Genomic DNA, 233735 nt, shown 5'->3' on the forward strand with positions numbered 1-233735 from the left:
GAGGTCTGGGTCTCAGCTCCGGCCCCGTGGGGAGGGTGGTGGGGTCTCCCCTGGGTGCTGCATCTCGGCCCCGGGTGTGGCGGCTGCTCTTTCTTCTGTTAGTCCTGTATTCCTCAGAACTACAGTCACTCCTCTTAAGTGAATCTTTGTCACCCGAATCCTTTGTTGATAGTTCTTCGTATTAGATGTTCCCTGCTCTGTGGTGCTGCGCTTTCTGCCTCCTGCCTGGCCCCTGCTTCGTGCCAATCGGCGGTGTCCGGCCTGCATCCGCCCACAGGGCCTGGCGCCGCGTGCGGTGGCGCTGAGTGCACTCGGGAATGGACGGCAGCTCGTGTTTTGGGCTCACCCTCCAGTAGTGGCCGGTTTTCACCCACCTGTGGGACGGGAGCAACGAGAAGGGTTAATCCAGGAGATGAACAAACCCTCGTTAGGCACCTCGGGTGTAACATCCAGGCGCTACAGGCACGGGGACGCTTGTTTGCAAAGAGAGGAAGTAAGCAGCTTGCTGGCACTCAGGGTTATGGAAAGACTGCGGTTCTCCCAAGCCAAAGCCATGGGGGGATCTTACTCCACAGGGCGTTGGAGGAAGACGGCCCCACAGCAAGGTGACTCACAGCAGCCGACAGTCTAGGAGGCCTGAGCAGGCCTTGCCTCTCGCCTGGCTAGGGAAGCGTCCCAGCTGAGGGCCTCTGTGGGGGGTCGGTCACTTTCTGAGAGCTGAGAGGCCCTCATCCAGGGCTGCAGTCCTCTGCTTCGGCTTCCCAGGCTGTAGGAGAGCAACGTGGCAGGAGGGACACGCGGTCACCTGCCTCAGGATTCGAAGAACTGGCCTCTAGTCCAGACTCTGTCCTGACTGGCTGTGTGTCCCTGAGCAAGTCACTTAACATCTCTGAACCTCGATTCTCTCCTCATTGAAATGAGAGAGTCAAAGTGCTGACCCGGTTGGGTGAAATATCTCTCTCCTGGATCCTGAGTGGCGTTGTAGACTGATTAAACTTTGTCTGGATCAAAAGTGGCGGTCTCAAACCACAGAGTGCCTGGGGGCCGGGTAGGTAATGTAACGGAGGGAGCCCCGACACTGCTGCTCCGCTTTCAGCGTCCTCCGTCAACTAGGACAGATATTCACAGAAACAGGATCACACAGCACACGATCTTTTGAATCTGGCTTCCTTCCTTAGCATACGTTTTTAAGGTTTAGCCATGTTGTGAATAAATCAGCACTTCATTCCTGTTTATGGCTGAATGAGATCTCAGCGTGTGGAGAGACCACATTCTGTGTGTCCAGCATCAGCTGATAGACACTGAGGTTGTTTCCACCTTCTGGCCATTGCCAATAATGCTGCTGTGAACATTTATGTACTAATATTTGTTTTCTATTCTTTAGCTGTGGAAATGTGAGGTCATATGGGAATTCTACGTTTAAATTTTAGGGGAAATGTCAAACTGTTTTCCACATTGGCTGCACCATTTTACATTCACACCAGCAATGTAGGAGGGTTCCAATTTCTCCACATTCTTGCCAACACTTGTTATGTTCCTTTCTAAAAAGATTATGGCCAGGGACCAGCCCGGTCGCGCAGCGGTTAAGTTCCACTTCAGCAGCCCAGGGTTTGTCGGCTTGGATCCCAGGTGCGGACATGGCACCGCTTGGCACACCATGCTGTGGCAGGCGTCCCACGTATAAAGTAGAGGAAGATGGGCGCGGATGTGAGCTCAGGGCCAGTCTTCCTCAGCAAAAAGAGGAGGATTGGCAGCAGATGTTAGCTCAGGGCTAATCTTCCTCAAAAAAAAAAAAAGTTACAGCCATCCTAGTGGGTGTGAAATGGGAGCACATTGTGGTTTTGATTTGCATTTCCTCTATGACATTACACATCTTTTCATGTGCTTGTTGGCCATTTGTATATCTTCTTTGAAGAACTGTCTATTCAAGTTCTTTGCCCACTTTAAAATTGGGTCGTTTGCCTTTTTCTTGTTGAGTTGTAAGAGTTCTGTATAGATTCTGAATACTAGATCTTTGTCAGCTATATGCTTTGCATATATTTTCTTCCATTCTGTGGGTTGCCTATCTCTTGACAGCATCCTTTACTGAATAAACATTTTTAATTTTGATGAAGTCAAATTTATCTATTTTTTCTTTTGTTGCCTGTGCTTTTGGTGTCATATCCAAGAAATCTTTACAAAATCTAATGTCATGAAGATTTCCCTTTGGTCTTCCAAGAGTTTTATAGTTTTTGCTCTTACGTTTAGGTCTTTGACCCATTTTGAGTTAATTTTTATATATGGTATGAAGTAAGCGTCCAATTTAATTCTCTTATGTGGATACCCAGTTGTCCCAGAACCATCTTTGAAGAGACCATGTTTTCCACATTGAATGCTCTTGGCACCTCTGTCAAAAATCAATTCATCACATATGTATGAGTTTACTTAGGGACTCTCGATCTAGTCTACTGATTTAAATGTCTATCTGTAGGCCAGTACCACACAGCTTTGACTACTGTAGCTTTATACTAAGTTTTGAAACCAGGAAGTGTAGAGTTCTCCACCTTTTTTTTTTTTTGAGGAAGACCAGCCCTGAGCTAACATCTGCCACCAATCCTCCTCTTTTTGCTGAGGAAGACTGGCCCTGAGCTAACATCCATGCCCATCTTCCTCTACTTTATATGTGGGACACCTACCACAGCATGGCTTGTCAAGCAGTGGGTAGGTCCGTGCCCAGGACCCAAACCAGCGAACCCCAGGCCGGCGAAGTGGAGCGCACAAACTCAACCGCTGCCCCAGGGCTGGCCCCTCCAACTTTGTTCTTTTTCAAAATTGTTTTGGCTATTCAGGGTCCCTTGCAGTTCCACGTGAATTTTAGGATAAGCTTTTCCACTTGTACAAAAAAGGCCATTGGGATTTTGATAAGGTTGGATTGAATCTGGATATTGTTTGAGTGCTATTGCATCTTAACAACGTTAATTTGTCTTCCAATCCGTGAACCGGGATGCCTTTGCATGTATTTAGGTCTTCTTTAATTTCTTTTAGCACTAGTTTGTAGTTTTCAGTGTACAAGTCTTTCACCTCCTTGGTTAAGTTTATTCCTAAGTATTTTATTCTTTTGGATGCTATTGCAAGCGAAATTATTTTCCTAATTTCCTTTTTGCATTGTTCACTGCTAGTGTATAGAAATACAACTGTGGGCCAGCCTGGTGGCGCAGCGGTTAAGTTCCCGTGTTTTGCTTCAGCGGCCCGGGGCTCACCGGTTCGGATCCTGGGTGCGGACAGGGCACTGCTTGGCATGCCATGCTGTGGTAGGCATCCCACATATAAAGTAGAGGAAGATGGGCATGGATGTTAGCTCAGGGCCAGTCTTCCTCAGCAAAAAGAGGAGAATTGGCAGCAGATGTTAGCTCAGGGCTTATCTTCCTCAAAAAAAAAAAAAAAGAAATACAACTGATTTTTGAGTGTTGATCCTGTACCTGGGAAATTTGTGAATTTGTATATTAGCACGAACAGTTATTCAGTGGATTCTTTGAATTTTCTATATAAAAGATCATGTCATCTATGAATAGAGAGAGAAGTGTAATTCTTCCTTTCCAATTTGGATGGCTTTTGTGTCTTTTTCTTGCCTAAATGCTCTGGCTGGAATTCCAGTACTGTGTTGAATAGCAGTTGTGGAAGTGGGCACCCTTGCCTTGCTTCTATCTTAAGGGGACAGCTTTCAGTCTGTCACCATCGAGTATGGCGTCAATGGGATGGGTTTTCACAATACCCTTTGTCACGTTGCAGAGTCTCCTCGTCGCAGCTGGTTGACTGTTGTATCATAGAGGGTCCTGGCTTTTGTCACGTGTCTTTTCTGTGTCAATGGAGATGATCACACAGCCTTTTGCCTCCATTCTATTAATGTGGTGTATTACACTGACCGATTGGGCACTCTGATTTTCCCAGATAAGCTGAAAATCTGAATTCTGATGGGAAATCTTCTTACTTTTAGATGTTGACATGCATAGAAGAATTTGCATGGGCCAAATAAAACTGCACTGAGAGACAAACTGGCTCTGGGGCCACCCGCTTGAACTCTCTGCTCAAGAAACTGACGAATCAGTCTTCCCTTTGACTTAGAATTCCACCTCTGGGGATCCAGCCAGAAGAAATAATTCAAATGTGGGCACAGGTCTAAACCCACACTTGAGGATGGTTTTTAAAGCCCAACCTGGAAGGCCCTGATGCCCAGCAGCAGAGGTCAGGCCCGGGTGGTGTCTGCCCACTGGAAAGAGGGATTTGCAGCCACTTAGGATGGTTTCAATGAAGACTGTGGAATGTCACCAACAGACGCAGGAGACTCAATATTCATGACTGCCGTTCGATAGAACCATCATTGTCGTCTACTATGAACATACTGTTTTTTCTTATGACAAGAAGCAGAGTCCTCCCAAAGCCTCCTTACTGGCTAGTTAGGTTGGTCCAACAACAGTATATGTGTGTGTGTGTGTGTGTGTTGTCCCCACGCCCTCTCCTGCCACCCCTGTTTCCTCTATTTTCCAGATTTTGCATAATGTGCTGATGTAACTTTTCTTTTTGGCACTCTCACATTTGATTCACGTTTTAATCTCAGAAGCACGTTTCCATTTACCGAGTTTCCTTTTGTGCTCACGTGGTCCACGCTCATCTGCCCTGTCCCATACAGAGGAGCTGCTTTGGGCAGTTCATTCCCCTGCCCAAACCCTCCCTATTCTTTGCAAGCACTTGAGTCAGAACTACCTAGAGGGGCCGGCCAGGTGGCACAGCTGTTAAGTGCTCACGTTCCCCTTCAGTGGCTGGGGGTTTGCTGGTTCAGATCCCGGGTTCGGACTTAGCACCGTTCATCAAGCTGACAAATTGAAGTGGCAAGCAATAGGATATATTGGAGTATATGAGGAAGCCATTTGGTATAAACCTAATTCGGCCTGACTTTGTTTTTTCCAAAAGGGCCTGACCAAGGCCATTGCGCACGCATTGTATATCTGCTTAGACATTTCCTATGGCAAGAACAAAGGCCCTTGAGATAAAGGTGCAACTTCCCTCCCTCTCCCAACGTTGGAATTTCCTTAAAGATTAAGCATCTTTCCTTAGGCTAGGAACTGATTGCGCCGCTCACCTGTGACCACCCAGCTCGAGACAACAGACCTGCCACTCTGCTATGTTCACCTAGACAGCAGACCTACCTGCTGTTTCCATCAATCGCTGTGCAGACACAGCAGTCTCGCGACTATTGTAAAAGGGACATTTCAATCATACGTGAAACGTCCTGTATGGGGGTATATAACCACTCTGTGTACCTCACTACTTTGGTGACCTTTCTTCCTTTGGGAAGAAAGGCCCCGGGCCATGGTCCTCAGATTTTAGCTCAGAATAAACTCCCCCAAATTTTCATTTATAGATTGGTTATGGATTATTTTTGTCGACAAAGCCATACTGTGGCAGGCGTCCCACATATAAAGTAGAGGAAGATGGGCACTGATGTTAGCTCAGGGCCAGTCTTCCTCAGCAAAAAGAGGAGGATTGGCAGCAGATGTTAGCTCAGGGCTAATCTTCCTCAAAAAACAAAAACAAAAACAAAAATTACCTTGACCATCGTGCTGGGCATTGCTGGCTGGCAGGCACCCACACCTCTTCAAGAATTAGACACCACAGACAACAGTGTTTGCTGTGCTGCTGCTTTGAGCCATTTTAACTGTAGCCCTTTACGAAGCACCTCACATAAAAGTGGGCCTTCTTGAGATTCATTTCATGAAATAAACTATCAGAAATCTGATAGTTCTTCCCACGGGTTCCTCCTGTAAAACCTGAATTCCATTTCGAGTACTCCAAGTCCAGGCATCGATGGTGCCCTAATAAGAGAAAAAAACAAATCCTGTTGGGGCCTGAGCACTGACCTGGGGATCGTACCACTCACATCGCCTAAGAAGGGGCAGGACGGGGCTGCAGGGCACAGATGGCTTCCCAGAGGAGGCAACACCTCAGTTGGGTGCTGAGAGGCAGATGTGGGGAGAAAACACTACACAACCAACGTGTCCACTGCAATGTGGTGCAGACCCTATCCAGTGGCCCACATGCCCAGCTGGGACTCAGAGAACAGGAGGTGGTCCTGGTGCAGGAGGGAAGGCTGCCTGGAGGAGGCAGCATTTGAGTTGGGCCTCCGTGCTGAGTTCAATAGTGTCCCCTCAAAATTCATATCCACCTGGACCTGTGAATGTGACCTCATTTGGAAAGTGTCTTTGCAGACATGATCAAGTTAAGACGCGGTCACATTGGATTAGGGTGGGCCCTGATCCAACGACTGACATCCTTACAGGAAGAGGGAAGCGCCCACGCAGATACACAGGGAGGAAGGCGGAGACTGGAGCGGTGCGTCTGCAGGCCGAGGAGCAGCTGGGCACGCTGGCCACCACCGGCAGCGGGAGGAAGCAGCAGGAGCCTCCCCAGAGATACTGAGGGGCCGTCGCCCCACCCAGACCCTGGCTCCAGAGTTCTGAGAGAATAAGATCCTGCTGCTTTAAGCCCAGGGCGTGGTATTTGTTACGGCAGCCCGAGCAAAACGCTGCAGCCGGGCGGGGACCAGCGTCCGCACAGCGCCCGGCCCTACCGCGCCAGTCGTCTCGCCTCGTCTCCCCGCCCCGGCCCGAGCCCCGCCCCGGCTCCCCGCCCCGGCCCGAGCCCCGCCCCGGCTCCCCGCCCCGGCCCGAGCCCCGCCCCGGCCCCCCGCCACGGCCCGAGCCCCGCCCCGTCTCCCCGCCCCGGCCCGAGCCCCGCCCCGGCCCCCCGCCCCCCGCCCCGGCTCCCCGCCCCGGCCCGAGCCCCGCCCCGGCCCCCCGCCCCCCGCCCCGGCCCCCCGCCCCGGCCCGAGCCCCGCCCCGGCTCCCCGCCCCGGCCCGAGCCCCGCCCCGGCTCCCCGCCCCGTCTCCCCGCCCCGGCCCGAGCCCCGCCCCGTCTCCCCGCCCCGGCCCGAGCCCCGCCCCGGCCCCCCGCCCCGCCCCGAGCCCCGCCCCGGCCCCCGCCCCGGCCCGAGCCCCGCCCCGGCTCCCCGCCCCGGCCCGAGCCCCGCCCCGGCCCGAGCCCCGCCCCGGCCCGAGCCCCGCCCGCCCCGCCGGCTCGCTGCCTCCGGGAGGGCGGGGACGCCGACGCGGAGGGGTGAGCGACAAGGCCTTGGTTGCGGCGCCGAGCAGCCCTCCCTCTGCAGGGGACCTGTCCCCAGGCGCAGACGGGGTGTGACGAGTTCTCTCTCCCTTCCGAGGGTGCAGGCTTCCAAGAGTTCATGTTGTTCGATGCACCGCGGTAACGGCGGTGACAGTGAGGACGCTTCTCAGGGACACAGGGCTCTGACCAGGCGAAGGGGTCGTCGCCGCCAAGCCGGGGCGCAGGACCACGAGCCCCTGCGTTCGCCTCTCGGTGGCTCTGCTTCCGAATCCGTGGTGCGCGTCGGCACGTGTGATCACAGGGCAGTGTCCACAGGAGGCGCGGGGCGGCCTCGACGATCAGACGGCCTGGCTGGGGTTCCTCGGAGGTGCAGCCTGGGCCGCTGGAGTCAGGCCTGCTTCTGAGGCCTGCGTCTGGGGTCCGGGGTCCACCCCTTCCTCTTCCACCCTACCCCCCCCCACCCCCCCGCCGACCCGCAGCAGCACCCCGAGAGTGAGGGAGGGCGCCTGCTGCAGCAGGTCGGGCCACAGCAGCCCACCCGCCACCTGCGGAATCCTGTTCCCTCTGGGAGTTCCCAGAGGGGTCGAAAATGCCGGTTCCCTGAAGGACGGTGCCGGCTGACTCTTTATGGGGCGGTGGGTGGTCTTGGGAGGCGGGAAAGGGAAATCTTCCTGCTATAAATAGTAGCAACAGCACAAAGTCTGGAGTCAGGCTCAAAACCCAGTCCCAGCTCTGCCGTCTACCAGCCGTGTTGATCCCACCTCCCACTGAGTCAGTTTCTCAGGTGTAAAGTGCGCCTGAATCCGTGCACGTGTCTTTCACAGAGGTTGTGTGAACTGACCGAAACAGCACTGTAAAGCCTTTCTCCGCAGGGCCGGCTTACAGTGGAGAAATCTCTCCAGGTGTTTTTTTTGGGGGGGGAGGTGGGTGAAGATTGGCTCTGAGCTAACATCTGTTGCCTGTCTTCCTCTTTTTGCTTGAGGAAGATTGTTGCTGAGCTCACATCTGTGCCAGTCTTCCCCTATTTTATGTGGGATGCCACCACGGCATGGCTTGACAAGCAGCGCACAGGTCTGCACCCAGCATCTGAACCTGTGAACCCCAGACCACCAAAGCAGGGCACGCGAGCTTACCACTGCACCACAGGGCTGGCCCCTCTCCAGGTATTTTGGGGTTTTGTTTTTTGGGTTTTTTGATTGTGGTAAAATATGTATAAAATAAAATTTACTATTTTCATGAAAAGAACTCTTTTCGTCTTGCAAAACTAAAACCCTGTCCCCATTGAACACTAGTTCCCCAACCCCCTGCTCTTGGCCCCTGGCAGCCACCCTTCCACTTTCCATCTCCATGAATTTGATGACGCTGTGTCAGATACCTCATATGAGTGGAACCATGCAGAGTTTGTCCTTTTGTGTCTGGCTGTTTCACTCAGCATGACGTCCTCAAGGTTCATCCATGTTGGAGCATGTGTCAGCGTTCCCTTCCTTTTTAAGGATGAATAACTTTTTATTACATGCGTATGCCACATTTTGTTTATCCGTGTCCCTGTCGTGTTTGAGTTGCTTCCACCTCTTGCCTACTGTGAATAATGCTGCTGTGAACGTGGGTGGACAAAAGTCTCTTCAGTTCTTTTAAATTTATACCCAGAAGTGGAATTGCTGGATCATAGGGTATTCTATTTTTAATTTTTGAGGCACTGCCAACAGCTTTCCACAGCGGATGCTCCATTTTACATTCTCACCCGCAATGTGCAAGGGTTCCAGTTTCTACACGTCCTTCCCACCGTGTGTGTCTCTGTATTGACAGCAGCCGTCTCCGCGGTGGGGGCCGTGCCTCCAGGTGTTTGAAGCACACTGGATTTGATACAGCAACAGGTATTTACAAAGTCACAGAGAGACCCTCGGGTGGGCCTCCTGGGCTGCCTCCCGGAACTCTGAAGAGCCGGCCTGCAGGGCGGGAGGGCACTGCCTGCTCCACACAGCCGGCTGGTTGGGGCACAGCTCCCCCTGGTGCTGGGAGCTGGGATCAGGGCCTGTCCCACAGCGCAGCAGCCCAAGATCAGACATTGGGATGCCGCTGCAGAAAATCCCACATCCCAGTGGCCCTGTTGGACAGTGGAACACAGCCCAAAGCAGCACGGAGATGCCCCGCCTTCACCTCCCTCAGCGTGTTTCCTTATGGCCCCTCCCCCACACCCAGAGCCAGCTGCACGGGAGCCTGCCCAGTGTAGTCGTTTGGCTTTCCAGCCTCTGCATGTGAGGAGGTGGGAATGGATGCCGAGGGCCACGCACCATGCCGGTTCAGCAGGGGCTCAGGACCCAGTACCCTTGATATCCCCAAGAAATGTGGTGCCAGGAAGTGGCACCCCTTCAGCCACGCCCACCTGCAGGCTCCCTCCTGCCAAAGGCCTTTGCAGGTGTCATTCCCTCCTTCTCGATGGTTCCTCCCTACTCCCTCTGCCTCCTTGTATCAAGTTAACTTCTAATCAGCTAAAAATGTCACATTCTCATAGCAGCTTTGTTCATAGTAGATGAAAATTAGAACACCACAAATAGCCATCAACTGAGCATATCAACTTGTGTATTCATGTAATGGAATATTGTACAGCAACGAAAAAGAATGGCTTCTCCTCCTCACGTGCAACAACATACACGAACCTCACAGATGTAATTGTTGAGGGGAGAGGCCAGGCCCAAAAGAGCACGTTCTGTGTGATTCCATCGTATGAAGGTCAAAAAAAGGCAAAATTAATCGATGGCAAAAGGGCTGAGCAGAGTGGTTCCTTTAGAGGGAGGTGTTGGCTAAGAGGGGCCCAGGGAGCCTTCAGGGGCTGCGAAGGTTCTACGTCTTGGTCAGGGTGGGGATCGCCCCCCTATACACATCAGTAGAAGTTCACCCAGTTGTGTACTTAAAATGGGCCTACTTTGTACAATAAAAAAGTAAAAATAAGCAAGTTCTTTTCTCTGGGAAGCCTCTTTCCCAGACTAGAACGAATGCGCCCCCATGAGGTGTCGGCCTTCTGTGCAGCCCTCCTTCAGGGCTCTGGCCACTGCGGTGACAGTTGGCACTAGCGGTCTGCTCCCCTGCTAGGCCATGAGCTCCACACGGAGGTCTCTCTGTCTTCCCATGCTTGTCTCTAAGGTCCCCCTGTAAGGACCCTCTAAGGTCACAGGACAAGCCCGCTCTCCGGCACCCACCTTGTGGGCCTCATGCTTACAAAGTGAGTCCTAAACCTAGAGCCGGGAGAGAACAACCACATCTGCGACTGATGGAGCCCGGCGGCCCCGCTGAGCCGAGAAGCCAGGAAAGGCGGGTTTCCAAGACAGAACCACCTACGCCTGTCACTCTTTTTCCTGAAAATGTCCCACGTTCAAATATCTTTTCCAAAAAAAGACAGACTCTTTTCATCTTGGAACCTCAGCACTTGTGATCCCTAAAATCATGCACCCGTAATATTTATGTAACTGTATTCACGTGACACGTGAATGCTTTCAAAGCTGCCTGGTGCATTTAGAGGCAGAGAACGTATATGTGTCGAGGGGCAGTAGGAGGAAGAAGTGACGAACTGTGTGGCTGGTCTGTCTGCAGCTCAGCAGTCTAAGAAAAGCTGAGGGATGGACAGTGACAGCTCAGGGGTCACATAGCCTGGGCCTCAGCTCTCCCATGTGAACAGGATTTTCACTACCTCCTAGATGGCAAAGCCAGGCCAGTGCAGAGGTAGATCTTGGCTCAGTATAGAGACAAGCTTTCAAATGATTAGAGCTGTGACCTCGAGAGGTGGTGAGTGCCCTGTCCCTGGAGGTAGACAAGCAGAGACTAAAAGACCATTCGTGAGGGATACTGTGAGACAGGCAGAGAGTGCCGAGGGGCAGTAGGAAGTCCTCTTGGAGGATCTCAGAGACCCAGGAGTCTTGTATCTCCATCCTTTTGAAACATTTTGTCCTCACTGAGGTCACGATGCTTGCCAGGTCCTCTGCGACTGGATACAGAGTCTTGGAAGGTGGGAGCGGGAAGGGGCCTGCAAAAGTGTGGCTTCCCACCTCGGATGGCAGGAGCAGCACAAACTGCACCAACAGTTGCCTCTCATTGCACTGTCCCTGGGTGCCCGGCGTGGAGGGAGGACTACACGTCACCTCCTCTCAAAGGGCAGCATCAGAGAGTTGTGCTTAAGAACCTGGTTCTGGAGCCCAGCTGTCTGGGTCCCACTCCTGACTTGGGGAGTGGGGTCTCAGGGTCAGACCCTGCAACAAGGGTTCAAGGGCAAGTACTTGATCTGGGAGGTACTGTCAGGGGAGCGGCCTGTGGGGCCAAGGAGGGAAGGAGCCAGTAAAGGGTGTGTGATCGAGGGTGGCACCTTGCCGAGCCCTGGGAGACGGCGTGGAGCAGGTCCCAGAGTCCGCCCAAGGGAGGAGCAGAGCAGGAGGACTCATCCACACCTTGTGGGCTGAGAACTGCTTCTGGGACACTCACTCCCCAGACCCCCGGCTGTTTTAGCCCACCTGCTCCTGCAGCTGTAAAGAGCCCTGAGGTGCAGTCACACGTGTCCCCGGCCTTTGGCATGAAAAGATGGGTCCTGGAGAGAGGTGTGGCAGGGCAGCGACCGTGACCACTACAGCCACCTGGGAGCTGTGTGGCCTCAGGAGTAGCTCTGCCTCTCGGTGCGTCTGCGTCCTCACTTGTCAGGAGCCTACCTGACTTCAGTGAAGGTAGAGGGCTCTGAGCTGCCTGGCGCATTGTCAAGCATGCGGGGTCCCGGATCCATGAGGGCGTCCTGTTCTGTCCCCTTTCACAGAGGAAGAAGGCAAGGACAGAGCGGCTGGGCCTTAAGCACACCGCAACACAGCACGAGGGGCAGAGATGGGCCCATCTGACGGGGGGCCCATGCCCGCAGGACTCCCTGTCCAGTGCTCTCCTGGGGGTGGATCAAAGCAGCCACATTCTCCAGGAGCACTTCCTCTGGTTCCCTATTGCCCTCTCCCCCTGAGCGGTGTTGCCGGCAGTGACTGCAGCACTGATCCATCCTTGTCAGGGCCCCGCCCCGAGTCCCTCTGAAACCTTTTTAGCACCGCTCTGTGGCAGGTGGCGGCTAGAGGATCCCCAGGGCACAGGCCCAGCAGCATTCAGCAGGAGGAGCCAGAAGACGAAGAGACCTCCAGGGCCCCACCCACCCAGCCCACCCCAGCGTGGAGAGAGTCCGGGCTGCTGGAGAGCGCACTCTGCCTGTGCTGTGACTGTCCCACCCATGCGGGCGCTGGGCTGCTGTTGGTGTCCTCTGTGCCTGGATGTCGCCTAGAACGCCTGGAAGCAGACTCCCTGAACCCCTGTCACTCGGCACCGAGGAGGTGGGTCCTGCGGAACAGACATGGCTCCCACACTGCTCACACGAGGGCCCGTCGCTCGGCCACCTTTCTCAGCCCTCACTGTGTGTGCCCTGCCCCGTGCCCCCAACACGCAGCAGGGGGTGTACAGGCTGTGCAGCCAGCAGTGCCCGAAAGCCCCCTGGGCCGCCAGGCTGGGGGTCGACTGAGCAAAGGGGTGGGGTGGGGATGACGTGGGAAAATGCATGGGAGGTGCTTCCTCAGCACGATGTCCAGCTGCGCAGGCCCTGGAGAAGCCTTACCTGACAGTCTGACCCTCGTGAATGCGCAGCAAGGCCAAAGCCAGCACCCTGTGCGGCCGCCTGAGACAGGAGAGCTCAGCTCTGAGGGACCGGGCCCAGAGCCCGGAGGTTTGATGGGGGCGCTGTGAGCCTTACCCAAGACCAGGGAGGAGGAGCCCTCCTTCCAGACAGTTCCGTCACCTGTGGGAGTGATGGTCATCATCGTCACCATCATCATCGTCAAGCCCGTGGACTGCTTACTGGTGCCGCCCCAACTCGGATAACTCACTGAGTCCTCCCAGCCCCTCTATGATGCCTCCTCTCGTTTTATAGGTAAGGAAACAGAGGCCAAGAGAGGTTCATTAACCTACCCAAGGTCACACAGCCAGCGAGTGGTAAAACCCCAGTAAAGCTGGGGTTTGTGAGGGCTCCAAGCTTTGTGTGCCTGTGCACAGGCCGACTGCCCCCTGAGTCCCCACCTCCACTGGGACAGGACCCACAAGCTCTCCAAGTCCTCTCCCAGTGGCACCTTCTGGAACTGCAGGCTATTGCAGTTGAGTCACCTCCGTCACTCCAAGGACAAGCTTGTCCCCGCCGGGTTAATGCTCCAGCTCATCTGCTGACCTCCTTCAGAGGGCCTCATCACCCACCTTCCCGTGAGCCCAGTCCTCAGGAGGCCCCAAGTTGACACACCAGATGCCCTGATTGCGTCTGAGATTGTCTGCTTCCTGGTGCCAGCACAGAGGAAAATGAACAGATGAGTCTGAGACTCAGCCTGGGAGAGGATGATGCCCAGGAGCAGCAGGGGTGGGCAGCCTCATCTGGAGGGCAGGGGCCCCTGGGGCAGGCAGCCCCTATGTGGAGGGCAGGGGCCCCTGGGGCAGGCAGCCCCTATGTGGAGGGCAGGGGCCCCTGGGGCGGGCAGCCCCCATCTGGAGGGCAGGGGCTTGGGCTTTGTGTACAGTAGGCATTCAGCAAATGCCTGTCGATTTATTGAATAAGCAAGGAAGGAATGTAAGCTTTGGCAGGAACATGGGCCTTTGGTGACACTTAGGCCTGGGTTAGAATCCCAACTCTGACACTTGAACAGTTCTCTTACTTTCCTTCCCTGAGCCTCCGTTTCCCCACCTGGCCTCTCAGGGGCGTTGTGGCTGTAAATGAGGTACATGATGCAGTGGATGCCGTTGGTGCTCAGCCCACATCTCCCTGGGGCCCTTCCATCAGGTCTGCACACCCGGCCCCAGATACCACATGCTTGCTCCCTGCAGCCCTCCCCCCTGCACCCCTCCTCATGGGGCACCCAGGGGCTCCTGGAGCAGAGCCGGGAGTGCCTACAAATGCCCCTTCCTCAACCCCCACTCCAGGTTCTCAACTAAGGACCGACAAGTGCAGAAGTCTGAGAGGCCAGCTCCCGTCTCAGCTCCCTCTGACATGGAGCTGATGCCCTGAGCTTCCTGCAGCGTCAGGCTGAGGCAGGGCTTCTCCTGCACAAACCCCTGGCACACAAATGCTTGTCTCAGGGCTGCTTCCAGAATCAGCTGGGCTCGTGCGTGGCTCTCCCCTGGAGCTTGAGCCCTGCCGACATTGCCATGGGAGAGGGCCTTCCTCGTCTCCCAGAGCCCTGCCCTTAATAGGCTCTGATGAGGACCTGCTGTTCTTAAGGAGGAGCCTGTACCCCCTTCCCAAGGGCACACCGCAGGGCTCTCATGAAGGAGGAATGTCAGCAGAGTCCCTGTTGAAAGCATCTCGTTTCAGAAATCCAGCTTACTTGCTTTTAGCAATTGCTAGCATTAGAGAGTTCCTTGTCCCTCACCAAATAAGGGAGAAGAAAACTAGGGCTGGATGCTGAACGAGAGCCTGCTCATTGCCTGCCCAACATCCAGTCTCCTCTTCTTGCAAGATGACCAGGTGAGCAGCTAAGAGACTACAGTTCCCACTTCCCTGGTAAATAAGGATGGCTAAGGATATAGAAGTAGGTGTTCTTGGGCTGGACTTCCAGAAAAGCTCCAAAAAAGCTCGTGTGTGCCCTTTTTATCTTCTTTCTTTTTCTTCCTGACTGGAATATATACGTGATGGCTGACACTGTAGAGGCCATTTTGTGACCTTGAGGATGGAGCCAAACTCTAAATCTGGCAGAAGGGAAGGACAGAGGATTGCGGGTTCCTGATGATGCTCTAGAACCACCATCCTGGTCCTGGGAGCCCCTGCCTTCTGTGACCTGTGAAAACAAACCTTCTGTCTCAGCCACGATTTTCCAGCGCTCTGCTGCTTGCAGCTGGATATAATTCCTAACTACCACAGATGTCACCACAGGTCCACAGTTCTGGTCCTAAGTGAGACGACGGATTCTCTCCTCCCAGCCCCTCTCTCAACAGGGCCACTTGGTCCTGCTCACAGAGACTCAGCTGCAGGAGCAGGTGACCGCTTGACATCACTGAGGAAGCCACACGAGCTCTGGGACCCAGGCCCACTTCAGACAATGGGAGAATTCCACCTTTTGGCATAGGGCCAGAGTGGGGACAGGTGACACCGGGGCAGTTTGTGGTACTGCACAGAATAGGGAGAAATGACGGTGAAACACTTGGTCTCATTTCTCCCTCTGTGGATCCTACAGTCTCGTTATAGTAACAAAGAACCAAAGTGCCAAAGCAGCACTATTCCTAACAGTGGGAGAAAACGGGAAACAACCACATGCCCACGTGCCGTGAAATGGGCAAGTGCGTTGTGCCGCATCCCCCGATGAAGTCCGATCCAGCGATGGAAGTGAACCGTCTCCCGGTGCACAGCAACACAGATGGCTCTCCAGGCGTAACGTCCAGCAGAAGTCAGACGTGAAAGAGCATCCACTGTGCGACTTCATTTTGAAGCAAAGTTCAAAACCAGGCAAAACTCACCTGTGGGTGGACAGTCAGACAACCATCACCCTCAGGAAAGGCAGGGACGGGGTGAAGGGGGCTCTGGGGCGTGGTCACGTTCTGTTGCTTATGTGGGCTGTAGTCACACAAGTTGTTCGCTTTTCAAGATTCGTTGAGCTGTATAATTAGGATTTGCACACATTTCTGTGTGAGTCTTGAAGTTAAGACTCAGTGCTGCCAGCACCTGGAGGGGGCGGTACTCCTCACTTTGGCAGATCACGGAGCTCAGCACAGGACGAGGCCTCGAGAAGTGTATTGTGATGAGCGTGGGAAGTTCAACGGAAGTGCTGGGTGCTCCCTCGCATCTGGGTTGGCTTTGAGAAGAGGATTTAACTGAAAAGAATGACCTTTGCTGTGGGTACTTGAGCTGCTGTGGCAGGTGAGGGGGCGTGTATATGGCATATGTCTAGCCAGGCAGCCTAAACCCGTCCGCAGACCCACACAAGGAGGCCCTTCCCAGCTGTCTGCTTGAAAGGCTCGCTGTCTCCGTCAGGGGCCTGGAACGGACAGGAGGCCACGTCTGCCGTGCAGCAGATGCAGGGCGAGGACTGCGCACACACTGCGCACAGGTTGTCTCACCTTTGAGGAAAACGCTGTAAGCTAGTTGTTATTGTCACTGTCAGAGTGTTAATCAGGGTTCTTTTGGTTGCACGTGAAGAACATCGACTCCAACTGGCTTAATGAGAGACGGAGCTCAGAGAGGGAAGGAGGAAGGGAGAGAGAGGGAAGGAGTGGAGAGAGAGATTTGCTGATTCAGTGTCTTAGTTTGGACACCCATCATGGGCGCACATTTGAGTGGTCCCAGGAAGCGCTGTGTGGATGTAGGGCAGTGAGAGAGGAAGAAGAGGGGCCGTGCAGGGTGCACTACTGAGTGGTGACCACTGGGGGGTTCCAGGAGTCCCAGAACACATCTCAGGATGTGCCTGACAGCAAGGGAGCTGGGCGGCCCTCACTCAGCAGCTCGTGTCCCTCGGTGGTGGAGGGTCACCCTGAGGCACTGACTTTCTGGCCTGCCTCACACGTGCGGTTCCTGTGAGCAAGTTCTGCAGGTGACCGCCGTGAAGGCCAAGGGGACACGGGCAGGGACCAGGTCACCGGAAAGCAGACGCTAGACGTGGGCCCTGGGTAATGTCCCAGCCAGTCCCCTTTCTCCAGGCCCTGGCTCACTTTTCCTATGCACTCATCTCCACGTAGTGCCCCTGATGTGGGGTCCCCACAACTCCATGGAAAGGGAGCGGCTCTTGCTCTTGCGGTGAAAGTCACAAAACTGGGGGCTTCCAGGTCCAAATGTGGCCATGCCTCCTTTCTTGAACCAGTCACTGAGCCCCTGCTCAGCTAGGCCCCTGTCACGTGCTCTGACCTGAAGAGGGCTGATTCTGGCCCGCCAGACAGTACAGACCAGCGGTGTGGGCGCAGCAGCTTCCCAGAGAAGATTCGGGCTCTCTGGCAGCCAAGCAGGCAAAAGTGCAGAAGCCCGCCCGACGCCCTGTAACAGATGAGAAGACTGAGGGTCGCGGGGCAGCGGCCCGGCTCCCAGTCACACAGCTGCTAAGTGATGGAGCCGGAGCTCAAGCTGAGGTCTGTGCGACTCCAAAGCCCCCACCTAAAAAGTATTTGGGTGTGTGTGTGTGTGTGTGATGATAAAAGCACTTCATAAATATTTTCCTCGTGAAAAACCGTTCAAACATCGCTGAACCTCCCTCTGACAGAGCCGACCCCCAAGTCCTGGTCCCCTCCACAAGACAGATAGCCGCCCATGTGGCACCTTTGGGAGAAGGAGAAAAAGGCTTCCCCTCTGCGTGGACTCAAGCCTGAAGGTGCCTGACCCGGAGAAGGCAACACAGGCTGGGCTCCACTCCCCTGGGCGGGCAGCTTTGCGCAGGGCACATCCTCGTGCAGGCCCTTCCTCTGCCCCCCTCACCAGTGGCCGAGAGTGCTGTCATTCTGGCACATATCCTTGCAAACCTTTTCCTACACATTTACTTACCACTGGGTTAACCACTGGAAAATATATAGGGTTGTTTTGTGTTTTTAAATACATGAATGCTGGGGCCGGCCCCATGGCCAAATGGTTAGGTTCGCGTGCTCTGCTTCGGCGGCCAGGGTTTCACCGGTTCAGATCCTGGGCACAGACATGGCGCCTCTCGTCAGGCCACGCTGAGGCGGCGTCCTACATGCCACAACTAGAAGGACCCACAACTGAAAATACACAACTATGTACCGGGGGGCTTTGGGGAGAAAAAGGAAAAATACAATCTTTAAAAATAAATAAATAGGGGGCCGGCCCTGTGGCGGAGTGGTTAAGTTCGCGCGCTCCACTGCGGTGGCCCAGGGTTTCACCGGTTCGGATCCAGGGCGCAGACATGGCACCTCTCATCAGGCCACGCTGAGGCAGTGTCCCACATGCCACAACTAGAAGGACCCACAACTAAAAATACACAACTATGTACGGGGGGCTTTGGGGAGAAAAAGGAAAAAAATAAAATCTTTAAATAAATAAATAAATAAATAAATAAATAAATGGCATCATACATGTGTACATCATTTTATAACTTATCTTTTTTTACGCCACATGTTCTTTCCGTGAAGGCCACGTAGACTGACTCCACTGTTTGTAGCTGCTACCTGATTCTCCACATTGTGAACGTGCTATAATTTAATTATTCTCCTTGTGATAGAAATTTGAGTTGTTACCAACTTTTCAATGTCACACACAATGCTGAAATAAAAACCTTTATGCCTGTCCCTTTGCATGCCTGAACAAACATTCTTCCAGGAACGGTCCTTACAGTGGGATTCCTGGGTTGAGGGAAAGCACTGTGACAATTCCATGACCTGACAGTCATTGCCGAACTGCCGACCAGAGCGTCGCAGGCGTGCCATCACCCACAGGGCTCTGCGCCCACATCCTCGGCAGCGCCGGACCTCACGGCTGAATCTGTGCGGACCTGCTGGGCGTCCTGTCCCTGGGTTTCCCGCCTCTCTGAGCCAGGACCATGTGTTTAACACTGTTTGAAATGCTGTTTGACAGCTGTTGGCACTTTGTCTTCTGCACGTTGCCTCTTTGTGTCCTTTTCCGAATTGCTGTTTGTTTGCTTTTTGCCTGTTGATTTGTAAAGTCTTGCTACAGAATGGATTTTAACCCTTTGTGTGCCGTGGTCGATGGTTACAAATGTTTCCTCAGTCGATCATTTCACTCTCAGCCATGCGGATGGGCATTGGTGTGTTCGTTTTGTTTTTGTGTTTGGAAGCTTTTCGTGTTCATACAATCAGATCTGTCATCCTTTTTCTTTGTCGTTTCTGGTTTCTGTGTTAGAAATGCCCCACTCGTGAGCTCCATTCCTCCCTCCCTCTTCAGACCAGCCGCCATTCTCTCTGGACTTGACTCTCCTTCTGTCCATTCTCTCTGGTTCTTCATGCAAAGCCAGGTGGCCATCCTCCTCCCCCTGCCCACAAGAGCAAGCCCCAAGTACCCCTGCCTGGCCCATGACCCCATCCAGGACCCCACCTCCACTGCCCGTCCTCCCTCCTGACGTGCCAGGGGCCCGCCCCTCACCTTCCTCCTCTCTGGAACCTCAGGGATACAGCCTGCTTCCTCCCTGACCTGACAGCAACGCCCTTCTTAAGCGCGACCAACACACCTGCTTATCACCACCCCTGGCCAGGCCAGGGCACACCCCCAACCCAGCCCCCGAGTCAGCAACGAGGTCCTCATTCCTACCGAAAGGGAATCATCCAGTCATCCAGATGATTCTGGAATGACCTGGAACCATCTATAGCTGCTGGTGCCTCCTTCCTGCGTTCTCAGACCAAACTTCCTTCTGTCTATCCCTGTGGCCTGAGCCACTTGCAGCTCCTCACTGGCCCCTCCACTGCCTGTTACTGAGCCTCGTGCGGCGCGTCACCTACAGACCAGGCTCGTCACATGCCACCACAGCTCTCACAGACCAGGAGACCAGAGGAGCATGTGAGGTAAGCTCCTGCAACAGACTCTGTGGTTCTCTGATAAACACACAGGCCATTAGGAGGCTGTTCTCCTTGCTCCTGCCAGCAGCAGGGGAAGTAGGTGGCATGAGGGGCCTCGAAAATATGTCCACGGGGGAGCTACTGTAGGGAAAAAAGGGTCACCACCAACAAACCCCATCCAGTCCAATCGGCTTTGTGGCCAGGAAGCCAGGGGGACCTTCTCTGCCCTGGGCCCTCGTCCCGGGGAGCCAGCCCTGGCGGCCTCCTTATTGTCCCTGGCTCCTGGAACCGGGACTCTCAGGGTGCCCATACCAGGGTGGTTTGCATGGCCGGGAGCAGATGTTTCCCTCTGGGCCCTCTGGGGCTCAGGATGACCCCGCCCTGCAGGTGGCAGGAAGGGGGCCCGGTGGCTGGAGCCAATCTGGTTCTAACTTTCCATTCCTGTTTTCATTGGCAAAGGGCCCCAGCTAATGTGACAGAGGAACTCCACTCAGATGAAGGAAGATGGCTGGGTCCTGGCTGCTTTGCAGTCTGCTCAGGTCAACACACATTTATTGAGTTCCTACTGCGTTTTCTTGGGTCACTTGGGAGATTTTATTGAGTACCTACTGTGTGCTCAGCACTCTCCTATGTGCTGGGGATGCGACCTTGAGCAAAGGTGTCAGTTTGGGTCCTTCGGGAAGCCAGCAACAAGACAGAGTTACACGTGCAAGAAATGTGTTGGAAAATGCCTGTAATAAGTGGACAGGGAGCATGAGCAAGCAGGGAGAGGCGCCAGCCCACAGAGGAGGTGGGCAGGAGGTGGGCAGGGAGCCTCGGCCAGTCTGCTGGGTGCTCCAGGGCAAAGCCTGTCATAGCCGAAGTTCCCGAAGGCACTGCAGCTGGAGGCTGTCAGCTTCTCTGGAAGGGTGATCTGAGCAGCCCACCTCCACGGCGAGATGGGTGCGGCTGGCATCTTGTTGGGGGATGCAGGGGACAGACAACACAGCAAGCAGTGGTCGCACTCCCCTTCTAATACAGAGACCCAGGGACAGTGTCTTAAAGGAAGGAAACATGCTCATTCTTCCCTCCACTGCTGAGGACAGGATGTGGTGGTAAAGCACCTTGAGCCACGTGGGTGAGAGAAATAGGCATGGCCAGAGAGGAGCCCGGGTCCCTGCATGACTGCGAGGAGCAGAGTCGCCGCGCCAGCCCTGCACTGCCTACCTGCAGGCTGCGTGCGGGAGAAATGGATTTCCCTCTGCTCACGCCACTGCTGTTCCACGCACCTGGACCCTGAATATGGGGATCCTATCTCTTTGTCCAGAACAGGACTTTGTCCAACAAATAGCGGCTGGAGAAAGATCGGATCAGGCTGCAAGCCCCCACCTCAGCAGGGGAGGTTAGTTGGGGGTGGGGGAAGCAGAGGAAGGAACTCCCTTTGGGCATGATGACGTTTTCTATTGATAAAATATGTATAATGTAAAATTGACCATTTTAACCATTTTAAGTGTATAGTTCAGTGGCATTAAGTACATTCACATTATTGTACAGCTATCACCACCATCTGTCTCCAGAAATTTTTCATCTTTTCAAACTGAAACTCTGTACCCAGTGAACACTAACTCCCCATTCTCCATCTCCCGGCCCCTGGCAGCCACCCTTCCACTTTCTGTCCCTATGAATTTACCTATTCCAGGGACCTCATATATGTAGAATCCCACAGAGTTTGTCTCCTTGTGTCTGGCTCGTTTCACTCAGCATGATGTCCTCAAGGTTCACCCACGTTGTCGCAGGTGTCGGTGTTCCCTTTTGAAGGCTGAATAACGTTCCATTGTAGGCGTATGTCACATTTTGTCTATCCACTCACCTGTCGATGACGCTTGGGTGATTTCTGCCTTTTGGCTATTGTGATAATGCTGCTGTGAGCACAAGGGTACAAATATCTGTTTGAATCCCTGCTTTTGGTTGTTTGGAGAATATATGTGTATACCCAGCAGTGGAATTACTGGATGACATGTTAATTCTACACGTGACTTTTAATGAGTTATTAATATAGTGTCTCGGGATGATAGCTCTAAGACTAAGTTGAAAAGACAACATTCCGGGGAAGCCTGTGAGAGAAGCTGGTACACCTGGAGGCAGGTGGTCCTGGGCAGCCCTTTATAATGAGCTCATCCTCCCACCTACCAGCAGGTGCAGGCCCCCCCATCCCTACCCCAGCTGCCCCCAAATCTGCTCCCCACATTACCCACAGCTGCCCTCGGCCTCAGCCCACCTGCCCAGCTCCCACAGGTTACAGGGCACCGCCAGGGTCCTCTTCGTCCAGGCTGTCACCCCACGTGACCCCTCAGTGCACATGCATGCTTTCATCTGGTACCCAGCCAGTGAAACAGCACGTGTTGTGACCAGGCTCCGGTGTCCCCTTCACGGGCCATGGATAGGTTGTCACAGGTAAACAACCACAGGTGACTTGCTATACCTCCTGACTGAAACGTAAACCCCCAGTGGGTGTGTACGTGGATGTTTCCAGAGGAGTCGTCAGCTTCCTCCTAGTTTCAAGCTTTATCACTCAAAACAAAGCCCCACAAGCAGAAACCCAATGTCCTCTTCACCACTCTGCACCCGGGCACTGGACGCTGTCTGCTCACTCGCCTGCCTCGTTGCCTCGGCTAGCTCTGGCTTCCCTCCCTGGACCCCCCAGCTCCTGCTCACTTGGCATATTCGGATCTTATTAATCCTTCAAGGGCAACTCCTCCTGAATTTGCCTGGGTCCTTCCCAATTTGGAGAGATCCCATGGTACCACGGTAGCGTGTCCCCCTTCCTGCCTTCTGTTCTGAGGCACAGATCAGCAGTTGGTTCTCAGAGCACCCTGCCTGCGCCAGGAGCCTCGGTGCTGCCTGTGGATAGACTGATCGACAGAAGTGTTGGAAACGCAAATTCCCGGGTCCTGCCCCAGACCTCCTGACTCAGGAACTCTGCCCCCAAATTCTGCCCCGGGGTGAGCCGGCAATCTGTTTCACTGGCAGAGATAGCTCCAATTCGAACCTCGTTGGGCTCTGGGAGGACTGAATGAATCGACGCTCAAGGATCGGCAGCAACGGATTCCCACAGGTCTCACCTTCCTCCTTTCTCTCCTTCTTTAATTGAGGTATAGTTTACAGCAAAGTGCACAAACTTAGGGTACAATGTGTTGCCTTTTTACAAACGTGTACCCCGCAGTAGCCACAGCCCAGATGAGAATCTAAAACATTCCCAGCAGCCCGGAAGGCTCCCTCACGCCTCCTCCCAGCCAACAACCCCCCCCAGGAAGCCGCTACCCTGATTCCATCACCATTGATTAGTTTGACCTGTTTGTGACCTGCGTGTAAATGGAGTCATGCAGTTGGCGCTCTTTGTGTGTCTGCATGCTCTTGTCCCACTTTGTGACATTCGTCTGATTTGCCGCATGAGGGAGGATTCGCTCTTTTTCTTTGCTGCATGGTGTCTCCTGGTGTGAACGCAGCACACTCTGTCCAGGCTGCTGTGTGGAACGCTTGTTTCCGGTGGTTGTAGAATGTGGCGGAATCGTTTGCATGGACATAAGCACCTGTTTCTCCTGGATGCCAGACCCCTTCCCGCACGTTCTGAGCCCTGCTCCAAGCTCTGCGAGGGTGCGGTGTTCTCCTCTGTCCCTCTGCGGCCTGATGGGCAGTGTTTCCTTGGAGCCAAGTTCCTGCAGGGCCAGGTTGCCTCCAGCTGAGGGAGCTCTCCTTCCAGCTCAGCCAAGAGTTGGACAGTTCTGTCCATGGCGGCAACGCCAGGCCAGAGCTCTGGGCACTGTCACCCAGAAGGCCTGAGGCGTGTGGTTTTACAGGCTGGGTGCCGAGGCTGACGGCATTCTGTTGGCGTCATCTCTAGGGGGCTGGGGCCTCCGCGTCGGGACCCCTGCTGTGCGCAGCGCAGTGGTGTAAGAAATGCTTTCTCCTGTGACGGTGTGGTGGTGTGGTGCCCTCCTCTGCATGTTTTCCAAACACGGGAAAAGTTTCTAAAACGTCACACAGCTAGCTGATTCTCAAGCGGGGGCGGCAGAGGTGTGTGTGGAGCAGTGGGTGGAGTTGCCTACATGCCCACAAGGGGGTCACCGTGGAGGTCAGGTGACGCGGCACAGAGGTTGGGCTGAGATGCGGCTGCAAGCCCAACCTGTTCTCCAGAGGCCAAGAGGCCAATGTCAGGCAGTTGTGGCCTCTTCAAGCCACCCCAACCTGACGCCCACTTCTGGCTCAGGTTGCCTCAGCTCCTCCATACAGAGCAGAGGAAGCCCCAGGAATCCAGAGATGAGGGGCGGGTTGAGAAGAGGGGGTGAGTGGCACCAGGGTCCCTCCCCTGTTGAGTCACAAGAAGGGAATGAAAGCAGGGCGTGGACTGAAGCTGAGAGGCCCCAGTCTTGCCCTCTCAGGGCCTCACGTGGCACCAAGGTGAGTCGAACCTGCCAAACCCTGGGAGGGCTTTCTTTGGGGGTAAAGTCCCCGCCACCTCCACCCAAGGAGGCTGGGGAGAAGCTAGGAGAGCAGGTAGAAATTGGATTAGCCCTCAAGCAAGACACTCCCACCCAAGCCTGGGACGCTGGGAGGCATCGCTGGGAGCCATCTCTCAAAGGAAGTTGCGAAATTTTCCTTGGGTCTAATTTGGGTTTTGGTTTGGGGCCAACCAGGCCTATCTTTACGGCTCTGAGAATGTTTTCAAGTGGTAGACATTCTTTCCAAGACAGCACTCAGTGAACACTAGCCTCGGCTCCCCGCCCAGCTCCCTGGGGAGCCTGCAGGGTTCGCCGCATCGCAGAGCTTCCAGACAGGGGAAGGTAGCCACTGGCAGCAAAAAGGACAAAGGGCTCAATTCGTTCATGTACAAATAATGGCAAGTTTCATGGAGTGTTTGGTGTGTGCAGGACACAGTCTGAGTACTTCACATGCAGGAGCTCCCGAAACCCTCACAACAACCCCTTTCACAGAGGGGAAATTGAGGCACGCTGAGGGTGAGCAGCCCAGCCAGGGCGGCAGAGCAAGCAGGCAGCAGAACCAGACCTTGACCCAGGCGGTGCTGTGGCACCCTTGCCCGCACAAGCTGGATGCTGGCCCTCTGCTGCGGCAGCTCTTCATGAGCATGGGCTCCTGTGGGTCCTCACAGCCACCACAAACTGACAAGGAAAATATGGGGACAGACTGAGAACAATGGGCAAAGGAGGCAAACAGACATTGCACTGAAGGGAAAAACAAAGCTGGGAATATCCATAATCAAAGCAGACAACGAGAGCCATGAGGGACGTCTTGAACTAGCAAATGTTTGAATGATTTCTAATAGCTCCGAGGGTGCCGGGAGCTGCCTAGCCGGCAGAGCATTCTGGAACCCTGGCCGTGCGTGGCGGGACCTGCCGAATGCCTTTAGAAGACTCCCCTGGGTCTCCCTCCTCAGAATCTTCCTAAAGAGACTGGTCAGAGCTGCAGCAGAGATGAGCATTTAAAGTTGTTCACTGCAGCATTATTCACAGTGGTGAAAAGACAGAAAAATATACACATTCTGACAGAGGGGAATACCCAAAGAAACCTTGGGCAGGCTGCTAGAGAGCCATTAAAAGTGGTATTTTTGAGGAGATTTTTGTAACACAGGAAAATGCTCGTGAGATGATGTTACACAAAAAGGGCAGGATACAGAACTATGCGTATTTTGGAAAAGATGCCAAGATTGCCCGTGAGCGGGTTGATGAGGCTGCCTCCGTGAGCGGACAAGGGCCTGGGGCCTGGGTGGTGGGGCCCCTGCCTCCCTGTGCGTGCCGTGTGAGCAGCTGGAACCTCTGCTGTGTGCACACGTTACCTTTAAATGTTCTATTCTGAAATAATTTCAAACCTACAGAAAGTTTACAAGAATTAAAAAAATAGCATTCTTATAGCCTTCACCTAGAGTCACCCGTTGTTAACATTTTATGACCTTTGTTTTCTCCCTCACTCTTTGTAATAATGCATGGTATAATAATATATTATATATTGCACATTATAAGTTATATATAGGCCTGGCCCAGTGGTGCAGCGGTTAACTTCGCATGTTCCGCTTCAGTGGCCCAGGGTTCACCGGTTTGGATCCCGGGTGTGGACATGGCACCACTTGGCAAGCCATGCTGTGGCAGGTGTCCCAAATATGAAGAAGAGGAAGATGGGCACAGATGCTAGCTCAGGGCCAGTCTTCCTCAGCAAAAAGGGGAGGATTGGTGGCAGATGTTAGCTCAGGGCTAATCTTCCTAAAAAAATGTTTTTAAGTTATGTTATATATAATATGTTCTAGTTATATGTAGGGATACATCATATGTACATGTATGGGAAGTTGCCTCCTGAGCCATCCCTGCATAGACTGCAGACCTCATGCCCTTCACCCGCAATTACTTCAGTGTGATCTCCTAAGATCCTAGGATCAAGGGCATTCTCTTAACACAGTATGGTGGTCAAACTCAGACCATATTCAAACTTTGCCATGTGTCCCAACAGCATCCTCTGTGTTACTTTCCCCCTGACCCACCACCCAAACCAGGCCCTCGCATTGCCTTCAGGCGTCACATCTCTCTTTTCCTTCCACCCTGGAATGATTCCTCAGCCTGTCTTTGTTCTTCGTGATCTTGATTTTTTTTAACGTGTGTAGACGGTTGCTTTGTATGTTGTCTCTGCTTTTGGTTCGTCTGATGTTTTTGCATGATTAGCTCCATGCTGCGCGGGTTTGGGATCTCACAGCAGTGACACTGTGTCTGTCCTTGTGCATCCTATCAGGAGTCACCCAAAGTCGGCTTCTCTCATCACTGGTGTTGTTGACCTTGACCTCTTGGTTAGGGTAGTGTCTGCCAGGTCCTCCAGTGTGGAGGTAATTGTTCCCTCTGTCATTAATAAGCAAATTTTTTTTTTGAGGAAGATTAGCCCTGAGCTAACCGCTGCCAATCCTCTTCTTTTTGCTGAGGAAGACTGGCCCTGAGCTAACATCCGTGCCCATCTTCCTCTACTTTATATGTGGGACACCTGCCACATATAAAGCCAAGCAGTGGCTTGCCAAGCGGTGCCGTGTCCGCACCTGGGATCCGAACCGGCGAACCCTGGCCGAAGCAGAACGTGCGGAACGTGCGCACTTAACTGCTGCACCACCGGGTCGGCCCCATGTCATTAGTAAGTAATTTCTGAGTGATGTTCTGTGTGAATATCCTATTCCCCACCAAGCTTTTACTCATAGTTTAGCATCCATCAAATGCCTGACTCAATTATTATCCCGATGATTCCAAGTGTGTATTACTTTCACAATTTAAAGTAAAACTTACTTTTAGAAAACTTGTGATTTTTCATAAAAAAAGGTGAGGGATAGATGAAACAAGATTGGAAAAATGTTGACAGTTGGTGAGGCTAAGAGATGCGTGCTCTCGTATAGTTATACTATTTTTCTCCACTTTCGTGTATTTGAACATTTCTATACTAAAAGCTTTTTAAAAAGTTACTTTACACTAATTAATAGTATTCATGCTAAAATTGTCTTCAACTTAGTTTGCAATGCATGAAAACATAAGGGAAATGGAAGGACGGCTAGAGGCCGGGGTGGGGGGATGGAGAGAGGTGTGTAAAGACCGGAGGGCTCGCAAATGCAGCGTCATGCGGCGAGAGCCTGGGAGGTCTTTGTGCGATTCTGCCAACTGCTTTGGATGTTCGAAATTTGTCGTAAAATGTAGGGGGGAAAGTGTTTATTCCTAAGTGGAGGCTTATCCTATCATTCTGTTGTACTTTTCTGTGTTTTTAAATCTGCTATAAAGAACACAAGTTACTTTGTTTTTTATATTTATATTCGATGCTCAGTAATTCAGAGGCTCTAAGAGATGGCTGGCCAGAAGTCCTGCCCCACGGCGAGGGATGAACAGGCTGTCCTCTTGGCTTCTCTGAGGACGGCCCCGGGTCTGGGGAAGGCCTGCGCTCCAGCGTGTTTGGGACTGGTCTCCATGGACAGAAACACTGAGGGTCCCTCAGGAACTGAGGGCAGGTGCCCCTTTGAAGAGGAGCGGCTCCTTCCTTCCTCCCTCAGTCTCTTCCCTGGATGCCCACATCACTTCTTGGCTGGCAGACACTCAGCTTGCAGGGAGCTGCTCTCCATGTGGGGCACAGGTTTGGGGGCCCTCTGTGCACACTGTGCCCTCCAGCATGCTTTTCTGCTCACTCCTCTGTGCCCCCAGGAAGGAGAATGGGGGCAGAGAAGAAGAGCTGAAGGGAGGAGAGGCCTGTGCGAACGCTTCGCACGGCAGAGCAAGGGAGGCCTGGCCCCAGCTCCCACTCTGGCCCTCCCGACCAGGTTCCCAAACACAGGCTCGGTAAGCTCCCTTTTCTGAGGAGGTATTTAGTCTAACAGACAGGTTCAAATCCCAGCCTCACTGCTTGCTCGTGACGCTGGACAAGCATGTTCTCCTTTCTGAGTCTTTATTTACTCGTCTGGAAGATGGGGCTGCCCTGCGAGCTGAAGGAGATAATCCACATTAAGGATGTACCCATGCCTTTTGCAAAGGGCCCAACAAACGGTCACTGTCCTTCCTCCACCTGAAGCCTCTTACTGTCAGCCGCTCTTCTAGATGGAGAGCCAGCGGGCACAAGACTAGTCCTCACTCTTCTGCAATTGACACTCTAGTGAGATTTATTATCAGTCCATGTGATCAAAAGCCGCTGATTTACTCATAAGTTCTGGGGTTGAATACAAGACCCCGGATGTAGAAAAGCAGTGAAATAAGTGGAAAGTGCAAGGGACGTCTATTCAGATCCTCTGGGTGCCGGAGCCAACTGGTTGCAGGTGGCAGCTCAGGTGCACTCAGGTACCTTATCACAGGGATGCTCAGAGCCGATGCTCAGGGTCCAGATTCCTCCTAGGAGCCACATGGCAGGGCCTCCAGGAGAAAGAGGGTCAAGTTCAGGGTGACCCATCCCCTGGCCCTATCAGGAGCTGACATCACTTTAGGGTCCCCTGCCAAAATACAACTACGTTTTTCTTTTTTTTTTAAAGATTGTCACCTGAGCTAACAACTGTTGCCAATCTTTTTTATTTTTCCCGCTTTTTCTCCCCAAATCCACCCAGTACATAGTTGCATATTTTACTTGTCCTTCTAGTTGTGGCTTGGGGGACGCCGCCTCAGGATGGCCTGATGGGCGGTGCCATGTCCGCACCCAGGATCCGAACCAGTGAAAGCGGTTCGCACCACCGAAGCAGAGTGTGTGAACTTAACCACTCGGCCATGGGGCTGACCCCTGCAGTTTTCTTGATTTCTCCACATCTCCCTGGGTCCTCGGCTTCCTCTGAGGTGGCCTTTGTTTTTCCAGCTGTCTTTGGTGGGACTCAAACTCAAGCCCCATGCCACAGGAAGGAGGGCGGCGAGCGATCATTCGTCCAATGGGGAGGGCCCTCTCCGGCAGAGCTCCCAGGCCAGGGCGCCTCCTAGGAAGCTGGTCCCACCAACTGCTGGACACCTTTGGCTGGTCTGTCTTGTGGCCAGGGTGGTAAGGGAGGGTCAAGAATCAAGACTGGGATTTGTGTAAAAAGGCCTGACCTGTGGCTCCTTCCTCAGCAGGGGTGCCGGCCTGCCAAGACCTCCAGCCACGTGTTCACGCGGGCAGGTGCTGTATAAAACTTTGCACAAGTGAGATATTTAACCACAGTGGGCTAAGCCCACCGTCTCTGTGCAGTCTGTCTTCCCTTCTGTGACACTCCTCCGGGTGTGGCGGGTGGAGTGGCCACGGGCGTTGGAGGATGGATGGGTGCTGTGGGGAGGTGAGCTGGGCTAGGCTTCCTTTGGGCTGAATGGGCTGTACTTACATGGCTCATAGGTGCTTCCTATGGCATATAGGTGTCTAGTGCATAGGTGTACAGGTAAGTTGTTTCTAGTCACCCCAGTGTGGGATTGGCTTCCAGGAATCCTCCTTCCTCCTGGGGCTGACTCACCGCCTGGCATCAGGACACTGAGGGTCAGGGCTAGGGGTGGGGCCCTGCAGTTCTAGGTGGCATTTGGTTCATGGAGAAGAAGCAGAGTTGAAATGCACATAGTCTGGCTGGTAAAAGTATGTGAATTTGCCGATGGTCCGCCTGCTCTTTCCCACACCCAAGGTCTCGGGAAATCGGGAGGCCACAGCTCACTGCAGTGGGACCGAGCGCACCTCTCTCAGTGGCTCCCTTCCCACCTCTGCAGACATGGCTGCTCCAGGGGCTCTGCCGACCTTGAATGGCTTAACTGTCAACCTAGGATTTGCTTCTGAGACTGGGGTGTGTGCGTATGAAGGGAAGACTGCAAAGTAGAGAATCTCCTGGTCTTTCTCTGCTTTGAAAATGCAGATTTTTCTCGCACACGGAGCTCTCCTGCTCACCGTGTTGGGTTATTTTCAATGTCATAGTGGAGATGAGTTTGGCAGTGGAGCCAGACTTCAAAACCACTTGCCACTTCCTAACTGGGACCTGGGGCAAGTCCCCTAGCTCTGGGATCCTCAGTTTCCCCGCCTGTAGGCCGAGAACAGTCCTAACACCCATGTCATAAAGGCTGTTGGAGGGTTGGCAGGAGACGGCAGGTGCAGCACTTAATCCAGGCCTGGAGCCTCAAAACTGCTCAGCACGTGTTAGCTATTTTTCTTAACGTTACTGCGCTAGTATTTTTACTAATATTATTCACAGCCTCCCTGTGAGGACACATCGAGCACATTAGCCCTCATGCATGTGGGAAGGCAGGCGAGAGGGAGCAGGTGAAGACAGGAGGTGTCTTGGTCACGTTCCCCAGGAGTAGGCCCTGATTTATGTGGCCTGACCATTCAGCAAGTGCCCCCAGGGGGAGCGGTGAGGAAGCGGGGGCAGCACACGGAGAAGGCAAGCAGCCAGGCAAGGCTCTGAGCCCAGGCAGAGTCCTACCACGGGGAGCTCGCCGACCCCGCAGGGCACTGAGCCGCATGCCAGCGTTTCCCAGCCTGAGCTAGGATGCTGAGCTTTCACACTCTCCCACTTAAGTTAACTGGCAGTCGCCAGTTAAAGCCATCTGGGGGGACACTTCTAGCTCTCTGCAAGGAGGAACAGTAGCTCCAGTAGCCTGAGGACCGTCCACTCCAAGGAATTTCAGGTGCAGACAGTTGGAAGCCAAAGCAGGGGTGCGTGGGAACCTGCTCCAGGCCGAAGGGGAGTGTCCTGAGTTAGGGGACAGGAGACCGAGGCTTTGACACAGCCACGTGCACACGTAATGCTCTGTCCTCCAGCTTGCTCTCTTCACTTAATAGTTGGTCTGGAGATCATTCCAGACCAAAGCGTATAAAACTGCCTCATCCCTTTTTTTTAACAGCTGCAGTGTTCACTGAGTGGATATGTTATTATGGAGTTTATCGTCCTCTATTGATGAGTATTTAAGTTGTATTCAATCTTCTGCTATTGCAAAAAAAAAAAATTGTAATAAATATCCTTGTATTAGTGTCATTTGTACATATGCAAATGTCTCTGGAAGTATGAATTCCTAGAAGTGAGTTTTTAGGTCAAGGCATGTGCATATTTAAAAAATTCTTATATCAACTTTACCAGTTTACACTTCCACTGGCAGCATATGAGAGGGCTCGTCTCCCATACCCACGCCAGCACAGTATTATCGAAGTTTTGAATCATTGGCAATCTGATAGGTAAAAAATGGTATTGGACTGTAGTTTCCTTTTGCACTTCTGTTGTGAATAAGACCAAACGTCTTTTCGTAAGTTTAAGAGTCATTTGTATTTCCTCTTCTGTGGACTATTCATTTGTATTCCTGTTCATTTTTTATTGCAATTTGATTTGTCTTAGTGACTTGTAGGAACTCTTTACATATTAAAGAAATTTGAGTCTGGAGCAGAATGATGCAAAGATGGAAGCAGAGAAAGTATGTTCATCCCAAAGGCTGCCCATGAGTTCTGTTACCTAAAGCTCATGGCCAGACCAGTCTTTCCCAGTGCTGACTCTTCACTTATTCTTTTGCTCCTGTGAGCTAGGCTATGTACTCTCAGTGCATTCTTTGCATGTTTTGTTTTGGCTTAACTTAGCAGCGTGGATTTCAGTCATTTAAGGAATCTTGATGGATATGCCCTCCCCCACTAGGTCAAGGTTCCAGGGGGAGGGTCTGAGTGGGGTCTTCTCCTTCCTCCAGCCTGGACTCCCTGCTTTCTCTGCAGCTCTCCCACTTCCAGGCCAAGGCGACTAGTAAGTCTTCCCAGCATGTGCAGCCTCCTCTGCGCCGTCCTTAGATCCAGGCCAGGGGTCCCTCTCTCTTCATTGGGAGGGCAATGGCAGTCATTGGTCTAAGGCTTTGCTGGTGCTTCCAGTTCCGGGATTGTGGACAGCAACTCTCCCTTGATAATTCTGTCTCAGAACCCCAAAGATCTGAGCCCACAGGGCCCTCAGGGAGCCTGGGGACCGACACCTCCATGGACGACGGAGACACTGTGCAGAGGAAACGCTTGTCCAGGTTACACACTGAGTTAGAGACGCTGCAGGCCTGGACTCCAGTTCTGGATCTCTGCTGAGCGTTCATTCGCTCTTGCAGCAAGCATTCCTGAGCGGCTGGGCACTGCAGTGTGCAGACAGGGCCACTCAACAAGCAAGAACCCAACCCCATCTGAAGCACAGCCCTGATAACTGCCGAGCGGGGAGCAAGGAGCTGGCAGGAGACTGCCCAGCGGGGAGGGTGGGGGGACCATGCCCTGACCAAAACCAGGCAAGAGTGGAAACAACAGGTCAAAGTGCACTCTAGGCAGAGGGAATGGCGTGTGAAGGCCCAGAAGCTGGAAAGTCAGGCGGGAAGAGGCCAAGTGAGGGTGCCGCTGTTGCTGGCTGCCCCGGCCAGAGAGGCTGCTTTTATTCTGAGAATTCTTGGGGATAACTGCGTGTCCCTCAGAAGTCTTACGTGTGCATGTTGTAGTGAGGGGAGAGGTGTGCCTTATCGTAGAAACTGCCACTCCTCAGATGGCCTCGGAAAGGGCCTTAAAGATTGTAGCAGAAGATGTCACAGAGCCCACCCCAGGCCTCACCCAGGAAGGTGGTTCTCTGTGATACATGGCACCCCAGGGGGGAACTGCAGAATTAACCTCGTCACCCCAACCCCAGAGCAGCCCGAGGCCCAGGCCTGGTGGGAGCTTGCGGCTCCGTGTCCTGGCTGGCTGGCGGTGGGCCTGGGATGGCTCTAGGGTGAGTTCTGCAGGGGAGGGGGCCTCAGGTGCCCACCATGGAGGCCTGCCCACCAATGCAGCCCGTCTGGGTCCCTCCGCTTCCCCGTCTCACCTCCCCAGTCACCTCTGGAGGTTTTCTGCTTACCTCCACGGAAGCCACCTGTGCTGAGTCTTGTTTCAGGCTGGGGGCACCCTAACTAAAGTGGAGCTCTTGCAAGAGTACTAATGCTACCCCGCTCCCACACTCCAGCCAGTCAATGTAGTTTGACGCGCCTGACCTGTAAATTCCAGGAATCCCAACCTTCCCACTCAGCTCACTGCTTGACCCCCAGCCTGGGCAGAGGGCCTGCCAGTGGGAGGCCTCTGATGGATGTTACAGGGGTGTGGTTCCTGCAGAGAAGGCCAGGGAGCCTGAGGGTGTGAGGCCAGGGAGAGGCTCAGCCAGGCCTGGGCCCAGAGCTCAAAAGCCTTTTACCAGGGACCCGGCCCACGAGTGTCAGGATGGGCCCTTCTGCGGGCTGAGTGCTTCCCACGGCAATCCTGCCCAACTGGCTGGGGAGCCTGTCTGGCTGGGTGCGAGACCCCCGGGACCCTGCCCACTCACTCAGGGGCACATAGGCCAGAAGAGGGCCACAGAGGCATTCCAGTCCTAGGCCCCTGCCTGGACAAGGCTGACCCCAGATCTGCCCTGGTGCCACACCTTGGGATAGTGCTCAGCTCCTCTAAAAGTCCAGAATGAACTCCAGAATTTCTGTCACCACTGAACACCTCCCACATGCCAAACACCAGGGCTGGGCTGAGGACTCAGTGATGGGCAGTGGAGATCTGCTGCCTGGTCTGACAGGGTGCCAAGGCTAGTAGGGGGCCAGGCATGGAGCCCATGTGCCAGTCCTCAAAGCCTTGAGTGCTGGGCAGGGAACGAGCAGGAAGCTCTGAGGGCCAAGCACAGATGGGCAAGTTTGGGGGGTGGGTGTGGCAGATGGCTCAGAGAGGGCAGCCTGCGAAGACTGGTTTGGGTAGGAGGACAGCAAGTGCAAAGGCCCTGAGGCAGGAAAGAGCAGGCATTTTGAGACCCCAAAAAGGAGACTGGTAAAGGAGAGAGATGAAGCTACAGAGGGAAGCAGTTCTGAGCTTTGGGGCCAGGAAGCCATGGGGGCCAACCAAATGTAGTTCTGGGTGGGCTGAGAAGCCATTGGCAGTGCGTTGAGCAGGAAGGTGACCAGAACTGAATTTGTGTTCTCAATAGACTCCTGTGCAGTCAGGACTTGGGAGCCCAACTGGAGGGAGGTAGGCAGTTGCTGGGCTTTGTTCTTCGACATGGGCCCTGGGGAGGGCGTGGACATGAATGGAGCCTCACACAGCTTTCTGCCGTGACCTTTTCACCACCCACCATTGCCCTCTGCCCTCTTTACGTGTGAGGAAACAGGCTCAGAGAGGGGAAGGGAATTCTTCCCTCAAATGGTACCTGGACGGGTACAGCTCATGCCACGGCTGTCATCTTCCCACCGCCTCACAGGCCTTGGGTGGCTGCTGGGGCACCTATCATTTCAGTGAGAGCCTTTGGGTCTGTTGGGAAGAAATGCTGGGTGAGAAGGGAGAGGAAAACGGAGGGAAGGGGATTGACCATGCCTGCCAGGTGGTCGTGTTTCTGGGGCAAGAAACACGGGGGCCCTGTCTCACCGCCACCCTGTGCCCTCACAGGTCTTGTTTGTTGAACGCGCTCGTGTCCCTGGCCAGGAAGCAAGAACGCTGGAGGACAGCGAGCCAGCGACTGGGCAGTCAGCGAATTGGAGGGCAGAGGAAGGAACGAAGTCGGATGGGACCCTCCTCTGCTCAGGGGCTCCTCAGGGCCCTCACTCCACCCACAGGGCCCGCAGGATGACCTCGGACCTGAACCCCGCGGCTGACCTCACCTCCACCTGCTTCCTGTCTCATTCTGGCGGCCTTGACTGCCTGTTTGATCCCTCTGGCCTCCAGGCTCCTAAACTGGAATGAGATGATCCTTAGAGATCCTTCTGGCAAGTCTGGGCGAGCAGGGGCTGAAGCCGGCCAGCTCCTCGCCCAGCGCCCTGTCAACTTCACTTGGGGCCTCCCGCTGAAGCCCCATCGCCACTTGCCTCTGCTGCAGTGACTGGGCTTCCGAGGGGCAATGACCCCTGACGTGGCCCCCAGTGGTCTGGGGCACACTCTCTCCTAGGGAGAAGGTCAAGAACAGGGTAACGGGGCCGGCCCGGGGGTGCAGCGGTTAAAGTGCACACGTTCTGCTTTGGCGGCCCAGGGTTCACCAGTTCAGATCCCAGGTGCGGACATGGCACTGGTTGTCAAGCCATGCTGTGTCCCACATATAAAGTAGAGGAAGATGGTCATGGATGTGAGCTCAGGGCCAGTTTTCCTCAGCAAAAAGAGGAGGATTGGCAGCAGATGTTAGCTCAGGGCTAATCTTCCTCAAAAAAAACAGCAAAAAAAAAAGAATGGAGTAACATAACAAAAGTGTCATGACCTCAGGCAAGTCCCGGTCCCCTCTGGGCCTCAGTTTCCCCTTCACTGAGGAGGTGGATGAGGGTCCTGCCCAGCCCTGAGAGGGGGCATTTTGGGGCCGTAAAGATGCATTCCCAGAATCCCCCAGAGTCCTGAGAACACCCACGCCCTTTGTCCCAGCAATCCTGAGAAAGGCCAAGCTGATAAGGCTGTGGGTGGCCAGATGACAACATTCTTGGGACTCAGATGCAGTGGGAGGGCCCACCCGCTCAGCTGCATGCACTCAGGGCGGTTCGGCCGATGACTGTTCAGTCCACGGGCAGCCAGGGCGCCTGCCCTTCCAGCAGTTTGGCGATGCCGTGGAGCACCAGGCCACAGCAGGGAGGCCACACGGTCTTAGTTTGCAAGGTTTTGAGGAAAGAATGCCAGTCTCGTGGCAGGGAAGCCTGGGTCTGGCCTCCCTCCCACCCCCATCTTGGCTCTTTCTAAAACTCACTCTTAAGAAACACGATTGTTCCTTCTCCCTGAAGGATGGGACCCGCTGAGATGTTTCTGGGCTCAGTCACCGTCGGGGTGGGACAGGCACAGCCCTTGCCTTAGACTGAGATGAGCAAAACCACTGCCCTCCCCACCACCTCCAGCCCACAGGAGACCTGAACTGGCTTCTCCTCCAGGCCTGAGGCTGCGTTTCATCCACTGCGCCTCAACTTCCGCTGTCACAGCCTTCGTGCTAGGCAAGGCATCCCCGTGGGTGAAAATGTAGACGTTCCTGCTGTGGGACGCAAGCGGGATGAACTCCAAATGGGCTCAAGGAAACAGAGAAGAGAAGCTTTGTTTCAGTGCCTGGCCACAGACGCCCAGCAAAAGCTTCCACAAGCGAGCAGGGCTGACAGATGGAGCTGGTCTGGGAGGCCCAGAGCTGCACTGCCCAGGATGGGCCCCGCAGGCTGCTCCCATGGATTAGGGGGGCCAGGACCCCATTATCAGCTGAGCCAGGGAGTCCCAGGGCCGTTGTCTGCTGCTGGTGCTGTGAGTTAACAGGAGAGCGTGGGTGCAGAATAAACCTGAGCCCTGAGAGTGCCTCTCACCAGCCATGGGACCTTGGTTAGGACTTTGCCCCTCTGAGCACCATCTTTCAAACGGGAGTAATCAGAGTCCTCCACTTGGAGCTGTGGGAGGATGGCATGCAGCATAAAGCCCGGGGCCATGCCTGCCACACACCTGGGGCTCAGTACGTGGTGCAGATGGGTTAGATCACATATGGTCCGCAAACATATTTGGCCTCTGAGCTCTTTTGGGGCTTGCCGCCAGACTATCTCTCCAGCAGGAGGAGATCCTGGAGCGCCCGTCCCTGGTGGTTGCCCGTTGGATGACCACCTCATAAGGGAGTGAGCTCCCTGTCGATGCACAAGGCAGGTTATCAAAGTCTGGCTGGAATGAGCCCTCAGGTAGGGACAGGGGAAGGCTGCAGTGGCTAGGGACCCGGGCAGGGCCAAGGGAGCCTGACTGGCCCCTTCCCACAGTAGCCAGGCCCACCATTCTCAGGAAATAGTCCACACTTTCTCTGAGTGCTGACCCTGGGCTAGGCCCTGCTGGGAAGGCAGCTGAGAAGAGGGCAGACGTGGTCCTCGTCCCTGTCGGGTTCACATCCAAGGCTGGTAAGTAACCTCCCAGTCCCCCTGGCATCGGGGTCGGCAGGGGAGCAGGAAGTTGGGAAAGAAGCCCTTTCTCTTTTTTCTTTTTCTTTTTTTTTTTTAAAGATTTTATTTTTTTCCTTTTTCTCCCCAAAGCCCCCCAGTACATAGTTGTGTATTCTTAGTTGTGGGTCCTTCTAGTTGTGGCATGTGGGACGCTGCCTCAGCGTGGCTTGATGAGTGGTACCATGTCCGCCCCCAGGATTCGAACTGATGAAACCCTGGGCCACCTGCAGCGAAGCACACAAACTTAACCACTCAGCCACAGGGCTGGCCCCTCTCTTTTTTCTTAATGGTGCCCATCTTTTCCTTTAGTATGTCAGCAACTATTATTTTCCTTCAATGGCTGGAGGCTCATTCTCTGTCTCTTCCAATATAGATTTTTAAAATCTGTTGATTAGTATTTAAAAATGATGAAATCTTTCAAACATCCAGAAAAAGATAAAGGAACATAACTATTCCACGTTCTCACCACCCAGATTTAACAAATGTGAACATTTTGCCATATTTCAGATCGTCTTTCTAAAACAAAATTAGATTACACATCAACGTATGAATGAAAAAACAAAGTGTGGTCTATCCATATAACGGAACATTACGCAGCCTTAGAAAGGAATGAAGTACTGACACACGCTACCACATGGGTGAACTTTGAACACACAACAAAGTGAAAGAGGCCAGTCAGAAAAGACCACATGTTGTATGATTCCATGTACGTGAAATGTCCAGAATAAGCAAATCTGCAGAGACAGAAAGTAGATGAGTAGTTGTCAGGGGCTGGGGGCAGAGAAGATGAGGAATGACTGCCTCACAGGTACAGGACTTTCCTTTGGGGCGAAGAAAATGCTCTAAATTTAAATTGTGGTGAGGGTTACGCAACTCTGAACAGAAGCGAAAGCACTGAATTGTACACTTTAAATGAGCAATTTTGTGATATGTGAATTATATCTCAACAAAGTTGTGTATGAGTTTGCTGAGCTGCTGTAACAAAGCACAGCAGACAGGGGCTGAAAAGACCAGCTTCCCGTCTCCAGCTCTGGGGGTCGGAAGTCCAAGACCAAGGTGTGGGCGGGGGCCGTGGGGGAAGGAGCTGCTCCAGGCCTCCCTCTGTGGTTTGCACGCGGCCGTCTTCTCCCTGTGACTCTTCACGTCGTCTTCCCTCTGTGCGTCTCTGACTCTGTACCAAGATCTCCCCTTTTTATAAGGACACTGGTCATGTTGCTTAGGCCCGCCCTAATGACCTCACTGTGACCTGGTCACCTCTGTAGCGACCCCATTGCCAGATAAGGAGACGTTATTATTGTTCCTGTTACTGTGGTTACTGATGCAGAGTTTGGGAGGGCTGACGGCAAGAAGGACAGACTTGAAGCCTCCCTGACCATTGGATCCAGGCTGCAGCAGCTCCCCGGGCCTCCGAGGGGCTCTGCCACCCTCACCCCAGACGCCTGATCTGACACCACCCTGCACCCTGTGGTGCCAGTACCAAACTCCAGAAGAGCACACCTGGCCCTGCAAAGGTCAGAGAGCCCCAGAGGCCTTAGAAGCAGAGTACAGACAGGACGCGTGGGGCAGAAATCAAAACCCAGCCTCAGAGACCATCATGGAAGGCCACTCAGTCTCAGGGCTGGGTAGCTGGCAGGAGCAGGGGCAGAGCCCCGTGGGGCCAGAGCTAGGAGTTTGGGGTGCTCAGAGCAGGCGGGGACAGCAGGGCTGCCTGAGGCATCCTCTTCTCTAAGGGGTGCTCTAGACATGCACTGCACCCAGGGCACACCTGACTCCATCCCCCAGGTGAGTGGGTCCCATCTCCCAGGGGCCAGGACCAACCATGCTGTCCTGCTGGAAGCTAGCCCTCCTTCCCTAGGTGACTGTGGCCGCCAATGGACTCAGGACTGGGGAGCGTAACCAGGTCATGGCCGAGGCCACGCAAGGCTCTCTGCCCTCTGCAGAACCTTCCTGAAAGAGAGCAGGCTTCATGGCTAGCTGTCCTGGAGGGCAGCTGGGTCCACACCCCCAGCCAGAGGCTGTCTTCCTCTGGTTCCCCATCAGGTGGTCAATGGCCAGCTTTCTCAGGTGGGTCTCCCTAAAAGCAGACTCTGAGACAAGGATTTGGAGACGAGTCGTTTTTGGGGGGATGACGCCAGGAAGCACTGATAGGAGTGTGAGGAAGCAGATGGGGGAAGGAGGAAGGGAGGCCAATAACGTGTGTAAGAGTGAGCAGATTGCCACTGGCTCACTCCCTCGGGGGACCCTGAAGAGACGGTGGGACACCGCTCGGTTTTCCCACCATGAGGCAAGGAAGCTGCAGATTCCCTCACCAACTCAGCTCTCTCATTGGTACTCACTCCCAGCACTTGCATCCGCCCCTCTCGTGGCGATAGGCACCCAGGGCCACTGGCTGGGCAGGGGCCCAGAGGTCTGTAGGCACCTCTCAAACAGCCGGAGGAGCCAGCCTTGGGTCCTGGCCAAAACATTTATCAGCTGTGCAATTTGGGGCAAGTCACGGTGTATGTGTGTTGACTGAGCGAAGGAACCAGAATGTCAGCTCATGAAAGGAAGTGCTGAGTCTGCTCTGCCCACACAGCCCAGCCCAGCGTCCGGCTCATGGAGCATTTAGCAAATATTTATGGAATCAAGGTCTCACAGCTCGGGATGTAAATCTTTCACTATTGATAACAGCTACCACACCGTACACTTGCTCTAGGCTTGGCACTGGGCCAGTGCTTTATGCCCCATTCCACCCTTGGAGACCCCACTGTTATGGAGGGGGTGTCATTGCCACACCGAGAGACTGTGGCCCGGCAAGGCAGGGAAGATGCCTCACCAAGGCCACCCGGCTTGAAAGTAGCAGCAAGATTTAAGCCAGGCTCCTGAGCCTGTAATCTTTTTTCAGAGTTATTCATTTTTTGAAAAACTGTGTATAGGGACTGACCCGGTGGCACAGTGGTTAAGTTCGCACATTCTGCTTCGGCGGCCCCAGGTTCGCCGGTTTGGATCCTGGCTGCGGACATGGCACTGCTCAGCAAGCCATGCTGTGACAGGCATCCCACATATAAAGTAGAGGAAGATGGGCACGGATGTGCGCTCAGGGCCAGTCTTCCTCAGCAAAAAGAGGAGGATTGGCAGCAGATGTTAGCTCAGGGCTAATCTTCCTCAAAAAAAAAAAAAATTGTGTATAACTCCCAGACCATAAAGTACATAAATTGTAAGTGTACTGCTATGAACACATACACACACACATGTGACCACCACACTGATCAAGATGCAGGGCATGTCCAGCAGCCCAGCAGACTGCCCTGTGCCCGGCCCCAGGCGACGCCCTCCTCTGCCAGAGGCAGCCGCTAGTCTGACTTTTACCACCATGCAGTCATTTGTCTCTTCTTGAAATTCTTGCTGATGGATTCACGTTATGCGTTCTCTTTTGTGTCCAGCTTCTTGCACTCGACGCCGTCTCCCAGGTTCATCCATGCTGTTGCATGTATCAGCAGTGTGTTTTCCAACGTTGAGTGGGAATGTGTGTGTGATACTGATTTCCCTGTTTCCAGTTCTTGGCTGTCACAAATAAAGCCACTATGAACGTTTGTGTACGTCTCTCCTGGTGGCCGTTCATGCCCATTTCTGTGGGGCTGATGCCCAGGAGCGGGATGACTCAGTCTCCAGGTGCACGTCTCTCTACTTTCAGTAGGTTCTACCAAACTGTTTCCCAAAGTGCTCGCACCAGCCACAGCCTGCGCTTTTAGCCCGCGTGGCGTGCTGAGTCGCGTGGTCACTCCGGGCCAGGCCCTGTGGGAGGCTAGGTGATTTTGACGTGGTCTCTTACATACAGGGAGCTTACAGTCAAGGAGAGATGAGGATCCTGCACCAATAATCACCCTGCAAATCAGGCTCTAGGGGCCACAGGTGCTCCTCACTGGGACAGAATACATGACAGTTTGCCTCCAGGCTTTCATCTCACTCTCACAACGAATGGCCCACTGGTGCTGGGGCGGTAGGTATCAGGACCCCTCCCTTTACAGAGGAGGACATGAGGCCTAGTGAGGGTAAGCGACTTGCCCAAGGTCACAAGCAAGAGTGGAACGGAGTTGGAACTCATCCTTCAAATGCCCTGTACCCTCCGCCGTGCCACGTGGTTCAGGGCGAGATCTGGTGTGCACCGTGATTCTGAGAGCTGTTTGGAGTACTGCTTAAGAGCAAGGAGGATCTGGGGCCACGCTGGCTGTGAGTGCTGGCTCCCTTGCTCACTAGTTCTGTGAACTTTGGCAAGTTACCTGGGCCTCAGTTTCCCCATCTGCAAAATGGGGGTGATGGCAACACTTTCCCCTCAGAGAGTTGTTGTGAGGATTAAATGAGGTAGTGCCTAGAATAGTCCGGGGTTGAGTGAATGTTATAGATGTCATTTTTATAACATGTATTGCTTTTCCACTCTCATGTGTGATCGAAAGGTCAGATAGTGATGGGGACTCTGGTCCTTACTCCGAGAGCTGCCCAGACCATTGTTGTGGGGAGGAGGGGGCCAGCTTTCCTCCAACACCTCCTCCAGCCACCCTCTCAGCCTGGACAGACCCGCCTCCGGGTGGGACTGTTGGGGAAGGAATCCTGGTGGAGTGCTAACAATGAGCTGCATTCTTTGGAGAGGCTGCAGCGGCACCCAGCTGACGTAAGCCCAGGGTGTGGCCAAGAGCCCCCAGAGGGCAGGTCTGCCTGCTCTGTGACCACGGAGCCACGTGCATGCCCGGCGCGCGCGCCCGACCTCCCTCCGCCAGCAGGGCCCTGCTGAGGCCACAGTGGGCATGATTTTCAGCGTGCCTCTTCCCTTAGCTGTGTGGCTCCGGGCGGCAGGGTCTGGCACTGAGCGCCACCAGCAGGCGCCCTCAGGCAGCGTGGGTAGCGGGGGGGGGGGGGGGGGGGGGGGGTGCCTGAGGACCACGGGCAGGAAGCAGAGGCCTGAGCACAACTTGAGAGCTATCATGAGGAAAGGCAGTGTGCCCTCAGCCTCGCCCGACCTCTGTCCTCCTGCGACCCCTCCAGGCTGGCCTGCTGCAAACTGCCCGTGGAACCTCGGGCGGAAGACCTCACCTCTCCCAGCCTCAGTTTCTGGATCCAGCCAACAGGAGTTCGGACCCTTTCCTGGGGCGGGGGGACACAGAGGTGTGCAGTGAGGCGTGTGGTGCACACCAGGCTCTGTGTGAATGGCGGCTGCCAGCTGATGCTCACCTGAGCATCCGCTCACTCCGGAAACCTCATGGCAGCCTCTACCACTCGCCAGGCACAGTTTCAGACATGGGGTCGCAGAAGGAAACAAGATAAACAACAGCTTTGTCTTCACGGACCTCACTTTCCAATACAGGAGACAAGTGAGATTTCAGAGTGGGAATGCCGATCGGGCCGGAGAGGGGTCCTGGGTGAAGGAGGCTCCAGGCAGAGAGGAGGACAAGGGCAGGTGCTGGGAGGGGAAGAGCTTGCAGCGTGTGAGGAACAGACAGCAGGCTCCTGCAGCACCACTCCGGGGAACAGGCCACCTGTCCCATTCTTAGGACGTTCTGGAGGGTCCCCTACACTGGTAATACACAGCTATGCCATCAGCTTTCCTTAGAAAACAGGTTCTTCCTAAGACCAAACCAAAGTTCCTCCTGTCACATCTGAAGCCTAAGCCTTCTCTTCCAGGGCCCCCTGGACCCAGAGCAAGCTGGTTCTTCCTGCCTCCTCCTCGCCAGCTCTGAGATAACCATCATGGTGGAGAAAGTTAATGAAATACCACGTGACCTAAAGCATCTTCCCACGGACCCCAGGCAACAAGATGGGCCTATCTTATCAGTCCCGGGACACAGTAAGACGGGCAAAGCCCTTGGAAAAAAACTGGACCCAAGACACTGAGTGTAGCCTGGGGAACTAGCCTGAGTGCTGCATTCAGGAACTGGAGGGGTTTCAGGCAGCCTGTGGGGGAGGGGGAAATAGGTAGGTGGTACTAATGAGGGTGTTCAGGTCAGTGCCCAGGAACTAAGAGGAGAGAAAGAGGGAGCTAAGCAAATCTTAGCTTCAGGTATGGCTTGACCCAGAACCCTGAATATAACTGGCTCTCCCCCCTCCCCTTATCACCTGAATCACAGTCACTTTCCTCTCTGTGACACAATGGCATTCTCACTAGGTCTCCCTCCTTCCACTCTTGCCCCACTGCGAATCCATTCTCCACATATTTTAAAAACCATGTCACTCCTCTGCTTAAATCACCACCCATGGCTTCCTGATGAACTTAAAATAGAGCAGAAACTCCTTATCAAGGCCCCAGAGGCCCCTGTTGATCTCCCAGGACCGTCTCTTTGTCCTCTCCCCTCACTGTCCCTTGAGCACACCATGCTCAGTCCTAGCTCACAGACTCTGCACCCGCCGTTCGCTCCTGGAACGTTGCCCTGCGGCCTGCCCAATGGGACAGGACAGCTCAGAGGGCAGCGCCCTCAGCCGTCGGAACGCCCCAGCCTCTCTTCACTCTCTAGATGGGCACCGTCTAGTCGGACTTTTTGCGATGACAGAAATGTCCTCTCTCTGCTGCCTAGTACAGTATCCACCAACCCCATGTGGCTTGTGAGCACCTGACATGTGGCCATTGAGGCCAAGGAATCTTTAATTTTACTGAATTGAAACTTAAATGTGGCTGGTGGCTGCCGTACTGAACAGCGCGACTCCAAGGTTTCTGGAGGCGTGATTTCCCTTCCTCTCCCTTAGCACGATTCGACCTTATCCTCTCTCTGTCTATTGTCTGTCTCTCTGACCTCAGTGTACACTCCATGAGGGTCAGGAATGTGTCTGTCTTGTCCACTGCTGTGTCCCCAGGCTCAGACTGGGCCTGGCCGTAGGAGGTGCTCAATACACATTTATTGAATGAATGAAGGACTCCTATGGTCCGGGCCATGAACTCTGGAGCTACCCAGCTCTCTGAAGGGAATGCTAGTTCTTTTTTTTTTTTTTTTTTTTTTTGAGGAAGATTAGCCCTGAGCTAACATCTGCTGCCAATCCTCCTCTTTTTGCTGAGGAAGACTGGCCCTGAGCTCACATCCGTGCCCATCTTCCTCTACTTTATATGTGGGACGCCTACCACAGCATGGCTTGCTGAGTGGTGCCATGTCCGCAGCCAGGATCCGAACCGGCAAACCCTGGGCCACCGAAGCGGACCGTGCAAACTTAACCGCTGCGCCACCGGGCCGGCCCCCGGAATGCTAGTTCTGCTAGGGACTTGCAGTGTGACCTCAGGTCAGGATCTTGCCCTCTCTGGGCCCAGTGTCTTTACCTATAAAAGAAAGGGCTGGAGCTGAGGGTCTCCAAGGGCCCCTTGGTCCTGAGGCTCTGAGGCATCCTGCTCCTTTTCTTCTGCCCAAGATGCCCTTCTTTTACTCATCTCCTCAACTCCCCATCGCCCCCCTGGGCCCCCCAGCCACCTCACAGGAAGGGCGACCAGACAGGCTGTGTGTGGGGAGTGATCACATCAGGCCCATGACCAAATGGCCTCAGGCAGCACTCGTGGCAGATGACGAAGGGGTGGCGGGCTGTGGGGGCCGTGTCCCGGATCACAGACTCTCCAGCTGGTCAGGGCAAGGGGCCCCTAGGAGCCAGGCCAGGGCAGGCTGGCAGCTGCAATGTGTGAGTGCACCAAGAGTGGACTCCAGGGCCCTCCAAGCCTGGACCCTGCAGCCAGCCTGCCCTTGCCCTTCGCACCCCAGAGCAGACTGGCAGGGGCTGCTTGGACCTTATGTACATCTTATGGGGACAGGCAGAGGGAACTGAGAAGCTGGTGCTGATTGTGAGAGATTCCAACCCTGACCCCCAGCATCCAACACACACACTCACACGCATGCACACATATATACACTCAGTCAGACACAACACACAGCTACAGAAACTGACATACACTCACACACAGGCATGGACGCACCGAGATGCTCATACATACAACAGACATGCAAGCAAACACAACTCTACCAGGCAGAGCAGACAGACAGACAGACACACACACATGGTGTAAACACACAGGCAATCCCACAGAAACATGGACATGGAGGTATCAGGGCAGCTGGATAGCGCAGTTACCCACAGACACACACAGACACGCGGCATCGTCTCACACATACACAGCAGACACACAGATGTACGCCTCCATACAACCCACACGCACACTCACACGTCATGGACCCACGGATAAACAGGTCACTATGCACGTAGATGCATAATGTGGCCATGCCTATATTCGCTCTCAAAGGCAGCCAGACCCCACCTGGACATGCACGGACACGGACACCCAAGGAGATGCTATATCCATAACTTACACACAGAAACGCATGCACGCATGCAGAGGGATGGCCCCTACAGTGACCTGGTGAACCAGAGGGTCAGAACTCAGGCATGCGGGCTCTGAAGAAACCTCCACAGTCCAGCCTGGCCACATGCAGGGCTGCAGGCCGGAAGAGCAGCAGCCTTTCCCTGCCCTGGCCAGCTGGCTATTCTCCAGGCCCTGGTGCAGATGGGGGGGCCAAGGAAGGGGCGGTCCAGCTGGCCGCCTGTGTTGCCTGCCTCTTGCAGTCCCAGCCCTCTTCTCTTGGCTGTGTGACCCTGAAGGCCTCCTCCCCACCGCTGAGTGGGCCCTCGATTTCAATTTCTTTTGGAAAATGAGATGATCTGTCAGAACTGGTTCCAAGTCCTGCAGGACAGCAACTGGCTGGGGCCACGAAGCTGCTGCCTGTTTTAGAAGGACCGTAAACACTCCGGCTCACCACGGCCACTACGGTCCTCTCCTGCCGGGCCCTGGAGGCCGAAATCCTGGAAGGATGTCTTCCTAGACTTTTGTTTTCCTGCGTGTGTGTGTATATGTGCATGTATATCCATTCATGTATATATACACACCTTATCAGTATTTTTTTTTTACAAAAATGGGCTCATTCAGCAAAAACTGTATGACACCATACACAGATTTCCCCTTAACATATCATGAATACATTTCTATGCTAATAAATAGCTACATTCTGGTTTTTTTTAAATAATATTAAATTTTTGACTGATTCTAGGTTTATAGCCAAGAGAGCACAGGAGTTCCTGTGTACTCTTCACCCAGCTTCCCCGGATGCTAACGTCTTGCATAACCATGCTATATCTGCCAAAACTGAAAACTTAACGTCAGTAAAATATTATTAACTAAACTATGCACTTCATTAGGATTTTGCCAGTTCTTCCACAAAAGTCTTTTTCATATTCCAGGACTCCATTTTGGATGCCACGTGGCATTCGGTCTAAGTCTCTTCCTTTGGCTCCTCTGGTCCCCGACAGTTTCTGAGTCTTCCCTTGTTTTTCGTGACCTTGACGGTTTTGAAGAACACTTCTCAGGCATTTTGTAGAATGCCCCTCAGTTCAGGTTTGTGTGATGTCTTTCTCATGATGAGACTGGGGTACGGTTTTTGAGGGAGAAGACCACAGAGGTGAGGTGCCCTTCTCATTGCATCCTGCGGAGTACCTGACATCTCCACGATTTATCTCTGCTGACGTTAAGGGAAGGGAGTGTCTGCTGGGTCTCTCCTCTGTAAAAGTACTATTTTCCCCCTTCCACTCCATCCTTTAGATACCAGCCATAAAGTCCATGCCGCACTCAAGGGGAGGAGGATTAAGCTCCACCTCTTGGTGGGCGGGGCATCTACGTGTGTTATTACAACCTGATTTTAACGACAGGACATCATTCTGTTTTATGGATCTGCTGTCGTTTATTTAGCTGGCACCGCAAGGTCGTCCATGTCTGTTGCTTTCGGTCTTTCCTTTTACAAACAAAGCTGCAAAGAACGATGCTGTAGCTCAATCTCAGATCCAACAAATATTTTTGAAGCCGCTCCTCTGTAACAGGCGCTGCACACTCGGTGAACAGTGTCCGTGGACCTCTTTCATTTTGTTGTCTTGGAATAAATTCATGGGTGTTAGGATTGCTGGGCTGAAAGATAAGCACATTTCTAAGGTTTTTGATAAGTATCACTAAACAAATCTCCAGGAAAATTGTACCAATCTATGCTCTGGATTGACATTTTTTTCTTTTTCAATCTTTTTTTTCTTATTGCAAAAATAATTCATGTTTTCATGAGATAACTGAAAATTACTTAACGGACATTTGGTGATATTAACGAATTACTGTTTTGTTTTAGATGTGGTAATGATATTGTGGTTCCTTTTGAAAACTAGTCCTTATCGTTTGGAGTCATGCACTGAAGTATTTACGGAAGAAATGATATAAGCTGGGGATTTGCTTCACTCTGATGTCGGAGGGGAGTAGTGTGAGTAGGGGGTACGCCTGAAATGAGAGCCAGCTAAGTTGATAACTGTTGAAGCTGGGGGTTGAGAACACGGACCTTCATCATATTAGTAAAAAACTGTGTTAGTAAAAAACTAAAAGTTTGTTAAAAACATTTTACACACAATGTAAATCTATAGCTTAGGTGAGAGTCCCATTCTCAGCAAACAACAGTTTGGTGTGTGCGCCTGTGGACTTTTTCTACGCAAATACTAACTTTGTATTTTGCACATACACATATACTTAAAACAGGAATGAGCCACCACTATTTACAACATTTTCCCACTCACTGTTAAACTTCACCATACTTTGCAGATAGCTGGCCACTTCAACACTGTCATTCTTTAACAGCTTGGTGGCACTCTCCAGTATCAAAGAACCATAATTTATTTATCTGATCCTCTAATGGTAGATAGCTGGCACATCTCCAACTTTCTGCTCTTAAGAAAAACAGTGCAGTGAAAATCCTTGTAGATAAGATACCTTTGTGCACCTGTGTGAGCAATTCCACAGCCTATCTTCCTAGAGGTGGAATTGCTAGGTACAAGGGTGTGCCTATTTAAAAATTTAATACAATGGCTAAGTTGCCCTTCTGGTGGACTTTGTATATCCAATGTGTAACAGACTCTCCCAGTACATATCTGAAGACTAAGTCATTTGGCGCCTACAGTAGAAAAGCATCATGGAGTCGGAGCTGGAAGGGGCCTCCAAGATCTTCTGATCTCGCTCCCAGGGCAGCCACCCAAGCCTCAGAGAAGGGTGGGGTCCAGGAAGCACCCTTGGCTAGGGGTTGTGTGGAGCAGTAGTTATGAACATGCTTCCTAAGTCTGAATCCAGGCTTACCGCTTAGTGGTTGTATGACCTTGAATAAGGTACTTGACCTCTCTGGGCCTCAGTTTCCTAATCTGTAAACTGGGAGTAATACTAATCCTGGGTGGCAATCAGGGAGGGGCTAGGAGGCTTTTCTTGAAGTTTCATTTGTACCATTCTAATTAAAGTATATGTGCATTTGGGGTGGCTCTGGGAAGACTGACAGAGGATGGGGGAGGGTACTAAGGACCCCCATCAGGCACCACTTGGCTCTGCCAAAGCTGACTTCCAATGGTGATATTAGGTGTGGTGAGATGATATGTGAGGGACACCCAGTCCCCGGCACAGAGCCCAGCATGCTGTCAGTGCTCCATGGCCGTGGACCTCCCAGACAGCTTGCACGATGGCTGACAGGCGCTGGACCAAGACCATAGAGACTGACCTGTCTGAGAGACTGGCCAGGACAGGGAGGCCCAAGTGACGGGGAAAGAGGGAACCCAAAAGGGCTGGCCAAATCTGGCCCACTGCTTGTTATTGTATGCAAAGTTTTACTGGGACACAGTCACACTCTTTCATTTATGTGCTGTCTACGAATGCCTCCAGGTGACAATGGCAGAGTTGAGCAGTTGCAACAGAGACCATATGGCCTGCAAAGCACAAAATATTTACTATTTGGCTCTTTACAGAAAAAATTTGCCAATCCCAGCATTGGGGTTATAGGCATCACAACAAGTGCTGATAGTTCTTGAACACTTACTATGTTTCAGGTACTATTCTAAACATGTCACGTACGTTTTATTTAGTCCTCACAATAACCCCATGAAGTAGACACTATTTGTGGTAGCTAGTCTCAAAGATGGCCCCAGTGAACCACGCCTCCTGGAATTCACGCCCTCATGTGGTCCCCTCCCACATGGAGTCTTGGGCATCCTTGTGCTGACTAATAGAATGCAGAGTGATGGTGTATCAGTGCCAGGCCTAACCTTTAAGATGACTGGTAGCTTCTGCCTCCTCCCTCTTGGAACACTTTGGGGGAACCCTGAGATGCCACTTAAGAGATGCAGGGAGAGGCCATGGGGAAAGGAAAGGCTCTGAGACTGTAAGGAGAGGGAGTGGCCTAGATGGCCGGTTTTGGTCTAGCCTCCAGAGGACTCAGCTCGGTCACCATCTGACTGCACTCACAAGAGAGACCCCCAGGCATGCCCAGCAGAAATGCTCACTGAGCCCAGTGAACTCACAGAACCATGAGAGGCAGTAAGACGGCAGTTCAGATGCTAGTTTGGTAGGGGTGAAGTGGCTTCATGCAGCAATAGACACCTGAGATGGGACCTCGACTGGGACTCTCCCAGGTCTATCTGACCTCCAAGCCTTTTCCTCCCCACTCTCGCTTAACCAGTGGTCCGCCCTCTGCATGGACATTAGAACCCCCCAAGGAGCTTTTCCAGATGTTAATTAAATTAGAATATCTGAGAATGGGGTGGCCCAGAGTAGGTTTTTTTATTTTTTTTCTAAAGATTTTATTTTTTTCCTTTTTCTCCCCAAAGCCCCCCGGCACATAGTTGTATGTTCTTCGTTGTGGGTCCTTCTAGTTGTGGCATGTGGGACGCTGCCTCAGCATGGCTTGATGAGCAGTGCCATGTCCGCGCCCAGGATTCGAACCAACGAAACACTGGGCCGCCTGCAGCAGAGTGCGGGAACTTAACCACTCGGCCACGGGGCCAGCCCCTAGAGTAGATATTCTTAAAAATCTCCCAGGATCTGAGAACCACAGCTCCATCCACTGTTTCCAAAACTTGCCTAACGATAAGAAATGCCTGGCACACTTATTTAAAAGACAGATTCCTGAGCTCCAACGACACACTGATTCAGAATTCCCATGAGAAGGCCGTAGAGTTAACACGTTCCTCCTGGTGAATCTTATTATCAGTTTTAGAAGAGAAAGGGCTTGAGTGGCCTGGGGTTCGCCGGTTCTGATCCCGGGTGCGGACATGGCACGGCTTGGCAAGCCATACTGTGGTGGGTGTCTCATGCATAAAGTAGAGGAAGATGGGCACGGATGTGAGCTCAGGGCCAGTCTTCCTCAGCAAAAAGAGGAGGATTGGTGGCAGATGTTAGCTCAGGGCTAATCTTCCTCAAGAAAAAGAAGAGAAAGGGTAAGAGGAGAGTCAGCTCCCAGGTTGGGAGAACTGTTGGGCAGTTTCCTGTCAAATCAAACACAGGCTTACCAAAGAACCCTGTCATCCCCTCCTCGGTGTACAGAAATAAGTCCCTAAGTCCACCAAAAGACGCGCACAAGGATGTCCCTAAGAGCTTTCTTCATGATAACCCAAACTGGAAACACCCCAAATGGACACCCATGGGAGCATGGCCAGATGAACTGCAATATAACTACACAATGGACTGCGAGGGGGCAGTGAAAAAGCATGAAGCACTGATACACACAACACCATGGACAAATTGCTCGGACGTACTGTTGAGTGAGAAAAGCCAGACACAGAGAGTGCAGGTTCTACTTATAGACAGTTCACGGACAAACCAGACTAATGTGTGATGACAGAGATAACACAGCGGTTACCTGTGTGTGCGTGCCTATTTGTGCGAGGTTCCAAAGCTTGATGTGAGAGCGGATTTTCCTGTGTGTGTGTGTGTGTGTGTGTGTAAGTTCTGCTCCCTCACAGGATGCCATCAGGTGCAAAGAGCAGGACTTGCATTTGGGGCCCACCTGAGAAACCTGTCCTTGTTCACTTCTTTGCTGTTTATTTGAGATACACATTGTACACTGAGACGTGCACAATAAAGGGAGCACATCTCAGGTGTACAGCCCAGTGAATGTTGACATGTTTCCATTGGGTATTTGACCTTGTGTGACGTGCTATTCTAGGCTCCTGCAAATGGAACCCAAGGCTTATGTTTGCGTGGGTTTTATAATCGTGTGTGGGAAATACGACAATATGAGACAGAACAGCAAGTGTGGCTTCATTCACTCGGCAGGGCTTTGTGAGCAGCCATTATGTGCCAGGCACTGAAGTAGGCCTGGGGGAGACAGCAGGAATGAGATCCAGCCCTGCCCTCTGGCGCCCAGTCTAGTCAAGTTCTGGAGGGCAGCACAGTGAGTGGCTAGATCCACATATTCCACCTCCTGAGTGTTTCCCAGATTCATTCTGATCTCCACCTCCCACTGACCCCGTCCTAGCTCAGACCCCCACCTTCTCAACGCTCTGGGCTATTGCAGTAGCTTCCCGGTTGATCATGTTTCCGGTCCTCCACCTCTGACTCATTCTCTAGGCCAACAGCCCTCATTTAAGCGCTCAATCTGAAAGATCCATTTACTGGTTCCCCATTGACCAGGCAGCTCTAGTATTGCCTGTGTGGGCTTGAATCCTCACATAGAGGGTCTATACTGTGACCACAGGCAAGTTCTTTAAATGCCCTGAGGCTCATGTGTGTTTTCTGTAAAATGGAAATAAAATAACAATAATATTGATAAACAACATGACCTATCTCCCTGAAGAGGCTGAGCCTTAGTCTGTCACGATGGGATTCCCACAGCGTGTGCCCTCGGGCGCCCCATCTATTTGCGGCTCCCAGTCACTCTCACTGCTCGTTACTCTCCCTCTCTGTACGACCCAGTCATGCTGAGGTGCTTGCATTCATGCACCCTTTGCTTTCAAGGCCCCAAGCTTCTGCTCACATGCTCCTTCCATCTGGAATGCCTTCCCTCTACCTTCTCCTGGCTGGGAGTTCAGCTCAGAACTCGGCTCAGCCACTGCCTCCTCCAAGGAGCCCTCCCTGAAGCTGCATAAGGAGCCGGCTGCCCTTGTCTGGACCCTCACCACGCCCCGGATTGGATTTGTTTGTCCGCCTCCTGTTTCTTTTTGTCTCCACTTGCTGGAGTATGAGCTCCTTCTAGGCAGGGCTGAATCAAACGCGTCTTTATCCCCCAGTTGTGGGGCCCTCCCATTCAAGGCAGCTGCTGGATGTGTCCACCGACCTGAGCAGAACATCCCAAGCTTTTTCTTAAGGGAAGTGGCCTTTGCATTGACCTTGAGGCATGGGTAGGACTTTAAAAAATTATTTTACAAGTTGTATATACACACAATACCAATCTAAAAAGAACAAAAGGGCTTACAGTGAAAACTAAAAGTAGGCCACCTCTCAACCACTCAGCTCCCCTCCCCAGAGGCGCCATTAGGATCAGTTTCTGAGTGTTCTATGCAGGCGAGAATTGTCTGTCTCCCCCCCACCCCACACACCCTTTTTTATTTTGCAAAAATTTAAACCAACAGAAAAGTTGCAAGAATCGTACAACAAACACCCTTTGCCTAGATTCACTAATTAACATTTTGCCACATTGCGCTAAATATTTTAGAAGCACTATATCATATAATGCTCACAGCCACCATACCATCATGCCAATTTTGTAGATGAGGTAACTGAGGCAGCCAGCAGGTGGAGGGACCTGCCCAGGGCTGCAGAGCCAGTGAGGGGTGGAGCTGGGCCTCCCGCTTAGGCTGCCCAGAACTTTGACCCACCTGCCTTCAAAGCTCCCTTTGGAGAAAAGCATTTTCCTACACTCAGTTGAAATCCACCTCTCTGAGATACTCACCAGATGATCAGTGGAAAAGTACACATCTCTGGGAGCATTTGCTACTTCTCTTAAAACCTTCCCACTCCCTAAGCAACAGCTGCTGTCACGGCTGCTAACACATGCTTCAGCGTCACCTCCTCCGTGAGGGCTGACTTAGCTCACCCCCTGTTTAGAAACTCCCCTCATGGACTCCGGCTGCCAGCAGGCTGACATTCACAAGCCCGAGCTCAGAATCCAAGGCCCTGGGTGTTCCAGCCCTCATGCATCCCTTTAGCTTCATCCGTCCCGCTCCCTCCTCCTCTACCTCCACCTCTAGCCATTCTCAGCCTCTCAGTGGCTGCTTACCTTTCCCTTCCTCCTTGCTGCCGCCCCTGATTTTCCCGAAGACCACATTTCCCCATCTCTGGGTTCTCGAACCTTCTGCCTGTGCCTCCTTTACAGTTTTCTCCAGGTGGTTGTTTGGCCACCAGACTGGACAGTGGAGGTTTGGAGCGTCAGTTCAGCCCCTCCTAGCAGAGTGCCCCTGCATAAATTACTGCAGGCGTCCGAGCCTTAATTTCCTCAAGCACGTAATGGGTGAAAGATGCCGTGCTCAGCACCTGGCAGAGAGTCGGCCTTCACTAATCGCCCATAATAGAACTGACAGCTCCTCAAGGCTGACATCTTCTCTTACTCATCCCTGGAAACCCTCCCTCCTATTTCTTCACATCTCCTCGCCTCAGTTTCCTCACATGTAAAATGGAGATGATGATGGAGAGGCTGTGAAACTTTAATGAGCTGATGCATATCGAGCGCCTGGACATTATCTAACCCTTGTTAATAAGGCTAACTAGGACTCCTCCGACGGGGGGCCTGGCGCATAGTAGGTGTTAAAACAAGAACTCAGAGCTTGGCCCGGGTGTCCAGAATGGGCGCAGGAAGACAAGGCTAGAAGCGAGGTTTGCGGAGAGCCGGCCGGAGGTCTGCCCCGCCCCCGCAGACCCCCGCCCCTTGCAAGCCCCCCGCAGGCCCCCGCCCCGGCTCCGCAGCTGTCAGGGGCTCGGCGGCCTGGGCGCCAGTCCACCAAACCTGAACGTCCCATCCCCGCGCCCCCACCTTCCTGCGCCTGCACAAGTTACCTTGCGCCCGGCGGCCCTTCGTCCCACCCCCGGCTCCCATTGGCCAAGGGCTCCCTTTGTTAGCCGGGTGAGCCGCTGCCATAGGCCGGCAGGGCCGCCGGTCGCCCGGCCGCGGCCCCGCCCCGCCCCGCGCCGCCCGCCCGCCCCCGCCCGCCGCCCCGCCCAGAGCGCGCCAGCCGCCCCGCTCCCATTTGCTGCGGCCGCGCGGCGCCGAGGGCAGCGGCGGCGGCACCGACCCGGAGCTGCACGACCCGGCGCCGGGGGCGGGCAGAGCGCGAGGGGCGGCGGGCGCGGGCCGCGTCCATGGGCCTGCGGCGGGCGGGCGGCGGCCGTGCGGGCGGGCGGCGGGGACCTCGCGCTCTGTGAGGGCCGCGCGCGGGGCCGCCGCGCGAGGGGAGGCGCCCGCGTCCCGGCGCCCGCGAGGCCCCGACCGCCGCGCGGCCCGGTGAGAGGCGGCCGGTCGCGGGGCATGCGGCGGCGCCCGCGCTGAGCGGCCCGCCCGCCGCCGTGCATGCTGCCGCCGCCGCCGCGCCGCCCGCCGTCCGCCGCGCAGCGCGCCGGGCCGGGCCGGGCCTCGGGGCCTGCGCCGCCGCCGCGCGACCATGTCGGCGGCCAAGGAGAACCCGTGCAGGAAGTTCCAGGCCAACATCTTCAACAAGAGCAAGTGTCAGAACTGCTTCAAGCCGCGCGAGTCCCATCTGCTCAACGACGAGGACCTGACGCAGGTGAGCGGGCCGCGCGGGCCTCGCGGGCGCGGGTGCGCCGGCCGGCGGGGGGGCCGTGCGGGGTCCGGGGCGCGGCGCGGCGGGGAGCGCGCGGGCGGCGCGGGACAAAGGGAGGCGCTCCGGTCGGCCGCGGGGCGCCTCCTCCCGCTCCCCGCGGCCCGGCCGCCGCGTGAGTCGTGCCGGGGGTGCCGTGACTCCAACGTGCCTGCTTCTCCGCGGAGGGGACACAGGGCTCGGGAGGGGCCCGCCGCTGCCAGGACCCCGGAGTCTGTCTTGGGGCCGGGCTCGGACTCGTCCGCCCGGGGCGGCTGAGGGCGGAGGACTGTGCGGTGGCCCGTGGGCGCCCCTCCGGTTTGGCGCAGCCGCCCTCTTCCCCGTCGTGGTCGCCGTCGGCGGCCGGAGAGCGGGGCAGGGTCCCGAAGGCTGGCACGAGCGTCCGGCCTTCGAACTTCGGCTGGGGGACCCGCTGTCGGCGGGGGGCTGGGGCTCCTCCCCGCCGGGCGCGGAGTGGGGACACGGGGTCGGCGCTGTCGGGAGAGGGCTCGGACCCGTCCCGGAGCTCCCGGGTCGGCGTCAGAGCCGCCGCCTCCAACGACGCCGAGTCCTGGGCCCGTCCCTGGAGTGGCTTCGGAGAGGAGGGCTTTGTGTGGGTGACAGCGGCCTGGGAAGTTGGGCTGCGGTCCCCGGTGGCCCTTGGGGCCCTCAGCGGTCGCCTGCGCTCCCGGCGCCCAGGGTTCTCCGGAGCACGGGCAGGGCTTTCGGACGTGCGGGGTCCTTGCCTCCCTGACCCAGCCTCGTCTCCGTCTCCTCAGGAGGCGTCTGTGGCCCCTTCTCGCCGTCTTGCCCAGCCTCCATCCTCTGAGAGCTTTCCCTCCCCTCCCCGAACGAGACCAGGGGAGCTCCTTTCGCATTCCAGCCCGGTGTGACCCAGGTGTCGCCGTCCCTTTGCAGGAGAACCCCCGAGATGGAAAACGTTGCTTTGAAGTGCCGCGCCTGGCTGTTTTTCATGGTGCTTAAGCGCTCCCAGGGTTTGACTTGTTTACATGGCAGAGCGGAGTCGGGTGGCAGGGCAGGGGTTGTGGCCTGGGATGTGGTGCCTTCCTCTTAGGTCAGGTTCCCAGCAGCCAGCGAAAGACCCCTTTTATCTAAAACCAAAAGCTTAACCAAACACTCAAGGCTGCAAAGTCATAGATTGTCAGGGCAGAAGGGCCAGGTCAGCTTGGGAAAGGGTGGAACTCAGTTTCCTGGTGAGTTTTCTGGGGTGGGGGGTGGGCTTTAAGGGAGGTTCTCTCTTCTTGACTGGACGCCTTTTTCTGGGAAGCAGTTTGTGTGCTGATGGGGGTCCTGGACCAGGAGTCAGGAGACTTTGCTTCTAATCTTGCTGTCACTTTCAGCTGCACGACCTTGAACAAGTCCCTTTGTATAGTTTCATTTCCTTTTCTATGAATTGGGACTAGGGATCCCTGGCTTACCACTCTCACCAGGCTGTCGTGGAAAGCAAGGAATGGTCTTATTCAACTTTTTTCTCTTACAATTTAAAAGACAGAAATTGCCTAACGAATAGTGAACTTGGGTTTAGGAAGTTTCTGGGCTTGGCAAGGGTTGTTCTGAGAGAGAGTCATGGTTACTCCAAGCGACTGCCAAAATTGGTAACTTGGGTATTTACACCTCATCGGGCCTGTTTTCTGATTCTTAAGCTTAGATGAACTAGAGTGAAATCTGCATATTTGAGCTGAATCTGTTAAAGATTAAAAAAGAGTCTGTTGATTATTAATTGGATTCAGGAGAGGTTGTCAAAAATTTGAAGTACTTTACTCTTTTCATCGTATTCGCAGTTTAATTGTGGATTTTGACACAGACCCGAGTCTTCCAAGCCACAACTGGAACGGTAATTTCTGAAATAATGAGTGGGGTTATTGTGCTGGGAGAGATTAGGCCAGCCTTCTACCTCCTGGGATCTTTCAGGAAGAAACTGCTCTTGAAAAGAGGAGGAGGGAGACTCCAGGGCTGTTGCCAATAACCTTAGCTGCTGCTCTCTGCATCCGGCCCTCCCCCGGCCTCTTACTCTCATCCTCCTGGCTCCCTCAGAAAACCTCAGCCAGTCGCTTCCCATCAGTCTCCCCCCTGGTTCCTGCTTCCTGCTGCCCCTCCCCGCCCAGAGCTTGTTTAGACTGTCAAGGCTGGAAGATAGACCAGTGATCCTTGAGGCCACCACCCTCTAAGGTGTTATCTTTCAGTCTTTCTGCGCATTTTTCTGTGTACCTGTGGATTCAAATACACGGTTAAAACCTTTTTTAAGCTAAACTGTGTGTATGTATTTGCAACATATTGTTTCTGCTTAATGACACATCTTAGGGCTCTTTTCATGGTATTACATATAAATATACCAGAATCGTTTTGCATATTGTACCATCAGGGATGTCCCATGGTTGCTTCCAGGTTTTGCTGTTACAAACAGTGAATGCTTCAGCAAACAGCTTTCTAAATGCTTTTGGGTGTGTGTGCGTGCACAAATGCAAGTATTTCTCTGGGGGCAGAGACCTAAAAATAGAATGGCTGGGTTGACATCAAGCACATTGAATTTTTTTAGATATCACCAAATTGCTTTCCAAAAAAGACTGTGTCGTACCATTGTCAGGATTGGCTACTGTCAGATGATTTAATTCTTTCATAATTTCCCTAATTACCAGTGAGATTAAGCTCTTTTTATAATATTTATTGAATATTTGTGGATTACTCATTCATATTGTTTGCACGTTTTTCTGTTCAGTTAGTTTTTCCTCCCTGTTGATTTGTAGGAACTTTCTGTATATACTCTAGGTTGGGGATTCACAACCTTTTTCTGTGAAAGGCCAGATATTTTGGCTTTGTGGGACCTGTGTTCTTTGTGGCACCTACACAGCTTTCCCCTTGTAGCGTAGAAGCTACTGTGCAAAGCCACTGTAGACGATACATAAACTAACGGGTATGGCTGTTTCTAATAAAACTTTATTTACAAAGACAGGCAGTTGGCAGGATCTGGCCTGTGAGCCACAGTTTGCTGGCCCTGCTCTAGATATTAATCTGCCACCTGTCATAAATTGCAGGTATTTTCTCCCAGGGTGTCAGTTGTCTTTTAGTTTCATGTGTGTTCATTTGTCTTTTTCATATGGTAGTTTTAAATATGAATGCTATTGCATTTCCATGTTTTCCTTTATATTTGGTAATTTTAATCTTACGCTTATGAAGGTCTTCTTTCTGGGATTATAAAATAGTCTCTCAGATTTTCTTAGTTCTCTTGCAGTTATTTTTATGCCTAGCTTTCTAATCCATCAGATTTATGTTTTAGGAAAATAATTCTGGCTGAAGGCAGAGCTCTAATAGGTGCTCTTGAAGTAGTCTAGGTGGAGTGCAGAAAAAGTCTTCTCTAGGTTCGTGCTGGCCGGGAGGGGAGAGGCTCAAAGCCTAGGCACAGGGGGTTTGTAGTCGGTTGGAGGTAGGGATTGAAGAAACCTGGGTGGATAAAAGTACCTTTAACAAAGATTGAGAATACAGATTTGGAGTAGATTTGGGGCTTGTGGAGGGCTCAAACAGAATATGGTAAATTTGACCTCGTGTAGGTGGAAGTCCGGTTGGGTCCGTAGGTGGAATTGCCCACTCAGGCAGTATGTGGTTAGAGCTGGAGGTGGCGTGGGGGCCGAGGCAGTCATGGGAGTGAATGCGGTCACTCAGGAGGCCATGTAGACTGAACCAAGAAGTAGGGGGCAGGTGAGGCAGAGAGGTGAATCAGAGGGGTTGGTGGTTAATGGGAGCAGCAGGCCTGGAACCCAGGGTTCTCAGCTTCCAAAATTTCTTCCCATCCTCAGTGTCGGTCTCTGGGTTCCTGGTGGGTATTGACCTGACCTGATGTCTCATTCTCCTGACAACTTGTGCAACTTTAGGCATTGCCTTTTGTGGAAGGAACTTCGGTTCTAGTCCGGGGCCTACCACTTTTTTATTGTCGACCTTGGCTGGGTTGTTTTCCCTTCTCAGGCCTCGATTCTCGTCTGGAGAATGAGGTTGGTCTTGATCTCTCCCAAGGCTCGTCTAGTCCTCCTGCATCTCTCCTCAGACCTAGTCAGATCCTGCCCCTTGCCGTGCCCGTACTCCACTGCCAGGGCTGCTGGGGCATTGGGGTAGTGGGGTACACAGGTGCGTGGTCCAGGGCTTGGTCTCTATGAATCGTCTCATCTACTTTCCTTGTTCCTCTGATACTCTTATAAGTTCCAGGATATGGAACTTCTTTATTTGACTTCACATTTATGTCAAAGGCGGTGGGGTGATTTCATGCCCACCCTTTTAAGAATATTGGTAATTTATGTGCATATTTGTAGGTTGTTTGTCAAGGGGTGTGTCAAAAATCCCAGACCTTAAAAATGGCCAACAAGCACATGAAAAGATGGTCAGTGTGATTAGTCATTAAGGAAATGCAAATTGAAACCCCAATGAAATATACTTCACATCCGCTAGGATGGCTGTAGTAGAAAAGGAAAACTAATAAGTGTTGGTGAGGATGTGGAGAAGTTGGAGCCCTCCTGCATTGCTGATAGGAATGTAAAATGGACAGCTGCTGTGGAAAACTGGCAGTTCCTCAAAAGAATTACCGTATAGCCCAGTAATTCAATTCCCAGCATATACCCCAAAGAATTGGAAACAGGTATTCAAACAAATACTCTTATACATATGTTCATAGCACTATTCACAGTGGCCAGGAGGTAGTAATAACCCAAGTATCCATCGTGGATGAATGGATAAACAAGTTGTGGTATATCCGTACAATTTTAGTCAGTTATAAAAAGGACTGAAGTACTGAGGCAGGCTACATGATTGAACCTCAAAAACATGATGTTAAGTGAAAGAATCAGACACAAAAGGTCACATATCGTATGATTCCTTTTATATGAAATGTCCAGAATAGGTAAATCCATGGAAACAGAAAGCAGATTAGTGGTTGCCAAGGTTCTGGGAGAGGAGGGAACAGCAGTGCCTGCTAATGGGATCGGGATTCTATTTTGGGGGTGATGAAATGCTTTAGAACTAGATAGAGATGGTGATTGCATAACATCGAATGTACTAAATGCCACTGAACTGTTCACTTTAAAATGATTAATTTTATGTTAGGTGAATTTTACCTCAATTAAAACAAACGGTTGTGGAAGAATCTCACACACACACACACACACACACACATCCCAAACCTGCCCTCTGCTTCGTGTGTCATTGGAGTGAATATCTGATTGTTCTAGAGTCTAGACCAGGAATTGGCAAATTTTTTTCCTAAATGGCCAGATGGTAAATATTTTAGGCTTTGTAGGCCAACAGGCAAAATCAAGGAGTTCATGTAGGTACTTATATAACCATTTAGAAATGCAAAAGCCATTTGTGGTTTTGGGGCCTTAAGAAAACAGCCAGCAAGCTAGCTTTGCCCTCTGGGGCATAGCCTGCCAACCCTGGGTGAGATCCGTACTGTCCAGCGGAACTATAATGCAGCCGCATGTGTAATTGTACATTTTCTGGTTGCTACATTAAAATAAAAAGAAACAATTAAATTAATTTAAATTATATTTTATTTAACCTAACGTATCCAAAATATTATCATTTTAACATGCAAAGAAGTTATGTGCAGCTTTACTTTTACGGCCCTTTCAGTTCAGACTAGCCACTTTTCAGGTGCTCGGTAGCCACGCGTGCTGATGCCGGCGGTGTTGGATGGGCAGCTCCAGCGGCAGCGCCTGGCCCATGTCTGGGCCCTTGAGACCCTCAGGGAAGCATAGGATGGGAAGGCTGTGCTTCTGGGTTTTTCCTCCTCCGTGGGGGTGTCATGCAGACAGCCTGGGTTTGGAGGATTCCTGGAATGCTTGTTCTCTCACACCGTCCCTCCTTTTTGTGTCCCCCGATTGGTGTCTTTTTGCCAACTTTTGGGAGTTCTTGCTTTAAAAGTCACACCTTCTTTGGTGACTCCTTTTAGTGTGTTTGAGAGCTCTGGGGCTCTGATCCCCGCTACCCCTCCAGGTGCGGAGGGCAGAGGGTACTGGTTGGGGCCTCGGGGGCCTGTGCTGTGGGGAGCAAGTGAGAGCCCTGCGGGGGCAGGCTGACGAGCCCGCAGGCACACTGTGTTCTGACCCGGCCCTCTGCAGGCCCTCGGTATTGGTCAGTGGAGCTGTCTGCTGGCTGCCTTCCCCCCTGCGCTCGAGCCTGCTGCTTGAACTTTCTCTTTGTGCTCTTTTTCTGTTGCCACACAGAAGGACTACAATCGAAGACCTATGTTCTATTTTTGGCACAGATGTGCGGGGTGACCTAGGAAGGTCACTTACATTCTCCGAGCCTCGGTTTCCTACCTAGAAAGTGGGTGCCCACCTTCTGTTTACAGGGAATGGTGTGCTAATGGAATAGATGGAGGGGCCAGCCAGGCCTTTGGAAGTTCCTGAACCCCCTCTGTGGTAATTAATATTCCAGGAAGCACACTGACAGCCTCTCCTGTGGGGAGTGGCCTTTGTTTGGCTGTCTCCTGATTACGAAGCCCTGATGCTGTTTAGCTGAAATAAAGAAATTTGACTTGGAATGTTTATCTTTAAATTGTTCCCAAGCTGCCATTTAGTCTTGAAAGAGAGGAGAGAGAACTAACCAGAAAACAACCAGGGAAGAGACGAGAAGGAGGTGATGTCCTGCTGCCGCTGTCCTGATGCTGGGGAGGAGGCTCAGGGAGGGTGAAAAGCACTGGGTGCTGGTTCAGAAGCGTTTAACCTGGAAGACAGGCTTTCTTTTGTCCTTGGAAGCTCACTCCCCAAGCCTCACTTTCCTATCTGAAATGACCTGGACCAGGTCAGTGGTTTTCAAACTTTTGTTAAATCGCGGAACCTTCTACTCAGAGGAATCTTGTATGGGAGTGCCATGTATGAAACAGAAAGAGCGACACGGTTCTGGGGCCTGGAGCTTGGCCTCCCAGCCACCTCTGCTTCCCTCCATGGGGCCTCCAGTCATCTTGGGGGGCTACAAGGGACAGATTTGAAAACTCCGCCCTAGAGTTTATGGTTCTTTCCTCCAGTTGTAGTAGTTGAGGGTTCTGTGAAATCATCCACAATGGTTTCATAGCTACCCTTTGATGGAAGCTCCAAATGTCCAGCCCCACTGCTGCCATCATATTATCGCTTCCTTTAGGGACGAGATAGCCAGTGGGTTGAATCCCTGACATTTTATCTCTAGAGACTGGAACTGGAATCTTTCAAACCACTCGCTGGTTTTCTCAGTCAGGGTCATTCTAGTTCACATGAAACCACAGCCTAGTTTTGCCTGGAGCTGGTGACCCTCCCGGCTCCTGCCCACTCAGCTTGGTGTCTGCACACTGCGCTGGATGGGGGCCCTGCACCCGTCTTTGGGGCCGCTTGCAGTGAGAGGGAGCAGATGGGCCTCTTGAACCCTCCTGAGCCTCCACTGCTCTGAACCAGTTGTCCTATACCATGAGCTCATTCTGCTTCAGCAGCTGAGGAGGTGAGCAGGGCTGGTGGCAGCATGGCCACTGGTAGAGGAGGGGATGTGGAGTTTCAGGGAGGTTGGGTAGCCGACCCGAGGTCACCAAGCTGCCTAGCGATGGGGCTGTGATACAAAATTTGGTTCCATGAAGTTTCCACACCAGCCTTTGCGTGTCCAGGAGTCTGTCTTCCCTTCCCTTGGGAAGGCCGCTTTGCTTTGTTAACTCGGTACTGTTTCTGTAGGAGGTTGGGGTAGTGCAAACTAAATCAAAGCTCTTTAATGGACTCCTAATTCCTGGCCCTGGGAGGAGGGGCCTGCAGGGGCTGGGTGATCCCTGCCGTCAAGTAGGTGAGGGATTGTCCTCAATTAGCACATGGAGCCACTGAGACCCAGAGAGGTTCAGTGACCTGCCTAGGTCATAGGAAGGCCAGTGTGGGTTTTTCCAAAGTTCTGTTTGGCCTCCCTGTGTCTGATAACAAGTGTTAACCTTTGCTATCAGAAGCAGGGCCTTTCTCTGACTTGGATTCCTTATTTCTGGGGTATGTGGGAGTGCGAGTGGGCAGGGTAGCAGTGCAGGACATCATGCAGGTCCTAAAATCTCCTCAGCCTCACGGTGTCCCCCGTCTCCCAGACAGGCTGCTGGCCTGTGGCAGTGACCACACCTTTGGCAAGGCTGTGAAGACGAAGCACTGTTTTTCTCCCTGAGGAATTCAGGATCAGGAAATAGTTGTGTCCTTGATCTCTGTAGGTCCTGAAGCACTAGTTTTAACAGGCAGACCAAGGAGGCTCCATGGCATACCTTCACACACGGTCTCTTACATCCGAAATAGTCCTGGCCTGCACCTAAAGGGGCCGGGGGCTGGGAGCGGCTTCTGGGAGTCCCAGTTGAATCAGAGAAAGAGTCCCTGTCTCCTGGGTCTCCGGGTGCCACACCCAGAGCCTCTCTATGGGGCTGATGAGTGACCTGGGGCGCAGGGAGCCTCAGGGCTCACGGGGGTGGGGCATTCATTTGTCTTCCGCTTGGGGACCTGCTCTGACCTAGAAATCTGGCATAGTCCCACTTTTCATTTAAACGTGCTCAGGTAAGGTAATGGAATGGTAAGCGAGAGTGGGGGCTTTCAGCTCAGATTTGAGTTCACATCCTGGCTCCATTTTTGATGCTGATTGAGCAAGTTACTCAGAGTTTAAGTGTCTGTGTCCCTCCTCTGAACACTGGGGGCTATAATAATACCCATGTCTTTGAATGCCTATGAGGAATGTGGAAGACGCAAGAAATAGCAAGTGCCGAATTTGTAAATGCTTGGGTGTAGAGTGGGTGCTCAGTAAATGGGGTTCATTTTGCAAACACTGACCCAGAGAGGGGGCCCAACTCCGTGATTGTGTGGGACAGCTGACCCTCAAACTCTGTTTCTCTCTACCCTCACGCCCACAGAACAAAAGCCCACGCTGCCTCCTCTCCTGCAGAGCTGCTTGGCACCCCCTGCAACTTCCTCTCTCCTTAGAGGATAGGAGGTAGAGAAGCCAGGGGCCATCAACCATTAGAGGGTGTGGGCCAGCACAGCAGCCACCCCAGAGCCCCTGCTAAGCCCAGAGAAGCGCCCAGTCCAGGTCCCATGAATGGCAGTGGCAGATCCTGATTTCAGAAGTCACTTTACATGGAAGGGTCTGAGTTGCTGTCAGCAATGTGGGAGAGGATTAAGAAGCCACTTATCCCACTGGTGTCCCTGGGAGCAGTTGTCTGGGAAGCAAAGTGCTCGTGCCCTGGTGCCTGGGTGAAATGGCTGGAGGAGGGTATAGAGCAGCCCAGGTCTGGTCCCAAATCACTGGGAGGGTGGGTGGGAGGCCTGGCCTGTGTGTCTTCTGGCTCTTTGGTCACCAGCGTTGATTCGTGGCCTCGGCCAGCAGCTGGGTCCTCCCAGCTTTCTTCCCCACTGTCTTCCAGCCTTTACAAATCACACACTTTTCCAGAGAGTGGAACCTTCTTCCAAGGGAAGTTTCTATAGCGTCTGAACAAGTAGAAGTGGCTCCTTGTGGGGCCTGCAAGCAAGCTCTCCTAACAGGCAGATGCCATCTCGGCAAACAGTCCGGTGCCTCTTAGTTCCCACATCTCCCTTCCCACCTAGAAACCCTTTGAGCTTAGGGATCTTCTTCCTGGGGAAGCTGGGCCAGCTAGTGTGGCCACGCAGCCTTCTATAGTGTGGAGGTTCCTCTATACTTAAATCGAAGGAGCAGTTCACATGTTCTGGGATCATTTATTGTGGTGGTGGTGGCATTCATAGCTAATAGTAATTGCTGTGTGCCAGGCCGCTATTAACTCACTTATATTCACAGCAGTCTTATGAAGTGGAGAGATAAGAAAACTGAGATGGAAGGAAGTCATGTAACTTGCCCAAGGGCGATCCAGTAGGTGGTAGAGCTGAGACGAAAACCCAGACAGTCTGACTCAGGGCCTCCTCCTTCCACTCTTTCCCATGCTGACCCCAGTGCAGTCAGGTGGGCCTTCTGGATGTTCGATCTCTGGCAGTGTGTGTCCCTCCGCCCTTCTTGTCCAGGAGCCAGGGGCTGTCTTGTCAGAAGGGTGTGTGTGTGTGTGTTAGGAAGGGTGGGGCTGGAAGATGAGGGTTGGGCTGAGGTTATTTAGATTTCCTGTCCCTTTTTTTCCTTCCCATCGCACTCTCCTGTCCTACCTGTTTCTTAATGGGAAGCACTGCTTTTTGAGGGACAGTGTGTGACTCTCCTGCAAAGCTGTTGCTCCAGGAATTTGTCCCCATGCATTCTTTAGCATTCTTCCCTTTGCCATGAATGGCGTCATGTTCCAAAAATCCCGCGGCCATGGCTCCTTGTCAAGACCAAACAGGGAAGAGGCTTTTTAAAATGTCGCTTTCCCCTTCTTCCTCCAGCTGCTGCAGTCAGAGGAGGAGCCCTGAGCGTGGGCTGGGCTTGCAGGCATGTGTGTGGGCGGAGGGTGAGTGGCTAGCTGAGGAGGGGAGTGGGAGAGGAGGATGGAGAGCAGGCCGGCTGCTGCAGGCGCTCACCCTCTCTGTTCCTGGCCACGTGTGTCCCTCAGCCCTTCTTGTCCAGGAGCCAGGGGCTGTCCTGTCAGAAGGGTGTGTGTGTGTGTGTTAGGAAGGGTGGGGTTGGAAGATGAGGGTTGGGCTGAGGTTATTTAGATTTCCTGTCCGTTTTTTTCCTTCCCATCGCAGTCTCCTGTCCTACCTGTTTCTTAATGAGAAGCACTGCTTTTTGAGGGACAGTGTGTGACTCTCCTGCAAAGCTGTTGCCCCAGGAATTTGTCCCCATGCATCCATTAGCATTCTTCCCTTTGCCATGAATGGCGTCATGTTCCAAAAATCCTGTGGCCATCAGATTCTATTAAACTTCTTCATCTAGTAAGCTCTGTGTGTGGGTTTTGTTTTTGTTTTTGTTTTTTGAGGTGAAATTCACATAACATAAAATTAACCATTTTAAAATGTACAGTTCATTTGCATTTAGCACGTTCACAATGTTGTGCAAACGCTGCCACTGTAGTTTAAAACATTTCATCACCCCAAAAGAACACCCCATAACTATTAAGTTGTTACCCCCCACTTCCCATCCCCAGTCCTCAGCAACCACCAATTTGCTTTCTGTCCCTATGGATTTACCTATTCTGGAAATTTCATCAAAATGGAGTCATCGATTATGTGACCTTTGTCAGGCTTCTTGCACTTAGCATGTTTTCAGAGTTCATCCATATGGAGTATGAATCATTACTTTTCTATGATTGAATAATATTCCATTGTATGGTTATAGCACATTTTGTTTATCTCTTCACCTGTAGATGGGACATTTGCGCTGTTTTCACCTTTGGCTGTTGGGAATAGTGTGGCTATGAACATTCGTCTACACGTTTTTGTTTAAACACCTACTTTCAGTTCTTCTGGGCAGAGACCTAGGAGTGGAATTTTTGAGTCCTGTGGTAGTTCTGTTAATGAGCTGTGTTTTGAATCAGCGTATCAAGCCAGATGTCAGCACTGCAGATTGTTGGGTGGTAGGACAGTGGAGATGGTGCTGGAGGGGGTGATGGACCTCAGATGATGCTGCCTGAAGCCCAGTGCTCCTCATTTGGAGGAGTCCGGGGTGGAGAACTGGGGTCCAGGGCAACCCTCAGGGTTAAACACTGTGTGCGGCTCTGAGGTGGTGGCAGAGGGGCCAGGCCTGTGGGTAGGGGCAGCTGAGCCCTTTTGAGCTTCATTCCCTCCTTTCTTCCCCTTTCGTCTAACCTAAAGATCATCCGAGTTGCCAAGAAGGGGTTAAATTGGGGCTTTAATCTTGGTGGGAAGGGGGCCTGAGGGTTCATGGGAGTTGAAGGCCAGACAGTGTAGGGAGATGCTGATGCAGTCCAGAGTGGTGAGGGGCAGGGTAAGTTGCTTATATGGGGCCCCCAAAGGATCTTGGGGTTGGTTAGAGGGAGAAGACCTTATCTAGCCTGTTCACCACTGTTTCCAGTTTTCAAACTTTATTTCTTCAGCAATAGAACACAGAGCCCCTTGAAATAGAGCGAGGACTCTCATAGGTGAAGGCCGGGAGGAGGACTGATGGACCTGTGAGCCCACTCGAGTGCCTGCACCCACGCTCCATAGTGGCCCCTGAAGCACAACCTCCAGGCGTTTTCACTGTTTGAAAACCACTGATTTACTGTAACCCTTGCATTAATATTTTGGAGTAGAATGAAATATTTGACGTATACAAAGGAGCATAAGTAGCATCTGTGTGCAATATATGTACCATATTCCTGCAGAACACTCAAGGTGCTTGGTTCCTGGTATTTCAGCCTCTCTTGGCAGCTGGAATCCAGGGGAGGGGACCCGCAAGCAGGTGTTGCCTCCGTCAAGCCCAGTGCCCTCTCCTGGCCTCCTCTCCAGGCAGAGGTTCGCCTGTTGAGAGGAGGGTTTCCCTGCCCAACTGTGTGCAGGAGTCTGTTTCATTTACAGATGGACTGTAACAGAGCCACCGGGGGCAAGTCTGGTGTAGATGCAGCCTTTTAAGGTAGTGCCGTTGAGGAGAAAGGACTCTGAGAAGTCCAGACATGGACCTGAAGGCTCGTTTGTGTTTGGGCTGACTGAGAGCCAGAGAAGTGTCATCAGCTGGGGCGACACTGCAAGTAGAGCCTGAGAGATCAGGGGTGTTGTGGGGGCAGGGTGGGCCAGTTTCTGACCGGAAGACGTACTGGGATGGGGGTGGGGCAGTTGGCTGGGTCAGCGGTTCTCAAACTTTTTATTCTTGGGACCCCTTTGTGCTCTTGATTGTTGAGGTCCTCACGGGCTTTTGTGTATGTGGGTTATGTCTATGGTATTTACTATATTAGAAATTAAAAAATATTTATTAATTCATTTAAAAATAAAATCTGTTATATGTTCACATAATAACAGGTATATTCTGAAAGGTAACTTTTCCAAATAAAAAAATTTTGCTGAGAAGAGCTGCATTAGTTTACCTTTTTGCACATCTCTCTAACGTCTGTCATAATGAAAGACAGCTGGATTCTCGTATCTTCTGCATTCAGTCTGCTGTGATATCGTCATGTAGCCTGTGGAAAACCCTGGTATACACTGGTGAAAGAATAAGAGTGAAAAAGACAAATGATAACTTACTGTTTTTATAAAGATAGTTTTGGCTCAGGGACCCCGGAAAGGGTCTCAGGGACTGCCACTCTTTGAGATCCATGGTCCAGCTCCAGTTGGACCATTTGCTGGAAGGCCCCACATGCCTTGATAGGAGTGGCAGTGAGGACGCCTGTCAACAATGGAACTGATGCCGGTGCAGAATCCGGGCAGACACCCGAGGCATCCCTTGAAGTGAGGCGTCAGACATGGGGTAGACAGAGGGGGACAAGGAGGCCACCATGGACGAGTGCTTGTTCTTTCTGGCAGCCGGCACATTCTAGGACTGTCACACCCTTCCTTCCTGCCACCAAGGACTCTCTGAGGAATAAACGAAGTGTGAGTAAGGTATGCGGCCCGTGACAGGGACTCGATGTGAAAACAGTGGGGTAAGTTTGATTCTCCCGACTGCGCTCACAGGAGTTCGAGGCTTGGAGAAGGAAGTTGCTTTGCTTTTACATTTCACCACTGTGCTCGGCAGCCCTCAGAAGGGAGGGGTCAGAGATGACTGGAATGTTTCAGGATGGAGACTGGAGCAGAGGCAGGGCCACGTTGCTAATGTGGGGAGCAGCACGCAGCTGAGGACCAACAGACTGGGGCAGGCCGTTCTCCTTGGGGCTCTGCTGCTGATTTGCTTGCTAGTCAGAAGGCAAGATGATCTGGGTCTCTGCATCTGTTCACTTGATGGTGCTTGATAATTTCAAGACCCGTCCCACTTCCTGGCCTGGAGCTTGGTGTTTGGACACGTGTGTTGGAGGCATGGGCAGGTAGAGTGCGCCTTCTCCCTGGAGATGCAGGGTTGGAACTTGGGCTGGAAGTCCTGGTGGAGAGGGAGATTCCGGTTCCTTGGTCTGGAAGTCGTGCTTGGGTCCTGCGGCCTCTAAGCATGTGGGTGGGAAAGGGATTCACGGGAATCTTGGAGGCCCTCAGAGGTCTCAAGTGACACAATTGGGATTTTTTATTTTAGTTTTTGAGAAGAAGCTTGAATCAACCCTCAGAAGAGGAAAATTACCTCTTATCTTTGGGATTAAAATGTTCTCCAACCAGGTCCTGCCCCTTAGATTTTTTTGATGTCTTTAACGTTAAACGTTGTCTCTATGGGCTCAGATGTTTCAGTTATGCCACAATTTTTATTCTGACTGTTTTTATCATATCTGTTAAAGAAAACATTTTCCCTGCCCCTTTCTCCTCTGCTTGCTGCTCTGCCTTTCCAGCCTGTCCGTGTGGAAAGGCCAGCGTGAATTTCCTTTGAGAGGTCTTCAGCTTAAGCTTGGTCTGTGTAGCTGGAGCTGTCCTCCCCCAGTCTGCTTAAAGGGAGCCTCTCAGGCCCCCCTTCCAGCACCCCCTCAGCCCTTTTTCCTTTTTTGGCTTTTGAGGAGCTAATTGTCCAGGCTTCACCTTGATAGGTGGTGCTTACTTTTTTGGTCTCTCTTAAAGGAGATTTTAAAACAGTCACCAGACTTGTACACGAATGTTCACAGCTGTCAAAAGGTGGAAACAACCTCAGTGTCCATCAGCAGATGAATGGATAAACAAAATGTGGTCTATCCATACAATGGAATATTATTTAGCCATGAAAAGGAATGAGATACACTTGCTACAACATAGATGAACCTTTAAAACATTATGCTAAGTGAAAGAAGCCAGTCACAAAAGACCAGGTTATCTGACTCCATTTACATAAATGTTCAGAATAGGCAAATCTATACAGACAGAAAGTAGATTAGTGGTTGCCGGGGGCTGGGTTGGGGCTTGGGGAATGATAGCTAGAGTCCAGGGTTTCTTTTTGGGGTGACAAAAATCTTCTAAAATTGATTGTGGGGGGCCACCCCCTTGGCCGATGGGTTAAGTTTGCGTGCCACACTTCGGCGGCCCAGGATTTTGGCAGTTCGGATTCTGGGCGCAGATCTAGCACCACTCATCAAGCCATGCTGAGGTGGCATCCCACATAGCAGAGCCAGAAGGACCTACAACTGGAATATATAAATATGTACCGGGGGGCTTTGGGGAGAAGAAGAAGAAGAAAAAAAGATTGGCAACAGATGTTAGCTCACGTGCCAATTTTTAAAAAATAAATAAAGTAAAATTGATTGTGGTGATAGATGCACTACAACTATTGAATTGTACTTTTTTTTTCTTTTTTGAGGAAGATTAGCCCTGAGCTAACATCTATCTGATGCCAATCCTCCTCTTTTTGCTGAGGAAGACTGGCCCTGAGCTAACATCTGTGTCCATCTTCCTCTACTTTATATGTGGGACGCCTGCCACAGCATGGCTTGCCATTGGTACATAGGGCCACACCCAGGATCTGAACTGGTGAACCCCAGGCTGCCAAGGTGGAATGTGTGAACTTAACCACTGCGCCACTGGGCCGGCGCCTGAATTGTACATTTTGAAGTGTTGAGTTGTAGGGTAGGTGAATTATACCTCAAAAAAGTTATTGCAAAAATACCCTAGAACAGATAATACCCCCATCTTGTTCTTGGTTTGTACTCATAATTCGCATTTTGCCAAACCATTATTTGACATCTTCATTTCCCGTCTTCATGTCATTTTCTATTTGACCTTTGCTGCCCATGCATAGCTAACACTACAGATCCCACCTCTTCTCCTCTCTCTGTCCTGCTACCCAGGTCACCAGGAGCACACTGTATGGGCATGGTGTTGGCCTTGCTTTCTCACATACACCCACGGTGCACACACAGCTTGGGGCTCAGCCGTGGTCAGGTGTGTGGCAGTAGCGTGAAAGTGTTCTGTGCAGAAACCAGTGGGCCATCACATAGCATTATTTAGGGCTTGGGTCATTGTTTCAGGAAATATTGTCTTTGCCTCCACCCTGTACCCTGTGCTGCTTCTGATTTGGCCAAAGGATGGGACTGTCAGCAGATCGTCTCGAGGTTTGAAGCCTCCGAGGGAGCGCTGGAGGAGTTGGCCCCAAAGATGCTGGGCTTTGTGGAGTTCCTGGGATGCGCCCTCTGCTCTCTGAGTCAGGGCAGTGCCGTGTGTGAGGCTCTGCTCCCTCCTCAGGAGGGAAGTGCGAGCCTCTGCGTGTGTCAGCTGGCCGTACACTGGCCCGGCTGTGCCAGCTTTCCCTGGGCTCATTTCCCCTGACTTGGATTTCTGTGGTTGTCCTTTGCTTATTCCCAGATACCCTCTCCTTCCCAGATACCTCCTGTCTGCTCCCCAGTGCCGCGTTCCTTTCCTTCACTCTGCTTGTAGTGCGTTTGTCTCGTTGTGGGTATTCTCAGTGGCTTTCTCATCTTTGCCTGGATGGCTTTGTGTCCTGGCCTTTGGCAGCAAAGGTCAGTAACCTGTGCATTTCTTCTGAGTTCCAGGGCCATGTGGCCTGGCGTAATTAGTAAGATCCCCACTCATTTCCCACAGTATCCCAGTTTGGATGATAAATTACCCTAGGTTCCCCTACGTATGAGACTCTGCTTTCTCTGGGGTGGGGTGGAGGTGGGAGCCTGTGCTCACACTTATGTCTTTTTTTTTTTTTTTTTTTTCTTTTTAAGATTTTATTTTTTTCCTTTTTCTCCCCAAAGCCCCCTGGTACATAGTTGTATATTCTTCGTTGTGGGTTCTTCTAGTTGTGGCATGTGGGACGCTGCCTCAGTGTGGCTTGATGAGCAGTGCCATGTCCACACCCAGGATTCGAACCAACGAAACACTGGGCCGCCTGCAGCGGAGCGCGTGAACCCAACCACTCGGCCACGGGGCCAGCCCCTCACACTTATGTCTTTGCACAGGTAGGAGAGACTGCTCCTTCCCGAGAAGAGGCCCGTGATCTCTCTCGGCTTCCCGAACACCTTAACAACCCGTGGTTGCTGGCCAGGCTGCGTCAGTGGCTCCGTGGGATGGTGGTTTGTGTTTGGTTCATCCTGTAGTGATGAGCTCCTTACAGGTGCTGTGCCTCGGTGCCCCACACGATGCCTTAGGCCTTGCCCGTGAGGATATCTGGGGGAGGCCCTGAGTGATGTGCTCGTCAGGACCAGACCCCTCAGGAGAATACTCCACTTGGGAACATACTTCCTGCTGGGATGGCACTAACCTTTACTGAGTGGCTTACTGATGTGGAGCCGTGATGAGTAATTAAGGGCTAAATATGGGTCCAGGTGGCTTTGGCTCATGCCCTGCTTAGACAGGTCACTTAATCTTTCTGTGCCCTTGGGTTTCCTCGTATGGAAAATGGAGGTGGTAACGATACATACCTCACAGGTTTGTTGTGAAGGTTGAACAGTTCATGATGTGAAGTGCCTGGAGCAGTGACCGGCCTCATAACCTGTGGATGTTAGCTCTGAGGACACTGGGGAACAGGACAGAGATGACCAAGAGAGGAAACTGATGGGCTTTTAAACAGACTCTACAGTGTGCTCGCTTAGATGGAGTGTGAGTCCTCCGGGCCACGTCCCTGATTGTTTCCTGCCAGCCAGCGGGCAGCAGTGTTTCTCACTCAGAAGGCTGGCCTTTTGCCCTGGGTCCTGATCACCTGAATCACTTGCAGTAGCTACAGCACAATTGTGAGTGTCTTTGTAGTTGCTGATTGTCCTCTGCTGACTTTCGAAGGCACAGACAGACCCTAGAAGCTGGTGCTGGCAGACAGTGCCCGTGTTGAGGAATGTGGTTTGGGTCCAGACTGAAAAGCTGTAAAGCCACGGGACAGTATTCTCCCTGGGCTTGAGACCCCATGGACCAGTCTTAGAGAGGAATTCCAGCACTGTTTGGTCCATGCAGCATTGTGGGGACATGCTGTGTGGCCTCTTGAGGGGTCTGCAGTGATGGCCAATGCTGCTTGGCCCTGGCAGCTTTGTTCTAAAAGAAAAGCCCCACCTTTCTGGGGGCCATGGCCCTACTGAGTGCCGTCAGAGGTGTGTGCTGATCCCCAATGTGGATCCGGCAGATGGGCACATGGCTCCACTGACAAGCTTCCTTCAATGACAGGCTTGGACTTAGAGCTGTCTGGTCCTGACACTGTCCAGCTGGGTGGCCATAGGACACAGTGAGGTCTGGGCAAGAGTCAGGCATAAGACTGACTTTGACATGTGCTTGCATCTCCTTTTATTGACTTACGTCTGAACATCCCAGAAAAGACAGGTGACCTTGAAGTCTGTCATGATTTACAAGCTTAAAAGATGGCCAGACAGCTGCTACCCAGGCATCGTTTCTCCTTTTGGAATTGAAATGCAGAAAATAGTAAACAGCAATTTTGCTATGAGTGTGGAAGCGTTTCCACAGAAACTCTATTGGAAAAAAAAAGAGAAATAAGGAACCAACCTCAAAACCACAGAAGATCCTATTAGCTTCAATTTACACACATTCTGCCCATAGACCTTTCACTGAATCCTCTCGAGAGGGCCATTTGCCTCTCACCTTGTGCTTGAGTGTGGCTCCCCAGCCCCTACCTTTTGTCCAGAGAAATCTTTGCCCCAGGAATCTCCCTTCTTCAAGACTGTGTATGACTTTTCCTCTTGAAGAACTTTCATGGGAACAGTCACTGCTTGGAATTTGGGCATCCAGCCTGGTGTGAGGGAGCGTGTGTGGGGTTTCCGTGCTCTGCCCCTGCCTTAGAGTCGGGAGCCCTGGGGTCCCTCCGGACTGGCCTCGAATACGCTGCAGTCCTGTCTGTCACACGCTCACCGCTTCCACTGTGGGCCTCACTCCCCTCAGCACTCCTGGCCCCTAGTCTGGTTTGAGCACCAGCTATGTGCATGGTCCTGGGTGGGTGCTGGGATGTATGGCCCTGCCTCTGAAGCATTGACTGTTCAGTGGCCCAGTGTGTGTTTTGTCTGATGTAATTTTTAAAAAATGGTATGGAAAGAATATATGTGTGTTTCTATTATTGTAGATGATGAAACTGAGATTCACAGAGATAAGGTCTTCCCCTGGCCACACAGCAACTAAGTCATGGAAGCAAGACTTGAACGTGGGCCTCCTGGTTCCCAGGCCAGGGTCTTCACACTCACTTTCCAGAGCTGTGAGGTCATGCTGCTGATAGGGAGTGGGGTATAGGGGTTCCTTAACTTCACCTGCTTCTTGTTCTGCCAGGAACAGTCAGACCCCTCTTTGGGAAGGCGCTCTGCTAGTACTGTATCAGCAAACACGCATTCATGGTCAGGCAAACATCTGCCCTTTCCTTTAAAAAGTAATATCTGCTAAGTGCTATATAGTTGCATTACTTTACAGAAAATGGTAAAAAGAAACAAAAAAACCCAAGACTTGGTCTTGATGCCAACACAATTGATGTTTTCTTGTGACTCCTGATCTTTCTCCGTCCTTATGCAATTATAATCGTGGACCACGCTTCACATCCCACCCTGGCTGCTTGTTCACGTGCCTGGTCTCCTTCACTAGCCAGAGAGCCCCTGAGGGAGAGGGTGTGTGCACCTCATGTTTTTTTCTCTGATACCTTGATTTCCCAGGGAAATTCTGCTGAATACCTCCAGAGGGTGCCAGTCACAGGAGACAGAGCAAATGAAGCCACTGGGCTTTGTGCAGGAAGCCCTGGCTTGATGGAGTCCTGTGGGTGCACACTGAAGAGGGTTTCTTGAATTCCTCATAGTTATTTATAATTAATGGCTGTGTAATACTTTAGTGAGCTGATATATCAGCATTCATGTAGCCATTTCCTGGTTGGACGCTGAGTTCCTCCCACATCATGAATGGAACTTTTTTCTTCTCTCTGTGTTATTTCTGTAGGTTCAGTTTCTGGCCATGGGGTTACTGGGGCAGGAGCATGGAAACATCGTGGTTCTCGCTACGTGTGACGACATTGCTGCTCTCTGAGATGCCAGGTTTCCCACAATGCTTCTGCCTTCTGTCTTTGCCAGCGTGGTGCACACGGTGGTGTGATTGGAGTTGGATGCAGAGAAGGGAGAAGTACAGTGGAAGTTCAGCCTGTCTGCTTGCTCTTCAGCGTGCTGGTTGTTCCCCAGTGTTGGTGGTGTGACCTGGGAGCTCTGTGTGTAGAAGTCAGAGGTGTGGCTTGGGCTCTTCTAGGTCTTGGCTGGGAAGGCCTTCCCAGCAATACTCAGAACAGTGAGGGAGCAGTTCAGTTCTCAGCTGTGTGCTCATGACTAATAAGCATGTCCATTGACTCACTCGTGTGTTTGCTTTTTCAGTTGGCCCAGTCCTGCTTTGTACTGGGCACTTTGCTGGATGAAGGTGAGGTTCCTGTCTACAGCGAGCTGAGGCATTGTTAGAGAGAAGGAACACAGATGGCTTGGGGTTGGGAGATGGGACCTTGGAGGGTGAGCAGGGAGTTGCCAGCAGGATGGGGTGCAGAGCCTTCCATGTAGAGAACTGCTTGTGCACAGCCCAGAGGCCTGAAACGTTTGTCTTTTCCCTGGGAGGTGTCAGTGTAACAGCAGTTCACAGAAGCGGGAGGTGGCAGTGCCCTGGATTAATGGCAGCAGCTGCTGCAGTAAGTTCTCAGCAAACAGTTGGCTTTGGGTCGGTTACTGTACTTGAAATCAAGGGACATGGGATTTTGAGGGGGCTCACCCTATTCCATGAAATAGAGGTGTTTCTATGTGGGAGGTGAGCTTTGGAAGGTGGGGAGGTGGGTCGCCAGATAGTAGAGGGCTTTTAGGATGACAGGAAGTTGGGGGGGGCATGGAAAGGGTAGGACCCATATTTTCTTTTTCCTTTTGGTGAGGAAGATAGGCCCTGAGCTAACATCCATTGCCAGTCCTCCTCTTTTTGCTTGAGGAAGACTGTCACTGAGCTAATGTCTTCCTCTATTCTGTACGTGGGATGCCGCTACTGCATGGCTTGACGAGTGGTATGTAGGTCTGTACCCGGGATCTGAACTTGTGAACCCTGGGCTGCCGAAGCAGAGCACGTGAATGTTTTAACCACTACGCCAGCAGGCTGGCCTGGGGACCCACATTTTCACATTGATGGTTCTGGGTGCTCCCTTTCAGTGCCATATTGTGAGATATACTGACTACCTTTCTCAACACCACGTGACTCTGAGAGTGGGTGAACGTGAGGGGACAGGAAAAGCGAGGTTAACCACCTGTTAGAAATCTGTCACTGACTTCCCTGCTCAGTCAACCACAGACAGGCCGCATGGAGCTGAGAGCTGAGCGCATAAGGTTCTGGACACCGTGTGGTTGTGATGTGGTGGCTGTGTCCAGAGGCTTGTGTGTTTCTGGGAGGCCTCAGTGTGGCAGCTTGACAATGCTGTGTAAAGCAGCCCACGACGCTTGCTCCTTGCCCTGCCTGCAGCCTGCCCACTCGGCCTGAGTTGAGGCAGTTGGGCTCCCCCCAGTGCAACCCAGGTCTGCCCAAAGAGGGTGGTGAGGGGGAAGGGGGTGGAAGAACCTTGGTCAAGTGGACAGGCCTGAGAGAAGGTGTATGTGTGCAGTGTGCGTGTGGCCTCCAGGAGAAGCTGTTGGAAATGCCCGTGGAGCTCACGTAGCTCAGCTGAGGGCCGTGAGGGCCGACCTTGCCTGGAGAAGACCCCTGTGGACTGCAGAGGCCTTCAAGGCTGGAGCCTCAGTGCTCTGGGGCTGTGGTGGGTCCCCTTCCAGTGTTAAATGCTTGTATGTGGGTGGAGGGAATATTCAGGAAGTAACAGGTTTGGTTTTTTTTTTCCTTTAAAGATTGGCACCCGAGCTAACAACTCTTGCCAGTCTTCTTTTCTTCTCTTTTCTGTGTTTTCTCCCCAAATCCCCCCAGTACATAGTTGTATATTTTAGTTATGTGTCCTAGTTGTGGCATGTGGGACGCCGCCTCAGTACAGCCTAATGAACAGTGCCATGTCTGCACCCAGGATCCGAACTGGCAAAATCCCAGGCTGCCGAAGTGGAGCATGCAAACTTAACCACTTGGCCTTGGGGGTGGCCCCCTGGTTTTTTTTAATTGAACTTTTTATATTGAGATGGTTGTAGTTTCCCATGCACTTGTAAGAAATAATACAGAGCAATCCCGTGTACTCTTTTCCAGTGGTAACATCTTGTAAAATTGTGGTTCAGTATCACAGCCAGGATATTGACATGGATGCAGCCAAGATGCAGGGCATTTCGTCACTGCAGGATCCCTTACAGCCACACCTCCTGCCCTCCCACCACGACTGCCTCCTTAGTCCCTGGCAGTCACGAATCTGTTGTCCCTTTCTGTAAATTCCACATTTCAAGAATGTAACGTAAATGTAGTCATACATCCTGTAACCCTTTAGGATTGGCTTTTTTCACTCGTCATCATTTTCTGCAGATTCACCCAGGTTGTGTGTATCAGTAGTTGGTTCCTTTATATTGCTGACTAGTATTCCATGGTAAAGATGTACCACAGATTGTTTAACCATTCACCATGGAAGGATGTCTGTTGTTTCCAGTTTTTGGCTATTACAATAAAGCCGCTGTAACCATTCACGTACAATTTTTGTGTGAATGTAAGCTTTATTTCTCTGGGATAAATATCCAGGAGTGTGGTTTCTGAATCACATGGTAGTTGAATGTTTAGTTTTTTAAGAAGACGCTAAACTTTTTCAGAATGATTGTACCATTTTACATTCCTTCCAGCCATGTATGAGTGATAGACATTCTTCACATCCTTGCCAGCATTTGGTGTTGTCACCATTTTTAATTTTAGCCGTTCTGATAGGTGTGTAATAATATCCCATGTGGTTTTAATTTGCAATTCCCTAATAGCTAATGGTGTTGGACGTCTTTTCGTGTACTTGATTGTTGTCTGTATATCTTCTGTGGAATATCTGTTCATGTCTTTTGCCCATGTTGTAATTGGATTCTTTGTTTCTTTGTATATTCTAGATACTGGTCCTTTGTTAGATATGTGGTTTACAAATATTTATCCCACTCTGGCTTATCTTTTCACCCTCCTAGTAGGGCCTTTTGAAGAGCAAAAGTTTTTAATTTTAATGAAATCCAATATGCCAGTTTAAGTTTGCGTTCCATTTTGCGTTAATTTTTGTGTAAGGTTGAGCTTTTATTAGTTTTTTGCCTATGGATGTCCGGTTGCTCCAGCACCATCTGTTGAAAGGCACCATTGAATTGCTTTAGCACTTTTGTCAAAAAGTAAGTTGGACGTGTTTGTGTGGGTCTATTCTGGGTTCTCTGGTCTGTTCTGTTGATCCATGTGTCTAAGCTTCCACTTATACCACAGTCTTGATTACTGCGGATATAATAAATCTTGTAATCGGATGGATGGATTCTTGCCTCTTTCTTCTTTTTTAATTTTTAAAAAACTATTCTAGTTCCTTTCCCTTTCCATATACATTTTAGAGTAATCTTGTCTGTATCTACAAAAGGTCTTACTAAGCTTTTGATAGTAATTGCGTTAAACCTGTATATGAATGTGGGTAAAACTGATATCTTAGAATCTTCCAGGGGCCGGCCTGGTGGCACAGCAGTTAAGTTCTCACATTCCACTTCGGCGGCCTGGGATTTCGCCGGTTTGGATCCCGGGTGTGGACATGGCACTGCTCATCTAAGGCATGCTGTGGCAGGCATCCCACATATAAAGTGGAGGAAGATGGGCATGGATGTTATAGCTCAGGGCCAATCTTCCTCAGCCAAAAGAGGAGGATTGGCGGCAGATGTTAGCTCAGGGCTGATCTTCCTCCAAAAAAAAGAATCTTCCAGTCTGTGTCTCTCCATTTATTTAGATCTTTTTTTATTTCTTTCATCAGCATTGGGTAGTTTTCAGCATGCAGCCCTGTACATGCTTTGTTAGATTTACTCCTAAGTATTTCATTTTTTAAAGAGATTGTAAATGGTATTATATTTTTAATTTTGGTGTCCATATATTCATTGCTAGTGTATAGAAATACAGTTGATTTTCGTGTACTAATCTTATATCCTCCAACCTTGTTAAAACTCACTTGCTAGTTTTAGGAGGTTTTTTAAAATAGATTCCTTGTGGAAAAAAAAAAAATAGATTCCTTGTGATTTTCTACATAGACCATTATGTCATCTGTAAAATTTTATTTCTTCTTTCCAATCTGAGTGCCTTTATTTCCTTTCCTTGCCTTATTGCACTGGTTAGAAATTCTAGCACTATGTTGAATTCTGAGAGTGGACCTCATTACTTAGCTCCTGATCTTGGAGGGAAAATTTTTTTTTTCCTCCTGCTTTTTCTCCCCAAGTCCCCCTCAAGTACATAGTTGTGTATTTTAGTTGTGGGTCCTTCTATTTGTGGCATGTGGGATGCCGCCTCAGCATGGCCTGATGCGCGGTGCCATGTCTGCGCCCAGGATCCGAACTGGCGAAACCCTGGGCTGCCACAGCAGAGCACGTGAACTCAACCACTCGGCCACTGGGCCGGCCGCTGGAGGGAAAGTATTTAGTCTTTCACCATTCACCATTATGTATAGTTAGCTCTCAGTTTTTTTGTAGATGCTCTTTATCAGTCAAGAAAGTTCCCTTCTATTTCTACTTTTCTGAGAGGTTTTTAATTTTTATTTATTTATTTTTTAAATCATGAATGAGTGTTGAATTTTGTCAGATGCTTTTTTTTGCATTATTTGATGTGATCACAGTTTTTCTTCTTTAGCCTGTTAATATGGTGGATTATATTGATTAATTTTTTAAATATTAAACCAGGCTTGCACCCCTAGAATAACCCGACATGGTCATGGTATATAATTCTTTAAATGTGTTGCTGAATTTTGTTTGCTACTATTTTGATGATTTTTGCTTCTGTGTTCATGAGGGATATTGGTCTGCAGTTGTTCTTTTCCTGCTCCTTTTTTTTGTACTGTGTCTGATTTTGATATCAGGTTAATTCTAGCTTCATAAAATTAACTGAAAGTTGTTTCTTCCTCTTCTGGAAGATGATTTTCTGGGAAAGACTATGTAGAATTCATGTTAATTCTTCTTTCAACATTTGGTAGAATTCTCCAGTAGAAGCATCCAAGCCTGGGGATTTCTTTTCTTTTGTTTTAAAATTACATATTCAATTTTCTTAATAGTTATAGGGTTATTCAGATTATCTGGGTTTTTTTTTGAGAAATTGGTCCATTTCAGCTAAGTTGTTAAATTAATGTTTGTAGAATTGTTCATAATATTCCCTTGTTGTCCTTTTGATGTCTACAGGATCTATAGTGGTATTTCCTAATTTTAATTTGTGTCTTCTCTCTTTTTTTTGGTCAGTCTTGCAAGAAGTTTATCAATTTTATTGACCTTTTCGAAGAACCAGTTCTTTGTTTCATTGATTTTACTGTTTTTCTGTTTCAGTTTAATTGGTTTCTGCTCCTGTCTTTATTTCCTTCTTGCTTTGGGTATATTTTGCACTTCTTTTTCTAGATTCTTGAGGTGGGAGCTTACTGATTGGAAACCTTTCCTCTTTTCTAATGTAAGTGTTTTAGTGCAATAACATTCCCTCTCAGGACTGCTTTAGATGTGTCCCACAAATTTTGATGTCATTATTTATTATTTTTGTGTGTGTGAGGAGGATTGGCCCTGAGCTAACATCTGTTGCCAATCCTCCTCTTTTTGCTTGAGGAAGACTGTCACTGAGCTAACATCTGTGCCAGTCCTCCTCTATTTTATGTGGGATGCTGCCACAGCATGGCTTGATGAATAGTGCTAGGTCTGCACCCAGGATCCGAACCTGTGAACCCTGGGCCACTGAAGCAGAGTACGTGAACTTAACCACTGCGCCGCTGGGCCGGCCCCCAATATGTCAGTGTTTTTTTAAATCTCCTTTGAGGTTCCTTCTTTGACCCAAAGATTATTTAGAAGTGTATTGTTTAGTTTCCAAATGTTTGAAGATTTTCCTGTTACCTTTCTCTTACTGATATCTAGTTTGGTTTCGTTGTGGTCTGAGAACGTTGATTTTAGTTCTGTGATTCTATTGAGATTTGTTTTATGGCCCAAGGTAGGATCTGTCGTGGTCTATGTTCTGTGGACACTTAAAAAAAAGTATAACCTGCTGTTGTTTGGTGGACTGTTCTAACAGCTGTCAATTAGATTCTGTTGGTTGATGGTATTGTTGATTGCTCTGGTTCCTTGCTGATTTTCTGTCTAGTTATTCTATGAACTATTGAAAGAGGAATGTTGAAGTCTCCAACTGTAATTGTGGGTTTATTTTTTTTTCCTTCTAGTTCTGTCAGTTTTTCTTCACAGTGCTTTGCAGATCTGTTATTTGGTGCATATACATTTAGGATTGCTTTCTCTTCTTGATGAATCGAGCCTTTGTTATTTATATAATATTCTTTCTGTCTCTTGTCATTTTCTTTATTTTGAAGTCTACTTTGTTACTAACATAGCAACTCTGCTCTCCTTTAATATTTGCAAGATGTATCTTTACCATTCTTTTACTTTATCCTGTCTGTATCATTATATTTGCAATGAGTTTCTTGTAGACAGTGTATAGTTGGATCATTTTTTTTCATCTACTGTTTCAGTCTCGGTCTTTTAATTGGCATGTTTAGACCATTTACATTTAATATAATTATTGATATGTTAGGCTGTAATTACTTTTTATTTGCTGTTTGTTCTCTTTGATTTTTATTTTTCTTCCTGCTTGAATTTTTTTTCTTAGGATTTGATTTTTTTATGATAAATTTTATATTTATAGTGATTTTTTTCAGTATAGATTTTTTAGTGATTGCTCAAGGCGTTACATTTTATACATATATATATATATATAGTTTATCACAGCCTGCTGGTGGTGTCATTTTACCAGTTCAAGTAAAGGGAGTACCTCCCTTTTACATTCCTTTACCATTCCCCACGTAAGTGTCTTAAATATTTCCTCTACATAATTTAGAATGCACCAGACAGTGTTGTAAGTTTTGCTTTAGTCATCAAACATAATTTAGAAAACTCAAGAGAAGGGAAGCCTGATGACATGCATTTTTGCCTCCTGTATTCTTGCTTCCTTTATGATGATCCAAGCTTCCTTCTTTTATCATTTTCTTTCTGTTTAGAGAACTTCCTTTAGCCGTATTTTTTACAGTAAGTCTGCTAACAGATCCTTTCAGTTTTCCTTTGTCTGAGAATGTCTTGATCTCCCTTTCTTTCCTTAAGGTTGTTTTCACTGGGTGTGGGATTCTTGACAGTTCTTTTTCTTTCAGCACCTGAAAAGCATTGTGCCACGTCCCTCTGGCCTCCGTGGTTCCCAGTGAGAAATCTGCTTTAATTATATTTGGTTTTCTCTTATCTATAAGCTGTTGTTTTCTCTGACTACTTTCAAGATTTTATCCTTGTCTTTAGTTTTGATATTTGTTTTTGATATTAATTAAATTTCTGTCTTGGTGTGGATTTCTTTGGAGTTTATCCTTTGGAATTCACTCAGCTTCTTGAATTTATAGGTTGCCACTCTTGACAAATTTGGGGAGTTTTCAGCCATTCTTTGTTCAAGTGCTTTTTCTGCCCTACCCCCCTCTCCTTCCAGGACTCTGATGACAAAAATGTTAGATCTTTTGTTATAGTTCCACAAGTTCCTAAATGCTATTCTTCTCATATTTATTTATTTTTTTCAGTTTGTTTTCTCTCAGCTGTCTGAGTGGGTAATTTTCTTTTTTAAAGATTTTATTTTTTTCCTTTTTCTCCCCAAAGCCCCCCAGTACATAGTTGTATATTCTTCGTTGTGGGTCTTTCTAGTTGTGGCATGTGGGACGCTGCCTCAGTGTGGTTTGATGAGTAGTGTCATGTACGTGCCCAGGATTCGAACCAACGAAACACTGGGCCGCCTGCAGCGGAGCACGCGAACTTAACCACTCGGCCATGGGGCCAGCCCCTGAGTGGGTAATTTTTATTGTTTTGTCTTCCAGTTCACTGATTCTTGCCTTGGCTCCCATCATTCTGCTGTTGAGCCCATCCATTGAGCTTTTTATTTCAGTTATTGTATTTTTCAGTTTCATAATTTCTGTCTGGTTCTTATATCTCCTGTTTCTTTACTGAAGCTTTCTGTGTTTTCATTTATTTCAAGCATGTTCATAATTTCTTGTTGAAGCTTTTAGCATGGCTGCTTTAAAATCCTTGTCAGGTGGTTCTGACACGTCTGTCACTGCCATGTTGGCGACCATCGAATGTCTTGTTCATTGACTTTGCAGCCTTCCTGCTTCTTGGTATAATGGTGATTTTTCTGTTGAAACCTGGACATTTTCATGTTATGTTGGGTGACTCTGGATTGCGTTTGATCCTTCTCTTTCAGTCGGCTCTTTCTCACACTGCTCCAGCAGGGAAGGGGGACCACTGCCTTTTACTTTCAGAGTCAGTCCAGACTCTCCACTTGGCCTTCACTGACACCTGAGGTGGGAGGTTCCTTGGTACTGCCAGGGGAGGTGGGAGTTCAGCTTCCCACGCGCCCTCCTCCATCATCACCCCAGCAGGGAAAGGGAGGGGGCCTCGGAACTGCTGGGTGGGAATGAAAGTCCCAGCTCCCTATCTGGCCTCCTGACCCTTCCCTGGCAGGGATGCTAGGGCACCTCTTAGCTGGCAAGGTGGAAGTCTAGCCTTTGCTGGTCAGGGTGGAGCTGCATCTTTTCTGTGGTGTGTGTCTGGAGTAGGGTGGCTATTGTCTGAGAGTTCTCTCTCTCACCCAGCTGTCCCTTGCGTGGTTCGTCAGTCAGAGAGAACAGGCTTTTACTGGGGCTTCTTGTTATCTGTGCCTGTTGGCACTTTCAGGTTGCTGGCTCCTGCAGTCCCCAGTCTGGGACAATGAGGCAAAAAGAAAACCCAGGACACCATACCTCCATGTTGTTTCTCAGATTCCAAGGTTCCCAGCCCATCTGCCTTTGTCTCTCCACCTTTCAGTCTTCTTAGGTTTGTCTTATGTACTCTGTCCAGGGTTTTATTCGTACTAGTAGGAGGAATGGACAAAATTACGTCTACTCCATCTTCCAGGAAGCAGAAGTTTCAGGGAACCATTTTCGAAAGGGCTTAGGGGTGAGGAGTATGCCCGGACCGCCAGCAGCCTCTTCCCGGAGGCCAGCCAGGAGTGCAGCCTCCAGTTGATTGGGTCTGTGAGGGGAGGCTGAGTTTAACTGAAGGGAAGTAGCTCAGAGGACACTCTTGTGTGGTCACTTTTATGTGGGATCTGGACCAGTGTGCTTCCTCTGGAGTGGCCTGCTTGAAACAGAGCTCGGTCCTGTCCTTTGGATCCTTACTGCTCACCTCCTCAGTATCGACAACAGATCCCTGCTTCTCCTGTCCCCGTCTCTCCCTCAAAAGACAAAAACAAAAACAGAAACCCCAGCCACCCTGTCAGAAAACAACAACAAAGCTAGCATACCACTGAGAGTTTCTAGACACGCTCCCCTGTGCCAGCTTCCTTTTGGGTTGTCTGTTCAGAGTCTGTGTGTCCGTCATTATGGGGCTCTCAGGAAGAGAATGCCTTCAAGCCTGTCAGAGGCCCCTCTCCAGGACAGACGGTGAGGCCTGAGAGGGAGCAGTGCTGCCTTACAAACTGCTTGTGAGCCTCTGGTCCTGTGGGGACGGTGGCTCTGGGGGGCACTTCTGGACTTAGCGCCACGGCCAGGCCTGCTGCTGGCGTGTTTAGACAGTCAGAAATGGTGGGAGAAGCAGCAGCAGTTCCTGGGAGGCCCTTCCCACGCCCGTGGGCTGAGGACAGGGTGGCCGGCTCAGGACCACAGGCTGTCCCGGCGCTGGGCTCTCGGGCATGTGGGGTGGGTTCCAGTCCGGGGGCTCGCAGTAAGAGGTGCTGGGGAGCTTGAGGAGGGAAGCAGCAGGAGCGGCTTTGCATGCTTAGGTGGGCTCCTTCCTCACCAGCCCCACAAACGCAGTCATTCCTGCCTCTGTGCCTTTGCTTTAGCTGTGCCTGGGCCCAGAGAGTCCTCTCCACCTGAGGCCGCCCTCCTATGTGGTGGGGTTGGGGGTCCTCACCTCCTTCACGGTCATTTGCTCACTTGGATGGCTGTGCAGGGTGGCAGGTACCTCCCTGTCTCCTGAGGAGGTAGAATGGCACAGTAGACATCTGGAGGCTCTTGTCATCCAGCTGTGGGCACCAAGTCAGCCCTTTTAGGAACTCTTTGCTCCACCCTCTACCCCATCAGCCTGTGCCTGCTGCCTCTTGCTCCCTCTCTGGCCTCTGTGCCTGGCACGTTCCAGCTCTGTTCCTACAAACCAATGGACTGGGTCACTGCCCTTTGGAACCTTGTCCCTGTTTCTTTGAATGAAGTTTCCCAAATCTGGCTGTGGGGGCAGAGTCACTTGAAGACTTACATAGTGACCCCCCAGTACCTCCCCAGATTTGGCTTCCTTAGGTTTGGGAAAAGGACTCTCTCTATTTCCTTTGGACTGTGAACCCGTGAAGGTAGGAGCAGTTTCTCATTTATCTCTGCTTCCACACTGCCTGACACAGGCGTTGGTAAATGACTTTTTAAACAGCTTTATTGAGATGAAATTCACATACAGTTGATCCATTTAAATTGTACAATTTGGTGATTTTTAGTATATTCCCAGAGATGTGCAACCATCACCACAGTCAATTTTAGAACATTTTCATTGTCCTGCAAAGAAATCCTGTACCTCTTAGCTGTCATTCCCCAATCCTTCCATCCCCCTGGCCCTAGGCAACCGTTGTCTTTCTTCAGTCACTGTGGATTTGCCTTGGAAAATGCTCTTGATAGAACATACCCACTTCCCAGCCTGCTCCTCCTCCCAGAGCACGTGTTTCTGGCCCTATGCCCTCTGTTGACCTGGCCTTTCCTACATTTCTATACAACCTGCCGACCTGGAAGGGTCTCCTTTGGGGTGATCTGTATAAAGAAGTCATGGCCAGGGGCCAGCCCCGTGGCATAATGGTTAAGTTCGGTGTGGCCGGCTTCAGCGGCCTGGGTTTGCGGGTTCCGATTCCAGGTGTGGACCTACACCAGTTGTCAGCCATGCTATGGCGGTGACCCGTATGTAAAGTGGAGGAAGACTGGCACAGATGTTAGCTCAGGGTTAATCTTCCTCAGAAAAAAAAAAAAATCATGGCCAATCAAGGTGGGTGCTGTCAGGCTCCCTGCTGTACAGCACATGGGGGCTATGCACACAGTCAGCTGAGTATATGTTTGTTGAGTGAATGAAGACCAATGGTGGGCCAGGGTGAGACCAAGACTGGGTTCTGAGGGAACTTGTGCCAGCCCTCGGGTCTCCCACTGCCGCTTTTGGGGAAAGCCCAGATGTGGCTGATAATGTGGAGCTGTCTCAAAGTCCTGCAGCCAGAAACGGGAGGCTGATGTACAATAAAAGCTGGACAGAAATGGAGGAGACATGACCTCGTCGTCTAACTTCCTGGTTTCACAGGTCACGGAACTGCAGGCTGAGGGGCGAAGTGGGGAAGTCACCTGGCCCAGGATACACACAGGGGGTTGTCCTGCCCCGGTGCTGACCGCTCCATCCTGTGTGCAAGCTTTGATGGGGTCTGATAAGTGTGTGAATCCCTGAGTGGTGCGGGAGAGAAGTTGAGCGTGCTCACCTGCCTGGGGATGGCTGGGCGCTGCTGGTGTTTGCTGAGAAAACAGACCTCTACTCTCTTTGCTTCTGCTTTCCCAGGCAGAATGTCATTCCACATACCCCATGGCCCTCCTGGGTCGTGTCCCTCTAACCCCTGGTTCCCTGCCAGTGCCCACTCTTGTGTCCATCAAAGCCAGTCTTTCACTTTCTTCAGGCCTCTCCATGCCTCTTGCCCGAAGCCCCTCTTACGTGCCGTGTTCACATTCACAGGGAAAAACCATTGCTTTCCTGGGGGGCCTTGAGGAACCTGCAGAAGCCAAGAAAAGAGAGTTCTTCTTGGCAGATGGTGTGTGACCTCTGGCAAATGACCTTTCCTCTCTGAGTCCACAGATTCCAGGCTGCCAGCTGAAGAGGTGTGACAGGGCCTCCGGGTTTGGAGAGCGTTGAATAAAAAGCACTTCTAGAGGAGCCCTGAGGCTCACCCAGAGATCAGTCTGTGTGTCAACAGCAGGCAGAGGGTTTGGGCTTTATTTGTGTCCTGCCCTCCAGAGGGCAGTGGACAAATTGGCCTGGTTGTGCCTTCCCCGCCCTTTCTCTCCAGCTGGCTCTGGCTGAAAAGGGGGGGTGGAGTCAGAGTGGCTGTCCAGATCTTTAGCTTACGCTGAGCTCCGACTGCCGTGGTCTTGGGGGAGGAGAAACTCTTTGGATATAAAAAAATATAATCATAGCTAACATTGATTGCACTCATAGGCCAGACACTGCTCAGTGTGTTTTTCTGCTGTGATTTTTTTTTGAGATATAATTCACATACTGTAAAATTCACCCTTTTAAAGTATACAGAGTACTTTTTAGCATATTCACAAGGTCATACAACCATCTCCACTGTCTAATTCCAGAACATTTTTATTACCCTGAAGAGAAATCCCTTACCTGTTAGCAGTCACCCCGTATTTCCCACTCCCTCCGTGTCGTGCACCATCAGTCTGCTTTCTGTCTCTGTACATGTACCTGTTCTGGACGTTTCATAGAAGTGGAATCATGCGCCATGTGGTCTTTTGGGTCTGCTCTCACTTAGCATAATGTCCAGGTTCATGCATGTGTTAGCATTGTCAGTACTTTGTGCCTTTTTATAGCTGCATAAGATTCCGTTGTGTGGCTAGGCCACCTTTTGTTTATCCCTTCCTCTGATGATGGATGTTGGGGTGACTTCCACTCTTTGGTGACTGTTTAATAGGGCTGCCATGAACGTTCACGTCTGCGTTTTTATTTGAGCACCTGCTTTTAGTTTTCTTGGGTGTATATACCAAGGAGTGGAATTCTTCATTTAACCTTTGGAGGAACTGCCAGACTTTTCCACAGTGACTGCACTGTTTTCCATTCCTGTGCTGAGTTTTGCTTGCATTGTGTCATCAGTCCTCACATAAGTTTCGTGAGGTGTAGATATAATTGTTATCGCCCCCACCTTTCAAGTGGGAGAACTGAAGCTCAGAGGGTTTCAGCCCAGGGTCATACAACCAGGAAGTCAACAGTGGTTTGGCCCACGCTGGCTGCCATCACTGAAGGGGTCTCTCTTCTCCCAGGCCCTGCTTTATGCCATTAGGATGAGGACTTTTGACTGTGTTGTTGGCCTGGCACACATTGGCACTCACATGGTTATTGAAGAAAATGCCGTTGTTTTCTGATCTTGGTGGCTCAAACAGGAGCTTGAAGGAGGCATCTGTTTCCTAGGAGTTCCTCTACTCTACAATTTTTCGGACTTCACTGGGTTTTGCATTCTCCTCTCCACACCAGATGCTGCAGACCTCCCTCAAGTTTCTTGCTGTCAAACATCTCTCTTGGAGACTCAGCCTGTGGCTGGGGAATGAGATGCATGGAGTGTGCTAAGCAGAGGTGACTTGTGTTTCCAGAGAGTGTTTGTCATTAACTTGGCTGTTGAACCTGTTCTCTCTCTCTTTGGTCCAAGGCCACTGATGATCTGCTCTCCTTTTACTCCTCCAGGCAAAACCCATTTACGGTGGCTGGCTGCTCCTGGCTCCAGATGGGACTGACTTTGACAACCCAGTGCATCGGTCTCGGGTAAGGGCATCAGAGTGAATTCTCAGGGTGGGAGGGACTGGAGAAGGGCCCATCTAAGGGCAAACTGGCCAAGTGGAAGAGGGAGATAGGGAGCTGGACAGTGGGTTGTGGGATGGCAGGATCAGCAGGGAACCCCCATTTCATGAGCTCATAGGTGTTTGCTTCAAAATGAGGTGCTCTCACGTGGTGCCACCTGTTTCATGGGTCCTCTTGACTCTAGAAACAGTTAAATGGAAAAGGCAAAAGAGCAGTTCAGCAAATGTTTGTATTATGCTAATTAGGTTCCCAGTTCCTTCAGGGCCAAGGCCCTGCCTCTTGCAGCTCCCCTCTTCCATCCAGTGCTTCAGGCTGGGCGCTCAGCAAATGAGCCTAGTGAGGGGTTAAGGGCCTCAAGGGCCAGCTTTGCTTTTGCCTCATCTCTGCTGGGCACCCCAGCCCAGGACAGGTCCCTGCTGTGCACAGGCTGCTGGGAGCAGTGAGATGGTCAAACCAGCATTGTCCCTGACCAGTGGTTTGTTCCTCTGCCAGGGAGCCCCTTTGGATTTGACTCCAGTTAAAACACATGCTTGCCTTTTTCACGGGCTTGCTGCCAAGTGGCTGCCACCTGCACCCTCTAAATTGCTCCATCTCTGCTTCCTTCCCATCCCTGGCTCCTCCAGAGAGCTTCTGCCCTGCCCCTTGGTCTCTGCTGCCCCCCGCCTGAATGCCACACTCTGGGGTGGGGGCCACAGTGCCCCACAGACCCTGCATTGTATCTTGGGTGTTTGGAATTCCTTCTGGAATGGATTTTGACTTTAAAACAGCAAATAGGAGTCTTGAAAATGTTTCTCAAGAAGAGTCCACGTGGGCTCTCCCTGGACACCAAGGGCGGAACCAGCCCTCTACAGGTCCTCTTTGCAAGGCCGTTTGAGTATCCTGTTCCTGCCACCCAGGCGGGAGGACCACAGGGGTGACTGTGTTCAATGACTTCAGCAACTAGGGAGCAGTTCCCCTTCCTGTTTTATATTTAGGTCATACAGAATTGCCATTTCCAGCTTCTGATGGGAAAATCATTATTATAAATGATACAATTCTGGCCCAAAGCAGAGCATGGTATTTTACTTAGTTCTTGTGGCCTTATTGCCAGAAAAGTATGAATTTTGTTGAGCTTTTTGAAATGTTGAAAATAGGTCATGGATCCTCATAATGATCTTTGGGATTCAGGGACCAACAGTCTCACGTTCTAGACATGTTTTCCCCCCACCACAAGGAAGGCGTCTATCTTCAGGTCCTTGTTGTTCTGCTGTCAGTGCTGTGGGCCCACTATTGGCCCCCAGCAGCTGGCCTTTGGGTGGGGAGTGGAGAGGGGCACTCTTTGCCGGTTCGTCATTCCTGGACGTTGGAGTTGTTCCTGCTGCTCTTGCTCTTTCTCAGGTTTGATTTTTGTTAGTTTGCTCCTCCTCAGTGAATACTGGAGCCCGGCTGTCTTTTTCCCTGTCTCCCACTCCCTGTAGATCATTGGAACAACGCTTTTATAGCAGTTTCCCAGATTTTTTCAGAAGTGGGGAATTAGTGCCTGGCATTCTCAGGTTATCCCATATCATGTCAGATAATTCATCAAATAAATACTGACACATGTTAGTTGGTAAGCTCTGTGCTGGGTACATGAAGAATACAAAAAGGTGACCAACACACCATCTCTTCTCCTGAGGAGCTTGCAAATTAAAATAAACCAGGTGTCTCGTTAAATGTCCTTAACTCGTGTGGAATCGCAGTGGGTGGTTTGGGCCTCTCCCCTAGCTAGCACATCACCGTTTTTCACCGTGGGTCCCTCTTTTCATGCCGTCTGCCCTAGCAATGGAAGCTGTGGAACCAGCGTTCCGTAAATACAGATTTGTCAGACACAGGGACTCAGGAAGCAGAGATCGCGGCCAGAGCCCTCCTAACCACTCACTCTGTGCTCCGTTGCAGAAATGGCAGCGGCGGTTCTTTATCCTCTACGAGCACGGCCTCTTGCGCTACGCCCTGGATGAGATGGTGAGTGTCCTCCTCTTCCCACTCCCCGTCCCCAGCCTTTCCATGCCCCTCAACTCAGCTTCATCTGCGTCGTCTCTAAACACAGCAGCTGTGTGCTCTTCACTTGGGCTTCTGTTTGGGAGCCTGGAATTTTTTAAGAACTTGTGGCAGCTTGTAGAGATGGTCCTTAGAACTCAGACCTTTAGTTTGAGGCATGTGTAGTGGTCGTGGGTGAGAGTAAGTAGTGAGGAAAGAAGGCCCTTCTGTTCAAGGCTGATAGGAAGTGGATTCGGCAGAGCGCTCCTAGGCAGAGAGAAGTGGAGCAGGCTGTGGGCCTGTGGGCAGATGGGGGCTGGCTCTGGGCGTGTGTGTGGAAGTTGAGCACACGTGCATTCATGCACTGTAATCCCAGGACTGCCTCTTAGTTCCGTTGCTGTGATTGGTCTCACTCATCCCATTCGATTTTCAGAGGCCTCCCGGTCATGGGGTCAGTGTTCTTGTGGTCACTAAGCTGTGGCATGTGGGCTCCTTCCTGCCCTGCTGCTTACTTGGTTTGCTTCCTGCATCCTGGGCTGGACTAGTGTTTACTGCTGTTGGTCCAGAGGCAAACCTGAAAACCAAGCAGGTGGAACGTTCTGGCTCTTTCTTTTTCCCCCCATTTCATCTCCTGACTTTTTCTCTAAAGGAGATTGGTCTCTCCTAACTAATCTGAAGTATGACCGAATTCCAAGCTTTAAAAGGGTTGAAGATGGAAGATTTATTACCTTTTCCTGTTCCATTTGAGTGTGAGTGTGTGTGTGCATTCACGTGGGCAGCATTTTTCAATTGGGACTGTCCTAAAAAACATAGTCACACCATGTAAAATAGGTTGACCCCCCCAACCCCCACCCTGAGGTCATATCTTTGCTGCAGGGTTGAGAGCAGGCTTCTGGAAGTGTGAGCAGAGATGACTGTCCTCTCCAAGGACCTTGTGGACTGTTGGAACACCTGGATTTTAGGGTGGTTATTAAAGCTCATATGTGAGTAGGCCATAATTGGGTTGTTTCCACACTTGGGTCCTAATCTTTGTGATATGTTGCTTTCTCTGTTTTGTTTCTGGGATGAATTAATGGGTATGATATCTAGGTATGGAATTAGTAGGTATGATACTCAGTTCTATATTGACTATCACCTCATTGGCTCCTTCTTAAAAAGAATTTTCTTCCTCATTCTTCCTGGTGAGAATATTTCTGCAACATGGATGGGCCACAGAGTTTTTGCCCTGGAAACACCTGTGGTCTAGAGTAGTTTGAGATGACTGGGTTGAAAGTGAGTGCCGATGGGGTGCTAGAATTCCTAGAGGTGGGAGCAGGGAACTGCTCCGCTTGGACCCTCAGTTCCTTTCGGGGAGGCAGCAGGCCTGGAGGCAGACCCAGCACTGCCTCTCTGTATTCTCCCCACTTGGCCATCCGTCATGTGAGCAGTAGCCTTGGGGTGGGAGCTGGGCTCCTATGAACCTTGAGGTTTACTCTGTCCTCCCTGTGCCTGGCTGACCCATTCTGAAGTCCCACAGAGACTTACAATAGAGAAGGGGCCCCCAAGGTGACTGGATTGCATCCAGGCTGGGCTGGGCCATGAACCATTCCGAAAAACAGAGTTCCTTGGACTTATCCTTGGAGACTGATTATTCTGGTTAGGAAATCTTTCTCTAGGTCTAACTGGAGTCCAGCGCAATCCATTATTCCCTTCAGCTCAGTTGCACAAGCACAAAGATGGTCGCTCTTGGGGACGCCTTTGTGTCGACACAGATGCAGAGCACATGCTGCATCCGAGAGCCACTCCTAAATGATGGAGGCTGCTGAGCTGTGAGTAGGGACGCTTGCAGTACACTTTGGTCTCCCAGCAACCTGAGTGTTGGTTGGGTGTTATTTCATGTGCTGCTAGGGCAGAGGTGGGACTGTGCCAGCGACATGGGAAGAGAAAGAAATCCTAGGAAAAACTGGGACTGCAGAGAGCACATTGGTGGGGGATGCCTAGGATTGAGAGTTTTGGGAGTCCCCCTTTCTGGGAGATGACTTTGGAGCTGAAGAGACTGAATTGGTGAGCCAGTTAGTGCTAATCTGCCCAAATTGGGCGGTGCAGATACCCTGAACCTGCAGGAAGGAAGTGGCATTATTTCTTTGAGTGAAAGAAACAGTGGCAGTTGCATTGAAATACCTTTAAAACAGCATTTCAGGCATGTGAGGGTTTTCCCTCTTGTCCTAGGAAGGTCCTGTGAGGAAAGTTGCAAGGAAGCGTCTGGGCTGCACTTGAGGAGAGGCTAGGTGAAGGAGGCAGTCAGATGCCAGCTGCCCAGTGGCCAGTGTTAATGGCCGTTGCTGTAGTGCTTGTGGGCAGGCTCCTTCTTGCAGGGGCTGGAGGGGCCTTTGCCATGCCAGTGCTCGGCATCAGGCCTTGTTCTTCATGGCTGCTCCCTGGATGAGCACAGTCCAGAATCCTGGAGCTCCAACCCCACGGTCAGCTCTCCTAAAGCCTAGACTCCCGCCTTGACCTGGCCAGCAGAGTCCTGAGACCTGGAGCAGGAGAACTTTTCAGGCAGGCTTGTGTGTGAACTGAATTCCAGCCGTGCTGGAGGTTTTCTCTTTGAGTGCCCAGATGTAGAAGCATGATCCTCAACTGGGGATGTTGTGCCTCCCAGGGCCACCTGCTAATGTCTGGCGTCCTCTTTGATTTTCACAACTGCACAGGGGTGGAGGGGGTTGCTACTGACACCTAGTGGGTCGAGGCCAGGGATGCTCTTAAACATGCTGCGATGCACAGGACAGCCACTCACAACACAGAAAGGTCCAGCCCCAAATGACAGCAGTGCCAAGGCTGAGAACCCTGCATGATCTGGTCAGTGGCTTAAATTGTTTTTATTTTTAAAAATTAAAATATGTTTGACTTGCTATCACCCGTTCTTAACAGGTGTGGAAGGATTCACTGTCAGATTTCTGGGAGAGAGGTGGCTGATGGGGCAGGGTTAGCCTGTTGGCTGGTGTGCTGAGTGCCTGGTGTGGAATGGGAGTGGGCCTATTCCTGGCATGGAGGGGTTTCTCTGGGGTGTCCCTGCACATCCGGGTGACCACAGGGCTAGCAGAACTGCTTATGTGTGCTTTTACCCAGGGAGCATGTAGGTACCACTCACGTCCCATGGCGTGCTCAGACCACCATGCCTGTATAATGGCCCCATCTTGGGTTTGGTCTCTGAGGGCAGCAGCTCTGAGCAGTCTGTAGCCACTGCTGATCCTACCTCTGGTGACAAGCTTAGCTCCAGCCCTCCCCCTTCCCAACCCACTCATCCCTCTTGAGCGGATCTACTGCAGTAATAAATTGTAACATTTTGTGGCCGGGCTGTTCCCTTAACACTTAGTTATAATCTGTTTCAAATTGTTGCTTGACTTTTATACAATATTACTATTTGTTTTCATTTTATTTGTTTAAATGTTGTCTTACTAACTAGTTTGTGACTTCTTTTCATTGTTGGGCCCTCTGATAGTTCTTGGTATCTCTCTGCATTGTCTGGCCTGGGCTTGGGTGGCACAAACCTAGTAAATATTTGTTGAATTGAACTACTCAACTTTGTAAATGCATTGCTGCAGAATTTCTGCGTTCATTGTGGGGTGAAGGTGGGACCTGGGATGCTTCTGGAAGAGAGGTTAGGTGTGTCACATGTTGCAGCTCTTAGTGGTTCCTCAGCTGAAGGGAGAGTGACCTCCAGAGGGTTCCGGAGAGCAGAGTGGGGAAGGTTGTCTTTGCAGGGCTGCCCCACCACCCCCCCGGCCTGTCTGGGACGGAGCGAGGGTCAAGGTGGTTGTCAGAAGGCCCTGGAGGAGGAGCAGGACTGCAGTCCCTGGGGTGGTGCCTGCCGCAAGGGCTGCTTTGAGAGGCCTTTCTGCCTGGGGACTTCAGGCCTAGTCTGGCTCCAAGGGCTGACTGTTGCCTTTCTCTTCCAGGAGGCTCTGAGATGGGACTAACCTTTGGAAGTCACTTTTCCTTTTTTGGGAAATTTCTTTCTCGATACACCCACGTACCCTGTAACTGGTGGGTGTGGAGAAGAGGCAAATTCCCAAAAAAGGAAATTTCCTAAATGCAAGTTGAGGTGAGGTGGGCTCAGGGCAGCCTCACAGACAAGTGGGAGCCTGAGGAATTTGGCTGGGCCTCTGGTTCTTCAGGAGTGGATGGAGTGAAGAATCTAGAAACCCAAACTGCTGCCTCTCTCCTCTTCTGTTTCTCCCCCTGTAATTTGCCCATCGTGCCAAATTCTGCCACTTCTCTTTGAGCTTTTGGGGGCTGATGTAAAGCTAAGGTCTTAGTGGTCAGAGCCCAAAGACCACTAGAAGGCTTTCCTGGAGAAGCACCAAGTCCAGAGGGGAAATAGGGCCCCAAGTTTCAGGTGGAGCACGCTGGGCTTAAGCCTCCACAGGGGGCTGTCCCTGATGCGCTCTGCGCAGCCTGGTCTCTTGCTTTCATGTTCTTTTCCTTTTCCTTCCTGGAAGCAAGGCAAAAAGATGGTCTAAGGTGTGTTTTTTAAAAAAAAATTCTGGTAAAATGTATGTAACAAAATTTATCACCTTAACCATTTTTAAGTGTACAATTCTGTGGCATTGAGCACATTCACACTGCTGTGCACTGTCCATCTGCAGAACCGGAACTCTCTCCCCATTCACTGCTGACTCCCCAGCATCTCTCCCCCAGCCCCTGGCAACCACCATTCATTCTACTTTCTGTCTCTATGAATTTGACAACTCTGGGTCCTTTATAAGTGGCATCATACAGTGTTTGTCCTTCTGTGTCTGGCTCATGTCACTTAGCATTGTGTCTTCAAGGGTGATTCGTCTTGGAGCATGTGTCAGAATCTTCCCTTTTGATAAGTTGTGCTGGATCTAATACTCTCGAGCCCTGCCTGCTCTGAAACACACTGACCCTGTCTCTCTCACGTGGAAACTGGAGAGGTTGTAGGCTTGCTTCCGAGGCAGGTGTGTGGTATTGAGGGCTGCCCTTCACTGTGTGAGGCTTCTCTTCCTCCTCTGCCTTGGGAGTCAGGACAGACCAGAGCTGCACGATTTTGTCAGGGCCGTGCTGCCAAGGACCTTTAGCTCAGTTCACATCTTCATACATAATAGGGAAAACACTTTTAGCTCTTGGCTGCGTGCCTGTTTGGAGGCGACTGTGGGTTTGTCCGCCCCAAAGTATGTGAAGGTCCAGCTAGAAGTTCCTCTGGTGTCTGTGCTCACAGGTAAAGCCTGGGCTCGGTCTGAGTGCTCTTCAGAGGATGCCGAGTATTAGCCATTGGGATTCTGGCTCCTTCGGGGTTTGCTTCCTGCAGGAGGGAATCCCTGAGGTTACTTTGATCTTAGGACCTTTGTCTACTTCGTGCTTGATGGATTTCAGCTACTTCTGGTGTTGTGTCAGCCCTGAGTAGCACACAGGTGCCCAGGGCCCTAGGAGTGTGTGGAGGAGGGACAGCACAGCTCAGCTCGACTGCCTCCAGGAGCCGTCTTTGAGACTTTCTCCTCCTGTGCAGCCAAGCCCTCCATCCCCCATGGCATCGTTGTGCAGACATACCCCTGCGTAAGAATATCCTGAGGGCAAGGCCCAGGTATCCAGTTTAAATAGCCACTCCCTGTGATTTTCAGGAAGCACCAGCATTTGAGAAGCCCCACTTTAAGCTCTGGCTTTCTTTCCCCTGTGCTTGGGGTTTTCCTCAGCAGGCTGCTGTGTCTGATTCATTGGTAGCCAGGGTGGCACGCTCTCCAAAACCAGGATTCGCATGCTCTTCAAGGCAGTGGGTGGTTGGGGAGTCACAAAGTCTTCTGGGAGGAAATAAGGGCGTTGGCCACCTTCCTGCTTGTCGTGGAGATTGGGGAGGAGCCGCATGCTCTGCCCGGTGCTCTGTGTTGGCTCTTCAGGCACGATATCTAATGGAGTCCTCGCAATGACATTTCTTGATAGATATTATGTCCATTTCACAGGTGAAGGAACTGAGGCAGAGAGATCGTGGGGTCGCTCAACTTATGAGTGACAGAACTGGGATTTGTAAACAGGCGAGATGCCTTCTCGGAGAATGATGGTGTCTTTGCCCCCAGTGGTCCCGTCCTTCACTGTGTCTAGCGATGGCCCACCCAACCAGCATCTGCTGCATGCGTGCAGGAGGGGAATGGTGCTGGCAGAGGGCCATGCTGGGCTCTTGGCATCCTGCCCGCCACCCGGGTTTGTCTGTAGCCGCAAACTGGCAGCTACAGTAGTTTTCCTTATGTCTTAAATCTCATTGAACTAAATTAACTTCAGGCTCGCAGTCTGGGTGTATGAACATATAGTCAGAGGTGTGTAGAAATCAGAACAATAAGGAGTCCTGTGCCTGTCTGAGAGGCAGAGAAACTTCCTCAGTCATGGGGAACTTTCATGTTCAAAGAATCAGGGTGGGATGGGGAAGCAGAGAAGATGTTTTACGGATTAGTCTCATGTTTTCGGAATTACTTTTAAATTGGTTGTGTGTCCGGCCTTGCTCTGGGCTTTGTGCTCTTCCACAGGGTTTCAGCCTCCAGGTGCCAGAGCCTGAGGAGTGTCGAGAGAGAGCGCTGGTTTGAGAGTCCAGTAAACGTGGATTTTAAGCCTGTTCTGTTTCTGGCCGAGCGGCCTTGAGCCTGGCCCCTTTCCTGCCCGTTTTCCCTCAACAGGAATCTCGTGGGATGATGGTCAGTCCCACAGTCATCTGCATTTCCTTCTTCCCCCTCTGCTCAGCTGCTCTCTCCAGTCCTGTGCTTGCTGTGGTAGTAATGGGAGTTTTAAAAATAACCCTGGACTCGACAGTGTTTCCTTCCTTACACTAGCCCCGAGAGCAGTGTGGGGCTGTTGAAGAGGGACATGAACCCTTGAGGCCCTCAGATGAGCCTGTGCCTCCGGGGTTTCTGGGTGCTGTCAGACACAGGCTGGAAACCCTCTGTCTTTAAGGGGGATTCTGCACAGAGCTTAATACAAGTTTTAAAACTGATACAATCTGGTGCTACTTTAGTTGAACCCCTCCTTCACACGTACACCCCTACCCAAGCTGTAGTGAAGAATATGCCCTGACTGGACGGACCTCCTTCTGCAGCTGAATTATCTAGGTGCCTGAAGTGCTGTCCATGTGCCTGTGTGGGCAAGGCGCCTCTTCTTGTGTCAACCATTTAGTTAACTTATTTTTCCAAAATAATAAACTTATTTTTTAAACATTTGCCAGTGTTGACTGATACATGAATAACACCCATCTTTCTAGGTAAACTCTAAGGCCTATGTCTCAGAGCTGATGAGGAGCTGATGTTTTTGAAGAAAAGTGGAGAGTAGCTGGGAGGCAGGAAGGGGGCCAGCGGCCACTCGGTGGGCTGGGCCCGTGTGCTGGCTGTCAGCGATGGCACCGCCAGGGAGTGTTCAGGAATTGGGGACCACCAGGGGTGCCGAGAAGGTGATTCAGGGTGTTGAGGTGTTTCACCCCCGCCTGCTTTGGTTTTCTGCACACAGGGGCCTTAGATGAGTCTCTTAGCTCATCGTAGCTTAATCGTGACAATTAACCATAGTTCTCACCTCTTTGGGAAGAATGTTGTAACAACTAATTCCTCAATGACTCTTAAGTATGTGAAGATAAAATATCTGAAATATATGTTATGGATGCAAGGGCTTCCTTGGCTGGAAGGTCAGATACTGGTGCAGTCCTGGGGGAGTCGGAGGTAATCTCTTGATGGCGGTGGGAGTGGATGACAGGATGAGGGCTGGGTGCTGAGGGACCCTGAGCTTCCTGCAGGCCACTTTGCCTTAGAGCATCTTTGGGCCAAGTGTAAGTTATTTCGAAGTGTTACAAAGTCGGTGAGCCAAGGCATGGCAAAGGTGAACCAGGTGGGATTGGGAACTCTTCCCAACTGGCAGCGGAATCCTGTCGTCCAAAGGTCGAGGGTCAGCGGTGAAGCTTACAAGGGCCACACGCATTTTCTCCTTAAGTTTGATTCACTATGATGCACGAGCTGTCACTCAGTAGAATGAAGCGGGCAGGGACATCTTCTCTCTGCCTCTCTGGGACCTTCAGTACAGATGTTGTTCTCTGCAAACTGGAGGCCGAACTTTAAGTCCCTCCTCTCCTCTCCCCCCTCCTCTTGGGTAAGTTGAGGAGGAGCTTGGGGACACAGGCTTGTATCTATTGGAATACAGGGCAGCGTTCTGCGTCTGGTAGCTTTTTCTTGTCATTTACAACTCTGCGTGCTGGCCCAGGTGACAATTCTCACATATAGAACAGCTGGTGGATGGAAGCTACCAGTGGTTAATCATGGGGCTGTTAGACAAAGAACAGAGCAGACTCCTGAGGGTTACAGCAGAGGGATTTCCAGAGATGACCCAGTCCAGACCTCTATTTAATTAATTTATTTATTTGTGCTTCTTCTCCCCAAACCCCCCCAGTACATAGTTGTATATTTTAGTTGTGGGTCCTTCTAGTTGTGGTATGTGGGGTGCTGCCTCAGCATGGCTTGATGAGCAGTGCCATGTCTGTGCCCAGGATCCAAACAGGCGAAACCCTGGGCCACTGAAGCAGAGTGTGCGGAACTTAACCACTCAACCACAGGGCCGGCCCCCTACACCTCCATTTTATGTAGGGGGGAACCCAGCACGGGGTAGGGGAGTAACAGATTAGCCCACAGGGGCTCAACCAATAGGTGTGGGGTAAGCAGCCAGGTTCCCTGATTCCCTGGTCCCGATCTGCTGCTTGTGTGTTGCCCTTTGGGGAGTGGAGTGGGTGGGGAGAGGAGGGCTAACTGTTTTCCATACAGAGAACTGAGTCTGGGGTGCTGCAGACCTTCTGTGCTTCTAGTGTTGGAGTCTTTTACATGGAGGCCCGAGCCTTGTAGAGGAACGAAGTTAGAGAAGGACATGCAGGACAGAGTGGGTAAGGAGGGTCAGGTAGCAGGAGACAAATATCTGCCAGGTGGGGCAGGAAGGCTCTGCACGTAACCCTGAATCATTCGCAAGAACCAAGAAAAGACACAGGCACCACTCCCAGATGGGTCCAGGTCAGATTGAGATCTTCCTTCCTCTCTCCCTTATCCCTAGGACATTCATTTCCATGTGGGTCTCCCTCTGCAGGACAGTGAGTGCCTTGAGTTGGGGCCTGGTCTTTGCCTGCATAGAGAGGACATTAAATAATATACCCAGGTGTAGGAGAAGCTCACACATGTTGGCTGACCAGGTGGTGAATCAGTCTGCTGTCTTCCTTGACTCTGGTGCTTGAGTCTCTGTTGTAAACATTTTAAGAAGACTTCTGCCTGGGAATCTGCCTTCTTGGACTTTCAGCCCACACTGAGAGGATTTGGCAACCTCGGGTCGCCCAGCGAGTGCCTTTCTGTCTCACTGGGACTATCTGGTATTCTTACCTTCCTTCCCAGTTACATAAGTGGTGAGTCAAGGACAGGAAAATAGTAATTAGCTGCCTACCTGTGTTCAGTGCCCATGAGCCATAATGAAATAAATACCCACATTCTTCCCTCTGCCTCCCCCAGTGTGCCTGCAGCTACTGAGTGGGGAGACTTCTGGACACCCCTGATTAATTAACAGAGGAGGCTGAAGGTAGTTTTACATCCTGTTGTCCACTTGAGTGCCGTCTGTCCAGTGCTTTGCATGTGCACAGCTCTTCTAGTGATGGGAGGTGGTGATGGGGGTGGTAGGAGCAGCAGGTCTGTTAAGCTGGTGGAGGGGTTTCTCTGGCCTTTGCTCTGCACTGGGACGGTAGCCGAGGATGGGCTGCAACTGGCACCCTTGTTGGAGATCTTCAGAGCCGTGGGTGGACTTCTCTGTGGCAGTTGCTTCTCTGTAGCCTGTGGGGTGAGCATTTGTGATAAGGGGTTGGGTGACTCCCTCCTACAGAGAGAGAAATGACTTCAGGTATTAGGAAAGTGAACAGCTTAGAGTAATTGGTTAGGAAACTAATATTAAAGTAGCAGCAGGGAAAGAACTGTTGAGAAAGAGTCATTTTATGGAAGTTAGCAACAGAAAACATTTGGGGTTGAAAAAACAAAGCCAAGTGACTGGTACTAGTGTGTTCATGTGTGTGCGTGCAACACTTGCACACACACGCACACACTCGTATGCACCAGCAGGACTGGGTAGCATGAAGGCAGGCTGCAAGATCCTCTAGGGGCAAGGTCCTTGCACCCTTCATCTCAGGTCCCTCACACTCCACTCCTATTCAGGACCCTGCTGTCATTGCACCCAGCTCTCGCTGCCTGACCATGGGACTTTCCTGGGAAATGGGCAATGCTAACAGTCTGATAAGCCAATCCACTTAAGGTGTTAATTGTGGGTAGGCACCTTAATATGTTAGTGTCTTTCTCTTGCCCTCCCACACCTCCACAAAACACCTTTGCAGAAGAATCTTCTCTTTGCAAGGAAGAGTAGGAAACGGGGATGTTCTTCATGGTGGGAAAGTTTTCGGAACCCAGGGAGTGATTTCACTGGTAGAATTTCCGAAATGATGGTAACAGGTGGAGGTATCTTAAGGAAAGGGGAATCCCTCACAGTAAGTCATGTACTAACCTGTTGCAGGTGCAGCCCATGCGCACGTGCACATTGATGAATCATTCACTCACGAACATCTGTTGAGTGCCTATAGCGTGTCAGAAGTGAACTGCAAGGTGGCTTCTTTCTGGGGGGAGGGTACTGATAATAGTATAGAACATGGTAGGTGTACTGGTTTCCTGTGGCTGCTGTAACAAATTGCCACCAACCTACTGGCTTAAAACAATGCAGATTTGTTCTGTTACAGTTCTGGAGGTCAGGGTCCAAAATCGGCATCACCGGGCTAAAGGCAGGGTGCCGGCAGAGCTGCTGTTTGCCGGCGGCTCCAGGGGAGAACCCGTGTCCTTGCCTTTTTCAGATTCCTGGGGCTGTCTGCATTCCTCGGCTTGTGGCCCCTTCCTCGAATCACTACAGCTTCCTGCTTCTGTCATCGCAGCTCCTTCTCCTCTTCTGTGTCAAATCTCCCTCTGCCTCCCTTTCATGAGGACACTGTGATGACATTTAGGGCCCACCCAGATAAGCCAAGATAGTCTCCCATCTCAAGATCCTTACCTTAATCACATCTGCAGAGTCTGTTCTGCCCTCTAAAGGAAGCTTCACAGGCTCCGGGGCTCGGGATGTGGGCATCCTTGGGGCCCTTGTTCAGCTGCCACAGAGGGTATGATCAGAGGGAGCTAATGCAAAGTGCTCTGGAAATAGAGAAGGGCTAGCCAACTGCCTGGAAGGTTTCACAGAAGTGATATTAGAGGGCATTGCCCTAGACCGACCGGGAGATAGTGGGAAGGGCCGTCCACCTTCCCAGCAGAACTATGACTTCCCTGTGGCCAGAGAGTGTGGCCGTCTCCTTATCTTCCCTTATCCTTTCCTCAGCTCTGGTTTGGGGCAGGATTGAGTAGTGCTCATGGATGCCACTGCCAGGTGTGAGACAGGCACCGGGGATGAGAAAGGAGAAAGGCAGAACAGGGAAGATGGAAAGGAAAGAGATGGGGCCACCAAGGATTGTCCCTAATGGCACAGACCCCACCTAGGTGTCAGCATGTCCCTCCTTCCACAGCTGTTTGTGTTTTCAGAGTGAGTCCGTCATGGGATGTTGGCACAGGAAAGGACCTGGGAAGGACTAGCGCCTTCTGTAGATTAGGCAGATAGAGAAGTGATTTTGCCCAGGTCACAGCAGCTTGGAGACTGGTGTTGCGGAGTGCTGACTGTTGCTCTGGCTCGAGTCAGCTCGTTGAGGTGAGCCCCTCAAAGTGGAAGGTGCCACAAACAGCCTGCCTAGTGTCCTTCTCATGGGGCCGGGCCCCTGGGAGGTGTTGGGGGGGTGGGGGGGCGCGGCGGGAAGAATCTTGGTGTGGTCCTTGAGGAGTCTGTGGTGGAGACTGATTTTGTTTACTTCTAACCAGTGTGGCATTGCTTTTCCAAGCCGATGGGACACTCAGGTGGAGGAATGGGACAGAGCAGGTGGAGGAGGGCAGAAACTCCCCTAAAGCCATGGGGGCTGTGAAGGACTTGGGACAGTCCCAGCTGTGACCCACCCCCAGCTGTGTGGGAGCTCTCTAGTCCTAGAGCAGAGAAGGGTCTTTGAGGACTGAGTCCAGAGCTGGGTTTCCAGCCCGGCTTCTGCTGCACCTGCTCTGTCCCTCCTCAGGTCACCTTCCTTCTGGGCTTCCGTTTGTACCTCTGTCTGGGTGGGAGGGCAGTCGAAGGGCTGCCCTGTAAAGTCTAATATGAGTGGTTCGTTTTTCTTTCTTTGAACCCACTGCTGGGGGTTGTACCTGTCTCCTTGTCAACCAGTGAGGATATGGTGGTCCGATAGTGTTTTGTGGTGCCCAGGCCCCAGCTGGAAAGTGGTGTACATGGATGCTTATCATCGCATCAGGCTGTCTGTCTTAAGGGCAGAGTGGCTGTTGCCAGGGCAGAAACCTGAGGTTCACTTCCTCTATGTAGCCATGTACATCTTTTGGAACCAGCTAGCCTCTGTGATAAATGCAGAGGTAAAAAGAAATCTCGCACCAAATCACGATGCTAGCTGCTCTCACTGGGTTTGTATTTAATCCTTAAAATGGTCCTGTGGGGAGAGCAGGAACTTGCCCAAGGGTAAGATTTCCCCCTGGCAGAGCTGGGGTTCTTGCATTGACACATGGGTCAAAGGCCTGGTGGGTGGAGCTGCTTGAGTTCAGTCCCTATACTGTGAGATGGAGTCCAGACACCCCTCCTGGCCCAGAGATTCCGGAGCTTTGCCCAGTTAATGTTTGAAGAGCTCTGGTATGTCAGGATGGCGGAAGTCTTTACACCTCTGCAGTGTGGCTGGTACTAGAGCTGTTGGATTATTCACACCTGTTGAGTGCCCAAAGTGTCCTCAGCCTACCCAGCTGGCACAGAGAAGTGACAGGGGGCAGTAAAGGGCTAGGCTGCCTCTTTTCCTCATTCCCCTAAGGCAACTAATGTTTGAAGAATCCACTGGGGTGGGGTGAGGTTTGACTTAACACCTGGGTGTGGAGGATGTGCCTGGCCCTAACTTCCAGTACATTCTCAGAAGGAGACCCAGCCAGCACTGCCATATATTCTGGTTGCAGCGATTAGGGGGCTGCTCTGGCTGTATCTAAAGGGACCAGGGGGGTGGTAGATGTAGTGTGGTCTGGGAAGGGCCCTGGGAGACATCCTCCTGTCCAGCCCTCACTTTTGACAGATGAGGAAACTGAGACTAAGCAGGGAGGAGGGGTATTCTCGGTCACTCCCAGGTAGGTTTCAGAGATGCATCTCTGCCTCCGTGCAGTGGCTCTCACTGCCTGGAGTTGGGATTGTGTGTGGACAGGGCAGTGTCCTTAATGAGCTGTGAGCCACCCAGAAGCAGACACACTCCATACTTTCTATACCAGCAGATCCTTGTGGCTGTACTAGGTGCTGAGTAATTGTGGGCAGAGTGGAACTGTATCATCCAGGGTCGTGCAGTGGTGGTTACAGGAACATGCTGGACAGCACATTCTTGTCCAGGGTCCTCTTCACTGTGCCATGTTGTCCACAGTCCTCCTTCCTGCACCTGCCTAGCTTAGGAAGGTGGAAGCCACTGGGGCTCCCACCCTTGGAAAAGCCCAGGGTGCAGAGATGGGGAGGAGGAATGCGAGAGGCTGTGGTGGTGGACCTGGGCTTGGGGCAGGAGAGCGGAGGCATGTGTGTCCAGAGAATGCGTCAGCTTTCTTATCTTTTGGGGGCCTCCATTCCAAGGTGGAGAAGAGAACACAGTTCATGCTCTATGAGAAAAGGTTAGGAAAACAGTCAACCTGGGCCCAGCTGTACCTGGGCATGGTTTCTATATAAACATTGACATTTGGGAGAGGAAAGTGTAGTCAAAGTATCATTGTGAATGGAGTTTTCCTGTTTCATAGTGATTTATGGTGGCCCATGTTGGGAGGGGGCAGGTGCTGGGGCTGAGCTTCAGATCAGAGCTCTTAGCAGGAAATAACCCAGATACCTTACTTGGTCCTGCCTGGTGCTCACTCTTGCGTACTCTCTCTCTCTTTTTGGATTGTCCATGTTATCTCATTGCTTTTTTCCAACATATACTCCAAGGCATTCTCTCTCCCTCCTCTGAGCATAGGCAGTGTTTACAATGCAAAGTGTGGCAGACACACAGAGCTACTGTTTTCAACTAAACTTACGTTGTCCATATAATCACACTCGACTACCTCTGCCTCATATTCTGAGACTTGTTATAATACTGTGGAAAGCTCGTGTCAAATGATCAGAAAAAGCGTAACTCCTGTGAATCTGTATCAGATACATACTGGTCGTCTTTTATTTGACAAACAACAGCCCTGTCCTCCAGCATTGGGTTTAGAAACATGCACATTTCTAATCTTTGGTCTTCGCTCTCTTCTTATCAGGGTGAGAGTGGGGGACAGAGAGGCCCAAACATGGTTGGTGGGGATTCTCAAAGGCTCCCCTGATACTCCTTTCTTTCTTATTTGCCTCCCTTGGCCCACTGGACCACGTCACCAAGCCCAGCTTCTTAGCTTTTGAGCTTCCTTCTTAGCTTCCTGAAATAAACACAAGTCCTGCCTTTCCAAAGCAGGAAAAGAGGTGTGAAAGTTTCCTCTTGGGGTCCCTCAGCCATTTTTATCTTCCTTTTCTATGTAGGCCCTGTAGGGAAAGATATAAGCTCATATAGGTCATGTTGATGGACATGAGGATATCTTCTTTGATACGATCCCTTGTCCTATTGCTGTGGGCTCGTGTGGAGGCAAGGAGAGCAGAGCGCTGCCAGGCCAGGGGAGAGCTGTCACCATCGCTCAGAGGGAAAAGGAAGGCCCAGTTATCAGCAGAAAAGAATGGACATGGGAGAATGTATCTGTCTTCTTTGTTCATTCATCCATTCACTAACCATTTGAGAGGTCACAGGCGTTTGCTCCTAAAGGATGCAGCGCGGATGGCCTATGCAGTGATTTGAAGGGATGGCGGAGGGGAGAGGCCTGCTGTATAGAATTTTAGCCTTTTGGTTTAATAGCATATATGAACATCTCATAGCCTGGTAGCAATTTTGGCCATGCTACCAATTTGCTCTCCTCCATATGTTCTTGGCCTTTTCCCATCTGGGAGAAAAAGCATTTGCCTAGTTTTAGAACACATCTGATTATTTGGTTTAAACTTTGTATTAAGGCCCCAAATCAAGTGTTCCAACTGTAACAACCTCAAAAGTGATCTTTCCATAACCACTTTGGGCAGCGTGTGAACTTTCCCCCAGTGATTGCCCTGGTGTGGTCTTTGACTTAGGAGGAACGGGCTGTTACTTCTGATGGCCTTGCCCAAGGGGGAAAAAGGTGTGTGAACACACCCTCACTGCAAGTCCATCCAGAGCTGAGGCCCTGGGGTCGGTCTCCCAGACCTGTGGAGCTTTTTTTATATTCTCCTTGGTGTGACGGTGGGGCAGGATTTTGCAGGGTTATGTATCCGTTTCTCTTCCTATAGTCAGTATTTACCCTGGGGTCTTACTGTGCCCCCAGACATGCATGCAGGCTGAAGATGGGTCAGATGGGAATTGTAAAGGCATCTTGACGGCTTTAATTTTTCTTTTCAAAATAATACATGTACATAATTTAAGAAGTCAAATATGTAACCACAGTGCTTATCGTGTGAAAGAGTGCACTACACTGTCCCCTTCCTCCTGAGCCTGTTCCCAGAGGAGGCCATTTCCCACTCTTGCAGCTAGAGAATTTTAGTGCTTACCTCTGTGTTTGTAAATAACACGTTTATACTGCTATTTATTGAGTTCTTAAAGGTATCATCTCTTGATTTTGTACACCGTGAGAGAGGATTTAGTTTTTTGTCCTGCATGGCTTTGCCCCCACTTCCCCGCCCACATATGTATGTATGTGCAGGCACATGCACACTCTTATATCTTCTTTCATCCTTCCTCCATCCTACCAATATAGTTATATTACTTTAAATCTTAGTGTTGAATCAATAGTGTTTAAATTATTATGACAATGTGAAAACTGTTCATGTTCAAGCCATGTAGTAAAAAAAAAAAGCCATGGTTGTATTTCCTTTGGTTTCTCTTGCACTTAATAATTACCTTTATCCGCCTTCATTTGGTTGTCTATTCGACTAGCCTGAATTGAGCTCTGAACTTTCTGATGGGACTGCAGAACTCCTAGTGTGGGCAAGTACCTCGTGTAGTGGTCCTTCTTTTCATGGGCGCATCCTTCGTGGAGCCTTCTAATCCTTGTGTTCCTGTTTGGACTGGCTCTTCTCCAGGCCTGCCGCATGGCTCTTGACCTGGGATTTGCCTTCCATCACCCTGAGAATTCCTTTCCTCCTCCTTTCCTAGATTTTCCTAGATCGATCTCTTCTTTTTTTTATTTTTTATTTTTTATTTTTTGGTTTACTTCCCCATTCGGTGAAACCTGTTGAGAAAGGCACAAGGGAAGAAAAAGTCTTGAGACCTTGCATGTCTGAAAATGCTTTTCCTGCCCACACTGTTGACCGGTAGCTGGGCTGGTTATAGAATGTTAGGCTAGAAATAATCTTCCCTTGGAATTTTGAAGGCATTGGTCTCTGTCTCACTTCAACCATCACTATTGAGAAGTTCAGGTGCAAGGATCTGATTCCTGATCTTTTGTAAGTGAATGGAATTTTCTCTCTGAAAATTTTAGAAGCTTCTTATTATCCCCTGAGTTGTAAAATTTCATGAAGATAGGCCTTGGTATGGATCTCTTTTCTTTTATTGAGCCAGAAGCCTCTGTACCTTTCAGTGTGCAAAGTTCTGTCCTTCTGGTCCAGAAAATTTTCTTGCATTTTTTTCCTCTGGTAATTTCCTTTGATTCGTTTCCCCTGGTCTTTGCTTCTGGCGCGCCCAGTATTTGGCGGTCAGTTCTTTTGGACAGTCTCTAATTTTACTGTCTTTTTGCGTTGCTTCATCATGCCTGAGATTTCATTAACCTTGCCTTAAGTCTTCTTGTTTCTTATTCCAGCTATCCTGTTTTCTTATTTCTGTTCTGATTCTTATGCCTGCTATCATGTTTTAGTTTCTTAGGGCTCATTTGTTCTCCGTATATCCCTTGTTATAGCATGTTATTCATGTTTCATGGATGCAGTACTTTCTCTGATAATTTCACTTATTTTGAAATGCTGTTCTGTCTCTGGTCTGACTCACTTTCTTCTTAGTTCCTTTTCTGCCTGTTTTGGTCTTGGGCTTTGTCAGATGAGTGGCGACCCTTGGCTGTGCATTTGTATTTAAGAATGAGATGTTTGTGTGCAGAGTGTATGTGGGGTTGACGGTTGGCCTCGCCCTGGGACAGTCAGGCAGGGAACTGGCAACTTTGCGGGGAACCCTCAACTCTCCCCAGATACGAGTCCTCTCATCTCAGTCCAAGGAGAATGCCAGTGTTAGGAGATCTCTGTCTCAGGCTGGTCGGTCTCCCCGGGTGCGGTCCTCTCGTCTCCAGTCTAGGCAGACCTGTGGGCCCCAGAAGGACTTGGAGTTGGGGTGACGTCAACTTTCAGGGTGCACACTTTCATGGACTCTTCCTGCCTCCTTCCCCCAGCACAGTCCAGAGCCTTTCCCGAGAGCACTCTCTGGGTGCTGCCGGTGGGAGCCAGGCCCTGGGGTCTAACTGCTCCTTGTGCAGGTGCTGACCAGCCCTCCTGCTCTCGGCCTTGCCGCCTCAGTCAGAGATGCCCGAGGCCTCCAGGCCCTGAGCTTGCCGGTCTTCCAGGACAACGTCAGCTTGCTTCCTTTTGGTTTCTCTCTGGAAGCTTCCTCTGCTCTACTTCGTCGTTCACGATGTACGCTTCCACTTTCTGTGTTCCAAAGTGTAATTAATATCCCACTTCTGCTGCTGTCTCCAGTTTGCTGTCCTTGAGAGTTTATACCTTTTAAAAATTCCTTTGTGGTCATTTTTTTAGGGTTTTAGCAGGAACCTAAATGCACTGCTGTGCTCAGTTGGCTGTGTTTCACTGGAGGACCGCCTGATGCATGCGTTTCAAGAATCGGTCTGCGCAGAGGATGCGGCATGTGCTGGTTTCCACTGTGGACGATCCATTTCTGGCTTCCCCGCCCCTGTTTCTGTGCTACTGTTGCCTTCTCCTCTCTGTCCCTGTTTTGTTCTGTGTGGATCATGTTGTCGATCTGGGTCTGTATGGCTCTTTGTGTGTACTTGGCAGGGTGCGTGTGTGTGTGTGAGAGTGAATGCACATATGCCTGCCAGGGGTTGTATGTGTGTTCACCTCCTGAATTAAATGTACCGTCTAATTTGCTTCAACACCTTTTTTGAGGAGGAGATACTTTCATAAATAGTTGAAATTCCAGGTTCTTTTGGTTAGGGACCCAAGGGTTAATGATGACTGCTGTTTTAGAAAAGGTAGAGGGAGACAGTTTGTCTAATCTCTTTCTGGTTCATAAGGCCCCTTACTGAGGGGCCCTGTCACCTACTTGCTCCAACAATAAGACCCTTGTCAGGGACTGGGCGGGTTCTGCACCTGATCCTCTGGCTGCCTTGAGAAATACCATCAGGGAGATCTGGGGCTCCGGCCTGTCCTTGTCGCAGGGCCGCCAGTGCTGTTATATTTTCCTTCTCCTCACCAAATGTGTTCTCAATGACTCTCTCCCTCAGACCTTTGAAAACCGTGATGGGTTGAATTCATTCATTCACTTGTTGCTTGCTTGCTATGTGCCACAGACAGGCTGGGAGTTGGAAAAATAAAGATGAAAAAGGGTCCCTGCCCTCCAGAATCTCATAGTCTATAGTTAGGAAAATGGAGGGGTCAACCATGATGAGGTGTGTAAGTACTAACAGAGACAGGCACGCATGCCCTGCCCAGCCACAGGAGCCAACCGGGAAAACTCTGGGACTCCCTGGGAAAGAAATAATTAGGAATAATCTGGAGGTGGAGGTGAGGTGGTTCTAGTTAGAGGGAGTGTCCGATGCAGAAGGCAGAATTGTTCAAAGCACAGAGACAGTGGTAGAAAATGGGGCTAAAGAAATAGTGATGCCCAACCCCACCCCATGCCAGAAATAAAATATGTTCATGGTGAAAATTTTGAGAAACACAAAAAGCATGCAGAGAAAACAAAGTTGGCTGTTAAATCTTTTTTTTTTTAAAGATTGGCACCTGAGCTAACAACTGTCGCCAATCTTTTTTTTTTTTCCCCTGCCTTATTTTCTCCCCAAATCCCCCCAGTACGTAGTTGTATATTTTAGTTGTGGGTCCTTCTACTTGTGGCATGAGGGATGCTGCCTCAACATGGCCTAATAAGCAGTTCCATGTCCACTCCCAGGATCCGAACCCTGGGCCGCTGAAGCTTGGCTCGCAGACTTAACCACTCGGCCACGGGGCTGGCCCCTACCTGTTAAACCTTATTACACACAGATAAAAATCTGTTGATATCTGATTTATGTGTCTTCTTAGGTGTATAGTTGTATGAGGCCTAAAAATAAGAACGTTATTTTTAATAAAACTATTCTATCTAACGATTCCCTATGTCACCTTTTGAAGCATAGTCTTTAATAGCTGGATACTATTCCATCGGGTGGCTGTATTTGATTTGTGTACTCTATTCCATACTGTTGGACATTCACATTGTTTTCAAGTTTTTTCTTCTCTTTTTTACTATGATGCTTCAGCAAACATTCCCAGAGATAGAATTGCTGGGTCCAAGGTGTGAACGTTTTTGAGGCAGTTGATAGCTATAGCCTGGTCATTTCCAGAACGACTGGCGCCCATAGTCTCTCACTCTCTTCTCCATTTTCCTTTTCTCCGTGTCCTGTATCCAGACTTGTGTGGCTGTTTGGAGGTTGTGGAGAGATGCTTTTTGAGTGAGGCATCCCACAGACTTTTCAGACCATATTTGTGGTCTTAACTGAGGTAGCCTGACTCATTGGAAGCCTGCAGATAATTGAAAAAATCTTATTTTAGATCTCATTTTGTTCTCCCACTGTCAAAGCAGAACCAGCAGCAAAGGGAGCTGAGGTGACTGACATCTCACCCCTGCCCCCTCACCAACTCCCCACACTTCTGAGAGCTGGGGGGCCAAGAGCAGGCAGCCAAGGGGTGGCCCCGCCGGGGGCCTGGTACCCAGTCTCCCTCAGTGCCATTAAATGCTGCTGTGAAGTGGTGACATTTGCCCAACTTTTATAAATGCAAAAGCAGACTAGATAATGGCTAAGAGGGTGAAGTAGCTGCAGGAATCTCAGCTCTCAGCGTATTTCTCCTTCCCTAGAGTCTGAGCCTGCCCCTCACCACACCCTGTCTCCAGGCCCCTAACTCTCCTCCACCCATTTGGCCTTTCAGAATTGGGATCCAAACAAAATCGTTTCCGGCCTCAGAAGGTCCCTGCTTGCTTAATTCTCATGTCTCTAAAAATATCTGTGAGCCTCTTCCCGCCCAGTCTCCTCCCTACAGAATCCACTTCTCTCCCCCTCCCCTCAACTTGGGGGAAGAAATAAGATCTCTCATTGCTCGTTCCAGGCTCAGAATGGAATAAACAAGAATGCTGAGTTTCCACAGTTAAAAGGGGAAAAACTGCCTTTGTTCTGACTGGAGGCCTGCCCCTGTGCTTGGGTCCAGGTCCACACTCTGAGGCTCCTGCCTCCCGCTCTAGGAAGGGAATCAACGAGGAAGAAAGGGGGGACAGGAGCAAGGACCCCGCCCTTCCTCTGTGTGTGAGGTGGCGGAGGGAGGCCAGGCTCTCCCGCAGCAGACAGGCAGCCTGCGCTGAGTCTTGGTGTGGGAATGAAGCCGGGCTCCCAGGCCCCTGGCCGCGCCTGGTCAGCGCAGACCGAAAAGGAGTCTGTGGGAAGCCTCCAACCTTGGAGGCTGCCTGAGGCTCCCGGAGCTTTCTCAGGCATTCCTGGATTGGGACAGAGCCCCAGACCCCTCCCCCACCTCACCCCCCAAACCTTGGATGCCTGCCTAATTGAGGCTTTATTTATTTCCACATTTTCCCAGCTCTGTATAAAGAGAGAAGCAAGTGGGTGAGGCCTATAGATACTCTCTAAGAGTGTGGGGGTGGGGGGCGGTAAGGGGGTGGCTGGGAGGAGAGGAATACTCAAGGGTCTGTCTCCTTCATCCCGGAGGGGCTGTGGAGGGAACGGGGAGGGGGAGCGAGGGCAAAGGAGCTGCCAAGCAAGGCGGCTGTGGGAAGAATTTCATTTTCCCTCACTCAGAAATCCAAAAATAGCCATGTCAAAGGCACAAGCCTTGCAAATGGGGAGCCAGCTGAAAGCCATTTGCTTCTCAGTCCCCCCTCCCTTTTCCTCCATAGCCCCTTCTTTCCAAGCTCTTGCCCAAGCATAGAAGGACCGAGCCACCCAGGCCTGCTGCCTTGCTGGTTCCAGCAGGGGACTCCCCAGTATAACTGAGGCACTGATGGGCCACCAGATCCTAATGTGAAAAGTTGGCCCTTCAGTTACTTTTCTTGTAACTTTGAATCTTCTTATTCAGATTTCTTAAATTGAAGCAAATCTTTGGCTAAAATGTAGATGATAAAAAATACATAAAAGGCTAGATTGGATCTTGAAACCAAGGGGAGTGTTATATGCAAGAGAGCAAATGCCACAAAAACTGTTTGCTGTTACAAATGTTTTTCTCAATTATAAAATTAACATATTTATTCTACAAATTTTGTAAAAACAGGAAAGCACAAATAGAAACTGACTATCCAGAAAAATCATCTGATGTGAACATTTTGGAGCTTAAATAATGATAGGTTTTGGTTTACTTGCTTAGAGTTATTCCCAAAGGAGAAATCCTTGCGAGCATTACGTCTCTGGCTTTAACCTGTCACATGGGCGGTCAGCAGACGGTGGAATGGACACGTCCTTCTGTAGGGGTGGCATCCCCCCCTGGGGTGCTGGGTAGAGGGCCGACTCTTGGAAGCTGGCTTAGTCTGTTTGGGCTGCTAAAACAAGTACAACATAGACTGAGTGACTTATAAAAAATACGCTTTGTTTCTCACAGTTCTGGAGGGGAGAAGTCCAAGGTCAGGTGCCGGCATGGTCCGGTTCTGGTTAGGGCCATCTTCCAGGTTGCAGGCAGCCAACTTCTCGTTATGTCCTCGCATGGCTGAGGGCAGAGAGAGGACACAAGCTCTCTCGTGACTCTTAGAAGACCACTGATGCCATTCATAAGGGCTCCACCCTCATGGCCTCACCTAATCCTAATCACCTCCCACAGGCCCCACCTCCTAACACCATCCTATTGGGGGATAGGGTTTCAACATAGGAATTTTGGGGAGACACAGACATTCAGTCCATAACAGAGGCCCTTTGGTGACTCCGGCCAGGCTCTACCTCTGCACTGCAGCTGTCCTGGGCAGAGGGTTGCATGGATGGACATTGGTATTGCCGGGGGCGGGGGAGGGGGTGGTGACAAGTTAACCAGGAAAGCCACAGCTCTCCATCTCAAGGGACTGTGATTTAAGATCCAGATTAGCCAGGGTGCCTCGCTGCCTGTCCTGAATGCTCCAGGTGAGTCTGGCTGGGGGAGCCCAGTATGCATAGATGGCCTTTGGGGGAAGACAGCACAGCCGCCCCCGGCAGTCAGGCTCACAGGCCGTTTTTAGCTGGGCTTTCCCCCAACTCTGGAACCAATCAAAATGAAAGGAAATTGAATTAGTCTGTCCTCAAGCAGTTTGTCAGAAAATGTGTGGATTGATGTGTGTGAGTTTGAATCCCAACTCGACCATCTGCTAGCTGACCGTGAACAGTTTTTGCAGCCTCACTAAGTCTAAATTTTCTCCTCGGTGGAACGGGGAGACTAATAACAGCTTTTTAGGATGATTGTAGACTTTAAATGAGAACTCAGTGGAGCTCCCTGTCCCATCTTCCCTCCCACCCTTCTCTTTCCCTGGGAATTCATCTCAGGTGCCGGGGAGAGGGGAGGGAGACTTGTGGCCGGCTGCCGCTCTGCTCATCCTGGTGCTCTGAGCAAAGCAGGCATACTTCACCCTAAAGGCAGGCCCTTCCTGCTTGCAGGTCCAGGAATGCCTGTCAACTGCTTAAGAAGCAGAGCTTAACAAATAGGTAATACTCTACTCAGGTTTTTAAAATGTATATTTTCCGTGTGTTTTTAAAAGCAAACAAACTTCAGGCCGGCCTGGTGGTGCAGTGGTTGAGTGCACACGTTCCCCTTCGGCGGCCCAGGGTTCACCCGTTTGGATCCCAGGTGTGGACATGGCACAGCTTGGCAGGCCACGCTGTGGTGGGGGTCCCACACATAAAGTAGAGGAAGATGAGCATGGATGTTAGCTCAGGGCCAGTCTTCCTCAACAAAAAGAGGAGGATTGGCAGCAGATGTTAGCTCAGGGCTGATCATCTTCAAAAAAATAAAAGAAAACAAACTTCAGAAACATTTTGACAATAACATACACAACAGCGAGGACTCTCTGCATATATTTTTCTATTTTTTGGAATTATTTCTTGCACTGGTGACAGCCTCCACCTCAGTGTTCTGAGGAGTCAACAAGTGTCAAGTGCCTATAGTGTGCTGGGTGTGCACCCCTCTGTGGCCGAGGTGGTACCTGCTGGTGGCACACCCACCAAGAACAGTTGGATGCGACCCTTAGCCAGCCAAACCCCATGCTGTTCTGTGATTTGACCTCATTTATTTGTTCTTTTTGTAACCGTTTTGTCTGATATGTCTTCCTTGAGTTGACACACTGTGTGAGACACACGCACTTTAAAGATTTTATTTTTCCTTTTTCTCCCCAAAGCCCCCCGGTACATAGTTTTATATTTTTAGTTGCAGGTCCTTCTAGTTGTGGCATGTGGGATGCCTCCTCAGCATGGCCTGATGAGCGATGCCATGTCTGCGCCCAGGATCCAAACCAGCGAAACCCTGGGCTGCCGCAGCAGAGCGCACGAAATTAACCACTCGGCCACGGGGCCGGCCCCGAGACACACGCACTTTAAGTAGCAGATGTCCATAATATATGCATGGACATCCAAGGGCTGGGAGACCCGTGTGTACTCGACTTCAGGTACAGCCAGCCTGTCACACGCAGTTCTTCCCGTGAGGCACTCTCTCTCTCCTTTCCCTACCCACAGATGTTTAATCTGTTCCCTCCACTGCCTGAGGTCTTGTCTCCCTTGAGGCAGAGTGGTGTGGAGAGTGAATACTGGACTGAGAGTCAGAAGGCCCAGTTGTGGGGCTGGCCCCGTGGCCGAGTGGTTAAGTTCGCGCGCTGCGCTGCAGGCGGCCCAGTGTTTCGTTGGTTCAAATCCTGGGCGCGGACATGGCACTGTTCATCAAACCACGCTGAGGCAGCGTCCCACATGCCACAACCAGAAGGACCCACAACGAAGAATATACAACTATGTACCGGGGGGCTTTGGGAAGAAAAAGGAAAAAATAAAATCTTAAAAAAAAAGAAAGAAAAGAAGGCCCAGTTGCTCCAGGCAGCCATGGACTGAGTCACTTCTATTTCCTGGCCTGGGACAGATGCACTTTGCTGAAAGTCTAGAAATACTGGCGAAGTGTAGAGCTGAGGAGGCCTCACTTGTCTCCTCCTTCAATCTAATCAGCTTCCCATACAGAGGGACCTGTCACCATGGGCCTACCCTGTCCTCAGCCTGGCCAGTTCTGGAGCCCCGTGCTCGCCGTCCGAGGGACGCTCAGACTGACTGTCCTGACCCGGGCAGCAGTGGCTGTTTTGGAGGCAGTGGCCTCTATTTTTAGTAAGCCGCCTAATTGGAGGCCCTCGTGGAGCTTAACCAGCTTCCCTCGTGCTTTGATCCTTCTGTCTGGCCTTCTCTTTTTACATAGAAGGAGTTGAAGTTCATGCCTCAACCAAAGCAAACCAGTTTTTACTGTAGGTAGAGGCTCTCAAGGTTGAAACCCTGCCCCTCCCGGGCCCTGCTCTGGCTCCTGCGTACTTTCCAGTGGGCTGCCAGCATTGATGCTGGTTCCTTCCTGACATGACCCTTTGTGGTGAATGAGTGTCTTCCTCTCTTATCTGCTGTATCAGGACATCATGGGAGTGAATGAAGTATTGAAAAAGATGGAAGCATAATTCTCTGCAGGAAAACAGATTGGTTTCAAATATGCTTTCCTTACATCCTGCCTCACACAGTGGCCCTTTGCACACAATCTCCTTTGACTTCTGACACCCTCATTTTATTTTAAGCTGGAATCATCAAATCTTTGAGTAAAGCTGCTTTGTTCCTTTTTAACAACAGGACATAGCACGTGAGGCAGGGTGTTTTCTTGGGAATAGTCATTGTTTAACTTTTCCTCAAAGAGGAGGAACGTTTTGCGACTCTAGCAGTAATGGGATTAGCAGGTGGAATAAATTCACAACCTGAGTGAAGGGTTTCATCCTGCAACCCCCGACACCATCTGGAGTTGAGGGCCGATGATTCAGAGACAATTGAGGTCATCCAGTAAACCTGCCTGGCACTAGGCTCATCCCAGATGTGGGCGTGGGAAGTGGTCTCCTGAAACCTCCAGGAAGAGGAATGAGGTTGGATGGATGGGTTGAGGTCAGGGTGACAGGTTTGGTTGTTAATATAAAATCTCCCCATGGCAAATGTAACACTTTTTTTAAACTTTCTCTTTGGCATAGGCTGCATGAGTTCTCATAAATTCTGATACGTGGAGATATCCAAGTGGAGGCCAACGTGGCTAGAGCACCTAGGAGTGAGGCCTGTGAAAGGCCCCAGAGGATGGCTGAGAGCCGCGGGCGAGCAGGGACTCTCACCTCCAGGCCTTCGCCTCAGAAGCTTGCCAATTATATAAGTTGAAGTAAAAAGTTTCTTTGGGTTACAGTTTTATTGAGATATAATTCATATGCCATATAATTCATGCGTTTAAAGTGAACAGGTCAGTGCTTTTGGTATGTTGACAGAATTGTGCAGCCATCAACACGGTTTTAGAGCATTTCCATCCTCTGAAGAGATACCTTTTAGCAATCACTCTTCATTTTTCTCCAATACCCCACGGCTCCAAGCAACTTTCTGCTCTGTGGATTTGCCTATTTTGGATATTTTATATAAATGGAACCATATGATATGTAGCCTTTCGGTCTGCTTCTTTCACTAAGCACAGTGTTTTCAGGGTTCACCCGTGTTGTAGCATGTGTCAGAATTTCATTCCTTTTTAAGACTGAATAATATTCTGACCGTGTGAAGGTTCTAATTTCTCCACATCCTCCCCAAAACTTCTTTGTCCATCTTTTTCATTATATTCATCCTAGTACATGTGAAGTGGTATCTCATTGTGGTTTTCATTTGCATTTCCTTCATGGCCGAGCCAATTTTTAATGTGTTTTCTCATGAGTACAACTAGGATGATAATGAAGAGTGTGTATTTCGTTTGTTTGTCAAATATTCTTACAGCACTTACTGTGTGTTGGATGTTCTTAAGTGCTCCATCCGTGTTAACTCATTTAATCCTCACCGTGTGCCTGCTTGCTAGGCACTATTGAAGTAGGCACTATTTTCACCTCCATTTTGTAGATGAGAAAAACTGAGGCCTAGAGAGTGTAACTTCCCCAACGTCACACTGCTATGCCACCATTTGAATAATGATCCAACGTGGTACCTGGCATTGCCTGGTGAAATATGCCAGGCATGATCCTGCTTGGACCACATTTTCATGGGGTTTGCTGCACTGAGCCTTTGGCCACATGACTTAGTGATGGTGAATTACCAGAATTTATTTTTCCTTTCCTGATAGAGGATTACTTCTATGTCCCCGGTAGAGGAGATGTACTGGAAAAGATGGGCACAAATGGTTCCCTGCCCTCTGGGTGGCTGTATCTTTTATCCTTTCTTCCTGCTAAATAGTCCAAGGCTACTGTCAGGTCTGGGTGGGAAGCCACTAAGGCAGAACTGTTTCTCCATCCTTCCTTTGTGCTCGTTACCTTCCTCCACTGGCTGCTGGCGGAATACCTGTCCTGCATCACAGGGACAGAGACTCGATTGTTTTCTTTCAGCTATGGCTTCTCTTAAGGTCACCCATGAGGGCTCAGTGAGCAGGCTGGTACAGGGCCAGCCAGCTTGCTCCATGGAGCAGGCCCCTCCATTCTGAATGTGGGCCTGCCCCTCCAATCTCACTTTCCATCTTTCCCCCGAAAGAGAACTTGAGGCCCAGTGATGTGAGCCACCAGCTCTGTTCTTAAGCCCCCATTCTGTTATTTCCCTGAAGCACTCTGGGGCCCTGCTATGCAGCACTTAGTAACATTTTCCATCTCGAAAGAAACTTGCTCTGTTGGAGTTCTTACTGGTTTGGGGAGTGGTTGACATATGGTGGAGCTGAGAGGGGCCTTGTTGCTTTCAAGTACGTTATGGAACAGTCCCAAATTTCCACTGTGTATGGTTTGGTGCTTTCTCCTGTATTTCCTCTTGTATCATGGTTTCCCCACCTGAGGGTTACATAAGCCTCACACAAAAGCCTAGAAATAGACCTCTGTTGTTCATCCTCAGGTAATCACTAATTTCTTTCAAAGTAATATGAGATGGGCATCGTTTTCCTCCTTCTGCCCCGCAGCGCAGGTCTAACTGCCCTCTTGGTAGGAGAGGGCCGAGCCAGGGGCAGGATGATGTTACCATTTCACCTACAGGCTGCAGGCCAGCTCCCCGGGGGCCTCTGCTGCCGTTTCCTGACTGGCCATCTCCTGAGTCCCAGCGTTGCCCATAGCTGTCTGTGGTAGAGGTAGGTAGGCAGGGTTGCTCTTGAAACTGAGTGGGACCCTCACCCGCACCACAGTGCCGCTCTTCCTGGGGCAGGACTGCTCTGGCCCTCTGAGAACAGGATAGAGGGAAGAGGTCCTCATCCAAGATGGAGCCGGGAAAGCCCGCACCTCCAGTGCCAGCTGGCAGACTCCGCCTCTAAGTCACATCCCTCAAAGGCTGAGGGGATGGTCGGTTACTTGGTAGTGGTGGTTCTGTTGGAGGCCCTGGCACCAGAGAGGCCATTTCTGACTGTTTGAAGTCCTGTAAGGAGGAGATGGTTTCAAGCCAGGAGACACTCCTCTGGAAACTGCAACTCTGCAGAAGGATGAAGCTCTGTGACCTGGGCAGGGCTTAGTATATTTTAGTTTTTTGATCTTTAAAATGATAATTCTGCCCTGTATAGGATATCTTCTACCCAAAGGGAGGCTTTCCAAAAACCTTTTATAGAAGCAAACTGTCCAGAAAAGCAGACACACCACAAGGTGTAGCTTGTTGAATGTTCACAAGCTGAGCGTGTCTCTGTAGCCAGCACCTAGATCAGGAAGTGCAGCATCTCCAGGGAGGTTTGGGGAGCTTGTCTGTGAATGTCGGTGGAGTGATCTCCTAGGCCTCCATGTCTCCTTCAACCCCGCCATACCTGACACAGCAGACGTGCTCAGTACTTACTAGTCCATTGACTGGCTGAATGAGTGAGAGGAAACTTGGTTCCCACACTGTGGATCTTTCCCAGCAAGCCTCTGGTTGTTTCCGGTGTTTCTGCTGCTTGGCCCTTTGTGGTCACCTTGCAGAAGCACCTCTGCCTGAGGAGTGGATGGTGGCCGGCAGTGTGAGAACGCACAGAGCCCGAGGTGAGAAAGCCTGTGGTCCCCACAGAGTCAAGACGTGACTGTTCCTGAGAGAGGTGCCAAGAACACTATCAGCAACCACTCTCTCGAACATCCCCCCCTACCTGGGCCTTTGGAAGCCCCACAGGCCTCACAGGGCTGGGAAAGGCTGTCCTCCCCACCCCTTGTGCTCTGCTTGGGCTCTGGGGCCTGGGCATGGCCCACCGCAGGATTGGTACTAGTCCAGAACCGTGTCATCCTGCACACCTCAGTGCCTCTGGTCAGTTGAAGGCTCTGGCCAGGCCAATTGGAGAGCTGCAGGATGGGGAGGCAGGCCAGCTCCTGTTGTGAGTGAGATCTCTGCCTATCTCAGAGGCCAAGTTTTCATTAGGGTTAAGGAGCATCATGGAAAAGGACCCTGAGCATGCACAAAAATTGCTGCTGAGCTTCCATCACTGACCAATCCTGCCTTCTCTCTACCTCGGAAGGACACATTGAGAGTGGCGAGTTATTAACATGGATCTTAAAACATCACTGTGTCAGTGCAGAGCTCTCGGGAGTGCAAACTTCTGAGAAATTGTTTGGAAATTTGCAGTAGGAAAAAGGGTGAGAGCATCCAAGCTAAGGACTTCCTTCTCAAATGCAGGCCTTCCTTTGATGCTTGCAGAGGACCTCAGATCTTCATAAATCCATTTATGGGGAGAGGAGTGAAATCTTTGGAAGCAGAGAATAGGCCAAAGAGAAACTTGATGTCAAGCCCCCTTCTCTTTGAAGGTTTTACACCTTCCATGTGTTTGGTTACTTCTTCGCTTCTGCTCCTGCCCTTGGAAATTTAGCTGGGAGGGGATGAGGTTTGTTTTGATGTACTCTGGGCTCCCTACCCCGAGATCGAGGGTGTTGGTGCTTATTGGGTTTTCTGTGAGTTGAGGAGAAGCACTTCAGCTGGGAGGAACCAGGTGCTTCTTGCAGGGCTCTGGACTTCACCAGGTGGCTCCACCTCCTCCCAGTGACAAACCGCAAGGATTCTTGAGAAAGGAGCCTATGAGCTGCGTAGGATGGGACTTGGCTCCTGCTGCCAGTTAGGGTGGGGTGGGGACAGAACCCAGACAAGCTAGGCCGTGTTAAGGCTGCTCCTGACTCTGTGGCACTTGGGCGCAGCGCCTATCCTTCGAGGCTTTGGGGCTCTTAGTCCTGGGCTAGCCTCCTTCTCCGAGAGTACAGCAGGAGCTCGAGGCCCAGCAGGTGCACTTGGAGCCTAGTGCTGTTGGTAAGGTAGACACCTGGGTCTGATCAGAGAGTAGGCTTCCTCTGCCCTTTGTCCTGGCTGCCCTAGTTTCCCTGGAGTTCAGTGTCCCTGAGGGAGAAGGAAAGGGCTGGAGGGCTGTGGCCCTGGCCTGACCTATATCCTGGTGGACTCTGTGCCCAACTCATCCCGAGGGTCCACTGATGGAGCCCTCTCGTTATCCTTCCGCTCCCCCTGTGTTCCAAAACCTGGACAACTGGCAAGGCCCAGTGATTCCTGATATGTTGCAAGCTCAGTCTCGAGTTTCTCTCTTTTGCTTGTTTGGATTCTTGGAATAAACCTGAGAGTTTCTGTCCAAGGGTAATTTGAAGTTCTTTGGGCTTCCAGCTTGTGTGGCTCCTTCTAAGCTAAGCCCTGTGGTGGCCCCAGGCCATTTGGTTGTGAGGCTCAGCAACATGACTGACAGGAAGGGGGGTGTGTGTGTGTGTACCACCTGTGTGCTCTGTAATTCAGTGCGTCACCTGTGTTGAGACTGAGCTTCTGCCCACATACTATGCTCCACTCTGACGTTTACACTGAGCAGAAGCCAAAGGAGCCAGACCAAGAGCTCAGGGCAGGGGCTGTGGAGGTGGCAGTCAACTTCTGGCGTTGCTGGTTACTCAAGGCACTGCCTGAGGAGGGGGGCTTTCTTGGGCTTTGCCCCCGCTCATCACACAGAACTGCTGCAGCCCTGGCCATGTTCCCTCACCTCTCACACATCTCTTGAAAGTGGTACAGTTGCCTGGCATGGTCTCCACCCTCCCATTTTCCCAGGATTCTCACAGTGTCCCTGGAGGGGAGAAGATACCGTTCCTCCCCTCTTCCCCCTCAGGCTGCCTGACAGTTTCATTTTCTTTACTAACTGTGGCTGGCAGGGGCCTCTGGAGTGCTAACCTGAGCACTAGCTACTGGAGCCCCTTATGAAATCACATCTCCAGTAGCATCCACACTCCCTGTGTACCCCCTCAGCCCCTTACCTCCCCCACTGCCAGCAAGCTCTTCACAGCTGAGTTTTGTCTCTCCTCTCCCTCTGTGTCATTGCTTTCATCAGGTCTTCTTTGGCCCAGCCACAAGCTGTGAGTGACTGAATACAGCTGGATGGCCAGCCTGGGACAGCCTGCAGAGCGGAGCCTGCTGTGGCATCAACAGAGATCAGGGGCTCCCTTTGAGGGAGTTGTTCCCAACCCCGGCTGGACATCAGAAGCACTAGGGGACCTTTTAATAATTCCGATGTCTAAGCCCCACCCCAGAAAATTTAAATCTGAGTCTCAAGGCATGGAGCCTCTATTTAAAAATCTTACCATTTTTCAGCAAAAGTTGAGAACCATTGATTTAAGCTCTAAAACCTTCCAGTTTAAGGCCGTTGGCCTTCTTTCTAGCCTCTCTGGTGAGGCTCTGGTCCTTGGAGCCTCTTCTCTGTGCTTTAGACCCCAGCTCTGGGGGGTGAGCAGGAAGGCACTGCATATGGGGCCTGGTGGATGGTATGGCCCCAGTAGCTGCATTGCCTTCGGTCTTGCTGTAGCAAACAGCAGCATGCGTTCTCTAGATTTGCCAGGTGGGCCTTTGGGGAGGAAATCAGTGCAACCATGTGGAACAGCAGTGCTCCCTGCTTCCCAGGCGGAGGCAGATTTGGAGGGGTGGCAGCAGCTGCAGGCTTGGCAAGCTGGGATGTGAGAATCTCCATATAAGGCCAGTGTTGTTCCAGCCTGCCTGCATGCCTGCGTGCCAGCCTCCCCCTCCTCTCCAGAGCAGCTCCCTCCTGCCTACCCCAGTCTCTGAAGAGACAGCTCTGACAGCACTGGAAGGGCAGCTTCTGCCAGGAGGTGCCTTTAGCGCCCCTCTCTTTCCCTTCTCTGTGTCCTCTCTTTACTCCCTCCAGTTTTTTCCTCACCCTCCTATCCAACATGGCCTGCAAAAGAGGGCTCAAAAACTCATGCTGAACATATAAAATATTCCGCTAATATCTACTCCACCCGCTGTTGCACTCTTCTTCTGAGAACAGCAGGTTCTTCTTCTCCAGGAACTCATTGGAAGAGATTCCAGGCAGTGGTGTAAAAGGGAGGTGTGTACCTTTGAAAATGAGTGGAATCTGCAAGATTAAAGGCAGAAGGGACTATGCATAAGCACTGCACTCTAGTCGATAAAGTTCTTTCTCATGGGGTACTGATTATCAATTCTGAAACCACTGTGCATGTGTGTTGGGATTGGACAATTAAGGAAGTGGATGCGGATGGTGGGACCACTGTTGGAGTGGGAGGTTATAGGCAAGCAAGGGGAAAAAGCTAGAATGATCCATGTGGTACTGGACTAGAGTTGGGACCTCAGTAGTTTAGCTTAATGGAGATCCATAAGGAGAGAGAAATAGATGGGTGGATGGGTGGTAGATGGATGAATACATGGGTTATGTGTACCTATATTTCCTTATTCTGTCAGCTGAGAAGGCCTGGAGGCAGCAGCACTCCAATAGCAGTGAGTGTACCTAGTGCCTAGGTCTTGGTTTCTAATTCCATTCTGCAATAAAAAGAACCAGGGCTCCTTGGAGAAATGGCCAATTCTAAGACCAGGGTAGGAAATATACAAGCTGAGCCTGGAGCATCTTGTAATGCCAGACACTGAAGAAGTACTTTGAGAATGCGCATGTGTACACACACTGATGGAGTATGTCAAAGAGACACAGGAGCCAACTGAAAAAGCCCTTAATGGCCAAAGCTAGAGCAATTCGAGCAACAAAATACATAATATAGTATTGGATTATAATCCAAAGCATAAAATAAACACCAAGTTCATACTTGTTTAAGTAAATTGTTGAATAAAGAAATAAACAAATAAGGGGGAAGAAACAACCTTCTGTGCCAAAGAAATTCCAAATAAGCTGTGCGGCTGCTCCCTCCTCGAGGGGCTGGCGCTAACTCCCCACTCCTCAAGCGTGAGCTGCCCGCAGCGACTTCCCTCCTAAGAGGACAGCGCGGATGGGAGAAGAACAGGGACTTTACAGTGCAGAAACCTGACGAACACGATCTCAGCCCTACGTTCAAGGTCGATGTCAACAGGGACGAGTCCTGGGCCCTGGATAGGACATGAGGAGAAACGTGCTTTACCTCTGTGGTCTTCCTCCCCCAAACCTGTAACTCCATGAGAAAACCTAATGACCGTGAGAAAAACCTCAGACAAATCCCAATTGAGAAATGTTCTGCAAAACACCAGACCAGTCAATGTTATCACGAATAAGGCTAGTCAGAGAAATTGTCACAGCCAAGAGGAGACCACTGAATGTAATGTGGGATCCTGGAACAGAAAAGGTACATTAGGAAAAAACTAAGGAAATCTGAATAAAATATGGACTTCAGTTTATAATCACAGATCACTATTGGTCCATTAATTGTAATAAGTGTGCCACACTAGTGTAAGGTGTTAATAATAGGGTAGACTGGGTGAGGGGTATGAGATCTCTTTGTGCTATAACTTCACAGCTTTTCTCTAAATCTGAAGTTATCCTGAAATAAAAAGTTTATTTAAAAAGGGAAAAAAGAAAAAGAAGTACCACAGAAACTGAAAGAAAGAGGAAGTCACTCTAGGCCTGGCAGCCAGGAAGGGCTGGGAAATGAAGTGCCACTGGAGTTGTCCTTGAAGGAAGGGAAGACCTCGCGCCTGGCCAGGAAGCCCAGGCTGGCGTCCAGCACAGGACAGGGAGTGATGGGATCATGGGAGTGAAGCTAGAAACTAGGTGGGCTTGGGTCATGGTCAGAACGTTGCCAAGGGCCTTCCCATCATCTCCCAGTGGCTCTGGGCGCCCCGCCACTGTGACCTGTTTATCCAGGAACCTCTGTTTTCTGCCTCTACGGTGAGAGGCCTGGTGACAGCTAAGAGAGATTGCGCTGGGAATGACTGTTGGGCCTAAACTAGCATCCTTCTGAGGACTAGCTGTACTTTAGTTACAAGACTCTTTCAGTCTCTTCTGCCTGATTAAACCAAGGCAGGCAGGACCAAACTGGGGGAATCGAGGACTGACTCCTCCAGCGGCAGTTCCATCAGCGCTCGCTCGGAGGACTGGCAGCCTTCCGACCTTCCCGCTTCCCCCTTGTGTTGGGCGTGAGGTCAGACTCGCGCTCCAGTCTCCCTCTGTCGGGGTTGCCCTTACCTGCACCTCGCTCCCTTACTCCTGTTCGCCTGCCTCTGGGGAGGCCTTTCCTGCCAGACCTACTCAAAAGGGCTCCCACCCCAAACTCCTCCTTCCCTACTCCTGCTTCATTTCTCATGGTGGCCCTTCACCACTAACCACAAAACACACTGCATCCTTTGTTATTTATTTTACTTGTCTGACTCTAGACTGGAAGGTCAGCTTTGTGGAGTCAGAGGTTTTTGCCAGTTTTGTTCATTGCTGTGTTCCCAGTGCCCAGAATGGTGCCTGGCACATGTTAGGTGCTCAGTAAGTATGTTCTAAGTGGGTGAGTGCTGTTGGTGGCAGCTGCCTTGCTTTTCTGAGTGTTTTTCATCTATCAGCAATGGAGATGATGCCAGCCTCAGGTTTTTGGGGACAAAATGTTCATTCATCAAAAAGTCCTTAGTAAATGTGCTTCCTCGTCTCCAGCTGGGCTCTTCCTCTGCTGCCAGTTCCTCCCCTCTGAGCCCAGCTCTCCCCACGGGGACCTTGCCAGACAGGTCTGATCCTTGTGCCACAAGAAGCCTTTAAGTCGTTTGACTTCTCCGTTCCTGGCCTCCTCGCGCTGTGCTTCCCACAGGCTGTGTTCATAGCTCTATGTTAGTGCTGGTCTCACTATGGTAGGTGCCGTGTCTTACTTATCGCTGTGTCCCCAGGGCCTGGTGTCCAGTGCGTGTTGGTTGAATTAATGATTTTTGGAGACAGCAACCCTGTCCTGTATCCCCAGTTCCTTCTCAATGAACCCTCATCCTCTAGGTTAAACATCTCTGGCTCTTTTAGTTTACTCTTGTAGGACTCGATTTCGAACCCTTTTCTCCACTGCTTGTTCCTCCTGTGAACCACGTTCTGTTTGTTTATGGCCTCTGTCAAGTCCTGACTTGTGTGAGCCCTGTCCCCAAGCTACTTTCTCTGTGCTCCTTCCTCTGCTAGAGAAAGGTGGCCTCCTTGGACTGGGGCTGTGGCTGCCTAGAGAGGCATTTCAGAGCAGCAGGTGGAGACCTAGAGGGAACAGGGGGGCAGAGTTGCCCTGGGCTGTACGTGAGCTGCCAGCGTCCTGCCCTGCTCTCACCTGGCAAGACACAGGCCTCGGGAGCTGGACATTTCTTTTGGTGGCACCAGCAGCCTTTCTGCTGTCACCTCACCATGTCCTTCCTTCCTTGGCTCCAGGTAACTGCCTAGTGGCCCTGGGCCTGGTGGGTGCTGAAGTCAACTCTGCCCAGCTGCCTGTTTGCCCTTGGGCTGTTTGACCCCTCAGTGCTCTGTGTCCTCTCCTGCTGAGTACCTGCTGTCTCAAGCCCTCCAGCTCTGAGGGACGTGATTTTTTTTACCAGAAGGAAGCTGTTTCTGTTGAGAAGTGACATAGGACTGTTGACACACACTGGTTCTATCTCCTTTGCATCTGAGAAGAAGGCTGAGTTCAAGTCCCTTTCTTGCTCTCCATCCTCTTTAGCTTCCCTTGTTCCTCAAACTCTGCCGGGCGGGACTGCTCCTGCTCTGTCCTTCACCCAGACTCCTCCTCTCCCCTTGCCTGCTGCACCCCTGCCCCTAGCAAGGCTGTGCTCTCAGCCCTCAGCTGTCTTCCAGAGGCCTTTCCAGCTCCAACAGTCAATAGACCTCGAGTTCTCTGTGTCTTTAGCGCTTGTGATCTTTGAGTACCATCCTTCTAGGGACTTCAGGTTGCTGCCAAAACTGTTGTTTGTGCCCCAAGGGTGGCTGCAGCAAAGGCTTAGGGGTGGCAGTTGCTTTCCTCATGACACCAGCTTGTGATCTTGCCTCCCAGATGGCTGCCGGCCTCCGTCTCTCTGCTGCTTCTCTGCCGTCGCTTCTCCGCTTCCTTTCTCGTCCTGGTTGTTGAGTCCCGTCGCTGGTGGCATTAGCCTGAAAAGGTCTATTTTCTATGAAGCCATGGGGATAGAAATGCCAGAGAAAGCTGGGATACAGGCCAAGCACAGAAAAAGAAGAGTCATTGAGGCCTGAATCCTAAGAGTCATCCCTGGCTGCTCTGTTTTCTCACCCAGCACACACCTCTAGTCCTTCTGGCTGTACCTTCAATATAGCCCAAATCCTCCCACTGTTCAGCCCATGTGCCACTAGGGTTCTAGTCTGGGCCCCCGTTTCTTCTGCCTGCCTCAAGTGTCTGGGGTCAGAATGCTCTTGTGAGCCACCATCGAGCTGCCTCCCTCTCCTGGGCACATCCCCACAGGAGAGCATGTCCTCTGGGCCCCTTTGTCCCAGTCCTGCCAGCAGCCTGCCCACCAGCTTCCTCAGGCTGGACCCAGCTCATCCCTGCGCAGTGGCCTCAGTGCTCACTTTCTCCTTCCCTCGGTCTCCTTGGGCTCTGGGCGTGCGTGTCCACCCCCCAGCATTCCCTAGCTCCTTACCTGCTTTCCTTTCATTTCTGTCACTACCTGAAATGGGATAGTTATGTTGTTTTTTTCCCTTTGTCACCACAAGAAGGAAGTGTGCTTTTCCAAGGGCACTTTTGTACTGTTTCACCTCTGTTCCCAGCACCAGTCAGCCACAGTGCCCCGCACAGAGCAGGTGCTCAGTGAGCATTGTCGTCTGCATCCAGACGTTTGTCTAGCGAGTGCTTAGGTGATTGCGTGGTTTTGGAGGCAGGGCCTTAAAGATTGCTCCTTCCCTCGCTATCAGTAGATGTGATTAGAAATGTAAAGTAGAACTGGAGTCAGAGCCAAGAACTTAGGCAGGGGCCACGGGCCCACAGGTCCAGACGTGAGTCAGACAGGTGATAACATGATAGGTCCTCCAGGAATCTTCTGGGTTGGTTCCCAAAGATTGCGTGACTCAGCAAGAGCAGAGGCCGAGACAAGGGACCTTTGTGCAGGCAGAAGAACTGGGGAGGAAGGGGTATAGGTGCCAGGTGGAAACCAGGAAAGGCAAAACTATAAAGGCGAGTTAGTCATTCCACTCATAGGAAAGGAGATTGATTGACTTCAAGGACTGGAGCTAAGGAAGTGAGCTCTTCCTGGCTCTGGGGCAAACCAGGCCAGTGAACTGTACCAGTCCTGTTTACGTCAGAAAGCCCATACCTCTGATAGATGCTTGTGTGTGCCTGAGATCACCACACCTTCCAGGAAAGCAGTTCTCACATCATCCAGGTCTGGCTGTGGTGTGGGGCCCTAGAGGAGAGGAGAGCAGCAGGCTTCTGGGGACCCATGCTGCGGGGTGCTGCTGCTCCCACCATTGAACTGAGGATTGGAAATGGGGAGAGGTAGGAAGCTGGGGAGTGGGAGGTATGTGCTGATTGAGACCTCTGTTCTGTACCCACTGGGGACGGCTCGCGGGAGGCCACAGTGAGTTGGGCCAGAGCTGGCCAGGCTCCATCTATAGAATGGCTGCCTTCCACTTCCATACAAGGATTATGTTGGCTTAAATGAGATGTTTCTTTCTGTCTGTTTCCTGTTTCTGTTCCCACTGTTCATGTTGTTGTTGTTCCTAACTCAGGAATCCAAGTTGGCCTGGACACTTGGTTCTTTGTGTGTGTGTGTGTGTGTGTGTGTGTGTGTGTGTGTGTGTGTATGTGTGTGTTCAGATATACATTACATGAAATTTACCACCTTGACCTTTTTTTTTTTGGTGAGGAAGATTCTCCCTGAGCTAACATCTGTGCCATTCTTCCTCTATTTTGTATGTGGGATGCCACCAATGAATGGTATAAGTCCGTGCCTGGGAACCTAACCCAGGCTGCTGAAGGGGAGCGTGCTAAACTTAACCACTAGGCCAGGGGACTGGCTCCTTAACCATTTTTAAGTGTACGGTTTAGTGGCATTAAATACATTCACATTGTTGTGCAACCATCACCACCAGCTGTCTTTAGAACTTTTTCTTCTTCCTAAACTGAAACTCCATACCAGTTAAACACTAATATTTGTTCTTTTGTGTCTGGTGTATTTCGCTTAACATAATATTGTCAGGGTTCATCCATGTTGGAGCATGTGTCAGAATTTCTTTCCTTTTTATGACTAACTAATATTCGATTGAATCTGTATACCACATTTTGTTTGTCCGTTCATCCATCACTGGACACTTGGGTGGTTTCTCCCTTTTGGCTATTGTGAATAGTGTTGCTGTGAACACAGGTGTACAGATATTTGTCTGAGATTCTGCTTTGAGTTCTTCCAGTATATACCTAGAAGTGGAATTGCTGGATGATGTGGTAATTCTATGTTTAATTTTTTTAGGAGCTGCCAAACTGTTTTCCACAGCAGCTTTTTTATCTTCCTACTAGCAGTGTGCCAAGAGTTCCAATTTCTTCACATGCTTGTCAACACGTGTTATTTTCAGGGGCTTTTTTTTTTTTATTATAACCATCCTAGTAGGTGTGAAGTGGAATCTCGTGGTTTTAATTTGCATTCCCCTAATGTCTAATGATGTTGAGCATCTTTTCATATGCTTATCGGCCATTTGTATGTCTTCTTTGGGGAAATGTCTGTTCAGGTCTTTAGCCAATATATTGACTGTTTGGGGGTTTTTTTGCTGCTCATTTGTAGGAGTTCTCTGTGTATTCTGGATAGTAATCCTTTATCAGATATGTGATTTGCAACTATTTTCTCCCATTCTGTGTGTCGTCTTCATTCTCTTGATAGTATCCTTAGATGCACAAAAGTTTCCAATTTGTTTTCTTTTTTAGTCAGCTTTACCTTTTTGTTTTTAAAGATTGGCACCTGAGCTGACATCTGTTGCCAATCCTTTTTTTTCCTTCTTCTTCTTCTTCTCCCCACAGCCCCCTCGTACATGGTTGTGTATTCTAGTTGTAGGTCCTTCTGGCTCTGCTATGTGGGACGCTGCCTCAGCATGGCCTGATGAGTGGTGCTAAGTCCACGCCCAGGATCCCAACTGGTGAAACCCTGGGCTGCTGAAGCGGAGCACATGAACCTAACCATTCGGCCATGGGGCCACCGCAAAAGTTTTTAATTTTGATGAAGTCCTGTTTTTTCTTTTATTGCCTGTGCTTTTGGTGTGATACCAAGAAATCATTGTCAAGTCCAGTGTTATGCAGCTGTTACCCTGGACTTCCAAGAGTTGTATAGCTTCTACTCTTACATTTCAGTCGTTGGTCCGGCCGTATACGGTGTAGTGGGCACTTGGCTCTTGTGGAGTCCTGCTCTGGTGCAGTGAGGGGGCAGTGAGGAGGATGAGAGCCATTCTTCCCTGTGTTCCCCTGCCCCAGTCTTAGGAGCAAGGTGGGCCTTGGCTGGGTGGCAGTGGCTTCCCAAGGAAAACTCTCCTGGCAGAGGGCCCTTGGCTGCTTGGCACGAGCCTGGGTGTCTTGCTGCCCAGCCAGCAGCCCAAGCTAGTAGGCCAGTCTGGCACAGTAGATGTGAGAAGGAACTTCCTGGCCTTGGCAGCAAGTGAAAAGGATCCTTATTGTGTTCTTTTCTCCGTTAAAAAAATAAGTTTAGCCGACCCTAACAATACCCCATGAAATTAGGGAGTTTAGCCAGTCTACAAAGCCCTAAATGAGTACAGCACCCCATCAGCTCCCTCAGAGCACTTGAGCATGTCCAGCGTCAGCCTCACTCGTCACTCCTCTCCCCATAGCTCTGAGCCACAGCCCCATGTGGGCACCGCACTGGGCACGGCAGCTCCGGTTGCTGCTTGGGATTAGCAGACGCTCCCCCGTTTTCGCGTCCCTTTCTGCTGAATCCGTGGAAGCCCTGAATGCGTCCGAAAGCCCGCACTGCCCTTGGATGGGGCCAGAGCCAAATCTTGAAAGGGGGACCCCCAGGGACAGGAGCACCTGCTGGCAGGGAGTCACCCAGGCCTGTGAGCAGGGGCAGGTGGTGAGGCCGGAGTCGTTGAAGGCCTCAAACACAGGGCCTTCAACCTGTGTTTGTGGAGCAGCTAAGGCAGAGAATGGCCTGGCCAGATCTGTGCTCCTGAAAGGTCATTCTGGGGCCACTGCTGACGACCACAGAGAGACCTGCATGACCGAGGCTAGCCTAGCCCTGGGTTCTTCCTGTTGAACAGTGCTGAGGAGAATAGAATCTACAGACCTCACCCTGGACAGCAGCTGCTCCTGCTGTGCCCCCCACAGAACAAATCCCAGGTTGGAGGCTCCCACCTCCCAGACTCCATTCTGGATCACTGGGCAATGGGATGATTGCAGCGTGGGCAGTGGGAAAGAGGAGGGTGCAGCACTCAGACCTGGGCCTGCCTGTGCCTGGGAACTGGTGGGGAGGAGGGCTGGGGCGCAGGGCAAGTCAAGTGTCTGGTGCTCCTCAGAAGGGCGGGCTCCTCCTACCCCCGCTGAAGTGTGGCCAGGAAACTAGATTCTGATCTTTCCCAGGGCCTCAAGATGGAGGCCAGTGAGGCATGGAGAGCGTTCATGAGCCAATCCACTGCTCTTGGATAAACCCCTTGGTTTGGCCTGTCATTTTCAAGAGCCTACTCTTTGCCTTCTTAGAGCCAGCAGCTGGCCTCTAGTGTCGGCAGGGAGGCCTGGCTTTCCCTCCCTTCTCAGGGAGAGAGCAGTCTGTGATGCCTAGAGCACCTTCCAGTCCAGCTGGGCCAGTTCTCTCTTCACCCTGCCGCTTCCTCTCTGTCCCAGGGTAGGAGACAGGTGTGCCTGGCACTTTCGTCCCTCTTCCAGTAGCAAGCACTCAGGGAAAAGGTATTGAGTAAATTGCCTTGGTGTGGGGGGCATGTGCGTGCACTGAGAAACAGGAGGGGAAGCAGCCTGGGGTGTGTGCCAGCCTGAGCCCTCGCTTCATATATCATCTCTGGTCTCGTGACAGCTCTATGAGGTGAGGGATTTCTTTTATTATGTAAAATACACATAACATAAAAATTCACCATTTTAACCACTTTAAAGTGTACAATTCAATGGCATTTAGTACGTTTATAATGTGGATTTGCCTATTCTGGATATTTCATCAAAAGCGAGTCATATAATATTTGTCCTTTTGTGTCTGGCTTCCTTCACTTAGCAAAATGTCTTCAAAGTTCATCCATATTGCAGCCTGTGTCAATATTTCATTATTTTTGTGGTTGAATAATGCTCTCTTGTATGGATATACCATATTTTGTTTGTCCATTCATCCATTGATGGACATTTAGGCTCTTTGTACCTTTTAGTTATTGTGAATAATGCTGCTGCGAACATTTGTGTACAAGTTTTTGTTTGAATACTTATTTTCAGTTCTTTGGGGTTTGAACCTAGGAGTAGAATTGCTGGGTCATTTAGTAACTCCATTTTTAACTTTCTGAGGAACTACCAAACTATTTTCTGGAGGAGCTACTCCATTTTACTTTTGAAGCGAGCGATATTTTTACCCCCATATTACACTTGTGGAAACAGGCGGACAATCTGTGACTTGCCCACGATTACAGAGATGGCCAGTGGCAGAGCTAGCATTTTGTTCTGAGAGTGGGCTCTTCTTGGCTGCGGGTTCCGGTCACACAGCCTGGAGTCTGCATTAGATCTTCAAACCTCTGTGGGGAAGAAGAGGCTGGGAGCACAGTTGTCTTTGGATCCTGCCCGCCTCCTGTCCTGGGGTGATGGGTGCCCAGGTGACGGGTCCTCCACGCCATAGCCCCTGGCTTGGCTGACAGGTGTCCTTCTGGGGGCAGCTGAGTTGTAGCAGGTGAGTTTCATGTTGGAGACCTAAAGGGCAGGGAGGGTGCACAATCGCAGCTCCGTCCAGAGGAGGCCGTGTGAAAGCATGGAAACAGACCTGGCGTCTGAGGACTTGTAACGAGCCTGCAGGACAGCTCAGCCTCGGAGCTGCTCTGTGCAGCTGGCAGCTCCAGTGTGGGGGACAGTTTGAAACTGCCCCGTGAACCTGGAGGATTGTAGACTGCGTGGGAGGCTGACTGGGCAGCGGGCTTTGATGGCTTTTTGCCAGGTGAGGAGTGAGAGTAAGGAAGTTCTGCCTGGTGGTCATGTCTTGCGGCCCCTTGTCTGTCCCCACTGCCCTGGAGCCCCTGGCTAAAGTTGACAGGAGGCTTCCTTGAGCTGTCAGAGGGACCGGGCAGGGGCTGTGTTCACTGTGGGTCTGGACAGGATCATGATCTCGTGGGTGTGTCTTAAGATCCCTTTTCCATGAGTCCTTCCACTTTCCTCTGAGAACTTGGGCTTCGGGGATACCCGTCTGAAGAGTGCTGCTTGCTGGGGGGCACTGTGGCCTTGGAAGGCTGAGAGGTAGCATCTGGGTGGCATTTGGGCCGGTCACCAGCACTGCCTCTTGAGAGAGGGACTCCTGATCCATTAGACTTGGGGTTCTGTGAGCAGCTTGGGAGTAGCAGTAAGAGCCAGGAGATGGTCTCTGTGAGCCTGACCAGGACATGTTCCTCTTAGGATGTGGGGTTCTGGGGATGCCTGCGATGGGGTGCAGTACTCAGCAGGTGCTCCCCAAGGGCCACTTGTCCTCCATAGAGAAGTCGAGTCTAACAATCTCCAGCCCAAAGAAAGGACGAGGGCTCTTCCTAGACCCTGCTCAAGTGGCCTGACTAAGCCTCCAGCATGCATGCCTACCAGGCCTCTTAAGGGAGGTCTTGGGCCCATTATCATCACCTTTGGGGAGGTCCTGTTCCTGCCTGGGCCCTGTCTGATCCCATTGTGAGCAGGGTAGGCTCAGCAAGCCCCCAGTGGGTCAGGCCTCATGGCCCACCTACAGGTTCTGCCAGGTTCTGGACATGACTGCAAAACAGCTGCAAAGACCAGGAAGAAAAGGCACCAAGGAGGGCCCAGACTTGTTCTGGGTGGCCCAGTGGACTCCAAGTCCCTTCACCACTCTGACCCCCAGCTTGCACATCTGTAAATTGGACCTGTAGTGATGCCTACTGCCTGAGGCTGTCGTCAGGGTGAATGAGTCAGTACCTGTAGCTACATATTTAGAGCTCTCCGTGGCCCCCTAAATGATGAGTATTATTCCTGCTGCCGTGGTTCGTACTGAAAGGTAGATTCGTCTTTGTGCCCAGCCTGGAGTGTCCTGAGCCCCTGCTGCTGGCAGTGTGCAGGTGTGCTGGCTGACTGCAGTCATCAGTGGAGTGCTTTTCCTCTCCTTAAGTGGGTTGTAGTGAGCATGACAAAACAATAATACAGAGTGCAATGCATGTGGTAAAAGTATTGTGGCGTAATTTTCCGTTTCCCATACGTGTGCACGCACAGATGTGTGTTCATCCCACTGTGAAACCCGCTGTTCTCTGTCGGTCACAGTCAGGTGAGTTTGAGAAATACGTGAACTGTTGCAGGACTTCACACAGTGGATGGGGTTGGGCTTCACCTTGAAAGGCACTTTCTGACCTTGGGATTTTGTGATCACTTCTTTACCGTGGGGGAAAGCCTTTGTTTCTATGGGTCTCTGTTTTCCTTTTCCTTCTTCTTCTTCTTCTTCTTTTTTTTTTTTTTACTAAGGGAAGCTTTATTTCTTCCCTTCCAAATCTTGTGCCGCCCCGCCCCTTTTTTTTTTTTTTGGCTGAGGAAGACTGACCCTGAGCCAACATCCACGCCTGTCTTCCTCCATTTTATATGTGGGACACCTACCACAGCATAGCCTGCCAAGCAGTGCCATGTCCACACCTGGGATCCGAACCGGTGAACCCTGGGCTGCCGAAGCGGAACGTGCACACTTAACTGCTGTGCCAACGGGCAGGCCCCACTCCTCCTCTTGTTTGCCTGAGGAAGATCAGACCTGAGTTAACATCTGTGCCAGTTTTCCTCTACTTTATATATGGGACACCAGCATGGCTGGTGAGTGGAGTGGGTCCGTGCCTGGGATCCAAACCCACGAACCCTGACCACCGAAGAGGAGCATGCAGAGCTTTAACCACTTGGCCATGGGGCTGAGACTTCTGTTTTCTTATCTGAATGAGGGAGTGGGGAATAAAGTGGACAATTCCCATTCTACCCAAGTCTTGCCTTTGAGCCATGCTGCCTCTGGTTCTATTAAGCACAGCTGCCTGGAGGAAAGGTTCCCTTCTTGATAGCTCTAAATCGCCCTTCTCTGTATTTCTGTCCTGCTTTCCTCTTCTTTCTCTCTGGCTCTTAGAAGCCCACCTTCCAAACTCCCAGGATCCAACAAGAAATGGAGGAGCCTGTTCTCCCTAAAGTGTCCCTGCTTGGGCCAGGGGTGGAGGTAGAGGCCCCCAGGCAGTGAGGCTGCCATAGCAGGATCTTCTGAAGCCAGCCTCTGACAGGTGCCCTGGCCCCAGCGGGCAGAAGTTCCTTTGGCCTCTGGTGGGCCCCGGGGGCAATGACAAGGAGGAAGGCTGGGTTCTCAGCAGGATGTGGTCACATCCCTGGAGAGAGGCCCTTGGCTTGTGCCCTCTTGCTTGGTCACCTCATGCTTAAAACAGTCTTCAGCCCTGTAGCAGCCCTGCCATCTTAGCTAGTGTGGTTTGCAGGCCAGAAGAGGGACAGAGGCCCCCAGATGGTTGGAGGGTCATCTAGTGACATTGCCAGGTGAGGACTGAACCCATTAGTTGGCACCATGGCAGACTCGGATGGCCTGCAGACAGCCATCCCTTTTTTTAAAATGAAACCAGGAAAACTAGGTGACACTCAGCCTCTTGGGAAGCCTGGATTCCTAACCTCTGGAGGTGCAGAATCAGGGCAGGAAGCTCGTCAGACAGAGCTGGCTTCTCTGCTGGTGGCGTTGGGACAAGGGGTTCCCTCTGGCTGGATTTGGGTTACAGCCTAGATATTTGCCCTTGCTCTCCCAGTACAAGGTCCAGCCTAGCCAGGAAATGGGTCGCTGAGGAGTATGTTCTCTTCCCCTTCAGAATGCTGAGAATGCACGTGCATGTGGCCTGCTCCTGAACAGAGGTGAGGAGGGCCGGCGAGGCCTGGAGGCTGTCTGGAGACCCTTGATTGAGTCTCCTCGAGCTCTTGTGGGTGCAGGAGATGCAGTTAGGTGCAGAGAAGTGAAGGGGCAAGTGGGGGTGGTGGGGGTGGTCAGTGAGAGGGTGCACTGGACCAGGGCATGGCATTCAGTCAGTGTGTGGCAGAGCGCGGTGTCACAGCAGGGGCTGCTGTAGCGCTGGTGGTCGTGGTGCCTCCTCCCTCAGGCGGCGCTCTTGAGACTGGGGAGGAACCATTTTCAGGGCATTTGTCAGTGTGGACCTGGACCAGGGTTCCAGGGTTGCCTCCTGTTGTGACCACTGTTGACTCTCTGCTCCCTCTTCTGCACATGTAATAAAATAAGATTAGATAATGCCTGCCCCACAGTCGGTCGTATTTATGGAGGCGTGAGAGAGGTGGTAATGGCAAGATCTGACACACAGGAGTAAATAAACGCTCACTTCCTTCAGCCCTAGCTTGTTATGTCTTTGCCTTTTATCGACACTTCCGAAAGCTTTTCTGGAAGAAGGTAAAGGCCTCATTTCACACCTAGGGAAACTCAGGCCCAGAGAGGTGGTTGGAAATCTTGCAGTGCAAATCTTGCAGTTATAGGTCAGCCTGGAAAATACTGGGAAGATCATACGCGCTCCAGCTGGAGGGGCCTGGGAGCTTCCTCCTTCCTTTCATTTAGCGGACGAGAAAAGATAATGGGTAGTAGTTGGTCTGCGCTTGGCATCCACGCCAGACCCAGTGTCCTGATCTTGAGGACAGGCGCCTTCCCTCTGCCTGAGGCAGGGAGCTCACAGCCGGGTAGGGTAGGGCCCACTCCCAGAACTCCAGGAGGGAGGCACCCCCAGCTGGCCACTGTTGGCCTTTTCTTCCCCTGCTGCTTCTTCAGGGCTGCTTCTCCAGGAGTGCGACCAAAGCAGTGCCGGGCTCTTCAGGGAACTCAGTGGGAAGCTGGCAGCTGCTCCAGAGGTGGGGTGGGAGTCAGAGTCTGCCCTCTGGCTGCCTGGGGTTCTGGCCAAGGCTTCCCTCCTTGTGAGAGCCGTCAGCGAGCAGCATTAAGGTAGTGCCTTGCCTGGCTCCGGAGCAGGAGCTCTGTGCATGTGATGTGGGGGCAGCCAGGGTGACCTGTCTCCTTCCGAAAGCATCCTCACGTTAGGGGGAGGTGAGAGGCCAGAGGATATAGGGTTAGCACAACATCTCTAGGAAGGTCATTTTGGGTAACGCTTCATCTCAGTAGGAATTTCTTAAAGCTTTTTCTTATTTTTTATTTCTATACTTATTTTCATTGTCTAACAGCTTTTGCTGTCAGAAAAGGGGAAAAAGTTTTTATTTGTTGTTCCAGCGCTGGCCAGGCAGCCTTGTAGCACTCCTTATGGGCAGTCCTGGAGGGTGGCAGTGGGTCACCCACCCTGAGTGGGCTTGACCTACCTGTAAAGCATTTAGGACATGCATGGCTCCAGCCTGCCAGCCCACAGCCTGCCTGCAAGGATGTGGCTTCTCTGTGGCTCCCTCCTTGCCTCTAAAAATAACCTTGCTATTTTGAAACCACCTTCTCTGGAGCTTTTTCTCACTGCTCTCTTGGATCAGTAACCCCTCTGAGATCAGGCTCTTGGCTGCCTCTGTCATCCAGCTGTCCTCACAGAGCTGTCCCCTTCCTGTCTCTCCCCCTTCCCCAGTACTAGCTGGGATATTGTTTTCCAACTAGTAAGGAATGTCCAGCTGGATGTTCTCTGTGAAGAGCGGGCCTGTCGCCACTTCTCCCTGGGGATGGGTAGGTGGGAAGTGAGGCTGCGAGGCTGGGGCGTACCCTATGCCTTTGTTGTAATTGGGGGTCCACGAAGCAGCAAGAGGGTCAGGGGCCTGCCAAGAAGCAGCAAGAGTCAGAAAGAACTGGGCATGCGGGGACAGTCCATGCTGCCTTACTCTGCCCCTTCAGAGCTGTTGTCTGAGTGACTCCCTGCCCTGTCTTTTTCTTGCAGCCCACAACCCTCCCTCAGGGCACCATCAATATGAACCAATGCACGGACGTGGTGGATGGGGAGGGCCGGACAGGCCAGAAGTTCTCCCTGTGCATTCTGACCCCTGAGAAGGAGCATTTCATCCGGGCAGAGACCAAGGAGATTATCAGCGGGTGAGTCTGCTCTGTGCATTTTGGGAAGAGGCACTTCCTAGCCACCTGCAGGTCCTTGAACCAGGTCCCTTTGGCACAAATTGGGCAGAATCACCATCATTTTCTTCCCCAAGTGTGTCTCCTCTTCTGAGTCCCCTCTCTCCGTTCACAGCGCCACCGTGTGCCCCGTCACCACACCAGAAACTAATCTCACCCTCCATGTGCCTTTGCTTCATCCTGGTGTCTGCACACTTTCCAAGGCTGCCCCCATGCATGCTGCTTACCAGGGGGCCTCCCTCTGCTGGCACTGCCCTGGTTCCAGGGCTGCCACACCTTCCTTAGGCTTCTCACTGGTGTCCCTACCTCCATTCTCACTGCAACCCAACCTTCTGTTACTCAACAACAAAGGACTCAGTCCCCAAAGCACGTCCAGCCTTGCCTCCCTCCTGCCTAAAACCCCATCACCTGGAAGCCAAGTCCAGTTTCCTTGGTCGGCCCCTTCCCCGTCCTGCAGCCTCCCCCTTACCACCCCATGTCCCTCAGCACTGAGCTGCTTGTGGCCGCACATCCCCCTGTTGCCCCCCACGTCTCTGCCTTCACTCCCGCCCCTCCCTCAGTCTGGAACACCCCCCCTCTCCTCTACGCTGTTAGCATCAGCCTGAGTGTCCACTCTTCCAGGACGCCCTCTACCAGGAGGCCCTGGGCTCTGTCAGCTGGCTCTTAGAAAAGATGGAGATTGTCTGCGTGCATGTGCAGCTTCCTCAGCCAGTGGGAGGCCCTTGAGAGTGGACGCTGTGTCTTGTTTCTTGTCCCCAGTTACCCACACACAGGAGTTACTTCAGTGCTGCTGCACGCCCTGGCTTCTTTGTCTCAGTGGAAAGAAAAGAAAGTCTCTGGGTCACCCCGCTCTCCTGATCATGCCCTCTGCAGGGGCTTAGGGGAAGCCCTGGGAAGTAGAAGGGGGGTCTGGATTTCCAGATAGCTGACAGTCCGGGGAGCTAAGCTCCGTGATCCTGAGCCCATGCAGTGTCTGCCTTCTGGGAGCTCCTGCCCTTGGGGGCTCTGTTACCAGCTCTGTGGAGCCCAGCCACATGTGGTCCATTCCCAGGTAGCAGACACCGTGGGCCTGACTGGGAGCTCGGGCACAAGATCTTGGAGAATCCCTCTTGTCTTTTAAGAATGAGGAGACAGATGAGGCTGAGGAGGCTTTGGGAGAGAGTAAATCCAGGGGTTAGGGGGACCGTGTTGATGACTGCAGCGCAGAGTAGAGGGAATTAGAATGTGAAGCCTTTTGTTTTCAACAACTGAAGGACTTCTGTGAGTGCTGGCCTTGGTGTCAGTATCTCGGCTATAGCCCCAGCCCAGGCTGCTGCGTGAGGAAGCGAGAGCACGGGCCAGAAGGTCCCCATTGTTGATGGAGTTCAAATCTACACCATACTGGGGGTGGTGCAGGCAGCTGGAGCCGTACTGCAGAGGGCCTGGGCCCACACTGGGTGCCAGTTCGCTCTGGGCTCCTCCCTGGAGTGAGGCATGTTTGCATTTCTGATTCCTGGGGGCAAACAAGAGGACCACTCTGACTGCTTCCTGATTTTAATCCTAGAACCATGCAATTTCAGAGCATAAAGGGCTTTTACAGAGCCCTCATTCTACAGTTGGGAGACTGAGGCTCTAGAAATGAGGGCACCTGAACGGGCATCCTCCAGATGTGAGTGGCAGCATGGAACAGTGGCACTTCCTGGTTTACACTTGCTGCAGCGGCCTTGTCTGGCAGGCACATCTAGGCTGACGTTCCACTGCCCAAGTGGAGTCCTTAGGGAGATCTAGCCCTCCCCCAGTCCTCCCCTCAGTAGCTGGGTCCCAGGGAGGGGTCTGGGTGACAGGTGGGATGGGAAAGGTGTGTCTCAGGGCCCTAGGACAGGCTAGGGAGCGTGTGAGCTGGGAGACCAGGTCAGTGATGTAGAGGTGCCACGTGACGTTGAGAGAGTGATGATGTCTGGCATTTGACAATGCTTCCAGCAGGTGGCCTAAGCCCTACCACCAGGCACTTGGCCCAGGCCAGGGGTTCTGGGCTCTGTCCTGAGCCCCTCTCCTGTGGTCACTTCTGTATGCATGTATGAGGCCTGCCATTCCCATGCAGCTTGGGTGGACAAGGTTGTCAGCAGGCCCAGATACCAGATGAGTGTGTACTTGGGGTCCTGCATGTAGGCTGGGCAGGCCTGAGGGTGAGAGGCTTGTGCAGTGGCCTAGTGGCATACCCAGAGCCAGAGCAAGTCACCTGATGCCTTTCCCCTCCTCCGTCCTGGGTCTGGGCTGCTCTCGTTCCTACCCAATAGGCAGGGCTCTCACGGAGGCAGCCTGCCGCTGGGCCCCTCACCAGGACCCTGCGCAGCAGCTTCTTCATCTGCCCCACCGGCTGGGGTGCCTGGGCCTGCTTTAGGGAGTCACTGGGGCAGTGTGCCCTGGGGACAGACTTCTGCCTCCGTCTGCTCTCCCTCCTCTGCCTCTCGCCTCACCTTCTCAGACGGACCCCTTTGCCTTGGCTTCCTTTGTAGCCTCTGGGGTCTCGCTGCCTGGCACAGCTCCTTTGCTGAGTAAACTCATCTGTGGACTCTGGGGCCCTGAGATGGGTCTAGGTGCTCGGGTCCCTAAAGAGGTGCAGACACTTCCTTCAGGCTGCCTTAGAGGGGGAGGAGTTGGGCACAGTCTATCCAGCCTTCTTTCCGGGGTCTTCTCTGAATGGATACCTCTAAACGGCCTGAGGCAGCCACGTTTTCCCCAGAGCTGGATGGAGAGAGTCAGTAGTTCCCTTGCCTGGTTCCTCAGCCAGGAGGACACCTGCAGGATGTGTGGAGCACAGCTTCACACAGCTCTCTTAGAGGAGGTGAGCTTTAGGCGGGAGTTGGCAAGGGGGACTCTTCTGTGCCCTCCTGCTGGGCTGGGTCTCAGCTTCCCCTCTTCTCTCTACCCCTACCTTTCAGCTCTGTGCCTCCTATTCTCACTCATCTTGGCTCTGCCTTCAGAGTTGGGGAGCCTGCTTGACCATGTCCCTGATGACCACATCCACCACCAAGCCGTGTCCACTTTTGCCCCTCACCTCTCTTTCTTGGGTATATTTTAACATTCACACATCTGGATAATGTTAGATGCTTCCTCCTGGGCTTCTGTGAGAAATTCGAGTGCAAGGGGCACATTCTGTCCTCTGTTCTTGGGCCTGGCATCTCTTAGCCTCCAGCCACAGCAGCACTGCACAGGGACTGAGGGTGCCTAGAGGGACTGCCCATGCTCCTCCTGAGCTTCCAGCCTTGTCCAGGCGGCACAGGAGCTTCAGAAGCTCCACTCATCAGCAGGGCAACTGCAGTGCAGATCTTCTCTCCTCTCCCTCATGGCCTGGCCTGCACGGCTCGCAGATTCGCCAGTTCGTTAGTTTCCACTTGGCAGCAACTAGGCCAGTCTGAAGGGGCTCAGGCCACCCCGAAAGGCCTGCCCCTCCGCACCACACTCCTCGCACTCCTGGGGCCCTGGAGGACGAGGTGACTTTGCCGTCTCCTCTCCCCTCCTAGGTAAAACTCTAAGAGGGGCCTTCTGCAGGCGCAGTTCTTTGGAGTGCCCAAAAGACATTTCAGCCTTTAGGGCGGGCCGGAAAGCAAGTCTTTCAACCCCACAAGCAAGTGAACTCCTCAGATCACATGAGTGTCGCTCCTGGAGAGTCTGCTCACCTGCTGGCTTTGCAGATACAGTTGTAGCCTCCTTCTTGCACACAGAGTGACCCGCAGGACCTATGCCTCAGGTCTCTATGGTACAGGTGATTGTTCGTTCTCTCAGCAAATTGAGAACTACCTGCTCTGGACTGGTGATTTCCCACACCCAAACCCACTTCCCCAGCCACCAGCTGTCAACCCACAGCCAGCATAACCCTCCTGAGGTTGTCCCAGAAGGCCAGTGACTACAACCGACTTCCTTCACCACCCCCTTCTCCACCCCAAATTAAAGAAGCACCTCCAAGTGCTAAAGACACAAGCCCTTCTCCTTTCCCCAGGCTTGGGATGCTGGTGGTCCTTGCAGCCCCCAACCAGGGTGCCAGCGGTGCAGACTCCACCTCGCATTGCAGCTCAGCCACTGCCACCAAGCCCTTGGCATAGGCTGGCGGCAGGCCCAACGTGGACCCTAGTGTTCTGGGAAGAAGTCGACCAGAGTCTCCTGCAGTACCTTCCCCTCTGGAGGAAGCAGTGGGGCTGCCTTTCACCACCGTGCCCCCTCCCGCCTTCTGCTTCTTAGTCCTCTTTGTCCAACTCTCCCAGATGTTATGAAGCCCCAACAAGGCAAACAGTGGTTATGTCATGGCCTAATCTAGCTCTTGGCTTTAGAGATGAGGAGACTGAAGTCCAGAGGGCCTGGGAGCCACTCAAGGTTATGATTAGAGGGTAGCAGAGCCAGATCAGACTCTAAGCCTCCTGCCTCCAGCCCCTGTTCTCTTCATACTCCCCTGCTGCCGTCCGTGCTACCAGTCCACAGTGGACCTTCCGGCATGCATGCCCTGGTGTGGGTCCCGGAGCATGTCTGCTGGGCCTTCCCCAAAGCCGAGGTACCTGGTGCCCTCAATGTGCAGGTGGGCGCAGAGGTCAGTGAATGGGTCTGGGAGGTCAGCTAATCAGCCCCTCGAAGTGACCTGCTGTAGGGAACTTTGGTAGCACAACTCCTGGTTTCCTGCCTCAGTATCCCCAAATCCCAGTTGTAGCCCATCTGTGCGCTAGCCAGATCTGCTCCGGGAGGGCAGTTTTAGAGCCAAGTCTAAGCCCCAAAGATAGGGTCAGTAATGGAAACAGTGACGGTCTCTGTACTTTGTGGTCAGGCCTGCTGCTCTGCCAGGGTGGAGCCTACCTCAACCCTAGGCCAGCCACAGGGCCCTCCCTGCCTACCCTGTGGTCATTGCAAGGTCAGCATCCAGGCCTGGTCCCACCACAGCCTGTGCTTGTCCTAGGCTCTGCTGCTGGCACTTCCTGCCCCAGCAGTGGCAGGCTCTAATCTGGGCAGTGCTCTGCCCTGCTTGGGTGTCCAAAGGCCTGGCCACTGGGTGGGTGCCTCCAGTCCGGAAGTGTTAAGCCTGGTGCCTGGACCACCCAACAAGAAAGGGTCCTAGTTCCTGAGAGCAGGGGTCTGATTCGGTCCTCTCTTCTCTTCTCTTCCCAGGTGGCTGGAGATGCTCGTGGTCTATCCCAGGACCAACAAACAGAACCAGAAGAAGAAGCGGAAAGTCGAGCCACCCACGCCACAGGTAGGCAGTGGGTTTGCCAGGTGGTGTCCACTTCGTGGTTTCAGAGATGAGGAGCTGGGGCAAAGTGAGAGTACCCCAGAAGATTCAAGGGCTTCAGGACCCAGCCTAAAATTAGGGGTGAGGGAAGGAGTCAGGTCAGGGCTGAGGTGGTCCTCAGCCCTGCACGTTGTCTCCATCCTTACAATGGTCTGTGGGCTACAATCTGCATCCTCCTCTTCAAGCCACAGGGCAGGACCCACTACAGGGATAGGGTGGCCTGCTTGTGTGGTCTGGCGCTGCCCCAGGAGGCTTCCAGCCAGGGGGCAGGTGCTGAGCAGCAGTAGCAGAGCGTGTGTCTCTTCCCCTGGCTGTCCTTCCAGCTGCTGGGAAGCAAAGAGCATGCCAGGAGGGGTTGCTGGCTGCACACACTCCTCGTGCGCCACAGTCCAAGGAAGGACTCAGCTCAGTTCCACTTTCTACACAGAGATGATCTTGCAGAGAGCAGGCTGAGCAAGGGGAGCCAAGTGAAGGGCTCTTCGGGGACCCCACCCTTGCTCTGGGGCCTTGACCATAAATGGAAAAAATTGGTGCTGGTCTTGATTTTTGTGCCCCTGCTCTGACTCCCATGTGACCAGAGTGGGAGGTGGCTGGGGTGGTCCCACCAGGTCCAGTCCTTCCCCAAAGACCCCTCTCCACTTCCTTCTCTTCCCCAGCCAGTGTCCGGGGGCTCATGGCACCAGGAGGGGTTCTGAGCCTCAGTGAACTGATTTGCAAAATGGGCTTGTTTTGATCCAGTTATAGGATTATTTGTGAGCTTGAAAGGAGGTCTTGGGCCCAGTGTGGGTGCTCAGTAAATGTTATTCCTTTCCTCTGCGCTCAGGCTTCACTGTTACCAAGTGTTCTTGCCTGATCGAGCCTTGCAGTAACCCTGAGAATGAGCAGAGTGGAGATTGGGGGTCCCTTGGGCGTCTTGCAAGGCCCAGAGCCTGGCAGAGGTCCAGGCATAGCAGAACATGGCTACCCCCAGGGTTCAGCAGTCCTTCCTGGTGCTCTCTCCTTCACTGAGTGGCAGAGATCAGCCTGGGTGGAACTGGGTCCCCCTTCTCCTCTACGCCCCCCGGGTCTCCCCTGGATGTGCCTGCCCTGGGCTGCTGCACACACCCTCCTACTTGTAGAGTGCAGCTCTGGGCCTGCTCTCAGCTCATGGTCATTGTCTGCCCTCTGTCTACCCTCCCAAGGAGTCCTAGGCTAGCATCCTCTGGAAGGTAGTGTCCCTGGCAAAATCGAATGGGAGTTGTTTCTGGAGACTGAAAGTACAGCTTCCTGCTGGGGAACAGCAGACACACATGCAAATCCCCTAAAGCTGGCTGGTTTGAGAGAAAAAAATCCCAGGCAGAATAACAGCGTTTAGGGTTACGCTGCGTTTCCATAGTAATACCTTGGAAATAGTGCCGTAGCAGACCTCCTGCCTCCAAATAAGGCAACTACATGTGCAGGAGACACGTTCGGCCCAGACCAGGGAATTTGATGGTGTTCCTGCTCCCTAGCCCTTCCCTCCCCTGTGACGTCCCTTCCCCCCAAATAATGCTGGCCTTGGCCAAGCTTCACCTTGTCTGTTGGTAGCAGGAGCCATGTGATCACAGGGTGGGAAGATCCCCCACTTCCCTGAGGGTCTGTTAGAGCCCGGGGGGTCTGGGGTCCCAGCCTCTTCCACTCAGCCCCTCCCGAGCCCCTGCAGAAGCCAACCTGGCAGTCTCTTTTCCTTTGCCCCTTGCTCCTCAGAGCATCACGTTGAGGCTGCTGGTTTCTGGAAGCTGTGAACTTTCATCAGGGCCACGCTGCTGTGAGTCAGTCTCATGGGGTGAGGTGGGGCCTTTCCAGAGGAGAGTTGCTGATCTCTGGGAAAGCCTCCCTTCCGCAGCCTGATGCCAGAGTCATTCTAGTGCGCCAGAGGAAGCTGAGGGGGAAGCCTAAAGCCTTTGGGGCCCCCGTAAAGGCAAGAACCCAAGACCCCATACCTGGCCTCTGTCTCCATGGCCTGGGAGTTTCAGATCAAACCAATGGGGAGCTGCTACACCCCATTCCAGGCCAGAACCCTCCTTCTCATTGGGTTCCTGCTCAGTTTCTGTGCCCAGGAAGTAGAAAGGAAGGCTGTCGATGAAACCCCTTCCAGAGAGGGGGCCTGCTTAGCACATGGAGGTGACGGAGGCGGCTTGGCCCGGGCCTGCCTTCCTACCCTATTTCCTCTTTCCTCTTGCTTTGAAAACTCTTTCTGAGTAGCCAGATAAATAGCACAGACTTCATTATAGCGTTGACATCCCTGAGCAGTGCCGCTGTCCTGGCTACACAGGGACATAGAAAACCTGGTGCCTCCACTCCTTCCTTGTGCACAGGCACTCAGGGTCTCTGTCGGCATGAGCTCCAGCATCCCTCTCCGCCACAGTGGTGACAGTGTGCAGAGCGGTAGCAGTGCCATGTGGCCCTGGCCTGGCCTGTGAGGCATCTTACTTTCCACGTACCTGCTTTGGAGAAGAGAAGCAACTTTACCTAGAGACCAGGCTTCCTCCCATCACCCACGCAGCCCCTCTCCTGGAAGCCAGCATGGCTTTTCTGCTGCCAGACTGTCCTTCAGTCCCCACTGACTTGATCAGGCTTTGGCTGCTGTTCATGGCCCCCACTTCTCTGGGATGAGTCCTCCAGAAGCAGGGAACGTGGGGAGGGATCTGGGGATGCAGCCAGCCCTGCACAGGTTGGGAGGCCCTTGGTGTGGGAAATGCATGCATTTCCCTTGCATTTCAGGCCTGGAATTTCTTCTGCCTCTTGGAGATCCCTGCCAACCCACCCTCTCCCAGGTCACCCCAAGCATCAGAGAGGGGTATGCATGTGCCATAAGCACTTCACCCACGGTGTGGAGCTGAGGGCACCAGCATCCAGGGCCACTTCTCTCACAGGCACAGCTGCCTACCCTCAGTCCAACCTCCCCTCCACAGAGGGGCCCTATTCACATAGTGTCCCAGGTATCCAAAAAGGGGAGGGTGGGTGAGGCCAAGGGTTGGCCTCAGCTTGGGTGCAGCACGAACAGATGCTTTGCATTTACTCCAGGGGGGCACATCTCAATGGTGTGTTCTTTCCTCACCGCTTGTCATCCTTCCTTGTTTGTATCCTAAGCACTTGGAAGTCTAGGAATGACAGACTCTAGGCCAGCCACTTGTGGTCTTGCCTTTAACGCCTGCTTTGCTGCTCTGGGCTCTGTTTGATTTTTTGGGTGAGGAGAACTTGCATGTGTCTGTGTTGGGGCTCTGAGCAGAAACCCCAAGCCTCTGCTCCATGCATTTGCCAAACCTGGCCTGTGGCAAGTGAGTCCAAGCACTTCAGGGCTGCAGAGGAGAAAAGGCCACAGTACTATCCAGGAGCTTCCACCCTGACCAGGACACCCTGACCAGGACTAGAGCCTTCTCTTCTGCAGATTCTGAGCCCCTAACTCTATGAAGTTCACCTTGGTATCCCCCATAGCTAGGTATCCAGGCACCCAGGACCTGTGTGCCAGCTTGGGCTGTGTGCCCCTGTGCCCACACAGACACTGCTCTCTCCCCCAGGAGCCAGGGCCAGCCAAGATGGCTGTCACCAGCAGCAGCAGCAGCATCCCCAGTGCTGAGAAAGTCCCCACCACCAAGTCTACACTCTGGCAGGAAGAAATGAGGGCCAAGGACCAGCCAGATGGGAGCAGCTTGAGTCCAGCTCAGAGTCCCAGCCAGAGCCAGGCTCCTCCTGCCAGTGCCTTGAGGGAACCTGGGCTGGAGAGCAAAGATGGTAAGTGGTGCCCTCCTGTCCTGGTGCCCCACTTTGCAGTGCTGGAACAGGCTTACATCCCAACAGAGCTGGCACTGGGGACTCAGGGGCCTGCAGAGTCCAGTCATGAGCCCTGAGCCTCAGACTCCCTTGCCTTCTGTGTCCATCAGCCTCGGGCAGGGCCTGGCATAATGTGGGACTGGGATCCCTGGCCTTGCCCCTCTAGCTCTTAAGTCCCATCTGTAAAGGAGTAGCACCTGCTCTGCCAGCCCCAAGTTGGTGTTGTGAGAATCAAAACACTCGGTAACAAGGTCTGTGTACAAGGAGGCCTCTCATGTTCGTGGCCTAGTTAACACTGGAAGCCCACTGTGTCCTGAGAGAGCAGCAGGAGTTAGGGCAGTCACGTCCTCTGCTCTGTCCCATCCTGCCCAGGCCCTTGGGGGAGGTGGGGAAGAGGGTGCTGGGGCAGGAACGACCGGCAGCCCCGAGCTTTCTCCACTTAGCACTTGGAAGCTGCCTGAGCACAAGTGGGACAGCCGGCCCTGACTCCCCTGTCTAAGCACTGAGGGCTCCGCAGGACACAACTTGGCTTTTCCCCTGTGTATTTTGTCCAGGTCATTAAAGATGAGGGGGCAATTGGGACTGGCCCAGCTCATTCAGGCCAAAATGCATTTGTACCAGCTCTGGGCAGAAAGTGCTTCAGTCTCCTTTGGTAGCATCTGCCCATCCACATCTGAAATCCATTCACTCCTCTCATTTCTGCACAAGTCCTCTGTCCCTTCCCTCCCCAAAAATGTACTGAAAGACTAAACAGCTCGCTGGCCATTGGTTTCCTCCTTGATGTCCAGTAAGAAGTGGTTGGGGCACATCTCTCCTCACGGGACCTGCTCTCCCAGCTGAGCCCCCAGATTAGAAGCTCAGGGGCTCCCTGACAGTCTGGCAGAGAGGCAACCAGGTTAGGGGAGTGATGGGTGAGGCACAAGTGTGGGAAGGAGGTTTCACTCCCATCACGTGGTTCTGCCCTTGTCAAGCCATGTCAGCCTTTGGAGATGGAAGGTGGAGACATGGTCCTGTTTGGATTTGCACGGACTTTTTTGTTTTTGTTTGTTTTTGGTAAGGAAGATTGGCCCTAAGCTAACATCTGTTGCCAGTCTTCCTCTTTCTGTTTTTCCTTCTTCTCCCCAAAGCCCCAGTACATAATTGTATATCCTAGTTGTAGGTCCTTCTAGTTCTGCTGTATGGGACGCCACCTCAGCATGTCCTGACAAGTGGTGATAGGTCCATGCCCAAAATCCAAACCAACGAATCTCGAGCCACCAAAGTGGACGTGTGAACTTAACCACTCAGCCACAGGGCTGGCCCCTGCATGGGCTTTTTAAAAAATCCCCAGAAATGGAAGATAGCAGCAGGCTGAGTGTGTCTCCTGCCTCCCCCTTCTCTCTTCCAGAGGAGGGCGCCATGAGCAGTGACCGCATGGACTGTGGCCGTAAAGTCCGGGTGGAGAGCGGCTATTTCTCCCTGGAGAAGACCAAACAGGATTTGAAGGCCGAGGAGCAGCAGCTGCCCCCGCCGCTCTCCCCTCCCAGCCCCAGCACCCCCAACAACAGGTATAGTGGCCCTGGACCGCCCTCCCAGGAGCTTGGTCATCCCTTTCCTTCCTCAGGTCCTCGACGCCCCAGCCGAATGGTCTGCAGCAGCTCCCTTGGCTCCCTGGATGCAGCCAGCCAGCCCCCTGCCCACATGGACTCTGGCAGCGCTGGGGGGCAGGGGGCAGAGAGACTGGGGCGCACTTTTGCCTTTAAAGCCAGCAGGCAGTATGCCGCCCTGGCCGACGTCCCTAAGGCCATCAGGATCAGCCACCGAGAAGCCTTCCAGGTGGAGAGAAGGCGGCTGGAGCGTAGGACTCGGGCCCGGAGCCCTGGCAGGGAAGAGGTGGCCCGTCTGTTTGGCAACGAGCGGAGGTAAGGAGGGGGTTAGAGGGCTGAACGATCGCACCTACGTACACAAACACACAGGCTCCCCTCACCCTTACACACAGTCTCTCCTGCGTGTACTCCACTTTCTCTTACACATGTACTCACATGTACACTCACTCATGTATTCTGTGACTCTTACACACTATCTTCTCACATACACTCTCTTACACACACATTCTCTCTTCTCCTCCCCTCTACACACACAGACACACACCCAAACACGTTCCTAAGCCTTCCTTAAGGGAGCACGCTTGTTCTCCCTTTCTGTTCAGAGCAAGTAGGGAACCTTTCCTTCTGGGTCCTGGACTCAGGTCCCACAACTCAGCCCCTGGTAGCCAGAATGTAGGATCTCTGGGCACCCAGAGGCCTAGGCCAGGACCTGCTGCTTCCTATAAGTGCCTCCTGACACTGGGACCTTAAGGGCCCCTGGGTGGGGTTCTTAGCCACCTGGGCCTTGTGTGGTTCAATCTTTTCCTTCCGGGCCCATTTCTGTTCTCTGAGATAACCGTGGAGGCAGGAAGATCCCGGAGATGCTGATGGTGGCAAAAGCTCTCCGTACCCTTACAGTCTCGGGTGCAGGTGACCGGCATCGAAGGAGATGCGGGGGAAGATAGTACTGCCCAGGGACGCAGGGTGGGCAGCACAGCTTCCTCCCTCGAGCACTCACTCCCACAGGAAGCCACAGGGAAGTCGAGGCAGCCTGTGAAGCTGCCAAGGGCTTGACAGCATCAGTTGTCATCCAGGCTTGGGTGAAATGTGAAATGGGAGGCCAGGTAGAGCCACGGCATCCTGGGGGAGAGATGGGGTTTGGAGATGAGCCCAGGGAGGGGCTAGCGGCTTGGGCAGAGACATGGAACTCGACTGCTACCTGAGGAGAGCAGGGCTCTGCCCTTTCTTTCTCTCATTCCACTGGCCCTGCACGTCTTGGAGAACTGAGGAAAGAGCTTGGTTCTTTCTCTGAGGCTTCCAAGCCTAGGCCTGGACCAAAGCACCTGAGTGCCCCCTCCGATAGGAGCTTCCACCCCTGAGTCTGTAAACAGAGCCTTTGCTCCAACAACAGCGTTCTCACCCAGGTCCACAGGTAGGCTGCTAGAGGTCCGTGAGCCCTCAAAATGATTCGAGCATCTGTATGTACATTTTTCTGGGAAAAGAAAATCCATAGTTTTCATTAGATTCCCAAAGAAGTTCACTTTCCATAAAAGAGGATCAGACGTAAGTTCCAGAAGTATTCATAGAGGGTCCTCCCACCTACCAAAGCCTGGGTAAAGCTCAGAGTTGGGGCATGCCATGGGGACGGCCCGGGTGGCCACGGGCTCCCCCTAGAGAGGCTGGCTGGGAGCAGAGCACCTTTCTCTCCTGTTCCCCTTTCTTCTTAACACCTACCCCTCTCCCAAATGTCCCAGGTGGAAAGGACCTATGGATCTGTGGATCAACCTCTAGAATAAGGAAAAGACGCCCAGAATTTTTGGTCTTGAAAAGAGAAGAAAATAGAACGTGCCTAATTCCTAGGGAGAGCGAGAGGGAAGGTGACCTGGGAGGTGCCCACCAAGTACATGGCTGTCTTCCCTTTTCACTAGTGACCCAGAGAGGTGCCTATGCCACCATTTAGATGCAGAGACAGGGCTCACAGAGACAGCCCAGTGCAGCAGAGCTGGGACGCACATCCCAGCTGGGCCTTTAACTGAGAAGGCCGTGCTCCCATGACGTGACCCAGGACTGGGCCAAGGCTGTCCTTTAAGCAGTTCAGTCAATATAAAAGTAAAGGGACTTGCCAGAGGTTTAGGAGGCCGCCGGGCTGGGGCGGAGGAGGCTTTGCACTGGCCGGTGATCAGGCTGTGTGTCCTGGAGGCTCATGAGTGGGCAGCCCTGCCCTGGTTTAGTAGCAGACCAAAGAATTAACATTCAGCACACCTGCTTGGCTTTGACCCTCTTCTCGTCTAGTGCCTGGGGTAGGCGGCATCTCTGGGGCTTTGCTTTCCGCATGTTCTTTGCCACCGTGGAGACGGGTTTTCACCTGGTGTTGGCATCCTGGGGCCCACCAGTTCTGCATTCTAACACTGTAACGTCACTTTCTTACTGACTCTGATGACATCTGACTGGCTGCTGTCACTTTCTGAGGCCTAAGTAGCCTGCCCTGTACTTGATTGGATTCCTGTGCCCTGGGTGAGAACAGAACCCCAGATTGGCAGGACGTTGGCCACAGTTACCCAGAGTGGTGGCTGAGCCAGGCCTGCCCAGGAGCCAGGCTGGGGGACGATGGGCATTGGTTTCCTGACAAGCCGTGGCCCTGAAGCTGTCCTGTGTGAGCTCATCAGCTCCACTCTTCAGACTTGTCCCAGAGCCTTGAAAACATTTCTTGGGTGGTGAGTTGCTGCCCAGTGAGCGTGAGGAGGCTGTGGCCCTTGTTGAACTGTTGGTGACTGGCACCGGGGCCAGCTCCTATGTGGTCCTACCTTTCCCCTCGGTTGGGAGCTGGAGAGGTTGAGGCAGAGCAGAGGTGCGGCGCCTCCTTTCTGTGCCGTCAGCCAGCCCCGAGAGACCTTTGCTGTCATGCCTATAGTATTTAAAGGAAACCATGTTAAAAACTTGCTAGTTTGCAAGGTAATCCTGGCTGACCTCACCAGAGCCCCTGTATGTAGAGAGGCTGCAGCAGGTACCACTTTCTCTTCTCTTGTCTGACTCCTCTCTCTGCAGCCCTGGCAGGCCTGTAGCATGCACCTCGCATGTGACTCAGCCGGGCACTGTTCCTCACAGGCGCCTTGGGGCTTTTTAGGCCATGGGGTCAGTTGGAGGGACTCTTGTTCCCCAAGTGGCGGCACTGAGGCCTCTCAGTGGGCCTGGAATCTTATTTAAATCCCACAGAGATGGTCGAGCACGGAGGATGCCTCACACCTGACCAGGCTGAGCCCTTGCAAGAGCTTCCTGTGGTTCCCGGGAACTCCTGCCCTGCCTTAACTTCCTGCGCTCTCAATGCTCGGCCTCCTGCTGCCTCCCTCAGCCGCCCCCTCACTGCTGGTTCTGGCAGGCTGGCCTGGGAACAAGCTCTGGTCCTGGGGGAGACTCCGCAGGAGCACAGGACACTAGAGCAGCCACACTTTGTGTGGGAGCACAGGGAGAAGCAGAGAGCCAGGTGCCCCAAGACTTCCGCTCTTGGTATTAAGCCTTGCTTGATGAAGAAGCCCTAAAATTTCCATTTTTACTGGTAACCCTCCCTGAGAAAAAGCTGGCCTCTTGGGGGGATCTCAGGAGTTGAGTCCATTTCCTCTTTCCTTCCTTATAAAGTTGGATTTTAGTCTTCTGGGTTCAGAGGCCCTTCACTTACTTCCCCTTGACTCTCCGCTTGTCCAGGATGCAAGTAAAACCTTCCCCGTGAAGTGGCCTCAGAGTGCTTGCCTGGCAGTCCCTGGGAAGACAGGCCCCTGGCCCAGTGATGTTTCAGTGTCCACGTCCCAGGCCCCGAGAGTGGGCAGCCCACATGGGCGAGGACCAGGCCTCAGCCAGCCTGCCCCGCACAGCCTCCCTGCCCATGCCCATGTGGCTGCACCTCGTGACTCAGGGGCAAGGATGGTCTGTCCTCCACAGTGATCACCTCGGGTTTTTGTTTCTTTAATTCTTTGGATAATTTTGATTTACCATTATTTGATTTTAAAATCAGTCCTTTTCTGTTTATTCATTTTCCAGCCTTATTTTCTTTCAGGTCTTGCCCCTCTCCACCTTCTCCTGCTGTGTCGCTGTGTGACGTTACTCGCCCTTCCTCCGCCTGCTTCGCTCCCATCTCAGCTCCGTCTCCAGCCGTAGATGGCCTGACGATGCTGCCGGCCCTTTCACACGAAATCAACTTGCTTTGTTTTTGTTTTAATTTGGTTTTCGATTTTTTTTTTTTTTTTTTTTTTTTTTACTGTTGGCAGAAACAATGTTAATTCATGGGCCTTTTTCTTGCTAAATTTTGGGTGTCCTGGGTGGGGTTGTACCATGATCTGCTGAGGAATGCAACGAGGATGGAGGCCGGCCCCTCCAAGGTGGTGGTTGCCTTCTGATCATGTCTGTGGCTCAGGAGATGATGCTGGGTGATGAGCTGTGTGATTGCTGAGTGTGTCAGCACGACAGACTGAGCAGGGGCCTCCAGTGTGGGGGCAGAGGGCAAGGGCAGGCCTGGCAGAAGGGAAGGCCCTTGCCCATGAGGTGCTGCCAGTCCCTGCACAACTCTTGCCTCCACGGCGGTGGGAGAGGGAGCCTGGGGAGGGGTCTCAGAGGTGAACTGGCCCCATGTCCTGTGTGCACAGCCTCCCTGCCCTGCGGAAGGGGAGGCCCAGGGAAGGCTGGGATGTTGGGGGTGTTGGCTAAAGCAGCTCCTCTGTGACTTGAAACCAAACCCAACTTGGGCTGTGGGGGGACCCTATCTTCCCCTCAGCAGCCTCGTGTCCTCTCTTGCAGGAGGTCCCAGGTGATTGAGAAATTTGAGGCCTTGGACATTGAGAAGGCAGAGCACATGGAGACCACCTCGTCGGCCGCACCCTCGCCATCAAGCGATACTCGCCAGGGCCGCAGCGAGAAGAGGGCGTTCCCCAGGAAGCGGGTGAGCATCTTGGTTACAGGGCCAGCCCTGAGGCCTGAGTGATGCCTTGTGGGGCCAGCTGGGGCACAGTCCACACAGGCCCCACACCCCCTCCAATGTACCCCAACACACACCTGGACACACTTCTGCTGGGCTTCCTGCTCTCGTGTTGTAGTTGTTTGCTCGTGTCTCTCATCTCCTTCTCCAGTTAGTGAACTTCTTGAGGGCAAGGCCTGTCTTCTACATCTTCCTATCAGAACTTCATCCGTCTCTGCTGAGGCTGTTCTAACCAGCTTTAGATCCTGCGTCCTAACTAGAGCTGCTCTCTTTCTCTCTGAGGTAGCCTGGCCACAAGGCTGAACACTTTCTTTCCTCTTTCTTTTGAGTGACAGCCATAGCCCTTGTTTCTCTACTCAGTCCACAAGGTAGATTTCGCTTCTGAAACCCTCCTTCTCCCAGGCAGCCCTTTCAACTCTTATGGCCCTGCTTCTCTCTGGGCTCCTGAGGTTCCCTGCCCCTTGCTGCTGCAGAACCCAGGAATCTTGCTTCTGTGACCCCTAGAAGCTAGGGGGTAGGGGTGGGACCAGGAGAGTGATGGTGATTGGTGCATCTGAAAGAAAAGGCATTTCAGAACCCGCTGCGTGAAGCGGAAGGCACTGTATGAGGAATCCTGGGGTATAGGCTCCTTGCCCTGCTCTGGCGCAGACTTGCCACAGGAGCCCAAACAAAGCACTCCCCTCCACCTGGGAACAAGGCCCTGTAGTCCTGACCCTTGCACAGTTCTGGCTGCTGGTCTCCCTGCTCCTTGCCCGAGTTGACTGGCTTGTACTGACTGGCGGCTGCTCTCTGCCACAGGACCTCCCCAGTGAAGCCCCCACAGCTCCTCTCCCGGACACCTCGGCCTCCCCCCTGTCTCCACACCGAAGAGCCAAGTCACTGGACAGGAGGTCCACGGAGTCCTCCCTGACGGTGAGCCCAGGCGCCCGCGTACCGAGGCCCAGAGACACTGCTCCTGTTGCTTCTGTCACTTGGGGTCATTGCTTCTGTCTCTGCATCTGCACCGACTGTCCCCTCTGTGCACCAGCCCTTGTGTCTGTGCCTGGTAAACAGACACTTTGTTTCTTTCCCTCTTCTGGGCTATATGAGCATCCTGAGCTCTGAGGCTCCCGGTAGAGGAGGCCACCTGGACAAGGCAGCAGAATCCTGATTCCAGGGGATCAGGGCCACAGCAAGGAACCTCTCTTATTCTTGTTTTGGATGTTTGTTTCTGTGACATTTTGGAGGCAGGAATCCGCTCTTGCTGGGAGTGCTTGTCCTATTCATGCAGAGGGTTTCACTGCAGAGGGCAAGAGGCCTTTGCTGGAAGTTGTTTAAGCTGCAGCAGTGGGGTGCATGTAGGGAGTGGTCAGGTGGAGTCTAGGCAGGGTATCACTCCCCTGGGGAGCTGAGAGTGGCAGACCAGAGGCCCTAGGAGTGAAAGACAGCTGCTCGTATAGCGACCCGGAGGTTTACCTGCAGCTCCTCCCTGCTTTGTCCTCAGCCTTCTGAGGAGCCCAGGCTTTGTGCCACCTCTCCCCCTGGGGTGTGGGGCCACCAGCCAGATTGACATGAACCTGTGGAGCAAGGATGCTCCCAGAGCAGAGACTCCCAGAACACATGTTGCTGGTCGTTGTCCTGCCTCTTCACTTTGCACTGTTCTAACTCCCTCTCAGTCCTTCAAATACAAAAAGACATCACAGCGTATGTCTGGGCAAGGTGGCTTTAGAAAAACAGGGAGCACGTGAGGCGAGGGGAAGGATGAGGCACATCTCTTTGGGTACTGGCCTTTACAGGTGCAAGATGTGGCACACAAGCAAGGCCTGGGTGGCTGCAGGTGGTCCTAAAGGTGCTCTCTCAGGCTGTTCCTCGGCCCGGGTGCACAGGTGCAGGAGGGCGCAGCAGGGACAGCACCCCAAGCAGGGCCTGCTGTCAGGCCTGTGCACCCTGCTTTTCTGTCTGCTCTGCTGGTTTTGCATCTGGTAGGGAAATGGAGGCTGCAGTTCATCCTGATAGATAAGTGGCCTGAGGGTCTTGGCAGGGTTGCTACTGTGTCTTGCTCAGTACAGTCATGGCCTCTGCTCCTCAGTCTTTCTCTCTCAGTCTTCTGTGGCCTCTGCGAGAACTTCAGAATTCTCCTTTCAGCCATCACGGCAGATCTTCCCCTTCATGTAAAACGCTGAGTGACTGTCTGGGCCACTCTCCTCTGCCTCCCAGGTGGCCCCTGCTGATGTAGCAGGGGCTTCTCTCAGAGCAACTGGGCAGCCCCTCCGCTGCTACTCCCAGGGCGATGAAGCCATGCCCTGCCCTTCCCATCAGCCTGCTGAGCCCGCCATCTCCTTCCTCGAAACACATGTGCCTGTGGAGTGGCTTCAGGCAGCACCCACTCGGATGAGGCGGCCATGCAGGCTTGTCTACAGGTGGAGAAACTCTTTTCCTGGTGCCCACTTCATCTGGACAGACGAGCTGCCCATCGGTCACCCTTTGCCTCTGCCTGAGATACCACAGTCCTTTCCTCCAAACTTATTTTGTTCTCCCTTTCTTAGCCTGACCTGCTGAATTTCAAGAAAGGCTGGCTGACCAAGCAGTACGAGGACGGCCAGGTGAGCGTGTAGAGCTGCTGTGGCCCCTGAGGGGCCAGGGAGCAGGTGCAAGGTCCAGCTGGCCTTGTCCCCGGTGGGCGAATGAACACTAGCTCCGTCCCCCACTTCCAGCATGCCCCCTTGTCTCGTGGACCAGGACTGTGGCCCAGATCCCCATCTCCTCAGACAAGTGGAGGCGTGCACCCTCTCTGCACCCCTGGTTCTGTAGAGGTGGGTGGGGCCTCTGGAGAGGCACCAGCCAGGCCTGCTTGCTGCCAGTCTGATAGATGGCTCTCCTGTACCCAGCAGGGATCTCAGCCTCAGGCCACGGGGCTGCCCTACAAAACCAGCTTCCTACCTGGTGATCTTTCCTAAAGGCTCCTTGAGAGTACAGGCTTCCTGGGGACAGGGAAAACCTCTGGTTGTGGGATTGGCTGTGTTTGCAGACAAGGCAGCCAAGTAGACAGCAGCCGAGGGCTGCAAGGCTCTGTTGGAGACACCATCTCAGCTGCAGTCCTGAGAGGAGCCAGTGTGATACATTCTTGCCATCAGACTCAAGCAAGAAGAGCCACTTGCAGCTGGACCAGCCAGTCCTCCAAGGAGGCGTGATGAGGAGCCTGCTGGGTCCAACTGAGAGGCCCCTGAACCCCATCCATCTGAATTCCCCTTCCTGCTTCCTGAGCAACTGTGCCAAAACGTCCTCTTTTTCTCTCTTCTCCATATCAATCCCCTTGGCCCTGCCTGAAGACTCAAGTCTCCCTCCTTGCTACTCACAGTGAAGACTTGGGCATCTGGCTGGTTGGTGTGCTCCTGCTGGCTGCAGGTGGGCGCGCCCCTCTGGTTAGCCGGCCAGTGGCTGTGGCCTGCAGGCAGCCACCTTAGGACGGAGATGCGTTTTCACAGCCACCTTTAGCTCTGAGGGCCCAGCCCCGGGTCTGCAGCCTCTGGAGCTGAGACTGAGGACTGCGAAGTGCTGCTCACCAGCCACACCCCTCTGGGTTACAGAGAGCCCACAGCCCCGCGGCCCAGCCCAGCTCTCCATGCTGCCTTGTCACTGGGGAGCCGCGGCTTAGCAAGCGCCCTGAGGTCATGTGCGCATGGTTGCCTGCGGCCTGAGCGGAGTCCTGTGTGTCTGCCACTCGCGGGAGGGGCCGCCTGCCCTCTGCTTTACCTGTGCTCTGGGAGGTGTCCCCAGGACTCTGGCTGTGGATCGCCTTGAAGTAGTGTGCTGCGTGGTAGTTGAGTCTTGTTTTTCCCTTCCCTTTCAGTGGAAGAAGCACTGGTTTGTCCTTGCTGATCAAAGCCTGAGATACTACAGGGATTCAGTGGCTGAGGAGGTGAGTGTCTTGGGTTAGCTCTTGTTGTGTAGACAGCTAAAGGGGTCCAGGTGGCACCCGGGGCCAGAGGTTCCCAGTGCCACTACTCCTGGGCTGAGGTCCGCTTCCGTCTGTTGACGGTGTCTGCACTGCCATCTTGGGTTTCTGGTCCAGATCTGGTGGGCAGTTGAGCACAGTAGGACCAGCTTGATGCTCTTGTGACTGGTTCCTCCCTGGAATGCTGGTTCTCTCCAGGCCCTGCTTTACGCAGCTGGGTGCAGTGGGTTTCAGCGGTCTTTCTTTTCTCTGTTCTTTGAAAAACACTGAAGATGTCTTATTTTAAAACTCAAGGTGAGCAGTTTTGTTTTTTCTACAACGAGATTTGTGATGAACTGAGTCTTTCAAAGAACTAAACCAAATCTTGTCCCTTGACTTCTGGACAAGGATGGGATGTGGCAGATGAACTTGGTTGGCCCAGTGACTCTGTGGTTAAAGACCAAGCAGAAGTGGCTCTTTTTTCTTCACTAAGAAAGTGGCCGAGTGGTTAAGTTTGCGCGCTCTGCTTCGGTGGCTCAGGGTTTCACCAGTTCGGATCCTAAGCGCGGACATGGCACCGCTCATCAAGCCGTGCTCTGGCGGGTGTCCCACATGCCACAACTAGAAGGACCCACAACTAAAAATACACAACTATGTACCAGGGGGCTTTGGGAGAAAAAAGGAAAAATAAAATCTTAAAACAAAACACCTCTTCTGAGCAATTTGGCAAGTCTACTTTCCTCCCTTTTCCCTTGCATTCCAGCCCAGGATATATCCTCCAGATAGACTCCCACATAGATGAAAAGTGCTCTGTCCCGGATTAGTCATTCCTGCACTTTTGTAATAGCAGGAAGTTGGAGAGAACCTAAATATCTGTCATTAGGGGGCTGCTTATATATATTTACATACCCTGTATGTAAAAAAAAAACTAAGTTCCATGTGGCCTGCAGTGGAAAGGCACTAGTGACACAAGGTAGATGTAGGCCCGTGTGGGTGGCGGGCCTCTGGTGGTGCCTAAAATGGGGGATATAGGAGCTTCTGTAAGGGTGTGGTTGTGTGTACATGGACTAGCAGTTCTGAGTGGGGTCTGTGGACCCCTGGAGACCCTTTCAGGGGGGCTGGCATACTTAAAGTTATTGTTGTAACACTAAGATGCCATTGATGTTTTTCATTGTGTCGACATTTGCACTGGTGGCAGAAGCTCGATGGTAGGCGAAACCGCTGGTGCCTTAGCCGGTCAGGCCACAGCCACAAACGGCCAGCAGCCACCTTCTCCATGCCACATACTCACAGTGTTAAAGAGAGGGCCTTAATGGAATAGTAAAAGTTAATAATTTTATTATGTCTCAATCCTTGAATAGCCATCCTTTTAATATTCTGTGATTTGAAATGGGAAGTAAGTACAAGTCACTTTTGCCACATACCAAACAATGGTGGCTGTCTCATGGGAACACACTTGGGCTCCAGTATGTGCTGCCAACTGAACTGGTGGCTTCTCCTGGTGGAAGACTATCTCTTCTCGAAAGAACACTGACAGACAAACTGCTCGTTCAGTTCAGTTTTGATGTTTGGCAGATATTTTCTTTTTTTTTTTGGTGAGGAAGATTCGCTCTCAGTGAACATATGTTGCCACTCTTCTTTTTTTTTTTTTTGCCTGAGGAAGATTAGCCATGAGCTAACATCTGTGCCAGTCTTCTTCCACTTTGTATGTGGGACGCCACCACAGCATGGCTTGATGAACAGTGTGTGTGTCTGCGCCTGGGATCAGAACCCGCAGACCCAGGCCACCAAAGCAGAGCACGTGGAACTTTAACCACTTAGCCACAGGGCTGGCCCCATGGCAGACATTTTCTTGAAAATGAACCAAGTGGTCCATTCCTTTAAGGAAAACAACTGACAGAATTTGTTGCCAATGATACAGTTTGAGCTTTCAAGCAAAATTGAAACTTTGGAAAACTTGTATTCACCATTATGAACTTGACAGCTTCTCTTTACTTACAGACCCTCCTGATGAAATAGGTGGCGATAGTAACAAATGCAGTGTTTGATCTTGTATAATGATATGTGTCAACATTTGGAAGATATGCATAACTCATTGTCTTCCAAATGACGACACACAGTGTTAACAGAGTCGTGCATGGGTCAGAGATCCATTCAAGGGCAGGATAAACCGTGGATTTCAATATAGCAGAGTACAGAAAGTTCCTTGATAGGATTTCAGATTCCACTTTGCAGTTTTAAGAAACTACCAGCTGTCAAAGAAGAACAGTCACGGTTATCTGAAAAGACTTAAAATACGTCTCTGTTTTCCAATTCCCTGTCTGTGTAAGGCCAGACTGTCTTCATATACTTCACCCAAAACAGTACACCGAACCGATCGAATGCAGAAATACGTGAGAATCCAGCTGTCCTCAGAAGCCAGGCATTGAAGAGATTTGCAAAAGTCTCTTGCTGATTTTTCTAAAGTTTTTTTTTTTCCTTTTTTTCCCCAAAGCCCCCAGTACGTAGTGGTATATTTTTAGTTCTGGGTCCTTCTAGTTGTGGCATGTGGGATGCCACATCAGCATGGCTTGATGAGCGGTTCACGCTCAGGATCTGAATTGGCGAAACCCTTGGTTGCCGCAGCATAGCACATGAACTTAACCACTCGGCCATGGGCCAGGCCCTGATTTTTTTAAATAATAATTTTTATTAAAAAATGAGGGACCGACCTGGTGGTGCAGTGGTTAAGTGCACATGTTCCGCTTCGGCGGCCTGGGTTTGCCAGTTCAGATCCCAGGTGCAGACATGGCACCACTCATCAAGCCATGCTGTGGCAGGCGTCCCACATATTAAAAAGGTAGAGGAACATGGGCATGGATGTTAGGTCAGGGCTAGTCTTCCTCTGCAAAAAAGAGGAGGATTGGCAGATGTTAGCTCAGGGCTGATCTTCCTCAAAAATAAAATAAAATAAAAAAATAAATAACAAATGAAATGGGTTTGTTTGTGTTCTTAAATGAGTAAATCTGTTTACTTTTTTCTTCAATTAATTTCTAATGTGGTAAATATCATCAATAGATAAAACCCACATAAACAAAAACTCTTGTTGTCCTCAGTTTTTAAGAGCATAAAGGAGTTCTGGGGCCAGTGCAGTGGCGTAATGGTTAAGTTAGCGCACTCTGCTTCAGTGGCCCAGGGTTTGCAGGTTCAGATCCTGGGCGCAGACCTACACACCATTCATCAAGGCATGCTGTGGCAGTGTCGCATATACAAAATAGAGGAAGATGGGCACAGATGTTAGCTCAGGGCCCATCTTCCTCACACATACACACACACTGCATAAAGGAGTTCCGACATCAGCACAATGGGGAACCACTCCCTGGGCTGTCTTTGGCAGGATGCGTGGGAAATAGCAGGTTGATGATTCCAGGTGGTGTAGGGTAGATATTATCCTTGCTTGTGAGCGTAGATGCCCGTTAAAAATAATGCTAGCGTGGAAATTTGCTCATCTGGGCATTGACTTTTGCTTTCTAAATCTCTTAAGATCCTCTCATTTCTCTCCATAGGCAGCTGACTTGGACGGGGAAATAGACTTGTCTACGTGTTACGATGTCACAGAGTATCCAGTCCAGAGAAACTATGGCTTTCAGATACATGTGAGCCTGGGGTGGAATTTGGAGACAGGCTTGGTGTAGAGGTGGGGGATACCGGCTTGACCAGACAGGACATTTCTCCAAGAACCTGATGTCCTGGTCCAGGGACACTTGTGGGCAGGCCTTGGTCAGCACAGGCTCTTTTCCATCAGGGTTAGCACTTTATCCTGTCCCTTTCTCTGTCCTATAGCACCTGGACTCCCACCCCCAATTTGTGATCTGAACAAAAAATTAGACGTTAGTGACTTTCTTCTCAAGACTATTTAGAAGCTTTTTGTTACTGAAGTTTCTTTTCTTTTTCTTCCTTTCTTTTTAAATGCTGGAGTTTGGGACAGTTGGAAGGATGTGGGGCATGGGGAATAAGAATGAAAGTGTTAATCACTTAAATGTAACTTATTCTTTTGTATACTCATTCATTCATCTACTCACAAGTATTTTTTTCCCCCACAATCTTGTGAGGGACTCACACAATCAAGGCATTGCCTCTGCCCTTAAAAAAGTAATCTAATTGGACAAATAAAATGGTTCTTATGGGCCATTTCCTCTAAGCCAGTGACTCAAGGGCTACCTAGAGGCAGCCAGGCTTGAGGTTAGGGCACTAACCTGCCCCATCTGCCCGCATTCTGGCACTGGCTGCACGTTCAAGAGGTTCTCAGAACCACTTTCAGATTCAAGGATTAGCCAGAATAGTCCACAATGTGCCCACAATGACAGTTTTACTGTAGCAGAAGGATGCAGATCAGAACCAGCCAGAGGAAGAAGCACAAGGAGAGTAGGACTGGGAAAGCCCTAAACACCAAGCTGCCCTGTCCTTGGGGATGCATCACCCTCTCGGCATTGATGTGTGGCAACACACACAGCTTCCACCCAGGAAGCTTGCCCAGGCCTCGCTGTCCACAGTTTGTATGGAGGCTTCTTAACTGTTGCCATTGAGCTATTGCCCGCACAGTCGAACAGTCTCCAGCCCTCCCCACAGAGGTCAGTGGATTTCTCGTGGCCCAAAGCCCTAGCCCTCTCGCTTCATGGCTGGTCTTTCTGGCGTGGCCAGCCCTCGCTCTGAATAACAAGGATTCAGAGGTTATTTCCCAGGAGCTGGGACAAAGACCAGACCTCTCTTTGGGCAAAGCTGATTATTCCCGCACAAGAGCCTTAGGAAAGCACGAGAGGTAGCAAATAGCCTGGCGGAGCTGCCACCACAGGGGCTGGCCCTTGGGACTTGGTTTCTCACAGGGAGCCGCTAGAACTCCAGCAGGGTCACCTTTAACAAGGTCTTATCTTCAGACCTTCGGGCCCAGAGAATCGATTGTATCCCTCACTCAGAGTAGATCAGGCACATTGGGACTGACTCGTATTAACCAAACTTAGAGGAGACTGAGGTTCAGACCCGAAGGCCAGTGTGTTCATTGTAAGGAGGCATCCAGCTGTCAGCCCGCCTGCCTGTGGTCATGGCATCCCCTCCACGTGGGGCGTCTGTGTGGGGCACCGGGTCACAGCCAGAGGTTGCACCAGAGGCCTGGTGCCGGGGCGTGAGGTGGTGAGTCCTGGTGGCCTGTGGTGCTCTTCTGCCCTCATCCCTGTGGAGGAATTAATGTGCTCAGTGAGCTAGACCCTGAGCCTCCTCTCCTCAGACAGCACTGGGACAGTGATGAGTTCTGGCTTCCTGGGCCCCGTGCAGAGTCCCCACCCCGACCTCCCCACCTTCAAGAGCAGGTTTCTCTGGGCAGGGCCTCCCGGGGTGAGAGATGGCTGACCACTCAGTGAGCCCCCGTCACTAAGCAGATCACAACTGAATTGTTCTCAGGTCACTCTCTGTGGTGGGCACAGCCTGAACCACACAGGGGCCAGTTTACTCACCTGCTCTCTTTGTCATGGAGAGAGCATGTCTGAGTCCCCTGCACTCCCTGGCTGATTGCACCGGCAGGCTGAGCCCTCGTCACTTTTCCCTGGGGTGGGTGCAGTGAGCCTAGCCCAAGTGCTGGTGCCTTCCATGAGCCCCAGGGACTGAGAGCTCTGAGGCAGGAGAGAGCGCTTTCAGCATGAGAGGGCAGCTTGTCAGAGGGGCTCAGCCAAGGAGCTTTAGGATCTTGAGAGGCAGGGCTGGAGGGCCGAGTGTGCGGTGTGCCCAGCCCAACCACCAGACCTAGTGGCACGTCTGAGGGAACTGAGTGCAGAAGTCAGGCGGAGGCGGCACCGTGGGAGCCCTGAGTGCCAGGTCAGGAGTCACTCTTCTCCTGAGGTTGTGGAAAGCACTGGAACGTGTGGAAAGCACTGGAATGTGTGGGAAGACACAAGGCGATTGTGCACCAGTAAGACACATCCAGCAGGATGTACAGGGCCGTTAGAAAGGAGGTGAAGGAAAAGGCAGGAGGCCAAGCAGGCTGCACAGTGGCAGTGGGCAAGGAAAGAAAGGAGCAGCTGAGAGGCGCTGCAGAGGAAAAGCACATGCCATGGCTCGGGCCAGGTGAGGGAGGAGGCGGGCACGTGGTCTGGTGCCCCACAGCCTGGTGAGCCTTGTGCGGAAGTCAGACAGCAGAGGCTCCTTCACAGAAGGAGCGCAGCCTCTGGAATTCTGGTCGATGGTGTGTTTGAGGATGCTCTCTAAGAACATTAAATGGGCAACCATGAGTGTGGACCTAGAGTTGGGAAAGAGAGCTCACATGAGGTGAGAGATGAAGTCATGGGAGAGAATGGAGATTGCTGAGGTCAGATTCCAAAAGCACCCACACTTGGGAGTGGGAGAAGGCAGAGGACCCAGGGGTGTGCGTGAGCAGGTCTCGGGAGCACAGGCAGGGCCAAGGCAGGGAGCCCGGAGGCCATGCTCCCACCCTCAGCCCACACCAAGGGGAACCCGACGGAGGAGAGATGAGCTGGGATGTGGCTGTGGGCTGTCTCTCGACTGGGGTGTGCCAGTGAGGGCCTGAGGTGCAGTGTGAGGTCAGGTCCAAGCTGTGGTTTGCAGTGCCACAGGCCGGCACGTGTGTGGTCTCTTGGGTTTGGCCCCTGGCTGTGCCAGTGCCTATCTCAAGACCATTGCGGTGATTTCATCTTCTTATCAGCTGATTCACTGATGTGTCTCACGGGTCCCTTTACGAGTAGCCTGAGCAGCTTAAAGAACAGTACTGACACCCTCGCTCCTGTGAGACAGGAGCCTGTGGGTGCAGAAGCAGGGAAATGGACTTCATGCAGACCGCTGGCCCTCCCCTTCTGGAGCAGCTCCAGGAAGGTTCACCCAGGGACACAGGGACTGTGTCCCAGAGGCCACTCTTCACTTGCTGGCCATGCTGCCCCCTCTCGGCTCCTCTGTCTGGTTCCCCTCCCGTCATGTCTGCACTCTGTCTCCACATAGAGCAAATCCTCTCCCTCAGCCACCGCAAACATGCTCCTCCATTGTGACTATGGCCCACCAGTTCACCCAGGTCAGGGGTCCAGGGATTGCCCTAAAAGTGCTCCCGCCACTCCTCGTATCCTATCAGTGATGCACTGTGCACACTACCTCCTTTACCCCTTGGAACCTCCCTTTTCTCTGTCACCTCTGCCACCACCTTAATTCTAATCACCTGGACAACTGCCCCAGCTGCCCAGCAGGTCTCTCTCCTCTCCCTGTCACCCTGTTTGCCTGATGTGCGTGGCTGCGTGGCACTGGGCCTGGGCTCAGACTCTTGCCCCACCTGGGACATGCATTCCTTCCCCATCCACCTGCCGACCCTCCTCCCCGTGCAAGGCCCAGCTGTGCCCAGCTGTGCTGTGGGCCCCCCTTCCCACTGCTCCACACACGCTGGCTTTGTTGTCAGTTGCTCGCTCTCCTTCCCGCCATCTGTGAGCTCCTTAAAGAGCAGGGCAAGTTGCCTCGGTGCGGGGACGTCACAGGTGCTCACTAAATGTGTCCTGGACCCCACGGAGAGGGAGAGCCCTGAGTTAGCCATCGCCACGAAAGGAGTTAGCATCCACAACTTTGCTCTTTCCATTGCTTTTTATCCTGAGTGGGGCACACAGAGCGTTCCTAGGACAGCCACCTAGCTGCAGTCCACCCTCAGGGATTTCCTTTGGGGGCAGGGTCAGTCACTGGTAACACCTCGTCTTTTGTGTAGACAAAGGAGGGCGAGTTCACTCTCTCTGCTATGACATCTGGAATCCGGCGGAATTGGATCCAGACCATCATGAAGCACGTCCACCCGACCTCCGCCCCGGATGTGACGAGGTAAGACAGTCAGGGTGGCCAAGGGAGCTGCCTCCCTGCTGGCCACCTTGTTCCTTCACAGATCTGTCGTTCTTCTGGGACAGAGCTCACACCCATCCCAGCACAGCCTTCTTCCCTCCTCTGTTCCACCATCTGCTGTCCTCGCTCAGTCTCCTTTTGGCTGCCTGTTTTTTCTGCCTCAGGTTACCTTTTCCTCCTTTAGGCCTGGCCTCTGCAGCCACAGGTAGTCTTTATGCCACTGCCAGGACTGAACTTCATGAAGAGTCTCCCTCTGGCCTGGGCATGAGCCTCTGTGGTGGCTCTGCTCTGGGTGGGTGAGGGCAGCCCCGGGTGCTGCATCCATAGGCCCCCATAGTGTTTCTTTTTCTTGGTCTTTCTGCCTCATTTCTACATCTATTGGATGTCTGTGCAACCAGGAACACCTCTCTTTGAAACTCTTGGTGCTGGAGGCCAACTTGGAAGAGTGTGTCTCCCCCATGTTAACACTCCGTCATTTGTAGACCTGTGATGCGCTGCGTGCCTTCCTCCCGCTGTCCTAGAAGGTTAGAAACCTGCTGTTTTCATTTTAAAAGGAAGAGGAAAAGATTCCAGAGTGTGGGGCTGGTTCTGTGATGATGGCCAGAATCCGCTACCTTTGCCTAAAGGCTTCCCAGCCCCGCCCGTCCTGAGAGCCTCTTGCTCACACTTGGTGGGTCATGTGGTTGGAATGAGCCTTCAAGCGTGTGTCTTGCCTTAGAGATCGCGCCTGGGGTGGCATCCCTGGTGTGCCCCTTGGCAGTCTGGGCAGCTGTGGCCATGCCAAATCTTTGTGAAGTCCTCACCTCCTCCCTAGTGATGTTGTACCTCTTTGAACAAGAAGGCAGGAAGGGAACCTAAATTAACTCTTTTCTTTAGTCCTCCTTTCCTGTGTTTATTGGCATTGTCTGTTCATTCCTTTGTTTATTTTATTTATTTATTTATTTTTTTGAGGAAGATTAGCCCTGAGCTAACATCTACCGCCAATCCTCCTCTTTTTGCTGAGGAAGACTGGCCCTGAGCTCACATCCGTGCCCATCTTCCTCCTCTTTATATGTGGGACGCCTGCCACAGCATGGCTTGCCAAGTGGTGCCATGTCTGCACCCAGGATCCCAACTGGCAAACCCCGGGACGCTGAAGCGGGACCTGCACACTTAACCGCTGCTCCACCAGGCCGGCCCCCTCCTTCATTTATTAAACCAACAAAATATTTGGTTGTTCCTGAGTTAGTAAGACCAGGAGTTGGTGGCTGGGACAAGCTCTCGGGTATCCTGCCAGGAGAGCTGGCTTGTTCGTCAGTGGCACTCCTCCTGCGTGCAGAGATGAAGGGGCACTCCCGCCCTCCAGGGCCGTGTCCTGCACCAGCCTCAGCAGCTGCCCCCTGGCTCTCTCCTAGTCAGGAGCAGAGAGCTTTACAAGCCCGACACCCTTTCCGAGCATCTTGAGGATGCCCCCGTAGCAAATCAAGAAAGGCACCTCAGGCTTCTCTGCCAAGGCTGCTGCATGTGCTCCAGGAGGCGGAGGTGGCATGGGCAGTGGGCACCAGAGGGCTTGAGGCCTCTCCTGGCCATTGGCCCCGGCTGCTCAGCAGGCCTGGCTCTGGGCACAGATTGAGGATCCCTGCTGAGAGAAGTCAGCTTTGGGATGTTGCAGGATAGGTCTGTGGCTTTGGCCTCAGAACACGTGTGAAGGACGTACTTGAGCACATGCGTGTGTGCACGTGGCTCATGAAAGGCGTCTCCCAGGCCGGCATTCACACTTCCCTTCCATCCTCAGGTGTTGGCTCTGGGCGGGGACTGCAGGCCCACCAGGACCATGCATTCTGTTTGTGTGGGAAGGTTGAGTGGCTGATGGTCCTCTCGACTAGAATTTACCTCAGAATATTTCAGAGTTAGAAGGAAGCTCGCCTGCCCCGTTTATTTTCAGCCTTTGTGCTTGTTCTCTGTGGGCTTTTAGTTTGTGGCAAATACGGACTTTTTAGTGCTACAAGGCCAAGTCCCAGGAAGGAATTAGATACATATGTCAGCGGTGCAGGTTGAGCCGCACCGGAGCCCCCTTGCGTCTGCAGTGCGGGGTTACAGGGGCTTCCTGCCTGGGGGCTCGCGGGGCCTCGAGGAGGGGCTTGCTCTCCTGCAGAGAGCCACGGGTCCTGGCTTTCTGTGTTGTCTAACACCTTCTGTGGCTGTAATCCTGGGCCAGCTCTCAGTTCAGTGGTGTTGAAAGATCTGGAGAATTCTTATTCAAATGCACGTGTGGACTGAAATTGGAAACTTGCAGATCTCACCATTCTGAAGCACTTTGAGTTTTGCTAGTTAGTACTGGCACAGGGGGCTGCAGGGGATGATGGTGACCCTGTCCTCTTTTCCTTGAGTGCCTCTTTCACAGGCTCCCTTCTCTTTGGCCCCCGTTTAAACAGAGTGCTCCCTGGAGCCCCCCTGCCGGCCCTTGTGACCCCAAGTGGCTTCCAACTCCATTCTGAGGGCTTGGGCAGGACCAGAGGCCACTCTGCTCAGGCTGGGGGTCTCAGGGGCTTGTCCACGGAGCCCAGAGACCTCTGCCTCAAACCGCCATGACTAATGCCCCACCCCCACCAGCACCAGGTTGGGTTCTGGGTCCTCTTCAGGAATCTTTGCTTTGGGGCGAATTAGGAAAAGGCATGGACTCACTGCTGAGCAGGGAGGCCTGCCCTTGAGCACCCACTCCTCACTCACCTCCAGGGTCGGTCACCAAGTTCTGTGCAGGCTCGTGGGTGCCACCTGAACCATCTATTTCACTTGCACACACGTGGTCTTGGGCCTGTCACTGTGACCCATCTGTCACGCCAGCCGCCAGTGTGATTTTCTTAAAACACAGACCTGACCATGTTTTTTACTTGTTTATTAAAAATCCTTGAGCCTTTCAGGAGAAGTATCTGGTCTCATTCTGTCACCTCTGCCCAGTGCACGCATGACATAGGGTTGGCTCCCTTCACGACCTTGTGTGGATGATGGTCATGCCTCGTGCAGCCTGGCAGGGCTCTTAGCCATGGCTCTGGGCAGGGCAGGGGCCCCCTCTGCTCCATGATCCCAGGGACAGGCCATCGTTGACACTCTTCTCCGGCAGCTCTTTGGTTAGGGGACCTTCTGAGTATCATCCTGCTGGAAACCTTGGGGCCATCTGCGGCTCTTTCTCTCTTGTACCTGTTCAGAACCTGGTTTGGGTTCTCTCCAAGGAGGTGACGACAGTAAAGGCAGAGTATCCTTTCTTCCCTACCCAACAAGAGCTGTAGCTGAGATAGAAAAAGAATGTGGTGAAAGCAGTGGAGCTGGGTGCTCTGCTGGGGTGGGCAGTTGGCACAGGAGCTCACCTGATAGGCTGTTTGCCCCCTGCCCCCAGCTCACTGCCAGAGGAGAAGAACCGGAGCAGCTCCTCCTATGAGACCTGTGCAAGGCCAAGCGAGAAGCAGGAGGGAGAGCGTGGGGAGCCAGACCCCGAGCAGAAGAGGAGCCGTGCTCGAGAGCGGAGGCGGGAGGGGCGCTCCAAAACCTTTGACTGGGCCGAGTTCCGCCCCATCCAGCAGGCCCTGGCTCAGGAGAAAGCCAGCGCTGTGGGGCCCCCTGACACCCGCGCTGAGGCAGAGCCCGGCGAGCTGGAGCGGGAGCGCGCCAGGCGGCGCGAAGAACGCCGCAAGCGCTTCGGGATGCTTGACACCGTGGACGGGGCGGGCGCCGATGATGCTGCCCTGCGGATGGAGGTCGACCGGAGCCCGGGGCTGCCCCCAACCAGTGACCTCAAGACACAGAATGTCCACGTGGAGATCGAGCAGCGGTGGCATCAGGTGGAGACCACCCCTCTCCGGGAGGAAAAGCAGGTGCCCATTGCCCCTCTGCACCTGTCATCTTCTGACGATGGAAGTGACCGACTCTCCACACACGAGCTGACCTCTCTGCTGGAGAAGGAGGTAAGCAACCATGGTGGACAGGTGGGTGGGTTCCATGCAGCCACCTTCCCCAAGCACCTGCTATGCCTGGCCGTGGCCTGAGTGGTTCAGCCACATAACACTGAGCAAGATGCTGTCCCTCCCCTCAGGGCCTTGCAGACCACTCAGGGAGACAAATGCTCTGACAGATGAGTCTTCAGAGTACATTGCAGCTGCCAAGAGAGATGGGAGAGGGCCACCTTCTGCAGAGTGGCAGGGATGCGGTGGCAGTCCTGTCCAGAAGGACAGAGGAGTTCGCCAGGCGGCAGGGGCACTGCCATTTAGAGCTAGGGGTGGCCAGAGACAGCTAACAGGGTTACAGGCCCAGGTGGGGGCCTTGTGTACCCTGTTTCAGGCACGAATGAGAGATTTTAGGGAGGAGAGGGACATGAGCAGAGTTAGGTTTCAGTCTGCAGTAGGCAGGCCTGGTTCGAGCAGGCTGAAGTTGCAAGCAGAAACAAGTCCCGATGCTTTCACGGTGGCCTGGTGCCTGTCGATGAGACCTGCTTGGGGTGTAGGACAGGTTAACAGGAGGCAGAGGCTGGATTCTAGATGTTCAGGATGTAAAATGGAGGCCCTGGGTGCGTGACACTGGTGGGGGATAGATGATTCCCGCCACGCCTCCAAGATGAAGGAGGCCGTGGAAGTCATCGTTCAGCACAGGCTGCGGAGCTGTCTCCAGAGCAGACCGCATAGGGCATCCCAGACACAGGGAGGAGTAAGCCAGTCCCAGCATTTGTAACATAATATTTTTCGTCATGAAAATGTATCCAGAAATCAAATCTGGGAAACTTTAACAGTGGATTTATAAGTCTGCACAGGGAGTTCCGTGGCCAAGGAGGCGCAGTGTCTTCTAACGGCCTTTTAGGAGCACTCAAAAACATGGTTCACATATGTTCTTGTGCGTAAGTGCTAATTCAAGTTAAATATCAGCTACCTTGACCTGCCTGCACTTCTCATCTTTTCCCTATTTTGTTAAATTCATGAGGCTGGAATTTATCACTAGCATCAGCTCTTTGATTTTTTTCTATTTTCCATATCTGTTAATACAGTAATAAAGGCAAGTTGCAATAAAATAACAGTTCAAACTCACATTGCTCTAAACTGCCAAAATGAGCCTACTAGCCAGCAGGCCACACACTGGACCATAAACTTGTTTGGACAGCAATGTCTGAAAGTCAGGAGTCTCTGTACCTCTCCCAGCACAGCCTGGCAGCACCCTGCCTATCCGCTGCACATTCCGCTGCCCGCTCACCACAGCTCTTGGGGCAGAGCAGGGTGTGGTGGCCTACATAGCCCAGCATCCAGTAGACACTGGGAATGTCCAGGGAAGAGGTGGATTTGTGAATGGCTGAATTCAAAGCCACTAAAAGCAAGAAGGGTGTGAAGTAGCTTACTTGCTTTCCACTTCTTATGGAATCCTTCAGGAACTGTTTTTGCAAACAGAATTTTATATGGAATTCATCGTATAAAGCTGGTCAAACGGAGTTGTTTCAGTGGAAGCCCAAGCAGGGCCTGGAGTGACGCCTGCCTCGGGGCAGCACTGGCCCGTTTGACCACACAGAGGGAACCAGAGAGACCCAGTGGATGGTTTTCCTTCTGACACAGGCACAAAGCCCTCATTTCCTGGTGGGGTCTGCATATTGGATCCTTCAGCAGGTGTGAAAATGATGTGGGTGCCCAGGGTGACAAGTCTGCTGGTGTTATTTACAGCTTGAACTGGCACCTTCAGTTCCAGGCGCTGCAGACAAAGACCAGCTCAGCATATCCACTGCAGGTGGCTACGGTACATGAAAGGAGAGCAGAGGACCCATGTGTGCTCCAGCCTAGCTAGGGACAGAAGTGCCACCATGGGCCTGTGCTGTGCTGCTGCTTCTATTTGTCACCATCGTTTTGCTTAAAAATGTGTGTCTTTTTGCCAACAGTTGGAGCAGAGCCAGAAGGAGGCCTCGGACCTTCTGGAGCAGAACCGGCTCCTGCAAGACCAACTGAGGGTGGCTCTGGGCCGGGAGCAGAGCGCCCGGGAGGGCTACGTGCTGCAGGTAGGGCTGAGGGGCTGCCACGGCCCTCAGGGTGCACTCAGGGCTTCAGTGTGAAGGACCCAGGCAGGCTAGGAATGTGCAAAACCTGGCTGAGCAGGGGCAGCCACTCCCAAGCGCTCTGCCTTTGGGCTCCTCTGCCACAGGATTGGGCTCTCCGTGCATTGGGTCTTGTTTATTTTTCCTCCTCGTGTGACATTTTGGAGACTACCTGAAACCTCTATGTCTAAGGGTTTGTTCTTTGTTTTTTAATAAAATAACTTGGGTTATCTTTCCTTTTGGCTGTCAAAGTACCCAATATATATTTATTATAAATACCATACATTTGCATGTCATTTCTCATTGTTTTCACAATAGCTGTATTAGGCCCATTTTACAGAGTAAAGAAAGTGAGTAACAGGCAGCCAAGTGCCTCCTAATGACCAAGTTAGTGGCAGAGCTGGACCTGGTTCCCTGACCCTGGCCATGTCTGTGCCACACATATAGGGCAACCCAGGACTATTGCCACTAGCCTAGAGGCCCCGCATCTTACTCTATGCCTAGGCTGAAGTTTCAGGGGGAAAACGTGGCCACCCAGTGCTGAGCTGAGAGCCCAAACCCATTGGACTCACAGAGAGCAGGGGGCACTGCCACAGTGCCAGGAGGTCACCAGGACAGGGCAAGCCAGCACAAGCCAACTGTCCTGCAGTGTTCTAGGCCCCGTTCTAGTTCTGGGGTACAAAATAACACACTGTGGCCCCATCAAGCTGATGTGCTGGTGGGGAGAGGTGACTGATGAGTGATTGCTGGGGAAAAGCAAAATGGGATGATGGAACAGAGAACTCGAGCTCTCAGCCCAGCCTAAGGACATGGCATTCGAGTCAGGATCTTGCCACCGACAGGCAGAGCTGATGCTCCTGCCCTGCAGTGTCAGTCTCCTTGCCTGTGTAGACTTGACTTTGTCCCCCAGGTCCCTTCTGGCTCTCAGTGACCCAGAGTCTCGGTGATAAGTTGCTGTGTCAACATTTCCAGACCACAGCGCACTGGCCTTCTGTGTCTGAGCTGTCCCTAGGCAGCACGTGGGCCCTCCGTCAGAGTCCCCCTCCGGCCTCTCTCCATGCCACTTTTGTTGTCTGTTTCCTCTGCCTTCTCTTTCCCCAGCTTTGACCAAGGCCCTGGGTGCCCTGCATGCCCTGGACCCTCCTCCCTAGCCCTATCAGCATAGTTCCTGCTGTGCTCAGTTTGGATGCGGGCACCGGGAACCCGTGATGGTGGGCATCCCTCTTGTCTACGTCTCACTCTAGGGCTTTCTGGGTCATTCATGCAGACCCCCCCAGCTTTGGGGAGCATCTTTTTAAACCTTGGTGGGGCTCCCATCCTCCACAGATTCATAAAGATACTAGCAGCAGATTTTGCACATTGCTAACCTAGAATCCGCCTCCACGTCTAGCTTGGATGATTGCATGAGCCTGCACTGAAGCCCCTGTCAGTCAGCCCTGGGCAGAGCTGTCTCCTAACACTTTCCTACAAGGCCTAAACATAGGTTACTTTTAACCTCCTTTTGTGCTTTGAAAATACTAATAATCAAAAGTCTGAATGAGCAAGGGGCCTTTGGGGTTAAGGGTCAGGAGGAGTGGGTGCTGTGCTAACTGTGCTGGGAGGAGGCGCTTGCATGGTTTTGATGGGAAGTGTGGAGTGTAACTTAAACTTAAGGTACCTGAGTGTCACATCTGTGGCTTCCCCACCAACAGACCTAGAGGGGCCACAGGCAGGCCAAATTCTTAGTCTGGGCATCTCTCACTCTTATTCATGTTCTTGTTTTCCTTACATTAATTAGTTCTGTCTATTCTGCATGCCTTTCAGTTTGGGGAGTTTTGTTTCATTTGTGTTTTGTTTTGTTTTTTGCATGCTTCACTTTCTTATTTTAAATTCCTCAAAGGTTTGTTTGTTTCGTTGATTATCATATTTTACTCCATGGTTTCTGTTTTCCCCTCGTTTTGTCTTCTTGCAGGTAGAGATTAGTTCTTCCTGTCACTGTAGAGGACGGGCGCCACTTCCCAAAGGAAAATGTTTCCATGGCACCTTGCTGACATCCCCAGTAGTTGCCTCCCTTCCTTCTCTCCCTGTCCTAGAAGGAAGTGACGTCATCACCTGCACCCTGGGTCTGCGCTTTTTTAGGGTTTGTCTAGAGCCATGTACCTTGTGTTTTCCAAAACAAACAAGCAGATACCAATGCTCTGCTCCTCCCCTGTCCTCCTTCCTGGCGTTCCTTGTCCTTCAGTCTTCGTTTTGCTTATCAGTGTGTTCCATTACTCAGTTTCATTTGGTTTATTTCTCCTAGAAGCTATTCAGTTAGAGCTGTTTCGATGTTATTGTCTGTGTTTTCTGTTTACCTACAAGCAACTACTTACCAAAAAAATTCAGATGACTTGTTGGATTTTCTTTTTAATGAAAAAAAATTGTGCAAAGGATAAAAGGCAAAAAGCTCACCAAGGATCTTTTCTGTGGTTGACCCTGGCCAGAGGTGTGACACTCAGAACTGGGAGGCCCGAGTGTTACTAACCAGTGTTTAATCGGTTTTTTTAAGACTGAAGTGGCCACTTCCCCATCCGGTGCCTGGCAGAGGCTCCATAGAGTCAACCAAGATCTCCAAAGTGAGCTGGAGGCCCAGTGCCAGCGCCAGGAGCTCATCACGCAGCAGATCCAGTCCCTGAAGCGTAGCTATGGGGAAGCCAAGGATGCGATCCGGCACCACGAGGCCGAGATACGGAGCCTCCAGGCGAGGCTCAGCAATGCCGCTGCCGAGCTCACCATCAAGGAGCAGGCGCTGGCCAAGCTCAAGGGTGACCTGAGGCTGGAGAAGGACAAGGTCCGTGAGCAGCTGGAGGAGTGGCAGCACAGTGAGGCTGCGCTAAGCGGTCAGCTGCAGGCCAGCGAGCAGAAGCTCAAGAGCGCTGAGGCTCTGCTGCTGGAGAAGACGCAGGAGCTGCGGGACCTGGAGATGCAGCAGGCACTGCAGAGGGACCGGCAGAAGGAGGTGCAGAGGCTACAGGAGCGCATCGCTGACCTCAGCCAGCAGCTCAGCGCGAGTGAGCAGGCCCAGAGGCTGATGGAGGAGAAGCTGCAGAGGAACTATGAGCTGCTGCTCGAGAGCTGCGAGAAGGAGAAGCAGGTGTTGCTGCAAAACCTGAAGGAGGTGGAGGACAAGGCTAGCGCCTATGAGGACCAGCTCCAGGACCACGAGCAGCAGATGGAGGTGCTCCAGAAGGAGAAACTAAGCGCCAAGTTCGAGGGCAGCGAGGTAGTGCATCAGCTAGAGGAGCAGCTGGAGATGAAAGAGGCCAGCATCCAGAAGCTGGCTGAACACGTCCAGAGCCTCAGGGACGAGCGGGACCTGATTAGGCAGCGGTTCCAGGAGCTGATGGATCGCGTGGCCCTGTCTGACGGGGACATTGCCAAGCTTCAGGAGAAGCTGAGGGGAAGAGAGGCAGACTACCAGAGCCTGGAGCACTCCTATAGGAGGGTGGCCAGCCAGCTCCAGAGTGTGCACACGCTGCTGAAGGACAAGGAGGAAGAGCTGAAGCACATCAAGGAAGTGCATGAGAAAGTTCTGGAAAAGAAAGACCAGGACCTCAATGAGGCTTTGGTTAAAATGGTTGCCTTAGGGAGTAGCTTAGAGGAAACAGAAATGAAGCTCCAGGCAAAGGAAGAGATTTTAAGGAAATTTGCAAAGGAGGCTTCAGAGGATGCACAGGAGCCTCAGAGCTTCCTGGGAGAAGCAGAGGAGGATGGCATGGCACCCTCAGGCCCACAGCTCCAATCCCCAGGCACGCCTCCAGGCTTACCCCACTCGGTGATCGAGGATGAGGACCTGGGGGCTGCCCTGGGAGAGGAACGTGGTGACAGCAGCCCCGGGAGAGAAGACGGTGTGGTACCCCCGAAGTCCGAAGCGCCTGACAGGGAGGGGCACCTGCATAGCACAGCAAAACCCGACCAGGGAGTGCCTGGTGTTAAAAGGCAAAGAATTCGGTTCTCCACGATCCAGTGCCAAAAATACACCCACCCTGATGGGTCTGAGAAGACCTGGGCCAGCAGCACGTCGTCCGACACCAGCCAGGACCGGTCGCCCTCAGAGGAAAGCATGTCCTCAGAGGCCACCCCCAGCTCACTCCCTGCGACCAGCGACTCCGACACCTACCTCTCCATAATACACTCCCTGGAGACCAAGCTCTACATCACGGAGGAGAAACTCAAAGATGTGACAGTGAAGCTGGAGAGCCAGCAGGGCCAGAGCCAGGAGGCCCTGCTTGCGTTGCACCAGCAGTGGGCCAGCACTGAGGCACGGCTGCGCGAGCAGCTCCGTGCCAGCCTGCTCCAGGTCGGAGCGCTGGCCTCCCAGCTGGAACAGGAAAGACAAGCGAGGGCGAAGATAGTTGAAGATCACGTCGGGGAGCTCGGCGACTTCCAGGTGAAAAACAGTCAGGCCCTGGCTTGCTTAGAAAACTGCCGAGAACAGCTCCGATCTCTGCCAGGGGCCAACCAGGAGGAAGCACAGGATGCAGGAGCGAGCCCCCTGGCTAGCGTGGAGAGCGCACTGGTCGGAGCCATCCAGGTCCTGCGGCACTGGCCAGCTCCTACAGATGGCGGGGCCCTTGCTCAGCTAGAGGAAGAAAGTTTCTTGGAGGAAGGGAAAGCGACTTCGCAGCAGCCACCACACCAGCCTGAACTGACCGAGGAGGAGCAGCTGAAGCTCCTTTCTGATCAAATAGCTCTGGAAGCCTCACTGATCAATCAAATAGCAGACTCTCTAAAAAACACAACGTCAGATATCTCGCGCGTTCTCCACGAGATTGCTCAGTCAGGAAAGTTGCCACTGGAGTCTGAGAGTGCTGCCATCTGTCCTGGGGCCCCAGCAGACACCTGGGCTAAGAAGGTGCTGGTAGATGGCGAGTTCTGGAGCCAGGTTGAGTCCCTGAGTAAGCACCTGGGGACCCTGGGAGGAGAGCCAGCCGGTGCCTCAGGAGGTGGGCAGCGGAGTATCCCACAGGCCCTGGTCCCCGCCCTCGCAGATGCCACTTGGGTCAGGGCAGAGCTCAGTTTTGCCGTGCAGTCTGTGAGGGAGTCGTTCCAGCGAAGGTTGCAGAGCGTCCAGGAGACCCTCCGGGGAACCCAGATGGCCCTGCAGCAGCACAAGTGTGTGCTGAGGGAAATCCTAGGGGCCTACCATACCCCTGACTTTGAGAGAGTGATGCAGCAGGTCTCGGAGGCCCTCGAGCTCCCAGCAGGCATTGAAGATGGTGCACAGGCATCCTGGGACTTGTGCCCCTTAGGGGAGATGCTGAGTCATCGGAACACAGCTGGCGCCCAGGAGCCCTTTCACTTGTTGGACCAGAGCTCTGGGGCCCTTGTTGCTATTCAGGAAGAACTCGCCCTGCAGCTGAAAGATAAGGCCAGCCTCTTAGGGGAGATATCTGCCGCTTTAACCTCACTTCCCCCTGTGGAGTCGGTAAGAGATTGCCAGAAGCTTCTCCAGGCGTCCCAGAATCTCTCCTATAACACTTGTTTGGGAGGCCTTGGTCAGTATTCTTCGTTACTAGTTCAAGATGCAATTATTCAGGCTCAGGTATGTTATGCAGCCTGCAAAATCCGGCTGGAGTATGAAAAGGAGCGCCAGTGCTACGAGGAGTCCCGGCAGAGTAGGGTGGCCTCCTGCCAGGAACATGAGCAAGCTGCTGGGACCCTGAGGGAGCAGTACAAGGAACTGCTGCGGAAGCAGAAGAGCGAGTACCTGGAAGTGATTGCCATTGTTGAAAGGGAAAACACAGAGCTCAAGGCCAAGGTCATGCAGCTGGACCGTCAGCAGAGGTGTCTGGAAGAAGTAGAAAGCAAACACAGCGAGAACATGTTTGCCCTGCAAGGGAGGTACGAGGAGGAGATCAGGTGTGTGGTGGAGCAGTTGAACAGAGCGGAGAACACGCTGCAGGCCGAGCACAGCAGAGTCCTGAGCCAGCTGGATGCCTCGGTCAGAGACAGGCAGGACATGGAGAGACACCACGTGGAACAGATGCAAACCCTGGAGGACAAGTTCCAGCTCAAGATCAAAGAGCTGCAGACAATCCACGAGGAAGAGCTGAGGACCTTACAGGAGCACTACTCGCAGAGCCTGCAGTGCCTGCAGGAGGCCCTCTGCCACTGCCAGAGGCAGCACTCGGAAGCCCTGCCGGCCCCCAGCCCCCCGAGCAGCCCCCACCAGCACCCCGCCTCCAGCTGGACGGCTGACCAGCCCAGGGGTGCTCTGCAGGTGGCCGCGGGGGAGGCCGACGCCATGACAGGGCTGAGAGAGCGCATCCAGGAGCTGGAGGCCCAGATGGATGTCATGCGGGAGGAGCTAGAGCACAAGGACCTGGAGGGCAGCACGGCCACACTGCGGGAGAAGTACCAGAAAGACTTTGAGAACCTGAAGGTTTCAAAGCATCGTTCCTTTGCAGAGCAGTCGAGGGGCAGGCATTTTCCTGCTTGTTGGGGGGCAGTGTCTGGCCATGGGGCTCTTGGGGCGGAGCTGGGAGATGGTTCTTTGCTCTGCTCCTCCCTTGATCCTCGCTGGCTGTGGTGCAGTCTCAGGGCAGGGCCTGGGCAAGGGTCTAGCCTCCTGTTCAGTATCCCCCACCTGGAAAGACGACTAGCAGAAGGAGCACAGGATCACTGGCGAGAGAGGGAATGTAGTCTCCCCATTGCCCTCCCTGAAGCAGGCAGCCTCTCCGTGTCCCCCCAGAAGGGGAAGTCTCCACTCTCCCCCTCCCAGCCTCACCCTCCCTCGCACCCCCACAGAACTCTGCACCTCCAGGCCCATGCAGACCCAAACCTGAAGGGAAGAGCCCAGGAGAGACCAGCCAGAGGCTCCCCCAGAGGGTCGTCTCCTTCCATCTATACCTAAGAGAGCAGAGCTGGGGTTCCCAAAAGACAGGACTATTTACAAGATGATGTCAAGAGTCACTCGCCTGTCCCAACTCTGGGCAAGTGTCATTTAATGGGTGCTCAATGTAAGAAGGCCTTTCCACCATGCATGGCGTTCAGCTGCTAGTATTCCTTCCCCACGAGCTCTGAGAAATGATCTTTCCTCAGTATCCGTCCCCCCAACTCCATTTCACACACTGCCTCACTAGGCAGAAGACTCAGGCTGTCGCATGCAGAGGTGACATTCCCAGGTCCCTTGGGGCGCTGGGCTATATATGGGGCCGTCCAGGTTCTCACCCACCTCCTTTGTAAGTAGAGAAGCTTGTGTGCGCACACAAGGCTGCCCAGAACTTCCCCTCAGCTTTTCGGCGTCGCCCTCATGAGCTGCTCGCTATCCCTGGGAGCCGCACCAGTGAACGCCCAGGCTCCTCGCAAGCCCTCCAGCCCAGTCAGGCCTCTGGGGAGGTGGCGCCTCCCTGAGCCTGCACACAGCTGGCTCCTGGGCTGCAGACAGCTGCTTTGCTGCTCCTGCCAAACACTGTGCTAACACTGCTATTCAGCATGACCTCCATGGTTCTGTTCCCCAGCAGCTCATTCCTCTGGCTCTGAGAGAAAAAGAGAAATATGCTGTCCATCAGCAGTGTGTTCTTCACCTCGGCGTGACAACACAGCCCACTGACTGAAGACAAGCACATGTGGTCACTTGGGCGGCCGAGAGACCATTGTCACTTTTCTTTACCCCAGTCAATCAAAATCTTTTGAGAATCATGAGTCGTGAGAAAGCTTCAAGGGCTGTTTTCCAAAAATACACAAAGGATGCCCCTGTGGCAGTCAGTGTAGGTGAGCACAGCATTCAGACAGGCAGGTGCACCTTTAAAAGTAATTTGCACAAACGCTCTTCCCGAGCGCCCTTCCCACAGAGCGCCCAGCAGCTTCCCACAGCATCCCGCAGGGCTCTGAGGGCAGGGTTTGGGCACACACCCCGGCTGCACGGGGAGCCGGGCGCCCCCTCCCCACCATGGCGAACTGCTGCTTTCTGCTCCACCAGAGCCTCCTGCGCAGTGAGGCAAGTCCAGCCCTCACGCCAGCCAGCTGGGCACAGATAAGGCCCAGCTGGAGACAGCACGCCAGCAGTTAGCAAGGAATCAGAAAGCAGAAAACTGCTTTGTGTGGACAGACTGGCCAGAGGTTTTGCTGGGACCCAGTGTCCCCAGCGGTGATGCGGGTTGCGTTGGGGCCTCCGGTAGCATTTCTCAGCAGGGCTTGCACGCTGCTGTCCCGTGCTGCGTCTTCAGTCCTGTGCCTGTGAGCATCCAGCCCATCTGCAGTGTTCTCGTTGCCCCCATGAGACGTGCAGAAATTACAACCAAACACTACTCGTGAGGGGCCTGGCTAAGAGCTATTACTTTGTGAAGGTTTGTGCCCAGGTCAGGGAGACCGCGGTCCTGGCCTGCCAGCTCCTCTTCTGACAGCCACAGGCTGACACCTTCCCTCACAGCTTAACACAGTAGTCGTTGAGGAACTTCCACTGATCCCAGGGACTATTGGCTTAAACATTGAAATTTGTTTACAGATTAATCATTTTTTAACACACGTGCTCTTCAAGGAAGCAGCTGATCTTTAAAGATACCTCAGTGTTTCTGTGGAAAGACTTCTGACCTTCACCTTTAAGTGACCTAAAGCACTCAAATGCAACTAACCCTTATGAGACCTACTAGTTGTGTGTTAACTGAGAAGCCACGTGTGAGCCAAAGCCTGCGGGAGGGAAGGCGAGGGCCTTGGGCGGGCCCAGGGCTGGGGCCATGCTCTGGGCTTCCTCCAGCTGTCCTGTGGAAGGAGGGTGGTGAGGGGAGGCTGCCGGCTTCCAGCTGGGAGCCGCCGGGAGGAGGACTGCCCAGAGACTGGTGGACAGCAGTTAAGACCATTTGCCCTGTAGAGTAGATCTGTTGCAGTGTAGTCCAGACTGTGACCCTGAGTTTGAAAATACTGAATGGAGGATCTCAGAAAGGCCTTAGTTACTGTGGGGCACAAACAAAGACACCCAAGCCTGATAATTTGATTTCTTGAATCCGTGTGCAGGAAGACTGACCAAACAGTATAGGGTTGGGAGTGGGTAGCCCCCGCATGCTTGCATTTGGAATGTAACATGACCACATTCTTCCAGTTTTTAAAAATCACTGAAAGGCCTGATCCCTAATCTGAAACAGATTGTGCAAAGGATTTAGACAGAAAATGTGCTTCCATACACAAAACGGCTGCACACAGCACCCTCACAGCTGTGTGACACACTCACCTGCCCTGTTGATAAGAGTGACTCTGCTAAGCCTTCCCAGTGTGGCTGTGTAGGATGCTTTGAGCCCTTCTCAGGGCCTGCCTGTGTCCTTTCCCCACACTCATGTTCAGGCAGTAAACCAACCCAGGTTGTAACGAGGCACAGACGAGGTTGGAGAGCAGTTCCTCTGTTTTGTGTCTCGGGACAGTTAGTGCAGTCCCTAATTAATTAATGCCCCTCTTTGTACTCTTTCAAGAAAACGGAAGGAAGACATAGGCTGGAAAGGAGGAGATCATACACCCTAAACTGATTCCCTCAGTGGACACCTGACAGGTTAAATGACCAGGGGAGGGTGGCTGGTTAGTGGCAGGGCCCCCTGGCTCCATGCACCTCCATACCCGGTTCTCACGGGTTACACATCATTTGCAGGATGGCCTTGGCTCCCTCCATCTGACAAAGACTCACCCCTGTTCACGACTGTTCATGAAGCACCCGGTGGTGACTGGCACTGAGAGCTGCTCCCTGTGTGACTCAGACCAGATGCAGTGAGGCTTTGCACGTTCCCTCCCTTCCTCTAATCAGTCCTACCTGGCAGTAATGCTGTAAAGGCCCGGGGTTGGCTACTTTAAATTCCACTGCAACCTCACAACCAACTCTTTCCATGGAGAAATGGGATTCAGAACAATCACAGAAATAAGAATTTATAGATGTAAACACCCTTTTCTAAAGCATAAAAACGCCCAGTGCACCAGCGAGAGTCTGCAGACAGCCATGAGGTGGCCTCCCTGGCTCAGTGCTCAGCTTCAGGGAGCATGCTCTCCATACCAGGGAGCCTGGAAGAGCAGGGCTGCTGGTTTATTTCTTAAACAAGACACACAACTTAAAGAAAAAAAATCAATAAAGTCCGTCATATCTTGCAGGCCACGTGCGAGCGAGGGTTTGCAGCAATGGAAGAAACGCACCAGAAGAAGATTGAAGACCTGCAGAGGCAGCACCAGCGGGAACTAGAGAAACTGAGGGAGGAGAAGGACCGCCTCCTAGCCGAGGAGACTGCGGCCACCATCTCAGGTGGGGGTGCGCCTAGTGGCCGGTTTAACTCCAAGGCAGGAAAGGTAGCAGACTTCTAAGCTGAATGCACAGCTCAGAGCCATCAGCGGCCTTCACACTGCCTCACGCTGAGATTTAAGCTTCGTTATCCAAGAGATTTCTTCTTTGACAATTCTCTCCAAGGAAAAGGCTGGTTTTAGGAGACCTTTGAGAGCTTGCAAGCCTAGAGTCAGCGCACCCAGCTACACATGGGGCCGTCCCCAGCCTCATCAGTCTGATCAGTGGCATTTGTCCGACACACACCTGTCAGTGTAAGACCATCTCTGCCTGACATGCCCTGTAACATGCACAGAGATTCTGTAGCTTCCACCTGGCGGAAAGGCTTTGTCACAGCGCCGGAGTGCTCTCCCCTGAGCAAGCACAATGCCTTCAGCTCTGTGGTGCCCTCCCTTGATGTAGTTATACTTTATAGTGGTTTATAAGTATCGAGAAAATGTACCAGCCTAAAAGCTTGTTTGTTATGTAAACTCATGCTTGAATTTAACATTGACATTTATTTAATTAGTTTGGTTTTCTTCTAACATCAAAAAAAATGCACCCGTATCCCTTTTGTTGGGGGGCAGTTCCCTGGGAATTCTGTCAGACTGCGTCTACCTCAGAGACTTGGTTTGAGAGAGGCCAGCTTGACTACTGATGGATTTAGCATTAACAGAGGGTAGACATCACACCCTTCTGTCGACCTTGCCGGGCCCCGCCCCAAGCGTCTTGGCGCTCATGGGCATGTCCTTGCCTGCAGCCATTGAAGCCATGAAGAACGCCCACCGGGAGGAGATGGAGCGTGAGTTGGAGAAGAGCCAACGGTCCCAGATCAGCAGCGTCAACTCAGACATTGAGGCCTTGCGACGGCAGTACCTGTGAGTCAGCCTCAAGCCCAAGGAGGCAGCCCTGGGGGAGGGGCTGGTGGGAGGCTCTTCAGGTGGCGAGTGATACCTTGCAAGAGCCATGAAGATGCAGGTCCTGAGGGTGGTGGTAGCGGAGGCCCATGGCGCTGAGGGCAGCTCAGATCCTTTCCTGAGGAGCTGAGCACCATCCAAGGGTCAGCGAGCCACTGGCTCTCATGGCCCAGGTGGGCTTCCTGTCACTGAAACAAATAAACAGAAACTAATCACTAAAATCTGAAGGATAAGATGCAGCAAAGGAAATGTTACAAGTACTAGCCGATCTTCAGGGCTGACTCAGAGGCCAGCCCCTGGAGTCCGTTCTCTCTGTCAGCTGCTGCTGCCTCAGTAGCTCGCATGAGGAGGGGACCTGGTCTAGTGCCTGGTGCCTGATGCTCCATGGCTGTGCGTGGCAGAGCAGCCATAATCCCTGTGTGTGTGGAAAAGCATGTGTGCCAATTCCCTTTTCCTAGGCGAGAGAGTGAAGAGCAGACAGCAGCACAGCCGCTCTTGAGTTTCCCTCATAGGACTAACTCCACTGGGAGCCCTTGAGTTGGCTGCCATGGGAGCCATGCAGAGCTAACCTTTCCTGGGGGTCTTTGCACCGGTCTGGAATCAGGGTCCCTGCCTCTCCAGGGCTCCCATTCCGTGCAGTCGCACTCACCTCAGCAAGGGGGGTGACAGGTGCGTGAGGCCCAGACGGCTCGCCCTGAGGCCCCTCGTCCTTGGTTCCACCAGTAGGAGAAACAGCCCTTCTCAAGGAGTCCGGGGTGACCAAGAACGATGTCATCAGGGTTTGATTTTCTGACGTGGACAGAGTTTGGCACTGGGTTATCAGACACAGATCGCCTCAAAAGTTAGTGCTGAAAACAAGTCGTCAGTCTGACTAATCTCAGAAACAGGGTGTTGCTTTGGCACGAGTGAATGAGTTCTCTTCTGATGTCATAAGAGCCGTTTTGTCTGTGGGGCTATTAAACTACTTGGAAGAGGACTGGGGAAGGACACAGAATAGATGTATTTAAGCCTGAAGTACTTTTTAAGTTGTCCCTTATTGAGCTGGGTACAAACTTGCTGAGACAACAGAATGCCTAGGATCTGCCCTCTGTTGCCCAGCTCTCCCTCTTGTGGCTTGTTGCCCTCGAGTTTCACCGAGGGGCCACAGAGCCTTTCAGAGGCCTGGGCCCAGGCGAGGGCAGAGGAGTGAGGTGGCCTCTCCCCAGGGAGGAGCTGCAGTCGGTGCAGCGGGAGCTGGAGGTCCTCTCGGAGCAGTACTCACAGAAGTGCCTGGAGAACGCCCACCTGGCCCAGGCGCTGGAGGCTGAGCGGCAGGCCCTGCGGCAGTGCCAGCGCGAGAACCAGGAGCTCAATGCCCACAACCAGGTGAGCCTGTGCTGGAGCAGGGGTCAGGCCCCACCTGCGAGGTGGCCCTGAGGTTGCTGAGCCACAGAGTGGGGACAGAAACTCACTGCAGATGGTAGAACCCGGGCCATCCTGCCACAGGGACCCGCAGTTTAGATTTGCACTTTGGTTCTAGCCCTTTGCAGACTCTCAGAGGTCTCACTTCTCCTGAGCATCTCTGGATTTTTTGGTTTATCATTGCTGGGCAGGGTCTGGGAAGGTCATTGTACCTGGTCCCGGCCTCCCATCCCCAAGGCTGGGACCGTGTTTAAATGTCTCCCAGTCAAGACCATACACTGTTCATGTTTATTTTTGTCAGATTACTCTCTTAAAATTTGCCTTCTCCTCAGAATATTGGGGTACATTTAAAATCTGGGCTAATGGAAAGGCTCGAGGTAGGTTTAGTTTGATAAAGGCTTCTCTCTGGGTACCAAGTTAGACCACCATCCACTCATCCTCCCTAGCACAGAGCAGACAGACCTGTTGGCCTGGTCCAGGCTTGAGGCTTCTGTGGGCCCAGGCCGCCCTGTCTGAGGACTGGTGCAGTGCAGTGCAGTACAGTACAGTGGCCTAAGATGACCACTTGTCAGTTGGAAAGAAGGTACAGAAAGTGAGCCGGGGGCGGGGCAGGAGGCCCAATCCTGCAGAGACTCAAATGGGACAAACTGTAAAACGAATTAACAGTAGTTATGGTGACAGAAAGGGATTAAGGATTATGGAATCCTGCATACACAATTCTACAAATATTACAGAGCCCACGTGAACAGCTTTTGTAGGGGTGTAAAGTGCAGGTGGTGACAACCTTGCATGTTAATCTAAAATGTCACGGTGTGACAGCACTGCTCGCGGCCTGTGCGCTTGCACATCTCTGCCTGTTGAGGAGAAAACGACCTGTCCTCATTATGTTGTGTGATTGTGGCCCCTAGCAGCTCTGCTGAGCATCCCTGTTGTGTTGTGTTGCTGTCCCCCAGGAGCTAAACAACCGCCTGGCTGCAGAGATCGCACGGTTACGGACGCTGCTGACAGGGGACGCCGGCGGAGAGGCCACTGGCTCGCCTCTCACGCAGGGCAAGGACGCCTATGAGTTAGAGGTACTGCTCAGAGCCAGGCCCCCTCTTTACCCAGGTCTGTACCACACCAGCCCTAAGTGGGGGCCAAGGAGTGGCCCATAGTTTACAGTATCATTGCAGGGACAAGACTCGGAGACAGCAGGAGGAGAAGAACATGGAAAGATCCGAACCACCCCAGGACAGCAAGAGAGAACAGTTAGCTGCCAGGCAGTGTGGGATCCATGGCAGGAGTAGGGACCCCTCACAAAGCTGCGAGGACCTTTAACCCCATCCTCACTCACCTCCCCTCTCCCCTCTGTTTCTGCCACCAACACTGACCACTTGAACACTGCAGCTGCTTGAGATTCTGTAATACCCTGTTACTAAGGATCAACAAGGTTCATTTTAAGTCAGAGTGATTGATTTTTTCTTTTTTCTATAAGATTGGCACCTGAGCTAACATCTGTTGCCAGTCGTTTTTGTTTTATTCCTCCTCCCTCTCCCCAAAGCCCCCCAGTACATAGTTGTATATTCTAGTTGTGAGTACCTCTGGTTTTGCTATGTGGGACGCCGCCTAGGTCCGTGCCCAGGATCCGAACCGGTGAAACCCTGGGCTGCTGAAGCAGAGCGTGCCAACTTAACCACTCGGCCTCGGGGCTGGCCCCAGAATGATTGTTTTTAAATGTAAACCGCATCCTTCTTATGACAGCACTTAGATTTCTCCCCGTTCAATTAAAATTTCATCATGAAAATGCCTCTTACTAAATGATGTGGGAGAGGCTGAGTTCAACAAAAACTTGAATAGGATGCCTGGGCTCAGTCCCAGGAGCTCACTGTGGTCCCCAGACTGAGAAGGAAAGTTCTCAGGTCCAGGAGGAGTCACAGCAATTTCTTTCCTCCGGCTTCTATTTTGGTGTGCACTCTCTAAGCTGTGAGCAGTGTTTCTGTTTGCTGGCCTTTCAATGGAACATGAGAAGAAGGTTGCTGGCACACCCTGCGTGGAAAGGAGTTCTCTGCTGACTCTCAGCCTCTGCTTTTGAGACTCTGGAGGTCCCTTTGCTCCTGACGTCAGTCCCTAATTTCTCTCTCTTCTAGGTCTTATTGCGGGTCAAGGAATCGGAAATACAGTACCTAAAACAAGAGATCAGCTCTCTCAAGGATGAGCTACAGACGGCACTGCGGGTAATAGCACACCACCACAGGGGTGGGCCTGGAGAACAGACCTCAGGGGGGGTAGGGACAGAGACTCCAGAACTCACAGAGGTCCTTGCACGCTCCTGTCATAGGCTATTCTAGGGTAGATTTCATTTTCATGAGCAATGTGGTTTCAAACTTGAGTTCTCTTAAAACGCCAGCCTGCAAGCAGATGTAGTCAAATTAGGGAGCCCACCTGGTCTCACCGTGTCCTTGCTCTTCTTGTGCCCCTCTGTGCTTTGGTGGGGCAGTGAGACTTGAGAGAAGCCTCTTTCTGGGAAGTGAGAGTTTGGCCAGGCCTGCCAGTTTCCTCCAGGGCGTTCTCAGAATCTGAGAGGAGCTGACAGAATCCCTAGTGGCCATTCTGGCTCTTAGAAAATCCAAGACAGTAAGGGGATTCTCCAGGCTGAAGCCGCAGGGAAGCCCTCAGGGGTCAAGGCTGCACCAGCCTGGTGGGCAGCCCAGGGCACCGCTGTGCCTGCACTTGTCTGAGCTCCTGGGGATTCTGTAGCATGTTCAGACGGCGACTCGGGGCTGTGCCCATTTTACTTTGTGTCCACTTCCTGCCTCTGGAAGACAGGGTTGACCTGCCTCCTCTGCTGCCAGTGGCACACCCCCATCAGTCCCCAGAAGCGTCGCAGCCCTGGGAGACAGACCACCTCGCCTGGCTATAATTACCATTTGCTCTGTCCTCTTATCCCCAAGGACAAGAAGTACGCTAGTGACAAGTACAAAGACATCTACACAGAGCTCAGCATCGTGAGGGCGAAGGCTGACTGTGACATCAGCAGGCTGAAAGAGCAGCTCAAAGCAGCGACGGAAGCCCTGGGTGAAAAATCCCCCGAAAACACTCCTGTGTCAGGATATGGTGCGTTCTTCAGGCTCTGGGTTACGGCTCAGTAACTCATGGGGATTCGGTCATAGAGTTACTGGCACTTTATTCAAAGCAGAGGAATACTGAGGCTGTTTTAGACTCACATTCCTTCACAGAGAACAGCAGAGTGGCGCTAGGCCCAGGGCTGGCAGGCATCCTGGTTTCCACGTGGCTCTCCTGGGTCGGGAAGCCGTTTTCCTCTCGGCAAGCGGGTGGCAGACATTGTATCTGTTACTCTTTGAGGGGAAATCACACTATCAGTGTGTACTTTCATAGTAATAACAATTTGCATTTTTCTGTTTTCATAAAGAACTCAATAGTTTGATGGAAGCAGCTCTCACTAGTTGCTTGATCCTGGGGTTTTACCATAAAATCTGCAAAAGGCCATGTTGGCAGAGGGGAACAGGGGAGGATGCTCCCTACTGGAAAGATGTCCTAACTCACTCAAGGATTAGTGATAGTGGCAGTGCTGATAGGTGGGTGGAGAAAAAAACATTTGCATCGCTGCGGAGAGGACAAGTTAGCAGTCTTTCCGGGAGGCCACAGGCTGTTTGTTGCAAAATTTAAAATCGAGCTATAGACTCACTTTGGAAGGGTAACAAAATGGTAAGAGTGGCTGCGTCTGAGGAGGAGCCCAGGATGGCCAGGGACAGTGGGAGAGGAAGACGTGGAATTAGGGGAGACAGCATATGTCCCATGACTACCGAGTAACTTCTGAAAAAAGCAAGGGAGTAGAAATGTGCAAACAAGGATATTTAGCACTTGTATACAGGACAAAAACTGGATTCCCCCTCCACAGTCCTCTATTTGTATCAAGTGTTTGTAGCAAATGAATGATGATTTAAACTGCGGCATCATTACAGGATGAAGTGCTGTGTGCAGTGCTTAAAAGCCATCACGGGGATGTTTCTGCTTTGACATGGAAAGAGATCCATAAGTACATTAAGTTTAAACAAAGCCCCACAGCGGGGCCGGCCCCAGGGCCGAGTGGTTAAGTTCTTGCGCTCCGCTTCAGCGGCCCAGGGTTTCACCGGTTCGGATCCTGGGCTCGGATATGGCCCTGCTCATCAGGCCATGCTGAGGCGGCGTCCCACATAGCACAGCCAAAAGGACCTACAACTAGAGTATATATATATGTACTGGGGGGCTTTGGGGAGAAGAAGAAAAAAAAAAAATTGGCAACAGATGTTAGCTCAGGTACCAATCTTTGGAGGCGAAAGAAACCCCATAGGCGCAGGATACGTGGTATGTTATAACCCCATGTCTATTTGTTTAGGTAGCCATGCTCACCAAGTCTAAAGGACTGTATGCCAAACTGTTAAGAGTTGTTGTCCAGTGTGGGTGGGTTATGTGAAGGGCTTGCTCTTACTGTTGTTTCCCAACAGTCCTGGGCTCCCAGGAGGAAGGCAGGGAGAGGTGAATAATGGGGTTACCAGGTGCGCTTGGCAGTTCAGGTGCAGCCCCGGAGCGAGGCATCCCAAGCCCTCCCCACAGAGAGCGCTGCCCACCCTCTGCAGCCGGAGGCCCCCACAGACAGTCTCCGGTTGTTCTCACGCTTTCAGTTGTTCCAAAAAAGATGTCAAGGGTTTTATGGTTATTGGCTTTGAAGCCCTTAAAGTTCTCAAAGGAAACGTCATAAGTGTGTGGTGACAACAATAAAAACTTGGGAAATTTTTAAACATCAGTTTGGTTCCAGAGGGTTTTAGGAAAAAGTAATGGGTTTGTGTGCTCCTTCAGATATAATGAAATCTAAAAGCAACCCTGACTTCCTGAAGAAAGACAGATCCTGTGTCAGCCGGCAACTCAGAAACATCAGGTCCAAGGTGAGCCTGGGGTCCAGCCCCTGGGTGTGGGGCTCATGGTCAGAGCCCACCACGGGCTTCAGCAGAGGGTCCCCATGGTCCCATACTCACCCAGCCCCACACATTTACCCTGCTGGGCCAGTTCTGGTGGCTTCGAGCTTTGTGTGTCCTTCGTGCAGCAGTGGAACCACCTCCTGACAGTGACAGTTGAGGGGCCAGGCCTACAAGAAGTAGGGTGGAAGCAAATTCCACCTTGGACCTCCAAGGCTGGATTCACCCCAGCCCCTCCTGTGTCAGTCCCGCTGCGTCTGTACTGTTCCTCATACATCCCTAGTTTAACACTGACGCCATCTGCCTTCCAGAGAGGAAGCTGCCTGCACCCCTTGCCCCCCGACCACGTAGTAACAAATCCCCAGCGTGCGTCCCCCGCCCCCTGTGCGCCTCCCCACGGGAAGGACGGGCGGAGGGTGGGGAGTGGCAAGCATGCTGCACATAGGATTTATTGTGTGTGTGTCTTATTTTTTTGCTCTTTCCTCTGACAGTCCGTAATTGAGCAGGTCTCATGGGATAACTGAAACGAGCCCGCTTCCAGGTCCCCTGTCGTGTAGGTAAACCACCTCTCACCACCCACCCACCTGCCACCCTCGAGGGGGTGCATGCTACCTGCATGCACTGCTCACACCTCCATAGCAAGCTCCTTGTTTTATTGTTACTTTATTTAAAATTCATCCTGCTCCAGCAAGCACATACACAATCCAAGTGAAGTTTCTTTAACCTGTTGTAGTGAGTTAACTGGCACTGTAACCTCTTAACAGAGTTGACCCCCTGCACAGGGGAGCTCCCCTCCCAGCTTGGTGGGCTGGCTCACAGAACCACCATCTCGGGTGGGCGCAGGCATGCGAGCAGCTCCTGGCACCGGTCAGCATGCACGTCCAATGATCTGTGTACCCCACATTCTCTGGGGAAACCCCTCTTGCCCTCTGTCAAGAGGTGGCCTTGGCAGATACCTGGCAGCAACTGATAAGCAGGGTCTCCCATCACTGAAGAACCCCCCCCTACCCAGTTAAAAGGCCGAGGCAGGGCTGAGCCCAGGTATTCAGGGAGCTGGTCCCTCAAGGGCGGAGCTCAGGAAAATGGCTCACTAGAGCAAGATGACTATAAGGGATTGGGCTGAGTGTTTACCAGTACTGTTTTCTTTAAACAAAGCAAAAGCTTCTCATTGGGTGCCATTGAAGGCAGTGTTATAAAGAAAGGAGGTGGAGGGACTGACATGCTGGCTGAGAAACATCAACCCATTTGAAAATGAACACGAGGACAAAGGGTCCCACGTCTGGGCACTCCCTGTCTTCATCCTGGTCACGTGGTCGCTCACTCCAGAGAGTGATTACCCAAGGAGAAGATTGAGGATAGCAGGAAGGACATGGGGCTGGGCCAGGCTCCCAGCAGAGGGGACGCTGACGTGGCCTCAGATGGCACTGGCTCCTTTTACTCACGCACCCACAGCTCACCCTCAGGTGGGATTCGAGTCCTCCGTCCTTGGCTGAGGGGCTTCAGCCCAAGGCTCGGGTGAAACAAGTTTGCCTGAGGAAGAGCTTTAAGAAAATCCAAGTATTTTAAACCTGGCCAGTTTGGTTTCTACAGTCCCACATCACTTACAACCAAATACGATTTAGACTTGATTGAAAACTTTGGGCTTTTTTCTTTAAACATGAGAAAACATTCTATTTAGGAAAAGGAAAACTTGTTCTTTGGTTTATGGTTTTCTTATTGAAGATTGACCTTCCATCCGAGGCTGAACTGTAGCTGCTGTCAGTGCTCTGGCCCTTCTGCTCATGCCTGTACATGGCGGGCGAGGACCCTTCCGGGGAAGCTTGCTGTAGTGTGCCGACCCCATCAGGACAGAGCGTGTGTCGAGAGGGTCTGCATCCCTCAGGGAAATGAAGAATACATGGGGCTCTGGGCAAAAGGCCAGAGCGCCAGGGGACAGCTTTGGCAGCAGGGCCTCTGCAGTGAGGTGCACCGGAAAACCTTTCACCTGGCCAGGAAACAGCTGGAGCAAAGATGGATAGTGACAAAACTGTCAGGACACCCACAGACGTCTGTCTTGGCCTCCAGGGTGGCCTCTGGCTCTCAGGGCCAGAACCCAGACACGGGTGGAAAGGAGCCCAGGGTGGGATCCCCAAGTAGTGTTTGAGTCGCGTTTGGATTGGCCACGTTTCCAATGTAGGAAGAAAGCCCTTGGTGTGCGGGGACAGCCCTGCTAGCCTGAGCAGAAAGAGGGGCACCTCGCAGCCATCCGTGGGGGCCCCTGCTGTGAGGCCGGTGGAGCCAGGCTGTGGCAGATGTCAGCAGGCACTCACAGGGCTGTGTGCTGTCCTCTCCCTGATTGTATTCGGAGGCACCCCACAGGAAGATGGGAATGCAGTTACCGAGAAACACCCTGTCAGTGTTGCTTTTTGATATGGGATCTGATATGTCTGGATTTATATCTTTCACTTCTGTTCTGTTTCTGTATCCTGCCTCACTCAAAAGAATAGACCATCTCAGCACCCATAAAATCTAAGTAAGCTCATTGCTGAAGAGCAGCACAGCTTTCCTTGGACTGAGGCCAGAGAGGGTGCTTCCCACAGGCTCCTCACGGAGGCCCACGGCTGTTGGTCTGAGTGTGGGGTCACAGAGGCGTTTGGTGGAGAGACTGGCTCTGTGGGAAGAATGAGCCCCAAGGGAGCCAGCTGTACCCCTTCTCCGGGTGTGTGGGGTCAGTGTGGGGTTTGCTTACCTTTCCACCCTCAGAGCTGTGGTGTGTAGCAGTGTGTGGCACTGAGCCTGCAGCCCTAGGCCACCCCTTGTCACTCTGCGCTCTGGCTGTCTGTCCCTGAGCACAGCAGGGACTGTCACTTGAGGGTGTCTGATAGTGCATGGAGCAAACACACCCAGAGGCAGGACACTTGCTGTCCCTCGGGTCTCAGGGGTGGCAGTTCACTGCCATCCAGAGGGAAGGTCCCCAGCTAGAACAAAGTGGTGTGCCATGTGGTAGGGCCTGCTTGTGAGCTAGGCACTTCGATGCGGGCCCTCCTGAGGCATGGCCACACACATGCCCAGCAGCTGTACGAGACCGACTGCTGTGCACCTGAAGCACATGCACTCGGGAGCAGGGACTCCAGAGCATTGGAGGCAATTGTGTGCATTCAGGGGAGCTCAGGTTCAGAATGGGATGTGGGTTCGCCTCACCCTCCCACCCACTTAGTGGCAAGTTTCAAAAGTGACCTTAACCAACTGCTTACATGGAGCTCCCTCTGAACCAGTGAACTTCAAAAAGTTTAGCAGTAGAGCCCTTTTTAAAAAAATATTTGAAAAGTATTCATTTACACACACACACACACAGCTGCACGGTATAAAACCTAAACAAGCAGAGCTGTTGTTGGTGAAGCTGGTGGGGGACACCAGAGCCCCCCCGTTCCCTCACACCTTGGAGGAAGCTGGGTCCCACAGACCTCACTCAGACACCCGCTCTGAAGCAGGAGGCTGAGTGGCTCCCGGCCCCTCCACATCGTCAGGAGCCCCAGGACTGAGGCAGAGCTGCAGGCGCTAGGCTGGGCTCTCCGGGCTGTGAGCAGCACGGTGCTGCCCCCGACACCGACCTCACGGTGCTCTGAGTTTTGGCTAAAACTGCTGTCATCACTGGACCCGGAGCCTGGCACAAGGCCTTTATTTGTGTTTCCTAGTGGAGCCTGTTGTACCTGTGGGCTGCAGCGCACACCAGCCAGGCACTGGCAAGGCTGGGCCTGATGGTGACTCAGGCCCCAGGCCATCCCCGCCGTGCTGGGATTCCACTCACTCCCAGGCATGCCCTGAAGTGATAGTCCTTTTCTCGTCCAGAAATTAAGTCTTTGGGGAAAGCCTCCAGGAGTGAAATGGGAAGCGTTCTGTCCTCCAAAGAGCACAGTGTCACTCGTCTCGGGACATACACATTTCAGCTTTGCCAGGGGCCCGTGTGAACAGGGTATTGGTTTTACATTCTGAAAATCTTAGTAAATGTGTTGACGTGTTCCCAAATTCCCACAACAGTAAATCTAACAGGGTTTCTGATGAGTTAGCCCCAAGAGCAGGGCTGAGGGAAGCAGGCATGCCAGCGACACCCTGGGCGCTCTTGGGCTGCTCAAACGAGCTCTCAGCTTAACAAAGAGGAACCAGCCATAGACAGGTCTGCGTGTAGAAGGACGTAGCTAGGCGGTTCTCGTTCTTGGCAGTCTTCTTTCCCTGGCTGAGGTGGGCTGATAGCTGCTTGTCTACAGAGCCCTGAGCTCAGAATTCAGCTCCTCACACACTTGGTCTTGTTTCTCTGGTTTCTTCCTTTTTCATCCAGATAACACCACCATATCACAGGGAACATCTCTCCTTAGCATGCCCCACTAATCTCAAGGCGCCCTTCCCGCCCGCCCTCCACCCTGGCACCTGTGCCTCTCTGCCCTGCCTGCAGCTGTCCACAGCAGGGGGCTTGGTGGGTAATGGCTTGTTTTTTCTCTCCTGCTCTCGTCTCCACCCAGAGTCTGAAGGAAGGCCTGACGGTGCAAGAACGCTTGAAGCTCTTTGAATCCAGGGACTTGAAGAAAGACTAGCTGTGTCCCACTCGACTTGAACCACACCCTTCCCAGCTTGCGGCAGCACACCCCAAGCGCTGCTTTTTGTCTGTACCTTTATTTTTTATTATTATTATTGTTGTTATTGTCATTAACTGTGGGTGTGGATGCATGAGAGACTGGTTTACGAGTTGTTCACACCACTCCCTGCTGTGTTGGTTCCGACTTCCTGTTGTCTTTATCAAAGCTTGTCTCCACGGTATTCTAAAATCAGCCAAGCAGTGGGGGCCCGTCGGGCGCGCAAGGCCCCCTGCACTTATGGCAGTATTAAGGCTGGCCACCTGTCGGCAAGCCCGCTCTGCCTCGCGGTGCGCTGGGTGGGACCAGCCGGGCGAGTCCCTAGGAGAGAGCAAGCCACCCGAACCGACCCATGCAGCCTGGGTCACAGCACTGACGACTCGCTAGCCTGCGGGGCAGCCAGGGGGCAGGGCTGTCACCTTGAGTGGCCGCCTTTTGGCTTGGGAGGACAGCATTTTGTATTGTTCCACTAATGCACCCCAGAACCACACCCCAGGCAATCACGGTAAACTTTCACAACCTGGAAAATGTTGAAAGCAGCCATTCCTATTTTTGTTTGTTTTTTATTAAATCTTGCACAAAACCCCAGCCCCTCTCATTCCTTCCTACGCTCGCTCCTTGGTCACCAGTAACCTTGGTCTTTTCATAAGTCCTTCAGCCTGCGGTTTCAGACTGTGAGTGCAGTTAACGATGCAATCCCTCGGAGTTGTTGAAGGAGAAAGTGTCCCTCTCTTTAACCTTGCTGGAAAGAAGCCTCCACCTGGGCTTTGGAAAGGTCGCGAGGAGACCTCTACGTTAAGTCAGGAAGAAAGTACAGAGGATGTTAGAATCAGATGAAAACTGCCCATTATTTTGTGTTCTTAACTCTCATTGATATGAGCTCCGAAAAGTTGTCTTGCAGCACTTAGAGAGCCTAAAGTAAATCTATACTAACAAATTTGCTTTTTCTAACAGTTTAAGACCTTAACTGCCACAAAACACTCTACAGCACTTCTTAAAAATCTCTTAGAGTTTGTATTATGGCTCCATGAGCACTATTCATCCTGTAGAGACAAGGGATATAAACAAGCCCTAGCTGAGTGGGACCAGCTCTGCTGCCCCCGGAGCGAGGGGGACATATCCGAGGAGACCGTTCAGAGGAAGTCGTTCTGTTCTCACTGTGTCCCGCTGTGGGCCCATCCATTTTATTGCCAAGAGCATGCTTTCTGTATGAATGCTTGAGCTAGTGTGACAGTCTCTGGGTACATGGACACTTTGGGGGTGAAAATGTAGAGATCATCTTGCTCAGTTTCTAGATTTAAGTTAATGAACAAGGTCATGTGGGAAAAGTCCTGGAAGAGCGAGACAGAAGGCCCCGGGCTGGTTGTGAACCTCCTGCTGCCGTGCTGCCTTCTCACAGAATGAGCGCAGAGCCCTCACAGCACCGAGCCGCCTGTTCGCCAGCTGCTGCAAGTCTTAGCACACTGGTCACTCCTTTGCTACTATTTTTCCATGTTTTTAAAAGCAAGAGAGTATTAGCTCTTTTTTAAGTCTACTTATCAGACACCTCCACTGTGTGGACTGGCAGTGTTTTTAGAGAGAACCGTGACCTTTTTGTGTCATGCTCAGAATGGGAGTCCACAGAAGGAGCATTTGGGACCCTGGGGTCCAGAGCACTGTTTGAGCACGTGTCCTCTGGGGCAGAGCGATGTGATGTTCAGCAGGTCTGATGGGCCGGGCTGCGTTGCCAGCCTCTGCACAGGCTGTCTGGGCACCGAGATTTCATGTCATTCCTTCAGAGAGCTCGCCCCTCCAGCTTGTTTCCTTTGTGACTGCCCTTGCTGCCCCTGGGGGCTCTCTGAGCCTTCTCCAAGCAGCCCCTCCGCCAGCCCTCCCAGAGGTTTCCGGGCAGGGTCGGTGCACAGCATGGGCTCCATCTGCACAGACTGTGCTGTGCAGGCTTGCAATCTGCAGTGCTTTTGAATAGGTCAAAAGAGCGTTTTATTCACTTGTTTACATCACGTGTCCCTTGAGGTCGGAGCTCAGGAGTCCTGGGGAACCAGTGTGTTGAGTGCAGCATTTGGGGATCAAAGGCAGAGGCTGGGGAGGCAGTGCCTGCCACTGCAGCCTCCATAAAGGCCCCTGCTGCTCGTCCTGGAGACAGCGGGCCTTCTCCGGGGCTAGCTCAGTCTGGGGGTCACCAGGAAATGGACTGCACACGCTAAGCCAGCTGAGAACCGGGGCACTCTGGCTCCTCTAACAAAAGGCTGCTTCTTCTGTAGCCTCCCCAGAACGCCTTGAACCTGCACTAGCGTTGCGGGTGTCATTGTAGTGACAGCTACTGTCTAGCTCGGAACCAGGTCTGAGCTTCCTGCTGATGGGTGCCATCCTCTGGCGGAGTGAGCAGGCAGGACAGAATAAAGAGAGAGTGTGCTCACCACCCTCGTGTCCCTGCCATGCACAGTGTCTCTGTGTGTACCATGCAGGCTCCCAAGCCCCTGGGAGGAAGTCAGCCACCGAATTCTAGAGAAGAAAGAGTAAAAACGTGCGAGTCAAGGTGCTTTCTGTGTTGGGGGACTGGGCCAGCTGTGGACAGGGTCATGGGGAGGGCTTGCCCGTGCACACCAAGCAGTGAGAGTGCCCCCACTTCCCAGGGGAGGCGAATGTTAATATGGGTTGATTTCACACTTGTAATTATCTTCCTGTAAATGTTTACTATTTCATTTGTAATTGCTTGCACCTATAAAAAGGCCGTGCCAAACACATCAGTGGGAAATGGAGCGGTCGGAGTTCATTTGGTTTTGAGCACTCGCACAGAGTGGCCGCTTTCTGCTGGCCAAGTTCCTTTCTCAATGCGTGTGGTGCCTGTGCCCGAATAGGCTTGAACGCTAGCATTCCAGGTGACGGTGGGTGGCTGCAGCCACCCTGGCAGAGGTGTGGCAGCATGTAGGGTGAGGTGGTGGGCAGGGCACTTGGCCATTGGGAACTGAAGCTTGTGCTATAAGGTGTCAAAATGAGTCTAAATTTGTGGGAGGAAGGGATGGCAGCCTGGGACTGTGGAGGCTGTGTCGGGAACGTGTGGGTTTGTCAAGAGCTAAGATCAGAGGCCCTCCCTCCACGGCCAGCAGGTGGAGAGGCAGGGAAGCGGGGAAGGCCCTGGGCTCTGGCTCCTTCTGTGGACCCCATGAGGCTGTGTGGGCCGTTCACTTGCTCACTGAACCAACAGCGAGGCTTTGGAGGCCTTGCACAGGCCAGACCAGGGAAGAGAGGGAACTGCAGCTTTTCAAAGGACAATTGTGACACTTGGAGCCTGCCTGAAAGGCATTCAGAGGAAACAAAATTGATGGCCTAAAAAAACATTTTTATGGAGATGTATTTAATACCATTTATCTCACCACAGAAGTAAATGGAACACTAACTTGTGGCCTGAGAATGGAATGTGACCCTTTTTATCACTGCTGCCTGGTCGTCCCTTTACTGAGTCTGTTTTTAAGCTTGTCCTGTGGGTGAGGCACCATAGTGCCTGTCCCAGCCCCATGGGGTCCGGAGGCTGAGCAGCAAAACTGTGACCCCTTTTCTCCAGCTATAGAGTGAGGAGGGTGTCCTTGGGCCCCCACCAGCTCTAGCAGTGCAGTACTGCGGGCACCCGCCTGGATGAGCCGCAGGCAGTGTATTCTTAGGAAAGGTTTCTTCCCTCCCGCACTTGCTGGTAACTGGCCCTGGCTCCTCAAGGCCCAGGGCTGGGACGAGCAGCCCACTCAGCTTATAGGACAGCCTGTGGCCTGACATCAGCGTCGGGGAGAGCTCTCCACTCCTGCTCCTTGGTGCCTGCGTGATTTCTTCACGGCTGACCACACACGCATTTCCTCCTGCCACTCGTTCACTCACATGTCCACGTTCTAAGACAGTTCTTCTCCAGGGCTTCAAAGCTGTGTTTGTTAAAGTGAAAAGAATGCAACCCTCAACATTTATTTTCCCTGAAAATAAGTTTGCTCATCATTGTCCTAAAGAAGCTTGAAACTTAACACTATCCTTGATGGACACAGTTTCAAAAAAATAACTACAGAATAAAATGACCCCTTTTAAATAAGATAGGGGGGGAAATTTAAGTATTTTCAAAGTTTTATAAAGCACAGGGAAATCTGTAGGAGTATACTTAAAGGAAATTAAATACTGAAAGAAAAAAAAACTTTGGCCCGTGAATTGGAAGCCTCACTTCTCTGGGAACGTCAGTCATCGGAACATCTCACTGCCTGAGAACCCGGGAGGTCGAGCTGGCGCGTGATCTGTGCTCAGTGGACGGTGCTCCGTAGACGCGTCCGACCGGCTGCCCTCGCGCTTCTCCGCGCTGAGCTCAGTGAACAGTTCTCAGTGCCCTGGTCCAGGAGCCTCCGCCTGTACGAAGGGGCTTGGGAAGACAGCTGCTGGCAGTTTATTCTAAAGGCTCTTCAAGGTATTTGCACACCATTTTTGTTCATCTTTCATCGTAGGCTCTTCTACCTGCTGTCCTTGAGAGGGGAACTGCTAGGTTGCTCAGCTAGAGCATTGCGCTCGCACTCAGCGAACACTGAGAAACCGCCACTGGTTCTCCCCAAACTTCACACTTGGAAGTTCACCAGAGTGCAGACTCCCCTCTGGCCTTCCCACGCCACCAAATCCCTGAAAGGTCTGAGCCCAGACATCAGCCTTGTCATCCCAGGAAAGGTCTGAGCCCAGACATCAGCCTCCTCATCCTAGGAAAGGTCTGAGCCCAGACATCAGCCTCATCATCCTAGGAAAGGTCTGAGCCCAGACATCAGCCTTGTCATCCCAGGAAAGGTCTTTTCACGCACCTGAGATCAGGTCAAAAGGTCGAGTCCTTCACTGTTCTCAACATCAAGTAGCAGGACACCAGGATACTGTGGTCCTCCCCCAGCAGGCCAAGGCCATCAGGCCTCACACCACTCTTAGGAGATGAGCATCCATTATGTGCAGTTTTGTGTTTTACGCATGTACAGACACTTCTGGCAAGATGATACTTTGCACAGTTCAGAATCAGCTTGAAGAGCAGTCTAGTAAAACCACTCATTTTGGGTTCTTAGATAGGATGACACGACGTGAGCCCAGTACGGAAATGAACGTTATCAGTGCCCTTTGAGAATGGTGAGTTTCCAGCACTCATGTTTCTCCAGAAAGGGCAGCGGTCTCCCTTCTCCAAAGTCTTTCCCAGAAGAGTCACCAGAGCCGGAGCGGAAGCCCGCCACGAGCCACACGCCCCTGGGGTGGGACAGTGACCTGCTGCAGCGGTCCTTGGGCCCTCCCTCCAGTTCACACGGGACTTGGTGAGGACATAAGCTACTGCACGCTCAGTGTGGCTTCCAATTCCTCTGTATTTGAAAGCAGCTGTGTGTATTTTCCTCAAAATGCCCTCTATATTCAGAGCAAGCAGTGTGAATATCACTCAGAAGTTACTACAGGGATTTTTCTGACAAGGTTTGTGTGGGTTTTTAAAATCTTATACAAACATCCCTTTTTAAGATAAGAGAACAGCTTTGGGTACAACATTGAACTCCACCCAACATGATAAGGAAATGTTTTTAATGCCTGATAGATCTTTTTAAAAGCTTTGGTCATTTAACGGGTAGTTTCAGAGACTACACAGTATCTAAACTAACGAGAATCCTGCACCCAGACACTGTTCTTCATTGACAGAACTCTGTAATCCTTGTTCTTGGTAGAGCCCTTCAGAGTCCTCGAGGAAAGTCAGAAGAACACGGTAGTTCCATCCTGACCAGATCCTTTACGTAGTTCTTAAGGCTTGTCGGCAACTTAGTGCACAGCACAGTGCGTCTAAATGGGAGTCAGGAGTCTAAATGGGTGACCTCAGGCTGCTTACGGGCAGGCCTGCAGGTGGAGTCCAGCCAAGCAGCTTCCTCACCCCAGCTCTTGGGTTGTACTGCCATAACAGCCAGGTCGCAAAACTTGAAAGGCTCCTATTGTACATGTGTCTGTCTGGTAAGGAAACATTCAGTCACCAGATACATGTGAACTGGACCGTCAGTCCTGTAGGATGCCCTGGGAGGGCAGTGAAGTCCCAGGGGGGTGAGCCACGTGTGGGTTTGAGCTCATCGAGAAGTCACTAGACACAGCTGCCTGCTGCCTGTTACATGTCCCGCGCCCTTTAAGCCAGTTGTATGACATACTTCAGTTTTATTTTATAGAAAGCTAGGACTAGATTATAAAGAACACTAAACGCATTATTGTGCTATGTTAATATCACAGAACTTCCATTAAAATGGATTTTAGGATTTACCTTGAGTATTGATGACTAATTGTTAGGATTCAAAACCAGTTAAGTGATAAGAATCAATTGATGTGGTTTTCCTAAGTAAGATTCATAAAACGTGAAGTTTCTAAGTGGCTCCCCAACAATTAGAATTCTTCATGACTTTTCTCACAAATAAACTTCTATCAGGGTCAATGTCTCAATTCAGCTACTACAGACAAAACGCTACGCCAGACTGTCGGGGGAGCCGACACACGGACAGAGTGAGAGGTGCAGACAGGTCTTTCTGCTGTGGCACATTTGGAAACATTTCACAGCAGTCGTTTCTGCCACAGCTAATTATTTAACAGTCAGGAGAGATGTTCCAAGAACAAGCTTGTGTAGTTTTAACTGGCATTTAATTTCTGTACTGACGCTCAGTGAAGCTGTTCAGCAGACTGACAGTCACCTGCAGGAGAAAGCAGAGGCCCGAGAGCCCGGGTCACGCCTGACACACTGCCCGGCCCGGCGGAGGGCCCGGGGCTGAGGCAGCTCTGGAAGCAGAGCCCAGCAGGTGGGTCGCTTCCTCCAGGAGCCAGGGTCCTCCCAGAGAGAACAGCCTGGTCAGCAGAAAAACAAAGTTTCTGATCACCTGTTCACTACAATTGAAGTGTTACTCTGTCAAATATTTATTCCTGTGTGACATGCTAGATTCCCATGGATGTAGCTGATCATTTGTATTTTGTTAATATTACCTAACTTTACATAAACTCTATCATAATAAAATATTTTTTGCATCACCCTTTGCATGCTGTGAATGTGGTTTTGTTTAATGGAGAGGTGTATGCAAAATATGCACTTAGGTTCAAAGTCAGAAACTGATCAGTACCCTAGAGGGTTATAAATGGAGTTTTTGTTTGGTTTTACTTTTATAATCTGCCTTTCTTTTTTTCACAGTGTTTTTAAAGTTTTGGATTCATTGTTAGCATTTTAACATCAAGATTTCACACAAAATCTGGATTTCACATGTTGACACACAAAGTGTAGTCAGAAATATTTTACATCCTTGAGGCCGGCCCGGTGGCGCAGCAGTTAAATGCGCACGTTCCGCTTCTCGGCAGCCCAGGGTTCGCCGGTTCAGATCCCAGATGCGGACATGGCACTGCTTGGCAAGCCTTGCTGTGGTAGGCGTCCCACATATAAAGTGGAGGAAGATGGGCGTGGATGCTAGCTCAGGGCCAGTCTTCCTCAGCAAAAAGAGGAGGCCTGGCAGCAGATGTTAGCTCAGGGCTAATTTTCCTCAAAAAAAAAGAAGAGACATTTTACATCCAGAATCTAAGGTTCATTGGCTCAGTTACAGAAACATTCAAGAGGGCAAAGGGACAATCAGAAATAGCAATGAGGAGGGACTACAGCCTCCCATACCTGCCCTTTTATTAGCACATTTATTTATGATACAGTTTTACCTTTTGTTTACGAAAGATCTTACATTCCAACTACAACCCAAAATTTCACAAAATAATGCACCATTACTAGGATATATTCTGATGTCTCCATTCTATTTCACTTTTTAAATTCTAGTTGTGACTCATTAAATAAATTTAAAATAAGAAACTGGGTTTTTCCCCCTAATATTGCCACAGCCTTTGGAATGAACTATGTGACAATGACTGTGTGGGAATCCAAACTTTTATTCAGATGAACAAAAAATTAAAAGTCTGACTCTACCTATTAGAAATCCACTTATGCAGTTTATAAAACTTAGCAAAAATCAAGTTGAGTGCAGACATATAAAGGATACATATTTTCATTGTGCTACTCCAGTTATTTGTTTCAAAAATTTTTTTGCTCATTTAAAAAAATTACTCAAAAGTACACAGTTTTTGGACACTGGTCTAACATAATAGCTTTAACACACTACTTTTTTTTAAAGCTATGTAAATGCAATTTTAAAAATCAGTTGGCATTTGGAAAATCCAACACCCTTTCATGATAGAAACACTCAACAAACTAGATCGAAGGGAACTCCCTCAGTGTGGAAAACCCACGGTAACCTCACACTCAGTGAATGGCTGAAACCTTCCCCCTAAGACAGGAACAAGACAAGGGTGTCTGTTCTCTCCACATCTGCTCAACACTGTACTGGAGATTCTAGCCAGAGCAATTAGGCAAAAAAAGGGAAAGGCATCCATATCAAAAAGGAAGAAGCAGGGGCCGGCCCCGTGGCCGAGTGCTTGGGTTCTCGCGCTCCGCTTCAGTGGCCCAGGGTTTCGCCGGTTTGGATCCTGGGCGCGGACATGGCACCAGTCGCCAGGCCACGTTGAGCCGGCGTCCCGCATGCCACAACTAGAAGGACCCACGACTAAAATATACAACTATGTACTGGGGGGCTTTGGGGAGAAGAAGGAAAAATAAAATCTTAAAAATTATTGTAAAAAAACGTAAAACTCTGCAGATGACATGATCTATATAGGAAATCCTAACGATTCTACCAAAAAAAACCTTAAAACTAATAAGTTCATCAAGTTTGCAAGATAGAAGATTCATATACAAAAATCAGTTGTATTCCTATACACTAGTAATGAACAATGTGAAACAAATCAAGAAAGCAATTCCATTTGTGGTAACATCAAAGAGAATAAAATACTTAGGAATAAATGTTCATGGATTAGAAGACACAATACTTTTAGACTGGCAGTGCTCCCCGACCTCATCTACAGAATCAACACGACCCCATCAGAATCGCAGCTGCTCTTGCAAAAGTTGATCAGCTGATCATAAGATTCATATGGAAATCTAAGGGGACCCAGAATAATCCAATGAGGAAAAAGAACAGTTAGAGGACTCATGCTACTGGGTTTTAAAACTTACTGCAAAGCTTCAGCACTCAAGACTGTGGTACTGGCATACGCACTGACACACAGATCAGAGGAACAGAACCAAGAGTCCAGAAAGAAGCCCTTATATTTATGATCAACTGACTTTCAACAAGGGTGCCAAGGCTGTTCGGGGGGAGAGAATAACCTTATCAACAAGTGGTGCTGGGACAACTAGCTGTCCACATGCAAAAGAATGAACTTGGACCCCTCCTTACACTATACAAAAAAATGAACTCAAAATGGTTCACAGACCTATATATAAGAGCCAGGATTATAAGACCCTTCAAAAAAACAGAAGCAAATCTCTGTGACCTTGGGTTGGACAATGGTTTCTTAGATATGACACCAAAGCACAAGCAACAAAAGTAAAAACCCTGAACTATATCAAAACTAATAATACATGATACAAACAATACCATGAAGAAAGTGAAACCATCACCCAAAGAATGGGAGAAAATATTTGCAAATCATATTTCTCATAAGGGACTTGTATCCAGAATATACAAACAGCTCTTATAACTTGACAATAAAAAGGCAACCTGATAAAAAACATAGGGAAAGGATTTGAATAGACATTTCTCCAGAGATGATGTATAAATGAGCAGTAAGCACATGAAAAGATGCTCAGCATCATCAGTCATCAGGAAAGGCAAGTCAAAACCATGGTGAGATGCCACCTCGCAGCCAGCAGGTTGAGTTAGACAGCCAGTGTTTTGTTGGCGAGGATGTGGAGAATAAGGAACCCTCATACTCTGCTAGTGGGAAGGTAAAATGGTTCAGTCACTTTGGAAAACAGTCTGGCAATTTCTCAAATGGTTAAACAGAGTTCTGCGTCCCAACAGTACCACCCATAGGTATATACCGAAATGAAAACATATGTCCACACAGATACTCGTACATGAATGTTTACAGCATTATTCGTAATAGCCAAAAGGTGGAAACAACTCAAAGGCCCATCACCTGATGCATAGGTACGCAAAACGTCTATCCAGACACTGGACTATTACTCAGCTAGGAACACAAGTGAAATGCTGACACGTGGATGGCCCTCGAAAACATTATGCTAAGTGAAAGAGGGCAGATACCATATGCTACACATCGTAGGATCCCATTTGTGTGAAATGTCCACACAAGTAAATCCGCAGAGAGCAGCCGACAGTGACTGTCAGGGCCCGGGCGCGGGGGAAGGTGACTGCCCTCAGATGGGAGGGCTTCTTCTGGGCTGATGAAAACACTCCCGAATCAGACGGTGATGGTTGCACAACTCTGTGAGTAGACTAAAACCACCAAATCGCATCCTATAAAAGGGCAGATGTTATGGTCTAGGAATCTCAGTGAAGAGCTGTGTAAAAAGTAATCAGTTGCTTTACGACCAATTCAGCAGAACCAACAGGGCGCCTCCACCGGCAGCGCGGTGGCGGGTTCGGCCGCACCTGACAGCTGTGGGGGACTGTGCAGGCCAGATGCTGCCACCACGACAACTTCCTTTTTAATCACAAGGGTTGCAAGAGTTTAAAATATTGTAAAGTGAACTGTTCCAGTGTTTAACTAACTTTGTACAACATCAGGTTCCTTGTTCAGCCGCTCACTGCCCCGGAGTTAAAAGGACAACCTGGCCCCAAGAGCCCGAGGCTGCCAGCCCCCCGCGGGGAGCGGGGCGCAGGGAGAGGCGCGGGCTCCCGACTCCTCCAAGGGCCGGAGGGGCGGCACCGCCGCTGCTTCCACACTTCTCTGTGCACGGAGACCGAGCCTGGTGGCAGAGGCAGCTTGAGGCAACTCGGCCGCACGGAGCCCCCAGCCTCCTCCTGTTCCATGCTCAGGCCACGGCCTCGTGTCACCTACGCGAGGGATGTGAGACAGGGCGGACCCACAGTCGGAGGGGGTCTCCTCAGCAGGCCCACCCAGGACCGGACTAGCTCCCAAATGACTGCCGCTGAGGACAAAGCCACTTAGCCTGAGTACCTCCTGAATCAACTCAAGATAACTGCTTAGTCATTTGCTCTTACAGACCCTGAAACCTGGGGCCTCACCACAGCTCCTGGCGTGATGGACGCTTCTCCACAGCCTGAGCGCCCTGGCCTGGCCGGCCGGAGCGGGGTGGCCCGTCCTTCTGTGTGAGCACCTGATCCAGAGACCAAGAGGCCCGGCTCGCAGGCGGATTTTAGTGCCACCCTTCCTCAGCCCCGTGCCCTCAGGAGGTTTCATTTTACTGCAAGTTCTTTACAGAAAGGTTAACTATTATCTGAAACTTGGTTAGATTCAATTTCCCACCCCTGCTAAGATGATGAAAATAAAATAAACAGTGTAAATAAAATTATGTTAAATAAAAAATGAGATGAGATCATTTCACCGTTTTTAAAAGGTGGATGTAGAGAGCTCGACTAGATTACCTGCATACCGTCACCAATACATCTGATACCGTGCTCCACATTCGAACCCCAGCCGGCTTCTAGAAGAAAGGGGTGCGATCACAGCAGAGACCCAGCACCACTGGGGGAGTGGGCTGCACGTGTGCCCCCCCATAGGCAGGTGAGGGGAGAGGAACACGGCTGGAAATCGTACCCCAATCAGCGTGGACACCCCGGAACGCCCTTGAGGAGGTCCCCAGGCACCACCTTCAGACCCGACTCCTCTCTGAGAGGCTCGTATCTTGACCAGTGGTTGCTAATTAGCTGTATACTGCCCCCCCTAAAAAAGCTGTATTTGTTTAATAAAGAGCAGCCATGAGCTGAATGATGGAGCAAAAGGCAAGACACGTGGCACTAAGATTCCAGAGTAAGAACACATTTATTCAAACACACGAGAAGGCCACACAGCCTCGCCGTTCCGGAGACGCAAGGCAGCTGCTCCTGAGTGCTTCCAGAGCACGCACTGCTGGGGTACACGCTCAGATGCTGAAACACGTTTACTGCAGACCATTTCCTGTGATTTCCAATCCACATACTATACTTTATAGTGTCAATTAAGTAAGAAATATTAACTTGAGTTTACTTGCTTAACAACATAAATCAAAGGTAACTTTAAAAAGGGAAAACACGCAACACTAACTGGTCTCCCCAGGCGGGATGAGGAGTGTGACACCCACAGACACGCCACGCGGACCTCAGGACGGGTCACACAGCATGTCACATACGGAAATATGACAAGGCGGGAACAACTGCTCAGATGATGTTTGAGCTAGCTCTATCTAAAGATACGTATTATGCCAAAGAGACTTGGAACACTTCACAGGTGTCAGATCCCTGTTCTCCTGAGTACCTGCGAGGGCAGCGCCCTGGGCTGAGACGGGCGGCTCACAATGATGACACTGAGCCAAGAGTGCAACCAGCCGAGTCCACTGCTGTTAAAGCCAAAGTCACTTCTAAATGCACAACACAACTCCCCTGAAGGTGAGAAGGTTCAAATTAAAAGCATAACTTCTGGAAACAGAAGCAGCTTCTGGCCGCTTCCCGCCAGCCCGCACGTCCACCCGAGAGGACAAGGGGCTGCTGGGGGTACACGCGCGCCTCGTGGGTCATTTAAAGGGGGCCTGCTCCCACCCACCGGCGCTCCCCTCTCGGCTCCCTTCCTAACTTCTTTCCTTTCCCTCTTCTGACTCAAGGCCGCCAACCAGCCACCAAAGAGCTAGTGACAGCGCGACGAAGAGACTCAACATCCTGCCGATTCCAGGCTCCAGCCATGCTGCGCGGGGAGCAGCCAGTGCAGCGGAGAAGAGAAGCGTCGCCAGAGACGCCGCGGCCAGCCTGGCGGAGGCCAGACAGGAGACTAGAATCAGGAGACCCAGTCGGCTCTTCGGCCCCGAAACAGGGCCCAGCTTCTTCCGTGGGGCAGGAGGAGAAGCCGACTCTGAACCCGGGCCCCAGACAGGGTCCGTGGACGCCACATGTCAGAAGCTGCAGCTGAACTGGCTTGCGGTGGGGAGCCCAGCCTCGCCAGGCCGCTCCACGCTGCAGGTGACGAGAAGTCAGGCGCAGGCTCCCCGACCCCGAGGGCCCCTCAAGACTCTGGGCCTGAGGGCTCAGAGGGCCAGCCGCCTCCGGCCAGGGCACAGGCAGCTCCGGCTGGTTCCGCCCAGAGGTCCCGAAAGGCCTGCGCCAGCTCTCCCCGCCACCTCGGACGGCAGCGACGGCGCAGCTTCAGTGGCTTCTCTTCTTTTGTGGGAAGAAGGTATACTTTGTAGGGTTAAACTCTTCCCAAATGCGCTCAAATTCTTCCAGAAAAAGCCTCACATACTCTTCATCCTCCAAAATCAAAACGTTTTCTCTGTTGTTCTGAATGGCTTGCGTGGTCCAGTTGAGGGAGCCGGTGATCAGCACCTTCCTATCCACTATTGCGAACTTGTGATGCATGTAGCCGAGGTCCTGGTCGTGCCGAACCTGAATACCTGCAAAAGGGCAAGGCAACCTTCACTACTGCCTCTTGCAACACTCCTCATTCAAGCACCTGAGCTCCTCCCCCAGTGTGGACCATGTCTAGCAGCTACTGATTTTGCTGTCTGTTTCCGATTTGGTGGGAAAGGGGAAGCCTGTCATGCTCGGACACGTGGTGGCCGCTGAGCCCGACAGTGACCGGGGGTAACGCGGACCATTCCAGCAGGGGAGGGGCACACACAGTCCGAAGGGGTGCGAGGGCAGTAGGGACCATGGCAGACATGGAAATACTGCTCTCTTAACATTCAGCTTCCTGGAAACAGCCCTCCTGCACGTAGCCCTGGGATGGGGTGAGGTTCCCGTGCCACCTGTGGAGTCTAAAGCCACCAGCATGGCCGTTCAGAGAGGCCAGCTCCAGGAGGACCAGTCAGCGATGCAGACAGAGGCCACTGAGCAAAGACCGTTTGCTGGGTTACCCTGCCTCTGAGCTCTCACTGCTGCCCAGGACTGGGGCGCCCCTGTAGACACCGCCAAGGCCGGAACACACCCCATTTGTAAGGAGAGAGCACGAGCCCGAGGGAGGAGCGCAGCAGCGAGGGAATTGTGTCCCCTGAAGCCGGTCAGCTTTGGCCAGGTGAGCTCCCAGCTTGCACCCAACCTCTCTGACCTCTGAGGCACGCAGAGCCCTATTTGATATAGAAACGAATCATTCTCCCTCACGTGGCCCTGTTTCCTTCAGCAAAGATCCTGTAATCCTTGCCTTTTGTTTTACTATTTGCCCCTCTCCCTCCCCCACTGTTTTCAAACTCCTGGCGGGCAGGACCTTGTTTGTCTGTCCACCTGGGCATCAACCCTGAATAATGCTTGCCTGGATACGTATCTACAAGGAGATCGTTAGAAATCTGATTTAAAAGACACGTTTAAAATGGCTGCCCCGTGGCCGAGTGGTTAAAGTTCCGCGTGCTCCGCTTAGGTAGCCCTGGTTCGTGGGTTTGGATCCTGGGTGCAGACCTACTCCACTCATCAGCCACGCTGTGGAGGCGTCCCACATACAAAGTAGAGGAAGACTGGCACAGATGTTAGCTCAGGGCTAATCTTCCTCAAGCAAAGAGGAAGATTGGTAACAGACGTTAGCTCAGGGCCAATCTTCCTCAGCAGAAAAATTTTTAAAAATAAATAAAATAGCTGGTTTGCAATAGGGTTGCCAGACTTAGCAAACAAAAATACAAGATGTCCAAATTAAATTGCGATTTCAGATAAACAACAAATAATCTTCGAAGGTATGTCCTCTGAAGTTTAGTCCCAAGACTAAAAGTGACTCGGTGCATACCTGAAGTTCACATCCACCTGGGCACCCTGTATTTTGCCCAGCAGTGCTGCCTTGAACACCACGCCCTCCTCGCCCCCGATCCCAGCACCACTCCTGCTCACCCCAGTAACCACACGCCAGCAAAGCCCGTCAGCTTGACCTTCCAGACAGATCTCGAATCCCACCACTCCTGACCACCTCCAACACTGCCGCAGGCTCTGCCACCCACCGCCCAGCTCCCACTCTGATCCCACATCACCCATTCCTGCCCGGAACCCAAGCTCCTCAGAGCAGCCTGGACAACCTCAGCGAGACCTTCTGTCCCTTCTGCCCTGCTGACCAACCCTTAAGGGCTTCCCACCTCACAGAAGGGGGTCCAAACACCCCTGCATGAAGCCAGCCCTACTCACCTGTGTGCCCCCTAAGCCTGCTTGCCTTACACGCCTGTGTGCCCCCGGCCTCTCCTCTTTACTGCTTCCACCTTTGGCCACAGGGGTGCTCTTGCTCGTCCTCAGACACATGAAGTTGGCATCTGTACTGCTGCTCCTCAAATGAGAAGGCTCCCCCTCCACTGACCCCGGACAGCGTGAAGCTCTGCTCTGCCGTCACACGCCCCCAAGCTGCTGTCCCCGCCCACCCCAGGCCTCCCACGCTACTTTTTTACGTTTCCTGACCCTTCTTCCTGCCTAAATATTCACACTTCAGTCAGCTTCCCCACTGGGACCGTTCACCGCTGTGCCCAGTGCCTGGAACCAGTCCTGGCCAACACGGGACACAGATCTCTTTCTTAAACAGTTGAGCGATGGCTGGATGCCATCAGAGGGGAATCGAGCCTTAGATGAAGTCTGCTGGCAGTGCCCTTTCCAAACCTGAGGTTCTACAATTCTCTAGAAGCTAACTAACTAAAAGGCCCAGGCCTATCCAAGTTGCCCCATGAAAAGGACCAGCAGATGTAGGACAACGCGTGACCACCAGGAAGAGTGGAAACGCACATCCTCAATATTTAACTAAGTTTGCAACTCTGCCTACATGGGATGCAACAAGCGCCAGAGGACTCACGTGCCTTCTCATCTGGAGAGCCCTGAGCACAGTCCGGAAGCTGAGCCCGACTCCCGGCGCCCCCGCGTCCTCCCAGCTCAGCGAGAGGCCCATGCGTGTGCCCTGTAACAGGCCGTGGAGGGTGCTGCACAGCTAGGACAGCGCTCACCGGCTCCACGCACCTTCCAGGCACGGGCTACCAGAGCTGACAGGTCAGAGGCTGGTGAAGGAGCGGCTTTCCTGGGTGCCCGAGGGATCGAGGGAGGCGCCAGGTTCAGACCCCGGGCAACTGACGCACGAACGCCAGGGAGGGGGCTCTCGGGACGCACCGCAACACCAAGGCAGAAGGATGGAGCAAAGAATTCACAGGTAAGCCAGGGTCTCAATTTAGACCATCTTAAACTTATTCCTGTCTCCCGGTTCATCTGCCCCCACTCCAGTGAGAGAGGTGGGCCAGTCTTCCCCGTCCTGCAGCTGGAGAAGCAGATTAACTGCTCACCAACTAGACATTTTAGCTCCACTTCTGAGTATATTGTTTGTATTCATTTCAGAAGGCCCAGCATGACATTCACTAGCAGGTTCAAGGTGAAATGGCTTTTTCTGTTAGTCCCTGAGGCCTGAAGCCCTCCACTGCCCTCTGAGAACCTGCTCCCATGAGCAGGGCACTGCCAGGCCTCCGGCTCTCGGCCAGCCTGTCCCCCTGGCCCGCAGAGTTGTTGGCAGCCTGGCCCTTCATTTCCTGAGTGCTGTCAGACGAAGCCATCCTGAGTTCCGGCTGCAAGAGTCAAAACATCAGCTGGCACTGCCATAGCCTTTTCCCACTGAGTCCCAAGGCCAGCGTGGCTCCCGGACACGTGGGGAATCGCAGGGGCTCCATCCACGTTCCAGGTGTCCCCAGGCAGGCCCCAGCCTCTGGGAACCGCCCAGACCTTTCTCCGCTAGCTGGGAACACACAGCCCGCTCCCTGCCTGGGGTTCACACTCAGATCCAGGGCCTAAGCCCCTCTGCACAGACCCGCCCCTCCCAAGTAGGGCTCTTTACAGACAGCCCTGGAGCTTCTCTGGCGTGAAAGCATCCTGACTTCACAAGGCCACCACGAGAAAGAAATGGGGTGTCCCCTGTCCTCAGACCCGGGCCCCCAAGTATCCACCTTGGACATTCTCCCCTCCTCCTACGACCCCGGGGGTCAGATCATCCTCCGCGCCTGGGGCCCCTCCCCAGAGAGCTCCTCGGACCTCCGCCCCAGCCTACCTGCCTTGCGGAGCAGGCCGATCTGCGAGCCGTTGAGGGCCATGTAGTCGCAGTCGGTGACGACCCGGACCCGCACCCCGCGCTGGTGCAGCAGCTGCACGGCGCGGCCCAGCTGCGGGCTGGAGAAGGCGAACAGGCAAAGCTCCAGGCTGGCGCGGGCGGCCAGCAGGGCGCACAGCAGGCGGCTCAGCGAGCTCTCGCCGTGGGGCAGGCTGCACGGGCAGCCCGCGGGGGCCCCCGGCGGTCCGGCGCCGCCCGGCGCCTGCAGCAGGGCCTCGGTGCAGGTCACCTGCGACGGGAAGAAGAGCACCTCGCGCCGGCGCCGGCGCCGCCCGGCCCGCAGCCAGCGCAGCACCGAGGGCAGCGCCTCCAGGGCCACCGCGAGGCCCACGGCCGCCGCGGCCGCCACCTGCCACCGTAACCGCCCCATGCTCGCCGGCCGCCGAGGACGCCCGTGGTTCCACCGCGCCTGCGCGCCCGCCGGCCACGTGCACGCGCCGCGCTTGCGCCCCGGCGGGCCACGTGTGCCCACCACCCACGGCGCCTGCGCGCCCGGCGGCCACCAGGCAGCCGCCCCCGTCGGGGGCCTAGGTGCTGCGCGCGTGCCTCGTGCCTTGTGCACAGGACCGCCGGCAGTTCCTGCCGCGCACCGCCCGCCGTGGCGGGAAACTGCCCTGTGCGCCCACCACCCCGACAGCACCCGCTGCCCGCAAAGCCTGCAACAGCCCGGTCCTCCTCCCTTCGGAGGCGACAAAGCAGTGCGAACCTCTCGGTTCTCTCCTTCCCTTTTGCCGTGGGGGAGCGGGGCTGGGAGCAGGGTCTGGACACACAGAGAGAAAGAATGTCATTAACACTTAGCTGGTGGCAGGATTTGAACCCAAAGTGCTGGAAGCAGTGGTGTCATGGGGACAGGCCCCAAGGCCAGCGTTAGGCCCTTCGTGTTTCTTCTGACCCTCCCAGTGTGATGTTTTGCTGTTTGAAGGTGCCTGTTCTGCTCCCCGCGTGAACGGAGTGGACAGGGAGAAGTCCATGGTCTTGACTTAGCAAGCACTGGGCCCACTGTATCACTTGGGAGGGGCTGTTAATTTCCACAGGGAGAAAAAATAAAAGAAAGGGTAAGAATTTTTCGTATTTCCTCTTTCCTGAATCCTGCTTAGGAATTTTCAGGGCAAAAGCTACGTCTCCCTGTGGGCTTTACCTGGAGATGACAGCCTACTCTACAGTGTCCTTCTTGTAGCCGGCTGGTGGTCTCCATGACTTCACCTGTTAAAAATCAAAACCCTGGATGGAGGAAAAGAAGGAGCTGGAAAACCATGTTTTGACTGGAAACTGTAGGCTAAACACAAAAGGCACTGCACATAAACACTGTCCCCTAGTTAGTGCATTTATTTCCCGAGGGGACAACAGGCTAACAATCCTGAAGCTACAGTACACGTGCTCTAGGGGTGAAGAATTAGTAACTGGCTGGCAGGTAGCAGGAGCCAGGGCGCTCTCTCTGTTGGACAGAGAAGTTGGAGAGAAGCACGGGGAAAGGCCAGAACGATCCCTGTGGGACTGGATGGGAGTCAGAGACAGGAGTGGGAACTCAGGTTTAGCTTAATATGTATATTAATAGACATAGAATGTCAGCTTTGACATACGTATAGCACCTACTTCAGTCCCTTGGGAGGCCCAGAAGCAATGACAGCCAGCAGGAATGAGCACACCTAGCTCCCAGATCTTGGTTTCTAAGTCCCACTCTCCAGTAAAGGGAACTAGAGCTCCTTGGAGAAATGACTGATTCCAGGACTGGGCAGGGAAAATATAAGATGAGCTTGAGGCATCTTGTAGTACCAGAAAGTAAGGAAGTGCTCAAATAACAGAAAGATGGCAACATGTACAAAGGACACAGGTGCCAACCTGAAAGAACTCCCAGTGGCCCAACTGGAAAAATTTGAGGAACAAAATAACACAGTATTGGATAATAACCCCAGTACAAAATAAATAAACATGATGAAATTGAAGATGAAGGAGCTGAAATTTCCCTGGATTAGGGTGAGACTATGCCTTGTACTCACAGGATGATGTGGGAAACAAAATAACCAGTTTCTGAGCTCGAGGCCGCTGTTAAGAGAGGAGCTTGCTGGCAAGTCCACCGGACTGAGCATCCTGCAGGGACATTGAGAAGCTAAAATGACTGGTTGTAAACTTGAGACATCGAAGACTAAAAATCCACCACGTGCAACACATCGAACGAGAGGCACTCCTGTGCGGAGGATTGGGAACTTCAGCCCCAAGGCCATGTGCTCCCCCTCCCCTACCTAAAACCCCAAAGAAAAGCCCTGCCTGTAGCTTTTTGGCGGGTTCGGAATCGTAGCATTAGCTGCCCTCTCTCCTTGCTCAGCACTTTGCAATAAAATTCCTACTTTCTCCCACTCCACCCGGTGTCAGAGATGACTTGCTGTGTGACGGGTGAGCAAATCACTGCAGGTTTGCTGTCAGAGTCTGTACTGATATAAATAAGTGACTAAATAAATGAGAGAGAGAAGACACATCTTCTTACAGAAGAATTCCAGGTAATATATGTAGATAGCCCCACACACAGGAAGGGGAAATAAATCTCCTGCCCGTTTGAGGCAGACTCCTTTAGGGCGGGCTGGACTTGGTGACTGTGGTAGGGAAAGCAGAAAAATAAGCTTTACACGGAGAAAACTGGTGGACACCACCTTACCCAAGTGAGAGTTAACATCGCCAGAGACGTTACGTGGATGTCCTGTCCCCCTGAGATGATGTGGTGAAGAGGGCGCTTCACCTCTGGCATTCTTTCCCAAAGCTCAAAACCCCAGTTCGATCATGAGAAAAAATCAGAAACCCAGAGTGGAGGACGTGTTATCACATTCCACGGGATTTTCCAAGGCTGCCAGGGTCATGAAAAAAAAGGAGCAACTTGGAAACCGTCACAGACCATAGGAGACTGCAGAGACAGGACAATTGAATCTAGTGTGGTGCCCTGGACAGAACTCTGGAATAGAAAGATGATATTAGTGGAAAAACTGCTGAAATCCAAATCAAGTCTAGAGTTTAATGGTAATGTGCCAACGTCAGTTTCTTTGCTTTGAAAAATGTGCAACAGCAACGTAAGATGATAACGATAAGGGGAACTGGGTGAAAGATGTAGGGGAATTCTATTTGCTGACTTTGAAACTTTTTTGGTAAGTCTAAAATTATTCCTAATACAAAAGTTTATTAAAAATGTTAAATGTACACCTTCCATAGGATCCAGTTATCCCACTCGTAGGTATAACCCTAGAGAAATGAAAGCACAGGTCCATACAAAGGCTTGTACACAAGTGTTCATAGCAGGTTTGCTTGTAATAACCCAAACCTAGAAACGACACAAATGCCCATTCACGAATAGATAAACTTTTGCTTGGCTATACAATGGGATACTATTTAGCAATAAAAAGAAAGAAACTGCTGATATATACCACAACGTGGATGAACTTCAATTATGCCGAGTGAAAACACCCACACAAAAAGAATACGTACTGTATGATTCCCTTTATATAAAATTCTAGGAAATGCGAACCATAGTGACGGAGAGCAGATCAATGCCTGTCTAGAGACAGGAGGAGAGGCAGGAGGGTTACAAAGAGATGTGGGGTGATGGCTGTGTTTGTTATCTTGACGGTGGAGATGGTTTCACGGGCATATGTATGTTAAAACTTGTCAAATTGTATGGTTTTAGTAAGTATAACTTCTTGTATGTCAATTATACTTCAGTAAAACTGATTTTTTTAAACTAGAGCCCCTGAGTTTAATTCTGACTCCCCCAGTTCCCGGCTGCATGGGCTAGGGCCAGTTGCTTCATCACTTGGAGCCTCGCTTTCTTCATCTAAAATGATAATAAAGAAAGAGAGGCACTTCTTGTTATGGCAGTGTAAAGAGGCAGTCACTTCCTCTCTGCAAAAAATAGACAGAAAACTGGGGAAAACAGTCATGAACAACCACCTCAGGGCCCTGTGAATCCAGCAAAGGCCGATGACAAATGGGAAGCGTCAGTTCTGAGACACTGCTGGAGCTGAACGGGGGCAGTAGGAGGCTGTGGCCCTGTTAACTGAAGCCACTCCCACTCCTGCACCCCCAGCTTGGCCGGCAAAGGTGGTAGGATTTCCAGCCTGGCCTGGCTGCAAAACCTACAGATTTGCTGGCTGAAAATGGTGGATTCAGTTAGGAATGAGTGAGGAAAACCTGCAGCCTTACTAGCCCAAGCTTCCAGTCCAAGTTGGGGTGAGCAGTAGACCAGCCAGAAATTAGAAGAGCTGAGGTATGCTCTCCACACATCTCTGGCTAACTAAGGAGCCATGCATGAATGGGAGGGACCCAGGAGAGCCCAGGGAATCTGACAGCCAAGGAAGGCTTGACGGGGCTCCCCAACCCACACACAGATTGATCAGCAGAGGGTGGGAGTCCTGCAGCTACAAGCATTTGGTCACGACCTCTGCCAAAATCATTGGCTGACTCTTACATTAGGAAGACACAGGGGTGACCCCCAGGAAAAAATAAAAACAAGAGTTTTAAAAAAACTGCTGAGCAGACACACAAGTGGCCGCACACCGCAGAAGGAGAGATTCTTCAGTTTAAGTGCAGGCAAGTTTCCAAAGGACGAGAACCTCAGAAAATAAAATAGAATCCAGAGCTGCCACACTGTATCACCTAAAATGTCCGATTTTCAACCAAAGCTTACTAGACATGCAAAGAAATGGGAAAGTGTAACCCACATCGAGGGGAAGCGGCAGCCAATAGAAACTGGCTTTGAATGGACCCATATGTTGGATTTAATAGAAAAAGACTTCAAAGCAACTCTTATAAATATGTTCAAAAAATTAAGGAAAATACGAAGACATTGTCTTTGAAGGCTGATTCATTGAATCAACAGAGACTCTCAATAGAGAAACAAATTATTTAAAAAGTCTGCGCAAACCGTCAATGTAGGTTCATCAGTTGCAACAAATGTCCCCGTCTGGGGGGAACTGATGGTGGACAAGGCTGTGCGTGAGGGCCGGGGGCGTATGGGAAATCTCTGTGTCTTCCCCTCAGTTTTGCTGTGAACCTAAAACTGCTCTGAAAAATGAGGTCTTAAAGAAAAAGTCTATGCAAACCATACATGAGATAAAAGGCTAATTTCCAAAATATGTAAGGAACTCTTACAACTCAGTAGCAAAAAAAGAGTAACTCAATTTAAAAATGGGCTAAAGATTTGAATAAACATTTCTCCAAAGGAGACATACAATTGGCCAACAGGCGTATGAAAAGATGCTCAATGTCACTAATTATTAGGGAAATACAAATCAAAACCAGAATATCACCTCACATCTGTTAGGATGGCTATTATCAAAAAACCAAAAGACAGCAGGTATTGTCAAGGATGTGGAGAAATTGGAACCTTGTGCACTGTTGGTGGGAATCCAGATGGTAGAGCTGCTATGAAAACCAGTACGGGGGCTGGCCCCACGGCCTAATGGTTAAGTTCCGAGTGCTCCACTTCAGTGGCCCGCGTTCAGTTCCCAGGTGCAGACCTACACCACTCATCAGCAGCCAAGCTGTGGGGGCGTCCCACATACAAAAGAGAGGAGGATGGACACCAGATGTTAGCTGAGGGACAATCTTCCTCAGCAAAAAGAGGAAGATGGGCAGAGATGTTCGCTCAGGGCTAATCTTCCTCAGGAAAAAAAAACCAGTACAGAGTTCCTCAAAAAAATTAAAACAGAGCTACCATATGATCCAGCAATCTCACTTCTGGGTGTTTATCGAAAAGAACTGAAGTCAGGATGTTGAAGAGACATTAGCACTCCTACGTTCAGTGCAGCACTATTCACAATAGCCAAGAATGTGGAAACAACCTACATATCCATTGACAAACGGATGGACAAAGAGAAAATGGTGGTATACACATACAATGGAGCATTATTCAGCCTTAAAAAAAGAAGGAAATCCTGCAATATGCAATAACATGGATGACCTTGAGGACATTATGCTAACTGAAATAAGCCAGTCACAGACAAGGACAAATATTTCATGATTCCACGTAACTGATGTGTCTAAAATAGTCAAACTCATAGAATCAGAGAGTAGAATGGTGGTTTCTGATGCGGGGTCGGTGAGCCGAGGAGTCGAAAGAAAGATTTCTTAGACTCTTAAGATCTGGCAGTAGTGCTATTTTATTTAGAGAATAGTATAGAATAGCATGGGGACAGGACCCATGGGCAGTCAGAGCTTCTGCTGCCGCCGCTTCTGCTGCCCCCGCTGGCATGGAGACAGAGCCCATGGGCAGACAGAGCCGCTGCTGCTGCCCCCGCTGATAGGAGCTGAGACCCACGGGGGAGATGGCAGAAGTGGGAACAGTAAATATGTGGATACATAAACAAAATTGTGATTGGTGTGTTTTCTTTTCTTCCCTTAATTTCTTTATAATACATAAAATAATTTAAGAAATAATAGGGGCCAGCCCTGGAGCCGAGTGGTTAAGTTCACACGCTCCGCTTCGGCGGCCCAGGGTTTCGCTGGTTCGGATCCTGGGCGTGGACGTGGCACTGCTCGTCAGGCCATGCTGAGGAGGCGTCCCACATGCCACAACTAGAAGGACCCACAACTAAAATATACAACTGTGTACTGAGGAGTTTTGGGGAGAAGGAAAAATAAAATCTTAAAAAAAAAGAAATAGATAAAAAAGAAATAATACAACACTTTATTTTGGGTTAACATGTATAGATGTAATATATATGATAATGACAGCACAAAGCCAGGAGGAGGAAATGGAACTATATTGGGGTAAAGTTGCCATATTTTCCAGAATTAAGTCAGCATTAACCTGAAGTAGATTGTGATAAATTAAAGATGCATATGGTAATCTTTGGAGCAACCACTAAAAAATACCTTTAAAAAATATCTTTAAAAATCAGAAATTAAAATCGTATTAAAAATTTTTCATGTATTAAAAAATATTCATTCAACAAAAAATGAAGACATAAAAACGAAACAGGAACAAAAAGACATGAGACACCTTGTGAAAATAATTATGCCATTAAATCGCACACTTAAAATAGTTTCAATGGCAACTTTCATGTTATATATATTACCACAATAAAAACATTTTTTAAAGTCTTACGTATTTTCTGTATGTATGTCATATAGAAACATATAGACATACAGAAAATGGACATGAGACATATAGAAAATAGCAAAGGGCAGATAGAAATCTAGTCACATCAATCATCACGTTGAATGCGGGCAGACTAAGAACTCCAAATCAAAAAGCAGAGATCGCGAGGCAGGATCAAAAGGCAAGATCAAAGATATGCTCTCTACAAGAGAGACATTCTAGATCCAAAGACGCAAATGGATTGAAAGTAAGAGGATGGAAAAAGATAAACCATGTAAACGGCAAACAGAAGAGAGCAGCTTGCCATATTAATATCAAATCAAATAGATTTTAGAACAAAGAATAATATTCAAAATAAAAAATTAAGCTTGGCAGGAGTCAAAAAGGGGTGTTCAATGCCACTAGTATTTAATGGTACATTCTTAAGAATTACAATGGAGAAATTTAGGAAAGATGCTCGGGTAATTGCCCAATAGCCTGAACAAATGCTCCAGGCCGTTCCTGGAAGCGGGTAAGTATATTTAACATAATAAGAAACCCTTGACTGCCTTCAAACGCAAAGGGAAGCCTCAAGGCCTGGAATGTCTTCTCTGTCCTACTCAGTGTGAAAAGCTCCAGAAGCACAAAACCAGACTGAGTCACCAAGGCAGCCGTCCGGCTGGGCCTGGGGGCAGCACCGACTCGGCTTTCTCCTAAGTCTTCTGCTCCCTCACCTCCCATGGGAATCAGTCTTCGAGAACTGCACTGTTCCCAGGGGAGAGAAGCCCACGGCTGTCCAGAAAAACTAGTCAGTGCATGGCCTTGCCTGTCCATCCTTGTCAATGAAAGTTTCATCATACACTGGAAATTTAGATCACACATTCCGGTGAAATGAATGCTGAGCTAATATTTATGTTGGGCTCCTCCTTACCAAGTGGAGGCGGTTACTAGATTGGCAGATGATGGGGTTCAGGGCCGGCCGCCCCGAGATGCGCCACTCTGGTATGCGGACTATTTCGAGCTGAAGACCATAAAAGCTCAAAGGCTCAGGAAGAGCATCCGACCCCATCACCCACCCCCAAACTGCCTAAAAGACTTCAGCACAGAAGGCCTGTTCCAGGACGGAGCCCGCACCGTGGGAGAGCTGTAGTAGGATGGAAACTGTGATAAAAGGACACCAACAAGCCCATTTTTTGGGCCCAGCGAAACCCATTTAACAAACGTTTGCATTCCATCTCTATGTAAATTGTCTTCCTCCCCTTTGAAGCCCCAAATCACTGTCCCCAACATCCTCCTTGTCTGTAGCTGAAGACACTTAAACAGGCAGCCTCAGCCAGACGGCTGAGTTACTCAGCTTCTTCAGGGTTTCTCTCGTGTACACATGCTATTAAATTTTGTTTGATTTTCTCCTGCTAACCTGCCTCTTTGATTATTTGACCAGCCGTAAGAATCTTAAGGAAAAGGGGGGCATTCTCCCACTTCCCCAACAGTTTTGGCGTCATGGGCAGGAGCCCCACTGGCTGGCAAGCTGCCTTTTCTGGCTGAAAGAACTGCTTCCTCCTGGGGCCACTGCAGATGAGGAGATCCTGGGTCACCTGACGAAAGCCGGCAAAAGGTAAGACTTCTCACCATGTCAGCCTCCCGGAATCTCTATCTGTGGGGCCCGGTGGAAGCAAGTGGTGAGAAGTTTTTCTCTCTAAATTTAGGTTGGCAGGAGAAAATATTTGGGAAACTAGTTTCTTTGTGACTCTGGTAAATTTTGTCGACGAAAATAATCCACAACCAATCTATAAATGAAAATTTGGGAGAGTTTATTCTGAGCTAAAACGTGAGGACCATGGCCCCGGGCCTTTCTTCCCAAAGGAAGAAAGGGCACCAAAGAAGTGGGGTGCACAGAGTGATTATCTACCCCAAACAGGATGTTTCACATAGGATTGAAATGTCCCTTTTACAATAGTCGGGAGACTGCTCTGCAGGCACAGCGATTGATGGAAACAGCAGGTAGGTCTGCTGTCTCGGTGAACACAGCAGGGTGGCAGGCTGCTGTCTCGATCTGGGTGGTCACAGGTGAGCTGCGTGGTCAAAGGTGAGCGCAGCCATCAGTTCCTAGCCTAAGGAAAGATGCTTATCCTTAAGGAAATGCCAATTTAGGGGTAAGTTGCCATAGGAAATGTTTTAAAGCAGATATACAATGTGTGCTCAACAGCCACGGTCAGGCCCTTTTGGAAAAAACAAAGTCAGGCCGAATTAGCTTTATACCAAATGGCTTCCTCATATACTCCAATATATCCTATTGCTTGCCATTTCTATTTGTCAATTTGGTAGAGTACTCTTGGTTTTATTGATCCTTTTCCTCCCAGAGATAGCCATTGTGTTTCTCTTTTGTCGCTGTCTTTTGTGCCGTGTGTCGTAAGAAGGAAATACCCTAGGGCAGGACGCAGGCATAGGCCCTACAAGCCTGTTGTCCGGGCAGCCCCAGCGGCTGGTGAGTTTGCGGTCTCACCGACTGTCGTCTACCTAGACAAACTTTGCTGTGTATTAGTGTGCACACGAAGTGAAAGCTGTTGCCAGGGGAATCTTGGAAGCCAAAAACACCACAGATTTGGTGGGCACGAGTCGAGAAGTTAAGAGCCACTAGGGTGTTCGCCACCTCAAGAAGTCTCTCGCAGAAGGGTGAGTTGGTCACAGAACGGGCCCCCACCAACTTCAAGGAAATGTCTGTGCAACGATGAGGCACTCTGCAAAGCACACACGACCCCCAGCCCCACAGCTCCTCCCTCCTGGGTATTATTCTGGCTCCAAGAGACCCGAGGCTTAGCTGAAGCTGTCGTTGTGCATGTGAGGAAAAAACCGAAAAAACGGATGATGTTTTTCCCTCCTTCTTGTTCCGTGTCCTGAGAATTTGGCTTCTTGACCAGTGAGAATATTCTCCTTGGTCTCCACCATATAGAAGGTGCATTTACCGGGGTGTACGTTGGTGGCCAGTCAAACAGAGTGGGGTTCTGAGCTCTCTCTGTCCGGCTGTGCCAAGCTCTCAGGGGAGTTTGTCATAAAGGGCCCAGTCCATAAGGGCCTTTGTTGTCTCAGCCTTCTTTGCTGGATAGTGCTGGAAAAATCCCATTCCAGTAGCACCTGCCCGGTGTCACGGATTAGTGGGTCTGTGACTGGAGGCGTCCCACACTCTCGTGGGGGACCAGAGACACCGTTTTCGCTACACCATCCTTACCGCCTGTGCAACGAAGGTCTTTCCTTTCTCTGAATATTTCTGGGAGTGAACTTTTGGATCATGGGGGCTCCATCATCCGTGCCCTCTCCAGGGACGCCTCTTGTGTCCATGGTAAAGGTTTATCCTAAGCCTGGAAATTTACTTCTGCGTCTTTCCTTAAAAAGGCTTATTGGGTTGAGTCACTATTGGAGTAAATATACAAACAGAGATCCTACTCGTCAATGGCCAGACGATGGATTGTTTGAATTGGAAAAACTTCTACATTTGAAAACTGTTTTAGAGAGCTCTCATAACAAGCAGCTGCCTTATTGGTACTTATGGGAAGATCAAATTGAAAAGAAAACGGAAAAAAGCATAATGGCTAGCCTTAAGGAATCTCTCAATAAATTAAAAGAACAGAAGTCAGACTTAGAGCGAAGATTAAAAAGCGAATTCAATGAGAATTCCTTCTCCCCCGTCCTGTGCTCCCCTATGTCCCCAACTGCCTGTCCCCGATTCCCCAGAACGTCTGTTGGATCTCTGGGCCCCGGGTTCAAACCCTCGCCCTCAGGACTGAGGTCCTCAGCCAGCTCCCCAGCCAGCTCCCTTAGATCGTAGGACTCCAGCTTCGCCACAGGGCATTCAGCTGCCTGCTTTAACTTCTCTCTCAAGAAGACTTCCGGGGGCACTCAGGCCTGACCTCCAAGTGAGATGCGTACAGGTTAGTTGTGTAAATGCTGAAAGCCAGGAAGCGAATTTGGCAGAAGCGGCCAGAAAAAGCAGAAAGGTTTGCTCTGCTGTCCCTTATAAGTCTTCCTACTTTCCAAGGCTCTGTCCTCGGGCTCCGCCAGCTTCAGGGGCTCCTATGCAGTGTCCATTGCTGATGTCTCCTGGACCCCCGCTGCGGAGAATTCGCGTGCCCTGGACAGCAGCCGATCTATGGAATTATAAACCTCTCCTGCCTCCGTCGTCAGAAGACCCTACTAAGTTTAGAGAGGAATTAGAAAGATTGGTGGCTGTTCATAACCCCACCCACAGAGAGCTTGACTGGCTGCTGAAGGGGGTTCTTCCAGCCCAGGATTACGCTGTAGTTATCAGACAGGCCAGACAATCCCCTGGAGAAAACTCCCCTCACGGGGGAGACAGAGGGCCAGACCCTTTCCCAGATCCTCCTACAAATGACCAGGAAGTGGCCCAACTAGATGCTGATTTAATAGGAGCGATTTTAGAGGCCTTTCCTCCCAAAGTTAATTGGTCAAAAATTGAATTATGTACTCAGAATGAAGGGGGACGTTTGATACAAACTTTGCAAAGGCACGCTGCGTTAAACCCGGAAGCCCCGGAGCGCAGGAATCTCCTCATTTCTGCTTCAGTTGGAAACTTTCTTCCTGATATAAAAAAAACACAAATTCTAAATAGTGTGGTTGCCTGGTCAGGCAACCGTTAAGCATAATAATGGAGGCTGCTGCACAATTCTTCGAAAATAGTCAGCAGGACAGCAAAAGAAAAAGAGAATTAAAGACCACTCTTCTCGCTTCACAAGTTGAATGTTTTGAGGAGCAAAAAGGCAACCCTGAGAGTAAATTAAAGCCCGCTCAAGGCCTCCCCATTGGCCCCCGGACACTTGCAGGTCTTGCAAGAAACCAGGGTATTGGGAAAGAGAATGTCCTGCTCTTAAGAGAAGGGAAAGTTTAAAAAATGTCCCCGCTTGGCCCCAGAATCCCCAGAAGCCTCGTTTTTTTCCTCCTGAGGGGCGTTTCTCCCTTAAATGATGGGGTCAGCCGATCCTCAGTCACACCCCTGAGCCTACCATTAACCTTAAAATAGAGGATCAGAAACTGAATTTTTTAGTTGACACTGATGCAACTTTCTGTACTATCTGTTCGAAGGATTTACGTCTGCCTGTCACCTAGATTCTATTGAAGCTGTGAGGGGCTCTGGGCAGCTGTTTCACTGCCCGTATCTCAGCCCGCTCCAGGATCTTTAGGCCCCTGAACACTCATCATGCCTTTCTGGTCTCTGACTGGTCACCAGCAAACCTCTTTGGCAGAAATTTATGTAAATTTAATGCCACTATAAATTGTAATGAAAAAAGTGTTTCTATCTCCTTACCCTCTGACCAAACCCCGTCTCCTACTTTCCTTGCTAGAAACTCGTCCTGATTTAAATTCTTCTGAAGAGGATGAATCTTTAAAAGATGTCCCAATTAGTCTCTGGGCTACACATGCCGATGAGGCAGGATTGTTGCTTAGCGCGGAACCCGTGCGCATTACTTGGAAGAAGAATAAAGCATCTCCATCAGCAGCCCAGTACCCGCTCTCCGGAGATGCAGAGCAAGGAATTGAACCCAGAATAGACACCCTTTTGCAACAGGGTGGACTAGTTTTTACTTCCTCACCCTGTAACTCTCCAATCTTGCCAGCAAAAAAAAGAAGGCATATTTGACTCAGATGGAAACCAAATCTATAGATTTGTACAAGACCTCAGAGCTGTAAACTCTTTGTAATCCCTGTGGACCCCAATCCAGCTGTCATCCTGACGTCAGTTCCTGCTGACGCAGCCTGGTTTACAGGCACTGACCTCTGTTCTGCTCTCTTCTCGATCCCATTGCACCCTGACTCATGTTCTTTTTGCATTTACGTTTAAAGGGAGACAATTAACATGGACTCAGGGATATTGTGAGGCCCCTCAGTATTTTCCCAGGTCCTTAAAGCTGACTTGGATTCTGCAGCCCTTACTCAAGGCTCCACTACTGCTCAGTCTGTGGATGACCTTCGACTCTGTAATCAAACTGAGCAGGGAGCCCTCACAGGCCCCTCACTCTCCTGAGGGCACTAGCTGAACGAGGCCATGAAGCCTCCAGATCTAAACTTCAGTGGGTGCAAATGACTGGTACCTGCTTAGGGCATGAGACATCTCAGGGCATTCCAAAGCCAACCCCCAAACGCCGTGAGTCAATTTTGTCCATTCCTCTCCCCAAAACGAAAAAACAATTATGCAAATTTCTAGGGGCAGCTGGTTACTGCAGCCAATGGATTCCTAATTCTGCAGCCCTTGCTAAACTGCTGTATGCTCTTCCCCCGGATATCACTCCAGAGCCTATCTCCTGGCCTTCAGAGGCATCACCCTCCTTCGAAGCCTTACAGTTAGCTCTGTCCACTCCTCCAGCTCTCGGTTTACCAAATTTTGACAAACCTTTTCATCTACACTGTCATGAAAATAATGGAATTGCTGCAGGCATTCTGGGACAATCTTTTGCCTCTCAAGTGCACCCTATAGCATACTTCTCATGCCAACTAGACCCTGTGGCATGAGGTATGCCCCCATGCTTACGTGCGGTGGCCGCAGCTGCCACCCTGATTGACAAAGCCAGTACTTTACCATTAGGCTCTCCCATTCATCTCTGTGTCCCCCATGCTGTGTCCGCTATCTTGCAAGTACGTAAGATCCAACGCCTCTCTACACGGCGACAGGCCACCTGTGGGCAGGCTCTTTTAACCAACCCTTCCGTCATCTTACATCATTCTAACATTTTAAATCCAGCTACTCTACTGCCCCTCCTGAGGATGGAGAGCCCCACTCCATCCCACATGATGGCCTCGAAACTACAGAAGTGGTCTCAACGCCACGAGAGGATCTCTCGGACATCCGTTTAGACAATCCAGACTGACTTCTGGTTTGTGATGGCTTCTGTAAGTGAAATTTCCAGGGAAACATAATAACTGGTTATGCCATAGTTTCCCCACGTGGAACGCTTGAAGTTTATTCTTTGCCTACTGTAAAATCAGCCCAAGCTGCTGAACTCATAGCTCTTACTAGAGCCTGCACATTGGCAGAAGGAAAAACTGCCTCTATTTACACAGACTCCAGATACGCTCTTGGAGTCTGCCATGCTGTGGGCACAATTTGGAAATCCCATGGATTCTTAACTTCTGCGGAATTCCTGTTGCTAATGGACATTTAATTGCAGCCTGATTATAAGCTCTTCTCCTCCCTTCCAAAATTGCCGTTGTTCATTGTTCAGCCCATACGAAGGGTGACGGAACAAGACTGCAACACCACCATGCAGACTTTGAGAATACTCCAGCCAGAGACGAGCAGCCGAGCCTCTGTGGTCCTCCATAATCCACGTGTTCTCGATGCGCGGACTGCCCAGCAAGGAGGAGCCTGGGTATCATCGCTGAAAAATGTTGCTTTTATGTGAATCAAACTGGGCGAGTACTATCTAACCGATATCTATTAAAAGAGAAGATTGACATTTTCCATCAGATAAATGAAGCCCACACATTTTGTAGGACAGACTTATCTCCAGGATTGGGGAGCCGGTTTAACGTAGTGTGGGGAAATGTGCTACCGTTTGTCCTTTTCTGCTTGTTTATCCTCATTCTGCTCTATGGTCTTTTCTCTCTTTGCGGATTTCTTACCACTTGGCTACTAACTCGATTTTTCTCTCCACAGTCACCAGCTCAGCTTTTAATTTGTGAAACTTCCAGGGAGGTTTCAGAGGATGGAATTGATGGGGTTCAGGGCCGGCCGCCCCGAGATGCGCCACTCTGGTATGCGGACTATTTCGAGCTAAGACCATAAAGGCTCAAAGGCTCAGGAAGAGCATCCGACCCCACCACCCCTCCCCCCCCAAACTGCCTAAAAGACTTCAGCACAGGAGGCCTGTTCCAGGACAGAGCCCGCACCGTGGGAGAGCTGTAGTAGGATGGAAACTGTGATAAAAGGACACCAACAAGCCCATTTTTGGGGCCCAGCAAAACCCATTTAACAAACGTTGGCGTTCCATCTCTATGTAAATTGTCTTCCTCCTCTTTGAAGCCCCAAATCACTGTCCTCAACATCCTCCTTGTCTTTAGCTGGACACTTAAACGGGCAGCCTCGGCCAGACCGCTGAGTTACTCAGCTTCTTCTGGGTTTCTCTCGTGTACACATGCTATTAAACTTTGTTTGATTTTCTCCTGCTAACCTGCCTCTTGGATTATTTGACCAGCCGTAAGAACCTTAAGGAAAAGGGGGGCATTCTCCCACTTCCCCAACAGGGACAACTAGCCAAATTCCCATTTGAACATAAGAGCAATTTTTCCAGGGAATGTCGTGCCCTAGAAAAACAGAAACATCCATATCCAAAGATGAGGGGCACAGTGGGCACTCATCTCTTCCCTTCATTGACCCTTGACCTGTGCGGGCTGAGGGTCCCCGTTTCCTCTGAGCGGGTGAGTGAGACATACAGCTGGCAGTTGAGCGCTCCACTGCCACCCAGGTATGTTACCAGCCATCTTCCTCTCAGATAGACAGACCTTTAAATATCTTTAAGAGATGAGCTATTTCCAAAAGTTGAACAAAATGCTAAGCACACAGTTATAGACACTCAACCGATGTCTCTGGAATAAACGAGCGTTATCTTCTTTTCACCATCAACTCCAAACACTGACTTTGGGAAAACTATCCAAGATCACTAAAGCAGCTTATACTTTCGGAGCACACACAGCTGGCCGCTCACTGGTGTCTTTTAAAAAAAATTTTGTTACAATACACATGACATAAAGTTTGCCATTTAGCCATATTTGAGTGTAGAGTTCAGTGGTATTAAATGCATTCACCTCGCTGCGCAGCCATCACCACCATCCATCGCCGTAACTCTTTTCATCTTGTAAAACTGAGACTCTGTCCCCGTTAGACAATAACTCCTCATTCTCCCCTGCTGCAGCCCCTGGGCCACTATTCTACTTTCTGCGTCTATGTGTATGGCTACTTTAAGTACCTCATATAAGTGGATTCCTACAGTATTTGTCTTTTTGTGACTGACTTTTCACTTAGCGTGATGTCCTCGAGATTCGTCCGTGCTGTATCATATTACAGAGTTTCCTTCCTTTTTAAGGCTGAATAAGCTTCCATTGTGTGTATGCGCAAGTTTTCCCTGCTATGTAACGGTGAAGCGTTCCTATGAAGCCCTTTGGAAGCCAAAATGACTTAGGGTGAAGAAGCAATTTTCATTAATTTATATGGGGAAAATTTTTGAGCATTCCCAGACCCAAATAATAACCTCCAGAATAAAGGGGGATAAAGCACAGATGCGCACGGGCACAGTTCACAGCTGTGGCTGCTGCATGCTGAGGTGCTGAGTGTGGTTCCCAGGAAAGGAGCTTGGTGCGCCACCGTCGCTGCACAGGGTGTGAGCTGCCCCCGTGACAACTCACTGCGAAACGAACCCTGAATGCTATTTTCTATTTCTTTCTCTCTCTTTTCTTTTTTAGTGAGGTAGACATGCCCTGAGCTAACATCTGTGTCAAACTTCCTCTATTTTGTATGCAGGACACTGCCACAGCGTGGCCACCAGCGAGTGGGGTAGGTCTGCACCCAGGAACCAAACCCGGGCTGCCGAAGCGGAGCGCACCAACCTTAACCACTAGCCACGGGGCTGGCCCCTGAATGCTATTTTTGCTGTTTGCCTTTTTTCCTAAAAGCATAAATCCTCTTTGGATTTCTTTAGGTTAGTGAAAATGGGTGCTAACGTAGGTCTTTTGTTAAAATGAAATGGCAAAAAGGGAGCTTTCAGATAGAGGGGGAAACCTATACCACATTTTACTCATCCATTCATCAGTCGTGGACACTTGGGTTGCTTCCACGTTTTAGCTATTGTAAATAATGCTGCTATGAACATGAACATACAAATATCTCTTGGAGAACCTGCTTTCAAATCTTTTGGGTATACACCCAGAAGTGGAATTGCTGGGTCATATGATAATTCTATTTTAATTTTTTGAGGAACCTCCAGACTATTTTCCACAGTGGCTGCACCAGTTTACATTCCCATCGACAGTGAAAAAGATTCCTAGTTCTCCACATCCTCACTGACACCTGTTGTCTTCTGTTCTTTTGATAGAAAGATGGATGTGAGATGGTATCTCATTATAGTGTTGATTTGCATTTCCCTGATAACTAGTGATTTTGGTATCTTTTCATGTGCTTATTGGCCATTCGTATTATCTTTGGAGAAATGTCTATTCAAGTCCTTTGCCCATCTTTCAATCTGGTTTTTTGTTGTTGTTGAGATTTAGGAGTTCTCTGTATATTCTGGATATGAATCCCTAATCAGAAATGTGATTTGCAAATATCTTCTCCCATTCTGTTGGTTGTCTTTTTACTCTGTGCATAGTGTCGTTTGATGTACAAAGTTTTTAAATTCTCAAAGTCTAATTTCTCTATCTTTTCCTTTTTTACCTGTGCCTTTGGTGTCCTAGCCAAGAAGCCATTGCCAAATCCCAAGTCAAGAAGCTTTTGCTCCATGTTTTCTTCTACGAGTTGTATTGATTTAAGTTTTACCTTTAGGTCCTTTATCCATTTTGAGTTAATTTTTGTATATGGTGTTAGGTAAGGGTCCAACTGTGTTCTTTTGCATGTGGATATCCAGTTTTCCTAGCACTATTTGTTGAAAAGACTATGCTTTCCCCATTGAATGGTCTTAGCCCTTTGTCCTTCTTTTTCAAGGTGGTTTTGGCTATTTGGAGTCCCTTGAGATTCCATATGAATTTTTGGATGAGTTTTTCTATTTCTGCAAAAAATGTCATTGGGATTTTTTTTTTTTGAGGAAGATTAGCCCTGAGCTAACATCTGCTGCCAATCCTCCTCTTTTTGCTGAGGAAGACTGGCCCTGAGCTAACATCTATGCCCATCTTCCTCCACTTTATATGTGGGACGCCTGCCACAGCATGGTGTGCCAAGCGGTGCCAGGTCCGCACCTGGGATCGAACCGGTGAACCCCGGACCGCTGAAGTGGGACGTGTGCACTTAACTGCTGCAGCACCAGTCATTGGGCCAGCCCTGGTCATTGGGGTTTTGATAGGGATTGCATTGAATCTGTAGATTGCTTTGGGTAATATTGACATTTTAACAATAGTAAGTCTTCCAATCCATGAACATGGGATGTATTTCCATTTCTTTATGTCTTCTTTAATTTCTTTCAGCAATGTTTTATAGTTTTCATTATACAAATCTTCACCTCCTTGGTTAAGTTAATTCATAAGTACTTTATTCTTCATGATGCTATTGTGAATGGAATTGTTTTTACAATTCCCTTTTCAGATCATTCATTGTGTATAGAAATGCACTGTTTTGTGTGTGTTGACTTTGTATCCTACCACTTTCCTGAATTCACTTGTTAGATCTAACAGCTTTTTTTGGGGCCAGCCCTGTGGCTGAGTGGTTAAGTTTGTGCACTGAGCTTCAGCAGCCCAGGGTTTTGCCAGTTCAGATCCTGGGCATGGACCTAGCATCACTCATCAGGCCATGCTGAGGCAGCGTCCCACATCAGAGCCAGAAGGACCTACAACTAGAATACACAAGTATGTACTGGGGGGCTTTGGGGAGAAGAAGAAGAAAAAAAGAAGATTGGCCACAGATGTCAGCTCAGGGCCAAACTTTAAAAACAAAATATCTAACAACTTTTTTTGTGGAGTCTTCAGGACTTTCTACATATAAGAGCACATCATCTGCAAACAGAAATAATTTTACCACTTGATTTCCAATGTAGATACCTTTTCTTTCTTTTTCTGGCCTAATTTCTCTGGTTGGAACTTCGATACTATGTTGAATAGAAGTGGTGAAAGCAGGCATGCTTGCCTTGTTCCTGATCTTAGAGGAAAAGCTTTCAGTCTTTCACCATTGAGTATTATGTTCACTGCAAGTTTTTCATATGTGGCTTTTAGTATATGAATGTAGTTTCCTTCTATTCCTATTTTGTTGTTTTTTCTTTTTTATCATGAAATGATGTTAAACTTTGTCAAATGCTTTTTCTACATCAATTGAGATGACTATGGGTTTTTCCCTTCATCTTGTTCTCATGGCCTATTACATTAATTGATTGTCACATGTTGAACCATCCTTGCATTCCAGGAATAGATCCCACTTGGTTGTAGTGTATAGTACTTTTAATATGCTGCTGAATTCTGTTTGCTGGTATTTTTTTGGTGATTTTTGCATCAATGTTTATAAGAGTCTGTAGCTTTCTTTCCTTGTAGTGTCTTTTCTTTTCTTTTTTAAAAGATTTTATTTTTCCTTTTTCTCCCCAAGAGCCCTGGTACATAGTTGTGTATTTTTAGTTGTGGGTCCTTCTAGTTGTGGCATGTGGGACGCTGCCTCAGCGTGGCCTGATCAGTGGAGCCACGTCCGCGCCCGGGATCTGAACCAGCGAAACCCTGGGCCGCTGAAGTGGAACGTGCGAACTTAACCGCTTGGTCACAAGGCTGGCCCCTGTAGGTCTTTTCTGTCTTGGGTATCAAGGTTATGTTTGCCTCATAGAATGAACTAGGAAGTGTTCCCTCCTCTTCAATTTTTTGTAAAAGTTTGAAAAGGATGGATATTAATTCTTCTTTAAATGTTGGTGGAATTCACCAGTGAACCATCAGGCCCAGGGCTTTTCTTTCCTGGGACATTTTGATTACTGATTCGCTCTCCTTACTAGTTATAGGTCTACTCAACTTTTCTACTTCTTCCTGATTTAGTCCTGGTTGATTTTGTGTTTCTAGGAATTTGCCCATTTTCTCTAGGTTATCCAATATTTTGGCATACAATTATTCATTGTACTCTGTTATAATCCTTTTTATTTCTGTAGAATAGGTAGTAATGTCCCCACTTTCATTTTTCATTTTAGTAATTTGAATCTTCTCGCCTTTTTTCCCCCCCGCCCATCTACCTAAAGGTTGGTCAATTTTGTTGATCTTTTTGAAGAACTAACTTTTGGTTTCACTGGTTTACTCTATAGTTTTTCTATTCCTTATTTCAGTTATCTCTGCTCTAATCTTTGTTTGTTGTTTAATCTGTGGGCTAGAGTGAAGGGAAAAAAAACACAAGAAGAAACAGCTTGCTTTCTTATCATTCAGGTTTCAGCTTCCCCGTGAGGCCAGTAGCTGTTCCTCAGCCTCCAATGCAACATTGCCCTGCTCTCTCTCACTCCTGTCCCAGCCTATTCATAGCGAATATTTTCACTCGTTTAAGTTGCTTATTGTTTACCTTCTTCACAAGATAGTAAATTTCAAGAGAGCAATGCCTGGCATATTGTAGGCACTCGATAATATTGTTCAATAGAAGAAAAAAATCAAAAGAAGAGAAAGGGAAGGAGAGAAGGAGGAAGACATAAAGAGTGGCCCATGTGAAAAAGGACAGGAATAGAGAACAATAAACCCCTGTCTCAGATGGCACCCATGGCACCAATCCTTCAGCACACCCAGAAATCATTCCTTACCAAAACATTCAAAAAGAACGTTTAGAAAGGATTATGCCTACCATGTATTCTAGCTATTGCAAAAGCTTGTCAGATTGAAAGCCAGAACATTGCATCTTACACACATTGCTATTTCAACTGAAAAGTAAAAAAAACCCCAAAACCAAAAATGAAAACAAACAACTTTCCTGGGGAATATTATAATTGAGAGCTTATTGAAATAGGTAGGTTTTTCAAATAAAATATTAGTTTTTTCAATCTGCTCTAATCTTTATTATTTCCTTCCTTCTGCTAGCTTTAGGGTTAGTTTGTTCTTTGTTTTCTAGTTCCTTAAGTTGTAAAGTTAGGTTGTTGATTTGCAATCTTTCTTAATTTTTAACATAAGCATTTATAGCTATAAACTTCCCCCTCAGCATTGCTTTTGCTGCATCCCATAAGTTTTTGTATCTTGTGTTTCCACTTTCATTTGTTTCCAGGTATTTTCTAATTTCCCTTGTGATTTTTCTTTGATCCATTGGTTAAGCGTGTTAATTTCCAAAATTTTGTGAATTTTCCAGTTTTATGTTATTGATTTCTAACTTCATCTCATTGTAGCCAGAGAAGAAGCTTTGTACGATATTTACCTTTTTAAATCTATTGAGATGTAATTTGTCACCTAACATATAGTCTATTCTGGACAATGTCCCAAGTGCACTTGAGAAGAATGCACATTCTTGTTGTTGGGTGGAGAGTTCTGTATGTCTGTTAGATCTGGTTGGTTTATCGTAAGCCCTCTATTTCCTTACTTATATTCTGTCGGTTGATCTCTCCATTATTGTGAGTGGAGTATTGAAGTCTCCAACTACTATTGTAGAGCTATTTCTCCCTTTAATTCTGTCAATTTTTTTCATGATAAAAAGGTTTATTTTTAATCATGGGGATAGCAAGAACATGGATGCTATTTTTATTTCATCGAACTATGCAAAACAACTTATTATAAATAGAAACTTGTATTTACAAAGGTAAGAGTAAACAATGAAAACAATATAAACAATATGGTGGAGATTGCTGATTGCTTCTCTAGTACCATCTGGTTTTCCCTTCTTCCTTGGTACATGGCTGTCAGCTAGATGTAATATTTCCCACTTTGCCTTGTGGCTAGCTTTGGCCACATAATTAAGTTCTCACTAATGAAATGTGAACAGAATGGATTGTGTAACCTGCATAAAAGGAACCCCTTACCCTGAGCTTCCTTTATTTTGCTCTCCAACACATTATCACACAGTCATGTGACCATGCAGAAGAGGCTGATGCTCTAAGGGATGGTGGAACGATGGGATGGAGGAAGTCCCTGAGCCTCCATGTGAGGCTGGGAGCAGTTGAGTCTGGCCTCTGTGTAGGAGAGAATGCTGCACAAGTACACCATTTGGGAGAAGGCAGGATTATCTCTAAAGCATAGAGGCAGCCATAAAGACAGCAGGCCAGTTGGGGATGCTCCATGAGAAGCATGGCTCTTGAAGGAACACAAATGTATTTCTCCAGAGAAGGTTCATAATTTCCATTTCTTCCTTCCCATCCAAACCAATGTGTGCATGTTGGTACTTATTCTCTCACACATATCCTTTCATGCCCCCTCTTCTGTGTGTGTACAAGCTGGTGGCGTTGAGATATAGCGATAAATCTACAACTTAACATTTCCACTAATCACATATGTTTCCGGATGATATCTTATAAACAGAGCGTATTCTTCTTAACAGCAGTACATCTCTGGATAGGCCCCATCATTAGCCCTCAGCTTGGCTGCCAGATCATAATACTTCTCAGCTGCTTCATTGAGGCTGGCCTGTCTGGTGAGCTCTAGGGGCATCTTGGTGAGAGGAGGGAGCTCTCCGGAGACTGAGACATTGGTGGGGGCCATTGTTCTGAACTGGTCCAGGCGTGCTGACACAGACTCCAGTGGGCGCCATTAATTCTGTCAATTTTTGCTTCATTATTTTGATGGTCTGTCATTAGGTGTATAAATGTTTATAACTGTTATATCTTCTTGCCATATTGAATGTTTTATTGGTATATAATGTCCTTGTCTCTCGTAATCTTTTTTTAATTAAAGTTTATTTTATCTGACGTTAGTATAACCACTCCTGCTCTCTTTTGGTTGCTATTTGCATGGAATATCTTTCTCCATTCTTTCATTTTCAACCTGTTTGTATCTTTGAATCTCAGTGAGTCCCCTGTAGATGGTATTGTGGGATCATGTGTTTTTATCTATTCTGCAATCTCATCTTTTGATCAGATGCTAATCAATTATGTTTCATTACTGATAAGGAGGAACTAAATTCTGTTGTACTATTCGTTTTCCATACGCCCTATAGCTTTTTTGTTCCTCATTTCCTGCATTCTTGTCTTCTTTTGTGTTTAGTTGATTTTTTGTCGTGAAATGTTTAAATTCCTGCTTAATTTCCTTCTCTGTATGTCCTATAGCTATTTTCTTTGTGGTTACCATGCAGATTACATTTAACATCCTAAAGTTGTAACACTCTAGTTGGAATTTACAGCAGCTTAACTTCAGTAACACGCAAAAACTCTGCTCCTTTACGGCTCCTTCCCCACCCCTTTTGATTGTTGATGTCACAAAATTGCATCTTTGTACATTGTGTGCCCCAAAACAAACTAATAATTCTTCTAAACGTTAGTCTCCTAAATTAAGTAAAAAACAAGATTTGGAATTACAAACCCAAAGTTACAGTACTAGTAGCTTTTACATTTTTGTCTTTAAATATTTCTTAAACTGTCTAAAACAAAAGTACAGTTATAAACCATTGTTATAATAATACTAGCTTTTATAATCACCCATGTATTTACCTTTACTAAGATCTTTATTTCTCCATATGGCTCTGAGGTACTGTCTTTCTAGTGTCCTTTCATTTCACCTTGCAGGTTTCCTTTGAGCATTTCTTCAGGGCAGGTCTAGTGGCCTCAAACTCCCTCAGCTTTTATCTGGGAATGTCTTGATTTCTCCCTTTTTTTTTTTTTTAAAGATTTTATTTCTTTCCTTTTTCTCCCCAAAGCCCCCGGGTACATAGCTGTATATTCTTCATTGTGGGTCCTTCTAGTTGTGGCACGTGGGAACGCCGCCCCAACATGGCCTGACAAGCGGTGCCATGTCTACGCCCAGGATTTGAACCAACGAAACACTGGGCTGCCTGCAGCAGAGTGCACGAACTTAACCACTTGGCCATGGGGCCAGCCCCTCTCCCTGACTTTTGCAGGACGGTTTTGCTGGATATAGGATTTTGGTTGACAGTTTTGTTTCAGCGCTTGGAATGTACCCGCCCATTGTCTTCTGGACCCCAAAATTCCTGATGAGAAAACTGCAGATCATCTTACTGAGGACCCCTTGGGTGTGATGGTTCACTTCTTTCTTGCTGCTTTCAAGATTTGCTTTGTCTTTTTAAGTTTGATTATAATGTGTCTTGGTGTGGGTCTTGTTGAGATTATCTGACTTGCAGTTTGTTGAGCTTCTTGTATGTTTATATTCATATCTTTCATCAAATTTGGGAAGTTTTCAGCCATTATTTCTT

At 51.3% G+C, this 233735-nt stretch overlaps 2 protein-coding genes across 12 annotated transcripts; one reads left to right on the plus strand and one right to left on the minus strand.

Moving 5' to 3' along the window:
• The first annotated feature begins 54297 nt into the window (after positions 1–54297).
• On the plus strand, positions 54298–196724 carry MPRIP (myosin phosphatase Rho interacting protein). 11 transcript variants are annotated; one of them, XM_070482211.1, is made up of 25 exons: positions 54299–54524; positions 88024–88101; positions 90052–90117; positions 136876–137027; positions 142194–142278; positions 145854–146067; positions 147494–148007; positions 152457–152598; positions 153433–153546; positions 155160–155216; positions 156464–156532; positions 160093–160182; positions 164268–164377; positions 167769–168333; positions 170277–170393; positions 172957–176832; positions 180516–180663; positions 181439–181556; positions 182801–182960; positions 183950–184069; positions 185123–185209; positions 185927–186089; positions 187833–187918; positions 188440–188505; positions 192445–196724. In XM_070482211.1, the coding sequence occupies exons 1-24, from the start codon at positions 54402–54404 to the stop codon at positions 188470–188472; spliced, it is 7287 nt and encodes a 2428-aa protein (XP_070338312.1). In that variant the 5' UTR covers positions 54299–54401; the 3' UTR covers positions 188473–188505; positions 192445–196724. The 11 variants fall into 11 exon arrangements, with proteins under 11 accessions (XP_070338314.1, XP_070338312.1, XP_044601169.1 ...); XM_044745234.2 differs by having other exon boundaries at positions 147494–147653; XM_070482212.1 differs by having other exon boundaries at positions 188440–188501; positions 192445–193143.
• Positions 196725–204427: 7703 nt separating this feature from the next.
• Positions 204428–210717, minus strand: PLD6 (phospholipase D family member 6). Its single transcript, XM_014856361.3, has 2 exons — positions 209626–210717; positions 204428–206041 (listed from the first exon to the last, which is right to left on the minus strand). The coding sequence occupies exons 1-2, from the start codon at positions 210053–210055 to the stop codon at positions 205794–205796; spliced, it is 678 nt and encodes a 225-aa protein (XP_014711847.3). The 5' UTR covers positions 210056–210717; the 3' UTR covers positions 204428–205793.
• Between the last annotated feature and the right edge of the window lie 23018 nt (positions 210718–233735).

The sequence above is a fragment of the Equus asinus genome, chromosome 13, assembly GCF_041296235.1.
Source record: "Equus asinus isolate D_3611 breed Donkey chromosome 13, EquAss-T2T_v2, whole genome shotgun sequence".
Lineage (NCBI taxonomy): Eukaryota > Metazoa > Chordata > Mammalia > Perissodactyla > Equidae > Equus > Equus asinus.

Excerpts from the sequence above, each read along its gene's own strand:
- MPRIP (XM_044745231.2), top strand. The coding sequence starts at position 54,402 with ATGTCGGCGGCCAAGGAGAACCCGTGCAGGAAGTTCCAGGCCAACATC. Across the intron at positions 146,068-147,493 it reads TGGGCTGGAGAGCAAAGATG|AGGAGGGCGCCATGAGCAGT; the intron begins GTAAGTGGTGCC and ends TCTCTCTTCCAG. Across the intron at positions 180,664-181,438 it reads GACTGCGGCCACCATCTCAG|CCATTGAAGCCATGAAGAAC; the intron begins GTGGGGGTGCGC and ends CCTTGCCTGCAG.
- PLD6 (XM_014856361.3), bottom strand. The coding sequence starts at position 210,055 with ATGGGGCGGTTACGGTGGCAGGTGGCGGCCGCGGCGGCCGTGGGCCTC. Across the intron at positions 206,042-209,625 it reads CGGCCTGCTCCGCAAGGCAG|GTATTCAGGTTCGGCACGAC; the intron begins GTAGGCTGGGGC and ends GCCCTTTTGCAG.